The sequence below is a fragment of the Chamaea fasciata genome, unplaced genomic scaffold, assembly GCF_029207755.1.
Source record: "Chamaea fasciata isolate MVZ Bird 193981 ecotype frontalis unplaced genomic scaffold, bChaFas1.0.hap1 SCAF_9, whole genome shotgun sequence".
Taxonomy (NCBI): domain Eukaryota; kingdom Metazoa; phylum Chordata; class Aves; order Passeriformes; family Sylviidae; genus Chamaea; species Chamaea fasciata.
Window position 1 is genome coordinate 28,537,327 of NW_027094094.1, and position 263,645 is coordinate 28,800,971.

General features: G+C 42.0%; 3 protein-coding genes across 14 annotated transcripts; 1 reads left to right on the plus strand and 2 right to left on the minus strand.

Annotated features, from left to right (window-relative positions):
- The first annotated feature begins 47,433 nt into the window (after positions 1-47,433).
- On the plus strand, positions 47,434-102,733 carry PHYHIPL (phytanoyl-CoA 2-hydroxylase interacting protein like). Of its 4 annotated transcripts, none has more exons than XM_066191652.1 (5): positions 47,550-47,631; positions 91,709-91,905; positions 96,793-96,967; positions 97,898-98,015; positions 101,459-102,723. In XM_066191652.1, the coding sequence occupies exons 2-5, from the start codon at positions 91,741-91,743 to the stop codon at positions 101,991-101,993; spliced, it is 993 nt and encodes a 330-aa protein (XP_066047749.1). In that variant the 5' UTR covers positions 47,550-47,631; positions 91,709-91,740; the 3' UTR covers positions 101,994-102,723. The 4 variants fall into 4 exon arrangements, with proteins under 4 accessions (XP_066047751.1, XP_066047749.1, XP_066047748.1 ...); XM_066191651.1 differs by lacking the exon at positions 47,550-47,631 and adding an exon at positions 70,842-71,050 and having other exon boundaries at positions 101,459-102,732; XM_066191653.1 differs by lacking the exon at positions 47,550-47,631 and adding an exon at positions 83,786-83,858 and having other exon boundaries at positions 101,459-102,724.
- FAM13C (family with sequence similarity 13 member C) lies at positions 102,507-216,513 on the minus strand. Of its 8 annotated transcripts, none has more exons than XM_066191643.1 (20): positions 216,409-216,513; positions 215,998-216,207; positions 214,078-214,261; positions 208,957-209,092; positions 186,380-186,426; positions 150,254-150,292; positions 145,361-145,417; positions 143,513-143,711; positions 138,867-138,988; positions 131,181-131,244; positions 124,999-125,149; positions 124,557-124,622; positions 119,213-119,423; positions 118,125-118,263; positions 116,712-116,793; positions 114,696-114,907; positions 107,704-107,799; positions 106,257-106,453; positions 105,160-105,261; positions 102,507-104,427 (listed from the first exon to the last, which is right to left on the minus strand). In XM_066191643.1, the coding sequence occupies exons 1-20, from the start codon at positions 216,431-216,433 to the stop codon at positions 104,304-104,306; spliced, it is 2,463 nt and encodes an 820-aa protein (XP_066047740.1). In that variant the 5' UTR covers positions 216,434-216,513; the 3' UTR covers positions 102,507-104,303. The 8 variants fall into 8 exon arrangements, with proteins under 8 accessions (XP_066047740.1, XP_066047739.1, XP_066047745.1 ...); XM_066191642.1 differs by having other exon boundaries at positions 106,257-106,456; XM_066191648.1 differs by lacking the exon at positions 215,998-216,207 and having other exon boundaries at positions 106,257-106,456.
- An 11,891-nt stretch (positions 216,514-228,404) lies between these two features.
- Positions 228,405-246,775, minus strand: SLC16A9 (solute carrier family 16 member 9). 2 transcript variants are annotated; one of them, XM_066191655.1, is made up of 7 exons: positions 246,679-246,775; positions 242,588-242,643; positions 241,021-241,248; positions 233,077-233,220; positions 232,121-232,216; positions 229,642-230,550; positions 228,405-229,320 (listed from the first exon to the last, which is right to left on the minus strand). In XM_066191655.1, exons 3-7 carry the CDS (start codon positions 241,214-241,216, stop codon positions 229,142-229,144), a joined length of 1,524 nt encoding a protein of 507 aa, XP_066047752.1. In that variant the 5' UTR covers positions 241,217-241,248; positions 242,588-242,643; positions 246,679-246,775; the 3' UTR covers positions 228,405-229,141. The 2 variants fall into 2 exon arrangements, with proteins under 2 accessions (XP_066047752.1, XP_066047753.1); XM_066191656.1 differs by lacking the exon at positions 246,679-246,775 and adding an exon at positions 245,889-246,153.
- Positions 246,776-263,645: the final 16,870 nt, after the last annotated feature.

Here is a 263,645-nt window from a genome sequence, read left to right on the forward strand (position 1 = left end):
GGATTGTAAAATCACAAAATAAATAGCTGAAATGCAGTAGTGTGGTGCCTGTAACTATTTGAAACCTGAAAATTGATAGATCTGTAGTAAATAGAAATGTTCCTTCAAAGCCCAAATTATATTCAGTCTGAAAGTGTAAATTTCTTGTCTTCTTCCAGTTGTTTCGGCTAAAATTCCCAAGTCAGTTGGGAATGGTCCCCTGCTGCTTTGGAGACCACTCTAATTGCAAAAAATTAAATAAAGGGTAGATGTATCTCATTTGATTTCTGGAATCACTTACCAAATTCTCATCTTTGCTTTCAAATTTCTTCACATCAAGAGAGTTCGTGCAATTTACATATTCAATTAAAGATGATTTACTTCTTTGACCTTTGATACACAGTGTGAGTGTCATTTGGACACCCATTCTTTCATAGCCAATGTTATTAGCAAAAGGCTTTTAATTACTGGCCTATGGTTGAATTCCTGTGAGCTAACATTTACAAAGCTATGTACCAAATATTGTGTTGCTGCATAGGACCTTTCCTAAGAACTGCAGCTCTGCTGCTCTCAAACCCTTACTCTACACAATGTGCGTGTTCATCTCCCCAGCCTCTGCCTCATCAGGAAAAGCACCATTGGAAGGCCAGTTTTTAGGCTGTGGGAAATGCCTGAGGTGCATCACCACCTGGAATTATTGATCCTATTCCAAGCCATTCTACAGAGTGATTGTGTCCAGAAACAAGAGTGAGGTACCCAAGTGTAAACAGTGAGAGTATGCCATTTCATTGCTAATTTTGAATGCAGGACTTGTAACTTGTCCCTTCATAATGAAAAGGAAGAGAAAGGGATGCCTCACCTGAGATAGCCTTTCTATTCTCCCTCCTTGCCAGGGTGGCTACATTGGGTGGACAGAAACAACACTTCTTTCCCTTTTCCCACTAAGAGTGGAGCTGCTTGGACAGCTTTGTATTGTCAGAGGTAATACCTGCAGTCTCCTTCCAGCAGTAGGTAGTTAGAGGTCTTCTCATCCCTACTTTGGGGAAAATTACAGTTCAGCTCAAAGTTATGCACTTAATGGTACCCACTCTCTGACGAAGGAATCCTTTCTGCCCTCTCTCTCTAATTGAGTGGGCTGTCTGCATGGGAAGCTGGTACAGAAAAGGTCTAAGTGAAGATGTAGAAATCCCAAATGGGGGTTTATATAAGCCTTTTGCTTTTTCTAGGCCCAGAGCTTGGATAAATAATAAATGCATCTCAGATGATGTGTCTATGCAGACCAACCCCAGACAAATGCCCACTTGTTCTGATATAAAATGTCCCAAGTGTCGTAGGCCAAAACTAAAACGTGTTGTTTTCTTACTCTTGCTCTCTTTTTTCTTCTTTTTTTCATCTTCTTTCTGGCTTGGTTTTCAATTACATCAGTAATACACGCAGCTGCAGGCTGAACAGGGATGCTCTATAATCTGGCCAATACAACAATGATATTGCATGGCACAACTCAGAGGCAGTCAGATTTTCATGTCTCCCAAAATGTGCCACCTCCTCATGACTTTCCACCCGCCTAAGGACAAAGGATGTGGCTTGGTGCTCCTAGAAGAGAATGTGACATTCCTGTTTTGAATATTCCATAGGGACTTTATACTTACTTTCCTAGCTCATATGTTGGGCATCACAGTTAACCTAAATTCTTGCACATTAGCTACCAGTGGAATTTTGACAGATTTTCCTGTGATTTCTTTGCTTTTGTGACCAAAATATTTACCTTTTTTTACCTGGTTCCCCACGGCACACCCCAGGTTGAAGGGTGTCAATCTTGCACAGGCACCTAAGCATGCTGTGCTGCATCCTAACCCTGCTATTAAACTCAGAAATTTTCTTGGCAGTTCAGTGTAAGGTGGTGAGCAAACTGAGAACTTGTTCCACTTGATTCTTGCAGTGGGAATACAAAGCTTCAGTGGTTTCCTTGCACAGTGTGTTAATTATCTCTACCAAGGGTTTTGGCATCATAAAAGTATCTGCACTTCTCAATTAGTTTGTCTTGCATCATCTGGGTGACTACTGAGCTGTGCTTGGAAAGAGCTGAGGTTGCTCCAGGTGTGTGCTGGGATGGACCCAGCAATTCCCGGGCTGTGTACAGGTTTCCACAGTACTGCAGCCACTGCCTCTGTCTCCTGCAACCATGTTAGCCATGTGTGCAATATGCAGCCTTCAAGCCCATGAGCCCCTGGCAAAGGCTGAAAAGTCTAAGAGAAACAGGAGAAAATAGACAGTGAGTGCTCAGCTCAAAGCTGCAGGCAGGACAAAACTGCCTATCTAATTTTTTTTTTTTTTTTTTTTTTGATTGTGGTCCTTCCCCGGGCTCTCCTTAAAGCCCATTTTGTAAAACCAGCTGTAAATAGGCTTCATGATTTACTGCTCAGTTTGCTACAAAACTGCACAATTCATTAAAAGGATTGAGAGATAATGTCAAACTAAAAATGTAAACTAAAGAGCTTGAAGGGATGGTTAAATGTCAACACGTCATGGGAGCATTTAATAACCACAAAAGCCATTTATTCCACATATAAAATACAACATGAAGATAAATATTTTGCCTTGGCTTGCAAGAATTTGAGAGGTCTGAACCAGTGGCACTGATCTCTCAGGTTGACTCTCAACATGGGCAGAGGAACAGGGAGGGAGGCAGTAGCTGGGGAGGTGCAGGGAAGTGAGGAAAAAAAAGGCAGATCACTGTTAGCTGACTTGCTAAGGAAGCTGTGACACTCGGCACCCTGTCCTGTGTTTCCCTGGCTAATTAAGTACTGAGGGATGCACAGCAGCTAATAGTGATTTTTGGTTTAGATGTGTGTGCCCATGGTTTGAGGAACTGAGCCTTTAAACCAGCATTCGAGATTCTACTTGGCTTGAAAAAGTAAATGAGACAGCTATGGAAGGGAAGTGGGACTTCAGAGGGCTAGAAGTTTATGACAGTTTTGGTAATGTTTGTGCTCCCAAGCAGTTGGTCTCACAGGCCTTGACAAAAGCAGTGTCACCCAACAGGCCGTGTGGCTGTGCTGCCGGTGGGCTCTGCAGTGACACAGCCGGGCCTGTCACACAGGGAGGTGCAGAGCTGCACTCCTGGGCTGAAGGGCTGCTGCTCACCTGGGGGCTGGCTCTGTGTGACTCCCATCCAGTCCCTTGATGTGCTGCTTTAGGGAAGGAACTCCTGAAACGCTTTAGGGAATAACACATTCCCAGAGATGCAGGCTGTCACCCATTTGGTTTCGTAGTCTGCCGCTGCTTTTCTCCTGATCTTCCACTTTGTTTTCTTTCCTTCTGCCTTTGTTTTTTTTCCCTGCCCTGCTCTTGGGCAGGGAGCCTCTAGTCCCCTTCCACCTCATGTGCAGCCCCTGTTGCTGCTGCCAGGAAGGTGTGACCACTCTTTGTCAGCATGTAAGGCTTTTGCTGCTGCCACAAGTGTTGCAGTGAGTCTGCCCACATTTCAGTTACCGTTTCAATTGAAACCATTGCCTGGTGCCATAAAGAACTGTGTTAGATATGGATGCAGGTAGCATGGGAAAAGGAAGCTACACTGCATGCTTGCACCCCTTTGGAAATGGATACTGAGTCTGCCCTGCAGTCCTGCATGTGGCACTTCCATGATCAATACATGACAAATCCCAGTGCTGATGCATGAAATTGTATAAAAGGATTTTTCACCTTCCCACCTGTACCCTGATCTCCTTAGAAAGTGTCAGTGGGGTGAAGGAACTGAGTTGTTTTCTTATGGGGCAGGAAGGAGTTGGGTCTGAAAAACTGCCACCTCCCCATCCCCTGCTTCCCCCAGTCAGCAAAATGTCAAGGTACATTTCCTTTTGCAAGAGGACAGCACACCACAGGAACTTCCTCAGGAGAAAATTGTGTTGAGGGTGTGAAGTTTCATACTTTTTCTAACTGCCACTGACACTTTTCAACTGCAGCAGTTATGTTATTAACCTGGCCTTGGCTCCTCCAAGTAAAGGAATCTGCTTTAAAGCAGTCCCTGTCCTCAGGGTCTGAGGAAAATGGAGTCCCAGTCTGAAAGGGAAATACAAGCTCTTGGTTTGTGTTTCTCGTTGTAGTGGTTTGAAAGCAAAACCAGTGAAACACTCAAAGTCAGAAATACAATTTCATAGGAAGAGAAAAAAAACAAAACGAAGTAAAATAAAATAAATGCAATAATACAAAAGACCACTGACAGAGTCACAAATACAACCTGACACCCTGTTGGTCAGGGTGTTGGGAGCAGTCCAAAGTCAGCCCTCCTGGAGTGGCAGATGTGGTCCTGTTGGAAGCAGAGATGTGCTGTAGAGCCAAGGGTCCAGAGATGGATCCGGTCTTCCTTTGAGAGTCCCATGGGAAATGACTGGTGACACTTGTGGCTCTTTTTTATCTAGGTGGAAATAGTTTGGCTCCTCCTCCCTGTGTAGAGCATCTCACAATGGGGTGATAAAATGTGTCATGTCATTGGTGAGCTTTAATGGTCCATTAACAGAAGATATCCCCATGGAGGGAATGGGAGGGCGAGCAGAGCTAAACAATACCCCACCCGGTTTTAACAGCTGGCTTGTTATCAGAAAGGCAGCTGTCCCCTCCTTCCTGGAGTTACAACAGATAAAGAAAAAGCACCTCCCCAACCGGGTTTCAACAGATGGAATAGAATAAACATTTTTTGGTTACAAAACCCAAGACACTCATTTTTCCTGTGAACATCTGAACAACTGCACAGATGCAGAGCAGAAGTAAACTTGGATGACTCTGTACACAATGGTGGCAACAGTGGAGGGGGCACAAGGACAGCACTGGGCAGGGAATACAAACACTGCTTATGTATCCTTCTGGCTCCTTTATCTCACATATGGGAAAATGCAGCTCAGTCTGTGGGCTGAGGTAGACCAGGAATATGCTGAAACCTCAGTGCAGCTCCATAGAGGATGTTCAGGTTCAACCTGCCTGTGCTTTTGCCAGGCACTGATTCAAAACAGCTATTGAAATCCCTGCCAGTATCTGCTGGCAGCAGCTTTGGCAGAAGCACAAAAGAAGAAAAAGTCTTGCTATAAAAGCAGGTTTTCTGTCTTGCTGATTAGGGACAGCAGGTCCAGTTCCCCTTCACAGAGCTACGAGGTGCTCGATGTGTTGCTCTGCTGCTGCCAAGGAGCAGTTTGATAATTTCCTCCTGTCATGCTGAGTGAAAACCTCCCAGTTCCTCTACAGTGCAAAGCCATGAGCCCAAAGGGTCTCAGCAAATGGAGAATTTGGGCAATTCCTGAAAATTTCCCCATTGGGGAAAACAGTGTCTTGCCTGAGTGACGTGGTTATTCAATAATGGGTTGCATGACCACGTGCTGACATGTCCATGGTTATTTCTTTATTCTGTCATTAGCATTCAAGATATTTTAAAAACAAAAACCAAAGCCATTCAGGATAAAAAAGCCTTTGCTGCCCCATCAAGCAGTGTTCAATGGCTGGTTGCATTACCTGGAGGTTGGAAGTTGCTTGTGTCTCAGTCTGGGCTTTTCTGGCTGGATGGAAATAGATGAGAGGAGAGAGGAGAGAGCACTGGGAAGAGAAGAGATTGAATGGTTTGAGATGAAGATAGCACTCAGCACTGTAAGAACAAGCCCATCTTTGTTTTCTGTTAGGGAAGTGTGTTCAACTTCTCTCTCCATCCTGTCTCTTTCTTTCTGTAGTAACACTGGTATTTCTCTTATTTGGATTAGCCTGCAGGCAATACCAAAATGAAACTTTAGCCTTTCTTGGAAACTGTTCATTTAAAGAGGCTTATGCAGACATACTGGGATAAATAGGCACCCTCTGAACAGAACCCAAAGAGATGTAGATTTGAGATAAACCTGTGTGTGCTCTCGAGTAAATTATTCCAATTTTAGAGCAAATATAATTCTTAACAGAAATGATGCCTACTACTAGAAAGTGTAAATCATGCTCCATTTTAAAACAAACATCCCCCAGCAACAATATGGCTTGTCATCAACAGCCACACACTTGGAGAGTTAAACACTGTATCCCCTTCTGTGTTTCGCAGGACTTGACAAACTGTACACTGTGGCACATAGGCATAAATCAAGGCAAATCCCAGCTGAGGATGAACTAAACTCTTGGTGTTAGGGTTTGGGGTTTTTTTAATAAAAAAGAACCCCCCCAAAATCGTGATGATTTAGATGTGTTGCTGGCAGAGATATGCCAATATCCCTGGGCAATAGTGAATTTACTGGGCTAGCCATGGTCTGTGTGCTCTGTGTCCCCATCAGGCAAGGGAGCAGCTCCTGGGGCATCTCCACAGCCCATCAGTCCCATTCATGGGGTAGCTGTATTCAGTACACTCCATTCCCTGCCCCTGCCTCACTCTCAGGTCTGTGCTGGCCATACCATGGACAGGCTGTGCAATGGATTTGAAGGCAGTTTTTTGCTTGCTCTCATCTGGATAAACCCCATTTTTTGGGAGTTGGCTTTGGTATTTGTAAAGCTGCATCGATGGCAGAAATTGCACTTCCTGGGATAGTAGATAGCTAGAAGGAGAGTAAGGAGAAAGGTTGTTTGGGGTATGAGTGTGACGGTGTTGGAATAGCAAACTGCTGATTGTACCTCTCCCATCTATCTGAGAGGGTTTGTCATCAGAAACACAAATAAGAGCCTTTTCATGCAGAATTAATTTTGCTATTCACAGCCCAGTGGGTACATCTTTTTAATGGAGTCAGATGCACCTATACTCAGTGTGTTTACCTCTGTGTGTGTGTGTATATATATATATATATATTTTACACCAGTCTGCACTGAAATGATGTTAACCTCTGTAGGAAAGTTCTTAACTCTTCAGTAGAGTTAAACTATATTTAGAAACCATACAGGGGCTGCCATTAGGCTGTGGGTTGTCTTTGCTGCCAACACAGAGCTTAGGCAATCTGCTAAGGTGCAGCTAAGATTGTAAAGATGTCTTTAAAGGGGTATGGACTGAAGGTCTGGCATACCCAAAATATGCTACCAGAAATAACCTAGCCAGTCGAACAAGGATGAAATTTATGGAAATGAGAAATCTATAATTTTTAAAACCCAGATCTGAGTTACCTTCAACTCCAGGTTTTGCAAGCTTGTTCAACTTTGTTCACTTGATGTAGTTTTTATTGACCTGGTTATTTTTACTGTTTCCCACTAGCAGGTTTTTAGGTATTTCTATTGTCACTTGGTGTTATTGATATTTCAAATAATTTGGGTCACTCACAGCCTTTCCACAACCTGTGGGATACTCTACGCCCTTGCCTGCATCTTGGCATCTTCTTCACAAAACATCCCCAGGGATTAGAAATAATCCTTCTTAGGGCTGTAGATTACCAAAGTGATAAATTACTGGAATGATACACATCTGGGATAAACAACATGAGGTTTGCTTCCCCCAGATGGTCTGTGCTTCCTGACTAGGAAGTGTTTTGTTCCAGTCAGTGATAAAGTTTGGAGTAAGTTTTTCTCTGTGTGTGAGGTGCTTTCTGTTATGGGAAATTACCTGGTGTTGGAAATCCAGCCAAACGTAAGGACTCCGTGAAAAACTCTGAGCACCTGGCCATGGCAGAGGCTGCAGTGGGAGACTTTGGTGGCGTTACTAATTTCCAAAGGCACCAGCACTGAGCCTTGGGACCTCCAGTGCAAGGGTGATGTGTGAGGCAGCTGGAGAGCTGCCCTGGGAGCAGGGTGTGTCTCTGTTCCCCCAAAGCCCTTTCGTGGGGTGCTGTACTGAGTATGTGGGGGGATCCTCCATGGGCTGCAGGTGGGTCTCTGCTCCACCATGGACCTCACAGACTGTGGGGGCACGGCTGCCTCACCACAGCTGTACCTTGAGCTGCAGGGCAATCTGCTCTGGTGCCTGGAGCACCTCCTGCCCCTCCTCCTGCACTGACCTTGGTGTCTGCTGGGTTCTTTCTCTCACATATTCTTACTCCTCTCTCTGACTGAAATAGATGTTGTGCAGGATATTTTCTCATTCTTAAATCTGTTATCCCAGTGGTACTACCACCTTCGTGGATAGGCTCAGCCTTGACCCATGGCAGGTGTCTCTTGGAAACATGGGCTCTGTTGAGCAGAATATTGGGAAGCTTCTAGTAACTTCTCACTGAAGCCACCCTCGTAGTTCTCCCTGCTACTAAAACAAATAACTAATGTACATGGTGACAGTCATGCTGCCAGTAGAGAAAATTTTCACATCTTTATTTATGTATAAGAACATCAGTTCTAAATAAGCACATTGTATGCATGGAATCATCTGTTCCTATATAAACAGCTTTCATGTCAGCAGATTATAGGTACTTCAGTTTGTGTGAAAGTCACCGTGCTCAAACTGAAATCAGCTACATTTAGAAGCCTGTACAAGACAGAAATGAAGACTAAATGATGTATTTGAAAACCTAGGAGAAGTTCAATTTCCCAGAAATCTGTCCAGAACACTCTGTGTTACTATATCTGCCCCTCAGAAAGTACTGCAGGAGTCCTGTTGCTCAGGGTGCCAGCCCTACATGCAGCATTGTGGTGACTCGTGGGCTCTGACTCAGCACTGCAGTGATGTGATGAAGAGCCCCATCTCCACCCTGATGCAGTAGCCTGAGTGTTCCTGTGATGCACATCTGTTATTTGAAGAGCCATATTAGCAAATATTTTCTGAAAAAAATGTAGTGTCTTCCCCCACTTCCATCCTGCTTAGCTTCTTATCCCAGGTTGAAAAGACTAAATTACAACTGCCTTGTGCTCTAAATATTGTATCACTTATTTGTCACCTGTGATGGTCATCCCTTTCCTCAAGGAGTGGAAACACATTTGTGGGTTGGTCTTTGGGGGTTGGTTTGTTTGTTTGTTTTTTGTGGCAGCAAAGGTTTTGTGCCCAGAAAGGTGAAGACAAGGGTAGGGAGGAATGGCTGGATCTGAGGTGATTCTGGCTCTTTGGATACCCAGTGGCTGCTGCACGTCTGGCCAGGGACAGTGCTCACCACAGCCTGCATCCAGGAGTTTGTGTCAGTAAGGGGATGTTGCCATGTAAGAATTTCCTCTATTCAGTGCTCTCCCAGTAACTGAAAGCCCTATGGTATATCAGTGTCTTAGCCAAAGAGGTGCACTGCTCTTTTACCTGATTGTAGTTACAACACGCATATGAGCAGTGCATTTGTCTAAAGTGTGAGTTCCCAGCTCATCCCAACAGCCATAAGGCATTCCAGCACGGCTGGAAGAGCCTGGGCACAGCTCTGAGGGGGAGCATTAACCTGACCTGTGTGGTGTGGCTGCACTTCAGCCTTGTGAGGTGCAAGATGCAGAGTGTCAGGGAAAAAAAACAATAATCTCCAACTATGTGTCTTTGTAGAGTTGGGGTCAGGGAGCGTGTCCCCTGTGCCTGCCCTCTATTTTCACTAAAACACATGAATTTTAGAGTAGGTGATGACCTACAAAATGTGGGAAGTTTGCCTGCCACAGTTCCTGGGAGATTAGCAGAGGAGGCTGGATGTGGGCTGTGAAGGCATAGTGACTTTGTTTTTAAACTTGTTAGCCTTTTAGACTTCCAACCTTATTAAATCCACACACTACAACTCGGTGGCCTTTGAATGAATGGATTAATTCTGTGTTATTTTATCGCTTCTCTCCTGCAGCCTGCAGCTGTGCAGTCTAAAGTTATCTTGTTTTCTCATTTATAAGTGTTGTAAAGGAACCTCCCTGGAGATGATGCAGTGTGCTGAACACGAAAGCCTCCATTGAGTTTGATTGGTGTAAACAATCATCATAACAGTTCCTCAAAGCTGTAGCCAGGGTCACACTTCACGGGGGATGTATTAACCGTAGGGGTCCCCTTCTTACTGCTTCATCCAGGGATCTCTGTGAAACACCTAGAAAGGTGCAGAGCATCAAAGCAGCAGTATTGATTTATGAGACTCAGGCTCATTTTTGGTCTGAAATGACTGCATTGCACCTTCTGGCAACAGTGTCAAAGCAGCTGCAGGTCCAGAAAATTGTGTGAAGAACCGGAATTTGTGCTCTTCATTGCTTTTATAGAGAAAATGCTGGATGTTGGGTTCCTTGTAAACAGAAATCTCTCATGCTGAGCACAATATCTCAGGCCACTTCAGCTCACTGGGCACTACAAGGGTTGTGGTAAAGTGTAGTGTATTCTAACAAAAATTTCCTGTCTATTTTGACAAAGCATCTGGAAAGCCTCGGTGGCTTTCTTTTTTTCCTGCTGGATAATGAAACTTTGATTTGATATTCAAGTCAAGAGTTATTCAGACCAGTAGTTGATAATTCAGCATGTCCATGAAACATCCTTGACAGAAACAGAGGTTCTTCCGTGGAAGATGGGTATTGGGTACCGTTAAAGAGGGTGAAATTCACTTTGTGGTGTTGGCAGGATGTTAATCAGAGAGAAGCTGCCCTGAAGCCACTTTAGGACATCAGAAGCTGAGCAGTAAATGCAGCAGAATCAGTGGAGTCCTTTCCACCTGGTCACTGTGTACTGCATACTCTGACCTACCAAGATTCCAATTACATATTTTGCTTTATCCAGAAGTTTTATTTTAGTTCAAACCTCTCCTCTCCAGGGGCTGGGGAACTCCGGCTCACTCTCACCCAGCCATGTGGTCAGGAGTGGCCGTCCTCAGACTGCTAACAGTCTAAGTGACATTGCAGAGCAGATTGCCTTCTGCACTCTGCGGTCCCTGTACGTCGTCGGCGTCTGGGTTCAAAGCAAGAATCAGAGAAGGCTCTCAGGTGTCTTTATTCCCCAAAGGTGGTGCGAGAGAGAGACAGTGAATAGGGTCCCACACCTCCTTTTAAACTGGGTGATAACAGGGGGTAGGTACAGTTTTCCAACCAGTCAGGGACACAGTGGGGAGGGGGGAGTGAGGGACAAGAGGGCAAGGGAGGGGAAAACCTGGGGTAAAACCAAACAGCATTGGGGGGATAACAGGAACAAACCATGGGGAGAATCACTTTTCAACACTTATCAAAAACCCACCACCACACTCTGATAAATCTGGGATAGCAACTCTCCCACTCATCTTTTTCCTTCCTGTAGAATTTTAATATGAATGATTTCCTAGTTGGACATTTTAGACCTCTGTGCAAGCTCCCCTGTGAAATGAGCACTCTGCCCACAGCCTGGGAAGCAAGGCTGCCCACACAAGCAGAGGACTCAGTCCAGTTTGTTTAGAGGACACCGAAGGCAGGAGAAATCTCAGAGATCCAGAAAGCTTCTCTTGGCTCCTGGTCTAAGGGACCTTGGGGATGCATTATCTCCTCCCAGGAGGATCTCTGTGGACACACTACACAGTCACATGGGTGACTGCTCCCTGCAGTCTCAGTGCTGTGAGATTGGAACACTGCTGGGGTTGCCATGAGGGCAAGGATGAGCCACCTTTCCTGCAAACCTGCCCAGCCTCTCTCCCCTGCTGCCCAGCTGCTGGGCACACTGTATATTTGCTTAGGTTGGGTGCCTCATATTGCCTTGTAGGATTCATTCCTCTTCCCTATGGCTGATACCACTTTGCTCCTAAGACTAAACCTGTCAATCCTCTGGCCTCTTGACAGCTACAGGTCCTTCCTGAGCAGGAGGACCTGTATACAAGAAAGGCACCCTCACTCTTGCTTTCCAGGAGTAAACCGCAGCCTCAATCCAAATGTGCTGTAACATTGCTTAGACCACTCCCTCCCTCCCTCCCTCTTTTGGCAATGAATAAACTGCCAATCGAGATTATTTTATATTAACAAGCTTGAATAACTGCATCTTATGCTGCTTTGTTTGGGTTTGTTACCTGATAGGTAACAAACTGAATCCACACGTAGGTAAATGTGGAAAATAAATTACTCACCAGTGCTCATGGGCTGTAACTCCAGGTCTATCTGTGTGTGGGCTGGCATTGCCCTTTGACAGGGAGCTTGTTTATGAGGAGTTGGATGATAGATTTGCAGGACGGAATTAGATTCTGTGTCTCCTATACCTGTTAATTGAATCAGGCTGAGGTGCTTGCAGGGAGGGTGCATTTAGACAACATCAGGGCTTGGTTTTCATCTGTACAGCCCTGGCTGAAAACTGGAGCTGGGCCTGTGAAATCCCAAAGGCAAGAGATGAATCAGCTTTGTGCAGCCCTTGCAGCTGCTCCCATGTCAGTGTGTGTTCAGCAGAGGTGCTCGCAGCCTGGGCTCTGCTCAGCGCTGCAAAGGGTCAGGGCAGGGTGGGCTGGGGACAGTCACACTTCCCCCAGGACCCAGGAAAGCCACAGCAGATCCACTTCTGCAAGGTCACGTGCTCTGGGACACAGAGCTGTCAGACCCAGTTAGGGTTCTGCTGGCAGATTGGCTCTGGTATAGTGCATGAGCTCCTGCAGAAATCCTTCCCTGCCAGGGCAGAGGGAGCATCCATCTCTGCCAAAATTAGCCCAGAGAGAAGGGCCCTTAGTGCAGAACACCAGTGGGATGATCAAGTCCTTTGTTTTCAGGAAGGATATGGCTGTCATCTTATAATTAACTTCTGGAAAATGATCTGCATCATTAGATCGAGTTTGTAGTGAGGACACAGGAATTTTGATCTTAAACTTGAGTACATTTAAGCATGTGTGGGTAATTTATAAACAGTTTTTGAATACATATTTTTGTGAAAAGGCTTAATGCAGCAGTCATTAAAACCAAAATTAGGTTAATGCACAAAAATCTATTCGTGTAGCAATAGCTTTCTCCTTTTATTTTGGCATTTTTTCTTACCATTACTTTTGGTTTATTCTTAACCTGGAACACTAACCTTGATGCAAATAATGTTATATGGGACTTGGAGGGGACTGTCTGGAGAGTCTTCAGTACAACCTTAAGACAATCTACTTCACCTCTGAGAAGTATTTGTGTAACCTCTTCTTAAAACCTTACACAGATTCCCTTAACCATCAAAAAAGAAAATTGTGTGTCAGGCCCTGGACTGTATTTATTCCAACTGAAACCTTAGCAATGTTGAAGAAAAAGGAAAACCTGCCTTATTAATGCAGGCCATGAAATCTTCCTCCTGCTCATCAGCATTGCTTTCCAAACTTCAGTTCAAGATGATTCCTAATGCTTTTCTATGTACTGCTGCTTGACTAGTCATCACTGATGTGGTACTGCATATTTGATTTTGTCTTCCTTGGTGTAGGGATTTGCATGTGAGAAAACACTTTGAATCATATCAGACAGAGAAGATATATATCAGAAGCAAATATGGCTTTGAAAGTCAGTGTAGTTTCTAATGTGCAGTCAGTTACTCAGTGATATAGCTGCTCCAGTAGCAGCAGAGATTTCATTTCTGGTCAGTAGGTGCTGTGTGTTTTGTTTCTAACAAATACAAATAACTGCAGTAGGTTCATTTTCAGTGAGCCAGGAAGTGACTGTGACCTGTTGTTCCCAGTACACACCTGAAGGTGGATATATCCATATCCCAAACCATACCAAATTTTGTGCATTTATTGGTACAGCAATCTGGAGGTTTTTGGCATACAGGAAAAGCCCATGAGACAGGTTATAATCTGATTAGCAGTGTCTTCTAACTGGTTACAATTAGTCAAAGTAGTTCTTATTACTTGTTCTGACATCAGCTTCTATTAATACTAAAACATGAGCCCAATGATATGTTCAGCTTTGTGACACAAACCAGGGGAGAGAAATGGCAGTGAACGTGGAGTTTTAAATGTGGTTGAAAGATATTTCCAACACTTGAAGAAACTACACGAGATAGCTTCAGACTCGCTTGAATTTCTTGATATGTGATCTCCATGCATGGAGTTTTTGCTCTGTTTTTGGGTGTAAAAACACCTTGGTAATGTGCAGATGTGGGTGTTAACTTCAGCCTCAGGCAGCTGCAGTGATAGTAAATAGGAATAGGATGGACCACAATAATTTATCAACAGTCTTGTTTTCAGTCTGCTGTTGCAGGCTGAAGGACCCCTTTGTGCAGCAGCATAATAACCAGCGGGCAGATGACTTTGACTCTCTCGCTCTCAGGGGCACATGAATAAGACCTAATGAAAATAGCTGGGAGACAAGAGAGAGAGAGCTGCCTCCTGCTGCCGGCAAAGCCTGGCCTTTCTAGCACCCCACACATCTGTAACAGGCCACATCGACAGCACAGCACACAGAGCCAACAACTGTAAACAACGGTGCCGGAGCACAATGTGGGCTGTATGCATGTTTATTCCAGATAAATTAACACAGGCCTGTGCTTCGCCGCGGCAGAGAAAATAAAGTGATTCTTTGTCACTTTGCAACAGCCCGTTTTAAAAACAGCAGTTTTAACCAAGGATGCTTGGAAATTAGATAGTCGTGGTGATGAGAGGGTCTCCCACAGTTTTGTATTTCACTGTCATCCTTTATTCCTGGAAAGATGGTGGGTATTATGTGAAATGCAAAGGGCTGTAGACAGAAGTAGATCTAGTCAAAATTTTTGGTGATGGTGTCTTTATACCTTCTAATAGAAATGTTTAATACCCTGAAATATTTGCTTTTTTTGCTTAGAAAAGAGAAGGTCTTTTACCAATAGCTAAACCTGCATCCAATATTAAGACAAATAGACTGATGAAATCCCTCCCTAGCAAAATAAAATACCTTTAAAATGCTGTCTTCAGTTTCTTAGCTAAACTCCAGCTGAATACATCACAATCAAAGGAATATTTGCTTGATAGGTCTCACCAACCACTAGCATTAGTAGACACAAAACTTGCAGTACAAATCATAAAATGTAAGTGCAAAAATAGTTCAGTTTTACAAAATACAGTTGTGCTGGATGTGTGGTGAGATGATAGTCTATGCAAGAGTTATCCTGGAAAAATACACAGTGCATTCATCGCCCAGGTGCCTGAAAGAGGATGTGAAAGAGGTAATGATGGACATCTGGGGAGAATCATATGGGAGCAAACCAGAAGGGCTTAATTTGTTCAACTTGGAAAAGGCTAGAGGAGCTGTGATCACTTTAAATTAGATGAATCAGAGAAAGAAGGACCATGAAAAATTATTTTGGTTCAAATAAAAAACCATCATTATGAGAACTCAGCATAAGGTAGCCACAAATATAAAATGGAAATAAAATCACTATTTTTAGCCTTCACCAAAAAAAAAAAAAAAAAAAAAAAAAAAAAAAAAAAAAAAAAAGGATGGGCAAATAGGAAATTTTAAAGCGTTTATCAACTGGAACAAAGGGCATAGTGAGACAGAACGCAATAGCTGTCCTTTGTTAAGGAAAACGTTAGGCTTTTTTGTACTTTGAAAAAATACTAGATGCAGCAGTTCTTGAAAAACATCACAGTTGTTTGAGTAACATTCATGGCTTATTGAAGAACCTCTTGTGCTCAAGGGACCAATCTACTTAATGTGAATAGGTCTGCAAGAGCAGAGCCTTTGGTTATGTCACGGTTCGCAGTGAATAACAACCCTGCCACTCTTTGAAATACGTGGGAAAACTTCCACTGGCTGTACTTGCAGTGGCCCTCGGCTGGGAATGAGGCAACCGAGCATCCACCCCTGTCGGCTTCGCTCAGAGCCGGCAAACGTGGAAGGGCTGCGGCTGCTGTGGCAGAGCCCGGCGGACAAATCCATAGTAAACAATCTGTTCAGCTGTTTTTCTCCTGTCTATCGGGAATTACTTGTGATCAGATGGTTATAATGAATTAATCCAGCCTTCAGAATTCCTTCATAAATGCTGTATAGCAAAAACTTCCAAGTCTGAAGCATTTGCTTTGACTTTGTCTTGACATTCATCCCAAAGACTTGAGCCCCATCTCTCTTCCTTCTGGTTTAGGAAGAAGGGAGGACTGCAAGTGATGCTGCAAGTCACAGCCTAAATGCAAAAGAGACAAATGTTCCAAGCATCACTGTCCCCATTTCCAGGTTTTTGGGAGGGAGACTCCATATCAAATTGGACTAAGCATTGCCAGAGCCTCCATGTAAAGCCCGGTTGTGCAGTTTGAAAAGCAGTCGTAGTTAGGCTAAAATCAATGAAAATCCCAGCTACACAAGCAAGCATATGCTGTAGTTATCTTTTGATACTACTGTCGTTTATGCTGCTGTTAAAATTTGGGGTGGCTTTTAATTTAATTAAATTAATGAAAATTTAATTTAATGAAATTAATATGCATTACTGTTGCTTCTAGCAAACATTTCAAAATTGTGCTTAATTTATTTTAATTTTAGTATGATTTTATTATTCTTATGTTAAGGGGGATTTTGGGTTAAAGTACCTTTCTACAACAAAGGAAAAGAAAAAACTTTATCTTTCCATCTCCCAGTCATCTCCTAGAAATTAAATTAGTGTATTCTGAATAGACACTTTGGAAGTAAGTATTCAGAGCAAATTTGTCGAGTGATTATTTTTCAGGTGCCGGGGACCAAGATACTAATTACTTTTCTTGTGCTATCAAAGCTGTATCTGAAAATGGAGCAATGCGTTTTTAGGCAGGTTTTTCCCCACACCCCATCACTGAAGGAATATCCAGCATAACTTGTGAAAGATGATTAGCATGCAGGGAGTCACCTTTCCCTGTGCTAGCACAGTGCTCAGAACAATTAAGCACCTGAGCGCTGCTATAGCAGACATGAGTAGCAATGGTGTGATAAGTAGCCCATTAAAATGACAGTTGATGCCATAGGAACAATTTCCTTCTCATCTGTCACCAGTCGCTGCAGGAAATTCTTTGTAAAGACAGTTCCTCCGGAGATCTTGCCTAGATGCAAGGCCCAGAGAGCAGGTTTGGGCTGCATCGAGCATCTGGCAGCAGCACTGCTGTGCAGCCAGCCCTTGCAGCTGGCCAGGGCCACTGCGCCGCCCGTGAGTCGTTTTCTGTCTCAGGAGTCTCGGTGGCTCTTCTGAACGCGATCTTGGGTCAGCCTGCTCCTGCTGCAGCTTAGGTGTTTGCGTGTACATGACAAACACTGTTGGGAGTGGGAGAAAACGGTGTGTGATTTCCTGCCGGCCTCTGGGAACAGTCTGCTGACTCGTGATCTGTAAAAGCAGGAAAAAGCCGGGGATAGCTTGGTGTGGTTCACAACCACCACGCCTAGGCAGAGCTGGAGGTCTGTTTCTGTGCAGCTCTGCGCACCTCAGCGCCATCCCGGGCTGGGCACAGAGCCCCGGGGCCGCCCCGGCTCCCGCCGTGTGCCGAGCTCTCGGAGCTGCCGGGCTGCGGGCAGCGTCGGGAGCAGCCCCGAGGGGAGCAGCCCCGAGGGGAGCAGCCCCGAGGGGAGCAGCCCCGAGGGGAGCAGCCCCGAGGGGAGCAGCCCCGAGGGGAGCAGCCCCGAGGGGAGCGCCGCGCCCGCAGCGCTCCGCCGGCTGCACGGGACGCTGCTCCAGCCCAGCGGCTCCTTGTCGTGCCGGGGGCACGCTCCTAAAAGCCGGGCTGCTGAAAGGGTAACTGAAGCACAATATCCTGCTCATTTCCCTCTGCGAGCTGGGTGTCGTGCTCCTCACCAACCCAGTCAGGCTGGCGCAGGTAGGGACTGGAGTAGGAGCCATGGGGGGTGAGAGAGAGTCCCCCTGTCTGTGCATGGTCCTGGTGCAGTCTCCCCAAAGGTTCTGTGCGTTATGTTCCTGATTTGCATAAAACTCGGAGATCAGAGACAAGCTGTAAGGAGAGCCTGACTCTCCACAGTTGTTAGGATAGCTCTGGGAGGAAGTGGGAGACCTTGCTCCAGTAGCTGTTTGACATCCTAGCAGAATATCTTAACATGCCGGGTTTGGCAGGACACTGGCTGCAGCTGCCCCACGTGCTCTCTGCTGAATAATTGCCCAGTGCAATGGGGCAGCACCTGTACGCACACCAGCACACCAGACAATCCCAGACAACCCCACGCTCCTCAGCCAGTGCTTGGCAGGTGCAGGATACAGAGGCTGTGCAGTCTGGGAAGCCTCTGGATTGCAATTTATGTGCATAGATATATTTTAGTTCTGGGAACCGGTACTTATCTATTGATTACAGCTCACAAACACACGCTTTCTCAGCCATAATGAAACTATGAATACTTGCTCCTTGATTTAAACTTTGAAAAAAGCAATTGGCTCTGAAGCCTAAGCCTGTGTTTTGCAAAAATAAAGCACCTTTTCTGTCGGAGTTTTCAAAAGTTCTACTTGTTTATTTGCCCAGAGTTACACAACATTAACTTTTCTTTTTCCAAAAAGGAGGAGTAATTATGTGAACATCCAATGGAATTAGTTGATAGAAATATGTCTTGTGGCAATAAAGAAAAGCAAATAATGTCTTTCGTTGATGTAATGCATCTGTTAAGCAATAAATGTATCAGGCTTTAGATCTAAGAGGGCGCACTGGGAAAAATGAAGCTGTTAGAGTCACAGTTCTAGAATTGTTACATTTTTCCGAGATAGCAACAGAAGAAGAGAGAACTCAACTAAAAATAGAAGAAACAGTATATCAACGTTGCATGCCTGATAATTAAGAAATCAATAAGACTCAATGGTACGCCAAGCTCTGCTGCTTCTGACATTTCTAGGACCTGAGACTCCAAACTTCTCTGTAAACCTGGGGTTTTATTCATATCAGCATTATCGCTGTTGTCAGGGAGACAGTCGCTCATGTATCGTTGCCACACAGAGCATTTTAATCATCCCTTCTGCAGACAGAATTTCTGTGTTTAAAATAGCAGACAAGGGTTCCTTTTCTCACTTACTTTGCATCTAGATATTGCAGTTAGATAAAAGTCCTGTGTCAGATCATGTGCGAAGAAGGGAAAAGTCATTTCAGGAAGAAAAGAGGCACCTATTATTAGTGTTCCCAAGATGGACTGTTGTAAGACAAAAAAAATTTGATTTTATTCATTGCTAATGCATTCTGTGCCAATGCCCCTTATTTTTGTAGTTAGCTTTTCACATTTGCTTGACTATTTTGTATTACAGATATAAGCACCTATTACAAAAAAAAAAAAAAAAAAAAAAAAAAAAAAAAAAAAAAGATTTTTTTTTAAAAAAAGCAGACAGGTAGGAAGACTTTTGAGTCTCTCGTTGAATTAGATAGAAATTGCCAAAGACTAGAATGTCACAGAATTGTGGGAACCCTGACTGCTGCTCATGTGTTTTTAGTATTACTGAATAATTTATAATTTGAGGGAAAATGTGAAGTCTTTGTCACCTTTTATTTTCGTCTTCTCTATAAATTTAAATTCTTCAATGAGACAGTGTGGAACAGCCAGAAACATAATCGGGAATTGTACCATAATTTCAACCTCCACAATTTAAAATGCCTGTCAGTGCAGAATAATTGCTTCTCCAAACACTATCACAACTCACCTGCAGGTTGAGCCTTTCACAGCCCCGCCGCTGACTCCCTCAGGCATGCGGGCTGGGATGAGGCTTTGCATAATTCAGGGCTAAAATAAACACCCATAAATATTCCGAAGAGGATGGGTTCCCCCCTCGCTGTGCCCTGTGGCAGTGCTGAGGCACCACGGGGTACCTGGAGCTGCGCTGAGCCAGCAGGTGTCGTCTCACCTGGGGCTGTGTGCGGGTGACAGAGCCAGGCTGGCCAGGACAAGGGGTCCTGGGGACAGCTGTGCCACCAGAAAATGGGGGAGAGGTGGTCACTGAATATTGATTGCCACAGCTCAACTCCTGCTGAGCCCCAGCAGAGACGTGAATCCTTTTTGTAAGTTTAAATTACTAAATGATTGCGCTCCTGGTGAGTGGAGCTGGGAAACTCAGTTTGTGTTGGGTCCTGCAGCTCATTCTCCTAGCGGCCACTGGCAAGTCAGCCAGATCCTGGCCCCCACCTCTGTCTGGACAAACCATTTATTTCTTGTCTTGTGGGCACGTTAGAATGGTTGTTTAGCTAATACATATGAATCCAAAATATGTTGGACAAGAGTCTGTTTCTTTCTCAGCCCTGCTTTCTGAGGTGACTATAAGCAGACATTGGGAGTGTTTTTTCAGAACAAATAGCTTGTTTGTGTGCATTTACAGTTAGGGTTTTTTTGTTCCCTTTCTTGCCCCAAGTTATTTGAGTAAATTCTCCAGGAGGATGACAAAGAAGGGAGATTTGAGAGTCTCACAGGAAAAGCTTGCCCAAAACATTTAAGGAAACTGGGCTAAACCTCGGTATCAATGTCAATATTTCTTTTTAATGTTGTTCTAGAAAGAAGGAATTACAAGGATAAATTATTTTGTTTTCCTTTTAGGGGTTAATCTGTAAAAAAATTGTTTACTGCCCTAAAACTATAAATTTCATCGTCTTAAGCTCATATGCAATGTTGCTCTGTAGACCATCTCCAAGAGAGAGGCTTGGCTGGTGTATTAAACTGATCTTGAGGGCACAGTGGATCTTGTCCACCAAAATGTGCCATAGGTGCCAGTCCCACATAGAATAGAATAGAATCTTTTTTCCTTGTGCCCACTGTGTTTATCAGACTGTAAGATTTTTCTGATCTATGCTCCCTTTTTGCCCATTTGGGATTTAAGACTGTAATTCTACTGCCCACTAACCAGTGCTTATCTCTCCTTACCTACCTTCAATCTGACAAATTAGTGCCACAATTAATACCAGGGTCCCTGTCATAATTTGCACAAGTATATGATGGCATTCTTTGCAGATAAAACCCTTTTTCCCTAAACATAGACTTCCTTAATAACAAGGGTCAGAAAAAAAAACAAACAGTTGTGCATAAACAAAGCTGCTCCATGTTTAGTTTGGTTTTGATTCCTTGAGATAACACATATAAGGAGGGTTATGGGCTGAAACTATACAAATAAAACGAACTTTTGTCTTTCTTTTAGGAAAGTGCTCAAATGAAAGGCAAGGAAAGATCTGATAAGGAAAGAAAACTTAACATTCCATTTCAGGTGAAGCAAAACACTTCAGGCCAGGCAGGCATCAAAACCAAAAGAAAAATTTTCACGCTTCTCTGCTTCATATTTTTCTATTTTGCCTCCTTCTTAGAAGTAAAATTTTCATGCTGTAGCACTCTGGCATTACTTTTGCAGAGTATCCATTTTGATTATCACCTCTGGGCAGACTTGTGCCCAGGTTCCAGGAGTAATTTATTGTTGAAGCAACAAGAGAAACCCATACTGCCTACAAAATGCACAACTTTTTTTTATCCTAAGTGTAATTCATCTCATTGTACGGCAAAACTTTCATGATTCTGAAAGTAATAATATAGTCATCAAAATGTCTTCCAAAGTACATGAAGTGGCAAATGTTTCTGTAGATTTAATATAATATAAACTGAGATTACTTTCAATAAAAAGCCACCAGGATTTTCCAAGCCAGTGGGGACCCACATACTGTGTAAAAGTGTAAAATGTCAATAAAATGAACTTGGCAGCACCATTACTTTCCATTCTGGTATAAAACCTGTTTTTGCTGATTAAGGAGGTCAATGAGGAATTCAGAAGTCTCCAAACAGTTCTAATTTTTGTCTTGGCTGTTTGTCTGAGTTGGTAACACTGGCAGACTAGGAAAGGCTACTTGTACTTCATCATGTAACTATTCTAAACTGCAGCCTAAGCACTGAATTTCTCAGTCACGTTGTATCTTATCAGGCTAGATTCCTCCCCTAGTTACACCAGCATAAACAGTTGTAGCTTAATTGAATTTAGTTGAATTGAATAATTGCTGTGAGAAGAAAGGAGATCTCATCGAAGTCACAGTCAAAATTAATGTTTTAAAACCCAACCCAGTAGACTCAGAAGTTATGCAAAGTGCTGAATGTTGTGAGTTCCTGTAGAAATTCAAAAGACTTGCATTACATAGGTGACAAATCCTCATTTGGAGCACTTTAGTAACCTGCTAAGTCAACAGTGCGTTTTTATGTGATGTTCTATAAGAAATAGAGATGTATGAATCTGTTTATAAATCAGATTAATTTGTTCATACAGCAACCGAATCTAATCCCCTTAATTCTTCTGAGAAGCACATTGGACCATGCACTGCTGCAAGACATTTCAGGAGCATGTAAGGCATGAAGGGTGCAGCTGGGACCTGATCCTTTGGGGTAGCCAGCTCAGGATATGGACTTGTCCCCTGTTTTCAGAGAGAGTTCTTGGAATCAAACACATCTTGGTGAAGGCCAACACAGCATAGTGACAGACACACAGAAATGCTTTGTCAATCAAAAGGAAGAGGAGTAGCAAGCAAATCTGTAGGCTGCAGCTATAATCTTTCATGCAAAATGCTTTAAAAAACATTAGTTCAGACTCACAGCCTCCTTGAGGAGTGAGGAAATATAATCATGTCAGAGACAGTTGCTACTTGTTCAGGATCATACACTTAGTGGCAAAGTGGGGACAAGGAGTTGGAAACACCCCCTCACAAAATGCTTAAGGATATTCCTAGGAAAACAGCAGTAATCTCATTAAAAAAAAAAAAAAAAAAAAAAAAAAAAAAAAAAAAAAAAAAAAAAAAGGAAAAAAAATCAAGTATCATAGAGATATGTGAATGGCTTTTTAACATTCCCATGAGATGCCTCAAAGTGAATTTGAAAGATAAATATGGTACAAGCAAACTTTACCCTCAGTGGATGCATTGTTCACTCCCTCACAGGCTCACCCAAGGCACTGAGAAGAGCTGGCAGGTTGCTGAAGGTATCCTGAGGCTATCCCAGCACACATGCAGCTATGGATGCTCCCCTATAAAAGCCTATCAACAGGCACTGTGTTCCCTTCTCAGCCCTTCCAGCAGCAGCAGGAGCCAGGGCTGCTCTCACAGGGCTGCTGCAAACCCTTGCTGGGGCTATACATACTGTGCATGCAATCAGCTGCCAGTTAAGTTTGCTCATAGGACGTCCCCTGGGGCAATAAACAGATAAATTATTTACTGTGCAGGCAAGATGATACTGAATACCATGGCAGCTAAATATTGTAGTTGCACTAAGTTCCTGTGAATAGGACATAACTTATTCATAGTCAGAAAGTGCAAGAACTCTTTCACAAGCCAGATTTTTGTCAGTCATGATGATTTTCTATGTGTTCTGTACTATAGGAAGTCCTCTTTGAAAAAGGGACAGTAAATTATTTACTGTGCAGAGAGGATGATCCTAAATGGAACAGCAGAGAAACCATGTAGTTGCAGTGAATTCACATGAGCACGATGTGCAGTTCACAAACCATTTCTTTAGCCTGCCTTCCATGCCAAACAGGTGATCACCGACAGCCTATGAATGCTTTTCAGCTGGGAGACAGAGCTGCCTTCTGGAGAGCAGGCACTCATTAGCCCTTCTAAATCTGTAGCACTTTCGCATCTGCTCAAAAAGCAAGTTACTCTTGCCTGTGTAAATCCTCAGGAGGTATTTAAGTCATTAGGGTGTCTCTTGGTAGTGCTCTGCTCTTTAATTTGTTGTCATCTGGGGCCAGACCCTGCCCCTGGTGGCCAGAGATGACTTCACCTTTCTGCAAGGTGATGTATGTGCTGCTGGGTGCTGGCTGAAGGTGGTGTTTTGTGGTGCTCTTGGTGGTGTTTTGAGGTGGAATTGAACCCTGCAGCTCATGTTCAGCACATTGTGTACGTGGTATAGGCTGCCACAGACTTATAAGGTGACATACCGCTCACCAGAACCTCTGTTTAAAAGGGAAGTGAGAAGAGAAAAGTACCAGCAAAGACAGCAGATGGCACCTTGAATACTTAACTGGACTCAAGTGCTCGTCCACTATAATGGCAGAATATTCATTTCGAATGCCCAACTCTTAAGCTGCAAAGGCTTGTTGTCATCAAAACCGTTTTCCCTTTGTTTTATATAAGAGCATTTGGAAGTGTCTGTGAGGATTATTGTGGCTCCTGCACCACATTCCAGGGCACCTGGAGCCTGGCTCAAGGAGGGAGCTCTCCCTGCTGCAGGCCCTAAGCCTGTGCTTTTGTCCCTCAGTTTGGGAAGAATATGAAATGTCACTGGTCACTGTATTTTTAAGGAACGTAACGAGGGAAATTCACTTTCCACTTTCTCATGCCTGTCTTTATATTTCTTCAGATGCTTTCTCTGTTTTAAGGACTTCTGCATCTCCTACCTCTAATTTTTAGTGTGGCAGTACTAATTTACTTGGGAGGCTCAAGAGCTCCCCTCTCTCATGCACAGATGCAAGGGGTGGCACAGTGAGGCTGAGCAGCGCAGCTAGTGATTATCTCTGTGACTGGACAAACCACCTTTCCCTCTGCAGTGCTGCTGAGGAAAAGGACTTGCCATCCTCTTTATAATTTAATGTAGATAAAGGAGTGTGAGAGTCAGTGTAAATGCAAATGGGAGAGCATTTACCTGCAGAGAGTTAAAATCTGCTTGTCCCCTTCATTCATGTAATCCTACATATAAATGTGTTTGTTGAAGATAAATTAGCCATCATAGTTAATTTATTCTGCATGGTTCTTATTAGCTATGTTAATTCCCTTAACTCATCCCACCACATTTCTCCTCTTTGCATCAATTCTATTTTGTTTTTCTCAGCACTGGTTAGAATAGGTTTTACAACATGACTGCTGTGTCAAAATACTTTTCAGAAACAGCCCTGTGCTTACTCTTACCTGTGTATTTTTGCTGTCTTACAGCATGGAGGTTTTAAGGGGTTTTTTTTTTCACTTTGTGGACCCTCTTCAAAACATAGTGTTTTTTGGTTTTGCCTTTTAATTTCTGGAAGTACTTGTATTTGCTTGCTTGTCACCTACTTTTCTGCAATAAAAGCCTACACTGAGGCCCTGAGCCCAGTCTCGAGGGACTGTGCAGGCCTTTCTAGGATGTAGCAGGAAGACAGATGCCTTGCTGAATATTAGTAAGAAAAGGTGCCATTTCAAGTAGATTAAAAGAGTATGTAAACAACACTGGAGTCATTTAGTGAGTGCTAAGACAGCACCACACTCCATGCAGTGCACTTAGGGAGATAAGTACTTCTTATTTCTTGTGTTCTTCTCCCCCTTCGGAAGTTGTAAGGGGATTTTGCAAGTATGCTTGTTGTTCTGTTTTTGACTGAATGCCTTGTACAAGCAGATTCCCCCAGGAGATTTCTGAGGAGCTGTGTGCTGCTCACTCACCCTTGGGTGCTCCTGTGTGTCTGCTGTGGGATGCCCCCCCAGGCTGTGTCCATGTGTGGTTTACAGCATGACTCTGCACCTGAGAGCTCTGGCTACCTTCCCAGGGGACTGAAAACCATTTTGGAAATGAGGCTGCTTCACCTTTCTCAGGGAGCTCTCTACAGCCTTGCAGTATGGAGCTGTTGGCTAAGTGCTACACTGTCAAAATCTAATTGCTGTAACCAGTGAGAGCTAAACTGTGGCTCTCCCTGCAGATGACAAGGCTGCTGGCAAGGAGGTCACCCTGGCAACGCTACTAGTGGCTACCTGCTGAGGATGGCTGATGAGGCCTCTCCAGGGAGCTCCTGCACAGCAGCAATAGGTTTTGCTCACTCAGGCTATATCCAGCAGCTCAGGGAGAAACCCAGAGAGGCAAGGAAATCCTGCTTTTTTTAAGATTGTCAGACCCTCGAGGACTAGGAAAGGAGACCTAAGTGATAACCACTGCTTTTCCAAAGCATGTTGTTTCTGACCTGTCACTCCTTTGGTAAAAGCCGTGACACATTCAAAATGCCATGAAAAATATTTTAGTTCTTAGCTATTAAAAATTTTCTACAAATCTAGATGGAAACCAAAATCATCATCCCGTGGGAAGAGGACATTAAAGAATAGCAGAGGTCCAAGTCTGAGCTGGGTCACTGCTCTGTGGGGAGGCAGCAACCCAGCACCTCACAACAGTCTGGTGAGGGACCAAGGCTAAATGCTCAGCCAGTGCCACCCTAGCAGCAAGTGCAAACCTCCCTGCTGAATACCTGGACAGCCTGACTTTTACGAACTGTAGTTTAAGATTTTATCATTTTATTTCAGAGGCTTTGTTCTGCCTTTTTTTTTTTTTTCTTTTTTTTTCCACATAGGTGTTTATTTCACATTTTTGCAAGTAGGTTTCTGATGCACTTTCTGTGGGAAAAGAGGATTAGTCCATAGCTATGACCCATACAGCACACTGTTATCTATTCAGGTAAACATCCTTTTGGACGGTTTGAGCCTCTGTAGTGCAAATGTGTTAACCATGATCATTCCATGAAGGACACTAGACAGCCTTTCAGCACAGCAGAGATTTTCAGCTCTTTCTCTGGAAACAGTTAAACTAATGCAGACTCTCAGCATCTGAATGGGGCATCTGCATAGCTGCTATTTCAAAAGCTTCTTCAGCTTCACAGCAGAGATCCCAGATGGCCCAGTGAGACACTTCAAGGCAAATCCGCACTGTGGAGCAAAGCTCTGCTCCTCCTTCAGATCAGGAATCTGCCCCTCTTTCAAGTGTGTTCTTACAATAAGCTAGAAAAACCAGTTGGGGTGTCAATTCATATTTGCAAAATATTTCCATGAGAAGAAAAACAGCCCAGGAAAACAAGCAAAACCAACCAGCCCTGTGCCTGTCGGGTGCATGGGCTGCCTGAGTGAGCAGGTCAGGTGAGGAGAAGACAGGGCTGGAGGTAAATTTTCAAAGGTACAATGTCACCCACGCTTAGCTGGCAGATGCACGTGCACATCTCTTGCCACTTGCCTGTTCTGAACAAGGCCCTCTGAGGTCTAAAATCTCTTGCTGTGTTTAATTTACAAAACTCTCTGCTGATAGTATCTCCAAATGCTTCTAATGGAATTACTTAAGCTTCTGTTTCACAGGTTGTTATCTGTCTGTAGACATGCAGCTTGAGAGAGAATTTTCCAACACTTGAGGCAAAACCTACTGGCTTGAGTCTAACATGTATTTCTAAGCAAAGTGAGTTGTACTAACAGCTCTGGTCTATATAGTCCTTAATTTGAACACCCTCAAATATAACCTTTGACATAAATAAATATATTAACTTTGTTATAACTTTGTTATAAATGACAAGTGCCATCTTTTAATGAATTTACACGGTAGAACTAAAGACTGTGTGGTTAAACTGGAAGTTATTGCATTCATAAAAAGCGTGAACAGATGAGTGGATTTTTTTTTTTTAATGAGATCAAAACTGATATATACTAGAGGCTTTTGAACTTCACTGAGAAAATGCATTTTGATCCAGTAGTGACTTGCACATCCCTTCTTAAAAGGATAGGCTTTTACTCTAATTTTAATCGGACCTGCAGCAGTAAAATATTTTCCACATGGATGTTTAGAAAGTGGTATTCCAGTAGTTAAACACTATACAGGACATAGTATTGATGATACCCTTATAATTATTTCTCAGAAAGTTAACACTAGCATAGCTTTCAGCAGCTGAATATTTATCAAGACAGGGTTATTCACAGACACCAGTAGAATAACTCTCTTCTGTCATTATAAAAAAGAAAATAAATCTGTTGTGTGCTTTGATTCATGGGCAGAGTGGGAAAGTTTCAAAACAGGCACAAAGCATTACAAAAATTTAAATTGAGAGAATCACTTTGCAGGCTCCAGTTTTCACAAACAACACAATCCAGTGAGTTACAGCAATTAGGATTGAGGATGTCCTCATCTTTAATGAATCTCTGATAGCTGCTGCTTCTCCACAAGGCCTCATTAAAGCCTTGCAGGCTTAGAGCTAGGAGAGTTTGGCTTTTTGGGTTGGAGTCTTTGCGAATCCTTGCCAGATGACCGGCTGCTCACACCCCAGTAAAACAAACTGTCCTTCACAGGCAGAGCTGACAAAACAGAGCAGGGTTGTACCACCAACACACTGCACAGACCTGCCAAAAGGGAACATAAGAGGACAGAAGAGCAGTGATGTTTGGGGTCAAGGCATTTACCAGAAAATTGTCAAGAGAAGTGCAAAAAAAATGCTTTCTTTCCCTTGTGGGTGCAGAACAAATTTATTTGTGCTACTAACACAGCTTTTTTTTTTTTTTTTTTTTTTTTTTTTTTTTTTTTTTTTTTTTAACTCGAGTGTAACAAGAGGCTTTTTCAGAAATTCCTTTTCTGCTGTCTATCAGGAACTAGCCTGAGAGCAGGAGTTTGTTCCTATTCCTTGCAATCAGTGCTGACTTGTCGTGCCTGCAGCTTGTGAAAGGGAATCAGCCTTTTCTGGTCATGGTAATTCTTCAGACAGCATGAGGGCTGGAGGAGGTGGGGACTCAAGACATCCTGCCTAAAGTTTGTCACGTCAGCTGAAAGTGTCCGGTTCAATTTGAAAAGTCATAGCTGAAAAATTTCTGCAAACAGCCAAAAAAACCAACAGCCTTGAAAATCACCCATGTAGCTTGTTTTAGAGAGTGACTGTGGGCTGTAGAGAAAAGTGATATTTCCACTAATCACTGACTTCAAAAAGGAAATATGCTTCAAGTAGTGCCAATTACAGCACAGAAATTTCCTCCCAATTTTTGATCAGAACATATATTAAAAGAAAAAAACTAAACCCCACGTTTATTTCACCTCACATCTTCTCCCTGGCTAATACATAAACAAGCTTTGGGAAAGCTGGAGGGTTAAAAATTAGATCAGATATCTGTCTGCTCCAGTACATATTCTGTTGAACCCTGTTTCTTAGGACTTCCAATTTGTTACTTTGGCATGAGTGCTTCAACTTTTTATTGAATTGAATTGTGGTTTCCCAGCTGAAATGCAGACAGCACAGCAGGGTGAAAAACACACGAGAACCTCTTTGCTGTGGCTTTCTGTGGCATACATGAGCAGAAAACTTGATTTACTTGTCCAGGCATGCAGTCATTTGTCAATGTCCTTCCCTCAAGATTCCTGGTGCAGGCAAAGTGCTGATACAGTGACACAGGGTTTTCTGATCCAATGTCTAGGGTACTTCCTTTGTTATTCCCAGGGCCTCTTTATTTGCCAATGTACTTATGCTTACACATACTTTAAGTAGTGTCATTTTAGTTCTTGCTTCCTTTGGTAATTTTTGCTTTGAACCTTCTCCTGCAGGCAGCATTATTAATCTTGCATCAGGTGCTTATACTTTTCTTGTCACAGCTCTCAATGAGTTCAGCAAGTCTGCAGTCACAGTCACTGGGCTGGTGTTCCCTCATCGCTTCTTCTGCTTCAGTGCAGATGCTGGTTCCTGTTCACTGTTAGCCACAATAAAATCATCCGTCTCCTATAATGTTTTTATTATGGTGTTCAACTCTTTCTTTGCCTATTTGTTGCATTTTATGCTGTCAGTTCTACCTCTGACTTTAATCTCATGACACGGCTTGATGACATCTGTCCTTGTCTGAAGGCTTGGATTACATCAGGTGTTCTGAAATGCTTTCCTGGTTGATGCAGTCTCCAGAAAAACAAGCAGTGCACATCATGGTTTGTGTGCACCCTACTTACCTGTCTAATCTGAAGGGCAGGTAATTCTCAGTGCATATTTTTTGTGCTTAAACACTAAGCTGCTTTCAAACACAAATCACCCTCTGTGTTCCTCAGGGAGCACAGTCACAAAGCACACAATGATTTCTGCTCTCAAGGCTGAACATCCGCAGCTCTCTCAGCCTGTCTTCATAGGAGAGGTGCTCCAGCCCTCTGATCATCTTACTGGCCTCCTCTGGACCCACTCTAACAGGTCTACACCTTTCCTGTTCTGAGGATCCCAGAGCTGGATGCAGTGCTCCAGGGGTCTCACAAGGGCAAAGTTGAGGGATAAAATCCCCCCTCTCATCCTGCCGGTCCCTCTGCTGATGCAGCCCAGGACACAGTTGGCCTCCCTGTATTGTGAGTGCACACTGCTGTGTCTTGTATTCCCTTCTCTCTTCAGTGCATGTTTATCAGGTCTCTCCATACACTTAGGATCTCTCAGCACTGAGAATGAAAGAAGGCAATTACAGGCAAAAATTACATTCCTAATAGATCGTGTTGTGTCCCTGATCTTACCTTCACACACTGATCTGAGCCTCTTTCTCCTCTTCATGTTAGCTCTTCCCTGAGATCATTGTTTCCTTTGTTGAGCTTCCAGAATAACCTGCTTGAAAACTCAGCTCTCTTGTGTTGTACGCAAAGCTGTACCAACACATTTATATAATCTGTCAGCTAAAACAGGGAATAAAAATAGAAATAGTCACGCAATGTAGTAGTTATTCATAAAACAAACTGCACAGCTTTGCACCAAGGCATAGTAAAGAGAACTTCCCTGGCAGGTTCTGGCTTAGCAGTTTTTCCAGTTGCACTTCACTTGTGCAAAAAGCCCTGAGTACAGGTGGGGGGTATGGCTGCAGAAGCCCAGCAGGCTGCTGTGCTGCCAGGGAGGGATATGGCAGCTGCCCTCCCAGCTTTAACTTGTGCAGGGAATTTTGTCTTTACCCCAACTGCATAAATAACCAGAAGACCCAATTCTAGCTGCTACAACTGACACACATGTGGATTTCCTCCAGAAAAACAGTCAAATTCCACTGTAATCTAACATGACTTTCAGACTACCATAAGCAGCTTATCTTTTTCTTCTATGACAGTGTTTCTAAGTCACAAGGATTTTGCAGATAGGATTTTAAGCCATGTAGAATAGAGCTATCTGCACTGAGGTAGCTGCAACCATTTAATTTGCCAAGTTTGTCAAAGGACTTTGGTCTGCACAGAGTTCAGATAATATTTAGGGAAAATTAGGAACCTGGCAGGGGTTGAATCTGAATTGGTTTTCTGATGATGAATGTGTCTGTTAATTGGGTGTTACAGAGACCTTTGCCTGTATTAATTACATTGGTGAATGAGAACAGATTAGTTCTGATTCAAATGCATTACAGCTGCAAAGCCCATCAGAACATACTGGTGGAGAACCTTTTGTGGATCATAAATAAAATGAGAGAACATGATACGTAATTTCCAAAATTCTTCTTGCAAAATGTGGTGAAAAGATCAAGGTTTACAGGAGAAGGCCAGTTTGACCCTTCAGCTCATATGTCGTAGCTCTTAGGCACCTAAAGTGGAGCATTATTAAAGTTCCTAATTCTAAAGGCACTTTTCTATTTCAAAATTTCTTTCTCTTTAAACACAGTAGTTGCACTTGGAGTCTAATTTATAAGGAGTAAAAGGAGTTGCTTGGTGGGCCAGAAATCAGTGTTTACACAGAAGCTGATGATCATGTTCTGATTACATCAGTAGTGGATGTGATCCAGTGGACACAGAACCAGTCCCAAGTACAGTTGTCTGTGGTGACTGACCCCCAAAGTCTCCTTTATCAGGGCTGAAAAAAAATAATGACAACTATGACATGTGTGCACACAAAACCTCAAAGAAATCTCAAAGATCTCTAAGGGTTTCCAGACGGACAAAAAGCCGTATGCCTTGGCTATATGAAAATGTTGGGTTTAGGCCAAAAGCATAATTCTACTTTATGAGAAAACAAAATAAGGAATTAGAAGCATAGAAAATAAGAATTGGAGGAAAACCAAACTACATTCATGAAAAGTTTTGAAATGCAAAAGAGCAGCAGAAAAAATCACCATCATTCTGTAAGAGTAGGGAATTTCCTTAATGACATTTCCAAAAAATGGAGTTGTTCTCATTTTGTATAGAAAAGCAAGAAAAATATTAGGAAAAATATTTCTGACACAGAGAACTGGAGTCTAACAATGTAATTCTGTGGTCAGATGAAGCTGATTTCAACCTCTGGGTTAAGTTTACTATTTGACTGCAGCGTATATTTCAATCAGCATTGCAAAGTCAAGCCTGTAAAGCCCACCTCAGTGCACTGATTCAATAGAAAGGGCTGCTGTGTCTATTGCTGAATGTAACAGGCAACTGAGACAATACTCCATATGCAATTCCTAATATGTACTCAGCACTGGAAAAAAAAATCCCCAGATGGTTAAAGGAGACATAATAAATAGGAGAAAATGTATGATGCAGTTTTGTACATTCTTGGTAAATTAGTATTTGGGAAGATGGTCTGATCATGGTTTTAAAACAGGACAAATTTAAAAAAAAAGAAAAAAGACCCCAAAAACCAAGCAGTTAGGAGGAAACAGAGTGGGGCAAGAATTCCCAGACTCACTTGAGGGCTAGAGATAATGCCTTTCAGGGAGAGATTTTTAAGGTGCTCAATCTGCGCAGTACATCAGGAAGAGACTTGAGGGGCAACTTGATTATAGCATATAAATACTTTAATGGGTTCTAATGGGCTCTTGAATCTAGTGGAGAAAGGCATGAGGAAGATCATCAGCTGGAAGCTGCAGCCAGATGAGTGCAAATAGTAAGACAGGAATGTTTAACAGTAACAGTCACTCACAACTGGAAAAAGATATCCAAGAAAGTGATATATTCTGCTGAGGTACCCAGTTCCTTACTGGCTGCCTTTCAGCATAGCATGCATTAGTCTGGCAAAAAGTCACTGCGTTCAGTTCTGGAGCTTTTCATAATCAGGTCTGGCTATAATATCCGCTTTTTTCCCATCTGGCCCTTTGTTTATATCCTTCTGGTATAGATAGACTCATATTGAGTAAAGAACACTAGAAACATCACTGGCTATAATACTGAACTCCAACACATTCGTTATTGTATAAGATGTTGAACTGACTGAAACATGGGTTTATTTTTCTGTTACAAAAAAAAAGAAATTGTAAAATTAGAAAAACCTGAACCTTCCTTTAAATATGCTTCTGATAATTTTCTTTTCCCTCTCCTAAAAGCTGTGGTAAAAATAGGGTGCCCTGTGTACTGAGGGGGTTTTTAAAAGTATTTTCAGAGCAAAGATACCAAATAGGATCTTGAGTGATGCATTGGAGAATCTCAGATAGCTCATGATGCACCTGTGGCACATGGCAAAAGAAATTTACGGTGTATTGATTCTCACATTTCAATTTTGGGTCTTGTGCCTTTTGCAAAGCCCTGCATTTCCAACCCTACACCCAGGTCACCCGAGTCATGTGTGTGTTTGCAGAGCAGCTGCTCTGAGTTAGCAACACTGTAGGTTTTCCAGAGATTCTGTCCTGACCACAATAAACCATCCATTGCACTGCAGAAACTGCCAAGGCAGGCAATAATTCATGTTAATCATGATAAATTTCTGTGTCAATGTTTTAAATTAAGTGCTCTCAAGCAACGTGCTACATCTCCCATGAGCCACACATGGTGTGTGCAGATTGGGAGCTGCACCGTGCTGCAGGCTGGGGCTTGCTGGCCCTGCCCCTCCCGTGCCTTTGCTGATCTCTCACAAACATCACAGCACAGCAGCATGCAGCCTGTGCATCACACTGAATGCTCACTTTCGTTATGTACACTGTGAAAAGAGAGTGCCTGCCACTGTGAACACACTGAAAAAATTATTCAGCTGAACCAGCCAAGCTGCGTTAAAAGGCTCCGTCTTATTGTCCTGGGTTAGTTCACTACAGAATGCCAGAGCACACCTGGGAGTGTGGGCAGAGTCAGTCCACAGGCTGAAGTCCATCCAAAAATGGATTTTGTTTTTGTTAGAAAAAACTGAACTCCATTTTTATAAGCCAGACATTTATTAATTTACCAGCCATTCATCTCATCCAAATCTGCCTCCAGAAGTGAACAGGAAAACACTGTTCCTGGATAAATCAGTGTCAGATATTCATGTGCTTAAAGGCTGAAATAGATCTCTCCTGAACAGGCATGGAGTATGAGCCTCAAACCTGTAGGGGTTTCATTGCAGGGCTCTGGTGCTGGAGGTCAGCCTGTTTGCAAAGCACAGTACTAAATTTGCTAAGATCGATTGGGGTATTTAAATAAACACAAATGAGTGTAGAAATTTCTGGAGTTTGAATATTAGGCAGTCTTTCTGCTAATAAAATTAGCAGTGAATAGTTAGCTTGTGCAGGAAAATACATGTTAAAGCAATTACTGGACAGTAGAGTAAATGTCTACAGAGGTTGCTGGAAAAATCTGGCAGTGATGTCTTGCTCTGCAGAACAGACATTCATGGCAAAACTGTAGCAAAGTGATCTATTTAATCTGATTTATATGTACTTTTCTCCTTTAAAAAAAGGCAACCAAACTAGGAGTACGATTAGAATCAAAATAAATGCTAAAAGGGCAAATATTTATATGGGCTTCAAGTCAGAATTTTAGCTGTGATGAAGCCAAAATGAACACAGTCCAAGAGCCAGAAATTCTAATTGTATTCAGAACAATAGTTTTAAACAAAATAATCTGATCAATTTACTGTATAAAAGCCCCAGGGTCTATCAGTGCCAAAATTTTATGCTTGAAGAGACAGCATGTTTTCAAAGTACAAAATAATGGGGAGTTTTTCAAAAACATCCTCGTAGTGAAAATGAGGACACAGAGCTGTCCATTTGGAGGCAGAGGAAGGAACTCAGCAGTATTTATGAAGAATCAACCACAGCTGAACTCCAGAAGCCCAGAAGCTCTGACTGTGCCGTAGGTGCAGAAAATGGCTGCCTGGGTGCATTTGGCACTTCTCGCGCACAACCAAGACTTTAGATGAAAGGTTTTGAGGACAAGGTAGAATTCTGTCATTTTTCCCATGTAAAAAACTTTCTTTTTGTTGGAACACAGCCATGGAGGGAGATAGCCCACTATGTAGGAAAGGGACAGAGCTGCAGCTGAAGCACAAATACCCAAAACAAGAAAGCAAGAAAACCAATTTTGTCAGCAGGGCAGCTAAATGTTGCTTTGAACCCAGTTGAACGTATAAAGCTTTTTGTAGGAACAAACATCCCATAACCTGTGGTGACAGGTGATTCCTCTCCTTTTAATCTTCCATTGATTTTTATATGATGTCATTATTTTTATGTTATAATGAGGAAAAGACCTCTAGGTTGGGCTAAATTTTCAGGTTAGGCTTGTTAGGGGCTGTCAGTTTCAGGATTTCTCCCAGCACATAAGCCAAAGTTCCTGCCTTGGTGAGGGTGAAAAAGGAGATACTGGGCTCTTTCACCTTCAAATGCTGCCCAGACAGCCTTACTGCCATCCTCTGCCTCCCCAGCTGCAAAGCTGCAGCTCCAGCTGAGCTCCCGAAGCTTTAAACACATTTCTGATATGTGTTTGTTTAAGCTTCTCTTTAAACACTGCAGTGTTTCTTTCCTGGGTCATTTCTCAAGGACTTTAATATCCCTGCTGTTAGAAATATTTTTTTTTATTATTTGTAAAGTTGTGAAGAGAAAGGTTGAAAGTGAGTGAAGTGATAAAAGTAGCTTCTGACATAATTTTCTTCCTAATGTGTTTGCACCTTGATATAAGAACACAGAGTATCACTCCAGGATTTGAGGGTCATTCCTCAACAATCCCAAAAAAGTATGAAAGGCAGTTTTGGAGCAGAAATAAAACCTGTCCCAGGCTCAGGCTTCCTGTCCCGTGTCTGAATAATTACAAGCCAAAATTCACAAGTTCCTGATGCAGAGACACAAACCACAAATAACACCATTCAGGAGTTTTGTTACTGTCTGGGAAAAAATGTCACAATGCCCTCAGTGGTTCTGGGCTTTTTTCCTAATTCTGCTTCATGATAAAGGCCTTGTACATTAGAACTGACACAAACTCTGAGATGCCATTTGATTTGCAGTTTTATTCTTGTAGGCTATGGCAACATTTTCAGGCTGAGCAGTGATATCTTGCCAGAAAAGCAGCCAAAGTTAGGTTTAAGCTTTCATAGCCTGTCTGTTCCTATTTGCCACCAGTCGCTTGAAACTGAAACAAAAATACTGACCACCCAACTTGAGTATTTCTAGGACTGCTGTACCTTTAAAAAAATAATGCTAAGAGCACGCTATGTCAACCACAGTTTACTAACTGCTTTTATTTTTTTCAACCACATGTATAAAATATTTTAACCTCACAATATTCTCTTACCAGCATCTGGCTTTTTCATACTAATTACCTCCTATTATGTTGGGTGGGAGGGGAAGAGGTCAGAGACATTTTAAGCACAGGGCTGAAAAGGCTGGGAGTGCCTTACAGGTAACTTCAGCTCTAAATCATTTCTTTGGGTCTGCTCAAGCTCAGCAGGTAGTGCAGCTTCTTTGGTAGGTTATGCTTAGCATGGTGCACTGGGATGTACCATTCCACACAGTTCTTCCATAAGCCATGTCCAGAGAGCAGTGATTCAGAAAAGTCTTATAGCCAGCTGGGTTTTGGTGTGCCTTCGAATGGGCAGGAGTATATACAGCACCAAGGACATCATTGTCTGCCAGTCAGTGTGGATTTGGCCCTTCCCTTCCCTTCCCTTCCCTTCCCTTCCCTTCCCTTCCCTTCCCTTCCCTTCCCTTCCCTTCCCTTCCCTTCCCTTCCCTTCCCTTCCCTTCCCTTCCCTTCCCTTCCCTTCCCTTCCCTTCCCTTCCCTTCCCTTCCCTTCCCTTCCCTTCCCTTCCCTTCCCTTCCCTTCCCTTCCCTTCCCTTCCCTTCCCTTCCCTTCCCTTCCCTTCCCTTCCCTTCCCTTCCCTTCCCTTCCCTTCCCTTCCCTTCCCTTCCCTTCCCTTCCCCATTCTGAGTGCTACGAGGAGCTAGAAATCAGCAGGGCCAACATCTGCCACGCACACAATCTCCCCCAGCACTGAGGTGTGTGCGGGTGAAATCCCTGAGGGTTTCTGTGCAAAATTTCAGTTGGCGCTGCTGTTGCTGGGGTGCTCTCAGTGCAGCCAGGGTGAGCACTGGCTGCAGGGCGGGCAGAATGTGTGTGCCAGGAGGATGTGCTGTGTGCCTGGGCTCTCCTGCCCCACCACTGCAGAGCCTTACAGACAGAGGGTCAAATCTTGGGGTATAATCAAGAAGCTTCTATTCATTGGTAGCTGAATTGTCCTGTTAACGCTGCATGTTAAATAGCTTTAAAACCCTTTGTGGTAAGTCATGCTGTATAAATGGAGCAGATTGGTGCTTCCTGTATAGGTCTAATTCTTCTCCCTTAATGAGTTCTCTTACTCCAGCGAGAGCAGGACAGGACAGTACTTCTGAGGAATGTTTCTTTGTGATTCACAGTGCTTGTGGAATAACACTGCTTTGACCTGCCCTGTTTGTGAAAAAGGACAGTGTGTTTTACCCTTATTCATTTGCTCTGAAAATGTTTTTGCTTTACCTTAGCAATCCATAATTGAAATTTACCAAGAACTGATTCCTTTGTATTAATTGTTGCCCTGGATGTGGACTTGGACCTGGATGGTTCTCTTCCAAGTCACACACCGTGATTGTCCTTACACGGCACTTGGGATTCAGCTTTTCTTTCCCATTTCTTAGCTGTGTGTTTTGAATATCCTTTTGTCTCTGTCCTGTCTCAACACCACCAATGAGCTGAGGTCACATTTTACATCTGAATGCTTTCCTCAAACAACCGGGTCCTGTTTTCCTTCCTGATTCCACGAATTAGTAGAATGAACTTTATCAAGCACTATATATAAGGATTCCCTTTTAAAGAGAAAATGTTTTTTCTGGCACTTGTTTGTGTAACTCCTGGTGGCTGAAAGATCTGTAAAGTCCCTTCCTGCTGCAGGCTCGCTCTCAGTGGGATGCTTTAGCGGTTTGGATGCATGTGAACAGACATGCTGTTTTCCAAGGCAAGCACCCATTTGTTAGCGAGAGCTGCTCACTCTCCTCTCCACAGGAGCCCTTCCCCACTGACCTTTTGAACCACCAGAGCAAATCGAATTATGTAGCTCTACAAAATGGAAACCAGCATTTGGGCTGTGTGAGGGAAGTGTTCCAGCTTCAGCGCAGCTGCCCAGGGAAGCAAAGCCAAGAGAGCTCAACACATTGCCCTGGATGAGTAAAGAACAAGGGCCTGCTAAACAAGTTTTGTCTCTCAAGTTTGTATTTTATCTTCCTTGTGTCATCTCTTAGGCAAGACTACATAGGCAAGACGATAAATTTTTTGCAAGATTTTTCATGTTTGGCTGTGATTGATGTAATCCGTGCAGTACCTGCTAATAGGGTTTCCAGGACTGGTGAGATAGTGGGAACCAGAGCCAGAAATAACAGCTCTCAGTTCATAAAGCCCATATGTACTTTCAGTCTTGTGACAAAGGAATGTACCAGGTCTTGCAAATGGGACACCTCTACCCCTCCCTGCTTCCCAGGCTCCATACACACCACCATTTCCCAGGCAAGTGGTGTGCGCTGCCCTGTAGAGGAGCCAAGTAGCTCCTCTAAATGCATCAGGCAACGCATTGGGGCACAGCCAGCAGCCACAGAGAAAGGAAGGGGTCTTGGAGCAAAGGGCCTGGCGGGCAGAGCATCTGTGGGCTCCCAGGGTAGCTCCTCTGCTCCCCTGATCATCCAAGCAGCTGATATGGCTGAGCAGAGGAGGACAGGGGCAGGGGCTGGTACCCAGCCTATGACACCAATGGCGGTGGGGTTTCATACGAGCACACATTCGTCCTGACAGGTCAAGCTCAGTAAAAACTGGAGGCAGGGAAATAAAGTTTCCTTTAAAACTGCAAATAATAATTGAAGAAATTGATCAATCTGCTATTGTTAAAACAAATTCTTAAAAATATTGCCATGAAACCAACTTCCCTTTAGCGTGTGTTTCAGACCTACCACTTCCCTAAAATGGACTTAGAATGACCACACCTTTCCTCAGAAATGCTGCATGACTGGAGTTGCAGCTCAAAAAGATCCTGACCAGAGGCATTTCCAAGGCCAGGCTGAATTGTAAAATGAAGCAAGAAATACTTAGCTGATCTTTGGTGCATTTCTTTTCCAATAACACAGTAACTTAAATCTCGTTGCATTTCAAGTCTGAAATCTTCTTCAGAACGATGTCCTCAAGCTCGAGAGGACGGCACTGATTTCAGCGGGCTCATCTGAAATGCCTTCATCTTTCACGCAAAGATGCTTACAGGCTTACACAACAGCAGTGAGTCATTCACATCGGATCATGGCTTTATTCACACAGCAAAAGCAAAACTGCTATTCTCTATCCCCAGCTTCAGCTCTGCTGATATACAGGAGACATATGATAGATGTACATTATGTCCTGGAAAAAATGAATTATTAGTGGCTGATGATGCCTCCTTAGTGGACAATCATGCTGTCATTAGTAAGTATTAACTTATTGTCCATGTTCCTTCTCCCACTTTCCAAGGGGAAAGAAATAAGAATGATATTTCTGCACTTCAAGGAAAAGAGTAGGAAAGGCCAAAGGTGCTAAAAGCTGCTCTCATATGTTAGAGGCACTACAGCTGTCAGTTTGCTTTCTCCTTAATGCTGTGTTAATTTACCCAGTTAAGAATGGCATATAATTTATATAGAGTTTAACAAGTGAACATCAGTCTTTCTTTCAGACTGAGGACATGATTCAGCAAGTCCCTTTTGCATTTTCCTGTCAGTAAGAATGCACTAATCTCACGGAAGTAACCTGTAATGGGTCGCCGAAGGGAGGCACTGGGGCTGGGTCCAACCTGTGAAATTAAGCAGAGTTGATTTTAAGTAAAAGGAGCAGCTTTCACTGCAGCTGGGACACATATTTTTTGTGTTTGGCTTTATGAATTTCAGCTATGTAGCCAAGGCAGGAGAGCCCAGACGTGTAGGTGAAGCTGGTCTCTGGAGAGGATCCCCAGCTGAAGGTAGAGCAATGTGAGGTGCCTTTCCTGCTTCTCGGACTGTAGAGGGAGCCTAGGCAGTTGTCAGAGTAAATCTCTAACATGTGCATGCCTGTACCCGGCCAGTGAGGTGAATCCTACCTAATTCCTGACTCTGCTGATAAGCCCATGTCAGATGTATAATCACACCACATTGTTCAGGAAAAACAACAAGAAAAAGACATATTAAGCACAGGATATATGGCAGCACAGTATGCGGACTTTTACTTTGTTTAAAAAACCCAGCTCTTTGCTTGTTTTGACTAATAATCGACATCACAAGACAAATCAGCTTTTAATTTTAAATTATTTTAAAATATCTAGAAATAGGACATCATGTTTAAATCAAGCACGCAGCCATCCTATAAACCCCCACAGAGCAAGGCAGTTCAGATTGAATGCTTTTTCAGGGCTCTAACTTTGTGCTCAAGTAGTTATCTTTACATATTAAAAACTCGACACTATAAAAGAAATGTGTCCTATGCCAATATCATTGCCTAGTCATCTTCCTGATTTAACTCTGTTTTTGTACTGAATGACATTTGGATCTACAGATCTGCTGCATTGACTGTAGACAAAAGAGAAAACACGTGTGCTAAAATTTGATACACAAATCAATAAATCGTATGTCCCTTTAAATATAATGAAAGTAAAGGCTCACATTGATCTACATCAACTCTGATTAGAGTTGCGTGGTATTCTCTTTGGAAAAAAAAAAAAAGCAGAATAGCTGCTGCTGAGTGAATTGTAGGCATCAGATGTTACATAGCTGGCTCTCACTGCAGTCAGGCAGAGGAAGCAAAACAACCAGGGAGCCCCAGGACTTTACCAGCTTCCATAAAATGTCATCTGTTTAAGAGTGGGGTTCTGAAATGTATTTTTTACAGCCCAAGTGTTCCTTCAAATTTTCATCAGTAAGGAAAAGAATAAAATAAAACCTAGAAGAGAAAGCCATCTCTGAGCTGAAGAAACACTGGCATACATTGCCTATTGATTTAAGGTTTTGATTTTAGAGAGACTTGCCAAGTGCACAATATCATGCTGCCAGCACATTCAGAGCAGAAGTAAAACCCTTCCCAAGATGCATCTATCTTCACTTCCCTATGACACATGATTTTTTAAGATTAGGTATCTAAGTGCTTTGTACACTTCCATCCTCTAATTTGCTGCTGTTTCTGCCCATGGATGTTTCCTGTACCTGCCCTCTGTAGCCTTCCTTCAGCCCTCCCTGTGCTGCACAGTGCTGGTAGGTAAGGCAGCTTCTGCCAGCTCAAAAGCTTGTCAGCTGCCAAAATAGCAAGAAAGGCAGAAAGTCCAAAATCCTCTATGGCTTCATTCACAGCTTGTTAATTCATACTTCATTTTTATTTTCTGACTTTGGCTTGAGCAGGTTATGTATCCAGATTGTCTGAGTTGGGAACACCTTATCATCAAAACTCACTATTGACAGGGCGCTGCTTTGCCCTTGTTTGTAGGTTTGTTTGATTGTCATCCCACGTTTTGTACAATGTGTTTTCCAAAGGGATGTTGCCAAGAAGACTATGGGACAGAGAGGGGTCAGTTGTCAGCCTCGTGGGGAACACAACACACCCCCCTCTATGTGAGAAGGGTGTCTGGAGCTGGGGATGCAGGGCCAAGTGCCAGCCCTCTCTGTGGGCTCAGAGTGCCTGCTTACCTGGGGAACTCTCCAGCTTCTGTATCCCAAACAGTCTGCAAATGCCTACGTGCATGTCCGCCTCAACCTGGCTATCTTGTACTTCAGACGAGGATAGAGAACACTGTCAAAGAATAAACAAAAGCCTGGCGAGAAAAATAGGGAATGCAGTGGTTGAGCAGCATTATTGAAAACATTTGTAAGGATGGAAACATTCATTGGTATATTTTATTGGCTTATTTCGAGCTTGAAGTGGAGAAGCATGCAGAAAAGTAGGACACCAGTGGCTCATACTCCTGCCTGACATTGATACAGGAAAACACTTTGGGATTTACTTTAGGAATGGACTATGTGAGTTAGGTCTCTTCTCTGTCCGTGAGAGTACAGCTGAGGAATTCTGTACTCTTCATTCTCTGTATCTTCAGATTTTACTCATAATTCTCTAAAAAATGTGGGGAAATTGATTAATAAAATCTGCATTTTGGAAACAGTACATCTTCTCTTCCTTATTAGAGAGATTTCATTGTGCCATATGTAGAAAATCCATGCTTTTGTATTGTCGCTCAGTGTTTGTGTTTATTATTGAATTCTTTTTTACACTCATTAAGAAGTAGTCGCTGCCCACAAAAGATTAAGAATCCATGTAGATGGTTTGTCTAAGCTCAGATCTTGTATACAATTAAAATCCTTCTGCAATTTTATCAATGCTTTGAAATTCAAATGGTTAAGAGAAAAGCTCCTTAAGCAGATTGCAGCCAGTTAGATATTTTATTGTATATAAATTGTAAGTACATGCTTAGAGACAGATGTGCATAATGTGATAGTGTACTTTGCTTTAGCAGAGTCATGTGTGGATTGAGAAAATCTCCATTTCCAAACTAGCAGAACGTTGCACAGGACCTCTCCCTGTGCTGCAGATAAGACCTGTATTGTGGCCCTGTTCTTGAAAAGTCACAGATCCCCCATTTGTTTAAACTCAGTACAGAGGCTGTGTTTCATGGCTCATAACCTTCAGAGCAGCACACTGGAGTTAAGAGGTGGAATGCTACTGAAATTCAATAGGAACTGGGCATCTAGTTCCTTCAGACCCCTTGGAAAATCCCTGTCCAAAAGCGGAGGAATAAACAGCTGTAAAACAGATTATAACTTTACTTGGAACAACTTTTATGAACATTTGAATGTCAAGCGTTCTTAAGGCCCTTCCTGTCCCAACTCTCCCCTGTCATTCAGTGCTAAGCTCATCCTCAGCTTTGTGGAGCAAGATGCTGTGCTTTAAAAACCATTATGTTTTAATGTATAGAAAAGCTCTTTATTTTTGGCCCAGGATTGAAACTAACTTCTCTTGGGCTTTGAATCAGTTTTTGTTTTTAAAAAAATCTATATTTTAATGTAAACAGCAGGCTGGAAATGCCAGCTGTCTGAACCTGTTCAGCAGTATAAAACTTCAGAGTAAGTCCCAAGACAGAACGGTTACCGGCCAGAGAGTAGGACAGGTAATTAAATATATTTAATAGGTGCATTTAACAAATAGCTCTGTGCTTTATCACATAGCTCTATAGTTTATCACAGGAATATAACTTCCAGGCATTCCTGGCTGTATGTAAAATATTCATGCTAGCCCTGGCTTTTTTTTTTTTTTTTTTTTTTTTTTTTTTTTGTAATATAATGTTTCATGGGAACGGTAAAACCTGTACAAGTCAGAGACCAAAGCTGAATGTCATTTCCAAAATACCGATGATACACAGAATGCTGTCATGGAAACCTTCCTTACAGACCCTTAGCCAGATAATGGGCCATCATCCCACGCTGTGCCGTGGAACTATTCATCTGTCACCACGCCAGAAAATGTGGTCTGTAAACTGTAGTCACAATAAAAATACAGATAGCATCTCATGATGCTGTTTTTCATAGACAAATGGCAAAAGCCGCTTTTCATGCCTGGATAGCTGTGTGGACTTTGCAAAGATGTGGGATCAGATGGGCTTTGGTTCCTTAAGAAAAGTAGAATTTCCTCTTTCTTCTGAACCCCATGTTAATATTAAAGAAGATATGAAGTTTTCCAACCACATAACAAAAGGGATTATATTGTGCCAGACTCATTTCCAAGCCACATATCTCACAGAAAATCCAAATTCTTGAATGAGAGACAACAAAGCTCTGCAGATAGATAAGCTCTGAGAATGCAGGTATCAGCTTCCTCTGGGTTTGGGATATTTAGGTGAGGGAGACAATACATTCAGGCATGTCTCAGTATGGTTTTAGTTGCATCTTCAGGTTCCAGGTGAACTCAAAAGACTGAATCTGGAATTTATTCAGAATAAATTTGGAATTTATTATAGGGAGGAAAGAGATAAATCATTGATCTTTTCTTGGTTTGGATTTAGATTGTTCCCAGTAGCTGATTCCTACAATATATAAGTGAAATTCTTTCTTTCTTGCCTTTCAGTGCCTGTGGTTCTGTGCCTAAAGAGCATTGATGAATATTTAAACAGCTTGCACTAATTATTATGCATGTTAAACACAACCCTCAGACCCCTAAAAATTTGCATGATTGAAATACAGTCTTCATTATCAAACATGATCAAAGAAAAATAGAAATACATATGCTTCTCTATGCCCACATAGGTACGGGAATTGATCTCCGTCCTTTACAGGAACTGCATCTTCTCAAAGAGTCTCAGGCAATGCTACAAGTTATTGTAACCTAAAATTCTGTTAAGATCGGCCATGATTTTAAGTCTGCGTCAAAATAAACAGTGAAAAGAACGTCAAATATTGGCTTTCTCATGCAGCATGTTCACAATCAAGTGTTAGAAATTTAGTCCTATAAAATATTCACTTTGGTGTGGGACTTTCCTAGATCTCACTGCACAGTAAATAAGATTACAACAAAATAATGAGATGGGTTACACAAAAACAATGACCACACAAGATCCTAGCAGGGATAAAGAGCCGCCACAAATTAGTGTTCTGTGTGTTGGGCTCCAGGGAATAATGAGCTAAGAGTAGGAGATAATGGCCTAGGGAAATCTCATAGAAGTTAATGGTACTTCTAGCACTGTGGTATCAACTAAGCTCTGTGGCCTCTTATAGAAATTGTCACACAGGAGGGACAAGGAAGGAGGTGTCATCAGCATATTGTGGGCTAGTGGGGAGCACAACAAAACCTACTTTTCACTTTTTTTTTTTTTTTTTTTCTTTGCTTTAGTTTCTAACATTGCATTTGTGACTCTGCCTCTTCCCTTAACCAGTCTAACAGACCTGGTTTTCAGGTGAATGAATGCCACTAAGTTTTGTGCCAAAGCTGTGAGGGGCTAAGTTTCCCTTGTGTTTCTATACAAGTTGAACTGAGTGAGGAAAAGAAAACTCTTAATGTACTTTCAGGCTGAACAGACATAGCTGCTCTGTTCTTACTCCATGCTGTGGTATTACTCCTAAGCACAAACCAGTTTGATTACTCAGCTTGGAAGATCTCACTATACTGACTGACCACTGACCCAAATTCTCGGCTTCTGTTTCAGTTATGTTGCAATAATTGCTAGAAAATGATATTTTAAAAAAATTGGAGTAATTTGTATGAGTTTCCCCTGATTTTGGAGGCTTTCCTCATCGCATCAGAGAAAATACTTGTTCTACCTGACTTAAAAGTATACACGTGGTGTATTGGGAAAGAATGTCTCTTTCTCAGATCACAAACAAGAGTTTCTGACTTTCTAGCCAATATTTAAACTACTCAGAAGTTCCAGTAATTTTTGGAAGAGGTCTTCTGCCTTCTGCTTGCATTTCCTCCCTTTTTAATAGGAAACTGTTCCTGCATGAACAGTTGAAGTGAAGAAAAGCACACTTCATTAAGCCTGCAATTGTTTAGAGCGCAGAAGTGTAGATTGATTAGCAAATACTCTACAATGGCTCTTATAATGGAGAGGTTTAAATAAATGGTTTTAAACTATTCTTAGAGTTTCTAGTGCTTTTTATACAGTCCAAACATGCTGTGTACACTATTCTTTGACTCTGCTGTGTTCCTGGAGGGGAATGAATTAGAATATTCTGAATGCCTTATGTAATGTATTTAGAGAACTTTTTTGTTTGTATCTTTGTTTGAATTTCTTGGACGGAATTAATTAATGGCAAAGTATAAAGGCCAACTTTGAAATCCTAGCTGACTTATACACTAGAGCTCAATTTGTATTCTACATCAAGGAAATGTTTGGATTTGAAAGAAGGACACCATTATCAAAAAGATTTCTGTAGATGGCTCTGTTCATCAGAGCACCATCTCTTTGCCACAGAAGCAGTGTTTTAACGTTTGGGTAATTCAAAAGGAAATTAATTTTTTGATCAGGGTACATATTTAATTTCTCATTAAAAATTAAATGCAGAGCAGGAAACAGTAACTGAATTGGGATAGGAAAAAAATGATAAAGATTTCATTTGTTTAAAACAATATTAATTTCAGGTGAAAGGGAGAGAGAATAAAGTCTGTAGCCTGAAGAGTTTTATAGTCCTGTGGAAATCTGATGGGGTAACGGCTTCTAGGAAAGAGAAAGATTCTTTTTCTTTTCATATTCATATTTGCATTTGTAACTATATTTCTTTGTTCAGTAGTACATTACTGCAGTAATACATAAGGATTAGTTTCCTAGTGGGTATAAGTTTGTCTAGCTTCATTGAAGTCAGTGCAATAAAGATAATTTACATGCATTTTCAAAGAGTTTAATCAGCTGGTCTCTGCAGCATTAGGGGAATGAGCAGCAAAATCCTGCTTTTGTCTTTGTGGAAAAGGGGTTATTCATGAAATGCCATGTTGTGATTCAGACAAGTAAAGCAGCAGCTGAGAGTGTGTTACTGTGCGTGCCTCACCCCTCTGCCTGCTCCACTGTGGGACAGAAAAAGGGGAGCAGGTGGAGGTCCTGCTTGCACACCTACACTTTCCTGGATACCACGTGCTACAGACAGCCAAGGGCTTTCCTTGTGGGCAAAGCAGCTCCGACTGAGTGATGACAAAGTAATGGGGAAAACCCCACATAATCTGGGCTGTAAGATGTACACCAGCTTCTGTTAAAGCTGCTGGAATTTCCCCAGAGTTCCCTGTAGGAGCAACATGAGCTGCTGCTCTGTACATGGTGGGGCCCAGGGGGAGGTGTGCACCCCGTGTTTGTGACAGACTGGACAGTGTCTGTCCAGTTAGGGCTGTAGGAGGCAGAAAGGTCACCAAGGAAGGCAGGAGGGTTTCAAGTTCGTGCGTTAAATTCACAAAGCACGGTGGAATTTTTTTCCAGTCTAGAGATCTCCAAGCCTGGAGAGGACCAACCTTGCTGATTTTTTTCCGATCTATTTCTTGTGTTCTCGGGCCTGGAAATCTGTGTGGTCATGCAAAGTCAGCATAATGGTCCAGTAGCTCATATAAGTAGCTCATACATAGTGCCTAGCCAGTAGGGTACTAAGATTTCTAGGTAGATGAAAGATCCTGTCTTTATGTTTTCCAGGATTATTCTCTCTGTCAGAAATTTGACAGGAAGGAGTAGAGTATTGATAACATAATTTATGCTTTTAAATATTTATAGAGTAGGGAAAGGATTGGTTGAGATGGTATTTTCTGGTTTCAAAATAGTTTTTCTCCTCACACTAGTGACTCTCTTTTTTTTTTTCTTCTCAAACATTATATATTTTCTGCCTCATTTATTTATCTCTGTGGCACCTTGGCATGGTTTTGAGAAATGTTAAACACTGGCCAGTCTGAATGTTTAAAAATAGTGGAGCATTAAAGACAATTTTGTAGCATCAAGCTCAGAATGAGGATATTTATTACAGTAACATCACACTGTCCTATTTCCCTGACACCAGTGAATTTCCACATTCCTACAGGAGCCAGGGTATTAGGATAAGGACAGTAGCTGGTGTACAGAAAGCACAGCTTCTCTGGCCTATTTGACACTGGGCAATCATGGATTTCCTCCAGAGCTGTTGAGAGCACTGCGGACAAGCCTGTGTTTATGCTCCTGCAGTACAATGTGAGCAGTGGCACAGAAATGCTGCTGGGCTCCTGCCAAAGGGCCACACAAAGGCAGCCAGATCATCTCCCCGCAATGCAAATGGGATGACAGTGGCAGCAGGGGAAGCCTGGCTGTGCAGCCACCTCCTCCTCCCCCCTCAGCCTCCCCAGTTTTGGTACTGGGAGGTTACCAGGAGCTCTGGCTGCAGAGGGGTTTTGGTAGGCACAGTGCCTTCAGAACTCAGAGCTCACGCCCATCTGACTTTGGGATGGGAACAGAAATATCCCAGGACCCCTACTGACCCTTCCCTTCAGGTGTCTCTGGAGTCTGGCAAGCGGCCAGAGTGGGCAGGACCATTCCCTCACGAGGCCCCAACACAACTTCCAACAAAACCTCTCTTCTCTGTGTCCCAATGAGGGGCTGGCAAGAGCTGGGGGAGGAGCAGCAGCAGGGCACTGCGGAGCCCTCGGTGACGGGAAGGGCCCACAGAGGAGTTGCCATCTCCAGCGTGAGCAGCTCCCCGAGCCGGCATCCCAGACATCACCCTGGGCACGAGGTACAGCACTCCTGGGGCACAGGGACACTGCAAACAGGGAGGAGAGGGAGCTGGGAGAGGGATGAGAGAAGAGAGGAAAGGGCTAAAGAGAGCAGAGAAACTCAGATGGAGGGGCTTGGAAGAACCTGACCCACTGAATGGAAAAGATGATTCAATGGGATGCTCAGATATGTGGAAAGCAGGGAGTGGTGATCCTATGGAGAGCACAAGGAGAATTTACTGTACAGTTAATGGCTTGATGGGATCCTGGGTATGCAATGACTGCAGGAGTTGAGTGGGAATACCCATACTATGAGGACAGCTACGTGCATTTTTCTTAAATTCATGAACTTTGCCTATGTTTTTTGTCTGATTCCCACATATCTCCAGAATTTATCAACACACAATTGTATTTTCTACATTGCTGATCTTCTCCTAAGTTATGAAGTCAGAAAACTCTCTCAAACCAATTTTCAAAATCAGAAATATCCTTTTCTGAAATCAGCAAATAAGGGATTCACTGCATCCCAGACCATCAGGTTTCCCATCTGTTCAAAAGAATATGGCTGTTTCCAGGAAATGAATACTTTTCAAAATTTTTTTTGGACGAGGGGAGTACATGTTCTGTGATTGGGAAATAAGATGTGAGAGATGGTGCCCTCTTCTGAAGGGGTGGTTAGACCTGCTCTTTAGTACGAGTATTTGACAAAGCTCAAATATGGTTTATTTTCTTGGACTTGAATGTCTTTGGATCACAGATACTCGAGGATAAAGGTTTACTCGTTTGTTTGTTCCTTGTTTTCTGAGTGGAATTTTACATACCTATATGTGCAAAATGCTCTATTCTACAGGGTGGGATGTCAGACTATTAATTTTGGCTCCTATTTAACAAATAGGTGCTTTTACTCTGCAGCTGAAGTGGTTTTGCTTCAAGTTCCCTTAACATTCTGAACCCCACCAGTGGGTGACTATGAAAAAAATAGTACTCAGCTTAATAATTTTCATAGTTATAACCTTCCATTTTCATGTATCTCACATGGGTCAGCATGCTTGGATTTACTGAATTTTTTTCCTTCATTTTAATTCTTATTGGAAAGTTAGTCATGTAGGGTATTAAGTTCCAGCTCTCTTTATTTTGATACAAGATTATTTACTACTTGATTAAGAAGCTTTTCCAAAATGCCACTGTCTATGTCATGGCAGAGTAGTCTCTATGCAATATGCAGTTATACACTATTCCCCCTCTGATATTTCTCCCAAGACTTGTTTAATGTTCGGAAGGCAGGCTGAGGACAGCTGGCCAGCACAGCCGTGGCTGCAGCTTCATCTTGTTCTTATCAAACACACAAACCACGCAACAGCATCCACAGGACAGATCTCCACCCAGGGACTGGCTACAAGCCAGGCCTCACTCACCAGGTGGGATCTGCTGGAAAAGTGCAATCTGAGTGGAACAGCAGACATGGAGATGGATCTCAGCCCCTCTGAGCAATGTGTGAGTGCACACATTCCTGCTCTCCTGTGTCCTTGGGCCATGGGAACACCATGGGAGACAGCAAGTGGGAGATTCATCCCTCAATTTCACTGTCTCACCGGTCTAGCGATGGCAGCATGAGGCTGCTCTTCCACCTCTTTGGTAAATACAAATGAGGCAGCAACACAACACAGCCTTGCTCTTCAACTGGAAGAGAAGTGGTGACTTTGCAGAATGCTCAGGTTCCCCAGTCTTCTGTCCTTTTTGGGGAAGATCCAGCCCCATCCCCATAAGCTCTTCACTCCTCTGTGATAGGCTGACCCCATGCTGGCAGGAAAAACATTATACCCACCTCTGTCTTAGCCTTTCTTGGCCACCTGCTGCTAAAATCAGCCCGCTGGTATCTCACTTTCCGGAGCAACCTTTCAGTATCATCATTTACATTCAGAAGGTGCTATTTTATGCTTGAGTTTTGCTGTAAGGCAGTGTTGCTGTTTGATATTTCTCTACAGCTATAAATTTCAAGCTTTCAGGCTTGAGAGATAGGGTGGAGAAAGTATCTTCCCTTTTCGTGTGCTTATGCCAATAGCTGTGAATGTAAATAGCTGCATTAATGAGGCTTGTTGGAAGTGTTTTATTAGGAAATGTGAGTCATTAGCTTTTCAGTAAGAAAGTGTAAATGACCCTTCTTATATTTGCATGTTAAACTATAAAACTTAATTTCCTGTGCACACAAGAGCATTTTTGTCCATCATAGTACCCAAAGCGCTTAGTAAGGCACTTTGTCGTTTTAGTTTGAAATAGCAGTGTCATTTAATACTTTTTCCTACACCACCTTACATTCCCAAATTCTTTCATAAAAGACAGTCTGTGCTTATGTCAATGTAAAAATAAATACATGGGTGATATTCTGTGGGTAGACTCCTCATTTTGTTGGCTGGTTGGAGTGTGAATAGGCATCAATAAACTAAATGGAAAACTTTCTCTACCTGTGTGGCCAGTTGATTTTATAAGTTGTTTGGTTGGACAGTTTGTTACACAGTATATATTTTGAGTTTGCTTCAGTCCTGTTTGTTTTGCTTGCATCCATAAATGAGCCTTTTTGACAGAAATTCTTGAAAATGTCAGTGGGTTTGACTCTTCAGAATGATGATGTTTCAGTTGTGGATGTTATGATAAATTTTTATTATAGAGAACTTTCTTCTAAGGGAATGTGGCTGTGGGATTTAAACAGAATTAGTAGTTCTGTAGGGATGACACTCAGAAGAGTAGCAGTGGTGGATGAAGGCAGGGAAAGAAGGCTTTTAAAGAGGTGGAGAAAGGGTGGACACACTCCTCACAGAGAGGAATGTCATGGCAAAATGGAAACAGAACATAACTAGAGGACAGAACCCTAACACAAGATTTTTTTCCCTGTTTAAACAATGTAGTAGATTGTTGTGTAAGGGTTGTAGAACATCCACAGGAGGAAACCTCATGGCAAGAAATAGCTGTAGAAAAATACCCCAAAAATATCTAGTGCCATTTTTATCTACAGTATCATTTTTGCTGTTTAACTCCAATAGTTACAAATTCATGTGTAACAGAGACACACAATTTCTTCAGTCCTAAAATAATAATTTCAATGTCCTTCCTATTTCTAACAACAACAACAAAACGTTGGGAATAACTTAAGTGCTTTTGTGGATGCACAAATACATGATCCATAATACAGAATCCAAGTCACACAGTAACAAAAATTGTCACATGCACAGGACAACAGCAGGCCTGTGTATTTTTCCTTAAGGGTTGAATCAGCTGAGAAAAAGTGCCATGTTGAGCATTACACTGTTTTTTCCCTGGATAATTCAATGTGTGAATTATTTCATTATTATTTCACTGCTTCCCTGTGCGCTACATTTCTAGAAAGCAATTTTGTGTGTACAGTATTTAAGCACACATGAAGGCCTGCTGAGATTTGCTGGGATTACACTTAAAATTCTGTCACAGACACAGAGAATACTCAGCTTCTTCCTCCAAAAGGCTAGTCACATCTTCACATATGAGGAGATATTTATTGAGTGCAACGTTAACAGCTACCATATTGCTGTACTCCCACGTTGACATAAATGTTGGCAAAAGCTACTGTGCCAGCTGCCCACTTTACACACTCTATGGCACCTTTTCTCCTCCTCGAATCCATAAATTGCCATTATCATCCAATTAATGCTCAAACAGTGATATTTTTTTCTGCCTCACATATTTCTCAGAATATTAAAGAAGAAGGATTCACAGGAGTCTGTGAAACCAGAACGAACCCAGCAGCTAAGGCTTGTTTGATGCCAGAAAATACCCTGGAGTCCTCTGTGGGAATATTATTACAGAGAACCAAGGATTAGGGTAGAGATTGAGGAGATTGAAACCTTAATTAAAATGAGCACTTGTACACAGAACATACAGCAGGCAACTATTCTTTTAGTTGTAGTAGAGCAGGTCTTCCTGCAGCTGCCCGGGTCATACATCCCATCCTGCCCGAGGGGATGGGTTCCTGTGGTGGCTGCTGGAGGACACATTCTTTAGGTCACTACAGAGACACACAGCTACAGAAGGCTCCTCCAGGCATGGGGCTTCTTTGCAGCAAGATAAGGTGACTTCCAGAACCAGCATTTGTACCTACACTGTACACAAGGTTTTTGCCCTTCTGTTCCTGGACTGTGCTGCTCCAGCCCATGATTGTTCACTAACAAGACAAAACATGGGAGCTGCATTTCCCTCCTGAGTGCACGGAACTGGGGGTGATGATCATTTCTGATAAGTTTTCACATCAGGAGTATTCATTTAAGACAGTCTCTGCCTGCTTGCCTCCAAAATATGCTGCAAGGGTATATTCAAAACTTAAATTTGTGTCCCTTTTTACTTCTAAGGATGTTGACACAATATTCTAATGGAGTTATATTTCTCACATTTAAAAACTAAATAAATCAACCTAATTTGGTGCATATCATTTCTGTGACTGCATAATAATTTTTCCCTGTTCCTAAGGGATTTTACGTTTTTTTAGACTTATAATGACTAGGAAGCATGTAAAGATCATACTGTGGTTTACTAATCATCAAAATGCAAGGCAAAAAACTTCAGCTTTTTATGTACATCCTTTCAGAACTTAATAGTCATTTCAAATGTTTTCAAACAGAAACACAGAATAGAAAAATATATTTAAATCATGCACCAGCACCTTTCCAAAATGCCACCAGTACCATTCTTGTCTGGAGTTTGGGTGTAGAGTCCACTTCTAGAGTGTCACTCTTTGAATGCTTTCAGAACTCCTGATGTTGTAATCCACTGTTATCCAGTATTTTATTACTCTCAGTAGGACATTTACTGGAGAGATGAAACCTGAGTAGACCACAATTAATCCTTTCAGTAGTTCCGGTTGGGTACTCATGGCTGTGTGGAACTATATAATCTGAAGGGGAGCCCAGGAGGATCTCAGCGTTGTGGTAGTGTTTGCCAATATTTCCTTCTGACCTAATCTGTGTTTTGGTGTTATTTTAGGGACATATTTGTTAGCTTAGAAGCAAGTCTAGAAATAGACATCTACATGTACATCTCTTAAAGCAGAAGGGCTTCTGCTGCTCAGATTCTCTCATAACTTCATTCCTTGAATTTATTCTGTGTTTGCTGCACTAAAAGCATTCCTCCAGATAATTGCCAAATTATTTGTTTATAGTTTCAGGGCATATTATTTTTAATTACCTGAGATGGTGTCATAACAGATATAAAGGAGTAGCAGTAGTTGTTGTTGCTATTATCGTTTTTATTATCATTATTATACTGTTGAAATACAGTGCCATCAAATTCCAGATCTATTTTTAGAATGTTTTCCTGTGAAAATCCTTCTTTGCTTATCCACTGAGTGTATTTGAGCTGAATCTCTCTGTTTCATCTCCTGTGTTGGAGTCAGTGAACTTCCTTTGTGCTGTCACTCTGGGAAGAAAGAACGTAATCTCTGTTTTAGGTGACTTCATAAGAGATTCATCCTTACTGTTTTCCTTACCCTCTATTACTTGGAAAATATTTAGGTGTTATATATAAATAAAGAATAATTATATTGTGTATTAGGTGAATTAGGTTATTAGGTGAAGGAATTAAAAAGGCAACTTGGCAAAAGAGGATTGAGAGGAGTAAAACTATGACATCAGTGTAAAAGGAAAAGCAAAAACTTTGCAGAACCAGTGGAAAAAAAAATCTTCCTTCAGAATTCTAGTAAGCAGTATTAGTGACTTTTAAAATAACAGTTTATGCTGGGGTATGTACATAGGAGCACTATGAAAGCTCAGCTATCTGGTGACCACCAAATGACACTAGTGTGCAGGCACTGCCTCCAAAACAAACAGCTCAGGTCCATCTGAGGAGCCCTCCTGGAGGCAATCAATCACATACAGAACACGGCAGTTATAAATAAGGTCTGCAGCTCATATACATTCAGCAACTAAGCTGTATTTGTGTCCAAAAGAAATATTTGGATGACTGAATGTCTCCCTCCTAGGAGTGGAGAAAAAAAGAGTTCACATTGTCAGCACAGGTCAAGAAATAAGTGAAACTCAGAGTTGTGTGCCTGGATGCATTTCGTCTTCTGAATCAGAGCGTTGCCACCCTGCACAACCTTTGGAGAGACGTTGGCGCCTTAGGCTTAAGTACCTAATGTCACAATGAATGAAGAGAGCCAGACAGCCAACTTACTGCTTAGGATGGAAAAAAACATAGCAGCTGGAAGGAGGAGGAGCACTGGAAGAACATTATGAAAATCACAGAGATAATTTATCGAAAAACGTTAATAGATTTGACCAAAAATTAGCATCTTGAAATTCCTCTGGCTCTGTGTTTCCGTGTGATGAGAGCAAAATAGTTTAAAAACATTGGGGGGTTCGGTGTTGGTTTTGTTTTTGCTATCATTGTCTGCCTCACACAGAACACTTCTTTTAGAAATTCCAGTTAAGTACGTTACACTATAAGCTAGTTACCAGCTCTCCAGAAATATCTTGAGGACTCTCTCTAAACAATGATGAACTTGGATGCCAGTGTAGCACCTGTGAGAGACACGAACAGATTCGGTTGGGGGGCACAGCCCAGCAAAGCAGGCGACTTGCAGCACTGGTGCATGCAGCAACAGGGACAGAGCTCAGTGGGCTCATGCCATCAGCCACTGTGGTCACAGGGCTGCTCTCATTTACCGCTCTCATTCAGTCATAAACACAGGAAACTCTCATTTTCTTAGCTGACTGGCTCTAGAGATTATCAACTGGTCATTACTCCGTTTCCACCATGAAACAAGAACCTGCAATAGATTTTCCCCTAGTCTGGGTTTTTTTCCTACTTTCTCTATTTTTGGACATTCTCTCTACCAGACCCATTCTGCAGGGCATAAGAGAAGATGGCTGCATCTATGGTGTTTGGATTTGCTATGTCTGTGTTTAGTCATTGTAGAGCCAATGTTAGGAGCTTTAACAATTTTTTCCTTGAGTTTAGTCTTGATCTTACTGCCAAGGAAACATACATCAAGCAAGATCTTGCATTTTAAGGAAAAACACAAACAGGAAAGAAAAAAGAAAAGTTTTTGATAAAATATGCATGCTTAGGCTGTGTTTTCCACTTGAGAGGCTGATCAGGTCCAGCTGGAAAACCATTTTAATATTAAATAATTTCAGAATTACACCTTTTACAATAGGACAAAAACCTCTCTGGTTAAGGCCTTTTTTTTTTATACCTAGTGCATCAGCAGGGCAGAGGTGAAATTTCATTAGTTGCCTCTGTTTTTTAGAAATCCAGTCTTTACCAATGCATTATTCCAAACCCTTCACTGAATAATCTGCATAATGATTGCCCTGTCTATGAGTCTCATCACCAGAATATTTGTTCATTAGAACATTATGAAGGACAAACAGAGCTGAACTGAATTCATTAAAAAGTTTGAACAAATGCTGGTGGAGGGTTTTTCAGTATTTTCTCAGCTGTCTTAAAAACTGGTACAACTCTCATCTAAAAGCAGTAAAAAACTTCCATCTCTTACTGAGTTCTGTAAATGTGTGATCCCTCTACACCTCACGCTCAGAGTAAACACAGGGCAGGCCCTCTCCTGATGGTGACCTTTTTTCCATAGGCATGAAATTTCTCACATTACTGCAAACAGCCTCCACCCGTGAATATTGTTCATCTCTTTGGTATTTTCAGGTCTTGCATGTGTTGGCTCTTTGCCATTGTATCAGAACACAGTGTTCTCAAAGCTTGCAGTATGACACACAATAAAGCAAAGAAAGATAAAGAAAGGAACAGAGCAGACAGTAATCGATAGGAATGAAAAGGACAAAAGAGCCTCTCAACATTTTCCACCCACTCTGCTTTAACTTTTTTTCCATTCTCTTTATCTTGTTTTGGTTTTTTATATTCCTCACTCTCTGCCATCAAGATTTTAAATATTTTAAGTCAGTCCCTCTGTCTTTACTACAAGCATAAGTTATGAGGAATGAGCAAAAGGAGCTACAAGCAACACACAGCAGGAGCTGCTGATGCAGCGCATGAGGAGACCAAATGGAATATCACGGCTTAAAATCATAAATCAGCATGCAAAAAGTCTCAAAATGTGTGTTTCACCATGAGGTAGCTGGTTAGGAAGAGAAACATGGTTTTCTCCAACTTAAACTTATCCTAGGAACAACCCATTCACAGTCTCTAAGCTCCAATTTTTGAGCTCCAGTTCTTGAAACTTTTTTGTTAAGTTTTGTTTCATTTCTACTTAGATTAAAATTGACTTGCTTAGTTACCTCCCATATTATTCACTGAACATCTGATTAGCTAAGTACCATGTACTGGATTAGCACACAAGATTCTATGATGAGATGCAGCTATTATTTAAGTTTCTTGTATATTCAAGAGGAGGAATTTTATTTCAGTTGGCTTTTTATTAGCTTGAAATAGTCAGAAAAGATCTTCAAGATCTTGAGCTCCAGATCCGCTGCTGTTTTGGTGTTCAAATTCTACACTTCACATGTTTTCTTTCTCAGTCCTTACGTAAGAAGATTACACAAGAGAAGACTGTAATCTCCAAAATCATTTACCATATTAAACAGCAGCTACCACCAGTGGATCTTTATCAGCAGCCTGGAGCAGAAAGGAGACACGTGGCTGTACATATGGAAACTGGTCATTTACAGTACTCATCAATGTGTGCTGCCAGTCGTGGGCTGATGCCATCAACAGTCATTACGCAGCTCTGAAAATAGAACGAAACTTGACATGGACAGGTCTTCAAACAATTGATGAACTGCCTGTGAACAATGGAAATGTGTGAAGTCCATTCTCTCCACCTGCCTCTTGCTGCTCAGTGATCCTGCCGACCCAGTGCTGTGGCAGCGTGGGCAGGGGACACTTAGCTGGGATGTACATGGCAAGAAGATGTCTCCTGACTCCTCAGAGTTATAGTTTCTCTATGTGTCCCTGACCAGGGACAGGGCAGGAGCATCACTACCATGTCCTGGCTGGTGTCTGGAAATGGCAAGTTTTATTTGCCCATTGTGATTTTTCCCTTTTCTTTTTCTTTTCCCTGAGAACTACTGGTAAGCAAAGACAGTGAGTAGGAGAAAGTGCTTTGGGGAAGAAAAGGGCAAAGTGGTTTTAAAGAGTGGGATAGTCCTGTGCAGAGCCAGGAGTCAGATTTGATGATCCTTGTGGGTCCCTTCCAGTTCAGCATTTTATGTGACTCTGTGAGAGCACCTCTGTCCTGTGTTTACTTCTCTGTCTGTCCCAGGCACTGTGCTGTGCCCTAGGAAGGGAAGGACCAGCATCAGGATGCAGAGGGGTTCCTGTGCTTCCACCTTGCCTGCTTTCCCAGACTGTGTGAACTCTGCATGGAGAGCTGGTGCCCTGGCCCTGACAGCACTCCCTCAATTGCTGTGTTGTGTGGAGGGGGACAACCTGCCACGGTCTCACATTCACACGCTTTCCTAAGTCTGGCTTCCTCTGCTTAGCTCCCACGACAGGATAAAGAGCACAGGGGGGAGTTCCTTCCCCCTCCCCTCCCTGCCCTCACCCAAGGCTGGAGAGGAACACTGGCTTCTCATTTCCTTTGAGAAATGCTGGAGAGCACAGGCTGTTTCAGTGCGTGCACACAGTCCTTGGCATCAGAAGTGGTCAGCTGCTCCCCTGCTCCTGTTTGCTTGCTGGCATGTGGCAGAGGGCATGAGAGAGAGGAAAGCAGTGCTACACCTCTGAAATGAGCTATAGCAAGTGCTGTGTGCCTGCAGCTCCAGCCAGCCTGCCAGGGCTTGTCTGCTCGTTAGTTAGCAGGTAGAACATTACAAGTGACTTGCACTTAGTTGCTCCCCTGTGCCAGCCCCTCTGATCTCCAGCAGGCCTGGAAGACATGATTTAAGGCAGTAAGAAATGTGTTGCTTAGCCTTTGTGGAAGTGCACAGCCAGTGTTTGTGTGGTAATGTTATCTTTGAAACATAAGAGTGCTTTGTAAAAGCTACCAATACTGCTACATGTAATGACAAGAAAAAATAATTTTTAAGATGTCTCTGCCAGAATGATAATCTGAAGGTCAGAAATAGCCACCAATTAAGCGGGAGGAACATCTCTTTGCTTCTCCTTTACACTCTCTAGAAGGGTGTGTGCAGAGGGGCTTTTATGTTTGTCTATAATCCAAAATGAGGAGGACACAGCAATAATCTTCTGGTGACAGAAATTACTGAATCGAAGTTTGTTAGGAGCTACACAGCAGAACATGCTATGTGGTTTCTATGCAGGGAGTGATCTCTTTATTTAGCACAAGTTGCAGCAACAAATTTTTCTGACTCTGGGTTTTGTTTTTATGCTTTTCCAAGCGTTCTTCCTTTTGATTGTTCTTGAAGTTGTGACATGAGATCAGGAAAGCTTAAGAGCTTAAGTGACTTCTTAGAGTACCATCATTTCAAGATGAATAAGCATTCATGAAGACAGCCTGTGGGAAGTGAATTGATGTAGTATTTGAATGCCCTGACTTTATAATTCATACAAAACTCTCTCTGCAGGAGTGTACCCAGTGCTGAAAACTTTGCCTTAGGGTTCAGCTGGATCAAGCAGTAATAAGACTCCATCAGTAGTTGAGGCGGAGGAAGAGGGGAAAACAACTTTAAAGCAGTGAAAGAAGATACCCATGATCATTGTTGTAGCAAAGCTTCTGCTCCCACAGTCCGTGGAAGCACCACATAATAGGCTGGAGAACTGACCCTGCTGTCACTGCCTGCCTTGCAGCTGCATGTGGGATTGCAACCTCGGTTTGGGAACAGCTGGCTCAAGCAAAGGCAGCTGGCTGCTCTGCTCAGCTGGGTTTTGAGATGAGCTGTTTACTGTTGAGGTCAGTGGGAGTTTGACAGTATAGGGAGTTCAGACCACCATCCCCTGAGAGGATGAAGAAATCCAAAATGAGAAAATAGGGATAAGACTTACGTGTTCTCGTTATAGCTGGTTGCATGATCTATTTTAGTCTGGATATGTTTGTTGATAAAGTGTTTTTGCCAGAAACATAGAGGAAGGAGGTTTTACTCCAGGATGAATTCACTATTTGCATAATATTTCCATTTTGACAGTTCTGTTGGGCAGTTATTTTAATGAGTGTTCAAACCCCCAAAGTGACTGTAGTCTAACCCCACTGCTTGTTCCTGGTTTTTATTGACACTTCTGTTAACTCCTGGTATTTGCCTTCTGCAGCCAACCAGCCGCTCTTTGGGAATGAGCATCTCAGTCCAGACTGACTGTGAGTTCATAATGCTCACTGACAGCAACTGTTCCCAAAAGGGCTGCGTGGCACCATTTCAACTGCAGAAGCATTGCACCAAAACAGAACCAGGACGCAGAGAGCTTGGGTCTCCCCACCTTAGCCATCATAATCACTGCACATTTTTAAATCATTTTCTACATGTGTTAATTATAAAGCAAATTTTGAACTCTCTGGTGAGAGGAGGGGGTGTACCAACCTCTGTTTTGACAGCTGGGCTTCCCTTTTTGTCTTATTTGTCACTGAGCATCTCTCATGCCTCCTAAGCATGGGAGGAAGCCCTGAAGACATTGTGGAGTACTTTCCTGTCTGTTGTCTCTGAATTATTTGCTGCCACATTTTTGTCAGACATCACTGCTCCTGTACTAGGAGTGGGAAGGTTTGTTTGCAATTCAGGTAGAGGCCAGTCATGTGCATTTTCAGTGTTGTGATAGCTGTGTAATTAACTCCTGAGGGCATAAGACTTAGTGGTCAGTCCATAGATAGCCTATGGATCTGATAGCTGCTAATCTCATTAATCCTTGAACTTAGCTTGATTTATACCTCATTTGTTTCACCTAGTTTATAGTGATATATTACTCAACTTCAAGAAAGAACAATGAAAAAGTGGTAATGGAGCTTTTCTGCTCAGGCCTCAAGCTGTCTGCAGAGAATGGAGGATTTGGCACTCATTTCTATTGCACGATTAGACAAATGAAAATAGTCATTGGTTAGTGATAAAATATTTCCATTTTCAGTATCTCCTTAGGCTGGCTCTGTCATAACTTCCTTTCCTGAATAGCTTTGCTTGATAAATTTTATGAATGCAAAGACATATGTAGTAATAAAATTTCTAGAGATTTTAATATACGTGAATATTTGGCTCTCTTCCAAAAACACATACAGGCGTCAGTACTGCCTTAATACCGGGTCTAATTCATTCCTGGCAGGAGCAGTTTGGTGGTACACAGAAATTAAGGGGGAAGGTTATCCTTAATTTTTGTGAACTGCAGCTATATTGCTGTAAGGGTGTTTATAATTAAGCTGGTGGAACCTCTAAATTATTTTGATGGAGCTATGGCATTGAAATATGTTTAAAAACATAATGACTGTTTTAAAAATGTAAGAAATTAACTTGCAGTAGTCTAGCTATTGCCCACACAAAACACTAGGACTAATCTATATTGGTATTTAAAGTACAAAACTGTATAGCTCCACCTCATATCCTTGCTTCTCTTGCTGTGCTTGATATGGTATTGGAAAACTTTACTGTCACTTACGTGTACAAATTAATACATCCACAGCATGACAGGCAATATGCTATAAGATTGATAAAATCCACACAGACAACTTTCTTGTCAACTGGCAGCTACTGTAAGTAGCTTGCTGAAGACAAGAGACCAGAAGATTTATATGGTGGGTTTACCCAGGCTGGGTACCAGATGCCCACCAAAGCTGCTCTGTCACTGCCCTTCTCAGCTGGGTAAGGGAGAGAAAATGGAATGAAAGGCTTGTGGGTCAAAATCAGGGCAGGGAGAGATCACTTAGCAATTACTGTCATGGGCAAAATGCACTCAGTTAGAGGAAATTAACTTAATATATTACCAATCAAATCAGAGCAGGATAATGGGAAATAAAAACTAAATCTTAAAACACCTTCCCCCCACCTCTCCCTTCTTCCACATCTTCACTCCTGATTTTCCTCTATCTCCTCCCCAACCAGTGGCACAGGGGGATGGGGAATTTGGAATTTGGTCAGTTCCTCACACATTTTCTCTGCTGCCCCTTGCTTCTCAAGGGAGGGGTAACATCTCATCTTCCTCTCAAGGGAAGAGCTCATCACACTCTTCCCCTGCTTCAGCATGGGGTGCATCCCATGGGAGACAGCCGCCCTCCAACTTATCCAACGTGAGTCTTTCCCACAGGCTGCAGGGGAATCTCAGCTCCAGAGCTTGGAGCACCTCCTGCCCCTCCTCCTGCACTGACCTGGGTGTCTGCTGGGTTCTGTCACATATTCTTGCTCCTCTCTTCTGCTGGCTCTTGCACAGTGTCTTTTCCCTCTTCTTACATCTGTTATCCCAGAGGTGTTGCCACCACCTTGGATGAGGTTGGCCTTGGCCAGCAGTGGCTCCACCTTGGAGCTGGCTGGCATGGGCTCCACTGGACCTGGGGGAAACTTCAGCAGCTTCTCCCTGTAGCAACCCAAACTTTGCCATACAAACTAAGTAGAATTTAATTTCATTAATTATAATCAACTGCTTCAACACAGAAAGCAATTTTTTTCTACTTTCTACTTCATTTGCCCTCCTCACCCCAGAAATAACCAGGTGGATGTCATGTGATCAAACCCAAAAATGTACTGTCAATGGCTAAATTGAATTTATGTGGCGATACATTAATCAGAAGCTGGCTCTCAGACAGATGGGAGTAGATGAGGTTAGACTGAAAATAGATAAAATAAGAACAGAGAGAATCAAGAAGAAAAATAGTGGTATTAAAAAAATTAGATAAATAACCCTAGTAATTTTGGTTTTAAAAACTAATGTAAGATATCATTACAGTTAACATGGAAGAAATAGAGGAAATTAGAGAAAAAGAACTGACAAATGATGAACACTTGATGTGAGTTCAGCAGGTCTCAGATAAGCAGTGATCGGACAAGTCTGAACACAGACCCATGTTCCATCACAGAGGAGCCACTGTCCGACCCCTGTCATCAGGCAACAGCTGTGCCTGGATAAATGAACACTTGTTCTGCTTTGCAGGCAGCCCTGTCCCTATCAGCATGTGGAGATAAAGCCCCCTGAACCTTGGACAAGAAGCTGAGGAGCTCCTGTTAGCCCTAGAGAGAGTTTTGCCGAATTTGTTTGCTGTTCTCATTTCTCACTCCAGAATATAGTGCAGGTTATCAAAGATGGCTCTTGCAAACACACATAGGCACCATTTAGGGGGCATTCACAAAGACTAAATTTAGCCTCAGAAGGTTTTTCTTCCCCTGCTTCCTGTAGAATCAAGAGGAAGAATTTCCTCTGGAGCAGCTCTGAGCACTTACAAGAAACTCCCTTTGAGACACAGATGAGGATTTTTCTACTCTCCACTGGCTGCAGAAAGATCCTAAGGCAAATAAACTCCTTAGGCTAAAGATGGCCTTTGCAATTATCATCCCGTACAGCCTGGCGTAAGAAGCAGGAGCAGTGAATCAGTCACTAACAGATTTTGAGTCAGTTTTAGGATTTTCAAGGTTCACAGAATGCCACAACTCCTCCTCTGACTTTAAACACTCCAGGGCACTGCGTACGTACAGCAAGTGGAAATCTGCAAGGATTGCTACACTACCAATAAATAACACACTGCAGGGCCAACATATATTCAGAACACAAGTAACAGTGGTAGGACATAATTCAGAGGAGAACATGGTTTAATTAAAATGCTTTTGGATGTTGTGAAACAGTGCTACAGATAAATCCTCATTTTATTGTTTATTTCTTTACTCTCTTTATCAAATCTGCCCATATCTGGGTGCTAAGTGGACATGCATTCCTACCACAGAAAACCCATGGAAAACACAGCTCCTCATTGCTGTTTTTAATGTGAAATTGTTTCTTGTGAAATTTTATGACATTTAAATTGTGGATCACATATTGCATTGGGTCTGTGTGGCAAGGGAGGGGACAGGGATGGCTGAAGGGGTGGCTAAAGGGAGCAGCTGCTGAAGCCTCCCCCGTGTCCAACAGAGCCAAAGTCAGGCGACTCCAAGACAGACTCACCACTGGCCAAGGCCAAGCCATCAGAAATTGCAGTAATGCGTCTGTGATGACATAGTTAAGAAGGAAAAGAAAAAAGTTATTGTGCAGAAGCAATTGCAGCCAGGGAAGGGAGGATCGAGAGTATGTGAGAGAAACCAGGGTCAGTGCAGGATGAGGGGCAGGAGTTGCTCCAGGTGCCAGAGCAGATTGCCCTGCAGCCCATGGTGCAGACTATGGCAAGGCAGATTGTTGCCCAGCAGCCCACGAGAATCCACCTGCAGCCCATGAAGGAGACCCATGCCAGAGCAGTGGGGTGCCCTAAAGAATGCTGTGAACCTGTGGCAAGCCCACGCTGGAGCAGGTTCCTGGGAGGGACTTGCAGACCTGTGGAGAGAGGAGCCCAAGCTGGAGCAGTTTGTTGGCAGGGACTGTGACCCTCTGGGAGACCGTGCTGGAGCAGGCTGTTCCTGAGGGACTGCACCACGTGGGAAGGGACCCACTCTGGAGCAGTTCATAGAGAAATGGAGCCCATGGGAAGGACTCACACTGGAGAAGCCTGTGAAGGATGGTCTCCTGAGACAGGGACCCCATGATGGAGCAGGGGAAGGACTCTTCTTTCTGAGCAGCAGCAGAAACAATCTGTGATGAGCTGCCCAAAACCCCCATTTTGGATGACCCTGCACCACAGATTGGGGAGGAGCTACAGCCCAAACAGGAGGGTGGGGTGGGGTAAGATTTGTTTTACTTCTCATTATCCTACTCTGATTTTGGTTGATAGTAAATTCAATTAATTTCTCTAAGTCAATTCCCTTTTGCCCATGACAGTCACTGCTGAGTGATCTCTCCCTGCCCTTATATTGACTCACAAGCTTTTCTGTATATTTTCTCTCCCCTGTCCAGCTGAGGATGGCAGTGACAGAGCAGCTTTGGTGGCCACCTGGCATCCAGCCCGGGTCAACACAAAGCATGTATCTAAATAATCCTAGATCTGAAAAACAGTATAAGAGCTTGTAGTAAGTGAATGAGTCAAAGGAGAGAAACTTCAGATTAGTGTCACTACTCATCCAGTCTCTGAACTAAGGAGAGGGAATGTCTTGGTGCTCCTGCTCTCATTGATTTAACACAGTCTTCCTGGTGTTTCCTTAGCAGTTAATTGACTGTGTTCATGGTAGCAGTGCGGGAGGAGGCAATGGTATCTTTCCTGTGTTGCCACATCACCTCAGACACGGCAGATTGTGATGGTACAAAAGCAGTGACATCAACCTAGATCCCATCTTCTGTGCTTATGCAAAATGCTTCTGGCTCTAGAGTTATAAGAAAATGAGATCAGTAGATGACAGAGGAACTAATCACTTAGACTTTCTTCATTAACTTTATTAATGAGCTGTACATTCTTCTTGGCTATCTGGAGAGTTTTGGCTATCCAGTGAAAGGGTGTAGTATTATGAGGAAAATCTCATCCATAGGATCAGTTGAGAGAGTTTCAGAAAAGGCTTTGTGGAAAGAGGAAGGGCAGTAGGGGGAACGTGAGAGGATAGTGTAATGAAAAGCCAGCAGAAATGTGTCTTGTTCCAATGAAAATAGGAGACACTGAAGAGAGAATGGGTCACTGTGGGCTACTTAAACAAGTAAAACTGAATTATGAACCGCACTAGAAACAGAAAACTGGAGGGTCACCAAAACAGGGTTTTATATTCCATGTTTACTACACAGGAGAGAAACAGGGAGATGAGGATACACTGAAACAGCTGCCAAGAGGTTAAAAACAAAACAACAAAAAGACTGTGTTATAAGTCTTGAAGGCACAATAACATAAAATTACTTGACCAAGAAAATATTAATTGTAATTAATTTGTAATAAGGAGATAAATTTTGAGACCAGTTCTTATTCTTCCTAAGACTAATTGGAGTTTTGCCATGAAGTTTATTGGGAAGGAGATTAAACTTTAAATAATGGCTTGCTTAAGAAATCATTGATGTAATTATGAACTGCTGGGAAAAAGTAACTAAGAAATACATAATGAAATACCATCACTTGAACAAATGCATCTGAGGTGTCCCTTCAGATATTTAAAGAACTGATGGAACAGCTAGTTGCTAAAAAACCCCACAGAGAATTGAGGAAGTATCAGGAGACTAATAAAGTGTCAGCACGCCAGAAGTCTTTAAAAACTGAATTAAGAGTAACTATGGAAACTATTGTCTTATGGGCATGGCTCCAAATTGAAACAAATACTATAAATAGTGAAGCTGAAGGGGGAAATGTATTTATGTGGAGGTGAACAGTGTAAGGAGACCCTGATACAGCACAGGTGTACTGCAGTAAACCAAGTCAGGCCAATTAGAACCTTTATCCCTCCACATCTTTTATGATGAAGCCAGAAGATTAGCAGAGGACAGAATTGCATCAAGACTTTACAAAGGCATTTGAAGCTGTGCCACATAATATCTTAAAGAAATTACTGAAACAAGTCAGCTGGAGCTAAAATTCACTTAAAGGTATCAAAGCTGGCCACTGAACTGTAGACAGAAGTTAAATCTGAATTGCAATCATCATTGTCAAGGATAAGCAGACAGCTGTATTCCTTAAAGGTCAAGATACAGTCCAATATCTGGAGGATAAGGCTCTAATTAAATGTGAAAGTGGTTACAAAAGTTGGAAGACTAATAGCACAAAGGAGAGAGGTTCAGATTGTTCTCTGAGGTTACTCTGGATCTCATAAAGGGAGGCTAAACTTAAAATAAAATTAATACCTGGTAATACTAAGCATTAACAGTACTTTGTGCCCATTAGGGAACAAATAAATTTTATAAACTACAAATACTTTTTTTTTTTTTTGCATATGAAAGAATTTGTCTTTCTTAGATGCTTATTCAGACCGTATAAAGCTCAGCAGAAAACTGAAATTCAGAAAGGAGTACCATCAATAACATTATTAAAATGATAAATTGATTGATGTTTTTCTTGGTCTGAGAGGAATATTCCCTTTTTTATTGTTTTTGTTGAGATTTATTGATTAGGTTCAGATTTGCACACCCAACTGGTACCATCAGAGGGCTCCATACTCTGAAGTTTTCCTTATGAATGAGGATGGTGTGGCAGCGGTGGGTGGTCAGGAATGAAGGGTTGGATAGCAGGGCATTTCTGTGATTGCCCTGAGTCAGAGCAAGGACTTCCCCAGGATAGCACAGTCCCTTTAGCAGTGGTTGGAAATGGGCTTTTACAGAAGATGAAGGGCATGACAAGCACATAGAAGAGTCTTCAGTAACTCTTCCCTGGACTCTATTGGTTTTCTGCTTAGGGCTCAGTCACTCTCAGCTCAGTCATTTTTAGAAACTCTAAACGATTCCTTTTGTGTGAACTTCTCCAGCCTTCCCTTGAATGTACAAAATTTCTAGCACTGGCACTGTCCTGCAGCCTTACAACTGTAACATCCTTTGCAGGAATCATCATCTCCTTTTGTTTGCTCTGAAGCTGCTGCTATTAACTGCAACTGACACTCTCTAATTCCTGTATTGGGAGACTTGGCAGAGTCAGGCTCTGGCTACTCCATTTGTGCCTCTTGTGCTTTCGTGAATTCCTATTTTAAATACCCTTGGTTGTCTCTTTCACAGTCTGATTGTCTTGTTATCCGAGTTGTACACTGGTTTTGCCTACACTGAAGCCATTTTTCCAGATTCATGAGTAGGTTCCCTGGCACTAGAAGTCACAAGATTGTCTCAGAATTGTATCTTTGATGTTTTGAAGTATGCTTTATGGCCTTGCAAGAGAAGCCTGAATGCATAAGCTGAATGCAATTGCTGAAATGAAGCCCTCTGAACAGGGAAGGAGAGACATTGTGAGATGGATGAGGTACTGCATGCACCTCACTGGAGAAGTTGCGGGACTTCCCAGCATCTCAAAGAACACAGAAGCAGAAGACAGCAGGCAGAGGCATTTCCAGGAGAGCTGGAGCCTCACTGACTTGGTGTCAGGGTGCCTGGCCATGGGTGTCACCTTTGCAGAAGGAGGGAGAGAGACTCACTGTAGAGCCAAGGAGAAACACTTCTGCTCTGCCTCAGACTTTCCTAGAGTATAAAAGGAGGACCTCTGCCATCATCCTCGTTGTTTGAGCACTTGAGGAGGCTCTTGCTTTGTTATCTGAGAAAAAACAAAGAGGTTCCTGGTTAGATACTGTACCTAGTGCTCTAAATTGTCATACATCAAAGTCTGTCTTAGGTAGCAAAGGATGCAGTGTCACACTGCACATTAACTCTACGGAGTCATGGCTTTCACTTAGGGTCATAAGTTGTGGGGTAGGTTTTTGTCTTTCCTGTCACAAGTCTGTGGTTTTTACTTCAGTTCTATGGTACTTCAATAATATTTTGCACACAATATTTTTCAAACACGCTTGAAACAGTTGATGTGTCCATTAAAGACAGAGAATGATTGCAAAATTGCAAAGAATTTATTTCCATGAAACTTCAGGGATTAGTTGCTAAGTTTAGTCAGTGCACCTTTTAGGACTGACCCTCAATACTGATTTTCATCCTTCTTTTTATCTGTCCTGTAATATTTTGATTTTCTCCCCAAAAGTGACACATTAATAGGAGGAAAAAAAAATCCCAAAAGGCTGTCTTTAATTCCTCCCGGGTTTTTCTTTCCTGAAAACCATGTCTGTAGCCTTTGTGCCTTCTCCTTGCACAGTCCACTGAGCAATAACACAAGTCGTTTTTTATTCCCAAGTGGGAAGGCAGAGCTGGAACTCTGAGTCTTGCTGAGGTCTGAGAAAGGGGGTTTCTTTTATAACTTGCAGATAAAAACCTGCTACAATGAAATACAAAAGAGTTTTCAAATAGTGAGAATGTGTGTTCTGTGCTGTGCTCTGCAGCTAGTGCACAGCAGTTTCCCAAAACAGAGTGCAACATGGGGCTGAACTTGGTAATTGTGTGGAGGGGGTTGTTTGTGGGGAGGAAAGGAATACACAGGAATCCCTTTCCCCCTTGCTTTATGGCATGAATGAGGTTGTGCCTTTTAGGAAAGAAGCCACCCACCTCTCCAGCTGGCTGGCAGCCTCTCTGCCTTTCTGCTGTAGAGTGGCAGCCCTGCAGCAAGATCTTGCTGACCTACCTGAGGGACTGCGAATGCCAGGCTGAGGCAGGAGAGCTGAGATTGTTGAGCCTCGTCAGGCAAGAGCTGTGTGTCACAGCTCACATTTCCTGGGGCGTGCATTACGCTAGAAAATGCTGCTTCTCTCTCCTTGTGTGAGGTTACTGTAATAATAGCCACATTGTTGTTGAACTACAGAAGTTAGTAAGATTCTGTTTATCTAAATGTTGAAAGTCTGAGAGGTTGCTGTTGTGGTAAATTCTTTGCAAGCTTTTGCAGTTCTAAACACATGACCCTCTGCTGTCTCTAACGTTGTGCTGTCATTGGCAGACTTTCCATTACATAATGTTGACCCATATTTGTGATATGTGACATTTTTTGCTAAACACTGTCAGGGATAATCTGTCACAGAATAAACTTTCTGATTATATGCTGAGACTCTGTCATCCTTTAGCAGAAACATAACTTGTGCCTCAGACAATATTCCTTGTTAAGACAAGCAGAGTAGAGTTCTCTCAGGTGAGAAAAACGCCATGAGAGCATTGTGTGCTCAGAGTCTGAAATACCTGGGACTAAATTCATTGCCAAATGATTGCATGGAATCACATCTGGGAGTAATTTGAGCTTTAAAAAAATGTTGATCCCTTGCCCAGGTGATGGGAGTAGTGATAGGCTGAAGGAAGCACGCAGTCTGATGTGTGACTCTGCAAAATACTGTCTCAGGCAGGTCTAGCTTTAGAAAACTGGAACTATGGAAAAGGTTTCTCTGCTCTACACTTACACTGAAGTCTGCTGCTATTTGGAGAGTTAATCAGTCTTTTCTTAAAAAAAAATGTAATGGTGTGGGAAAAGAAATAGCTACAGCTCAGACAGGGGTTATTGCTACAAGGTAGTTGAGAAATGAGAGGCCTTTGAGGAGTGGGAACACCTCCCAAAGCTGTCCCTTTCAAAGAGCTATGCAAAATCCATCCATTCTTAAAAACTTGGTTTCAGTTCCGTAGAATAAGAAGTAGAGGGGAGAAAGATGTATAAAATAGAGGCAGAAAGAATAATTTGGGAATTCTCTCAGTATTCAAGAACAGAGTCCGTTTCAAATGGACTTTATATAATGTTATAGCAAAGCAGTAACAAGATTGTGTGAGCTGCTGAAGTGTCTGCCACGTTGTGGAAGGAAATGAATGTGGAACATAAGGTTGAGAGACTAAATACACCATCTTCGGAGAAAGAAATTTTCCAGCCTTACGTAGGAGATGCCTGTGTGCTAAGAACAGTTGCAATATCAAGGAGAAAGGTTTTGCTTCAGTGCAGGGAATTAATGCTTGTCAGAGACAAAATTAAAACCTGATGAATGCAGTCTCACCCACCTTAATTTCTTCCCTTTCTGATTCTGTATTTGTCCTCATTCTGTCTGTGTGTTCATTCATGTATTCCTCTCCCTTCCCACCTCCCCATTGACTCACACTCTCCCTTCCTGTTATTACTTCCTTTTCATTTTCTCTTCCTTTAGGTTCCCTTCCCACTCATTCCATTTCTCCTCTGCCTGACCCCTCTGCGTACATTTTCCATCATGATGAAAAATATCAGAGAAATAAAAAGCAGGAAAAAAGGAAAAAAAGATGAACAAGAAAGAGTGGGGGGGAGGGGGGGTTGCTTGTAAAGGGTACGCAGTCCCAGAAGAGCACTGAGCATTGCTCTTTCTCCCCACAACATACTACAGATTTTTGAAGGTGTCGGAGGAATCCAGGCTCCTAAAACCTATTCCTTGCTTCTAGGCTGCAGCACTTGGCAGTGGCTTCATGAAAGGCATCATCAGAGTTCATGTTCTGAGATTAGTGTCCCTGGAAACCATCATACAGAACAGAAGGATCCCAAAGTCCAGTGTTAGTGGAATGACAGATATCTAGCTGTGCATGGGACTTTCTACTGTGCCAGATCAGTGTGGATTGGGAGGACACTGGGTGGTCTTGGGACTGCAGAAAGAGAAATGGAAGCTTTAGGGACTCTCTGGACTTGCTGTCATGCAATGCTGACCAACAAACATCACAGCCTCAGTCTTGGTGGGAGCCTGCATGCAACAAACTGTTGTTTCTCAGGGGAACCAGTGTTGATGTCTCATGATCAGTGGCTAAATTTGGTTTGGTGAAACAACAAACCAGTGCCAGGAATGCTTGTTGTAACGTGTGGTAGGAAATGGGCTCAAACCACTGTGTCTGGAAATTGGTGATCCCACCCCAGCATGGTGAGCTTGATCCCAAAGTCAGTCTGTGACCTGGAGAAAGCAATGCACTCCTGCAGCCTCTGAGGCTGAAGCTGCTCCTTTGTCCAGCCTGCAGGCCTGTGGTGGGGACGGAGCTGGGCTGTCACACCTGACGATGGCACAGTGCTACACAAGTTTAATTTATTATCCTATGACTCCGTAAATTTTCTCCTTTTCTGGCCCCGTTCTTGTTCCTGAAGCTGTGAACCGATAAATAAGTTCTTTTCAAAAAAGCTTGGTAGGAATGGCACCACTACCATGTGGATTATTTCTCCATCCCACAAAAAGGGCAGGTGGGAAGTGTGCAGGGCAGATAGCCAGAAATGACTCATTCCCATGCCCTCTTGCAATCAATAACCTTCTGCCAGCTTTTCTTGGTTTATCAGTCTAAACCCGGCTAATATTTCTTTCTGCAAATTCCTGCGTAATCGAAGGATCAGAGTGGACAGCAGAGCCTTTTCAGCCGGGTGTGATTGCACACAGCGGCCACGGCGGGCTGTGCGCTCAGGGAAGGGGAAGTCACTGACGGTGGCTTGGCGGTGGCTTTGCCTCGGGTGACTCTGTCGGGTTATGGAGTAACCTCGAAACAAACCGCGCCGCGGCGGTGGGCAGCTGTGCTGGAGGCAGGCCGGCTGGAACCCGGACCGGCCGTTCGCAGGGCCTGTCCCGGAGGGGTTGGACTCTCCTGGAGCTTCCCGCGGAGGCGCGGCCGCCGTTACATAAGGAGCGGAGGGGGAAGGGACGGTTCCGAGGCGGCGGCCGCGGCCCCTTTAAACGCGGATCCCGGGGCGCGCCGGGCGCCCGCCTCGCTGCTGCCCCCTCCCCGGCTCGCTGCGGTGACAAATCCGCTCCTCGCCCGCCTCCTCCGCCGAGCGCTCGCAGCCGAGCCGGGCGGCGCCGGGAAGCGCTGCCGCGCGGCTCTGCACCGCAGCCGGCCAGCCCCAGCCCCAGCCCCAGCCCCCGGCCAAGCCACAGCAGGCAGCGGCGAGGGGCGCGATGGAGGCTCCGCGCCTGGCGCACACCATGAGCAGCCCCACGAGCCCCTGCGAGGAGGTGATCAAGAACCTCAGCCTGGAGGCGATTCAGCTCTGCGATAGGGACGGTAAGCCCGGGCTCGGCGCGGCTAATCCCTGCAGACGTAAGATGCTGCTGCCCTCATGGATGCTAATGCAAATTAATCCGCGCGTCGTGTGGCCCTTTGTTATCCCCCATGAATTTGTAGGTGCAAGTGTTCCCCACCCCTCCCGCCGCTGCCGCCACCCTCCTGCCATTGAGAACAAAAGAAGAAGAGAAGGTTGCACCTTGCTGGAGGGAAGGGAGGGAAAACCGCCGCTCCCTAAGCCGTGCCTAGCGTTGCGGTGCGATTACCCCGGGCGAGCCTGATGCACAACCCTGCCCCTGCCAGGAATGGACGCTGGGGCTTGTTCTGGGAGAGGCAGCAACGAGAGCCAGAGCCAGAGCTGCGGAGGGACCGGAGCTAGGCACGGGGTAGTGGCCCTGCTGGGGTTCTGTTGCCCGCGGTCTCCAAAGTCCTTTGTATTACAGGGCAATTCCTGTGCTTCAGATGGACGGGCGAATGTGCCGGCTGGCGCGGGCAAGCGGCCAGACTTGTTGCCGGTCCCTCGTGAGAGCCATGAGGCGGCGAGCGGACCGAGCCTGGGGCTCGCAATATGGGGCGCGGGTGGGAAGCCCGAGAGGGAGGCGGTTCAGCACCGCGGACAGCACCGCACCGACGGGCCCGGGCGCGCCGAGCCCGGAGCCGAGCCCTGCACAGGGCCCTGCACGGAGAGCCCTGCACAGAGAGCCCTGTACAGAGAGCTCTGCACAGAGCCCTGCACAGAGCCCTGCACGGAGAGCCCTGCACAGAGCCCCGCACAGAGCCCCGCACAGAGCCCTGCATAGAGCCCCGCACAGAGAGCCCTGCGCAGAGCCCTGCACAGAGCCCTGCACGGAGAGCCCTGCACAGAGAGCCCTGCACAGAGAGCCCTGCGCAGAGCCCTGCACAGAGAGCCCTGCACAGAGAGCCCTGCGCAGAGCCCTGCACAGAAAGCCCTGCACAGAGAGCCCTGCACAGAGAGCCCTGCACAGAGAGCCCTGCACAGAGAGCCCCGCACAGAGCCCTGCACAGAGCCCTGCACAGAGCCCCGCACAGAGCCGCGCTCCCTCCGAGCCGCGCTCCCGCCGCGCCGCGCCTGCCGCCCGCACCGCCGCGGGGACACCGCAGTGCCCTGGGGACAGCGGCTGACAGTCCGTCCGCCCGTCTGCTCCCCGGCAGGCAGCTGAAGTTTGGTTTCAGAGTAGCAGGGGCGGGCGTTAAAGGTTGTCTGTGTTGAAGCAAGCAGATAAATGTCAGGTGGTGACGAGGGACAGCCAAAACAAGTGTACGTGCTCAAAGCGACGCTGAAGGCTGACTAGGGGAGAAGAGAGACGTGTCGTTTGTACACAACTGTGACTGACTTAACTAAACAGGCTCACTGGCTGTCAAACAATGAACTAATATTTTTTTCCTAGAGTGGCATATAATTTGTTCTCCTACACCAGATAATTTCTAGCTTGTCATTTCACATTGAATTATTAAAAATAACCTCTCATTTTTGGATGCAAAACGTGCCTTGGGTATGGAATTTACGTTACCTAGTAGATGTACCAAGGAATGGGGATACTGTAGCAGTGATTGGTACAGATGAATTAATGAAACTATTTTCTTGCGGTGAGTGTATTTTTGGAGCATAACTGTTAAAACGGATGGCTATAGAAGGAGTCAGGACAGTTTTCTCTGTTATTTTTTACAAAATAGGATGAAATACTTCACTTTTTTTTACCTAGGGAGACTCTAACATTTAAAAAGCTGGATTTTTGTAAGCTCTTTATTTTTCTTATAATTTAAAAAAATGATAAGGCATTGAAAAGTCTCAGTTATTATTTTTATCAGTATCAGGTTTTTATTAGTATTATTTTTATAGCTGCATTCGAAATTCTTTGATTTTTTAATGTTGGAATTAAGATATATGCTCTTCCATCCATTCATGCCTTATTCACTGTCACAGAAAACTGAACTATGTTTGTAGTAGTGGAGATTACACTGGGTTTTTTGTTAAAACACTTTTTCACATATATTCCTTTTAATTAATAGTAGATACAATTAAAAGTAGATAAATTATGCAATCTTTCATTTCTGTGCACCCTAAGTAATTGTAGTGAAGTAGTCCATGCTAATCATGACAAACTCTATTTGGATCAACAGACAGTAGTGAAGGACTGCTTGATTCCTATGGATTAATGTCATACAGACAAGCAAATGGAAAATGTAGTATTTTTCATTTCAGTTCCTTTTTGGAGGCTTCACTGGAAAACAACAACTTTCCTGTAGCTGTGGCTTTACAAACTAACCTTCATCAACCAAGCTGGCATCACCCAGGGCCACTGCTTCCTCAATAGGTGGCTGAATTTCCAAAGGAGGTGCCTGTTTTGGGGATGGCAGAGACAACTCAGCGCCTCAGTTGGCACAGGGCTGCTCTTGAGCATACTCCGGTGTTTCCTACAGGTGGCACTTATGCATCAAAAAGCTTGTTTTGATGGAAACACAGACCAAGGAAGCAAAGGTTAAGGCATTCATCTTTGAGATAAGCATACAAATGTACACACCATACATTTAGATCCCTCAGTGTCTACATGGGTACATTTGTATTATAAATACTTGCCATTTATTTTAGGGTATGTTTGTTGAAAAAGGTGATGTTCTTAAGGTGATTGGCATCCGTGAGGTTCAACAAAGTCTTGTGATAAGTAGCAATGTATTACACACAGTAAATTATAAATCTGCTAGATTTTCATACGCTGAAAGTGTCCTTGGTCTTTAGGATGTGGTAAATGTAAAGAAAGCCAGTGAAATCATAACATTTTACATCCAACTATGACAAGTTCTGCAGCGTACTTAGTTAGAATTACAAGCATTGCTGCAGTAAAAACATAAGCACTAATGGAAAATTTATGTAGATAGCGAAATTTTTTTCGTGTTTCCTAAGATGAGAGGATTAATACTGAGATGTTTTGTATTCAGCAAACTGGGTTATACCTTCTGTGAAGGTATATGCAGGAGCCACAAATCTAGAAATTGGAGTAAGCAACTAATAATATCATGACAGCTCATCTATTCTTGGACTTTTTTTCTGGGTTTCTTTCAGTGTTGTTTTTGCAGGCATTGTCACCTCTCTTAATGAATCAAAGCAATTTAAAAACTTACAAATGTTAAATGAGAGATAATAAATGCATGCACTTTGAAAAAAATTTTTAGATAACTCCTGATAAGATTTGGCTCAAAGTGAATGCAACACTAGCCAGTTATGAGCTGTTATTTTCAAAGGCATTTTGCATTATTTGCTCTAATTCTTTTATGTGGGTCTGATAGCACAGCTCAGTCTGATGTGCAGTCTAAGGTGTAGTTCCTCAGAACTCTCTTGAACTCACTCTATGTACAGGAAAAATGTAGCATTTTTTATTTTTCTTTGCCATATTTGAACATTGTAGCCATACTTCTGTAAGATCAAGAATGATTATTTAATAAGTGCTTGAACATTCTGGTGACCTTTTTATAAAATTTATATTAGCCTTACCTGGGGTTTAAACCTTAAGAAGATGAAGGGATGTCTTTTGTGTCATGAGCGCATTGATATTATGGAAATATAGCTGATGTCAGAAAACCATGACTCTTGGAAAAAACCAAGCTTTTCACAGGCTTGGTAGAAGAATCTTGGATGTCAGCAGCTAAGTTTCCACAGCTCCTCTGTGGCTGTGCCATGCTCCCCCTACAGATGGTGGATGTGCCGTGGCTGTGGTCCCGCCAGGCCGAGGGTGATGACGCCGTCACCCACTCCCCCCGCCCTTCGCTGGTACAGACAGAAGGAAAGCAGAAGACACCTATCAAAACAACACCTGTCAAAATGCAGAAAGGACAAGAGCAGTGAAAAAAAAAATCAAAGAGGATGCTGGAATGAGGGAGTCAGACAGGAAAACTGGGCCTGGAGTGCTTACAGATTAGGGGCAGTGGCTGGTCAAGGGAGGAAGAACGGGAAAGACTTGCAAGTTAGGGATTAGGTTAAATGGGAATTGGACAAAATAACCCTGAATGAGAATAGAAAAAGAAGATAAAGGAGCAGGGAAGGAAGTCCAGGCAGCATGCCCAGGGAATTAAAGCCCAGGGTCGGGGAGGGCGGGGAGAGGTGGAAAGTGAAGCCATGTTCACCTAGACTAGATTAATTTGAAGAATGAGGAAGGACAAGAGGGAGATTACTGGTCAGATTGGACCACAGAACTCAGGAGTAAAGGAATGGAACTAGAACTTGCTGAGAGACTGGGACTGAAAGGACAGCCTTAGGAATGAAGAACAGGACTTTTGAAGTGTGACTGGGAAGAAGAAGGAAAGGGGACAGGAACATGTTCAAGGGGCAGGGCAGAAGAGGCTGTGCTCTGGTGTGACTGCCTGAGAAGGGTCAATATGTGTCAGTGCATGGCATCTTCCAAAGCCACACACAACCCCAGGATGACAAATTCTCTTTGTTTATTTGCCAGCAGAGAAGGGTACCATGGAGCATTCAGAGTGCTCCATCTTGGTGTCAAGAAACGTAGTCATCAGCTGCTGCTGACTTCTGTGAGAGTAGGACTTCAAAAAAAAAGTCTTTGAAGACAACATTGAGCACATTAAGTAACTTTTCTGTGCCTCAGTTTTCCATGTGTAAAATGGAAGCATATTGCTGCCTCCCTTCACAGCAATGTTTTCAAAATAAACTAATGAATGTTTGTTATTCAGACAGATGCTGTAGTAGCCTGGAAAACCCATGAGGTGCATGGAAAAACCCATGATGAAATTCCTAATTTTGTCTTCAGAGAAGAATATGAATAATGTGTAGCAAATAAGTCCTGGGACTACACGCTGAACAAAAGCAAATAGCTGTTACAAGAAAAATAGTTCATTATGTACGCACTATTCATTATGTGTGCTGAATGAATCAAAATTTATGTGGAAAAATTAGTACGCAATCATGCAGTTAAAGGCCATATCAGAATCTAAACAAAGCGTCCAATTTAAGGTTATCCAAGTATGCTTCATTCTGGTATTTTCTAACCGTTAATGGCTTGAACTATACAATCTCACTAACATGCTTTTAAACTTTTTTTTCTGCCTTCATATATTTGAAGATAGTATTTAGGCATCAGGATCAGAGCTGGAACTGGTGTCTTGGCCAGTTTCAATCAATTTCATCACCTTCCTAACACTTGGCACCATCACAGCTGTTTAGTCTACCAGGCTTGTATAAAAACATTACATCATATAAGCTAAGATGTCATTCCTGGTTTATGTAAACAGTTTGCATCTTTGGCTTTTCATGTTATTTGAGCATGTCTCATGTTTTCTAATTTATTGCAGGAGTTTATTATCATGCTGGTTTTATTGGAGGATTTGGAAATATTTTTCTGGAGTTCATTAACTGGCGTTTTCATTGCCATATTGTGTACACATTCACCTTTCAAGCAGAAGGGAAAAAGTGGCATCATCCAGTCTCTGGATGCAATCTTCAAATCTCCTTTTTGGCATTATGGAACTGTATTACTGCTCTTTCTGAAATGTCATCATGTTTGTCTGAAAGATGGGAAAAAGTCGAATAGTTAGGGAGACTCTCACATGAGGGACAACTGAGAGATCCAGATTTTCCAGTAATTCTTAGTGCTCTGAATCTTTGTTGTTGAATGGTTGTTTGGTTTTCTAAAAACACTATGACACTTCTGAGCACAGTTCATATTTTCTGTATCCAGCATAATAGAGTTCTTGTATTTGTGATATTTCGATAGGACACAAAATTCAGAGTTATGCTTGTTGTTGGTTTGTTCCTCTCCCCGGCTGCAAATTTGGATATATAATTCGCTCTCTTCAAAATACACACCGTATCACTTTTCTAGGGTTTGAGTGGTGGAATGGCCAACTAAGAAATATATTTCTTCCATAAAATTATGTCTAACCTGGCTGAACTTGAACATTGTGATTTTTTTACTTTGTGACATGATAACGCTGCTTCAGGTAGGAGTTAAAACCTAGTACATCACTTTAAAAGCTCTTTTGCTGCAAAGAAAAATACTAGTTACTGTTTTAGCTTTACATTCTCACCAGAGACTAAGATTTCACGTATTCCTCATTGTTAGAACAGAAAAATACTAAGTGGAGCTGAGCAACAAGTCTTCATGAATGATCTTTAGAGCTGTGGAAGAGAAGAAAACTCATGATTTGTCTATGTCTTCCACTTCAGCAAGTATTTCATCCTGTCTTGGTTTATATCATAAATAATGGTGTCACTAAGTAGCAAGGCTTTGCTGGAAACTGGGCATTCAACATGCTGGTGTCAAGAAATGTAGTCATCCAAATTCTTCCTTTATATTCATGAATTTTAAGGGTTATTTTCCTTCTTTCTTTCTTCTCATCTTCTTTTAGAGCTTTTTGATGCCCAAATCTGCATAATTGATTATTAGCTATTTTGTCTAGCAATGACCAAGTTGTTATATTATTAGCTATTTATATTTTGCCTGCCATTCTATTTCTGCCCCTTTTCATTCAATGATTTTTTACTGTAACTCTACGAAATCCTTTATAAAGCTACTGAAATGTTTGATGTGTAATTATGCTAGATTCACCTGCAGAATCACTGTTCTTTCCCAGTCTGGTCTTGCTGGGTTGAAATTCAAACATATAATATAGCTTTTGTAGTTAATTTCTAGTCAATTTTATACTTAAAGCATTTTAATCATCATTGTCTCCTGTGTATGTTCCTTCTTCTTTGTGTTTGTTTCAGATTAGAGTCCCCAGATGCATTCTTTTATTTATTCTGTAACAGAATTCTTTGTAGCATTTCCTGCCTATGCTTCTAAGCCATCTTGTGCTTGCAGCTCCTTCTGTTTACTGTTGTCTGCAACACAAAAGTGTGATCTCTCTTCAGATCATTCACAAAGACACAAAGCCTGGAACCAGCCACAGGCTCTATGGTAGCCCAGTGGACACGTGAGCTCCTTATTTGTTTTTCCATATGTCAGCCTCACCTCTGCCAGCCCTGGTTCAGATCAGTAGTTCTCAGTCAGTACAATGGCAGGAGGAGTCATTTAGGGCAGAGGAATTGTAACCCCTCCAGCATCTGAGAAGCAGTCCCCTAGAAGAAGCCAAGCCCACCCCTCACTAAAAATTTCATTTATCTTCTGCAAATCTCAAAGACTAAGCTGTTTTTATTGAAGAAGAGTTATGCCATTGCTGTCTAATTTGTCTCTTTCATCTTTCATCTTAAACTAGATTTTTCTATTTTACTAGCAATTTTCTTCTCAGCCTACTAATCTGGTGGCTCTACCATCTCTTGTAAGAAGTGTTCTGAGCTCACATTTCCAAATTCACACTCTACCCTGCCATTCTGCCCGTATGATGTAGGTCAGAGTAGACCCAGAAGGCCAATTCAGGCTTTCCAACAGCTTTCCAGTGAGGTTCCTGGTCCCAGAGCCAAAGCTTCTGGAACAGACAGAGTATCCCTTCTGTCATCTAAAGTGTGTTGAGGAGAGACTCTATCATATTCTTACTTAGATTTCTCTAGTATTTCATCATTGATTTTTGAATGGGTCAGGCATTGTTGTATTCAGTCGTCTCCAAAGCCTTGCTGAAGCCTGTATCCTGACCTTGGTTTTTCCTTCTGGGACTTCTCTGCCTCGTTAATTTTCCATTTTTTTCCCCTAGGAAAGATCTCCTCCTTAACCCATTCCTTGCAATTTCCTTCATCTTTTATTGTTCATGGCTTCTAAATGGCAGGTTTGAAGGCTCTGCCTTTTCTGAATAAGGCAGTTTTCAGTCCTCTTTGTGCTGCTGAAGTAGTGGTGGTATCTTCCACCCCGACTGAATCTTTAAATTCCTCCCAGTCTGAGTTTTTCTTAGGCCACTCAGGACAGGAGGTACATCTTCTGTTCTGCCAGCATGCATGGCCTTTCATGCTTTTTGTGACCTGAAGGCTATATTTAATTCTGGCCGAACACAGCCCACAGACTTCAACTATGTCTTCTGTTCACTTTTTAAATTTTAAGAACTTTTAAGCATTTTTCTTGCAGACCACTTTCTTAAAGGATTTGTAAACACATCTGGAGAAATAGTACTAACACTGCCAGTACAGGATATGTGTATAAAATATGTCTCTGCTCTAGAAAAGTATGAACAAAGACAGTGTTTAGGCAGTTGGAATTAAAGAAAACTCTGCTCCAGGATCACACTTGCTGTGATTTCCTCACTAGAGTTTGTTCCGCACTGGAGTATTCTTTATTTGACCTTGGAATTTTTCCTTCAGCACAGAATATTTGGTGAGAATTCATTGTAGCGTTCATAACTGAATCAGCTTTCACAGTGGTGTTTGTAGTTGAATCATTAGTCAGTTTTGTTTCATTGTTCTCAGAGTGTTCTTGTTTTATTTCTGCTTGAATGAACAAGGTGTTTTGCATGGATGTTTCCAAAAGCAATGATTAGCTGTACTGTTTTCATAACCTAACAAGTGTTTGTCTGAGTCTTGACAGGTGTAGCTGCTGCCAAGAATGGGAAGCCTTAAAACTAGTTTGGTGTTGTTCTTTCATTCCTGCAGAGTGACGGAAAGTGTTATCAGGGTTGCACTCTTAGTTCCAAGTGTGGAGTCTGAAGTTTATTTCTTTGATATTGGAGAAGGTCATTCTCAGCTGGCAGCTCTAGGAGAAGCACAGTTGACGGAATTGCCATATTAAGCTTTGTATATCCAAGCACTCTTGTTAGGAGAATTCCCCAGTTTGCAATGGTCAGAAGCATCCCATAAATTTTATTCCTGAGCTGTTCCATTGGCTTCAGTAAGACTTTGTGTAAAAACCAATTTGCATTCATAATGTGGCATGATTAAGATCTTACAAGTGCTGTATTTTCCTAGTCTTTGGTGTGTGTGTTCTATCTTATTTCATACAGATAGGCATCTCATTTGGAGTTTTTCTCTATACGTTGCAGTTTGTCTGGATTTAATCTATCTTTTTTATAAGATAGATTTATGTATATGTTTATATATTTAACCTGTATTTATAATCTGCATTTAACTTTTGGTTAGAAATAACATTTTTAAAAGATTATTCTGAGCATTTTTTTGCAGTTCTCTTCTATGTGTACTCATAGTTGAAAACATTTGGACTTCAAAATAAGCAGAATTAAAAGATGTTAAAAGGCTCTTTCAGTCTTGGCCATCTGTAAGTGCTAGTGTACAAGTATCTGTGGAGTGACTCATGCTGTGTTGTTCTTTTTAATGCAACTCATGTAAAGGGAAATTATATGTGAGTTTATATAAAGGAAGAGATAAAATTAAAAACAGAGCACGCAGCAGTTGTATTTTTTAATGCTACTAAGGTCCATCTTCCGTATGATGGCATGAGGTAAATACTATGCACTTACACATTCATGATGGACTTCATGCTGGTAACAATATAAATGTTGGGTAGTAAGCATGTGGCTTTCAGAGAACTAATGTTTCTGATGAACTTCGAGCTTTTACACTTCCAGTGTCATTTCAAGACATATCCCAAATCACAGAACTGAAAACCCCCTCAGGCTGCTCACTGATTCCAGTAGATCACATGGAAGTTCTGGCCCTCTTGCGTGGAACATACTGGAATTTTAGGCAGTGTTACCTGCACTCTGACGGCACAGCTGCCACCTTATTCTTCATGAAAGGACAGGTTTGGGCAGTAGGACTTCTCATGCCATTTATTGTGATTGTCTGACCTGTGCCCATGTGCAGAGGTTGCTTGCTTTCCCCCATAGATGGAGGCACCTGAAACTCTGGGTACCATTCTTTGTTTCCTCTGTCTGTGAACAGCTCTGTGCCATGCTTTGGGACCCTGACACAAAGAATATGTACTTCTGTATTTTGTCACTGTTTAGGTAGCTTGGAGTTCTTAAATCATACTTGATATCCAGGGATCTGAGTAGAGCAGCCTTTCTAGAGCATGAGAGTTTAATTTCTGGTTTTGTGACCCATCAGGTAGCCAGGTTGCCCAGCATGACTTGTGTGGTAGGAGCATGTCTCGTACTCTGCTTTCTCATAACTGGACAAGTGCAGGGAAGACAGAACCATGATCTCCATACACAGTGATGCTCCTTTTTCTGTTTTTGTATATTCTGTAATGCTCAGCTGGTTTCTGTGTTGTTTCCTTGAGCAGACCATCAGGGAGCCCCCTAGGCTGCCTGGTGGGGCTGTCAGCCCTAGTGCAAGCATGCAGTGCTGGAGATGGAAGCCAGAGAGGGAAATAAAATCCTTCAGTGTATCTCAGTATGCATATTAGATTAGCTCATATCATAGGGAGTGGGAACTGGAAAGCATTCCTTGAGATGCTTTTAAATGCTCAAAATCCAAAGGATGAAAAACTCATCTAAATATGAATTCTTTTTAAGCACCATACCCAAGGGGACTTGTTTGGCATTGTGAATTTGTAGAAGGTTGTGCCGCCATTCCTCTATAGCTAATCAATTTTTGTGTCGTCATGATCATGATTGGTGCCATTGTTGCAGTCCAATGGCTGTTGATAGCTTGCACAATAAGACTACAGAAAAATTTGTAATGGGAACGATTGTAAGTATCCAACTGAGCTGTGCTTTTTTTAAAAAGCAATTTGAGAATTATTGAGGATCATGGATTTGAATCTGATGTTTTTAGAATTGTTGTAGGTTTCTTTTAACTTAATTACATCAAAACTTCGCTTTGAGTTTTCTCCTCTTCGTTGGACAATTTTCATTAGATAACCTACAGGAGAGTTCTGTCACAAATGCCATCAGGATAGGAAGCTGATGAGCTACATCTGAGACTTTTAATAAATATGCATGGTCAGTATTCTATACCGTGTCTGAGTGAGGGGGAAATTCCGGTGTGGTGAAGACTCCCCTGAAAGATTTCTTTTGACTACAATATTCATGACTGTGTCATCTTTATATACCAGTACCAGTGAAAAGCTTTACCTCATTGTAGCCTTACTCTTGATAAGGAGTGTTTAGCAGGATCCTCTCATTTCTGCATGCTTGCCTGCCTTAAAGAAGCTGGCACCAACCTCGGTTATCTGTGAGCTCTCTGCTCTTGTCAGAGGTTCAAAAGTTAGGAACAGTCAACCAGTGGCAGACCTGCATCCAAAGTTTGGTTTCCCTAAGAAACCAGCTAAAAATGAAACAAAGCAGAACAACTCCTGCCAAAGAAAAAAGGGCTCTCGAAACCCCTATATCCTTTATTTGTCAGGGCCTGAGAGAAAGTCTGAAACAGGCATACAATTCTGAAACGTGCATGGAATTCAGATGTAAAATAAACCAGTACAAGTTACAAAGTAGAATTTCCTGAACTGTTGTGAATATGTAATTCATTTCAAGTCACACCTAAAAAGCACAAACTGGTGCAAACCAGAGCCAAATCCCGTTCCTTACAAGAGATGTGTGTGAAAAGCACACAGCAACTGCCAGTGCGCTGAAGTAAAGAAATGCTCATTCATGCTGCAGACTGCCAGGGTATCCAGAGAGTTACAAAAGCCCACTCATGCTGGGCACCCTACTTTCCCAAGGAAAATGCTTAGTAAAACTGTGTTCCCCAGCCTTGAGTTCTCACTGCTGCCCTTCAAGTGATGAGTTTTGCCTTTCTGTCTGGGCTTCCCTTTGTTGAAAGGAAATGGATTTTAAATGAAAAAATCCTTGTGTGATCAAGGCACTTGCAGTTTCTGGCAAGCTGGCAGGTCACATTAAAGCTCATGTGAATACAAGGCTGCCTCATTTTGCTAGATTTGAGCTCACATGACTTAACTTGAAGTAGAGAACACATTTTTGGTTTAGATGAAGACGCAGCTGCAATAAATGGCACAAGTTGTTGCCAGCCAAAGAATGAGGTAAACCGGTATAAATGAGGTTCATAGTAATAAACTAAAATGGAAGGATTTGTCTCTCTCCCTTGTTTAGTGACATGTGGAAGCACAAATCATGGAAGGCCACTCACTTCTCTAATACACAGTTAATATTAAAAGCAGTAGGAAACTAAGGGCAATGCTTTGCCTCAATTACACTGTGAGATGAAGAGCACTGGAGCAATTAGGCCAGTGACCCAGAGCAGCGTAACTTGGATCGGAATCTGGCCCCAAGCAACTTGTCTGGGGTCATACAGTCAGTGCCTTCATCTATGAGATCTGTTTTCCTTTGTTGTTAGTCCTGGAGACATAGGCAGTTCCACAGTCTCAGATGCAGCTGCACATTTTATTCACCAGAAGAGACAAACTTCATGCCATTAGAAGCTCTGTATCCCTTCCTGCTCCAAAATCTACCCCTTTAGGAATCAACAGGGTGGGAGTCTGCTGGAAAATTTTCTCCCAGTTTTCAGCAGAACAACACTGAGATAGCACCCTTACAAAAATACACCACAAAATGGGCCCGAGTGCAGCCTGAAATATGGTCAGAATTTCACACTGGATAGATAATAATAAAGGCCTGATAACACAGACTTCTGCTGAATGAATGAAGTGGATGTGGTAGGTTGGTCTGGGAGAGATTTTATAGTAGTTTCTGGCATACTTGCTTTCCAAGTCTGGAATTCTGTATAACTGAAGGGATGCATTATACTCAAATCCTAGTATATGTAAGGGCTGTAAAGTTCATTTTAATTTTTAAATGGCATTTAAATTAAGCAAGATGGTGGTTTAAAGCCTTTTACAAAGCCTTGTTCCTTCTTTCCCTTTCAGCAACTGAGAAATGCACATTTTAATTAAAATTTGTTTTTCAAATGTATCTTGTAGCCAACCCATGCTGAGAAGAGCCACTTACCACCCATGTACTGCAAGCTTGCTGTGCTGAACAAAATGGGAATGCTTAATTAGGAGTAAGTACTGTGGTGGCTTAGTGTTTGTGGCCTGCCATAATGTCCCTTTTGATTTCAAGAAGACAGAATTGCCCTTGCCTGGCTCTGATGGCAGAGCCACGAATACCAATGGTTGGCCAGTAGGCGCTGTAGTGCCGCTGGAGCTATTTTTGCCACACTGCAACTCTCATTTCACAGAATGCTGCAGAGAAGCTTGTTTAGCTTTACATGGCAAGGTACAGGAAAACATGAAGTGTTTAGTAAAAGCAGCGTGAGAATTTAGAGGGAACCGGCTATAAATTATTTTTGCCTACAGGAGTCACTCAGCGGTCAGGACGAGGAGCAAGAGGCTGATGGATGGTGGTGACATTTGCACTCAGTCTCAGCTTATCTGGCCAATTCAGTTTGTTTGGTTTTGGTATCCATGGGTCATAAAAGATGATCCCAGGGAATTGGTCAGTCCTTAGAGCATGGTGGGGTCAATGGATCTCAGTAGATCTCCATATCTTAGACACAGGGGAGAGAAGCCTGCATGGCAGTGTAATCTTCTAGCCTAAGTGGGTTTTCAGTCTTACAGATTTCCTGGTGCTTAGTGAAGAAAAAATGTATCTACATGATTATTTACAACCTTTCGGTTGCGTATTTTCATCTGAAAATAGAAGTCCTTTTTCATTTTTTCTCCATTTATTTTTAACACAGCAAAAACTAAATTTTGTGTGAAGCTGTGTGTGTTTAGCTTAGCATTTTTCTGTGCTAACACTCCTCAACTTACTTGTAAGAAAATTGCAAAAAGAAAAGAAGAAAAATTCAATAATAATGGCCCAACCTTGGGGGACACCAAGTACTTTATAAAGGCACAGAGACACCCAGTTTTCTTACAAATGTTCTTCAAAGGTATCTGTAAGGATTAAGGGGTGCTTTTAAAAAGGTAATTGTATCAACAGGGACTTGTATCTATTTCCATTTCAGTACTCAGTCTGGGGCTTTGGCTGCTATCGACATTGTGGAAATGTGGTTTAGTTTGGAATGAGTAAGGTATAAATATTAAATATTTCCAAGATGTCAGGATATCAAATAAGAAATAAGTCTTAGTGAAAGAATAAGGTCAGTCTTGCCAATTTAGCCATTGATCTGATTTGCAGTCGGGGTTTGTGTTGTGCTTTGGGTTTGTGAAATTTGTGTACATTGTTGCAATCATGTTTTCAGAGGTTCTTGAGTAACTCCGCTTAGATTCCATTGATTTCAATCAGACTTTTCCAAATCATTTATTTCTGGAGATGTTACTAATTGTTACTTAAATTTTTGTTTCAAGTGAGGATAAGTCAAAAGTCAAAGAAAGAATTGGTACTGATTTAGACCATTTGGCTGATAACAACAGTGATATATCTGAATTTTCTGTATGGTAGTAGCAAGAGAGGAAACAATTATTTTGAGGAATTAGTTTAATGATGCAATTAAATGCACTATAAATTTAAAATTAATTAAATTACAGTTATTAAATAATTTATCTATAATTGCAGTTAGCAAGTTATAAATCAATCCACATTCAAGCTTAAATGGTCCTGAGATATTTGATCCTATCAGTGCTTTCAGAAAAATATATTGTGGGGATAAGTGATGTATTTGACACAGAAATACAGAGTAATTATTCTTGAAAAGTTTATCCCTTTTAAAATATCAGTCCAAAGGATATTTGAGTCAGGGACATGTAGATTTCTTTGCTAAGGAGTTCACAAATTGTCTACGGTGTAAAACGTACTTTTTATCCCCTTGGTTTTTTATTTTTTCTCTGGCAGAAATCTTGCAAATTTCTGTTGCATCATGAGAATCAGTGGAATTGATCAATCTAATTTAAGAAGTAATCATAAAGGGTAACTTCAGCTAGCTCGTAGTTTCTGTGACCTCCCACTCTAGTCTCTGAAGAGAATTACATTCCTCCAGGGCAAAGTTAAATGTGAGAGCTACCTGTAGGTACTCAGGTTATCCCACCTAGGAAACTGCCTCTCTTCACTGGATGCAAAGTGAGCCTGAGGAGACTCACTGCCCGAGGGTGATGTTTTTTGTCAGTATTTTTGTCTTCCTTAGCGTAGTCAAAGTATTAGTGGTTTCCACAGTAGTCTGGAAAATTCATATATGTATATGTATATGTGTATGTGTATGTGTATGTATATGTATATGTATATGTATATGTATACACATATGTGTGTGTGTGTGTGTGTGTGGAAATTCATATATATATTTCATGTACATCATATGAAAATTATACCTAAACATCATTGCAAGTCATAGGCATAAAATCTTTTGGAGAGTAGCCTTTGCTTTTGGATTAGCAGATGCATATTTTGTATCAAAATTATTCCAGGTGTAATTCAAGATATCTATGGTCTTATCACAGGAGTGAATATTGTTGGTTCTTTTCCTGTTACTGTTTTTGCTGTCATATTTAAGAAATATTTGGGGTTTATTATTAACTTAGATGGAATGCATATGGCCCAACAAATCCACTGTTGAGAATCTAGTATCTTTGCCAAAATCTAAATTCCACAGAAATGTTATAATGTGACTATTTAATTTCTGCTTACTAATTATAGTAACCTTCTCTGAAAAGATGCACCTAATTTCCTATTGAGCATAATGTTGCATTCAGTGCCTGCTGAGAGAACGAGCTGTAAAGCAAAGCCCTTCAGTTCTGATAGCACAACCACGATCCAAAATCTACCAGGGTACCTCTGCGTGCTGCTGCTGGCTGTCGGGTTTGCCACACGTGCGTTGTGTAGTCCCACTGGTGGCACACCCACGTTTGAGGAAACGAAGCCCCTGAAATCCCATCTGCTTTTGTTCAAGGGCAAACGAGCCGTCTGGGCTGGCTCGGTGTCGGAGCTCGTGGTGCAGCCCCGGAGCCCCGGCTGGGGTGCTGCGCCTCCGCCCGGGGGAAACGGGAGAGCCTGCAGGGCGAGGCTTCGGGCCCCCGGGGACTGCGGGCACTGAGAAACCGGGCTTGGAGAGAGCAGGACCTGCTCCCTGGGAACTGGGAGCCTGCACATCTCTGGCTGGCAGTGGCAGGAGTGAGAGATTGGGCTGCTGCAGATCTCAATCACGGCACCACTTGTAGAGTACATTCATCCTCCGTGTGAGAAGGGGGAAGAATCAAATCCTTTGTAAGGGGCTGAGACAATTTTTTCAGCACAGAAAGCAGGCGATCCTGAGATTGCTCAGGGCTTTGTTTATGTGGGCACCCTTTGTGGGGCACTCTCAGCCGAAGAAGATGCCAGTACTGGAGGCACATTTGTACTCGCAGAGTCCAGTTGTGTTCTCTTTGGTTTGCGTGTGGAGTACTCCTGCTGAAGTCAATGTCCTAAATTAGCAGGAAACAGATAAGCTGTTAAAACCAAGTAATAAGAGAGTCTGAATGTACATGCACGTTTCAAAAACACTTAGGTATACATGTTATGGTTAAGTAATGTTTCATTTTTGAAACTTTTTCTAAAAAAAAAAAAATTGGTCACAGTGCATATTTCGTGCTAGAAAATGCACAACAGTAGCATCAGACAGTGGGGAGGAAATGAGGAGAAGGTTTAGAGGGGTTTATCCCTCTAACAGGATTTCTAGGGTCAGGCATTCTCTCTTTATCTAATTTAGGAATTAGTTTTACAAGGATACTTATTTAGAAAATATTCCTAAATATGCTTATATAAGTATAAAAAATCTCTGTTGGGAGGTGGTTTACTAGGATTCTGGGGGAGAGGAGAGGAGAGAGAGAGATACTTAAGAGTCTGAGACTCTTCACTCATATTTTTGAAAATAGGCACAAAGAGGCACATGAAAAGAGGCACAAACAAAACTTAAACGTTACCTCTGTGGTTATGGATAAAAAAACTGAGCTTTGAAATAGAATAGCTATCCTAGAGGAGGGCACTTCTAGCCTAACAAGTAGCAGCTTTGATTTAATAATTTTTTGAATGTTGTTGCATTTGTATTTGCTCTGTGTAATTTCACTGTCTCTCTTGAACAAGGTGTTGCCGTGAACACTGAAATGTTGGTATTCAGGTTAATTATTTTCTTGGTGGGGACATATTGTCCTGGGTCTGTAAAACAATTCTATATAGCCAACAGTTGAACAGGGAGCCGTTCATTCCAGAGCACAGGGGAAAAATATGAGACTGCATTTTTGCTTAGTTAAATTTAAAGTAGCAGTTAATATGTAATTTTCTGGCACTTCCCTGTCATTTTTGATGGTTATACAGAATGAAGTTTTCTTCCTTCTATTGGATTTTTTTGCAGAAATTAAATACCGTCTCAGTAAATTGGAGAATTCAAACTCAATTACAGCACTTAAATATTGTCAGTCTGCATCAGATTTCTGATATTACAACATTTTACATTTGTAGATCTGATATATAACCTATTAGCTGAATTATCAAGACAAGAAAAGGTAGAAACTTTTGTATTTCAGAAAGTGTAAAGGTTTCTCTGTTCTGGTTATGGGTGTTCCTGTTTGTAAATGAGTTTTTCTCAATTGTTAGCATCCATGTCTAATAAGAGGATTTCTTATGTCATGGTACCTGTGTGCTCTTAAGACATTGATCCCCTCTCATCAAACATTTCTACTTGAAAATACCACAGCTAATATCTCATTGTATTGAAAATGTTAACTTGAGAAAACCACATTCTGATTCTCCCAGTGCATGCATTTTAAAATCTGAATAAGGTGAGATTTAAAAAAAAAAAAAAAAAGTGATTTATATTATAAAATTCTGTTTGGCTTTTAGTGGGTTTATTACATGTGCTGTTGGTATTTATATATATATATATAAACCTGATCTTTCAGGGTCTCAGAAATTCCTTCTCATCCTCATCTACACATATTTTGATTTTCAGATATCTTCCCAGAATGTATTACGAATCTAGCATTACCTTTTAATTTTGTACTTTGTGAGTACAGTTCTCACCTTGCTTATTTCCGGCTCATGAACCTGAGTCACGTTTCCCTCATCACACTCCTAGCTTTTAACGGAGCTGGCACCTCACAGAAGTAACTGCAGGGGTTAATGTCTTGTGTGTATTCCCAGAGACCAGCACTCAGTGCACCCTCTTCTGCATGACTGCAGCCCCGATGAGTGGAATTACATCACTGTAGAGGGATGTTGTGGTGACACAGAAGTGGCCTCAGCACGGCTCCACTGACTTGCTTCCCAGTCACTGCCTGTGGGATATTCCCTGTTCATTCAGTGGCTTCTGGATGTCTCACCCACCATAAAAAAATTGTAGCAACCTAGGGGCGGCTTTGAGGTGCTTGAGTGCAGACAGACATGGTTTGGGTGAACAGAACAATCACTGCTGAATCTGGGCTTTCTTTTCTTGTAGCAAACTTTCAGTCCTGGGAAAAAGGCCAGTGTTAGAGGGGAAGGTTCTTCAGGAGCTTGGCATGTTAGGTGTGCTTAGTTTTCTTTGTGTCTTTACACTTCCCCTCAAATATGTGTGTTGTATCACCTAGTTTTCTATCTAACCACTACCCTACCCCTAACCGCAGCACCATGGCTTTCCAGATCACAAAGATGTAGGAGCAGCAATGTTGGGGCCCTGCCTGGATGGCCTTGGTGTGCCTTTTCCAGTCCCAGTTTTCCTGAAGCTGTAGGCTCTTTGACTCTTTTGACCCTAACCCCTACCCTAACCCTAAAAATTACCTGAACAGTTTCTGGTTGACATTTACTTAATGTAGCACTTCTGCTCTTTGCCATTGGTGTTCTGCAAAATGTTTCCTTCTCTCTGTTACTTTTTGTCGGTGGTCATTACCGCTTCGCACATGTCCTGAGGCCTAAACCACCTTGGCTGTTTGTATCACGGCTTGGGGGCCCTGGGTATGGAAATACAGAAGCGCATTTTTAGGCAAATAATTTGCACATTAAGATATTGTGGATTTATGGCTTGGATTTTCTGGCTGCATGTCTGTTCAGGATGTTCTAGAGTGTTCAGTGTGCTGGGGTCTCAGTCTGACCAGCTTTCCAGCCCTGAGAACCTCAGCAGCCACACTCCATCTTCTACTTAAACACAGAGCCTCGCTCTTGGAAGAGCCGATCATTGAAGCCTTTTCAGTGTACCTGGCAGAGCTTTCAGTCATCTCTCAAAGACAAATTGCTTGTAAAAGAAAGCAGTGCCATTTCCTCCCTGCTGGCTTTCTGAAATGTCATGTTGGGAAAAGCACTTACCACGTCTTTCATATGAAGAGAAAGCTTTCACTAATGACTGATATTTCAGAGTCTGTTGCAGCCAGTGCAGCTGTTGAAAATGTCATTGTGTATGGCACAAATAGGGGGGGCATTTTGGGCAAGACCGTGCACTAACTGATTTCAGTATTAGTTGAAAAAGAAAAAAAAAAAAAAAAAGCAATAGACTATTTGAGGAATAGACAACCTTTTGGACCTAAATGCATAAAATAAAACAAAAATAGAAAAAATAGTTTTATTAGTTCTTGAAGTCATCAGTAAAAATACATTATTCACAATACTAGCTGGAGATCTATGAATTTTGCAGATTCTGTGATTGAATTTCACATATCTATGAGCAGAATTTTGAACAATCAGACCAACACTAATATTCCTGCATTGAAGTGCTGGAATAATTCTTTGGCAGAGTATGTAGAGAGGCTGAAATGTTCCTAATGTTTTGCAAGTAAAAGTTTTACTTTTATTACTGCCCAAACACCTCTGAGTTTGTTTTTTTTATCATTTTTACCAGTTATGATAAAAGTATAAACACTATCTTTTTCTATATTGAGATGTGACCATGAATAATTCTGACCGTGCATTGCCTCACATCCCTGCATGAGTTTCCTATCTTCCTCATCTGGCCAGAATTTGGGAGCTTTCCTCTATTTCTCATAGAGACATTAGCTTTTTGTTTTCTCTTGGTTCTATCTGTCCTTATCTATGTTAAATTTTCATTTTTTTCTTTCTGTTTCTTTACTTCTTCTCTTACATCGTAAAGATTTTTTTTCCTTTTTTTACCCACTATTTTTTCTTTGCTTCCTGGGGGTTTTTTTTGGGTTTTTTTATTTGTTCACTTTTCACTTGAGTCTTATGTAAGTGAAAGAACACCTCAAATTTCTGAGTTCTAGTGTTCACAGTATGCTGAACTTTAAATTTGCCTTGGGAGCTAAGGGAAGACCTAAATTTAGAACCAGTGATTCTTTTTGGGGTCAGTGGTCATTTGTTCATCTCCCATATGTACTTAGAAAAGAACCTCCCAAGAAAAATGCAGAGTCTCAGCTGGGAAAATAGAAATAATAAAGAGCAGAAAATGAAGTTTGCTTGTGTGTCCCTTTTACTGTGGCTCATCAAAGTGTAAATTGTTTCATTTCAAAGGAGTTTCTGTTTTAAATATGTGTATACATATGTGCATACACATCCACCATCTCTAAACCTTGCAGAGATTGGCTGTGCATCGTGCTTGAACAATGGTTTAAGGATGAATATGATTTCTGCTTGTGTTTATGTTGCTGACAGATATGGATAGGGCCATTATTTTAACTGTGGGCATTGCTGGCTTCTTAACTGAACCTCGGAGCACTTGATAGCTTCGGATGCTTTGTCCTGTCAGCCTGCAAACACTCACAGCAGTGATGCCAGCCACTCTGTGCACCCTGCCACTCTGTGCACCGTATTATTAGTGCTTATTCACCTGAGGAATTTCATCCCTTTCCAATGCTTTCCATCACTGACATCCAGACTTGAGTAACTGTACCCCAATGGCTCCTGAGGGACCCCCTCTGAGCCTTTGTGAAAGGCTCTTCAGGGATGTGCTTGTACTGGAGCACACTAAACAGTGATCAAATGGGTCCTTCACTGAACGAATCGTGCTTATTTTCTGTGCAGGGAATAAATCACAAGATAGTGGGATTGCAGAGATGGAGGAGCTTCCAGTCCCACACAACATCAAAATAAGTAACATCACATGTGATTCCTTCAAGATTTCTTGGGACATGGATTCTAAATCCAAGGATCGCATTACTCATTACTTCATCGATCTCAACAAGAAAGAAAACAAGAATTCCAACAAATTCAAACACAAGGTAATTTTCATTTCAAAATCAAGGCACAAATACTTGATTTTAAACAGATGAATCTCTGTGTTTTATTAAATTTTCAAAGCCAGGTCATAGGAAACAGGAATTGGATATCCAGCAAAGGTGGGTTTTGATAAATCTGATGGAATTTTGGTTTACTCAAAGTACCTTCTCTCTCTCCAGCCTATGTGCATGTACACACAAATACATTTGTTCACATCACCTTTTCTGTTTCATTTGAAAGCATTTTTGGAACCTCTACAATGTAGTGCAAGACTGCCATTTTTATTCCTGACTAGTTCTTTATCATTATTTACAAAATGTGTGTATTCTCTGCCTGCCCTTGTTCAGTGACAGACTCCTGAGAGCAACACATACCATTTTACAGAAGAGCCAGAAATTCTAATGCACTTCAGGAAGGCTTCCAGCAATTTTAGTTTGCAGCACTCAGCACTGTGACCTGAATATTCATCTGGCCTCTTTCCTCGAGCCTCTGGTGCAGGAACATATTGAAGGCATTGCAGGATCTGTACTTACCAAATCCAGCAAATTCTGCTTTGACCTCAGAACAGCAGAAATACTGGGATGTCCAGAGAAACATGGAATGAGATAGAACATTCTCCAAGTTTAAAAATAATGTTGGCATTATCTGAAAGATAAGGTTTGCCAAGGCACAAATAACCATCCAAACAAATGTAAGGGCTGTAATTATCTCAGCACCTAAATAACTGTTGGTTTCTAAGCCAGTGGGATAAACAGAAAATATTCTCACCAATTTCTCTGAGGCTTTTTATTGTGAGAGTATTTTTCATGAGATTTCTGTTAATGGCAGGTGTATAATTTTCTTATTTTACCTTTTTTGTTGTTGTTGTTTTTTGGTTGGAAGTAACATATGCGTTACGAGTAACGAAAAAATCACTTATTTTGTGATTCACTGAAAATCACTATTGCTTGAAATTGAGAATTTTACATGTTTGGCCACGGTGTTGCAGTTGCTAGGAACAGTGTGTGAAGAAGCACTACCAAACCAAATGTTATAATAGGCATGTATTATACCCCATTTTTAATTGTAATAGCAAATACAGTAGGGTACTTCTGCTTTTTTCTTGCTCTTACTAATTTTGGATTGACAGCCTTTGAATCGAAATTCCCATTTTACACTGCAGGACTAAATATGCTCTCTAAAGTGGGATAGATTCTTTCTAATTTCATTTATTTTATTATTCTGCATGTTTTTTTCATGCATGTGCAAATTGATGTATACTTGGAACATTTATTTTTTGTGAAAAGGAGAGCCATCCTAATAGAACAAACACCACATACACTTCAGAATATTTATCACAGTGATGAGACTAGACTTAAAATGGAGAGGGGGAGAAGGATATTGGTAGTGTAATTAAGATAAGCTCTTAGATTTATTTTGTGTTTCTCAGCAATCCCCTAGCCTTTTACTGTGCAGTAGTGTTTAGTCAAAGGACAAAGGTAATTGGTTTTGTAAGAACGGGAGACTGAAATCTATCAATTAAAATGATGAGTAATTTGGATGTCTTGTTGGAATGAACTAAAAATTGTTTGCTACTAGTTTTGTTAGTGACTTGGTTAAAACTTTTTTGTGTGTGTGATTTTTTGAAGGTTTTATTCCCAAGCCTGCATGACAGAGATCCAGAGAGCAGAGAGGGTGGACAATAGTAAAGCACAGACTGAATACTCCAACTCTGTGCCAGAGCACTTGGGTGTTCACTTTCATGCATCTCTAGTACAAAGGAATTTTTAGCACACCTTCTAGAACGAACTTTGGTTGATAATTGAAGTGGTCAGATTCCAAATGTGTAACCCAGGTGTGGTTCAAGGCAAGCATCCTTCCTCCCTCTGAGGTCAGCGGTAGGAGTTCCCCAGCTGAAGCTCAGCAGCAGGCGCTGATAGCCCAGCAGCTGTAGCACTCGGGGCTGGGTCCTCACAGCAGGGAACTGACTTCCTAACAAAGCTTTTGCATAAAGGAGAAGGATAGCACTGCCCTTTCTCCTGGCAGAGCTGTTTAGTGAGAAGAGTGAGCCCTACTGCCTAGATAAGAAAAAGAGCTTTGGGGTTTACTCCTAGGAGTCATCCAGCACCCTGAGGATGCCTGTGAAAGGAGAATTCATCCTTACTTTGCTTACAGGTAGGGTAAAGCACTACAAGTGCCCCTCTCTCTCACAGGTGATAACGCAAAGGACCAGCTCATTTTCTAACTTGTACAGAGTTAACATTAAGTATCAGTTTGCTCAGATGGCTGTGGGTTACTTGGGATTTAGACTTAACCTGATAGATCCATGCTGTACGTCAGGGAAGGGAGCTGATTGTTTTCTTGTGTACCTGGGAGACCACCCGTGAATGATTCATCCTTCCAATACTCCTGTTGGTAAATACATATTCAGCATACTTAGGGTGTATAAAGTTTTATTTTTGACTATTGTCATCATTTCTGTGAAGGAGAAGGTTTGTATTGGTAGTGGTGTGCAAAGACTAGAATTGTAATAAGATTTTGTCTTCTTTTCAGTTCATTTTGCATACCTCCTCTCTTTTTTAGAATATTGAAATATGATTACTCCCATGTAATAAGAAAAATACTCAAATATTTATCAAAAATGGGACTAGAATCTGAGTGTGCTGATTTCCCACAATGTGTTCTATGAGATGACCTGGTGAAGGGAACAGTAACATGAAATGGGAGGAAGTTGAAGACTGAAAGCTGCCTCTTTTCCCAAAAAGTAGAGTGACTCATACACCTTGCTGCTTAGTTATTCAAAGCTTCCAGGCTGTTCTTAGAAATTATTGCCATCTAGGTACCTTTAGAGTTGTCTGGTGGGTGCTGGTAGTGGAGCAGCCATCTGCCACTCCAGAATCCTGGCTCTCCTTGAGCTGGCATAGTACCTGCTTTGCACTTCTTTGGTGGCTCTGCCAGGAATGAGAGCTGAGCAGAAGGGAGCTGAAGGGGAGAAGTGGAGAATCCCCAGAGGAAAATCAATGTGAACATTTGAACATTTCCTCTGTATTGTGGCCTCTAAAAAAAATATGGTGTTTGTTTAGAAAAAAAACAGCAGATTAGAGTTGTGAGAAGCATCACATCTGTCCCTCCTCTCCAGCTGTGCAAGACATAAACCCCTCTGTTTAATGTGGTGGTCTGCCCCCTTTATTTTTTTGTTTTTACCTTTTTTTTTTTTCTTTTTTTTTTCTTTTTTTTTTTTTTTTTTTTTTTTGTAGTCTCCCCCTTTTTTGCTATGGTTGAAAGAGGTTGCTGATGCACAGCTGGAAGGTAAAGCTTTGACACCTGAGGGCTACAAGGCTTTTAATGTTACATGAAGACCGACAAAATTATAAGGGAAGAAGAGTGGGGGTAAAGGCTCACTGGGGTGTGAGCACAGAGATCTGACCCAGGTAAAAGCTGTTCTTACAATAATCCAAGACGAGGTGACAAGAAGACCAATAATGTTAACTGTGGCACCTGCTGACTGCATTAGCAGCAGCAGACTCAGTCCACTGGGATGCATTTTGGGCTGGTAGCTTTAGATGTCATTTGGTTTTAATTTTTTTTCTTTTTAATTTTTGTGTATATATTATTAATTGTACCTTGCATGACTGTCTCCTTTTCAGATAAAGTTTTCATCCAACTGTTATTTGATTCAAATGAGAATTGGGAAAAGAGAAGTCATGACAACAAAATTTTACCCTAGGTTATCACTCAATTACATCAATTCTTGTAATATCCCAAGCTGCTAATGTTACAGTTTCTTAATACAAAAACTGAAGAAAACCTTTTATTGATAGGAAAACAAAAGGAGAAAAATCCTTTTCCATAATAAAAGACAAGGAAAAAAGTCCTTTGGATCTTCAGAAGATATCTCTCTTCTATTCCTTTTTTCCTTAAAGGACTGCTATGCTAGTATTTATAGAAAGATGATTGTAGACTAATATTTATAGGTGAAGTGCTAAGGATGTCATTTAAAGTGCCCACTTTTCACATGGCAGCCATCTTACTATTCTGTTACTACTGGTGAATATTCAACAACAAACATCTCTCATTCTATCACAGCTCCTCAGGTACACTGCAGAGAACCATTTACCTCCATTGTGAGTCCTTTCTCCCACAGTTCTAGCATAAACTGTCCTGTCCTTCAATTTTTTCTGTCCCTTGGTGGTCTGTACCAAAGTCTTTGGTGCTGTAGAAATCTAGTATTTTAACTACAACAAGCAGCTATTTTTCTTGGTTGCACATTGGGGCTACTATATACTGGAAGAGCAAATCAGAGGATCTGAAGGGGCAGCAGAGGGGAAAGCAAAAGGTTCAGGGATAGGCACAAGCTGTTTGGCTTCTTCTGGCCATTCCTGTACAGAAGGGTATTTTTGGAATAGGTGAACCAGCCATAGTTACTCTGCAATGTGTTTTATTTTCTCTGTTAAAATTTAGTTTGGAAGATAGCAGCAGCAGTGTAGCTGGACTGATTGACAGCAGGAGGAATTTTGTTTGATTATATTGGCTGAAAGAAACTGGTGAGAGGACAAGAAGCTCTTAAATTAAGATACCTTTGTTCTCAGTTTTGCATACAGAAGTGCAAATGGCCCTAGTCTGAATTATATATTTGGGCTATATGTAATGGTATTACTCTGCAGTCACTGGGAGCAAATAATTAATTCGTACATGCAAGTTATCCCCATGTCTCTTAGAACAAGCCTTACACCACTGTCCTCTGCCACTGCTCACTTTGCTGCACCAACAAACTGTGGGAAGTAACTCGAGTTTGCAGAGAAGAGCTAGGGGTTGGGGAGTACACGGCAAAGGCAGTGAAGGAAAGAGTGGCAGATTGGTTTGGTTTCACTGCTGACTTGTGTGTGGTTGTGTCCTTTTGTTCCTGCCAGGATGTACCCACCAAGCTGGTGGCCAAGGCTGTTCCTCTGCCCATGACGGTGCGTGGGCACTGGTTCCTGAGCCCCAGGACAGAGTACACGGTAGCAGTGCAGACGGCCTCCAAGCAGGTCGATGGCGATTACGTCGTCTCAGAGTGGAGTGAAATCATCGAGTTCTGCACCGCAGGTAACGCTGCTGAGGGAGCTTGTTCCACAGCCTGGAGTCAATTAATGCTGCCTCTGCTGCCAGACTGGGCTGGTCACCTGCCAGTGCTGACTGTGCTGGTAGTCTTCAAGAGTCACCCTTGGAAACTGGAATTTAAACTTTAGGCTTTGTGTGTGCCGAGATTTGGCAGGTTAAGCAGAGGCAGCTGGACCTCCCTTTGCTTGTGCAGTAGCTTAGCTGTCCCAAAGGGGCACCAGTGCTTCTCCCAGGCTAGGAAAGGGCCACCTGTGTGCCTGTCACTGGCTACCAGCACCTGTGGGGAAAAGGTAGAATGGCAGCTCCCTGACAGCTTAAGACATTCTGCTGCTCTGCCTTCTCTTCGTGCTGCAGAGTGTCAGCACCATCAACACCCCATTTCAACAGTCACTTTGGCCTGTCTTTGATTTATGAGGCTTCCTTCAGATGTTCATGACCTGCTGTCACTGTGCATGCCTGTGTGAAAGCTGAAGACTGAGGCACGCACAGTGTGAATCCCCATGTTGGCTGGGGAGCCTTTAAGCTGGGTCCTAAGCAAGCTGTGTTAGTTCCGTCATTAGTTGTTGGCTCACAGACACTTATATTGTAGCAAAGTTTGTCAACTGATAGGAGCCAGAGGGCAGTCCTGAGCTCCTCTGCAGTCCCAAACACAGGGAAACCGGCTCTAAAATAGGAAATGCTGAGGTGAAAGTTGCTCTAGGCTTGCAGAATCTTCATGAGGAAGGAGTGGGGAGAATCACAAATGCCCGCTCCTGCCATTTGATTTGCTTGTTGCCACTGTTGAAAACTGGGGCATGATGTGTTGTATATCACCAAGACTCTGTTCCCGGTGTTCAGTCTGCATGTGTCTGTGGCTTTTGGAGAGTGTTGTGGTTTTCTTGCCCACTGTACTAGCAGTTTGTCTTTCCTTTCCAGATTATTCAAAAGTTCACCTAACACAGCTATTGGAAAAAGCTGAAGTGATTGCAGGCCGTATGCTTAAACTGTCTGTTTTTTATCGGAATCAGCACAAAGAATACTTTGATTATATCAGGTAAGAAACTAAACATACACAGAGTCCTTTGGCAAATTAAAAGAGGAATGGAAATAAGTAAATAGAGACAGCTGTGCTAAAAGTAGAGCAGAATGTCTGTATGCTTTATAGCCCGTTCAGAGGAAGGCAAAGAATCAAATACAACTCGTTTCTTTCACCCTGCTTAACTCAGCACTTCCACTGCGCAATAAAAGTCTGTGTTTTGAAACAGAAACTGAGGTGCTCATAGGGCCTCCAGCTAGATTTAAGCATCTGTAATCATAATGGAGAGTTTAGTAGCCAAATATTTTCATTGTACTGAGAAATTAAGAGCAAGATGACTGAGAGTAGGAGTGTACAACAGTGTGCATAGGCATTTGCCTGCATGTAAGAGTTCCATCTCAAATATTTGCTCTCCACGTACAACCATCCCATTTCCATGCCCAAGTGCAGTTATACAGACTCCGCAATCAGAATGTTAATGTATAGACCATGTGGGGAGGGAAGAGGGCATGACGTTTAGACAAGGTTAAGACACCATGCTTCAGTTGGAATGAAAAACTAGGATGGCTGGAGGTAGGTTCCCTGTTCTATTGGAGACCCAGCGTGCTCTCCACACATGGTTGAAGTGTCAGTACAAGAGAAAAGCAGACTTTTTGATGGAAGGAGTCACAGCTCATGTGCTGAGTGAGCAGGAGCAGCCACACAGAGTAACCTTCTCCTGTTAGAAGAACACGGATGAGAGGTAAGCAGTGTGCTGAAAGGCTGCAGCACTGACTGTGCTTCTTTAATATTCACTGGGAGATGGGCCTCCCGGTGGGCCACATAATTTCAGTTTTATGTGTGTCACACTAGTACCTGCCTAGAATGGAAAGTTTTTAAAACAACTCAAGGCAATCCAGCTTCAAAGAACAGACTCCACCACACTTGGAAACATTCCCACTTTGTATCTGATGAGTATCTGATTCATTCCAAGAGTGTATTGAATATTGCAGAGCATGGGCTTGCTCTTCCCCATCTGTGTTTTGGAAGGATTGTTTTATTGCACACAGGGACAGAGCTGCAAAACTCAGAGGAGGTAGAGAATAAATTGCAGTTGTTGAGGCTCTTCGAGGCCCTCATAAACCACTGCTGCCATCCTGGGCTGCATACCACAGAAGGGAAATGCCTGTGCCCTTCTGATTCCCAGGTTGCTTTGTTTTCAGCTATGTAATCATAGTACATCTGCCTTTGTGTTCATTAGTATTGAAAATTGCCACTGGGGTGCATTTATAGCTGTGGGTTTGGCCTCGTTCTGCCAAATGTGTCTCTAATTAATTGCACTCTCTCTATTCCCGTTCTTCCTGTTAAGTTCCTTCTTGGTTAGACACCAATAGAGATGAGTTTGTTTTCCCTCTGTTAGTGAACTGGAGACAAGAAACTCTTTTGCAGCAGGAAGCTACAATGCCAGAACTGGCTGATGGTCACATCTTTTAGTCAGAAATAGACTAATACAGTACCAGGGCTAACCCTTCCCCAGTACACTTGTTTGTATGTTATGTTAAAAACCCTAACCATGTACTTCCTGTTAGGGGAAAATTGTCATTCCATGCCTGCCAATGGCCTCTGGTGTCATCACACAGCCTGGAAGAGCTCTGGTAGCATTGGCATACAGGTATCTGTTCCTGGTGCTAGAGCAGCAGCCCCCAAATGGAGGATTTGAGGTGGGAGCTCAGAGAGGCTGTTTGTGTCACTGCAGCTTACCTGGGCTGGGAGTACCACCAAGCAGCTCAGATCCCCCAAAAGGGCGACCTATAATTAGCCTAATTGGCCACTGGATGTCAGTATCTTGCCACAGAAATGGAACCTACTTCCTCAGAATGAAGCCTGACTTTTCAGGTTGAAGAGGATTCAGGTGGTTATTTAAGCTTTCAACCTTTTCTTTTTTCTTCTTCTTTTTCCCCTAGTAACCTCCTCAGTCGTAAAATACTAATTATACCCCCCCTCCAATCAATGTCCTATGAAATAGGGCTTGAGACAATAAGTAGGTAGTATTTGAATGGCTCAGAAAACTTCTGAAATTTATCTTAGACTGAAAATAAAGATGTGGTGCTGAGGAGATTACAAATAATGAAAAAATAATCACAGCTGGAGATATTTCTGAGTTGATTTAGAGCTGTTTTGTAATGTATGCAGAGTTTGTTTGCTTTGACTGCTACCTCCCACTTGAATCAAGTAAAACCTTCTCCCACACAGCACCATTTTACACGGACCTGTTGCAAGTTAAAAGCAGTGCAAGAACAGTCTTTCTTGACTAGTTTCCCATCTCCTAAAAGAAGGAAAGAAAAAAGAAAAAAAAAATAAAAGCAAAGCAAGAGGGGAATATAAGAATCATAAGAATCTCCAGCCCCACAGCTTCATGCATTTTTAGTCTGTCATGTCAGTGAGTATAAAGACATTGTTCTAAGGGTGCCTGGCAAATATGGTTTTGCAGGACTTACAAAAGGGGATGGTTCCCTTTCTGGTATCATGTGGTTGCAGGTGCAGACGGAGCCAAAGCTGCCACTGGGGCACTTCCAGAGCTGTGTGCAACACAAACACTGTGAAATGCCCTGCTAAACACAAACGCTCAGGTGCTAAGGAGGGTTAGATGGGATGTTTTGGAGTGTTCTCCTAAATTTAGCAGCCTAATGCCGCTGAGTGCAATTTAGGATTTGGGGTTTTAAAAATTCACATGTTCATTTTATATTTCTTTTCATTGGAATGAAATTAGGCTAAGTATTAAAAAAAAAAAAAAAAAAAAAAAGTCTTTTTTTTCCCCTTAGGACTAGTGACTGCAGAAGCTGGATACCAACCAAAGTGGAAACTAACCAAATTGCCTAATTCTCTATGCTCAGCTCTGCACTGATTGAAGTAGGCAGTAGACCAGTTAGACTTGAAATGATCATTTGGGGACAAAAAAATACTGGCAGACAGTACATTCTTTCCTATAACCTCTGAAAAGAAGCCTTCAGAAATAACTTTCACTGGCAGTTTTCTACATCAACTATATACTGCCTATGCTAAAAATACATATTAACAAACAGTGTATTCAGCATATGGAGACTGACTTGTGATACTCAACATGTGTTTATTGTTAGACATGTAGTGTAAGTCTGAACAAATTAGCTAATTAAAGATACTTGTGGTTTGGGGGCTTTTTTGTTTGTGCTTTTTTTGCCTGCATGTGATAGCCAGACAGCTGACAGAGAAGGCAGGCTCGAAAAGCAGATTTTCCCCTTGAGCAGGAATTATTCTAGCTCTTCCCAAGTCTGATGACATTTGATTTTCTTGGTCCTAAGACCATGACACTAACCCCAGCTTTCAGTTTAATGGTTTTCCTTTGTGTCCCTTCAGTCCTGTTTCCAAACAGCATGCTGTCCTAACTTTCCACTTTTCCTTTACCATGTGTTACAAAATAAACAATACCAGTCCTTCATTTGTAGAGAGCATCATGGGAATGCTATGCAGCCCTCTGTTAAGGATAACAGTGGCAGCCATGGCTCTCCGATCAGTGGGAAGCTGGAAGGCATCTTCTTTAGCTGCAACACCGAGTTTAACACAGGGAAGCCACCCCAAGATTCACCCTATGGAAGATACAGGTATGAGATTGCAGCTGAAAAACTCTTCAACCCCAATACTAACTTGTACTTTGGAGACTTCTACTGCATGTACACAGCCTACCACTACGTCATCCTCGTGATCGCCCCCGTGGGGTCACCAGGAGATGAGTTCTGTAAGCAGCGCCTTCCCCAGCTAAATATAAAAGATAACAAATTTCTGACCTGCGATGAAGAGGATGGGGTCATGGTTTACCATCACGCCCAGGATGTTATATTGGAAGTAATTTACACTGATCCTGTGGATCTCTCCCTTGGCACAGTTGCGGAAATTACTGGTCACCAACTAATGAGCTTGTCTACTGCAAATGCAAAGAAAGATCCCAGCTGCAAGACCTGCAATATCAGTGTTGGACGTTAAAACTTCCCTCAGTCCTTAGGAGCCTTCAAACCTCTGTTGCCCATTTCCATAGTCAGACAGTTCTGTCGGAAGCATGCACATGCCGCTGTCACCAAAAGCAACTTCCAGTCTTCGAAATCTCCAATAGCCTTCTTAGGATTTCTTCTCTCCCTCTTTCCCTCCTGTCCCCCTGATGCTTTAAATGATTAGAAGTCCTGGATTTCTTTCTGGCAACCATTTATACCTAGATGCTGCAAAAATTGTTTTCTGTTTCTTGCCAAACATAACAAAATCCTATATAAACTGCTTTAGCAAAATAAAAATAACGGCTTCTAAATGGTGTTTAAATATGCATTCATTTTAACTACTGAACAAGTACTGGGATAACTGAACAGCATGAAAGGTTGTAATTGCAGCATGATTTGAATTTCAGAGCCTAGAAATGTCAGCACTTCCAACGTGTTGTTTGACAGTGTTATTTATGTTATTTATATTAGCTAACTGAAAACAGAAACTGTGTCTCGACATAATAAATATAATAGAAAAATATTTTATTTGTACTGTTGTATAAAATATTATACAATCATATAGAATATATAGATTACATTTTAATATCAATTGTATACATGTCATTAAATCATTTTCCCTTATCAAAGATGTAGTTTGTAAACTTCAAATAGCTCTGTATCTGTTCCTGTTGCTCTAGATGACTTTAATTAAAACAGATTTATGAAGACCATTTCTGATTCATAAAAGTTAAGTTATAAATTATTAAATCAGTACACTGAAACAACAAACAGCTGCAAAATAAAAAATTCCTTTTTTAGTGTTCATATTTTTTCCTCCACAGTACTTGAAGGTGTGTACATCTCCCAAATCATGCCATTACATACTAAATACAAACATGGTTGGTACATAATAGGCTTTATAAAATCAAAATCTTCTTACCAAGATAGAAAACAGGTTGCTTATACTATGTGGTCAATACAAAATGACAGGTAAAGCAAAACACTAAACATGATTCAACTGGTTCCAGTCCCTTTTTTTTTTCTCTTTAAGTAATTCTTCCCTCCTTTCTGTCTGATCTAGGACTTTCCCAGAATCCCTGTTTTTCATTTCTAGTACAAAACCTGCTGATAATCCCTCTATTACTAGTCCACTTTTCACACCAATGGCCTATCGCTAACAGTGACAAATCTCCTTAATATTACAAAGCGTGGTGCTCTGAAAGTTAAGAAAGATGCGTAATTCCAATGGAAAAATAACTTTTTATGACCTTATTTTCAGTGAACAATAAGTCTAGCAGTCCTCATCAGATAACTGTGACACTCACTTATATACCATGTACTTTATCTATCCAAAATATCTTAGCATAATGCAGTAATCTAGTCCTGTTTTTATATATATATATGTGGCAATTTATAACACAAGAAGTACTTCAACATTTTACAAAGTGCATGCGTCTAAACGAGCTTTGGTAGTTAGAGAAGCGAATGTTATAGCGTCAGGCAAACCAAAGTGCAAAGGTTAATAGAGAAATCAAAATTAGCATGTAGTTGATCTATTTACTGACTTTTAAATTCTGTGAGCCAGGTCCTGTGAACTAGCGAAAAGGACAGCAGCCAGTACAATTGTTTCATGTGTTCTCGGCAACCTGTAGCTATTTCATTTTGCCAAGCATGGCAAATTCATTCCTATGACACCACTAGCTCCATTTGGCAGTCATGTTCTGGCCTTTTCTTGCACAAGCAGCATCATTGCTCTACTCCCAGCCCTGGCACTGCTTCTTCCTATGCACCTTTCTTTGAATGGCAACTCTGTCTTGACACCTAGAATATGTTCTGAGTTTTCCCTTCATTCACTTCAATTCATTTCTTTTAATCTAGTGAATCAGCACCTTAATAGCCAACGTTACTAATTACTTATAACACATGTTAATTCTGGAAGCAAACATGTGGCACATTAGCATGTACTAAGATGTACTAAAAACCTGCAGAACATTTCCTCACACTTTCAGAGCAGGTCGAACTGAGAATCTACATTACTTCAATGTCCTTTTAGTTTCTTAACATTCTCACAGTGCACTTCAAGGCTTTTTCAAAAGGAAAAATATATACTATAGTCCACTCACCCGTGCTTAATATTCTTGCATATTGCTGTCCTCTCTCATCACAGCTATTATAATAGGTAAAGTGCATCAAAAATCTCAGTGTGTCAAATAATTGTGCAGCAGACCAAGACCTGTAAAATTACTTTCTCTTTTTCATTACTTGTTTGTTTACTTGGATTATTTTTTTCCCTAGAGAACAATATCACAGCATTGTATTCACTTCAAATCGTTTTGGAAATATCATGCTTACTGATGAGAACCTCCAGGAGCCTGATTTTGGCTTTTGTGTGCTTGTATTCAGAGTATTCCTCAGCCATTGGCACCCGATCTTCTTTCTGAGGACTCCTAAGAAAAGCAAATAAAAGCACCATCACTTTTTATGAGTAAGAAGAGAAACAGTCTTAAAAATTAATTCTGCAACAACTGATGAGGATTGGGTGTTTTATTTTACTGATAGTAAATGACTAAAGATAATTTGACAACACCAAAAAGTTCTAATACAGAACTTAGAAATAATTTTTGACATACTGAATTTTCATATACCAGACAACTCTCTTGACAGCTGTGGAAGCATAATTACTTGGTTCTCAAATATGCAGAGAAGTCATATACACCATGGTTTTCAACAAAAAGGTGTTTGCTAAATGAAGAGGAGGAAAAACAGAGTGGAAAATGGCCAGTATTTAATTTGGGTTAAAAAAAAACAGTGGCTCTGGTTTTAAAGTCTGGCTGTTTAAAAATGGCCCAACTGCCAAGTCTATTCCCTACAGACTGACATCCTCACAAAGAGATTTTTAGCAGCCTCCCTTCAGCTCAGGGAATATCCTGTGCTGAGCTGGGATTTATACCCATTACAGGAGTGTCCTGGAAGATCCCCAAATCCTGGCTTTTCTCATGGATGACCACATTTTGAAGGAACTAAACAGAGAGACAGATGGACATCTCCAGAGACCAGACATTTCCAGGGTATTTTCCAGCCTTTAGGTGCAGCCCCTTTGGCCTGCCCACCCTCACAGAGACAAACAGCCCTGCCCAGCCCCCAGAGGGGACAAGGAGAGGGCTGAGCTGCAGAGTTACCTTCCTGTCTGTTTGTAGAACTGCTCCTCAAACTCTCGAAGAGCCTTGCGAAGTCTCTTCTTATCAGCTCTGGTTTCTCTGAGATGTTCGAGCAGAACAGGCCTGTGAAACAGAGACCAGAACATGAAACCCCCTTGTGCTTGAGAGGGTTGTAAAAAGCCCTGGATTTGGGTAGCAGAGAGCTCCTGCTCTGGGCCCTTGGCAGGCACTGACCAGAGGGCCCTGAGTCATCCCATCACACTCCATACAGGGTTGGACTCCTTCCCTTTTACTGGTAATGCAGCTAACAAAGGGAAGGCAGAGACTCTAGTCAACAGAGGAAAAGGGGCATCCAGGACTGGACTTTGCTACTGGCCTTAATTCCCTGTGGAATTAAAGGAGTAGAAAGGGCTCAATATCTCACAGGAGGAAATGCTGTAACTGAATTAAAGTCAACATCCAAGCCCTGCTCCTATTTGCAGCTTTTCCTAATCATTACTGTGATGCAGTGGAAATGCTAGTGGTACCCAGAAGCATCATTTGTGGAGGCCAGGTTTTAGCTAGTGTTCAGAGAATAAGGGTTTAAAGCAGAGAGATAATTCTGTTATGACATTTGCTCCTGGCAATTTTTTTTTTTTTTATAATGACAAAATGGACAGAAATATCTTCTCAGCATTTATGAGCAAACTATTGTACACATCATTAAGTTACAAGTTACATAGAAATCTAAGTAATTTTCATTTGATCTCTATAATGTTAGAGTCTAGCTAGCTTCATTTATGCATCTAAGACCTCCCAATCAAAACACAAAAGAAAGGTACAATCCCCAAGGTATCTGTCCCTGGAAGGCACAGTCTTCAACTAGTTACCTTTCTCTTCCTGGAGACAAAACCTGGCACAAAGTTGTTTGAATAAACAGCTCAAACCACCAGCATGCTGCCCAAACAATGAATCTCCTCTGCCTCCCCTCTCCCATAAGAAAGCACTGAATCACTCCTTTAGTATAGAATTTACCTATGCAACAGGTATTGCTCGTATCTCTCTTACAGGCTCACCTTTCACTTACAAAGTTTACAAGAAATGTTTTAAAACATTCGGGGGGAAAAAGGAGAACTTACATGGTTGCCTCATGTAAATTGGACATAGACAAGGCTGTTTGCCTGTAAGCTTTCTTTTCATCCAGAGGTGAAATATGTGCAGGCTCACTCTCCTCCTGTGAGTAACACAGGTGCTCTTCGACAGGGAAGCAAGACATTGGACCAGACGATAACTCATGGCTGCTTTGAGAATGGTCTTCATCTGAGTCTTCCTCCTCCTGCTTGGGAAATGCAAAGCGTTATCAAATTAATTGTTTAAATTACATTACTTACCGTAATAGGCTGACAACATAAAGAATTAGAATCTGACTTCCTGGATGTATTCATTGAAACAGATTACACAGATATTGAAAGGTTTACCAGGTCTACCTGAGGTTGTTCATGGAAGTGCTCCTGGGGTCACTGGGTTACTGTGCATTGCCTACCAGGAGTACAAAGGACAGAAGCTGGCCCTGCTCCCAGGTATCTCCAGCCAGTAATTTATTTCTGTCTGCCCAAAAGGCCTTCCACGTAGCAAAGATTTAACTAACATTCTGTATTTATGTAAGTAGTGCAGTCTAGCTGGAACTTGTACTCCTCTTATATACACATCTCCTGTGTGTATGTTATATCCAGATGTTTTGACTGTAAAAAGTGTTGGAGGAAGAGATTCCACAGTTTTATAGCTACTAGTGTGAACAACTAAAATAGATTGATATTGATGTCTTGCTGACATTCCTCCATCTTCAGAAAAACACTGAGCTATCGACACTAAGGTTAAAACACAAAAACTCCATAGGGCAAAGCTCCTAACAAGTAACACTTAGGGGGAACTTCAGTGAAATTTTTCAATGAAATGCCCATGTGTAAGTGTGCAAAGCTTTGTACTGTGATTTTTCAAAGAAATGTGAAGCTGCACTGTCATCTAAGAAGACAATGACAATTTTTTAATTGACCTAGCCCAAATTACTATTAGATTAGTATTTTTGATAGAGATGCTAATTAACTTCCAAGTAGCCAGATTCCACTGCCTTCGCTCACTATGAGAACAGTACTGTTGCATTGCACCAATATATTATTAAAGTACTAAAAATTGCATATATGTGCTACCTGATTGATGAAAGCATTGGTGAAAGATATAGAAGTTAGATATAGTGGCAGCAGAGGCCTTCATGGAAAGAGAGAAGTTTCCTTCTGTGTTGTAGATGTTTGCCATGATGGAAAACTAAAGCCAACCTTCAATGTCTTACCCAGCCCACTGAAGTTCTTTCCTCAGAAACTGCTGCTGTACATTGGAACCTCTGCCATGCACAGAAGTTGAATTTTACAGAGTATTTGCTCTATCTGAAGTATCAACACCCTGTATGAACCAATGAGCAGGTTTTTTGGATATCAGTAGTTCTATTGCTGCTAAATGGACATACAGGTACAAATCAAACATGGAATTTTGTAGGTTTCTTTGACAATGGATGAATTCTTTCCAACTTACAATTGTTGTGATCAAAGACGGAGCAGCCAGAAGTTTCTTGATAATTCTGTATCTGTCGTAAAGAGGTTTCATGAGACTCTTTTCTTGCTTAGTTACCTAAAGAAAAATCATAACAAAACACAGCCCTCAAAAATTAAAAAAATAAGAAGTAAATTTAAAAGATTCTCATTTTCTCCTGTAAAGCTGAGAAAGGTGTTAGAGGAGTATGAGCAGATGTGTATTTTGCTTCAATAGATATTCCATGGGAACTGTAATTCAATCGAGGCAATCTAAAAAGGAAAAGGAGAATACCCAGTATGATTTCCTCACTTTCTTGAGCCACACTGCCCCGGCAGAGGGTAAATTATTCTCTCTCTGAGGCTGCTGCTGGAGCAGTAGGAGTTCAGATGTGCTGTTGCTGTGCCTTGCATTGCTATCTCACCTCCTTAGCTGTGATGACAGCAGCAGGAATGCCACAGCCTGCCTGGGACAAGCCACTCATCAGCCCAGTGGGATGGAGAGCACCAAAAACATGGCTCTGCAGCCTGCACATGGAGCTGGCTGTGTGCAGGATTGCTGTGTGCTTTCCTCACCACAGCTGCCTTCCACAATGGAGAACCATCCACCCGTTCATTTACTTTGTTCTTGGGCTTTCATGAGCATTTGGAGCATTGATAAGAGAATATGATTTTAAATCAGGTGTTAAGTGCCTGATCCAGCCACAAATGTTCACAAATACAAAAATACACCTTAGGGAAACTAGCTGTGCACTCGATAGACTTACTGTATTAAGGAAAAAAAAAAAAAAAGGCAAATTCCACAAGGAAAAAAACCCCAAAACAGGACAAACCTCCCCCAGTCAACCAACCATAGCACACCACCACACCCTCACACCCCCAAAGTAACATTTTCCTCAGTGACAGAACATCCAAAGAGGGTCATTTGCTCCTAGCCCACCATCAGCCTCTGCTCATCAGCTCCCACACCTATGAGCACTCACTGGGTGCAATTCCACTGATTTTTGGCACTGCAGAGAGGCCCAGGTGCACCCGCTCAGGTGAGTGAACACATGGCGGGTCTGAAGAGACACAGACTGGCTGATGGCACAAACAATAGCCCAGAGCTGCTCAGAAAGACAAATGCCTGGTCGCCGGGAACAAGGGAACAGCAGACAAACACAGGCTGGTGGCAGTGCACACATCTGACTGGTGGAGCGCTTCGGGACCACTTCTAGAGCCACCCTTCACTGCGGAATGTCAGGGCTTGCCTATCCCAACCCGGCCACTTCGCTTCCCCAGGCAACATGTTCTATTTAACTACAACACAGAAGAGCTCCAGGCAATGCCAAACAAGGGAGAAGAGATGGTTTTTTGCTTTAAACCTGGTCAGTGGGCTCTCCGTTTGACCTTGTCAGGTAAGTCTGGGTAAAGATGGTGCTGAGCCATAGCAGACATCAGCAGGGCAAAGGGCAGCCCCAGCACATCCCACTGTGTTTCAAGGCTGCTGTTACAGAGCTGCTTCAGCCCTGAGAAGAAACAACCCCTCTGGGCCCTGTAATACAAAGGCACCCTGCTGTTCTCTTTCCTATCTCTGAATCAAGACTCTTTTACCCCTACATTGCACTAATAATTTCTTTCTTGTTTTCCTTCTTGAGAAATATAATTTCTTCATACCCTTCTTGCATACTAACTGCAGACCTCAGCTTTCATTCCAAGCCCAAAGAAAATGAACAAAAATGAGGTCAGAATCAGATCATAATTTTAACAGCTGGCATGTTTTTGGACAAACAGTGGTGCCAGTTCCCCTTTTCCTCTACCACAACAACTACTAGCCAGAAGCAGATATTCACAAGAATACAGACATTGATATAAAAAGGAATTCCTCAGCTGTGAAGACAAACTTTCAAATCATCATCCCACCAATTGTGACTTTTTTGTTTGCACCTGCATTCAGCAATGAAGTCCCTTAAATGGATTTTAAGTAGTAGTTTAAGTCCTGCTGTGTAGTAAAGGCAAACACATACAACAGGTCATGTAATTTTGTAGTTCATATCTCAGATGGTGCCCTATATAAAACCTTTCTCAGCTGATAAGCATTCTAATCATAGATGACAGCAGAGCCAAATCTGCTGTGAATATGTAATCTTCCAATTTAATCTTCAAATCTGGCATTTTCCAATCATGGAGAGATACAGAATCACTTCTTATTTTTCTTTAATTTCTAACATATAAACCAAATTCATCAGTATCAGGCAATAATATTTATACCTGAAAATTAGTTTGAAGTAAATAAAATTATGCTAATCGTGTAAAATTTATCTTAATATATTTAATAGACCAAAAATATTGGTGAGAGAAGTTAGATAATTTTTAATTTACCTATCTTCCCATGGCATACTTACTGGTTACCCATGAATATTCTCAAATTATAGTAGACATTTCTGAAGATTGATTTTTTCCAAAGCCATTTGCTTTTTTGTCATATCCTCTTTTAAAAAGTTATTTAGAAGATTGTCAGTCAGGATTTCATGACAAGGGTACAGGTACATATCTGTTTAATAATCTCTTTTTCCCAGATAAACATTAATAATGAATTCTATTTCTGTCTCCACTGAGGTCAATGGGGACTTGGCATTAACTTAGCAAGAAAAGAGTCCAAAATTACACCACATATATATTAAGTATGTTTAGCTGTAAAAAATGAGAACAACCACCATTCTAGACAAAATACTAAGAAAGCTGAAAAAATGCATAGAAGGCATTTCTCAACTTTTTAATTATTCATCAAGACAGAGAAATAGATCTGCCTTGGCTGGTAAGAGGTGTAGAACAGAAAGACTTAGCAATGCAAACCCAACCTGTTATGGTAAACAGCATATTTCTGTTCAAATATTGCAGTATGAATCACTGGTACCAAAAGAACGTTGACTTTTCAGTGTTGGTGAATAATCAGTGTTTGTACAGGTGGCTGCTGTGGGGAGCTCACAGTGTAAGAGGTATTTGTCTCCTCACTGTCCACAACAAGACCTGGTCCTGACAGTTGTGTGTTTTCACCTGGGCCAGAACACCAAGGGGCACAAAGGGAATGTCATTTCCCGCAGTCTCTGCCAGATCACAACAGAACTGCCTGAGTTAGGGCCAAGTGTTCAGAGGTGTGGGGGAGATGAAGTCATGTGAAGAGCCATGGAGTGGTGGCACACACACACAGGGTGCCTCTCTGCAGAAAGCTGATCACAAGAGGGCTTTTAGTGACAACGTGGAGAAATACTTTTACTAATTAGTGACACACTCTTCTAATATCAGAGCACCTCACTATTAACTTCAATAGGAGCAAAACCTTTTTTCTTTGATGCTCAAAAACAAAAAGAGCACAGAGCCATTAATCAGGACTGCTAATCACATTTTCCTAAAAGGTCTGCACGAGTTAATCACACTAAAATCATCTGTCATTCATGTAAAGAGATGAGCTGCTAACAGAATGCAGGAGTATTATAAATCAGCTAATTTGTTTATTTATCGCTAGTTCCACAATTAATACAAGGTTAATTCTTACAAAAGCTATTAAGCCTGGAGCAGCTGAGTGGTTAGGAAGAAATGGGGTGATCATTAATATTGATTTTACACAAGAGAAACGATCTCAAGAGGGCTTAGGATTCATGCCTATTTCATTAGCTCATTTTATTAGCAATCTCAAGACAGGTTGGTGTTCAGCTACGTTTGAAATAGCTGATGATTTCAAAATCAGAGGAGGCAGCTGGAGTCACAAACTACAGAATTGTCTGAGACATCTTAGGACTGGAGGCTACATATAGCAGCAGGAGATTCAATGCTAATTAAATAGAAACACTGCTTCATGGCCAAGGAGAATATGAACTGAAGTGGGTCAATGATGAGAAGACAGATACTTAAAGGGAACCAGTCTGAGAAAAGCCTTGGGCGCCAGGCTGCAAACATTCAAACAGAAGGCAAAACTTATTTGTGACATAAAAAGAAAGAAAAGAGGAACTTGACCTAAAGATAAGGTAATAGTTTGGTTTTCATTACTTGGAACAGAGGCACACAAAATGTTGTATACGGTTATCTTCCTTACTAGTCTGTTCTGTTCCCTGCATGCTGATGCCTTCAAGCTTGCTGTTGTTTTTCCAGACAGAAAATACAAACTCGGGGGACAGAAGGACAGACAGTGCAGTGAGGGCTGGGCCTGCCCAGACCCTGTCACAGGCAGCGCTTTGTTTCCACACAGGCACAGAGTCAGGTTCCCAGGGCCTTAGTCTGCCACTTGGGGATGTGCGGTGGCTCATCACAGAGCAGCATTTAACACGAAATTAGAAACTAAAAGTAAAAAGAGAGGCAACAAGTGACCTGACACCTTCCACAGAGCGGTGCCAGTTCTGCCAGTTGCCGTCAGGTCGGCTCTGGCCTTACCCTGCTGGGAAAGGCTGGTGAGGCAGAGCTGGGCACCACGGAGCTGCTGCTCCCCAGGGGTGAGGCAGCAGGCACTGCCCCAGCCACACAACACTCAGACTGGAGTCAAAGTTGGGAGTTGGGTCTTGGTTTGTTTTTTGGGGGGTTTGGTGCAGCTTCTCGAGTAATATTATTTAAAGTGTGTTTATTTGCCTTTTCTCTCTTGGACTCCTACATTCATGCTCTTAATCTTTATTTTTTCCCAAAGCCTTGTACCTAAACCCAAGGTGAGCCATTACATAAATTACCATCTCCCTGCACAAGGAGTTAGTGACACAATTACAGGTGGCCACCCCACTGAGCCATTCACAGGCCAACCCCAATTTTCCTTATTCTTCTCATTCAATAACTTTACTCACAGGCTTTTTTGCAGGAGGGTGTTTTGTTCTGGAAACCACATTCTGCTGTTTCCTATTCAAATCTTGTGGCCTGTGCTCTTTAGACATACTGGGATTTTACCCTTCACCTTCCTAAGGACACTCATGCTCTCATTTGTATTTCAGCAGGGCTTTAGAGGTCTTCCACAGGGAACTTCAGGGGAGAACTTGGCAGGCTTTCATGGAAACGCTATCTTTGGCCAAAATAACTAAATACCAAAAAAAGAGAGATTTAGCTGCTATGTAGTTTACTATTAATCTAGCTCAGATTCTAGTGCAGGATCTAAATGTGATATAGAAAACAAAATGTTGCACATAAAATATATCTACAGTAACACCAAAGTTGTTTGTAGCTGAAATGAAGCCTTTGATCTTTGCTGTTACCACAGACATCCTGGATTCATTTTGCATCATCAGTGCCACAAACCTCATTCTCCCCCAAAAGTCCAGGATGACTCATAATAAAAATCCAATCTTTTTTAACATTAAGCTTAGGGAGCTACTAAAATACATCATTTTGAAATAGATCAATTGGATTTCATCTTATTCCTGCTCAAGCCTCTGTTCCCCAGCAGTTTTGATAACTATTACCAACCATCTTTGCTAACATCTAGTTTTTAAAACACACGTTCTCTCTGCAAGAAAACAAAAAGAATAAGATTTTTTTTAAAAAAATGAAAATATTGGCATGTGCAAACATTTAATTTACATTACTTCCTCGTTTGTGAGAATATTTCAAGCCTGCACTGCCATTTCAAAAATTTAGAAGGTTCTCTTGAAAAATAAGGAGAAGTCCAAAAAAATTGAAAAACGAGTGGGACAGATACCCACACCCAACTTACTTTTATAAGGAAGGTATTTGGACTGGATTTCTTCACAGACATCTGTTTTGGTGTCATCTGTTCTCACTCCATTAATAAAAAAAATTAATGACTGAAAATATGATCCTAGTTTGCACTGTTAGGGTTTTAGAGCTATGTACAGAATAGCATGGTTTTGTTGCCTTTTTTAATTTCCTGGTTATGAAGCACTTTTTCGATTTCATTTTTCTTTATAAAAATGTAGCATATAAGAAGAAACAATTAAGAAATCAGCCATGTATGCAGTGCCCAAGATCTGAGAAGGATGGCATTGTTGTGCACAGTCCTGGTTTTTATATAGCAACTAGTTGTTTAAAAACCAAGAATAGAAACAAAACAAAAATTAAAAATTATCTCTGTTGGGTACTCTCTGCTACTGATACCCACTCAGAATAATTTCTTAGTTCTCGCATAATTTAGCATGCAGTTCTTGAACCTCTCACCCCTTCCCTATTTCCATCCACCAGCCAAAGTCAAAATGTTACTGTCAGCATTTAGATTTTAGGTACCTTTGAGGGCAGAATTTATTGTCTTGCTTGGCTGCAGTAGCATCAGGACAGCAATATCCTCTGACAGCAAAAACAGCCCACCAGAAAAGTGGGGGTTTGGGTGGTATGTATTGTTTCAGAGAACCCCTTCTTCTGCCAGGAACACGAAGGCACAGCAAAATTTCAATATATCTACTAATTTTAAAACAAACTGATTTTCCAGCCAAGCAGTCGTGTTCCATGGAATATTGCTCCTACATTCAGAAGAGTAATTGAAAGTGTGGAAGAGAAGAGGCAGGATCAGCACAAACAAGGTACAACCATCTCCCTACAAGGTCAGGAGAGCAAAGCTGTCTGGATGGTTGTGCTGTCCCTGTCACCTGTGACTCTGCAGAGGCTTCTGCATCCAGCATTTCTCAGCTGAGAGGGGATCTTTATCGTCAAAATACCTTCAGGAATGTTTTTAGTCACACAGGTTCTCAAGGTGCTTGTGCTGCCACCATCCTCATTACACCAGGATATGCAGTTCTGGGCACACAGCCTCAAGTCAGCAGTGCCTGGCAAACAGTTTCACATGTGCATCTCTGAGCAAAACACGCTAAGCACTGCTTGAAAAAGCCTTCTGCACCTCTGCACCTGAGCAATTCTTCTCAGAAGAGTCACTTCCAGAAACTGCCCTAGAGCTCCCACCTCGCTCGAGAGAAAATGCCCTGCAGTGGCAGCAGACAGAGGATGTGCACACCCTGGCACACCCTGAGCCAGCCACACACCAATATCTGCCTCAGCTGCGAGGGTTCTGAGGGAGCAGCCATGCTTCTTAAATACCTTAATAGTCTCAGGAAGGTTGAAGTGCTGTCTTTTCTCCTTGAGTCGTCTCAACACACTATCCATGGTTTCTTCCACTGAGGGAGCTGGTTCCAAGCTGGTGGCCTCCTGTGTGCCAGCCTCTTTAGAGGTCCCACTGCCTTCACTGTGCTCGTTTCTTTGGGGTGCTGTGGAGGTGCAGTTTTGCTCTTCTGACATTCTGAGTTTCAGCTCTGAAAGGCAAATTGCATGGCAAGTAAATAGATTGGAAGTATTTGCAAGGAAGTTTCCTCTGACACTACTAGGAAAAAAACAACCCAAAACTTTCCTACTTCTTGCATACAAATATTATCATACCACAGGCTCGTAGGAAAGTAATTTTGCTTCGCTTTAATGTGTAACATCTTTTGCTTCCTAGAGCAATTTAAACTGTGCCTCTCCCTTCCAGAGGCCACCCTGCCATGCCAGCCCTGCTGTTCTAGTGCTCCCTGCAAGGAGAAGCAGCCACTTTCTTAAATGACTTCCCTTGGCAGAAGAGCACCTGAGCACCCCAGCAGAAGACAGAAGCTTCCCAGTCAGCAGCCTGCCTGGATGTGATAAAGTATTAACTTGACACCAAGCCAAAGCCCCTGGAGCTCCAGGGACCTGCACAGAGCAAGAAGGAAATTAAATTAAAATCTGAATTAGCTCCCTTAAAACCAGATTTTGTTCCAAGCATACGCCTGTCTAGTGAAGGACCTTGGGCTAGGCAAGAGACTGATGTCTCCAGCTGTGTTAAATTTGTTGAAATCCATGCAGGAACAGTAACATAATTTTTTAGCTGTGACAGTGTGAGGATGTAGGCTAGCTTTGTGGGGAAAACCAGTTATTTGTAGTAAACCAATAGAGCTAGAAAGGATAGACAAGCCTTGGAAACTTGAAGAAGGATCTACAAGCATTTGAGTGTTTTCCATTTCAGTTGTACTTGGCATGTGAACCTCATGGATCTGGCTTCACTTAAAGGCAGTGCCATTTTTCAGGGTAATAAAAATCAAGGGTTGTGACAGGATTGAGGCATTTGGGGTGTGAAGGTGAGGCTGATCTATGAAACCTAGACCCTCTGGACAGGAGAAGCAATGATTGAGTCAGAGATAAAATTTTCAGAAGATAACCATGTAGACTGGCCATTTCTTCTCATTTGCCCTTCCTGGATTTGCAACACAGAATTCAAGGGGAAATAATAATGGTAATCATCATCATCATCATCACCATCTATTAATCATACAGAATAGTACTCCAGGGAGAACTTTCCAGAAGAAATTTCCTGAAAGATAAGTTTCTAATTCTTTATTTAACACAATCACATCCTCTATATCTACATTATTAACTACATCCAGAATAGAAATGAAAGATAATACTACCATTTATTTAGTAGTGAGAATCCATTTATAACAGGACAGAAAAAAAAAAAAAGGATTTAGTTAAATTATAAATAGCCTTCAAAAAAATCAATCAGTCTTGGCTACAGACTACCCAAGGGAAAGCATCGGATATACCCACAGACATTAATGGAGTGGTATTCAGACAGTCAAGGGCAAAACCTGACCCTCAAGGCCAAATTTATTATCAAGGAAAGATCTGTTTTTATGATCAAAAGAAATAAAATCCTTAGAGATGTGTATCCTCAGTCCTAAAGAAACATTTGCACCTACATTTGTGCTATTACAAGGAAACTTCTAGCTTCTGTGTTTTAGACACTCATAAAAGTGTTCAGAGCAGCATCTCCTTTTGCATGAATGTTTATAGTGATGAGGGAGAGATGATGGCTTTTTCCCTTTCCCCTTTCTAGCCTTGCTGTGAAGGTTGAACTGACACACTTTAATCCCCGATTTCAGGAACCAAGACAAGTCATATCACATAATATCTTTCTTGGGAGGCTTATTGTCATACACCGTGAAAAATAAGCAGAGCAGTGAGGTTAGAAAACTGACTTTAAAATGTTCCAGATACACTCCCCAAAGCTTCAGCAGCAAAGGGACACAACACATTATTATGTACCTTTGAGCTGCTTCCGACCTTTGGCCAGAGCATTCATCCACTTCAGAACTTCAGGGTTGGAAGTCTTGTCACCGTGCGAAGGCTGGACGCAAAGGAAAATGTAAAGAATGTAAAGAAAGAGAAGGAACTGACAGTTAAAGGATCAAACAGATAAAACCCTGCCCAGCCCCAGTGTGCTACAAAATGTCCTCAGTTCCCACTGCACTCTATCAGTGCCATGCAGAGCACCTGGCTTGATCATGGCATTAATTTGTCATGGCTTATCTCTCTCCATTGTGACACAGTGCCACAAGGATCTGAGTGTTATGTTTCTGATCCCCCAAAAAACACAGCAATGCACGTTTCAGTCTCTGCCTAATTGGATAAATAACCTCGGTGACTTCAAAAGGATTGATCAAATGCCTAATTTTAGTCAAGTTCCTAAGTGAGTTCCAGGATGGTAACTGAAGCTCTCTGTCCCTTGCAGGAATAAGCTTTTGCTTTAAGACAGGGATTCACTTGGGAAACAGCATTTTCAAAATTTCAACTGACCTGCTTAATTAATCAAATGAAAAATCCTGTGCAAGAGTGATTTCAAAAGAAACAAACAACTAAGACTTTTGATCAGGGGTTGTTTTACATTTAGAAATTGCCTGCAAATTAAAGTGAATTTACACTGACTCTTCAAAACTCAGATATTTTAAATTGCAGGATAGTTTCGCAAAACTAAGCTTCTGAAATAATTTCTTTTCTGGCCATAGTGTGAGGGTTGTTTAGGTAAGAAATTGTGCTCCTATGAGCATATGATGACCACAGAACCAGACAATGCACAAGTTTAATTTTTCGGCCATTCATGGGCTTAAAGGGTAATATATCATTTGCTTAATTTTAATATAGTCACATAGTTCCCTGTTTCATGTTGTACACCTCCTTAACATCAGGCATGTTTTGTTATTCTTATACTGTACAATTCCCAGCACAATGCTCACCACTGACCTCAAACAACCCCCACAAGTTTTATTTCTCTGATTTTTGCCATCAGCTTCTACTGAGCCCCAGGCTTTGGAGGTTTACAGGAGTCTGCCTGAATGAAGGAATCTGCACAGCAGAACAAGTTTCCAGGCAAATGATTCCTACAAAGCAAATAAGTAGCTTTCCTCCTTTTGCACCATTTTGTTTCACAAGCCTGTCAGCTGTGTTTCGCTGATTCACACTTCTCAAAGACGGATATTTTGCAACCAAGGTAATCCAAAGAAAATGGAGAGTCTCAGAACTACAGCATACACTGAAAGATGCCGAAAAGATGTTCATTGAAGTTTTTCCTATTTCATTTTAACATAAATACCCTATCTCACATCATTTTGAATAAATTTAGATACACTGGGATCCCTGCCTCCCTCTTGGAGTATTTACCCTTTTCAATTGTTATCTTACCAGGTATTTTTTTTCTTGCTCAAACTTTTCTTCATACTTCCTAATTTTTCTCTTGAGGCTCTGAAGATGCTTGGTAAGTTGTGTCACCGTCTGTGGTTCTTTGCAATCTTCACAGCTACACCTAGAAGAACTTCTTGGCCTGCAAGAGACAAAAGCAGAGTTGTGGGATCTAAGAGCTGGCTATAATGGACCATGCCTTGATTGCAGGCACACTTCAGAATTCAGGGCTATTCTATTCTTTCACTGGATAGAGAGAGCTTAGTTTTACAAAGTAAGCATAAAATAATTGCTTTTGCTTGAAGGTACCCCTAGGGGATTCTAATGAGTTCACCATCTGTCTTTCATTCTCTCTTTTTTTTTTTTAATTAATTGTGGGATTTTTTGAATATATTTCAAAAAATTAATCTAGTAGGCAAAAGCCTGATCCAGTATTTACATTTAACACCCACACCTTTATTCACAAATCTTCCAAGTGTAACAGGAGACTGTGGTGACATGATTTTTAAAAGTAAGCTCAGGGAGTTTTTCATTACTGGAAATAAAAATTATAATTTTGAAGACAATTTAGTTTCTGATCATTTACAATTGCAAATCAATAGAGCTCTTTATTATCCATATGCAGCTGAAGCTAAAGCTCTGTATATAAGCTTTTAAGAAACTGATTTCTCCCTGAAACTCACAGCTTGGTTTCTGGAAATCACAAACATGAACTGTTCATATGCTTTATGACACTGTCACCCCTCATCAGTGACTCACATATAGTCCGATTACAGCTGAATTTTTTACTATTGTACCTAGATAGCCCTCTCTATCTTGTGTTCACTCGTCGTTTTAATTACTAACATTTAAAACTCTCCTTGCTAGCTATAATTAAAGAAGATTTCAAAAAATATTGTACACTGGTATGACTGAGAAAACACTAGTTCCTATTTCTGGTGTTGCAAATTATCCATGTAAAAATATGCCACAATACAAAAAATTGCTTTACATGACATAGCAACAGCTGAAAAAATCCCATGAAGAGTCAAGGGTTGTGAATTGCAGAAAAAAGCTGAAAAATACATAAGAATTAAAATAGATTCTCTTACATCATGAAAGGTTGAGCACTTGGTGGAGAAGGGGCAGACTCTGTGTCTAGGTTAAATCTCTGGCTTTGGCTAAAGATAGAGCAGCGTGGTGACAAGAGAGGATTGTCTCCATCTGTGATGTGATACAGCAGTCGGCTGGTCCCTAGGGAGTGATGCTCCTGTGGGCTGCTCTCCATGTCATTCTGCCAGTCCCTGTGGGCTGGCACAGGCTCTAGAAGGAAAGTATAAAGCAGTGAGGACTGAGGGCCACTCACAGGGGTTGAGCTACCTAGTTCAATAGAAATTTCTCCTTACAGAAGTATTCCAAGCATAAGTATTCAAAGTGAACAGCAAACAGATCAGCAAAGTGTTGCATGCAGGGTGGACACAGCACTGAGGATGAGAAAATAGAAGTACTGTCACTGGCTTCACATAAATCCTTTTTGAGTTCCACAGGAGGAGGTGGATGGGTGTATTTATAAACTAAAGATGGGGAGTTTCCCAGAATAGAAGCATTACTTATATTTTCATAGATCTGTTTGCTTTTGAAAGCTACATTGCTGAAGAAGACGATGAGTGTCCACAATAAGTTTAATTTTGTGGTTTATCATTTACTCCCTTGGTGAAGGGAAAGGAAGGTCAAAAATATAATATGTCCTGGCGCTAAGAACCTCCAGGGCTGCTTGCAGCATCCTGCAGGATTTTGTTCAGTAACAGTAACATACCCTTGGCTCAAAGAACACAAGATATGAAATAACAACCAACACCAAGAACATTCAATTTATTTACTCAAGGTCATGGCCAGTGGCTGCTCCTTGGAGGAGTCATGCTTGTGGTACTGTGTTAACAATGTCTGGGGCTGTAAATGCAAACCTCAATTTGTTTTATAGTGGTGGTCAAGCTAGAACACGTAGGAATTGTTGAACCTCATCACACTGGTTCTGTTTACGGGTAGCATGAAAAATAATGGCACATTGCAGGGCCCACCTAAGGGAACATCAGAACACCAGGGGTTCATCTTCACTGTACCTGGGTACATTGAAGGGAATATTCATTGAATCTTCTTCCTCACCCTCAACAGTTGAAATGGATGAGGATGATCTAACCTAATCAATTTTTTGCTATCAGATGATTGGGATTTAATGCAGATCATACTTTCTGGGGAGGAACTCCACAGTCTCATAAAAGTTCTTGCCCAAAATTTTTCTCTCTTGCTTTGCTAAAGCAAAGTTTGTGCTCTGACTCAGGTTCCCCTACAGCAGTTTCCACAGTACATTTATTTTACACCAGATATATTATCTTCTTCTTTTTTTTCCTAAACCTATTCATATATACAGCTTTTCAATTCATATCTATTATTTTGCATTTCCAGGCAGCATGTGTGTCAATTCTAATCAGTATTATATTTACCATATGTCATGCATTCTAATACATTTCACAGAATCTTTTTACTCAATGGAAGTCTAAAGTTGCACGGAAAGACAACTGTACATGGGTTTACCCACAGAAGAACTGGCAGGTTTAGGTAAGTTCTTTTACCTTCATTTTTGATTTTCTGCTTTCCATATGGGACATCACATTCCCATGCTGAGTGAGTATTTTTTTCAGGATTTGACTGGAGTAACATTTGTGGTACATTTTATTATTTGGCATCTATCCCAACAAATACCAAAACTGCAAATCCCTATTGCTGCACTGTAACAGTGGTGAAAAACCAGCTCTGAATGGCACCCTTCAACCCCCCCCCCCATATTTCTCTAAAAAAAAGTAGTTGCAATGGCTTAAATATAATTTTATTGGGCACCAATCCAACTACTTGTGCTTTACAGACAACAAAAAAAAATCCTATTGTATATTGTATAATCACAGTTTAGTCTGGCAAGCAAAAGTTACACATGATTCTTGTATTTATAAGCTCATCTACTTTTACCAGCATCATCAATTATGTTAAACATTTTCACAATGACACAATGTAGTTGATTATTAATTCTAACCTTGCATCCTTGCATCCTAAGTACTTCATACTCTATAGGTCAAATTCAGCTCTCCAAGATACCAGAGCAACACCCAAATCCCCTAAACCTTGTATGAGACTCAAATCCTCCAACAAAGACCCCAGGAAAGCACCTGGGAGAAGCAGGGGTAGAGCACTGACCAGTCTTGGGAAACCATGGACACTGACATCAGGCAGTGACAATGGCTGGATTAACTCTGTTCTGAAAAAAAAAAAAAAAAAAAAAAAAAAAAAGAAGTGTTCTCTCTTTTTGGAAAGTACTCTTTCCTTACCCTGTAAGATTTTTAAAAACTAATGCCTTTAGTTGAGTTTTGATCTGTTGTTGTTGCTGGGTTGTTTTGTTTTTTTTTCTGAATGAGAAGAACCTGGCTTCCCTTGCTTTAATTTCACCATCTTTGAACTTCAAGAAACACATAATCACTGTGAAATAGGCTGACTATAAACAGTTGCACAGTTTTTCATGTTCTGCTGTTACAAGGAATAAATTCTCTTATGTTAAGTAGCAGTGCCCTTGATGTGAAAGGAAAAACGATGGGATAAGAAGATCAGCCAATCTGTGTTTGATAGGTGAAGGAAATGACTTTCCAGCATTTGAACTCTGATTTCCTGTGGACCTAAAAATGCCCTTCTTGCAGGAGATAGCCTGTACCACTGATAAACCATACGGCTGCAGACATTTGCTCCTCCTCACATCTACAAGCAGACAATTTTATAGACCCAGCCCAGTCTTGGAAATGGGAGAAATGCACACAGTCAAGACTAAGCACTCCTGGAAGATAAATGCAAAGGACAAGTAGTGGCTGGTGCAGCTCCAATGTAAAAACAAACACACAAAGTTCAAGGAAGTTCTTTTGTTCTGCTAGCAAACAAAAGGGAGACAATGTGCATGATTTCTAATTTGGGAGTATTTCCCAAAGGCCAGGGCACTTTCATTTCCTTGGCCTTCTGACAACAAGGTCTGCAAGGCTTGAACCTGGTACAGCTTTGCTGTGGCCCAAGGAAGGGTTTAGTTCCAACTCTACTAGAGGTGCATTAAATTACTACTCAATGGTCAGAAGTGGTCAGCAAATAATTCAGATTTATTCATTTCAGTGGCACAACTACTAAAATAGTGGGACATCTCAGGGTGATGACAAGCTCTAACCAACTCCATTTTTAGTTAACACTTAAGGCCATCATTCCAGTTCTGTGTAGATCCTAAACAGGACACTAAATATTATCCTAAGAGTGGCCCATGAGCTGACCAAACTTCTACCTGTCTTCATGTATCTTGTCTAATTTTAGCCTTTATTTTTGCCAAAACTGGGAATTAAAGACACCTCTACCCAAGCCAGTGAGTTGCCCCTTAGCACCTATTCCATCCCATCTACTCCATGCATGCACTCCATCCCATCTACTCACTGCCAAGAGAACACCACAGGAATTAAAGCCAAATTCTAGTGTCTGATAACGTGCAGCATGGTTCAGCAGGTGGGCTTCATATGACAAGTCCCATGGTACAAGCCTGCATTTATGCCTGTGATATTTTTCAAGTAAAACAATATCACACAGAAATCTCTTGTATAGAAAAAGTAATATTCAGATCTAGTGAGCTAAGACCTAAACAAATTACATCTGTGAATGCCTCCATCAGGATTTTTAATTTAACAGTCCTTTAGAACTTCCTATAGTTAGGTTCAGCTCCTCACTGCTGCAGGCACGTATTTGATGTAATCTCATATCCAAAAGTTACAGAAATGACACCCTACTTTTCTATAATTACCCCTTTAAAAAACTGTCTTAGGTACCCCTCACAATTCTTTAGATTCTCAATTTGGCCACTCTAATTCAGCTTTCACATAATCAAAAGTAAACTAGAAAATGCTGATTTTGCTCAGAGATAAGTTACTGTACATCCCTTTAAAAATTTACATCCTGGAGCAGCCTGTCATCTTACTAGACTGTTGTATCTTCATTCTCCATACATATGATGTACACTTTTCTAACATTTGTTGACTGGGATGTGAATGAAAGAAATGTGTTTATTTTTCCTGATCCACTGAAGGAAGGCTGATAACTAAAGATGGAACATATATGGCACATCCTCTAGTACAAATCCCTGGACTTCCAGCCAAGGTGGAGCTCAAGTAGCCAATAGTCCCATGTGACAGCTCAATGCATCAGAAGATTTCAGGAGTCATTTAAGAGACAGAATTAGGACCAGCTTTGTCTGTGCAAAATGGCAAGTTACTAAAAATGCCACAAACCACAAAGCAGATGTTAACAGAAATGAGGGCACATTAAAACCCATTAAATAGATAAGCTTTAACTAAGGCACGAGTTTGGACTGCTGGAGTGGCAGGGCATGCTCTGAAACTGTGAGAGAGAAATGCTACATCATGCAACATTTCCCCATGTGGCTGCAGAGGGGAAATGGGAGTGGAGAGAGGATTGGAAGCAGCGGTCACTACCAGCATGAATAAAAAGAAAATCTAATCAAAACAGCAAAAAATGATTAAGGGGAACAATTAGGAACCATCCTAAGAATGAACTATGAAACCACCAAAGCAAAATAATGCAGCAAACTACTGGGAAAGGAAGAAAACTCCACCCTGCCACAAAGGAAAGGAGTCAGTGCAGATTTTGGGTGAGCTGCAGAATGTGCAGCACACAAATGAGACCTGTCTCTGCTCCAGATCCCCGTCAAGGTTAGCCCCAGTCCAGGCTCCATAACCATATCCAAGAGCGATTAAGGTATTTGCCTGGCTGGACTAAAGCATCCTCTATTTTTTGAAATAAAACCCAGGACATCTAGCATTTTTAGATTTCTTCATCTTTATAATAATTTGATTTCTACACACATTGTTCCTTGATTTTTCCAATGCCAACCTCTAACTATGGAATTTTTGAAGTAGAACACTATAATTTATGATTTTTTTTTTGTGAATAACTCAATGCTATTTCTTGCTGAAAATGCTGAGCAAGCAGCTCTTAAAATAAGTTTTTCTAAACCCAGATTTTTTTCTGATATGAAACATCAATTGCAAAGGGATTACTGACCTACCTGCCTTAATTTGAACCATACATGGTGCACGAGTTAGGTATTTGTGTATTCATGTCACTTGTCTGTGAGATGTATTAGTCATACTGCCTTTGACCTATTTTTCATGAGCAGTGACTCCTCTTCTATTGAGCATCACGACTCTGCCAGCCCTGTGACTACAAGCCATGAATTGACGAAAATAGTGCTGAGCCTTAGGGCTATTTATTTCCCCACTGAGGGAAGAGGGAGAGACAACACACCACAGTTTGCCCAGCTGGGTAATAATACAAGATCATGAATGATTAAAATCCACATGCTGTAAAACTCACCTTCGCTATCTCTCTGCTGATGCATTAAATTAAAATCAATAATAGGAGAAATGAAGTGATATTTCTCTGACAAAAAGAATGACAAAAATAGAATTACATGATATGGCAGGTGATTTCACACAATACACACATAGGAAGTAAAGAGAGAAAATTTACTTGGGGAAGAACAACAGATTAAAACTAAAAATAAAAGAATTGGGATTCTTAAAACCTCTCTGAAAAGGAAAATTCCCTCTCAGAAAACCGGAGGGTTACAGCCGTTAATTTCCGTTCTTTTAACAGGTATCGCCCCTTTTTACGTTACACGGCGTTTGCAGGAGGAAATGGTGCTTTGCATTAGCTCTGCACTGTTTCCCAGAGGGTTGCAAGCCCGATTTAAAGTGCAAGTCACAAGGATCTTTTATAATTGCAAATGAGAACACATCATGGCACGCTCGCTTACCTCCGCAGCCGGCCCCATCAGCTTGCACGCTGCTTTGGGCTGGAGAAGGGGCTGTGTCCTTGGGTGCCGGCAGCTGGGGAGTTTCCTCCTGGGCTGGCAGAAACGCAGAGCACAGATCAGTTTCCAGGGCTTGCAGCTTCAACAAAGAATTCTGCAGACAAAAGCAGAACATTGGGCTGGGTAGAGAACAACAGGGATCAGCAATTGCTCTTCAACTCCCGGAGCCCATCGGCAGCGCCTGCAAAGGGGTGTTCCACTGCCAGCTCCGGGAGGATGGGGGAGAACAAACGCGCGCTATTCCACGAGTTTCCTGACTCCTGGGTGTCTGAGTCCCGATTTACATGGATTATTCACGGCACGTGGGAAAGATGACTTTGTCAGCCGAAGATGATTTATTCCAGGAAGACAAACTGAGATGGTGTCCCTCTTCTTGGGCTTGAAGCAATACATTAAGGAAGTATTTCATTCATTGGGCTGACATCACGATCTGATGACATTATGTCCCTCCCCATTTACCATTCATAAAAAATCAAATCTCCCTCGCCAGGCTGTGAGTGCGGTACACAGCAGTGAACAAAGAGTTACTGAGAACCGCTCACTCATGGGATTCTTGGAAGAGAGAGATTTTTTTAATTGGCTGTTTTAGAGAGACTTCATTATGTAGACATGGCTTTTATCCGGGCTGCTGCCGGGTCTACAGGGCAGCGGATCATTCGTGATCTGCTGCAAAAGTAAAATCAGCACATCATTGTCACTGGCTGCAGGCAAATCAATGACAGGGACAGCTACCTGCCACCTCACTCCCAGCCTCTGTGCCATGCGTGGTCCAGCTCCGATTTGAATTTTTAATGCTGCACGCAGTACTGAGCTGCACGATCTGACACAAGCATCTCGCTGTGATGGAAACGCTGTGAAAGCCCTAATCACCATCTGACTGGGCAAAATGAGTCACTCCCCACACATTCAGCTCCCCCATCTCGAGGGAAATACAGCTTACAACATGAAACACCACCACACAAGGCTGTCCTAATAACCACACAGCTGGCACACACAGAATATATGTATGACTTAATAACATTATGTCACTCAAGTGATACATATTTATGAAGGGCATTTTCTGAAGAAAATAATCGGAGTTGCAAAGAAAAAAAATTCTTCAAATTTATACCCTGAAAACTCTTTTCCCCACTCTGTCAAATACCTGAAACCAATTTATTGATTCATTTAATGAAAAATTAATTGATTTATTAGCCTGGTTTCCTTTGTGTGACAATACATCACCTATGTAAGGAGTAGTTTAATACATCGTTCCATTATTTTTGTTGTAAGGCACCCGTTTTGTAAACTCAAAGATAACTTAAAAGAAACTAGGTTGTCTGAGAAGAGCAGGGAAGACTTTCTTCCTTTATCCTTTCCTTGCTTTTATGGAATTCAGGAAAATTATGGAAACCTTCTCGCCCCTAGAAGTTTTCAATGTGTGGCAGTGCATTTCCTTGTCAAGGGAAGGGTGCTGACTTGCATCGTACATATGGCACTGTTTTGAAAAGTCCTCATTTCCCAGTGTCTCTCATCCCAACTAAATCCTAACGAAGTGGCTGTGGAATTATCAGACAGGCAGAATTTTACAGTCATTAATGTCATCTAGCGAAAGATGACCAAACCAGTTACAAACCAGTGAGGACTCTGATTCCAGCCTAGACCTTACCAGGAGAACAGCTGATGAAAATTAGGGAGAACACAGATGATAACCCGTAAGAATGTGCTAATAAGGAAAACATAAGTGAATGTCTGACAAAAGGACTTAACCTTCATGGCCTGTTACTTCAAACATTTGACAGAAAAATCCCATTTCAAGAAAATACATTCAGTTTGCATCATTATTCCTTATGACACATTATTATTTATGGCGAGTGCAGTGTAAAAGCATTCTCACAGACTACATTATTAAACATTGTACTTCGACAATGCTTATTCTGTAATTCACCAGCTGCTTTATATTCACTTGCTCTAAATGATATTTTTCACCCATCTGGGGAAGGTGGGTGGATGGCAGATTTCCAGCCACTTCCAAAACACCAAAAAAAAAAAAATAATAATAAAAAAAAATAATAATAGAAATACATTTTCATGAGTGTGCCCTTGACAGGGATTTGAGAAAAATGCTAAGTAGCTTGGATTGTCTTGATGTTACCAGGGAGATGATGAATCTGGAGTGTGCCATCAACCTCACCTTACTCCTAAACCACAGCAGGGTGTTATGGCACGGCCACACTGCACTATCCAGAAAGAGTCACCACAAATTTACAGGAAACGTGGCAGGAGACACAGTTTAGAGCACAGGCCAAGCACAAAGCCCAGCACATCTGCTCTAGGGGAGAACCAGCCTGGGCACATGCTGCTCACAGCTCTCCCATGGCCAGCCCTGTCCCTGGGGCCTGCCTGGACCACCTCTGCTCATGGCTGGTCAAAGGAAATGGCTAAACATGTTAGAAGCCAGTGCAACAGCTGAAACACACCCAGGAAAAAGTGAGGCCATGGCAGGCACCATCATCCATTTGAGACAGCCCCTACATGGAAATCCAGTATAAATGAAGTCATTTAAGCTGTGGCGTTCTATATCAGCTAAGATCTCAGTTCAAATACTTCAGATTTGGTGCTCACTCAAGCTCCACTCTGGTGCCTGATGAGTAATTGCGTGTTTCTGATGCAGTAATTCCCAATCCATGCTAATGCAAATTAAAGGACATACTAACGCAAATGAAAGGACATACTAATATCTGAAATGGATCCATAAATTGCCTTGGAAAAATAACCATATTGTTTTCTCTTAAGAGGAATATCCTGAAAGTCTGAAAAAGAAACAACGATGATTGTCTTGGGCAAAGGTTTCTTATCTCTTCTTACATCCTCTTAAAGCAACTGGGAATTCAAAGATCTTGAGCTAAGCCAATTCCACTAGAGAAAAAGCATTGTGCATTATTACAAATAATGGTAAATGAAGATATTTATAGAAAAGTGTAGAAAGGAAGAGAAACAGTGTGGTCCTTCTCACCCATGTGTTATTTTTGAAAATACTTTAGGAAAACACAGTCACTGAAGTGTCATAGCCTTGTCTGCTGGAGAAAGCACAGTGCAAAAGGACTGCCACTCCCAGAGGAAGCTCAGCCTGTAGTAGAGACACCTTCTCTACGACTAAGCCTGGACCCACTGACCATCCCTCCTTCCAACCAGGATTATTGAAATGAAGAGGGGAGGCCTTAGGGCAAGGAATTACTGAGATAACAGATAATCTCTTAGGTCTAGAGATGAATGCCACACACTGTTAAATCCCTGTGGAGAGTGGGACACTGAAAGATCAGATTCTCACGGTTCATCACCAAAATGCTGTGGCACTGAGAGGCAGCGCCCTGACATGGCATGGGGCCATGCCCAGCAGCATCAGTGCTGTGGGACATGTTGGTCACCGTGTCCAGGAGGCCACAGCCTGACAGAAGACAACGTGACAAATGAAACCCCCTGCCCTTAGAAAGAATTGCTTTCCCTGATAAAGCATCACCCTTTTCAGCATCCTCAGTTTCATTCTCATGGACATCCAAAGGTTTGATAAATTTAAGAACTGAGGGAAAGGGAAAGGACCCAGACGTGCCCCAGCCATGAGCTCTGCCCAGACTCAGTCAGGAGGCTACAGCAGGGATGAGGAGCAAAGCCCAGGCTCGATGCTTTCTGCATAAACTGATATCACCCTGACCCACACACGGTGTTCCTGAATGAAAAGGATGCCTGCACCCTGTGCCTCCCAGACAGGAAGGCAGCTATTCTATCCAGTTTACTGATGGATTTACTGGATTTATGAAATCAGCTGAGACAGAGAAGGAGAATAAGCCAAGTTTTCAGCATTTAATAGCCTTTGAAGTGATTCATATTGGGAAGAAACTGAGCAAATTTCAACCAGTTCAGTTTTTTCACTCTAAGGACTTTTATATGCCACACTGGAACAGCGTTTCAATCTGAGAATTCAGGTTAAAATAAGATAGGGACATTTTATAGGAACATAAATAAATCTCTGCAGTATCCGTTAAGGCAATATTTGTGCTTTGAGGCATATGACATTTTCAATTCAGAACTTCCTTTATGGGGAACAAACAAGCAACAATAAGATAGAACAAGATATGCCCTGGGTCTGCATAATGCCACGGGTGAGCAGTGAAGAGAGGCACCATTTTCTCTACTCCAGAAAGAGAATTTATTTTCTCATGGCACAGACCCATCTGGGTATGCAATAGACCTGAATTGTGCTGTGGGACATGTTGGTCCAAAAAAAAAATCTAAGATTTTGCAAAAGAAAGCACCAGGTTTTAACCCTTGCTCATTCCTCATTGGTTATTAACAATCTATTTTGATTTCTAATCTAATCATTGGTTTTAATATTTTTCACTGATTTATTTATTACGATACTGTTTTCTTAACCTTTAAGGAATCCTTTGCAAAGATTTTGAATAGAGGCTTTCAAGCAGAAGCTTCAGTGAATATTTGCACTGGGGCTTCTCAAAAGAAACAATAACTTCATGATTTCCCCCAGGGCCTGAGGTGGCTCGACAGAGGCTGAGTGCACTCCCTTGTATTGGTCACTGAATGTACCCTGCTTGTCAACATTGAGCTTTTCTACAGCGAGATGCACAACAGTGACACAAAATGCAAAGGAAATAATTCACTGAAGGAGGAGATTAGGTCTGAATCCCTTTAAAAGGACACATTGTGGTCTTCCCCTAATGAAAGTCAGGCATCTATTGATAGACACAGATGTTCTCTGGTTCATTATGGAAACAAAGCTTTCTTTTCCAATTTTTCAGGAATGGGCTTCCCTTCACCCAGCTCTCTTCTCCCACTGCTTCTGTTGTGTTGTCTTGGCCTGCACTAGGAAACCCAACTGCTCTCTGTGTTTTAAGTCCCATGCCCTGCACTCTCCCTGCAGTGTGAGCGGACTCTGTGCAGGGGTGCAGAGTCCCCAGGTATGAGGAGGTGCTTGATAGTGATGCTTTAAGTTTCAGCTTTCATGTTTTTCAGATTCTGTGCTGCCTAGGGCTGTATTCTGAGCCTCATATTAAGTGTCAGTCAGCTCTCTGCACAGAGCAGGGAGACAAACCAAATCCTTCTCCTGCTGAAGACCAAGGACAACTTTCAGGCCCCAAAGCACAAACAACGGTGGACTGAAGGGAGGAACAAGAAGGATGGGACCTCACAACCGGAAGCTGTAACTGGACAATTAAACCCCAATATGCAAATGGACCAAAACTTACAGAAGTGTGAGACCTCATGACCAGTGGTCCATTTTGTGACCATTTTCAGTCCACCTCGGGTGTATCCCTGGCCAGGCTCCTGTCCTGCCCAAGGTGTACCCTTAAAGGCCTTTCAGTAAATATCTCCTTTATTCTCTAGCTCTGTCCAGTCTCTGCTCCAGGTCAGCCTTCCCTAGGCATCAATGGGGTTTCCCCCTTTCTATAACTGCAAAGCTTGGCTTTACCCCTCTGCCCCTCCCAGGATATTGCTGACTGTGAGGACCTCGCCCAGGCTCATCCATTGTTCCACATGATCACACCAACAGCTTTTTTGTGCTTCACTCACACTGTGCTCCTGGCATAAGCCCTGTGAAAGCAGCTTGTTTCAAGTGTCACTGGTGTTATTTGGCTTTCCTTGCTTCCTCTCTTCAGCTCTCCCCTCCTTCCATCTTAAAACCGGAGCACCTTTTAGACTCCCTTGTACTGCTCATTGTTTATTTATGCAGGATGTAGCAACCTTGAGAACTCCTTGTTTTCAAACAAAACATCTTTAACAGATCAACCATTTTGAGCTGTAATAGGAGGAAAAAATCAAACGTTCTTGAAAGACGTCACTTCACTCAGTCAATATTGAGTGATTCTTTTCTGAGCATAAACAAAAATCAACCTAAAGTCGGCTTAAAGAAATTTTATAATCTCTTGCTTCTATCTTTTAAACTATTTTAGCGGATTCATATCACACTTTTAAGCTTTTGTCCAAAAACACGACTACAATGTTTCAATAAAAAGCTAACCTAGGATTATTAAACAATTACATTATTCCAACACCTTAAAATTAACAAAAAAAAACCCAAAACATCTATTAAAAATTTATAACATAACATTTCAACTTTTGGTTATGCTTACCTCATTTAAGTTGTTAAATTGATCAGTTGCTTCTTTTGGTGAAATGCTTGTGTTCTGATCTATTCTACAAAACAAAATTTTAAAAGTCATTCAATAGCTTGCCTATCTGTGCTACAAATATCTCAAGCCTTTCATCATGTGTGTATATAATTTATAAACTACAGAATAAGTTCGTTTTATTCAAAAAAAGTATTTCTATGAAAGTAACATCTCTACTTTTTAACCCATTCAAAATAACAGTGATTTTACTGGAATCCTAAATAATACATTTAAACTCTTAATGAAGGCCTGGAAACTATGACATTAATATCTGGGCTCACTCTGTACTGTCAAAAAGTTCTACAGATGTTATGATCTGTGTCCTGGTGAGCCAAGAAAAAGCTCAAACATAGCCTTAAATCTAAGCGCAATTTAAATGCTTTTAATCAGGAACAAGAATTTTCCCATGTAACAGTCATAAAGAAAAAAATCTTTCCATATTTAAATTTGATGGCATTTCAGGCTCCCAGTCTTCTGCTTTTGCAAATTTCAGAAGGGCCCCAGCTGCCTGGAAATCCTGTAAGAGAGACGTCCACATTTTCTAGTGAGTGGCACTTTCCTGCCATCAGAGATGTCACATCTTTGGTTTTCTCTCAGTGCATTGCTGCTTCTCCACGTGGGGAGAGGAAAGGAAGGCCCTGGACTAGTGAGGGGAAATCTCTTCCCCCTGAGTGTGGCCACAGGGGAGCTGTGCCCCATCCAGGCAGACGCGGCCCACACAGCTCCCAGCTGTGCTAGTTCACTACTCCAAGGAATGAAACTGAAGCCTGAAAACAGCTTCCCACAGACTGAGCGAGCAGCCCCAACAGCCTCCCACCAGCCCTCTGTCCATCCCCAAAACAAGCTGAGGCTTTACACACGTGATTTCAGAGCCTGACATGGGTGTACCACAAGCTGACTCTCAACTCAGGGAGAGCAAGAAAACTGCAGCTGTCTCAGAGAATGAGACCTGTCCGTGCTGAGAAGGTGGTGATGTCTGCTGGCCCCTGGAGACTCCCTCAGAGACATGATTGCACCCAATGCAAAACCCAAAATCCCCTGCACAAAATAAAATAATTTATATTTTTCTGGGCTCAGAGTCATCCCAGCAAAAAGAAATTGCTGTAAAAGCCTCTAGAGGCTTCAAAACAGGAACAGAGAGATGCGGAGGTGTTCGTTGTAGTTCTTCCTGGATTTGTGAGGCGTTTAAAGACAGAAATGATGGCTATGCTACTTCTCTCACCAAACCACACATTCAATAACTACACTAGGGTGAACAATCACTTGGCTCCAAACAGGATCCAAGATGTGCCATTCCCATAGGAACAGAAATGAGTCATGAGACCAGCAAAAGGACTAATTTAATAGGGAAGAGGAAAGAGTGAAAGATTTGTAGTTTGGTTTAATAACACGTAAGGAGGCAGCTGCAAGGCTACAAACAGCTGAAAAAGTAATTCACTAATGAAGAAAAAACATTTAGGGTGATTTATTGCATTGAACTAGAGCTAGACATGAAGAAAAGGATAAAAACAACACGTGCCAGATTTGTAAACTTCTGTATTCATTTGGATGACTCCTTTCAGGGTGCATAACAGAGCTTAAGGGAACTCTCCTTAATAAAATAAAAGCAAAACAAAACTTTTAAAGAAAGACAAAAGCAAAGAGTAAATGCCAGCAGCACTTTGTACAGGAACTGTACAAAGTTTTACATCATTCACAGCTGTATCACTCACGAGTCTTGCACTCTGGAGAGTAAAAGGTTTACAGCAGTACCATGAAGTACCACCTCCCTAGCAAGGCTTTCAGTATTTAAGTCTGCAAAGCAAGTGGTTGATGTTCTTGCCAGCTGTTTTAGGATGCCTTTAACCTTTCATTTTCCTGTTCCTTTTACACTAGAAATACTGGAGTAAGATGCTCTTCTTTATGCATTCTTTGGATTCTGGAGATACTGAAATCATTAAGGTGAGCAACCATTTTTGTGTGATGAGCATTTACGTTTTCAGTCTCATGTGCTGAGCTGATCTCAATCTACACTGAGAGTTTTGGGGTGTGCTTTTTCATTTTCACCAAGATTTATTGCTCTGCTAGGCAAAAGCAGGTTTTCTGATTGTCACCAGGCAACACAGGGCTTACAATTTAATAACTATGGTTTGGATCCTACTCTCATTATAAGTCAATCACAAAATATCCATTAACTTCAAAAGCAGCAGGAACAAGCCCTAATTTTCCATCTGTGCTGAGTACATTAAAATTATTTCAGGCCTTAGCAGAAATTTTGAATAACTGCAGGCACCCTTATTTTGTATAATTTACATCCTATAAAATAATGAAAATTAAATTTTCTCTGTGGCTACTACTCAAATATATGTCTCTCACCCTCCTTTATAGACTCTGGCTTTGGCAGAATTATCCTTTTCTCCGTGACAGAGATGGCAGAGATGCAATAAATAACATGAACATTTGAGGCTTGTGGATTAACAAAAAAAATCTAAATTCTAATTATCATAACAGAGCTCCTACCAGACTTCAAGGGGGACATAAATTTGCATGAGCGCTGGGCTGTTTAAAAAGCAGACCAGAACACGTGAATTTTTGAATTACGCACAACATCACTTTTAAACCTGCATAAAAATTCAAATAAAAACCCACATAATTTTAAAAGTTGGGGAAAATATTTGAAGATAACCTAAGCAAATCCCCACCGTATTTCCTCTCTGAAAGCCAGAAGGGAGCATTACATTTTGTGACTTGCAGTTCTCACTGCAGTCCAACCCTGATCACACAAACCCCATCCCCAAACTATTTATGTGTTTATACCTCACAATGTGTGCAGGGTCTTGGCATTGGTGATGCCAGGTAAGTCCTGCCCATCAAGCTCACAGTGTTCTTGGGATGAAACTCCTTTTCCAGAGTCACCTTCAGTCTATCCTGGCCCAATGCTCCTCCCCTGTGTCCAGTCCAGGAGCCAGTTCCACCCTTCCCACCGTGAGGGTGACCTGGAAGGTGAGCAGCTCATAGCTGGAAGTGTCAGTTCCCTGTCAGGGGTCTGATTCAGCCTGTCCAGAGTTACAGCAGATGAGTTCAAAGAAGGGCAGAACACACCACAGCACACCTCAGTACCCAGAAAACAGAAGGCTCCTTTCTGACACCTTCCCAAATGGCAAAAAAACGTTATCAAATCCACACAGGGCTGCAGGTGGATGCTTCAGTAGCACACCCATGACTCCTCAGAAAGCAATGCAGAACTGCAATAGGCTGTGGGGTGCACATAAAGTGCACACCTGCAACTGAGGAAAAACCCACCCTGAAGGACCCAAGGGCGCGCCCTGGGCAGTCCCTGAGCGCTGGAATAGGAAGTCAGAGAGAGGCAGAGTAGCAGTGCCTGTCTCGCTGGCCCCAGCCCTTCTGTAACCCAGCCAGCCCTTGTTATTCTCACTACGAGCAGCTCTTGTGCTCAGCAGGCACAGTCTTTACTGGGGCTGCAGCAAGAGCTGTTCTTATCTTCTTCCCCTATCCTCTCCCCACCCCTCTTTTACTTTTTTTTCTTTTATTGCATTGCCACCCAAAACCTTGCTCCAGAGACTTTTCCATGCCTTGGTACAAGAAGTATCACTGGAACCACGAGCACCGGTATTTTAATACCAACACCTCTGGAGAAACTGTTCTTAGCAACCAGTCAATCATTTCCTGGCTTTCCCCTGCTCACCTGGCTGCCTGTGCAGGTGAGGAAGTGCAGCCTCTCAGGCTCTGCCTCAGCCATGCGTGTCTGCACGGGGACATCAGCACCTCTGCAGCTTCCCTGCTGCCTCCCACTCATCTCTGAGCCGTAGCTGCTCAGCAGAAGGTGTGGAAACGGCAAGAGTTCTCACCTGTACTGCACTCTCAAAATATATTTGCTTTGCAAACTTAAATACTGAAAGCCTGGCTAGGGCTTGGCCGCCCCTCAGGGAAGCACAGAAACCTGGGGAGTCTCTGGCTGACTCCAAGACCCAGGGCAGCCCAGGGCCACCAGCATTTCCACTTCTGCAGAGCAATCAAACGTGTGACAGCAACTGCCACCCTACAGCCTCTGCCAAAAAGAGAGTTATAGAATTGCAGCCCTGGGAGCAGAGAATCCTGTTAAATGAAACCACTTCGTTCCCAATTTATGTGGGGAATGGTGAAGAGGGAGAACCTCCAAGGATGTTTCTTTGGCAGAAAACTTCACCCCAAACTGTAGTTCTGAATTCCACACTGACTTGACACACAGCCTTGGCTGAAGCATTGACCTGCCCACTGCCCGGGGGTGCTTTGTTTCAGCCTCCTCTCTCTGTAACGGGCATCTGAGGAAAGCACCAGGCTCTGCTCAGGTAACTGCACACAGCCTGCAGCCCACTCCACTTTTCCTGATTGCCTTTGTGAATGCAATTGGCAGGGGCAGCTGTTTGTAATCATGTGTATTGTTCCATACTGGCTTTTCTAGTATCTGTTAAAAAAAGGCAATTTCTTTACTTGTTCCCAGGACCTGCTTATCACTTTTATCTGCCTTCTATCAAGGTGCAGATTATATCGCACTCATATCCAAACCCAGCTACACACAATGACCAGAGCAGAACTCAGTGTAATCACAGTAGTGATCAGAAATTAGAATAGTATTGGAAATTCATGTTCTGGAAAAGAAGTCTAAAGGTTTCATTCCATGCAGATGATGTTCATCTACTAAACTGATGCTGATGTTCATAGATCACACATGATAAATGCCACTTGAGATTGAAATCCTTGCTTCACAGGACAGTTACAGCTTAGCCAAAAACAAGACACTATTCCCTTATTCTTCTGGCTGCAAACCTCTTTAAGTCTACTCTTCCACTTTCCTCAAATCCCACAAAACTTTTCCTTTATTGTTTCCATGGTCACTATAAAATGTAAGTAACCCCACAAAGAAACAATACACACTTCTAAGTCAAGATTCTGTGGACTGTTGCTCTTGCATTGTCTGGTTTGTTTTTCTCTGTCACACATCTGTTTATGAGCATCCCTTGTTAGGATATCCTAAACTTAGATTTTTCTGCTTAACAGGAACTGTACTGAAAAGTTTTTCATGTTTCAGCTGTCTTTAATCCATATTGAAACAAGTTAAAATGATCTCTTTTTTAGCTGCCTCACCAGAACAGATTTCTTAAAAACCTCTGTGGAGTTCAGAGGTATTTAGACCCTTAATCCCCAATGAGACTAATGGCAGAACTATAGCCCCCTTAATTATAGCTATAACTTAATTATAGCAGTAATTAAGTTAAAGCAGAAGTAACAACAGGATGCACTAGAAACAATCTACCTTCATCCTTCATTTGAGACAGAAATAAATCCTTCTTCTCCTGTCCTCCCCCTGCACATGTGATATACAGAGAGAGGGGTGTAGGGACACCCCTGCAGCAGTGTGTCCCTCCCCTCCCCTCTTTGTTTAAAGTTCCTTATTTGAGAGTAAAGTCACCTACTTTTTTTTGTAATGTAATCAAACTGAAACGTGGCCAGAACGGATATTTGATCACTGTGCTTTCACAGCACTTAGAATGATAAATCCAGGCACCATTACCTAATAGATTTAGACCTTGTGGGTAGCAGGCTTTCTAAGGAGCTACCATGGTGTTAAACAAGAATTAACAGCATAGTGAAAAATGGTTTAATACCAGGCAGACTAAAAAGGCCAAATTCTTGAAGTGGACAGGGGAACTTTGCTGTTGTAAGTATATATTATAAAGTTGGCTTTTTGCAAGACGTGTGCTATATGATTAATAACACTGTGGTAAGGATATAAATTTTTATTTCTGCTATTAGTAAAGAAAATCAGGCATAGTGGCAGTAGTTGATATAGTATGCTTAAACTGTGTGTTTGGTCGGGATAACATCCAGTGAACATGTAAAGAAGACCCTGCTATTGAGATACCAACTATCAGCATCCACCATCTGAAGAAAGTATGGACCAAGGCCCAAACTGGAGGTGATAATGAAGATACAGCCCAGAAACACACCTGTTCTAAAAAGGCAGACACAAGGAGGGACCATGCAAAACAGTTCCTGGAACATGGAAACTAGTTTAAGGAAAAATATGAATATTCAACAGATGATTCAATAGAAAGGGTATTTAAAGAAAGCCTCTGAAATAGCTGGTTGTGGACTTGGCTGAATGCCAAGTCACCCGGCCAGCCATACTTCCTTTTGCTTAATCTGTTTCCTAATTTTCTTATTTTTTTATTAAACCTATTTCTTAAAAATTATTAGGAAAGTGAAGTCCATTTTTCACAGCTGTGGTTGCTGTTTTGTTAATGCACACTCCGCTCTAGTTCTTATCTTTAAAGTCCGTGTGTCTTTCATCACGTTCCTTTCAAAATTACCCAGTTATTTTACTACCTACCCAAACACAAACATGCCACCAGCAGAGCCACTGGGTGGGTCTGACTGCCTGATACCACACTCAGTGAGCTCCTCTTTACAAGAAGTCCAAGGGAATTCTTGCCTTGCATAAGAATTCCAGAAAAAGAGAAGGCAGGCTTCCTAATTAGAAACACTTCCTGTGCTTCTAATGCGGTGTTTCAATTGCACTTACAAGCATTGGAGGGCAAAAGCACTTTATTGTCCAAGCTAATTAAATGCTCTTTCATTCTGCTAAACCTTCCTTTGAGAGCACAAATTAAGATCATTTACTATGTTGCCTCCTAAAAGCAGTGGAGAAGGCAACCAGTTAATGTCACATAAAGCACCAAAGTGCTGTTGGATGGCAGCTGCCACTGCCGTCCCACTCCTGACTGCAAACAAAGCCGGAGCCAGTGAGCTCTAGCTGTCAGCCAGCTGTGCCCTGAGCCACTGAGCATCCCTGAGACGGACTGCTGCTGCTGCAGACCCTCCAAAGGGAGCCAGAGACTGCCACAGAGCACCAAGGCTGTCATGCACATCAAGACCGAGCAGAGACCTGGCTCACTTGACAAAAACACTGCGCACAGAAAAGCAGAGCCAAACCAGCACCTGAACATGGGAAATTTGTAAAGCAGTGCCCCCAGATTTAGTAAGGACTAAATCTTATCCTTAGGACACCTTCACTGGTCACTTGGGTGACCTGAAACCCCATTTTTAGCCTTTTGCGTGGCCATGATGGACGAAAGTAGAAACTTTCCAATACTTACCCGAGCTGAGTTACCTCATCACCACCTGAGTTACCTGCCCTCAGGACTCAGTTAATGCCAGGCCTGAACAAACAGTGCCCTTCCAGCACCAGAACAAGCCCAGCTGACACAGCACCCAAAGTCTAAACTGCACATGAACGGATACCCTTGCTGTAATCAGGTGTGAAGGTTCCCACCCCCATGTCTCAGAGGATGCAGCTCTGAGAAGAAGAGGCAATTCAGCACTGGGGGAAAAGAAGAGAAGTATTTTTGAAACTTGGCAGAGAGGAACTGAAGTTTCTAAACTAAGGATGTTCTTTCTGCCTCAGATGTAAGGGGTTTAAAGAATGATGAAATTTGCATCTTATCTCTATCCCTTTTGCTTTCTCCAAACAGTCCTAGAGGTATAAATATAGAATCCACTGCCATCAAGAGCCAGGAGCCTCAATATTTTATGCAGAAGGCAGCAAATGAATTAGCCTTTCCTACAGTTAATCAGAAGTGAAGTGTGCTGTGTTATCCCAAGTGTTACCTTGGTTGGAATCTCACGACTGCTTCCTGGCATTTCAAAGCCACGTTCTGTGCATAGTTATTAGCTGAGGATCCAGCCTTCCCCTGCCACTCTGAAAGGCCTGGCAGTGCACACTCCAGCTCCTGCACAAAGAGAAAAAGAAAGAAAAGCTGAATGCGCCCTGTCAGTACCAATCCAATCCTAGCTAAATATTTTGCTTCAGGAAAAAAATGCTCCATGAGACCAGATGCTGGTCGAGGATCTTTGTTATTTTTTGGTATTACTCTGGAAACAACTGGAGAACACAGAAGATACGAGGTTCTAAACAAAGTAGTATGTAATTTCACTGGAAAACAGCTTCTGAAACCAAAGCAGACTGTAACTTTTATGTTTATTACTTAAATGACAGATGTCAGCTTCAGAGCTAAGAGGTTCTATACAAAGAATTAATTTGAAATTATTTACTCACACATTATTAAGATTTTATTACTTGGTCATCATCAAAAAAAAATCTGGCTGGCAAAGGCAAGCACAGTTCACCTAAATAAGATACGTAAATTTTAACCATTTTCCTCTTTCCCTTCCCTAGGATATGTGTAGCTTTATGAATAGAGTTTTACTCTGGGGGGAGGGAAAGGCAATGAGGGGGAAAAAAGTCACATCACTCAACCTGCTACACAGAAAATAAAAAAAGGCAATTTAGTCCAAAAAACTGAGTAAAACAACAGGAATGAGAAAAGTATCCATTGTACTCCAAGCTTTTGAAAACCAGTTGTAGGTCTGTGTAAAGATATGTTTGGCACATCTTAGTTCACTTACCAATGAAATGGGTTGTAATATTTCCTTTGCATTGCAAAGATCTTTGAAAATGTGATAATTAAAGTGGGACTTTTTTTCCTACCTCTTTATTAGCTTTTGTAATCCAATATTTTAGTCTGTTTAAAAAATTAAAATACAATGTGCTCTGCAAAACAACAGAGCTCCCTTCCCTGCTAAAGCAATGTACCTGAGTTTGCTGCAGTTTCAGAGCTTGGTTGGATGCATGAAAGTCAAAAGTTTGGATAGGACTGTTCAGATGGGAACTTGCAGGGCGGAGAGAGCATGGCAATTCCAGGTGCTCTCTGCTGGATGAAGGGGAAAGCTGAGGACAAAAGCACGTGTTGGCAATAAGCCCTTGCCTTCAGGCTGGATGTCTGGGGACTTGGGCAGCTTTGGGGTTTTTCCGTATTTTTTCTCCTCATTTGTGTCTTTGGTGCTGCTCATAAAATCATGTCGTTAGGGTGTTAACAAGTAACACCAGGGAAACACCCTTGTTGGAATCTGTTTCTAAAGAGCAGTGAAATTCTGATGTGTTACAGGCACCTACAGCAAAACCCCGTCTTCTACTGCATTTTTGTTTCCTTTTCACTAAAGAGAGTGACTTCTACAATGAAGTTGCATCATAATAAACATAAACAGAGTATACCCAGGAATTGAAGCAAAACTTGCAGACTGCCTGATGTGTTTATGCGTTTTTGCAGCTGATGTGTCAACATCAGCACTGGCTTTTTGATTACTGTGCACTTAAAATCACAATTTCGGTGTCAAATTATTGGAAGTTCTTTGACATCCAAGCATTTTGCACACTTCATTTATACTCAAAATACAAAACTTAACTCAGCAGTTTTCAGTATTCTCATCTCCAGGCACTGATTGCCAAGCCACCGTTTCATTTTTATGGCCATTTACCTTGATAATAAGACTTTAAAACTGAACTTTTACTGTCTCTGCCTCTTAGCTAGGAAATCTGGTGTCCTTTTGTAATTATGTCCCAGTATCAATAGGGAATTTGAGGACGACTCATTCAAGAATCCATACTCATGACTGTGCACCAAAGGTGTGTGACAGGAGAAAGGAATGGGCAAGGAAAGCAGACTTTCTATTTTCACCATCTGTTCTCACACTCACTCCCTCGAGTACGTTCTGGGCATATGCTTCCTCACCTTTGAAGTCAAATAAATCCTAATTAGTTTGATTTCCTATAGATGGGTGTTGCAGAATTGCTAAGGAAGCTCATGGAACTGTGGGAAAGATGAAACCAAATAGCTGGAGTACAGCACTGCAGTCACATTCCAGCAGCCTCCTCTCTTCCCATACTCTGTTTGGAAAGGTTACAGCTGCCTCCAGAGCCAGCTCCTGCCCCCAGGGAAATAACTGCAGGTAACATGCAAAGTACAGCTTTATTCTGGTGACATTTTGTCATCTGATAAGTGGTCAAGTGATGTCACCTGATGCTGCTCTTTTATTACACTTGGGTTTTTTAATCATCAGTGTAAATCTAATAACCTTTTCTTTGTGAAGACCAAAGGCACATGACCACAGGGCTACACTTATGCCAAAAATATCAGAGGCGCAGGAATCCCACTTCAGCCAAGAGCCTTGTGAAGCTCAAAATCCTCAAGCTGGCCATCTTTCCTCTGCTTGATCACAGCTGTCTGTTCCCTCTCCGTGACCTTTCTACAACAGATCCTCACAACTAGAAAGGCACACAAAAATGGTTCCCATCCAAACAGACTTTAATCCTTCCAACACACACAGCAAACTTATTCATCTTCCAATAGCCTCTTCTAATTTTCAAGGGACAATTCTCAGTAAAAGCAGCTCATGGGCTTAGAACGCATAAGAGTGAATAGCACACAGTTCCTTGGCTTATCAGAGCAACACCTTTAACAGAGATTCTGTCACTGCTCTGCTGTCACTCTTTCTGATGCCACAGAGAAGTCAGGCTGGGGAAGCAAGGAGGCTGCTGAAAAAGCACTCTGTCAATAATCTCAGCTAAACAAGGATGAACAGTTTAATGATGACGTGCAGTGCATCCCAGTTTTCTTTCATAGATGCATGTGCTGAGAAAGTGCTGTTTGTCAGCTGCCTGGGGATACATCATCTCTCCCATCCAGTGGCTTGGTGGCAAGGGGCTTCACCAAGGAATGTCCACGCACTTACAGAGTTTCATCACTTCTGTCTTTCCTAAGCCAAGCCCTTGAGTCATGTGAAAGTTATCTGCCTGGCACTGTTTTTCCTTCCAGAGGCTGCATGCTGAAGTCACACTGGTATTTTATGGCAGTCTAATTCTACACTCAAAAAGTTTCCCACGAAAGAATTTCACCATTTCCAGTTAACCCCTTGAGGCCATGTAAAATGCCACAGAGCAGCAAATCTGTGCTGTGTTGGCTTTTGTTGGGTGAGGGGCACAGGCAGGGCACACACAGGGCGCTCAGAAGCGGCTGAAAAAATCAACAGATGACCTATGAGACAGACCTTGCCCCATTTGCTGCTTCCTCATCATTCATCTTCCTGCTCTGCCTCCACTTGCTCTTCACAGAGCAAAATTCCCATCACTTTTTCTCTTCAGCTGATAAACATGCACACCTCATCTCTCTGCAGGTTAAATAATATTTCCCAGTAATGCAGTACAGTCACAAAAAAATAGCCCCAGTTATTGCTGTATTTCTGGATGAGCTCCAGAAGAACAGGCAGGAAGCTTTGGGCAAGAGATTGGCATTGATATTCCAAAAGAGACTGTGATAACACCATTTGCTTTTCATTTTCCTTCAGGGAATCAAAAGGACAGTTCTCTCTTAGAAGGTAAAACATTCTGTCTAAAATGATGAAATCCCATTCTAAACTTGCTCCAAAATAATTCCTAGTCTATCATAGGTTTGAAGCCCTTCAGAAAGGGCTCTGCAAATTTCTACCCACAAACAAGAAGGGAGGAGAGACAAAAAGCAGCCAAATACGTTTTACAGCAAAGAAGAGATGGAAATACACACATCTCTATTTGTGTATGCACAAATTTTATGTAAACACAGACATCTGTATGTGCAGATGTCAGGCCTTGTGCCTACTGCAGACCAACAAATCTACCAATATTAATATAAACTCTCTTGGATATGAGAATATTTCCAGCTGAGGGTTAAATCTGCACTAGAGCTCTACCCCTTACACCACACATACAACACGATTTGGGAAGCACCGGGGAAGAACAGAGGCATTTTCAGCAGCTGCTGAGAGGTGGAATTCTAGGGTCAACAGAGCAAATGTACCTCCAGATAGAGCAGCAGAAGCTTCCTCATTTCTAGTCTTTCTTAACACCTTTTAGAAAATTTACAGTTCTGCTCCCCCCAGCGCAGCCTAGAAAGATGGTGGGGGATAGCACTGCTACCAGTATGCTACTGCACTGGTATGGACTTACTGTTTAAATATGAGAAAAATGGAAATCAAGATGAAGGAAAACCATGAAATCTCTCTATTTGCAGCCAAAATGGCAGTGTCAGAGATCCTTTACCAAATAAACAAAACAGAAACTGTCTAATCTAGTGCTGTAGCTACCTAGTTTTTGCATTTGGCACAAGGAAACACAGGGAAATTAAGGAGAAATATTTGCACGCCTTCAGCTATGCTCTCCACTCACTCCTGAAAGCAGTTGCAGCACAACCCTCTCTGTAATTCCCTGGCTGAAAGAAACTGTAATTACAGGAGGGTTGCAGACTGCAGGTCCCTGGAAACCAGGGTAGATTATTGTGGAGTCTCAAATCACACCATGAATTACCAGGGAGTCCCTCTTCGCATTTCACAAGTTGCTCAGACATTGTGCCACAAGCCTACCCCTAGTAAGTTTAATTCTTTACCTGACTTTCCTCATGGCTTTTTCCATTTTCTAGCTTGGCAATGGGCTTAGGTTTCCTCAGCTTTAAGTTGCCCATTTCAGGCTTTAGAGCGCAGTCAATTACAACCTGCTGCTTGTGCTTCTGAGTGTCTTGCAAAGGCAGCTGCCTTTCCTCTAAGACAGCAGAGTTATCCGGGTAATTTTCTTTGTTATCATCGTCTCTGTAAGAAAATAAAATTGAAATGCATCAGGCAGGATTTCAGACACCTGTCAAAACATTATGAAGGAAGAAGAGCAACAAGATCTTAGCTATTTTATGGCATATTGCTCTTACTAAGTTTAGTGGTCTACACACAGTAGTGGATCTAACTACTGTTAGCATTATGACACACTCAGCTGTGGAGCTACTTAAATGTTAGCTTTAGAGGCACTCCGGGCTTCAGACCTACAGTTCACATTCCCCAAATAAAATCTGAAACCATCCTTTTCATGCAGAAGTCTTCCCCCACCCAGTGATTCAAAGTAAACTATAATCTCACAAAAATGTCATCACAGACAATAATTCCTCTCTACAACACACTTCCCTTCTGATGGTCTCTGGCTTCGAGGGCCACTGCACAAAGGGAAGGAGGAAGTCACTCAGAGTAAGGTCTGAACAGGCAGAGATGTATTCTCCTGTGTAAAAGCAGACCTCGTGGCTTGAACAGACACCTCACCTTGTTACTCATGGATGCTTAACCTGGGATCTGGGACAGTTTACAATCCCCACCCAGACTACAATGTGCAAGCTCTCTCCAAGGGGATGTTGCTTGTGTCCGCACACCCAGTCACTCCAGCCTTAGCCTGGTCTCCTGCCTCCCCTGGGAGCTTCTCCGTGGCACCACCGAGTTACCGCAATGCAGAAGGCGAGGCTGCCTGAGGAGCTGGCAGCGTGAGCTGGGCAGCATTGCTGCTCCAAAATCCCTGCCTCTAGCTTAGATTTCAGGTGGGATTTCAGATGTTAGCTTCAGCTGGCAGCATCCTGATGGTTGGCTGGGAGAGTACCTCTCTCCTGGTGTGAAACTTCCACAGCTGACGGAGTCGAGGGCTATTGAATTATATCTCCCTGAATTTTTTTTTTTTTTTCCAGAAAGCATAACTTGCTAGTTCAATGTTTTCTCCTAAGGATTTTGAGCTGCCAAACTCACTTTCCATCTGTGGCCCATCAGCATCCAGATGGATGCTTGCAGGGTGCCTATGGAGTTGAACACCATTGCTGCCCATGCCTTCTGCAAGTGTGCTCCAAGGCAGTTGTTATAGTTACAGCTTTATAGCCCTCGGGCACTCCAACAACGTACAGAAGTGTTGCTAATTTTAAGGTACCCTCTGATTTTAAAGTCTTCCTGAAAAGTTAAGTTGCATACCCTAGCAATGAATATGTACCAACATAGCCATGAGAGAGGCATTCCTCAAGAATACTTCAGTTAAATTACAGTTTGAAGGACTTTTTTTTTTCCCCAGACACATTCAGCAATGAGCATATCCTCACACAGTTGGAAAACTCTGCTTACTACTGCTTTGTACCAGCTGCTGTACAGTAAAATTCAGTGTATAAGCATCACGGCTGCATCTGAATGACAGGAGTATGATGTGAAGTTAAGAATACAGACCGTAATATATTTACTTATATAATAGCAATAGTAATTAATCTTCATATTCATCACACAAAAATACACAAAATAAGTACGTATTTCTCAGAAATACCAACAGCTTTTGCAGTTAATACCCCAGAAATTCTGCATTCCCTTGAGAATAAAGGTTTCTTTCTGATGGTTTAACAGAAGCTTCATTTGCTGCCAATGGATTTCAGACAAAGTTTACAGGAGAGTACCTGGGACTGGAACTGCCTGCTTGATCTTCATGCACAGAGTCTGAATACCCGTCACACCTTGAAAATGAATACAAGATAATTACTGATTTTCTGCCAGCTGCAGAAACTTGGCTTTTAATAACATTACAGTGCAGCTCAAACTATAAACACATTTCTTCTTCTCCTCACGCTTTAGTTAGGGTCATTTATTGCCATAGCTACTCCATGATAGTCCAAATCTCAGAGGAAGAAGAGAATTTGAGATGTTAAGTGTGCACAATTTGGTATATCATTTTCAGACAAATGGAAATAATTACAAGGAATTCAGATGTTACCATAAAAAACACAGGAAAATTACAATAATTTTTGTATTCTAATTGCTTATAGTATACTTCACATTAACCTCAAAAATAATTTGACACAACTCAGGATGTTTTTTCTCCCAAACTCACAAAAATATTAACTATGATAGAGCAGCCACCCTTTGTGAAGCAGGAAAAAGAATCCCCAATTAAATTAAGAAGTCAGAGTTAGTCTTAAAAAGTGAACTAGCACTATTTTTTAAGATACCTGAACAATCATAATCAATTACTTCCTTTAAGTTACAAACAGATGAAGCGTCCTAAAGCTGCCTAATCAAAAGAGAAGTCTGGATAAATAGCCCAAACCACAACCACTGAGAGCTGAACATGACACTGTGGCTGCCTGGCTGAACTTTGCAGGATGATTTAACCTGCAAAGCCCATGAGCAGTCATTCTTCAAATAAACATGCATCCATAAGCATGCACTCCTAAAAAAAGCAAACACCAAGCCTGGCATTGCTGGGGTAGTTGGGGTTCTCTCCTCACCCTCAGTTCATACTCACAGGGCACAGACACTAAGGAGGCCTGGATCTCTTGAAGTTTTCTGGCAGAGGAATCTCTTCATTATGGGGGAACCAGCCTGTACTTTTGCTGACTTGTTAAATTTTGAGAAGAACTGCCCCACTTAGAAGAGAGTACATTAAGTGACACATTCATGGCTCTGCATTGCAATTTGATGGCAAGGGCTTTAATATATTCCTCTTCCCCACCAGTCTTCTGCTGGTGTCTATATCAAAAGTCAGACTGCAGCAGAAAATATTTAAAGGGCCACTCAAGTGTTTACACTTCCTGAATACATCAGCTTATGCATGAAAGCATTTGCTGCTCACAACTGAAGCAGAGAACTACAGTGGCAGATCCCCCTGACCACACAATATTCCTGCAATGAGTGCAGCTTTCCCCACACAGCAAAGTGGGTTGATAGATGGAAGACAGGGCTTGATGTGCAAAATGGAAAAATTCACTGTAGAAATCTGGTTGCCCCTGGATTCCAGTCACACCTTCCCCTCTGGCCAAGACCTGACTGCCTCATGGGAAACAGCAAGGGGTGGACACAGGAAGCACTGGGCGTTTGAATGAGGAAGCCCAGTGGGAAAGGAACCAGGAACCTGGCTGCAGAGCTAGAAGGAATATTTTAGAGGGAGGAAACAACAGAAAGAAAATGCTTCGTGAGGAGACAGTGGCAAGGTCAGCACTGGATGGACAGAGCTCCCAGCACAGACACAGGAGAAGGTGCCACCCCAAGTGAGGCGCACACCGTGGGCCAAGCCACAGCCAGCAAAGTCCAGGGACCCCCTAAAGGGACAAATTCTCCCTCCTGGGTGTGCCTCAGAGAGAGGAGGTGGGAGGAAGCAGCTCTGCCACCAGTTTTGCTACCCCCTCCTCTCAGCAGTCACCTCACTTGGCAGCCTTCAATCCTGAAAGATCACTTTGGCAATGGAGAGCACTCTCTGGACGGACAATGGATGGCTGAGCACAGGTTCAGTGGCCAAGCCAAGTCCTGTCAAGGAGCACTCTTCTTAGCTGGGGGAGCCAAGCTGGCTGTAAGGAGGTGATCTCGAGAGGCAGAGGTCCTAACTCAGCATCCAGCAACTGACAGAAGTCATAAAACAAGACACAACTTATAAACAACAGAAGTGAGTGTGACAAAATGTATTTGAGTAACTGGATGGCAGTAGATAGGAAAGATAAGCAATAATGAGTCAGAGAATACAATGACCGAGACGAAATTTAAAAGATCCTGAGGAGGTTCAGAAGCAACACAGTCTAAAATTTCCAACAGAAATTTTTGTCTGTGCAAGAGTAAATAATGACCAGGAGACTGAGAGCTCGCTCATACAAGGCAGTGCTTGAGGCTAGAACCATAGCAGGACTTTCAAAAAGATGAATTTGTGATATAATGCAAATATCTATCATTAAAGCATGGAGTGCTCTTACCTTGATTTCTTAAAGGAATGTGTCTCCTGTGTTCACGCCACCTGGCTGCACATATCAAAACAAACATGCACACCCTCCTTTCCTCTCACCAGTAACTTGTAAACCTTGCTCTCTAGGTTTAGCAGTATTTAATAGGTAGAGTGATATCTGAGAGTTTGGCAAGTTTTTTTCGATATTTTGTGGGCGTGTAGGAGAGAGAATTCCCACCAACCAAAAAACTGCAGCAGCGTCTTCCTCACTCCAAAACCACCAGAGAATATGCCACAACAACTTCAGGTCAGAAATCTAAACAGGTTGAGGCTTACATTGGGTAGGAGCTGTCTTTTAACAAAACCAGTGATGTGAATCCTCTCCCTTCAGTGCCCAATCCAGCTACTGACTGAGGGATATCTCTTAAAAGTAAGTACATTATTGGTCTTATGGCATGGGCCAGAGTCAGGTCAGAGATGGGATCCCAGCCTGGATGGAGTGTTGCTCTGACTCTGGGTAGTACTGTCTCTGTGTTGCCTCCAGGGTCTCTGGGTTAATGGGACCAGCTTCTTTAACTTTCTTCCATTTTCACCTTCCCACAGGAGCCATTTCAGAACAGAGTGAAAGCTGCTCCCTTTTGCTGCCTTGACCTTTCAGATGCTCACGTGAACAGCTCCCAAACCAAGCTGCATGCATGGCTTGCCGGGAGCTTTGCACCCTCAGGCACTCATCTTGTCCAGAGAAATGTTCCTGAAAGTGCTGTACCACTGGCTTTATGTCACTCAGGAACCCCTGGCTTTGCCTTTGTCACAAATAAAGACAGAAAATCATAAATGAGGATGTCTTGATTTGCATGGCAGGCTCTTTCTTCTGCTAAATTAAAGTAAATCTATTTTCATTTGTTTTCAGAGATGGTCAACACAAACAGCAAGTGCTGAAAGCAGTAAGAATTGTGTGTCCTCAGCAGTTCTCAAAAGCAGGTGATGGGGGACAGCTCCGAACAAGACCTAAGGAAGGCAACTCTGGAAACCAAGTTTGTTCAATTGGACAATGCTGTTCGGATATCGTCGTTCACTAGCTGCTTTTCTAAAAACACTTTTCTATGCCTTTGTTTGGAAATAGAAGATTAAACATGAAATCCTACAAACAAGAACCAGCAGCAGCTGAAATGAGGGTGATCCAACGCCCTCTCATCTCCCCAAGGCACGGCTGCCACCACACTCCCAGCTTGGGTCTAACACAAAGCCCCACAGAGAAAAGCCATCACCTTCAGGTCCCAGAAACCTCAGGGGTGGGGCAGTGACTGCTCCAGAGGAATCTCTACAGGAAACAATGGATGTACTTAGGGACAGAGAAAAGGGAAGGAGTAAAAAAAAAAGAAAAATATATTATCTGTAATCTGGTTATTTTTTCTGTGAAGGGGGAGCAACCCATAATTTTACAGACCACAAATCATCACTTAACTAACAGGAACACAGGAAATTAAAGCAAACAATCATACAAGCAAACAAAAACCTCTCCATGATTTATAAGCTTCAGTTCAACCTTTCCATATCTGTCCCAGTCACACAAAAGGCGTGACTGAATTTAAATATTAAATAAAGCAAGGAATTATAAGCAAGTAAAGCAAAGCAATATAAGAGAGCAAAATTCTTCAGATCCCTTTGAAATATTACTTTTCCTGTAGAGGTTATGACAACACTTAGGGGTGGCTCAGATGATTACAACTTGGCCTGCTTTCAGTATGTCCCCTGTCCCCACAGCAAACAGTTCACTGTCCAGCTAGGGTGTTTTAGGTTATGAGCATTTTAGCAGTGTGAAACTCACCTAATAGACAAACAAATCCATACATCATTTTCCTCCTGAAAAACAGCTTGGTTCCTTTCTGCTGCAGAATCTTCCCCAAAAGGTTTTGAAACAATCAAAAGCATACAAAATAAAAATGCCCAGAACACCAGTACTGAAGTGGTTTAGACTAAAATAAGACTAAAATAAGACAAAGACGTTTCATTTGCAATAGTTCCTAGAGGGTTTGCTTTTCTAACTTTCTAATGTCCCCCCTGGTTCTGTTTTCTCTGTAAAACAGCAAGAAAAATCAACGTATACATCCTCAGGACTATGAAATATACAAAAGGCCATCTAAGGAGTTTATCAAAATGATAACAAAGAAATGACGTTTTTGGTACTTGCCCTATCTAAATAACATATAGGGATTTTTCAAAATATTTCCTAATGATTATTTTTTTTCCTAACGATGCTTGTGGTAAGTACAGACTATGTGCCCTTAGAAAAGACACATGCTTGTGTTTGACAGGATCATCAGCACCAGAAATGAGCAGTATTTTGGCAGGAGGTTTATCCGACACTGAAAATCATGCACTTAAACATGTGCATGTGCACCCAGCATATATTCTCCCCCAAAAAAGGTATTTCACTGCAAAATAGTCACAGAGCATTTAAAGGCAGCTCCTTTATGCAATCCTTCCCATACAGTCAATAATATATTTAGATCACAGAAAACTCAAACAAAATATATGACAAATAGCTTGGGACTCCTCACATACCACTCACAATTATTCTGTATGCTAACTAAACTCATCATTCTTGTTTAAAAATAAGGACATCTTTAAAGTGTTCACTTACTCTGCTAAAGCTGTCGTGTTGAAGGACTTATCCTGAATGCTGAAACAGAAACAAGACAACATCAGATAAATCAGCAAGGCAGGCAGGCTCCCTGTATCCTCCTCAATTGTAGGCACACATGCACAAACATGGCATTGCGAGGCACGTCTCTGTGTGCTCACTCTGCATGCACGGCTCTACCTTGGGCTGCTCTGCACATGCTCATAATCCAGAAACCACAGGGATCAGTCCTACAACACTCACAGAGCCCAGCCAGCAGCGCCCAGCATCCAGGCAGGGGTGCAGGTAGACTGTGATCATCATCTTTTCTAGTTGTAACAGTGTTGTTAACAAAGGCTTAGGTTTACAAACAAATCTGGCGTTCTGTCCTTTAAATGTTTGCTCTCTGTAATTGACTCATCAAATGCAGGGGGGTTTTTTACAGATAGGGTTGCCCAGCTAAGCTGTCTGGAGATTTTCTTGTTCAGTGGTCTCTTACATGCTCAGCTCACAGCCAAACCCCAAAAGATTTTTTGAAAAAAAAAATCTGGCAGAATGGACAGTTCAGGTAGGAAGAGGTTATTAAGCTAACAGCAAGCAGTAGATGAAACAATTCCTGGGAAAGGAATAGGCTGCTGTGCTCCTGCAACAAAATGTTTCTGACCTGATGTAATGTGTTCAGCAGGGTCAGCTCAGGATATTGCAAACTGCCGGGTTTGAGGCAGCAGTGGAATTCCCCCTCCAACAACACCCCTCAAATCCAGAGAATACACTCTTGGATCATCCAGAAATCTTACAGCAACAAAGAAAAAGAAAAATAACAACCCGACAAATAAACAATCTCACTGTTACGTAGCAGAGACGGGAATTTTTGTTGTTGCTGTTGTTTGGGCTGTGGGAGAGAAAGCAACGCAGACAACGCCTTGCGAGCACTCCTGTTTGTGACAAAGGCATCTCTGAGACGCCAGCATCAAGCCGAGCAGGGATAAAGAGAGGCGCCTCCTCCTCCTCCTCCTCCCCGCAGCAGCAGCTTGTGCCTCTCCGTGGTGTTGACACACATTTCCCAGGCAGCAGTGGCAGCCAAGAATCACAGCCCTGACAATGGCTTTTCTTCACCAGCGGCGCTGACAGCGCAGAGCACCTTCCCCTCGTCCCAGCCTCCCCACCTCTCACACACACTGCCTGCTCGGCTCTTTCTTGTATTTGTACATATTTATCAGTGTGGAGAATGGCATGAATTGCCTGGGGACCAGAATATCACAGCCAGCCTGCAGGGACCTCTGCCCTTCATTTGTGAGAGAGAGATGAACAGAAAAGCTTAATTTAATGGTTAGTAATTAAATCCTACCTTGAAATTGAAATTTCAAATTTTTTCTCCTCCTGTTTCCATTTCTATTGCTCTGGACATACAAATATAAAATTTTTTGCTGCTATTCTATTTGCAGGACAGAAACTGAACAAAGGTACTCTTCTAGATGTTGTGGGGAATAAAAGCTTAGTTTACATGCTCAATAGGTAGAGTGTCATCAAAAATAAGTGATATTATTTTTAAGGGATTTATTCCAGAACACTTAAGTGAATTCTTGACTCTTGACTCTTGATTTTGAATGGTTAGGCTGGCTTCACAGCTAGCACTTCAAGTGTATAATGGAGGAATCACTAAATTCTATCACAAATTTACACTGATAAGCATCACAGCCTGGTTGGAGTAGAATTTAAAGGACTCGGTACCTACACACACCCCACAAGAACGGGAGCTCTTACAAACATGACTTCTCCCTTTGTGGGTGCACAAGTCAAGGTCTAATTCTCTGCAAATTCATTCCCAGTACACACACACTGCTGGGCTTTGATGTTATCACTGGGAAGACAACCTGACTGAAGATCAGTTTGTAAGACAGGGATGCTTTGGACTGAGGCCAAGTTTAGGCATCATCAATTTTCTGTGGTTTGTCTGGGCTTTGGTGCTGAACAGAGATTGCTAAATCTCCTTCAGGGAAGCACTTTACATTGCAGCTCGCTCACAAACTTCCACTAGTTTTAAAGCCAGCACTTGATCAGTGTAAATGGAGAGTCTCTACCCATAAGGTTGTGAAAGCATTCAAGAAAATGAAATTTCATGTAAAACAGGCAGAGTAATAACAAATGCACATAGGTAAAGGCCAGCCAGACTCAGGAACCTGTTTCAGAGCAATGCCCCAGTCAGATAAACAGAGCCACCCCGCTCCTGGAGAACACAAGAGGGGAATTACAATAGACTCACAATAACTTTTCTTCTTTTACCAAATGGAAGTAATTTGTCTTTAGGGACAAACACTCGTTTCAACAGCGATGTTGGCTTGGGCCCTGTTGGCTGACCCCAGTTCCTACCCATCCATGTGCTGGGGGTGAGACCAGAGCAGGCAAGGAGCCTCTGGCCTCACAAGGGAGAGCCAAAGGTGCTTGAACCTGCATCTCTGCCTCCTTCTAAGCCCCAGGCAGGGAGAAAACCTGAAACTGCTGTTACCTCCTTATTTTCAATAACGACAGGCAAGGCAATTAGAGCTGTAATGCTATAAAACATCACTCTTAACACTGAAATTCCCAGTGCCAGATATATTTCACCACCACATTCAGATGACATGCCAGCCTCTCATTGTCCTGAAGTCTCAATGAAAATAAAGCTACACCTATGTGTGAAGTAAACTTTGAACTTCCCCACTGAAGAATGGATAAACTTTCAAGGATTTTTTATTTTGAATTCATCAAAATACTTATTTCTGAAATCCGGAAAATAAAGGCTTTTAAATCAGTTTTTCCTTATTTCTTCCAAACACTTTCAGTGATTCATATTTTTGCAAATCCTATGTCTAGGAAAAGACACTTTCTCTGCAGAAAAGCTTCCCACTTTATACCCAGTTTTGTTCTTACCCTTTTTTGCCAAGTGTTGATCTAGCCAACATAAACATTGCATGACAGCCCTTAGCTGACAACAAAAACGTCAGAGAACCCCAAAGAAAACATCTACATACATTTTGGAGATACCAAGATTCAGAAATATGTTGCTGTTCACTTCTAGAAGTTTGACTAATAGAATTGCCTATTTATGGCTGACAAAGAGATTGCCATAGAAATTCCATTCTTTATTTGGTTTGTTTCATCAGGAGGATTGCTGCTAGCTCAGGAAGTAGAATGAAACAGGAATCACAGCATCCAGCTTGATTTTGCACAGAACAGAGACGTATTCAAAATAAATCATGTGTTCATAAGCTCAGAACAGCATTTAGCTGGCAGTGAGTGCCTTACAAAGGCAGTGTAAGTCTGCAAAAGGAGAGAGGTAGTGAGACAAAAGTGGGCAGAAATAGTTCTGGCTTCAGCAGAGCAGGAGAGTACAACAATCAAAATGTCATAAAAAAAGGAGGAGGAACAGCGCAGCTCTCCAAGCTGCAGTTGTCTGAAATGTCACACACCCTCCACGCCCACATCCCTGCAGGCTTTGTGCATCTTTGGGTTCACCTGCAGAACAGGACCTTTGCCTCAATTTCCCGAATTTGCTCATCTCACTAAATGACTGCTTTCTTTCAAGGGTGTCTCTGACTCAGACAAATGATGAGGCCTTTCAACCCTAACTACAGAATAACAAAGAATTTGTACTGGGAAATGAACTGTATTTTAAAAGAGAAATCACACTTTTACAAAGAACACTAAACTCTCTAAGGTTCTGGGAAAGTTAGTATTTTGCATGTAATATCTACTCCCTAGTGAATAACTCGGTGCAAGCCTATAGGGTGTGATTAGCATTTATTGCCAGACTATTTTCTTTATTATTATTTGTTATCCCACAGAGTCCAAAGTGCCTGTGCTGGAATTGCTGCATCAAAGGCAATAACATTTTGCAGTGCAGCCAGGATGTACAAGGGAGCTGCTCTGGGCACTGCGGAGGGACACGAGAGGCACAGTGTGACAACACACTGCAGGATGAGGAGCCCAGCGCAACGCCCTCCAGCTCGGGGAAGAAGTTACTCATGTTCCACTACCCAAATAAAGGGAAACTTGGAATGATCTCCCCACTACTGTCTCTCTGGATGAAGTCAAGTCAGCCCTGCCAGACCTGGCTGAGCTGAGAGACTCATAAAAATATTGAGTAAATTTGTTTTTCTTGGAGCATGTGTGTTCTTGCCAAGAAACAATACCCTGAAGTGCTCCAGCCTTCCTTCATTTCCCTCTCAAGCTGTACCAATAAGGAGGTGCACTGAGTCCCACCTGTTTGCATTTGCTGCCACGAACAGAACACATTCAGCTCACTGCTCTGAGGAGCAGATTAAATAGGCTTCCTTGGCAGGTCACACTGCTGCTTCTGAGGCCACACTTCTGACTTTTCTTTAGGCTGTAAAGCAGTAACTCATTTCTGACTTTAGCAAGTCTGTTGTCTGCCCACACACAGGATTTTCTTGAGGGGTGAGGGAAGGAATCATTCTGCAGCAAAATGTTAGCACTGTGGATCGCTCCAGTGCCCTGCCCTTTCCTCAAAAGTGGTCCTGCAGGATACTTTTGCTATTTTCCAGTCTGGGAGGTATAAACCAAGGAGCTGCCATGTGAGAGAAGAGTCACATGCACTCTCTTGTAGGGATAAATACTGAGTGCTACACACTGCAGCTCAAAATACTCATGTGTTCACCGACTTGCTTTCCTGATGAGCAGCCTGCCTTTTTATGGGCAACATTCTCCAAGACATCAGCAAACATCTCAGGAGAAATTAAACTAAAATACAGCAATTACATGTAGGAGCCGGTTGGTGAGCACTCAATGCAGCTTCTACATCTTTGATTTTCTCTGTGACCTAATTAGGACATCATCTGAAAGGGGGGAACCTGGGGGAAGCAGCACTCAGTTGATCTTGCTGTGCGTCTCAAAATGAACTGACAGGCCCGTGCAGGAAGAGACTCCAGCTGAGCGTAGGTGCAGACACAGCTGTCGTAATCCAGGCCAGGGAAATTCCATAAGGTGCCTTTCTTTCGGGTTGGGTAAAACTTTGTGCACCTGCACAGACCTTCGGGGTGTGAATATGTATATTTTCTGAAGAGATTTCAGTGTGCAATCAAACTGCATGAAATTCCTGGCTCGAGTCTTTTAAGCAGTAGTCCATGAATCCCATACACACTCCCACAGTACATCCAGGTTTGCACTGATGGGGGGCACATCCACCCTGTAGCTCAAAAGGCACAGATCCCTGCTCTTTTAAAGGGAAAAAAAATACCATGGAACTACACAATTTTGTGCAGACTGTGGATCACTGCAGTCCCATAACTTGGTTATGTTTCTGCAGCCCAGGTGCACACACCTGAGCAAGCACCAGCGGTGGCAGTGGGAGAGCTGCCACCAGCACAGGGAATTGCTGGGGCAGGGAGCCCACACCAAACTCTGCTGCAAGGCTACCCCGCTCCAGGTGCCCTGCTCAAACAGCATCAGCTGATTTCATACAGGCCTGTGGTCTGAGGAAGAGTGCTAAGCTGGAAATACAGAACCGTGCCTCTAATTTTGTTATTAAAGAACAAGTTGTTTCATGAAGACCCATCAGCTCTGCTGAAAATCTCCACCGAGATGCCCAAGAGTCATTATGCAGCACTCACAGGGCTGCATGATGAGCCCAGCTGTACCAGCCTCAGGGGTGTTACTGACTGAGCTACTAGTCAGCTGCTGTGATCTTCTGCGGATAATTTACTACTGTCACTGATGACAAAATTATTCCCAGCAGGTTTACACCGAAGTCAGGCTACACTCAACACAGCACTAATTCTTAAGCGGTTTTTCCTCTCAGTATTTCAAGATGAGGAAAAACACACACATATCTTTAATTTTTATGTTTATGTTAATTCTAAACATCTATTCACAGAATCATACGCCTGAAAGGCTTCAGTATTTGTCTTTTTTTCACATCTCTCTTTAGTATTGCACTCACCTATGAGGAACTTTGCAGATCTTGCTCCATGTAACTCTCCTCCATGTAACTAGCAGACCAGTTCTGATGAAAGCAGTACCTTTCATCACCAGTAGCTTTATCTTCCCAGGAGCAGAGAAGCCAGAATGATGTAAAACAAGATCAATACCAATCTAGAAGCCATGTATCAAAACCAACCTAAAGCAATTGCTGTCTAGTTTCAGAGCTTATTCTCAGTGACATACAGAGACACTTCTTTAATTATCGTTGTTAAAGAGTTCCATTATCAGCAATTATGTGTTTTCAGAGGACACTTGGCCTTCCCTCCAAGCATCACTGTGCACCACCTGACACTCCCTGATTAGTCCTACTGATATCTGAGGGAGAGGTAACATTAAAAACAGATTTGCCACGAACCCTCTCTAGCCCCTTTCTAGTTTACAAAACCTGTGATTAGGTATTTCTACCCTCTGACCAGCAGCAGAAAACACCCGCAGGCTGCTCTCAGAGGGCTGGGCAGCTGTACCAGGGGCAAGCTTTGCTGATTACACCACCCAAGGATGTTGCCCACAGTATCTACAGCCCAGTAGGACTGATCCCTGTGGCCACATGTCCCTGGATTTTAGGTATCGAAGACAGACTCTCCAAGCCCCTGACTATTTTCTTTCCCAAGAGCTTACTTCCTATTTTCTATTTTTGTTGCACTGCAGGAAAATCTGATACAGACAGGTTATGAACTATTACTGTATAAACTAACCCAGGACATGAAATTTAAAACTACACAATTATATTATGATTATGCCACTTAACAACCACTTTATGCATTTAGATCACATTCAGAGAACTCCGAATAATCACTACTTCTTGTGTAACACCAGGAATGCTGACTGAAGTTCAGAGAGAGAATAACGATGAATGCAGTTACAAAAGTGTAACCTGTAATTTGAGTCTCCTGTGTCATCATAAATAACCAGAACTACTTTTCTTTTGGAAACAAAAGGGAATTCAGACAGTAACACAGGTATGCTTAACAGTGGATTTAGGTTTACTCTGCATTTCTCTGAACACTTGAAATGCCTGAAAACCTAAAGATGATATTCCTTCCTAAGCCAAAACCAGGGAAAAGCAAGGAGTCTCCATTTGCACACATCAGGTACAACTGTACAAGACACAGGACCCCACAGAGAGCTTTTTAACCCCATTGACTGTAGTCAGTATCTATACATATGAATCTTGTTACTCTTTTGCCAAGTGCTTATTAATTTCAGGGGCTAGTATGGTCAGAGAAGAAGCTGATGCCATTGAGTCAAAATCAATGTAATGTGTTTATTGATATGCTCTTTTCTGAACTTGCTACATGCATCAATAAATTTAAACTCATGACATCTCCAACTTCTCACAGACCCTTCTGGAGCCCATTCTCAGCCATGGAAAAAATCCTACAAAGAACTGCATTTAGTCAACTTGTTCCTGGCTGTCAATTCAGACATAATATTTCTTCCCAGCCATCTAAATCTCATAGAAAGGAAAAGCTGTCCACATGTCAGAAAAGAAAATAATGTGGTGGACAAAAGAAAGAAAACTCACGTTGGGGAATTTAATAGGAAGGCACAAAAAAAATCCAGAATAAATCCAGCAAATATAAGCAAACAGTCCCAATGTAAAACACAGTTATGATGGGCAGCAGAGGGAGGTCTTCTGGGCATTAACTCATCCATTTCTGTGGCAGTTTATAAAGCTCCAGTTGCTCATTCTCACTTCTGCCATGAAAAGTGCATGGTAACCAATCCTACATTTTCTTCCCCAAGTTGTTTTCTCAATTACTATGCACTAAGTGTGTAGTCAGTGACATTTTAAACCCACCGATTCAGGCCATTAACTTTTCTAATATCATGATCCATTGACGTGAGAAACATCTCATCAGTTATACCATATTCCCCTGCACCTGTATTTCACCAAAGTGCTGTGAATGAGCCACCAAATATCCGCAGCCACAGTCAGTGGTCAATTCCTGCTCAGGTTCCACTTGCTGTTCTAATTTCTTCTGCTAGCAAGTAGTCCACCTCTGTTTGGATTCTGTTTCTATCCAGGCTCATGATCTGTGCTGGTGTCCTACCATGCACTATTCTAATTTACCAGGACAATCCACAGATCCTTGGCACTGACACAAGTTTGTTCTTCCCATGTCTGAGAATATTTTTAGCTTCCATTACATTTCGGGTTGCTTTGGTTTTGTTGGATTTGGTTTGGGCTTTTTTTTTTTTTTCCCCAATTAGCAAAGTTTGGGGTTTTTTTATATTGAGGGAAAGACAGAGGAAACTGTATTTCACCCTAATGTACGTTCTCAGTACTTTGTGTCTTGCAACAGAACTGGTCACAACACTCTACAGAGACTGCTAAATCCTGTTACATAATATTCAACTTTGTGGCATAAAAACCCTACAGAAAATAGAAGAGAATGGCACATGTTAAAAAGCATAAATGTCTTATACACATTTTCAAGTATATTTTCTCATTACTTAGAAGGATTATTTTCTGTATAGTGGTACTTCAGGGAGAGACAAAGCTGTGGCAGTCACTGGAACAAGGACCTAATTTCTTTACAAAGTCAAGGAATTATCCACATAACCACACACCATCTGTGCTCTTGCCTTTTTATTCTCCTGCTGCACTGCCTCCTGCCTAATGTGTGTGTGTTTATCTTGTGGGCTGGCTTGGCTGCCTGGCTCAGGAGTGTCCTGAGGTAGCACCGAGCCCAAGCCTGTGCACAGACGTGTCCCCGTGCCAGGGCCACCAGGACATCTCCTTTCCTTAGGGAACGGAGTCTCCTGCCCCAGATACCAGGACCTGAGTCCTGACACAGCCAGGCCACAGGTGATTTACCATCCATGGCACCACAGAAATGTTCTAACAACAGCCAGTATCTTCATGGGGACAAGTTTAGCAGTTGTTTCCAACTCCTACAAGGAGGTCGCCTTCCAAAGACCAGGACAAACCTCCCTGAACAAGACGTTGGAGAAGACCTCTCCTCTCCTCCTGGCCCAGAGCATCTCACAGGGGTCTCCACAATCAGCTCCCTAAAGTGCTATAGCACAGAGGGCAGCACTCAGCCCCTCAGTTGTGCATTCTCTATTCTCCTTTTCAGTACGTTCTGTGTTGGAATATGTTCTCATCCCGTGTTTGCAACAGCTTTTAAGGTTCAAAAATAGTCTGAAAGCAGTAGTTTTCTCTGGGAAGACCTTGTGCAACTTTTCAACAGCTGCTGACACTGAACAAAGGACATCTTTCACATAAATTTAATCCCAGTGCAAACTGTTTGTGAATTGGATATTTCCTGTATGGATCTGCTGAAAGGGAGCAAAACCACGTGGGAAAGAAATTTATGCAGAAAGCAGATTTATCACTTTTCTATCTATTGCAAAAGATAAGTGTAAATTACTTCTCCCTTTTAAAGCATTTAAATCCTTTATTGTAAAGCACATCAAGTGTTCTTAATGACACGATCACATTTTCTGTCTCAAATTGTGAGTCCCCTGACCCTTCGATAAACTAGAGAAAATTGGTTTTGGTTTCACACTACTCAGAGAGTTGTAAATATAAGAAAGATATTTTTATTCTCATTTAAATAATATTTTCCATCTAGCAGTTCTGCAGCATCAATCAGAAAGATATCAATCACAAAAAAAAGTTCTATTTCTAGGTAAGCTATCCATTTTTAGAGAGAATTAGAGTCTTTACAAAAATTCTCAGAAGCAGAGCCATTGAAAACCAGTAACTAATCCTGTAAAACCTGACTGTAATACATATAAATATTTTTCAGATTACAAGGAAAGGACATCTTGCCTTTATATTAACAAAAATGCTGACAGTACTTACTAAAAAAAAAAAAGTAATGAATACTGTAGTCTAAATGTAGGCATGTTCAGGAATATTCAGAGCTACAGCATCTTTCCTCTCTTTGCTGAAGCTTAAAGAACTACAGCCTACACTTTCTAACCCAAATCCAGGCTCTCAAACCCACATTTAAGCACCTACACAGTTTCAGACTAATTTTAGGTAGCCACCAGGCTGAAAACCCTTGGCCAATACATACACTGCTAATTCGGTGTCTGGGATGATGGTTGTAAAGGCTCTGGGATTATGCCTAACACTACAGCTGTGTTGATGCATGCTCACCACAAATATAGAAAAAAAAAATCCTCCAACACACCCAAACTCAGCTCCAACACTTATTAAGGCACCAACCCAGTTACCATCTCAGGGCATATTTGTTCTTCTCTCCCACCCCCTCGTTTTTCTGTTCCTCACAGATCTTCTCTGCTCTGATTAACTACCCCAGAGTTCCTGTCTCAGGCCCTGTGGGTGCACAAAAGGTAATGCCAACCAGGATAACTCCCAGTATTTCCTACTAACCCCACAGAAGTGGTGCCAACCGCCGGTTGGTAGGGAGGGCTCTTGCACTCTTTTCTCTCCCCTCAACACAACAGTTGGCAGATTTCCCATCACTTGTATCTTGCTGCCAGCCCCTCGAGTGTTTTGAGAGAATGGGCCAAAAAACGACTTTATGAACTGCCCAATGCATAAAAGTGTTCAGGCAGAGCAGGGAAAAGCCATTCTCCAAAGCAATACAGTTCTCACCACAGCATTACTCATAGCTGCGTGGAGAAACAGGAAAACCAGATAATCTATAGCCACCAAAAAGTAAGCGTGACTCAGTTGGAGTGACTCACGGTTCTGACTAACCTGTTCAACAGCTCTTTTGAAAAAGAACCACTTTTGAAATAATTTCTGTGTGCTCTTCCTCAATTGCCTTGCATTGCACAGTTTTAAAGTGATTGCCAAAGCACAATCACAGCGCAGATCTAAGCAAACCATGACGATACATAAATGTATCTTAAAGCTTTAAATAAAACATGTAGTAAATAAGTGTCAGGCAGATGCATTTGTCTAGAACCTAGCAGGTTATTTCTTAGTCAAACACGAGGCAAATCCAGCTGAATGCCAGGCTGGGAGGATGCAGGGGTGAGTCACGCTGCTGTGAGTGCCTGCACCCGGCCTGCAGGTGCACTACACTCATCGCTCTATCACAGCCCTGTTTGGTGCAGTGACTCTCCAGCAGAATAAAAAAGTAGCTGAGTCCTCTCCCAGGAGCAAACGTAGCTGGGGTGAGGAGCAGCAATGCTTTTAAGAAGAACTTGAGGGACAGTCACCTCCCGGCACAAAGCAGTTTGCATTTGTAAATCAACAGGGATATTGTAACAGAGATGGAAGTTTAGAGTCCATTCATTATTAGCCCACTCTTCAACAGAGAGTAAATATTCCTCCTTATACATCATTAAAATGAATCCACACTATTAAAAATGTTCATAAAAGCATAACTACTCTTTGTATCTGTAATGCACAGTAGACAAATTAATTTATTAATAGCCCATTCTTATAAATAGTCATATGTCAAACAGCAAATGGGCAGGAGAAAAGTAACCAAATGAAACCCATTCTCCAAGTGCATCATCAAAGACAGGGGTTTTCTAACTTCACCAGTTACCACAAAGTGTCCCGTCAGCCTCTGCAGCCAACGAGGCTCATATTCACTGAAAGGACCCAGAACTAACTGGGAAGGCTGAAGAGGCATACAGAAATTTCCCTTTATATAGTGCTGTAACTCATCTGCTATTCTACTCTATCTCTTGGTGAGTCTGTAGAGGTACCACATTTCAAAATTGCATTTAACATCTAAAACTACACATGCAATAAATCATCCATGTAACATTCCTCAAGAGTCACTAAGCAGCTTTATCTGACATCGCCACTAATGGAAAAGAGGATTCATGGGCTTTGCTATTATTTATTACCCTTCCCTTGACTATGGAAAATCCAGTTGTTTTCCCCAGTTTGTTGCTGAATGCCTTGACCCAAATCCCTACTTACAGCCTTAGGTAACAACAACAACAACAAAAGTCTTGTCATTTCAAGGGTTAGGCAGAAACCAAGGAGAGATTAAATTTAATCCATACTGAGTACAATTTGATTGATTCATGGAATGATTGACAAGTGCCCAGGACTACTCAAGCGAATCTTTCTGCTGTCTGGAAAAAAGAGTTTCCACGTCATTTTTTCCAGAAAATGTTTACTTATGTGTGCTGATGAACTCCTGATTTTCTGCTGTCCTCAGCATCCTCACTCCCTTACTTGTGTAGTGCATACTTTTAAACAGATCTGGAACTGTTCCACACTCAAAAGTGCGATGAAGTGATTACAACTAATACAGCAGTCGTAATAAATCATTTAATCCACCTTTAGGTGTTTCATCTGATGCATCAAAGCTGAAGAGCCCCCGTACATAACAAATACACCAATGCACAGATATTTAAGATTTCACCAAATACCTTTTGGTTCACAGCAAAATAACACTATGAAGCATTTCCCCCAGTTTATTTTTAAGAGGTGGTCATTTAATTTCCTTGGAAAAATTACACTATGCAAGAACTGTGTTATGCAACCCTGCATTCATTAATATTTCATTTGTTGGCAGAAGCCAGCTCCAATTTTCAAAATCCATTATGGATGTAGGGAATGATGCCCATGAAAGAGTGAGTCACTAGACTGCTGCCACTTGAAATAAGTAATCATCAACATTTTTCATAATATCCTCTGATCTGTGCAAAAAATAACTTTCCACTTAAATAGGAAAAGTTTGACAAAACTGGATGCACATTTTCAGATACAATCTCAAAAATAGTGACCTTTTCTGATATTCTTTAAAAGCAGTCTTAACAAAGTGAAATATTTATTATCAGTAGCAATCTGTTTTCACAGCAACACAAAGTGCACAAGCAGAGTAACACCAGGACATTCTCCTTCCCATAGCAGTGAAATTACACACAGAACGTTATGTACCAATATCCAAAAGAATTAGTACGAATTTCAGAGAGATAATAAGGAATTCCTGAAGACCTCAGCCAGCTGCCCAGACAGGCTTTTATTTACCTGGCTGCGTGGCAACAGCTGCAAAACCTGCAGAGGAAAAGTCCCAGCAGCTACCCTTGCTCAGTTCTTGATCTCTGTCCTACAGAGAGTTACACAGGGGTTCACCACCAGCAGTGCAGCTCAAAAAGCACAGTACTGAGATGTGAACAGAATATCCAGCCACACTGGGCCTCAGGCCTCATCCAGGCACCTCCCTGGAAAGCTGCTGAGTCCTTCATGTGTTGGATGGGGAACTCCTCCCCATGGAGCTGCCAGGAGATGCAGAGCTGATTTAACCTTCTGCAACAGAAAGCTCTGCTGGGCTGTACAGACACCTTGCATTTGCCTTGCTATCTCCTACACTGTCCTGGTATTTTCTTTACCCATCTCATCTCCCACTTGCAAAGGAACTGGTCTCCTCAGGCTCTCAGGAGGACAAATCTTAGAAGTTGTTACTTAAGGAGTCTCCTCTGCAATTAAAGATTTTAAGCAAATACCCTCAAAACTTCTCATTTATAAGCAGACAGCCTCATTCTTCCATAAGTCAAAAGGAGGTGGGCAGGATGTCTGCTTCCAACGTGGGACCATTGCCACAATTTGAAAATATCATTGTAGCATTGCTGCAGACAGCACAATCCATTTCTTGGTACAGAACAGCCATCTACACCACGAAACGCCCTAGGAATCTGAAGAATCACATCATTCCCATAAGTCAAGCCATCATCCAGACGTCTGTGTTTCTATATAAGGTTCCACAGTGTGCAGCTTTCAAAACATAATTTTTGCTACCGCTTAGGTCAACAAGACCTCAGAGTTCACCCAGTTGTAAGATTAAAAACAACCACACAACTATGAGTATCTGAAAACTTGTCATTAATCTACTAAAATATCCATGTAAATCCGTTTCAGATACCCGCACCTACACAATAAAGTGCCTTCCCTCTTTTACTCCCACAAACATAAATTAAAAATACATCAGCACTATTTGAATTCAACTTCATATGGAGCTACTTTGAGCTGTTTCTAGCATGACTTTGCTAAATCCCTAGACATTGAATATGAGCTTGAATATTCTTTCCCGATTGCTATTCAAAATAAGATCAAAACCAGAAAGGACTGGAGTCATAAACGAAGGGGTGAAAAAAGTGGCGTTGCTTCCTTAAAAATCAGTCTGAGGAAACTGAAGGGGACAAAAGAGAGGTGACTGCCTGGCAGGGATGTGCTGATGCTCTCTGGTTTACTGACACCAAGTCAGTCACCTGCTGAAGCCCCCCTTGTCCCACACACCGTGCATGCTAACAAGTCTTTTGACCTGTAGAATCAGAGCCAGGCTAAGGACAAGATACAAAAAGGAGAAACAGCACTGCTCTTACATCTGAAAAAATAACTGAAAGTTAATGAATTGTTGAGTGTGAGCAGAAGTTGAACCCATTAAAATATCACAAAGAGCACAAGTACCTCAGGTCATGGTTGTCAAGAAGGCTGACAAAACCTGAATTGGTCAAGTGGGATATGAGGAGGCACTGAAAGAAAACAGAGGAGAGGGGAATCAGTCTGGTGTTGGACTTGAAAAAGAGAAGATAGAAGTGAAAAGATTGATTCTTGATAAGTTTCCCATAAGCACAGAATGGATGAATTATGATAACAGAAATATTAGATTAGAATAAAAAGTACTGATAAGAGGCAAGGTAATTTATCTTTCCACCATTTATAGAGACACAGAAATCCTTTTTTTTTTTTCTCCAAAACCTGTAATGAAGTCCTGCAAACCAAACCATTTAGATAAGACATCTAGTGAGTGTCCCATTCTTACTGTGCAGTGTAAAGACACTGCTATGCTTGACTTCTTTCCCAGCTGTATCTGAAAAGAGCCTGTCAGATCTCTGAAAATTTGCAAACCTAATTATTCCAAGGCAGAGGTTTGGGCTGCTAAATACGTTTGATTTGTTTTACGTTCCATTCAAAAAAAAATCAGGAATGTTACACCATCTTTTTCATTGAATTGTTGCTCAAGCACAAAACAGCCATCTGGAAATTCCAGCTATGGAGCCAAGCCCAGGGACTGCTCTTTAACCTCGGCACCCCAGTGAGTGAGGACTCAAAGCCCAGGAAATAGATATACAGACAGCAACATATGCAAACTGGAAAACACAGTCTGCCTTTCTCCTTTGTTTGTGTATTCATCAAACTGCATTTCTGTATCTGCAAATGATCAGTTGGTTGTATAACTATGAATGCTATTCTTATATGCATCAAACCATGATAAAACTAATGCCAATTGTATGGAAAACTGACTTTTTTTGTGTGCACCTGTTTTGATCTTCTGGTAGTTTGCTAGTACTCTAGGGTAGAGAATATTCTATGGAGTGCAGTTTATAACAACCTCTGCAAGTTTGAAACAACCAGAAATAGTTACAACACTGACTAATAAAAATTCAGATTAAAATTAGAATTATCATAAAACTAAAAAAACTTTTTTTGTACCCATTTTCCTTTCTGGATGTGATCAAAACCAGTTTGACTTCAAAAAAGAATAATTTATTAACAGAACTGTATGAAGACATTTTCATGTGCAACTAACTCAACTGGGTATAAGATGTATGCTGTGGTTTACATCAGCCACAGAGAGATTTTCATTTGATTTCATTCTCTCCTGTTTCCAACTCTAATTTGCAGATGTTGTAGGCTTTCAGATTAAAACAGAAGCAAAAATTCTGGCATGTTCAATGTTTGGAAAAAAATCATATCTGCAAAGATAAGAGGCTAAATAGACAGGACAGATGGGCATATGAAACCAGGGGACTGAAATAAATTATGCCTTGAATGTTACCTGCTTAAGAGAAAACCTTGCATGGGTTTCTAGAGCTAAACCAAAACCACACTTGTCAGAACTCCATCACTTAGTCATCAGTGACAAACTGATGAAAAAAGAAGTGAAAAGTACCAACACAGTACCTATTTTTATCCAAAATAAAACCTTTCCATTTACAGACTTTTTTAAAGAGAAAAAATACAAAATAGTCCATGCAGGGATTTACAAGGAAAAAGTAAGAAAAGAGATGCTTACCCTCTACCTCTCTTTTCAGCCCCTCAACATCCTACCATTCCCATAATTCATGCACAAATTATACCAGGAACCACAGTTGGATCTCTCTGTCCTGGGGTGTGACTATGAGCTTCAGCTCTTCAGTTCCAAAGAGTTTGCCCCAAACTCAGGTCTCCCGAGATCTACTCACTCCTGACCTCTCCTGTTAAACTGCTCCAGCTGGTACGATAATTCAACACGAGAGAGAGTTAGGTCTCTGGATGCATCTCTTGGTTTAGTGACACACAGTTGCCCTCATGAATCCCATTCTCTAAACCTGAACACTACAGAAATACTTCTTAAAAAGGAAAATTACCCGGGAAGTTAGGGACTCATCTTTTCACCAAACGCAATCTGCATAGAGCTGCACTTTTCAGTCAGTCTCTCATTCTTTTTGCGAGGCACAGTCAAGCTCAAAGACACACGTTGCTGAACAGAAACACAGTCAAGTCCTCTTCTGGCTGGAGACAACCTAGAACTGAAAGAGATCTTCAGGAGCTCTGGTGCTGGTCCTGCTTTCTAAAGGCATCCTGACATGTAAAGGTGTTCAATTAATGTGTCCTTCACTCACAGGGGGGAAAGTCACGCCCTGAGCTCCTGTCCTAGTTGTACCACACCACTGAAACAAGTAGACACTCTTCTGGAGGATGAGGCAAAAGTGTGCCAACCTTTTTCCACAGCAACTTTGTCAGACAAAATGAAAAGCCCAGTGCCATTCAACAGAGAGAGCACAAAGCAGCCAATGCCCCTCATCAGCAGCTTATTAAACAGATATTTATACAGTGTTTTGTACAGAAATCCTAGATTAAAGTTTCATTTGAGTGAGGTTCTTTATTTAGAGCAGTAACATAGAAAGCCCAGGTTACCAGTGGAATTGTATTGCTTCTAGTCAGTTCATTGCATAGGCTGACAAGAAGTCACAAAAATAGCTGTGAATATAGATGTCTCCAGTTTTTCTAATATTCACCATTAAAAGCATCAAAAATTTAAAACCAGCACCAGAACTCAGTGGCACTAAGTTTAATATTCTGACTGCTTGCAATACGTTTCAGAACCAACATCATTTTACAGGCAATTTTTACAGTATGCATTAGAATTCTAGTGGAACTCAGCAGCATTGAATAATACATTGAATAATACAGAATTAATACATAAAGATGCTTTAAGGTCAAATCCAGCATACATCAAAGAGTAGAAAGGCCATCAAGTGAGAACCAGCTCAGGATGGAAGTTTAGTTTTGACTGACATAAGTCAGAAGTGTTGGTGAACGGTTTATTCCCAGGGAGTAAAACAAATGAGATGTTCTTCCTATCTGGTGTACCATATGCATTTTCACCCAATATTTCACATGAGATGGATGAATCACAGGTGTCTTGATCTTCCCTCATGGAAAACCTTGACTCATCTTCCCAGCCTCTACCAATAACCTTAGCATAATGCTCTTATAAGCAATAAGCACTAAGGAGCACAAAACTGACCAACTTATTAACAGATATAAATATTTTCAAGTTCATATTTGTTTAAAATAATGAAGCCAGAAGCAGCATGACCTGAAAACACTCCAAGTGACAGCAAGCTGTGCCCAGCGCAACTGCAAGCGGGCTGTGGCAGGGCAGCAGATGCTGCTCAGGCCCCAAGCTGTGCAGCTCTGTGCATTAAGAGCTGCATCCCGCATGCAATGTGTGCATGCACATCTCACAGAACCAGAGCAGGGCTGCTGCCGGGCCCCTGGGCTCCAGCATGCCCAGCGTACTCCAGGCTGCCAGGTGCTGCAATGCAGACTTGTTCTGCCTGTCTAGATGTTCTGTGGGAAATTGATCTGGCTTATTTATGACCACTACACTGTCAGAGCATCAGGAGCTGCTTTCTCAAGTCCTAGCGATGGGCTCCATTAATTTTATTGAAACACAAATTTCACATTAGAGTTTTGAGCTGTCATTTTGACAAAGACACTAATTCTCAGACAGAAAATTTTCATCAAGCACACATTATTTCCTGCTAGGATACTCTATATATTTTCTACTTCAAATTACAGAGAGACTCTATACATGCCAATGATAGATTATGTCCTGTAATACCTTTATGTACAGCATGCAGTCCCAGAGACCCTAAATTATTCATCATGATGTGCTTCAGAAGCAGAATTTGTTCGTATCTTTTAGGTAGTTGGAAGCACAGTAGCTCTATTTAACCCATTCCACACACTAGCAGAGCTCATTTGGTTAATACTAAGCAAAAGAAATAAGTCTTTTCTTTTGGCCCTCACATTCACATTTTAAATTAATCTAGGAGGTCCAAATCATCCTATTTTACTTTCAGTTCAAGCCTTAAAAATAAGGACATCACAAAAGCTAAGGAACCATGACATGACAAAAGGCAATGTGTAGCTGAAGATCAAAGGGAGAGAGAGAGAAATTAGCTAAGTGCTGGAGTGAATCTTTCAGGGATGTTGCTCACTCTCCATCCCCAGTGGGGAGGTCAGGTTAGACAAATGCCTGTAAGGAATGGTTTAAGTGGAGTTCACCTTTCCTTCAGGCAGAATTATGGATTAGATGGCCTCCTGAGGCTTCCTTCAGATCAGTGAGGGATCAGTTTACAAAAACAGCAGCATTAATCACTGACTTTGCAGCAGCCTCCCTGGCCCTTCTATCTCTCAGGATGGTGCTCAGGAACTGCAGCTTCTATAGCAACACCACAGAGCTGCTTCACCTCCTTCTGTGGGGCAAAGCACTGGCAATCAGTAACACTTCTGAGACCTGCTAGAACTTGGACATCTTCCTCTTGAGCTGCCTGTGTCTCACTGGGTAAGACAAAGTGTTCTAAAGCATTCCAAGCAACAGGCTTTCCAGTTGGCTGGCAAAACCTTTATACCGCATCTGGTGAGAAGGAAAAAGCAATGTACTTTCAGGGTTCAAAAAGTTGTGAGTTTGAGAGCTGCTTGAAGGGAATGAGGACTAAGGGAAGGCCTCCTGCACCTGCAGGTTCCTGGCACTGCCCCAAGACCATCTGTGCAAAAACCCGTGGCAAGGAGGGATTTATATATTCAATGTATTAAATCTGGGTTTTTTCTGATCTCTTCTGCTTTGGGGCACTTAACACTTCTTCTCAAAATCCTGTCACCATACAAACTAAAATAATGCTTTCTATTTTAAAGTTGCCTGAGTAGAAGCTTAAGGATGGTAATAGCTCCCTGAAAGGCAGGCATTCATTTTTATCACCTCCTCACTGCCCGGTATGTCCAGGTCAGAAACAGATTTTCAATTTCCCCTTTGGCACCCGCAGCAGACCTGTTAGAGGGGGACACAGTCCTGTGCAAGCAAAAAATCCAGAGACACAGGCAGTGTCTTTGTGGAGCAGGCAGACAGAAATTGATAGCTAAATCCTTCTGCACTTTGGGGGAAAATGGGAAAGTTTTAAAGTACTTTCTTATCCTGAAACTATTCATTTAATTATACCTAAAATATGGTTTGAAATGTAATAGGCAAACCACAGGAGAAAGCATTTCCAGAGTTATTTTGTTCTTTTACCATACACCTCAAATAAACGACAGCTGATATAACAGAAAAATACCCTGACATATCTGGAGAGGTAAACAGGGAGCAATTCAGACAGAACAAGACTGTTCTTGTATTTTGTTCTTTTGGCTTTCAAGCGAGCACTTGCCTGAAACAATATGAACTGTCAGAACAGAGTAGCAGCATGCACTTCCTTTGTGTTAGGAGAGTCTCATTCCTGTTTGTAAGAGCTGATTAGCCCCAGATGTTGGGGGAAGAAGACAACAGCACATCCTGCACCAAGGGAAGTCCTGCCATACTTCAGAGTGAGCAGCAGAGGTCAAAGCAGCAGCTGCTTTGTCAAACCCACAGATGCAAAATGCATTGTGCAATTTATGTCTCATTAATATGAGCATTAGAAAGGTTTTATTACTTTGCACATTTTCAAAACTTATGTCCATTGATTCCCAAGAATTTCAAAACTTCATAAAAGCTTTTCTTTGAAAAAAAAAATAGGGGTTTTTTTGGCATAGATTTGGTTGCAAAATCTGTGACCAGTATCATATCTGGACAACCACTATTACCATAAATGCAATAAAAGGCAAAAATTGACTAGGAGCAATTTTTTTCAACATTACTTAAGATACCACTCATCTGAAGAAATATATAAAAAGCAGAATATGCACTTTTGAAAAGGAACATAGGTGACATTCTAACGGAGAGTAATATAAAGCAATTCTTTCAATAGCATGAAATAAAATACCTAAAAGCATAAGGCCAAATATAAACAGAGTGCAAGTTCCTAAGACTGCAAGAAAATGACCAAAATTATTTCACTATTCTGGAAATTCATCACAGTATCTCTGGTACTTGATTTTAAAAAATTCCCTTTTATATTCTTTTAGTTATGTGTACAGACACGTACAGAGACACAGTTACGTTACTTATAGGTATTCTCCCTGCCTTTTGAGGGAGAGAATGTTCTGATTTTTAACTCCACTGATCAAGCAGAACTTCAGATTTCTATTCCGCTTACTTATTATCTAATTTTTCATTAAAGGTTTCCATGATCAGCAGTGGGACCTGTGCTACATCACCAAAGCTGGAATAAAATGTATTTCTCATTGAGTTTTGTGTCACTGGAGCGTATAAGAGAATTCAGGATAGGAAATTATTCAGGTGATGAGTATGATGAGTACCTTCAGGATCAAAGAGTTTCACAGCAGATGATACAAAATTTAGTAGCTCAGAAGTGAGCTTAATTTTCAAATCAGTTGATCTCCCTTTAAGATTTTGGAATCTAAATGCCTCTATATGTAACAGTTTACAGTAGTAAACACTTGGACTCGATGACCTTTAAAGGTCTTTTCCAACCTAAACTGTTCTACGAGTGCATGAAGCTACCTCACAAGAGACATTACACTCTCAACAAAAAGGAATTATTTTAATAGACTTCATGCACACCAAATAGAAGATCCCAAGAGATCACTAACGCCTTTTTTGTACTTCAGAGCTTGAAAAGCTCTTCAGGCACAAGGCAATAACTTTCTATCCAACTGTATTTGATAACATTTAGGAAAACAATCGTGCTGCTGATCAGTGGAGATGAATCCTGTGGAGGAATCGTGAGGTCACCTCTGTGGCACATCAATATTCATGATGAGTGGCAAAATAATCTCAGATTTTCTAAACAATAGGGACACATACCAAGGACATCCTGTTGTCATCTCACTCAGATGTTAGGGTTTATGCCAAACTTTATAACAAAGCAAAATAATGCAACTTCTGGAGTATCTCGGTTGTCTAAATCTACAGCGGAATTATACAGATATTTATTTTGCACATTTCCAAGTGTTACCACAACGTCTCCCCTTAAAAACAGACAAAGAAAACCATCTGAACTGCAGCAATCCTGTCTTTAATGGTTTGTTGTTGGAGGGTTTTTTTCCTGTTCTCATAGTTTTAAAAAAAAATAAGTATTGACATCTTGAGACCTTTGCAGTTGTCCTGGAGTCATTCATCTCTGGCTGACCTAATAAAATCAGGCTTTACTTATATTTCACTGATACCCTGTGATAGCCTTGCCTGCACCCCTCAGCTTGTTAGTTATTATATTTGTACCAGAGAACATGAAATATGACACTAGAAATAAATCACATTCTTTTGCGAAGAAGAAAAACCACTGCTGTATTTAAAATGTGGAACACTTTAAATTGTCTCATTCTCTATTAGCGGTACCATGAAGAAAGTAACTTTTTTGTCCTTTCAGTGGAAGCCAGGATGGTGACTGTCATACAACTACAGCCTCGCCACTTCTACCGTGAGACAAAACAATAACCACCCTTTAGGACAACTCCCTCTGCCAAGCAAAATGAACCTTGCTAAATTATTTGAGAAATTTCTTCTCCCGTGCAGTTTCTAAATACTGACATTTTCTAAATTTGACCTTTACATATTCACATTCTGGCCCTTAGTCGATTTCATTTCTGTGTAAATACAGGAGTGCAAGTGTACGCACAAAACGTTTACAGTAACTAGCAAAGCATTTGTTGCTCCCAGTTTGTTTTTCATGCGTTCTTGGTGCAAAAGTACCACTTTCAAATACAATTCCTACAGATGTTGTGCCCTTCTGTTTCCAGGGAGAAGACTCTCCCATGCCATCACCACCACTCTTGATTTTTCCATTAGTCTCTTGCACAGGCTGCTGTCTCTATGTGTGAAATGCACCTGGTAAGACAGTGAAGCGTTCAGGAATCAATAGAAAAGGAGTAAAAAAATGACAAAAGAAACTATCCCAATGTGAATTATTTGTTGTTCAGTTCCATCACTTGCGTTTCTCAGTAAAAAGCACACACCTTGATGGTGTTTTAGTTTCACCAAAACTAGAAATCATGCATTGTTTGAGGACAAGCCAGGACCACATGTGTACAGGTATACATTTATCCTTATACTTACTATAGATCAACTGCAGGGTTTATTCATCCCAAATATAAAAGAAACAATTTATAGATTGTTCATATTACAGCTCATGAATTATGATTCAGCCAACTTATATCCACCTCATCTCAAGAAAGAATGATATTTACAGTGAAGTTAGAAGATAAAAAAAACCCCACTACTAACCCAAGGTAATACTGAAAAATGGGTCAAGGAAATGAGAAAATAAGAGAGTTCTTACGTCAGGAAACCGTAATTCAATTTGCCTCACGTTCAAAACAAGAAAAGAATCAAAGATGAGCAACCACTCAGAAAAAGTAACGTACAGATAAAATACACGTATGTGTAACAGATTGTTTTGGCAGTTCTAGCTTTGACAGAATTCAAGTCTGTAAGTTTTGGTGGTTTCATTTATCTATTTTGCTTGCAGTTTTTAATTTGTTTTAGCTTAATTCTAAAGTATTAATCTGCTTCTTACATCCTACATGCTATACTGAAATATACTACAATATTTCGATACATTTTGTTTTTTGCTTTTTGAAGAGTGTACGTAGTTACCTTCTCAGCCTTGGCCTTTTTAGAGAATCTTTGTAGTTACTGACATATTTAATATTATTGAAAAAAAATCTTTGTATGGCAATGTTGAACCCAGTAATCTTTAGAGGTAATCTTCCCACAATTTTTTCTTTTTATTTCTGAGGACTATCTCATTAAAAGTACCCCAACAAATGTATCTGTAGCACCTCAACCCTTCAGCAAAGCAGCCCACAACAAACCATGGGTTTATGGATCCCTCTATGCAGGCTCATCTGAAGGTGCTGACACCCTCTGTGGCTTCAGCCTCCTGTTTTCTATTTATTTACTTTCAGGCTGGGATATCTTTTTTATATCTTATCTTGGACAATTCATAATTAATTTAGCCTTAATTTAGCCTGCCTCTTATATTTCCTTTTGAAGTAAGATAGAAATACAATAATTGATAGCACGTACTAAATATTCCTTGAAATTGTATTGGCAGGAAGTCAGAGAATAATGCGCATGGGTAAATGATTGCCACTCACCAGCCTGGCACAGTGAGGGGCACTTATTTTCTAAGTGTGTGGCCTGATGACACTGAGATGATTCTCATTAATTCAGTGACTTTGGGCTCCTTTTGTTTTCAAGTGTGATTTAACAGCCTCCAACTGACAGACACCTATATCAGACATTCCTGCCCCGCTGTGTTATTACATGTCTGTTTTTCAAATGAGAACATGTTTTATTGCCTTGGTTTTAGATGCCAATTTAGAAACTTCCAGAAGGTTGTGAACTCCTTGAGCTTGGAACAGTACGGAAAGAGTCTTTGCTAGGGAGCAACCATGCCATGGAAAGATTTTTTTAGCTCTTAAGAAAACCAGACAAAATATTGCCTCAATCTGGATAGGAAGTTGCCTAAAAATAGGCGTATCAGAGATCTTTCCCTCTGTCCAGTCTGTTTCTCATATGAGTGACCATCTCCCAGAAGAAACACTCACCAAACGGAGCTCAGACTCTGAGAAGCAGGAAATATAACCCCTCAAAACTTAAAATTGAGCCAGGAGAGACTGGTGCCAATAAAATAAACAACATATAAGTAATTAGCTTTCTCAAAAACCAAGTGTTCTTAAGTGTTGTCAGAGTGCTGCTTTCAAATTTAACATGAGAACTGTGAAGCAGAGAAAGTTATGTTAGTGGTACATGTTTGAGTTTTCACTCAATTAATATGAAAATATTTGTAGATTAACATAAGAAGTCAATATTTACTCAAAAAAACCCAAAACATAACGGTTTATAATAGTGCCATTTCCAAGTATTCCTAGCATACCTCTCCTGGAAACTCGCAACCATATCTGCTGTGATCACTGCTGCAACTCTAACACAGTAGATAGATAAAGTTAATTTTAAACTGCTTAACCACAGGCACTTCTTGCTTTGCTGTAGTCAGGCTGGAGCTCAGCCTGGGGTCTTTTTTTTAGTGTTTAATCAGCTCCTAACTTGACTTTTATAATTTATGTGGGTCTCTATAGCTGCACTAGTCCTAAACTGCCCGTTTTTCCTTACATTTCACAGCAGTTACCAGACTGCAGTAGACAAGTAGACACATAGAACAGAAACATTTAGAACAAAAATCTCCTGTAAATCAAGTCATGGACACATCTATAAATATATAATAAGAAAAATGCCTTGATGCTTTCAAGGTGTATTTTAAAATGAAGCTTGTTTTGTCATCAATCTGAGTAAACTCGTTGGAAAAAGACTGAAATGGACAGACGAATCAAATTCAGAGAGGGAGAATGGAGTGTTAAGAAGGTCATATTTCCTTGGGGGCCACTTCATAATATTTTCATTAACCTGCCTCACGCCTTTCAGCTCCACTGAAGGGAGACTAAACAAGTCCATCACGTACTAAATTGCAGGACAAGGGTACCTCCTCCCATCCTGGAGCCTGTGTGCTTAGAGAACCCATGGGTTTGATGCACCTCTGCCTCCTGAAACCCTTCCTTGACCTCATCTCAGCCCTGGCAGGAGCAAGGTGTAAACTTAGCCCTCACCTGTCAGCCCAAAAATATCTACCAGGATCACTGCAAAACCTCCCTGTGTTTTCCCTGGAGCTCTGTGACACCTGAGGCTGTGTGCTTTGGGTGGATATTATCCAGGAGCCCACCCACTGTGTTCCTGCACCATCTGCTTTCCCAGCAGAGCCATATTACACTTTTACAAGCCTGGTAAAATCTTCTGTGGCCTTTCTAGATGCTCAGATGTGACCAGACTGAGGGCTTAAAATATTCTCGAATAACATTGCAGCAGATTTTCCTATTTACCATTTTAATTATGTACAGCTTCTTTAAAATTTTTTTACCACCTGTCAGGGCAGTCCTTGCTCATCTGAACAAACCCTTTAAGATGAAAGCCACAAGAAAAACTAGAAACCATGATGCAGACCATTCCCACGGGATGCTATGGACAATGAAGGGATACAGCTGTTCAAACAGCTGAGAAAAAAATTATTAAGCACTTTTTATACAAAATTTTAATTTTGAAAAAAAGTAGTAAACTTTCTGCATCAAAGAATTAAGAAGAAATATAATAGACAAAACTCAAAACTTGACTGGGGGAGAGAAAGGCAATCTGGCTACAGCTCTGAAAACCTCTGACACTTCTCCTCAGGACAAGTGGTGAAGGAGTCATTGATTTTATTTTTTAAGGGAGGAGCATTTAAAAAAGCAATATTTTGGCACATTGAAGATTTTACTGGAAAGATTTATCCATGAGAAAACATCTGCAGCACACAGTTCTAATTAGATTCTCTGTGACTGAATTACATTTTTAACCTTCAAATGGTAAGCGATGAAAGCTGACAATTATAAGGGCTTAACTAAAACTTATTTTCAGATTTTATTCTCCAAAGAAAGAATATATATTCATAAGCCAGCAAAAATAAACCTATGGTCTGAATTTCAGTGAGGATGCTGTCTTTCCTGTGGCCATTTTAGTATAGTCTCTAGAACAACCAAGTCAGAAGCGTAATTAGCAAACCGTTCAGAACTTTTTCTGCAGACACCTTGGGTTTTTCCAAGGTGAATCTGAACCCCAACAAGATTGCAATCGGGTATTTTCTGCTTCATAGAACTGCCAAGATAAAAAATGCAAATGCATTTGTTCATTTGTGCTCACAAAGGAATTAATTATCCACTTATCAGTCTTCTCAGAGTTAAAAATATTTCTCAAAATCATCAAACAAGTTATATATCACAATTGATTTTAAACATCTTAGCAGTGTGATTGGATGTTTGCTTGCATTCAGTGAAATCGCTGTCTTTTCCTTTTAATATTTAAAGTCTCCCACTTTCAGGCTACCAGATTTAGTGCTTTGCAGAGAAAGAGTCAAAAGAAGTAGAAATTATAGAATAGAAAATAGAAATCACAAATAACACCCTTTTTTTGCCATCCAACAGAGTCATCAGAGGTGACATGCAAAGTTAGCCAATGTGAAGTAGCTCAGCATGAATTTTCCAATAACTCAGGAATGTGCTATTTGTCTGGAAAACTACCGGACTTCAAATCTAGGAAGAAAGATGTCCCTGCTGACATATCCATTTCAACATATTACAACAAAACCAAAACAGAAATTCAGAAAGTTCACTTTTACGGCAGTTATAGTGCGAAGAAGTAGCAGAGTGAAGTTTTGGGTTGGTTTGGGGTTTTTTTAGGAAGTTATTCCCTATTAACCCCTTATATAGGAAATGGAAAGTAAATAATCATTAGTTTTGAGAGATACTCTTATTTCACTATATTGCCATTTTACTTGGAAGAAAAACATATGCAATGCATATGAAGCAAAAATGCCAAAGCTTTGGGAAGCCCTGAATGAAAACGCAACATCCTTTGGGAAATGTGGTAAATGAGTGTCCGTGCTTCACACAGAAATCAAGAGAATATCAGGGGAAATAACAATAACCTTAAGTACCTAATTGCAGCTGGACCAAGATACATCAGCCACCCTTCACACACAAAGCAGTCTGAGCCAGGTGTGACAAATGAATGCCTTGATGTTCCCCCTGCCCTGGCCATAAGGTCAGAGCCCCTTGCAAATCCGGGGCCCTGAATGCACCATGCACACACCCAGAGCCTTCATCAGCCACCGCTGCGCCGCCAGAGATCTGTCTGTCCTGCCCATGAGTTTGCACTCCACATTTCCTTCCTCAGGGGCAACACGGCTCAAGGAAAGACCACTGAGCACTAACGTTTTCAGAATCCAACCAGTGCACAGAATTGCCCTTCTAAACCAAATCCAGACCTTCTTCCTGCTGCCAGCAAACTGGAAAGGATAATTTAGTGTATACTTGCAGACCGCTAGAGGTTTATGCTGGTGTGGCTTTACATGACGTGAGCTCCAATTGGAGTGGCACGGGAAGGACTCAGATGTTGGATGGTATGTACGGGCACAGTTTCTCATTAATTTATTGTACTGGCCATAGATGAGTTTCACAGTTGTTTCTCAGATTTATAGACTACTTACAATGCAAAACACATTTAACTATAAATATTAAAACACTTAAAATATTCCATGCACAAGTCAAATTGAAAGAAAGAATTCCTTCTTCACCAGGAATCTGGGCTTTTACTAATGCTTTCCCTTATTCCATCCAGACATAAGCCTATGGCATGTGAGGAGAAGTTATTGAGACATTAACTTAGTAACAAAAACCTCTGAGCCCGCTCTGCAGAATAAAAACTTTGCCTTCAAAGCAGCTGAGTAGTAAAAGCAAAATATTGCCCTGTTGATTAGAAAGTGCCTCCACAGCATTCCCCACTGGTTATACCAGAAGAGTTTAGACTTCATCCTTTTAATTACCCCCAGAAACATTTTATCGCAAATGTCCAGTACTGCAATACAGTGAAAAGCAGTGCCAAATGTTAGTTTTGTAAGCTACCAAAATTATTTCATTACTTCATAAAGATCCAAAAACTTAACTGCATTACTTCATTGAAGTTAACCATAACTGAATCTTCAGATCACAAGAAAGCCAAAGCAAAACAGACAGCATTTCAGATCAATATGCTGGGGATTCAGGGAAGTTGAAATATTAGAACGAATGATTAATTATTTAATAAAATATAAAGCAAAATGAGAGGCTTTGTATATTTGTACAGCACTATATTGCTAGTGCTGTAAAAGTGCCTTCAGTTCTAGGTTCAGAGCATTTCATGAAACTTGGTAAATAATTTATTGGCCTAATTATCCTCTCTTCAGCAATCTGAGAGAAATAACAGAAACACCTTTCTGGCCATGTTCATCCTCTCTGGAAATGTTTTAAGATTTGTTGCAATAAATAACTGGCATTCTCATCCTCCTGTGCGGGAGGTTTTTGTGCCATTACTCTCAATTACTAAATTACTCCAAAAGAATTAAATGAAATTAAACAGTTAGATGGCTTGTGTTATCAAAGAAATCATCAAGGAGGGTTAGGGAATTTCTTTCCCATCCCACTGAATTTCTATTCTCAGTAATAAAGCAAGATCTGATCCAGAGTTACATCACAGACCAGCAGTCATAGAAAATAACATTAACACTGTTTTCATGATGATTCATATCTCTAATTTTCAAATTCTCTTGACAGTCCTTCTGTGCCACAAACAGCATTGATGTCACACTAGAAAAAAACCACAGACCTTAAGTGCCATTTTTGAGAAAGGAGTTTGTAAAATTCATTATCTGTTATTTCCCAGGCCAGGCCATTTTAAAAGATGTATCTGCAGGAGAGCAACAAAGTCAGCGGACAACACAGCTCTTCGATATCGCTCAGAATAACAAATCACACAAAGAGCGAAATAAAGGCTTGTTTGACCATAAAAACAAAACCTAAAATATTCCATATTGACAGCTGTCGTTTTAGGAAAAAAAATCTTTGCATACCATCTTTCCCAAGCAGTCTGAGTCATGAAAAACACAAAATGTTAAAGTTAGGGTAGAAAGCTGAAATGAATTCAAGTAGTTGAAGAGTTTTGCTCTCTAACTTGGTTTCAGTAGCAAATAAAATCAGCTTTGAGACGCTTTCTTTCATCCCCTCCCTGTGTGAAGAACAATTTGCTCATTAACTCCCTCTGAAGCTGAGGAGCAGCTCCAAAAGCAGAGCCCAGTGCTCGGCTGCATTCCCGCAGCTGCTTGTGCTGGAATAACGCGGTGCCATTAACATCAGAATGACCCCGTTCCCTGCAGCCAAGGGCTGCTCCACACGCAGCCTAGAGGAACAGCACATGCAGAAAGAGATGGCTATTTATATATTTTGCATCTGCTTTAATTACACTATCAGTACAGCACACAACAGCAACACGCTTTATTAAGCGCTGACGAATTTTATGGTAATTGAAAAGCCCAATTAGCAAATCTCACACCACGGGCAGATTTTGTTTGATTCAGCAACAGTAAAAGAAAGAAAAATTTAAAAGAAAAAAAAAAAGGCTCAAAGGTATTTGAAATTCCACAGGAATTCAAGTCTGTAATTTAAAGTACATTTAACAGATTTGAAATCTATTCCCCGCAACAAGGGCTCTGACTTGGGAACGTGCTTCTTAAACCCATTCTCTGGAATTTTTCCCCTCATTGACATAACTGGCTTCTCTGGAGGAGAATTTTATCCCGCAGGAACCATCAAGAGCTAAGAGAAAATGCAACTTTATCTCAGCAAGTTGAATGCCATCAGAAAATATTTCTGAATAGAAATACGATCAGCAGCTACACTTGGCAAAAGTAGCACTCAAATGAGAGTTACCCATTAACTCCAGTTAGGAAAACCCCTTGGGTTTATACTGATGGCACACGATGTTTAAAATTCCACAAAAAGTTCACAGGGAGTGTTGAGCTGGTCTTGAAACCACGACAACAAGGTGCCAGAGCAGCAGAGCAATGAGGAGCCTCCAGGAACAGAGTACTGGAAATCCTTATTTTATTGACAATTAATTGTTCAAATAGATTCAAGCCAAAACTCTAAGAGAGTGTAATGTTAAATAATAACTTCATGGTAGTGGATAGGATGAAAATAGGATCTCAAGTTGACCTAGACAATTATAAAGCTCAAAATTACACTCCTAGGGAAATTTGTGTATGTAAGAGATAGGATAATGAACTGGACCCAGACCACCACACACACATTGTGAATTTTGTTATATAAGTGTGAGTGAAAATCAGCCATTTCTGTATCATTCTTTGTTACTTCTCTGTATAAATGGCTGTGCTTGCATCCTGAAATGAGTGATGCCTGGCGCACCCCATTCTGCAGGTTGACAATAAAACCAAATATCTCAGCTCAGAGTGTTGACTGGTTCTCGCACACTGAGTGAAAGAACCCTGCTTGAGGGGCAGCCACAGCACACAATGCTTCCCTGTGGTGCTTCATACACCTTTCACCCCTGAGGTATCTACTGCCCAAGGTGATTCTACTCAGTTCCCAGTCAAGATATGTCTCCAGCAGGAGCAGAGATGCAGCCTGTTATTCCAGAGAGGTTTAGGTGCACAGCTCTGCCAGCAATGAAACCTTCCTCTTCAATAGGACAGACAGACTCTAACTAAGAAGTAATGCAAGCCCAACCTCAACCTTTGGAGGAATTATGAATTTTCTAGCTCAAAATAGTCCCTGGTGTTAACAGGACTGCCTTCACTTTTTACATAGACTACTCAAAGCTCTTAAGTTACAAAAATTCTATTTTCATAAGAAATCAATAGGAAAACAGTTTCTGTAATTCTCTTCAGCTCCTGCCACACAGCTGATACAACCCATGATCCTCAAAGCAGTTTCAGCTCTCAGGGATATATATTAGTGCCTGCCTCGTTCAATTTACCACAGCACTGTTCTGCTGAGATACAGACACCTGCTTTACAGCTGTGAGGGAAACAAACTGCTTGACAGCAACTAAGGTAAAGCTTTGCTTTGGCATAAAGTCTGGAAAACTGCTATTTCCTCTGTCTGTCATGCTCTCTGAAGAAAGGGTGAGACGTTAGCAAATTTTAATGACTGCTGTTAAGGAGAAATGAGGGATTTTCAGAGAATTATACTTGCAGAATAAAATCTGGTAACCTAAACTTCTGCGGAGTTTTACTCTCAAAGTCTCAAAACTGGAAAAGAATCCACTAACCTGCAATGTACAGTGATTGCCAGCAACACTTTCCAAGGATTTTGCACATGTCACTTGTTACTGGATTTAATTTTACTAGACTGGATGAAAACTATTTTCTTTTGTTTGGAAAATACTCAAAAGTTCTTTCCTTTCTTATTTAATTTTTTTCCTAATTTCTATCCTTTCTAACAGTGAAAGTCTGAAATGAAAGCTTGACCTTTGGCTCAATGCCTGCTTAGAAAGTGTAGTTCCATGATTTCTGCCTGCACCCCCGTTGAAACCACTTGAAAAATTCCCTGTAGCATCCCCTATGTCAGGATCCAGCAGAGCTGAGCTGGCTCGGGACAGTGGATCACGTTCCCCATAATCATTCATCCGTCAGAGAAGGTGGGACTGTGTCTGCTTGGCCTGGATCTATCTAACCCTCCACGCCCACAGGCAGTACCCAAAATGACTGCACTTTCTTTCTCTTGGCCAGCCTGACTGCATAAACAGAAAGAAATCCTGTTACAAACATTACTGTGGGAAGAACAAAACCACCACACAACAAAAACAAACAAACAAAGCCCCAAAACTTCAAAAGGTCGATGTAAGCAGTGGAATAGCAGTAACAGTGATGTAAACAGGTCATTCTGAACAGATGTGGGGGAGTCAACACCACGGTATCACTCCACATCACACATCACTCTGCAGTAAGGCTGTGCAGGCACACCGTGGGGAACATTAAACTGATATTATTAACAATAAGCTGATATAGTCAAGCTAGAGCAAAATAATATAGAAGCATTGCCCTTTAACCAGGTTTACTTGGGTTAAATTTATATCAAGCAGCAAAAAAATGCCTCTTAAAACCAAAGGAAAGAGAGTTTCACGTAGAATTTTGCATCACTTCAGCTAACACCAAGGTAATCCCATGTACACGAGTGTGCATGTGGACAAACACACAAGACAGTGAATTCCTCTAACATTTTCACCTAGAAAATGTTAAAGGTGGTTTTGGGAGAATAATGCAAACCAAGAGCTTTTACTGATTAATAAGTCTTCATCATTGACTTCATTACCAAGAAAATCTGAAAACCAGATTTTTAATTTCTTACATTTTGTATGCAAGAAGACCAGAAAAAAAAAAAAAAAGCAAAACCGAAATAAAACAAACAGGCAAAACCCTAAAAGTAGTCCCATTGTTCTGCAAGAGGCAAGACTATCTCAAGCTTACTGTGTAATCACAGATTTCCAAACCTCGGTCAATCTTCTTAATTCAAAGACAAAAAAAAAAGAAAAAAAGAAAAAAACCAGCAGTTTAAAATATAAAGTGTGAACAGACAAAATATCACATCAGAGGAAAAAATATCATGAAAATCTTTATCACACACTTGCCATTGCTTGTTATTTTTGCCATCTTTGGTCTTCACTAGAAATTGCCATTGCCTCTGCATATTTTATTGAAAGAGTATCTGGTAAGCAAAGGGGGGAAGAGAAGCCTCAGTCTTGTTATCCCTTCCTTCAAAATACACTTCATCCATTTCAGGCTTGTCTTGGTGGACCTGCTAGTTTGTTAATCCCTCGTTCTGGCAAAACATCCTCGGAAGATGTGACAAGGCACATCAGCATTGTATCTCCAATATTTTGTACTCTAAGGGCTCCAGTTACTCTGCACATCTCTTTCCAAAAGGCAACATGATTATTCTGGCATTGGAATAGGCAGGACAAAAGACCAGTTTCCCATAACAACAACAGTGCTAATTGTGCCTGCTCGATTCAGCAGAATTTAGCAGCGTGCACAGCCAGCCTGGTGACACTGCCCTGCTTACACTGACACCGGCTGTATCTCCAGATACCCTCAAATTTAGCCAGCAGAGCAGGTAAATCTCATTAGATTTAATAATTAGCTTTAACATTGAAACAGTAACAGAAACCAAAGCCCAGCAGGATGGATCTGCCTTGACTGTTTTTGGGTTTTTTCCAAAAGAAAAATATCCTGCAGCATTTCGAGATTCCTGTATATGCTAATAATCTGTCCCTCAAGACACACTTTTATTTACCCTTAATAACCAACTTAATATCAGGATTAAAACTGCCTGCCAAGCACACTGTAGACATCTATCAAAAACATTTTGACAGGGTTCTCGTGGCATCATACTGCTTTACTTTACAGGGTGTAACAGTAAATGAAAGACAACTCTTGGTACACAAAATTGAAGTCCCAGAAGTCTGTAACTTGCTCACCTACAGTGAGTTGTCCTCACTTTTCCGCGATAAAAGGAATTTGATAAATGTTAAATTACCGGAACAAGTTTCAGTTCAGTAATTTAAGAACACAAGAAACTGAAAAAGGGAAGCATCATCCTGTTTTCTCTGATGCTGCTTGTGTTATAAAAGGAGCAGCACAAGGGCATTCCAAACAATAAAGAACATATTCCATGTCAGGGACGTGGAAGAAAGTGTGTGGTAACTAGCCTTGCTCTCAGTTCAGAACTAGCCATCACTCTGGGAAAGCTACAGTAGACTTCCTGTCCTTTCCCAATTGTGTACTCTTGAGAACATCATTCTTTACTAAAGCATTCACTGAGAAACTGGGCAGCAATTCCTCGTGCTTAGACTCCAAGGAAAAGGCGATTTGACAGCAACCAAGTACCAACATTTTGGTTCAGAATCAGGAGGCTTCACAATACTCCCAGCAGGCTTCTTGACTGCAATGCTTACTCTCACCCCAGCAGGCCGAGGCTACAGCTCTCTGTCCTACATACTTATTTCATGGGGTTTGGTCTGTGTGCAGTACACATCTTTTGGGGAGCAGACTGTTGCATCTAAAAGCTGTTTTCAGAAGAGACCTTGGCGCTGGATGATCTTTGCAGACCAACAGTAGAGCTCCATGTAAATAATGCCCCTGCTTGCTGGAGGTCAGCTCACTTCATTCAAGTGCTCCAGTCCACTCTCAGACAAGACATTACCTCAAATTAAACGGCCAAGTGATTCGTTCATCCTGTTTAGCTAGGAACAAATTACTGTGCATTTTCACTTCAACACAGTGACAGTAACAGACAGTTGGGGGCTGCAGCTTTAGTGACAGGCCTGAGGGCTTGCAGAGTGAATATTTGCCAACAGCATGTACTTCGTTTTCTTGAAATGAATACAAACAAGTGAGGAAATTCACATTGGCAATGAGCCCACTTGACAATACTTCTTAAACAAATAATAAAGCATTGTTTTCAAGAGTGGCATAATCAAGTGAAGCTTCTGGAAAAAAAAAAAAAAAGCCTTTTGCTGACCTTCACCAGACCTTGGTTGCAGGAGAATGCACAGCCAGGAACATAAAGTTCTCTGAGAAATGTGAATCTAGGTGTCTCAAGGATACAGAACTTAGGGTTCTGCAGAAATTTCAGTTAGGGAGACAAAATCACAGCACAAGAATTTTCCAAAAGTATTTGAGCATTAAACATTTTTTTAATTCAAAATGTACAGCACAAACACAAGACAGAAACACAAGACACACTGTATCCAAAGGAATTTGACCTTAAATCCCTGAGAAGAGTGCCCTAGCTCCAGGGGAGTTCAAGCTGAACAGTCAGAGCCTCCCTGATGATACACTCCAGCTTTTATAAAATGCATTTACACACACTTTTTTTCATTTTTATCTCTCCTCTCATTGCAGCTACTGAAATTCAGTTGTTTTATAACCCAGATGGACATCCAAACCATTACTTACCAACAGCGTGACAGGAAAAACTTAAATTCAGTGTGACCAGAAGAAAGCAATTGCCAGTTGTTTGACTCTGATCAAAAATGACGAAATAAAACACGCAGGATTTCTGTCTCAGACCCAGCAATGACTGAGGAGCATGTACAGGCCCCCCACCAGACCTAAGCAATCACTGTGGTTTAGAAGAAGCCCCCTCACAGAACAGATGATTGTTTCAACAGGACTTGGCAATTTCTATAGTGACAGAGGCTTGACATTGGGAGGTACTGGCTGCTGGCAAATGGAAGCAATGTTTTTTAAAAGATCTTTTAAAATCTTCTCCCTTGACTTTTGACTTCCAAATGATGTGTTACACTCCCTCACTGCTCTGCTAGTATTTGATTAGCTTTTGGGAAATGCCAGCTTGTTTCTGCTTCAATGGTTTTGTCTAAAACTTTGAATTATCTTTCCTAGGTCTCACAAAAAGCTATTTCCTACCTAATGTGGTTTATTAATCTGCTGCATTACTGGCAAAGCAAACAGAATATTAAGTGGGATACTTCAGCAGCATCTGTTAGTACAAAATATCTGGGAAATACTTGAAATTGCTCTGAACCACAATTTTTTTTTTCTCAGCTGTTTTACTGGAGTATTCAAAAAACTTGATCTCTGAAAAAAACCTCACAATATCTTAAAGACTGGAATGTGTACCACGATTTTCCAATGCCTTGACTATTATCTTAGTCCATATATTTTTACTCCAAAATGCAAATGGGGTGGAAGACATTACCATGGTTCTAAGTTTTATGGCTAAAATATTTCTTTAAGAAATTTTTTTGCTAATCTATGTCCCTATGGTCAGACAAGTCTGCTGGAGAACTTATGCAAGGAAATCTAGTCTTGGGGCATAACATAATGCTGTTTGCTTAGAGAAATGCCAGTCTCAGAAAAGCCAAGTCTTTCTGACAAACACAGCAAAGGATTTCAGTTACTGGTGTATTTACTGATTGTATCTCTGCCAACTGGTGCAACTCCACACCAGCGCAAATTCATGAAACGCTTCCTGACACCATGCAGTTCCTCCTGGCCACTCAAGTCACACCAACACAGGAACCATGATTATACAGATTTATGAGCAAAATAAAATATTAGAAGAATAGTGAGAGAAAAAAAAAACCACTCTGCACAAACAATCCACCCAGGTATCAACAATACATTTTTTGGGGGAATCAACTGGTGACAGTGGCCTGCATCTACCTGTGTACAGCTGATACATATCAGCATTAAGACTTGCAGAAGTTTCAGTCTTTAGGTTGTTCCTCCAGCAAATCTCCAACAAACCAACTGTAACTACATTACAGTAGTATAGCATACAAATTTCTCATGAGATATCAAAAGTTTCCATGAAGCAGTTAAAAGGTGCTTTCATCCTACCTTAGCAATATCAGTCTGTCCCCTCCTGCATCTTCTGTGTTGCTTGCCTGTGTAGAGAGGAGAAACAGAATGTAAGAGGCTGGATTCCAATTCCAGACCAGTTTGGGCACTGCTCACTTGTGCTTTCTTAGCTATTTTTGGGAGGATAAGCAGCACTCCTGGCTCTTTTAAGCATTTGCAATGTTCTTATAGTCAAGACCTCAGCCCTGGTGAAGGAGCAGGACATGTTAACTGAATCCTCATAGAAAACGTACTAGAGGTAATTCAGAAATCGAAGGTCATCCCCAAAGTTCTGATGTCGCCCTGGGTCACAGGTCACTGCAAAAGGACAAATGGTCTTACAGGATCAAAGGGGACTGCAAGGTCAGAATGGGCTCAAAATGTTCCTGAAGGGTCAGAGGTCATCCAGAGCTCAAAGGTCACTCATGTGGTCCAAGATAACAGAAAAGGTCAAGCAGTCACTTACAGGCATCCAAAAGGCCAGAGGTTGTCAAAAATGTCACACATTGCACGTATTAAATTCCCTCCTGCTCAGGGTACCCACAATTTTACACAATATAAGAGCTGTGATAACCCTGCAATTGGTAAATATTATGGCAAATGGAAGATACAAATATAAAATAGCAAGAGCTCATAGTTGAATACAGGAGACATCTATAAGACCCACCAAAGTAGCCAAGTGGGAAGGATTTTTAAAACCTCTCCCCAAACCAACTGGAGGTTTTGTCATTTAAGATTAAGCTACATTTTTCCCTTTGAAGGACCTCAGTGGTGCTATTTTAAACTTTAGAGATAATAGAGCTTTGAATCAGATCTTGTGTTATCTGGACCCCAGACAGTTAACCACATAAAATGGAAACTGGAAAATCTCTTCTAGTTTTGATACCCTTTTCACTTTTTATCCTTTTGTTCTTTGTGATTTTTTCCTGCCTCTACTAGAAAAATAGAAAATCCACCAGGTTATAGTATAGACACAAAAGCATTACTGCAATTACATCTGTCACACAGTTACGACGTAGCAGTGAAAAAGCCTCACCCTACCAGAGCTGCCCAGGAGGAACTTGTCATGCACAAAAAGTGAACAAGTAACCTTAGAATAATTATCATGGAAATGCAGAACCTCTGGTTTAGTCCCGAGTCAGGGAAACACGCATGTGCTTAATTCCAAGAGCTTCAGTACACTAAGCAGGCTGGCAAGCACTGAACTGCCTTGTTAAATAAAGCAAAACCCAAATCTTACACGCACACAAAGCACTTAGTGCCTGCCAAGAGGAATTTCATGCACAGTGCTGAACTGCAGAATTTCCGTTCACTTACAAGTCTAATGCTAATTATGCTCAGTTGAAAGGGAAGATAATGAGCTCAAGAGCTCTCAGATCAATGGGTTGGCACGTGAGAATGCCCACCTGGAACCCCAAGTCTCTTCATTTTCTTTCCTTCCTCTCCTGCCCTAATACATGCACATAAATCCAAGTTTCACTTTAAATTTCCTGACTGCAAGTGAGAGACTGCAATTTTTTAATCCTGTTACCCAAAAAGTAATCCTTCTCACTTTCCAGCATCACAGTGTGCTGGATTTACCAGCCAATACAACTGTCAGAGCACTGCAGACACTCTAGAGCAAGCAAAACTCCTCCTCAGGAGTTCCTGAGGGCTCTTCTATCTTGGGTTATTCTAAAATCATAAACTCAGGAAGGTCCGCTGCAAACTCCAGTGAGTGAGTGCATTTCATCCCACCCCATCCAGCTGCTTTATTTTATTCTGGACTTGCTCCTACATTTTGTTAAACATCTGGGGATTTATCCTAGGCCTCCCCTTTCCCATGCAGTGGCTGCAGTTCCTCTAGGTTAAAGAGCCAGCATTATTTTTGTTCAAATTGCCCCCAGAAAGGTCAGCTTTTAATTACTTCATGTTCTTCACTGGAACCTTTTCGACAAGAGGCACTAAAAGTGTTTTCCTCCTGAACTTTGCAATACTAACAAAGAAAACAAACTCCCTGTGGAAGTGGCACAGCTATGAACACACAGCACACACAGAGTCATTGCTTCTGTCATTGCACCCTAAACACGCATCACTGGTTTTTAATCTCACACGGATTTCTGCGTAAGAACTGAGATCTCTCCGGGGATCTTTGCAGTTAGTTAGTGTAAGAAATTGCTGTAATTAACAACTCACAATTTAAAAATACATCCCTTGCAGCCAAGGAATCTGGAGCCACGGAAAAGAACACATCTGCAAAATAAATATTTTGTATCTAATAAAGACACAAAAATACAGTGAGGTTTTTTTTTTCCTTTCCATTTTAAAGTTGGGCTTCAGGTCTAATTTTTTTTACTTCTTTCACTAATGGTTAATCCACTGCAGAATGGTTCACAAAGCTGTTGCATATTATATTTAACAAAACTGCTCATTGAATGGAAGGTAAAATGCACCGAAGAAATACCATTTGTTTGACAGTACTGTTCTAAGTGAAAAACTGCAACGCAAAAAGGTTATTTCAATCAGCACAGTTCATTGAGGGCACTTTTTTTACAGCATCTACTTATACAAAAACATCCTCTTCAGTGGTAAGAGTATTTAAATCATCCTCTTCAGTGGTAAGAGTATTTAAAGATAAGCTAGTACTTTTCAAAAATGCACACTCTTATAACCTGAAATTTTCCCCATGGTGTCTTGGACACAACACCTTAAGTTCGTTCTGCTAAACTTTGCTATGGCAAATATTTTTCTGGCTTTCTGTTAAAAGAAAATAATTATAAAAGCACTGTTGGGAGAGAAGATATAACACCAAGTCTCAAAGAAAGGCTGCACACGTTTCTGAATATAGGATCTCAAAATTCATAGCAAAATGAACCACTGTGAGCCCACCCATGTGATAATTTATTAAAACATAACTTTTGAGAGATCATGTGCTACAGGCAGAAAACAATGGGCTTCTTACAGGCATCATAAGGTCACCATAGGACATAGGTACACCAAATCTGAGTCAATATCTACATTTCTTTTTCAGCTACTCTGTAGCTATCTTGGCACTTCCTAGAACCAGGAGCTGGACTTCGCATTTCAGAGAGGAACAGAGCTCAACAACATATGTATTGATTCTATTAATGCATCTTCTCTGAGTACGTTACATACAAGAATCCCTAAAAACTTCAGTTTCACTTTTTTAATTGAGATTATATTGCAGTACCCAGTAACACTGTTACAGATTTAGCTTTATTATGCACTTTGAAAGCTATTATTATGTTTGATAGTCATTTAATAATCTGAGGTCATATAACATCAAGAAGGTACTAAATAATTTTACAATGGTAATAAATATCTTGCTGGTGAAGCAGCAAGAAGTTTTTGAGCTGGTTTGTCTTAGTATGAAAGAAAGTGAGGTATATCTTACAAACATAACCTATACTTTTACTACTCAACTGAAATATTTTATCTCCATGTTAAACAGGATGAAAAATTAGTGTGCCAGTTGTTGTTGAGCCCTCACCTTCCAAACAGAACCTAGAAGATTTGGAGCAGAAATATCCATGATTTTACCCTTAAGAAATATATTTAATGTTGAAAAACATAGCTTTAGCAAAGAAAAACCCTGTGCTAGAAACAGGTAAGTACAAACATATCTTGAAATGGAAGATACTTAAGTATTCACTATGACAAGTAGTCAAGTCTTTAATCTCAAAATTTATTCTTTCATACAGAATATTAAAAATTCGTAGAGGCAGAAACATTAGGTTTTGGCTGGGCCTTCTCTCTCCTTCTATGGCCAGAACATATTAGTCCAGAACAGACCAGAAATTACCAGCAGCCTGAGGTTACTTCAGTTGACAAAAATTTAAAGACATATTGTTCTTTTTAATTTTGTGGACAGTTTGTAAAAACTCCCATATGCCTAAATGTTTAAACGTTTATTCTTCTAAAAGAAACAGTTACTTTTACCTTGAAAAACTTAATTCAGAGAGGTAATAAAAACCAGGCAATCACTCACGGTGTTATCAATTCTTGTAACTGATACGATGGTGATCTCAGCATTTCTCTACACTGAGCTGGGTAATGCAAACTAAACTCCTAAAAAAGGCTGTCCAATTACCCTGATTAAGTGTGTCTATAGTAATTTTTCAATTTTTTACTCATTCTGTTTGCAGCATCTTAAAACCTCAGTTTGGATATGTTACCTTACTGCTCTGGTTCCTCTCTCCCTGCCGCAGCTCAGACCTGCCACACGGAGCCCTGCAATGCCACTTCGCTCTGGGGCTCAGAGAGCATCTTCACAGGGTTTGCTTTCCCAATAAGGTAAATTCATTGTATCATCCCAGCACCTCTTCACAGACTTCTAATGAGCAGCTTTCAATGTCTACTGCACAACAGCTTGAAAACAAAACCTGTGCAGGGTGGAAGCGCTTGTCCTGTCCACTTACTGTTCCAGCCAGCCTCAAAGTCAGCTTTCCATCTCACTCAAATTGCAGCTGACACTTGGCCTCAGAGCACACAATTGCTTTGGCACCTCCCTGCCAGACAGACAAACATTTCGAAGAGGCGGGAGTTCTAACCCTCCGCTTTCAGTCAGTCTCTTTCCAAAAGTTCTTCCTAGTGTCTCACCTAGAAGCTTCAGAACTGATTTGGCTTATTGTGCTCATTAACAGTGACTTTTTTGGGGGCAGAAAGAGGATGCATTTCTCTGCTGGTGTGGGGTTTGTGAGCCAGAAATAATGGACAACTGCAACAGTGGAAAGAGATGGTTTTGTTTAGAACACCGTAAGCTAAAGCCTAATTTGGGAAGCCTGTAGCTAAATGAAACATTATCCCCATTAGCAATAATTTAATGCAGCCTGGTTTGGGAAAGAGATATAGAAATGTTTTGGAAACAAATTTCATTGCTTAAAAATAAAAAAACCACCAAACACCAAAACATACATGCCAAGTGTTTGGGCATGGACACATCATACAGAAGAAAGTCTGGACTGGGGATATGTTCCGATCCCATGGATTTTTCAAGGTATTGCAGTCTGTCAACTTCTCTACCTTTTGAAAAACTCTTAAATCACTTCTGGAAAAAAAAAAAAAAAACAACCTGGAGAAAATCCTCTCTGCTGTCCCTCATAATCTGTCATTAATTACCAAAAGGCTGTGGGAGCCTGACATTGCTCTTACATCTGCATGCCCACCTATTTCCTTACATTATTTCCAAGGCTCCCGGGGAGTTCAGGCAGGATGGCAGCTGCTGTGAGTGCAGCGCCAGAGCAGCAGCTGGCAGAGTGAGGTGTGGCAGCAGACTGACCCCAACAGGGATACCAATCCTGCCCAGCACACCTGGGGGTAGAAAACTGCAGGAAAAAGGGAGCATGGCTAAGGCCAGCTCCCAGGAAACTTGTAAATTCAAATTTTGCTGTTAATCTTGTAACTTCTTCACGCAGCAATAAGGACTGAGAGGGGCTATTTCTTTTCCTGCAAAAAGAAAAGGCTACAGCGTTCTGCAGAACCCCTCCCGGAAAACCAAGCCGTTGTTGAGCAGACAAGATGCAATCACAGCTATTTGTAACTAGGTAAGTTAAATAACAGAGAGGGCCGAAGAGAGTCAGTCCCAAATGGTGGCACGTAGGGAAAACCATTCTGCTACATTAAAGATGTGCTTTTAATTAACTTCTCTCTGAATGATTATAATTAAAGATTTTACCACAGGTCTTCTCAGCATAATTATCTTCTATTTCCTTGCACAGTGCACTTTCCCAGGAAATGGGAATCGAGATTATTTCTTAATTTAAATACTTCCTCAATTATTTTAAAAGTTACTGCTTTTTAATTGTTTTATAATTGTGATTTCTCTTTGTGCTTTTTGGGTCCATCTCTGTTTCTTACAGGCTCTTGCAGGACCTCAGAAATATCTGTCATGTGGTCAGGTGCAACTGTGAGCAGTTAACAAATTATGGGTTGCATTTTATTTTGTTAGGATCCAGAAAAACAAATTCTTAAAGAGAGTTATAAACTTACTTTCGGAGTGGGGAATAAACGGCTCATTTTTCTCACTGGTGCTGAACATACGGTACGAAATTTTTCCAGTTTTGTTCCGCAGATTGGTGTCTCCTTTAGTGTTGCTTTTGTACGCAGGTCTCAGCAAATGGCCTTGTCGCACATCAGCTCTGGCCATGTGCACTGAATTCAAAAGATTGAGCAGCTACCCTGATAAATCTGAAGACTAATTGTGCAGATCAGTGCATTCAGTAGTGATTGCTTGGTTTCCTACTAATATTTCTGCTGATAATATGAAGACATACTGGGAACTGGCAATTGGAAAGCAGGCTCCTGCTTTCTCTGCACCGCACAGATACACTGGGTCACATTTTCCCCATAGGTCTGAGATTCCCACTGCACTGTGCTATTAAAACTGAAAGACAGAGGTGGCTGAAGACAGGATTTCGCCAAGGAAGAGGAGAATAATGCACAAAGAAGAAGGATTTAAGGCAGAGCCCCACCCTCTCTTCTATCAGCTCCTGCCAGCTCTGCAGCAGCTTTTAGCATGCAAGATTTCGTTCTGAAATTCCTCTTGGCTGTATCTTCCAGCCCAGGGAAAACAAACAGCAATAACCCAGGAAAACAGGATCATTCATCTTTTCCTTGTCCTTATCTCTGATGATGTTATCTTTATACTGAAATATTATCCAGCCAGAGGCAGCCTTTGGAAACCAAAGACACCTTTGAAGCTGCATCCCTTGAGACAAAGAACCGGCATCAAATGGCATTTGTGCTGGTTCCAGCTTTAGAGGCAGTCTCTGGTGCTGATAGCACATTCACAGAGCTGTCAGTGTTCAGCCCAGCTGAGAAATCATTGGCAAAGAGAGTTCCCCACATTCCTGCACCTGTGTGCACCAGGGAAGTACCAGACAGACAGACAGGTGAGGCTGTGGGCTCACCTGCACAAGACACAGCATTGCAGATACTGACCTTCCAGGCACAAGTTTGAATTTAACATTTAAATTCAATGTACGTGTTAAAAAAAATTTAAAAAAAGGCATTTAGAAGTTATGACTTTGTAAATCTAATGCCAGCTAATGCTTCTATTATACTCTCCATCACGCCCCAAAAAGGCATTTTATCAAAGACCATCTACATCAATTCAGCCACATCTGTAGTTATTGTAATAAAATGCTGATAGTAACCGATGCTAGTAATCCAATTATTGCTAAGTAAGTCACCATATGCCTTTCAGTTTTGTCTTTCTATGTTAGAGAAAACAACAGACAAAGGACTGAGGGAAAAAAAACTATTTCCATCCTGTCAGTACTTCGAAGTAAATAAAGAAAAGAGAATTTTCCTTAAATCTCCATTTGGGACTCCAATTCCTCTTTTCTTTCATTAGAACCCTTCCTCAAAATTGAGTATCTGGCTGTAACTAGATGAAAATTCACCTTCTTTTGAAATAAACTTTGGAATTTCTGTCTATGATCTTTCAAAAAGGGCAGAAAAATTCTGTTTATTTAGACTCCTGTTCAGAATAAGATCTTGTTACTGTTGGCTCTTACCAAGAAAACCTTGAACCTCAGCAGCTTTTGCCAAGAAACACTGAGATTCTTCCTTGTAGAGTAATTCCCAAGCTTTTGTCTGTCTTGTTCCCACAGTGCTTCCTTAGCTGCAGAACTGAATAAAATTGGTTCTGTTTATGTACGAACAAATATTAATAGACCTCATGCATGTTTCCACTGCATGCCATGCAAGGACACGCAAAATTACCCACTTAGTTAACTCATAGGTGAAACCTTCTGCTAAGTGGCCACTGGGGTGAGCAGGGTTAAAACAGGAGACAGAATTTTCACTGGGGATTGATTCTGAAGGCAGAAATGAGAAGCAGAGAGAGATAAATTGCACTGAAGGTAAGTAGTAGGTCTAGATCTCAAGAGTTTTAAATGTTTAGCCCTACAGAGCCTACATTCTACCCAGTGTCACCTCCCATCTTGCTCAGGATGTGCTAGAAGAAATGTGTATTTAGTGCAGTAAATAAAACAAAAAATAAAGTGATACAAACTCAAGAGAACTGCTGAACAAGCCTATCCCTACCTGTGCATCCCCTTCCCAGTGCTTCTCCTTGTTCCAGTGGGAATATTTGCCTGAGATATGTCTGTATGACCCTCTTAGGCAGCACCCCTGCTTAGTCAAAACTCAAATTTCACTCCACCCTTTCTTATACTGAAGGACAAGGTTAGGAGATAAACCCAAAGTAACAAGTCAGCGACCAGGCTTCATCTTTCCACTGTCCACTCAGCAGCCTGGCTCAGATCTGTGTCCCTGACTTCTGCCAGTCCCTTGCATTGCTCCCTTTCCCTGCTCCCATAAACAGCCAGGCTTCCAACACAAACATCCCGGAGCAGCGTCACGTCTCGGCTGAGGAAGAGGAGCACAGAGACTGTGAGGAAGCAGCATCTCTGCTCTTTGCTCACCTGTGGGTAACATACAAGGGCCAGTTGTCGATATGTGGCTGCCCGCGGCCAGCGTGTTATTAGCACCATGAGGGTGTATCGAGATCTGAGGGTCACCAGCAGCCTCCCAAAAATGGCTCAAGAGAAATTAGCCTGACAGCATGAAGTGTTTTGAAAAAGCAAAAGGGTTTTAATTACAGCAGAAATAACAAGCTGCACAAAACAAAAGAAAGCCATGCACAGTTGCAGGGAGGCCCCTGCTAAGACACCTCAAAAAATGTCCTGAGAATCTCGGTGCTCTCTCAAGTATTCAATGATCTAGGAGGGGTTTTTGGCGTGCTGCCCAATAGAAAATAGCTATTTCTTGAGGAACAGTAAAAAGATTCAACAGGTGCTGCTGTCCTGGCACTCGGCTAATTATGGTAAGAAGAGCATAGAAGTTTCTGGTTCGTCTTCCTCATAAGTTCAGGGGTGAAGCTTACACTCTTTCCTAATATGGAAGCACCTCTTCAAGTGTAGATGTGCACTGCAACAAGTTGCATGCCAGTTTTCTCCCACAGGATGAGGAAGGGAAGGAAGGATGAGCAACAGGTACCTGAATACAAGTGCTTGGCAAGGCAGGAAACGCAAAGTACAAGTGCTCCTCTGCAACAAAGCACTGCGATCCCTAATAACCAGAACTACACGAGCTCATGTGGCCCCAGAGGTACTCTGAACATCCAACCACCTGTACCCCAAAGATTCCATGTGCCTACAGAAAAGCCTAGCAACCAGGCATCAACTGTGGGAACATCCTAAAATTCATATAAACTGCAGAAATCAGAAGAAATTATGGCTTATGTGAAAAAGCCTTCACAATACTCTCCACAGTGGAGCAAAATAAAGCTGCTACTGGCACAGCTCAGACTTCTAATGAGTCTTTTCTCTCTTTTGGGATTGCTGGGAGCTGCATATAATTGGTGTCAAGACTTCCCCATGCTCACACATTGGGCTATCCCACTGATGGGCAAGGTCTTTGTTCTGAATGCCTGCACAGACAGTGTAAGAAATGCTTTCTGCAAAGAAAGTGCTGTCACTGCCGGGAAAGAGTTCACAGAGACAGACAACCTGGAGAAATGGCAGCTCTTTGGCTTCTTCTTCTCTTTGGCTGCAAGAATGACAAGAAGTCAACAAGCAATACGTATTTTATATTCAAATCCAAATGAATCCCATCCCAGAGCAAGTGTTTTTCAAATGTTTGAGGAAGATCTCCAGCACGCACAGATTTTGGGAATATATGTTGGCATTCTGTAGGGCAATCGAGGAAATGCAACTTGAGCAGAGCTGGCAGAGAAACACAGCACTCTTCAACATGCGAGCTCAGAGGCAATAAAAAGGAAAGCTGAGATGGGTTGGAAGAGATTTAAGTTCTGAGACAGAATGTGTACTGTGTTGTGGCAAGAAGTGTAAAGTAGGTAGATAATGAAAAAAGGAATCTGGGGGAAAAAACAAAGAGAATGCCAGGGGAAAGTGCTGGAAATCCGTCTTCACTCTTTCAGATCAATCCTGACAATATTGTCATAATTTCATTATTCCCCAATTCCTCTTTCTGGTTGAAAAAGCTAAAACTAGCACACAAATTCAGAGAAATATTGATAGTAGGGCTGAGGCCAGACAAGGTACCTTACTTACTTGACCTAATTACAAAGATTCTTAAAAGGGACCACCAATACATAATAAAAGAAAAGCAGCACATATAGAAAATTACAAAAAGAGTAAACAGCGTGAACCACATGAAAAACATAAGCAAAGGGGTCAGATTTTAAAGGATATTTGAAATATTTAAAAGCTACAACGGATATATTTGGGCTGTCTTCAGAAGGTCAGTGTCTAAAAGCATAATCGACATGCATGAAGTGACATGTTGGTGAAATCCTCCCCTTGCCCTGTTTCTCAGCATCACTGCCTTCGTTCTTTCACCAGTTGGGGGGTGTTTTCTATTGATGATAAAAGCTCATCTCTGAGCCTGCATTAATACAAGTACAGAAATATTAATACAAGTACGGAAAGAGGAACAGTGCACAGGTGTGTCTGTCCTATTCCCCATCTCTTACCCACACAAGAAAAGCAGAGCTGAGGCAGAGGGCTTAACAGAGGGATACATTTTCTCTCCGCTTTTTGCACAAGGCAAGAACAGTGGGGAATTGCTTTCTTAGTTATGAAGTTCTGGACTTAAATCCTATGAGCACAGAGTCATATTAGCCACTGGTTCCATGAGTTCACCCTCACTGAAAGCAGAATGACATCTATAAAACGCTGTATTTGCACTGACAACATCATTGTGCTGAGAGCCAACTGGGAAACCAAATCTGAGATTTTTTTCTGCTAGTTGAATGAGACACATTATCAGCCCCGTTTTGATAAGAAATTTCATCAAGGACATAATAAATAATTCCCAGAAAAGCCTTATCAAACCTTGCCTACAGCCACTACTCTTCTCCTACTTTAATGAATTTATATTCCCCACCTAAAAACAGGCCTGGCTGAACAACTGCCTTTGACCCACACTGGTCAAGCAAAAAATCATGTGGTAAACGAGCATTGAGTCAGCAAAAGCTTAGCAGAGCTACTGAGACAGCAGGTATGCACTTCAATGCTGCCTGCAGAGGTGTAGGAGAAGACTCAGAAAAAAGTCAGCAGAGATAAGGTAGTTCAGGAATAATTGGACTTCTCCAAGGGGAAAAAAAAAAAAACCAAGTCCTTAAAACTAATGACTCTTGCAGCTATTTTGATGGCATCAAAGACTTGAAAATATCAAATATAGTGGCAGCTGAGAGAATCCATGCCTGTGGTATCACTACATGCTACAGAACAATTTAACCAGCTGCTGAAGGAAAACTTGAGAAGAGATACGGAAACATAGTATTAAAAAATGCATACATCATACTGAACCATTAATTCAACTCATTCCGCAACGCGCCTGTGTCTGCCAATGCTGCAGTTAATAGAGAGCACATGAAACTCAGAATGCAATTAAGTCTTGGGAGAAGCACAGTTGGAGGCTGTGGCAGTTTCTATGGCAACCTGAAAAGCTCAAGACTAGTAACAGGAGATTAACTTTAAAGGCAAGATAAGTACATAAATATAGCTCTCGTTTACCATTTTCTCTGCTTCCAAATGGGCCATGTATTTTCAATTTAAGCAATACAGAAATGCAGTCAGATGTCCTACTTGCTATTAACTAGGGCAAATAATAGCCTTTAAAAACACCCTATAAAAATTCTGACAATTTCAGAATCAGGGAGTCATCTAAACTTCACTAATTAATTCAATCAAAATGGAAAGCACTGGGCATGAATGCTTCCAGGAGATTAGAACGAGGCTTCAGGATAGAGAACATGACAGCCGTAATAAGAGTTTGCTGATGTCAACACACTGTACGCTTATGAACAAATCCTCTTGACATGTTTTTCTGGATTACGCCTCAGATCAGGTTTTAAGTCTCCAAAAGAGAGAGGGCAACATTAAGGAAAAAAATTTTAAGCACTACAGACCTCTTTTCTTTCCTTCTTTCTTTTAAAATATTCTCTTCAGCAAGAAAGAATATATCAAAGAAACTTCATCCACTATTTTTCCTGGCACTTTGGAGCTTTTATTCAAAGGTTCAGCTGAGACTGCAGTCACCTTTTAAACTCCTGGCCACCTTGCTTGCAAATAATAGAAAAAATGTGCTTCAAAGTGAGGCCACATCCCTAGTGCAGTCAGTTGTTCTGAACTGGTTTTACTTCATCATTTAAGAACAACTGGTACATGCATGACACATTGAGGAACATGTGTGTATCCAATGTGAGGAGAACACTACCAGAAGAATTGGAAGCAGTTACATTAGCTAAATTACCAGTTTAATTAACAGCCACATCAGCAAAACAGCCAGTCCAACGTGATTTAACCCTCTCCTGAGTACACAGATCTCACACTGGCACCTCCGCACAGTTTCTGTTAAGCATCAGATTCCTGAAAGAAAAATAAAACCACCCCTCCTACACTGGTATTTGGTGAATTAACCCAATGCATCAGTAATTCACAGGAATTACTGTGGAATAACACAAGTCCTTTGGGCTGACCTGACCATGCCTTCAAACGCTCATGCAGTTCTACTTGCACGGTGAGCATTTTTAGTTAGAATTTGTTGACTTGTTGTCTATTTGAGGAAAGAATTGAGACACACTGTGAAAATGTCAAAAAGTCACCGCTATGTAATTCAAACACGCATTCCACTTCACTGAAGAAACTCCAACCTGCCCATGACAATATCTAAGCACCACCTAGAGTAGTGAGATTGGCATAGCAATATCAGAGGCTGGACTCCAATCTTTTCCAAACTTAATTATTCAGAACCTGTCCTCTGCTTGTGCTGTGGTGGGAGTCTCCCTGTTGGATGTGCAGAGCAGAAGAAAACAGTCACCTGTTATTTTTTGTCAAGAAAAAGCTTCAGGGTAACCTAATTTTGGCCATCCAGTACCTGAAGGGAGCCCACGAAAGACATGAAGGAAAACTTTTTACACGAGCATGTAGTGATAGGACAGAAGGGGGAATGGCTTCAAGTTGAAAGAGGACAGGTTTCCATTCATAGGGGAAGAAAAACCAAAACAAAAACCACATTTTGTAGCAAGATCTACAGAACCAGCCTGAGATGTGTTGAAGTAGGGAAGAAATTTTGCCATCCCTCTTTACAAGGAGCAATATGCATCACCTCCATCAGTAGGAAACCTAATCTGGAGATAGGTGACTTCTCTGTGCTTCAGTACTATTTTAGACCAAGATGTTCATGAAGTGTGAAGTGAGTTGGAGTAGTGAAAATTTCCTCCCATTGGTTTTAATTTAACAAGGAACAGGAAATAAAAATCTCTCTAAATAAAAATAGGGTATGTCCCCAATGCCAAGTATTTGTTCTACTTCATCACATCAGTGTTTTCAAGGAGGTATATAATACCCTGACTTGCAAGAAAAAGGATTTGTAGAGGAGGCAAAAGGGAATAAGGAAAAGAAAATACCTAAAGACCTTGTTTCCAGAATTAATATTTTGTTCAGAGTAGAAAATACAACAGGGTGAGACAAGGACAGCACTCTTCACTTCTTCATTGAAGTGTAGATTTTTGTCAAAGAATTAATTTTTCCTTCTGTTTTCCATTGCTTTCCATTTTTTTTTCCCTTTCAACTAATTGAAAATCCACAACTGAAGAGTACGCAGGGACAGCAGCAACCCTTCAACTCTGAAGTTCATTTTGACTAAAAAAAAGAAATCGAAAGCTATACAAAAATTTCAAAGAAGGGAAGATTACATACTGTAGAATCCATTAAGTGGGAAGAAGTTGAAGAGATCCATCATTCCCCTCAGTATTCCTAGGAGCTGACCTGTCCTGTAATTGAAGTTACCATATCTCACTTTGAAGAGTTTCTTTGCTCTTTCTGGAGTGGCTGTGGCAGCTCCTCAGGAGAGACATTTTAATAAGAATATAAAAAGTGCTGCCCTCCTTTGCTCCGCATAAAGGCCTTTTTATTTTTTTTCTTTGATTTTTGCTCAATATGAACTTCTTTATTTTAAAGAAATAAAGGAGGTTTCACTGGAGGAAAACATAAGAATAACTTTGAAATATGTGTCTCAGCTAAAAGTTCTCAGCAAAGGGTTTAAAAATAGAAATAGGAGCAAAGCTTTGCAAAGTTCTTTGTGTGGGGAGTTTGGTTGGTGGTTTTGTTGGGATTTTGGTTGGTTGATTGGTTTGGGTTTCTTTCTAAATCATGGTTTAGCAGATCTCTAAACACACTCCTCAGAAACAGCATGTAGATCTAACATCTGTGAATTTTAAGCATACAAATGAATTCATTTCCTCCCTGTGTTGCTATAATGAAGCAAACTGACTTCATGAAGAATGACAATTACACAGATCTGGATTTGCTGTAGACATGGGGGAAAAAGAGACTTTATAAGGAATGACATTTTCATGGCTGTGACTTTAGATCTCGTCTACTTTTGGTCTCTCTGGTCAGACAGTGCAAGGACTGTTACCATGTGAATACAGGGAATAAGAAACACTGGGGAAGAAGTCAACAGTGTTTGCTGCTGCTAATATTTAACTCATGCTCCCGACAGACCCAGAAAGAAATTTTGGTAAAATACACAACTTACTGAGGAGAGAAAGGCTCAACTCACTGGTTATCTAGAATACAGCAGTTTGCAGGTCTCTAAATAGCAGTTTTCACAAGTTCTTCAGGCTTCTAACATAAACCATGCTTGGTGGTTGCAAAGGTTAATTAAACAGATACAGCTCTTTACCATTCTGCAGCCCATTTAATACTGATTTTAAACACACATTATTTTTGTCTTCTCCCACCCTCCATCCCAACCAGCACTTTGGTTAAACTTGGAAGGCATCATGGAATATAAATGATCAGCAAAATAGCCAGGAATTAGACTAAACATTAACAACATCAAAGCAAGAGTTGGAAGAAAAGAAAAGCAGCAGATCAGATATTTAACCAAGGAAATATTTTGTTCATCCATCATTCCTTGCAATTAAGTGGTAGATTGCTTCCTATGCTTTCCTAGAGAAAATATGAAAAAGACAAACATATTTTTATAGCTACTGTATGGTTTTGAGTTACAGCATACTCCCTGAATCCAAATCCAGCTCACTCTCTATTATTGCTGCCTGGTCCTCTTGCATTAACCAAGGAAAATGTTATGAAGGTCAAAGCTATCCATGGAATTCCCAGAGAGCCTGGAAATGAAATTAGAAATCGGGGAACAGAACAATACCAAAAGAGTAAAAAGTTTTAAATCACAATTTCTTCACTTGATCTCCACTTCAGCTCTATGAAAATATTAAAGATATTGTATAAATCACTAATAGACCAAAATGTTTCTTTTTGGTTTTTTTTTCTTTTTTTCCTTAAAGTATTTTTTTCCCTTCAATGCAGTCCCATTTATCTTAGGGTCTTTGGTGAAGGGTAAAAGAACACGCAAAAATCCCAAAGCTACAGATCTAAGGGTTTGTGATCCTAAGATCTTCTGTCCTCCTCTACTTGTGCAACTTTCCCACTGCCCAGCCTGCAGGGTTTGCACAGGGATCAGCCTTCCCCTGACCCAGCAGCCAGCCCCTCTCCTGCCTGTGCCAGGCAGAGCTCCCAGCACTGCCCGTCTTGGCAAACCTCAGCCTCTTTCGGCTCCCCCATGGGCAGGAAAGAGCAGAGGTCAGATTTAAGCTGCAGAAGATCTGGTTTCCTGCTCTGCCCAGCTTGGGTAGTAAGAACTACCCGAAAGCTGAGCTCCCGTGGCTGCTCTCACACGCAGCCAGAGACACCAGCAGCTCCCAGGCAAAGTTCCAGTAGCACATCAGAGGCAACAGTAGATCAAACCAGCAGCCCCTCAAGTATTTCCTTGTCCCAGCAGCTTCCAGAAAAACTCCGTTCTGGGCAGCATTCTTTGCAAAACCATCTCCAGGCACAGCTGACTACCCCAGCACTTGGCAGAACAGCCTAAGGCCCACACTAGGATTCCTTCACCAGCCAGAATCCTTGTGAGCACATCTGCAGTCCCCTGGGAATAGGGCAACATCTAATTAAAGCAGATGGTCAGTGAAAATTCAAAGGTCAGGATTAAAGTTGTTGGCAGGACCTCAGCTTCAGGCATCCATCTGAATTACCAGCCATAGAAGCCAAGCCATGCATGCAAAGCCAACTGCAGTAATATTTCCTTAAATTAAAAATGGCCTTGGAATGCTTTTTTCACTTATTCCTCCCCAGTTTCTCTCCATAATTTTTTTAAAGAAGATGAATCAGTAAATCAAAACAACTTGGACATAACTTTTCTAGCCACAGGCCCCAGGGAACAGGTGTAGCACACAACTTCGCCATACATTTCCTTTTGTTTCTCATATTTTTTGGCTCAATTGCACTTGCATTTTTACTACAGGCATATTTCATTCCTTTCCTTCTCATAACAGAATAAAAAGGTGCCCAGCATTTGATAGCTCTGGAAGCTATCTAGCAAAAATGCTGACTCATGAACACGCATTTCCATTTTCACTTGAAGCAAATAAATTAAACGCTGCAGACTCCACTCCACAGGGAGAAAACCAAATAAACTGGGTGAAAGGGAAGCTGCTTTAGGTTCTAACATGCTAATGTCCTTTCAAGATTCAGCCGAGCCTTTCTGCATGCAAGGCGATAAGTGCCAGCCCTATTCTTCTCTCAACTGGTGGTGTTTAAGTGCTTAAGGATGTTTTCGTACCTGCCAGAGTAGGCGAAATAAACTAATTAAAAAGGAACAAAGCAGTCTAGGAACAGTCGGGTGTGGGAGAAGCAGCGTGAGAGGAAACTGCATTCAGAATACGCCTATTAAATTCACTGTTACACAGCGCTGTAACTAACTACGGTTAAATGATCGACTGGATTTTCTTATTTTCCTTTTTTCTCTTTTTTTTTTTTTTTGACAGTGAATATTTTTTCAGATTTTTTATTTTACTCTACATTTCTTGCCCGTTTTTCTGAAAACATTTCTCACTTCCTACCCTAACTTTGCATGAAATGAAAAGGCACTAAGAGTTTAAAATAATGTTTTTCTTCTCCCGTACTGTTACAGCCAAAGATAAGTCAAAACGCTGAAATATTTGATGCTTATATATCATGAGCCTTTCAGTACGAATACACTTTTTTCCCCAAGGGCTTATTTTCCTATCAAAGATCTCACTTCTGAATTTTTTGGGGGGTGAAATCTTTAACATAAGCAAACAAATCAAATTGCCCGTGTTCACCAAAGAAAAGTCACACAAGTGGCAAGAGATTTAATTGTCAGTCCTGCTCAGGTAAGGAAGGTGACACAAGCATAAAATGAAAAAGGCTTGCATTTCATAATGGTTTGGAGGTGAATTCATACCCTTCCTTCATGCCTCTCTGATATCAATTAATTATCTGAGGAAGGAACAGGCTGATGCTCCGATACCCTACAAAAATAGAAATGTAATATCTAATTTTAAGATAGGTTCTCAGAACGTATTAAAGGGTTGTGTTCAAAGGAAAGAACAGCTCTGGAGTGAGAGAGAACAATGCTGACACCACGTGGAAGAAAATGCTGCTGGCTCCTTCCTCTACTGCTGACTTGAGATGCCTGAAAATCTTAAGAGTTGGGTCAGGTGTTGTGGGAAATGTTTGTAACATCAGAGGAAGGCCACGTAGACCCTCTGAAGGCAGAGATCTATGTTATTCTAGCAGGTACACCAGCAGATTAATTATAATCCTCTTCCTTACAGTGTAGCTGATGTTTGTGAGCAAAGTAACTGGCTGCTGCTGCCGTGAGCACATCAGGTATTGCTACCCTTCACAAACTGCAGATAAACATCCTTAACCTGTAATCTATACAGGTTCTGTAAGTCTGACTGTTGTGGGAGCTTTTGATGGGCTCCATTCTCGGCCAAACTGGAAATGGGCACTCCCAGAATAAGTAACAAAGGTGAGACTCCACTGTGTTGCTTTCTGTGCCCATGCTGCCTTCAAAACCATTTTCCGAGCCACAAAAGGCCTGTACAGTTGCCGGTTTAGAAAGACCTTCCCTTCCCATGCACTTCAAATCCTTATGGAACAACAGCAGTGTCAGCAGCTCGTGGCACTGCCCAAGCTCTGCTCTTGTGCCACTGACTGCAGTAAAGCCTCAGCATTTATTTCAGCTCGAGCAGCTCCCCTCCTCTGTGCAACAGCTTCTTGTTACAGTAAAGCACAGCCAGCAGTGTCCTCATTTGTCAGACACTGCACACCTTCTCTTGCCAAGGTTCTCCCCTGGTGCAGCCTTACCCAGACCAAAAAAGAAAGAAACACCCAAAACATGCTTCTATGTACTGGGGAGGGGAAAAAGAGAAAAGCAGACACAGCAGTGCAGCCCACCTGGGGGCCTGAAGTGTGGCCAGCAGCGTCCCAGAGGAGTTGTCCAGCAAGTCAAGAGACACTCCCAGCAATGCTGGAGCAAACATTAAATCAGTGACATTTCCTCCACACCCTGCAGTTCCCTGCAAAGGGAGAGCAGGCACACTCGTCCTTTCCAAGTTACAGATCTCCAGTACAAAGGCCAGGCTGCTGCAGATCACAGGCACAGCACAAAAAAGCTCTATTCCTCCCACCCACAGGCAGCAGGGCTCTGGCACTGAGCACCTAGAAGGTGTAATGAGTACTCCAGCCACATCCATTTGAGCTCTTTCGAGTCAAACTTCCCCAGCCTACAGCAGTTTGCATCAAATCCTTATGCCTAGGGTCAGTAACATTCTGCTTGCTTGTCCAGAAGAGAAGAAATACATCTTTACAATTTATTGGCCACAATGTTTGTGGGGCTATAGGGCCTGCCTACTTTGACCTCCATGTATGGCATTTTTCATCCAGTCTACTGGTTTGGCCAGTACTCAAATAGAAAATTAAAATGTAATGTTTAATGAGCCTCTATTTTAGCAAATTTACAAAGATTAGGGAAAAGAGTTTTTCTGTGGAATGAGAAATAATATTAAGAAGTCTTTTCTACAAGGTAACAGCAATCCCTGCAGATACGATCAGAAATCTCCTGGTAGTTGCAGGGTTTGTTTAGTTCACACCTAAAACCAACTAAAACACATCATTTATTAAAGAAAAAACTTAAACGGAAGAAAGTAACCAACACTTCCACCACTTTAAATTTAGGGAAAATTGTTAAGAACAAAAATAGGAAATGGAACTGTGTTCCCCTATCCAAGAAAAGCTATTTTGACAAGACAATTTAGTCTAACCTGGAAACTTCAGATAATGAGAGAATGTCTGGTTGGTTGGTTGTTCATTTGTTCTGAAAGGTTTCAGCTAGTTCAACAAGAATTGTCATGGGACTAGCAAAGTAAAACATAGTTAAATTATTGCTGTCCTCCACATTGAGGATATTCCATTTGAGAGACCACAATTCTATTTTATGACAACTTCACATGCGAGTGAGGCATCACATTTTTTGCACAGAACAGAGTAAATGCTGAAACATCCGTTTCCCCTTTGAGGAAAGCTAAACCCACAAGATTAACAAAACTCTCCAGGCCACAAAAGCCTTCCCAACAAAGCCTTAATTCAAGCAGATAAAGTATCCATGAAATATTTAGTTGCACTCCTCTGACCAGCTCCAAACCACACACTACAGTTTCAGAATTTCATTCTGAGTTGTCTGTGGTCAAACTGCAGGTCCAGGATGCTGTCCAGCTCCACTTCCCCATCGCCCTGGATCTCCTCATAAAAGGATTCTAAGATTGCAGAGACCAGCCTTGCTGATATATAGTGAAGTTTGCATAAAAGGACAAAGCAAGAGAAGAGAACAAGGAATGAGGCTCCTTTCCTCAGGGTGTAGGCATTTCTCCTAACCACACTTTAATGGACAGACAAGCAGTGGCTTGTAGGCACCCATAAAATCATGCTCCTACTTGTTTGCAAGACAAAGGTAGTGTGCATAAATCAGGAAGGGTTTATCTATGACTTCTGTACAAAGAGGAGATACAGAAACACATTATTGGACTAGATGAAAAAAAAAAGTCCATATTCAACTTTTATCTGGAATGTAAGGTTCAGAAATGACAAATTGCTATTAGCAAGGTTTGGTTCATAATTAAATTACACTATAGAAGTTAAGATAATCTTGCACACCTCCAACACACCTATTGATATTCCTTGGGTTAAACACAGTTATCTAGAGAGGCCTCAGGTCAAAACAAACACCACGATGCCTAACCTCTTTTAAAAGAATTATTTAATCCAAACATGAAAATCAGTTTAGTACTAGTGCAGCTTTTTGGGCTAGGACAAAAGAGCATAGGACAGCTTTAAATGCTAATGAATGCTCAGGTGCAGTGGAGTGGAGGGAGAATAAAATCAAAATTCAAATAAAATGCATGAAAAAAAAACCCCACACAGAGATAAAACCCCAGCCTGGCAGGATTTTGCAGCATTCTGACTCTTTTAAGGGGGGAAAAAATATATGTACAACCCATAGAAAAAAAGTTCCTGTAAAATACTTCTTGGCTGGGATATTACTTTAAACCACTATCTTTATATATAATTGGTGGCTGTGAATAGTCTACTGTCCAGCCCAGGGTAATAGTCCTGATCTACCAAAAACTTGCAAATTCGTCTCTCAGTCTGAATCAGCCTGCACACACAGCATAAGTGGAATGGCTCTTGGCACTTTGAGACACTCAAAACTCTGCTCAGAACAATCATTCTATCCATTTCAGCCCACAAACAACACAACTGAAGGTTAAGTCTTGTCAGCTGTATGGCAGGCCTGCCAGATTGGCATGGCTTTAGTTTGACAGAGCTCTGGTTAGCTTAAAATGTTGATGAGGAAGAAAAAAAAAAAAAAAAAAAAAAAGAAGACAACCCAACAACAAAACCAGAGGAATTAAGTAGTCCAAATGCAAGTATCTGTGTAAAAGCCAATGAAAACAAGTTTCATTTCCAGGACGCAACAAGGAATCTGAGCCAGGTTTGCCATTTCACTTTTTGCTTGTTTTACGGGAAGAAAAACATGGACTTTTAATATGTTTAGTTTGTAAACCTAACTTTGATGTTTCTAGTTTAGTGGACCTTGAGCAATTGTTATATTATGAAAGATGAAGGGTACCTATCCAATGTGCTGGGTTTCCTGCCAAAAATTACAAAAACAAGATCAGCCACAGAATACTGAATTCCCTTCTCACCCACAGATGGGATTTCTTTCCTAAGCTTACCTCAGAGCAGGAGAGTGCCCCATGGCTGTGCCTTGTCTGAGGTTTCAATAAAGAACTTGAAAGGAGCTTTTCAGCAGAATTCTTTCCCACATCACCACAATTCCAGACAGACACTGACATTTTACAGAATTGCAGGGAGTGAAGCTGGTTCTAAAACAAAAGCACTGCAAGCGAAAGCCGGGCTGCCTGGCTTCTCTAACCCTTTTCCAATTCCTTTCAGCTGCTGATGCTTCCTCTAGCTTTGCAAACAGAAGAAGATGTCTTGGGACAACTAATATTTTATGTTTTCATTTGAGTACTGGTTTCAGAAACTCCCAGTGGTGGTAGTGACATGGGACTTCTTCTGAGAGAAAGGGGAGCTGGGAGCACGGGCTCCAACACTGTTTTAATGTGAAACAATCCTAGTGTTACATTTGGGGCCATGTCTTCTGGCATCGAAGCAATATTTTAGAAACATCCTTTTATCAGTATAGTCTGTTTTTTATGCCTGCATCTGTACAGGTTTTCTTTTCATAGAAAACTTCCAAGGAGCATTACAGTCCCAATACTCCCTTTGGGATATGTAATATGTTCTAAATACTGAATTTGACTTTCTAATAGAAGTCTGCTAGTTTTCCTTAAAAGGGATACTTGGAGAAAGAAGCCAGAAAATTAAGGAGTCATAAACAAAAATATCATCATTCATATGCAGTGCTAATCTTTTCCACTTGACCTGGCACACTGCTGCAGCCTCACTGTGAGCCACAAGGATCACAAAACTGCACTGTGCAGTATTAAACTGCAGGGTTTGCTACAACATTTGCTTCATGTCTTTTTCCAAAAATCAATTTCAAGTCAAGCAGCAACGATACACCACATCACCAAATGAAAACAACATTTATATTGACCCTCTCACTAAACCAGGATTTGTCTATCATGTTTCTTCCACCACGAGGTTTTCAACAAAGAGGAAAAAAAAGGAATCAAAGTACTAACAAGGTTTCAGAAAAGAAAATGCCCACGGAGAGGCTGAAACATACACAGTGAGTTCTAAAAAGGAAGAGAGGGGTTTCAAACCTTCTGATTTCACTTTCCTGCATCATCAATGTTCAGACAAGCACACACATAAAACAAAAAGTGTTTCACTGGAGAAAAAATTCAGTGGCTTTGATCTAAATATATATTGGCACTAATATATTTAAAGTGGAACAGCTTGGGATTTTCTTCTGGACCTTTTGCTTTTGCACTTGCATTTTTTTTTTCCAAATTAGAATTTTAACACTTCATGTTTCCTCTGCAGCTTAGGCATATCACCAACATTTACATTGCTGGCTACAAGCTACAGTCATGAAATTACACTATGTATAAGCAAACGCATTTCCAGTTCTGGGTTTCAACCTCATGAAGCACTTTTGATTTCTTGCTGTAACTTTCTTACCTGAAGGCCATCTGCTTGTCTCTGTGAGAAACAAGGGTTTGGGTCAACAAAAAGCATCTCCTGGTGTTGAAGCAAATACAGCAGGAGGCCATTGTAAAGCCTTTGTTCTTCACAAGCCAAGGGACTGACAGGAATCCTAAAGGACGAGGAGATGCATTAATCTTTGGAGCTCTCAGATCAGGGCCTGATCATGAGGGACACAGGGAGCCCTCCCAGTACCCAAGGTGACTCAGCAGAGCAGCAATTGCTGGGACAGTGACCACCAGAGCTTGGTGGGTTCACACCACCAGCACCTTCACAGTGACAGAGCCCCAGCCTTGCTGCAGTGGTTCACAACACAGCGAACCTTTGTGGCAGCACAGCAAAGCCCTTAGCACCTGACAGCACCTTCAGACATGAAGGATGAATAACAATAAATGATGATAATAATCCAATAAAGGATGAAAAAGACAGGCGAAAAAAAGCACCCTATCAATCTGCCACTGCTCACTGGCATTGGGATGGAAAGAGTGGTTTTGTTCTACCTGCATTTATGAAGGTGAACTTCGATCACTAGAATGTGTTATTACCAGAACTGCCTGGAAAAAAAACCACGGGTAACAAACTGCTTCAGTGTATTAATTTATAAATCCACAGACATCAGATATATCAGAAAGTGGAAATTACAGATGTTCCCATTAACCATGCTGAGCTTGGGGGTTTTTTTCTTTCTTGCTTGCTCTCCCCAAATTTTGGGGGTATTTTTATGAATAACAGTTTAATTTCTACTATCCCTGTCAGAACAATTTAATTAAAACGATTCTTTATATAGGATTCTAATCTCAACCCCTGAAGGACCTGTGTATTCCCTCCTGCCAACTGTTTGGAAGCTTGGAGAACATTTACATAAATGCTGTGCCCTTAATGGAGCTCCTGCAGCCATGCTGCACCAACTCAGTTATACCCAGCACAATATTAATATTTAAACAAGAAACTCACAAACTCTGGAGACTAATGTGGAGCATGAATACACCAGTCTTCTGTTTGCCAAATGAGTGCATTCATTATTCATTTGCAATTTTAAAGTACAAATATACACATTGGGCCCAGTCCAATTGCTTTCATTCATGCTCTTTTGTAAACTTACTGTTGTTTCTGTAAGAGCTCGAGTTTGGGCTCCTTTTGAAAGTAGAAGGTTTAAACAGTTATAGCCAGGTACAACATAGTGAGATTTAGAAGATGAACCACTGTGTCACCAGTTTCTTCTTTAGGATTAGTTGACATTTCTCCTTCTTGGATTCCCATTTTTCTTGGGACAGACTCAGTTTCTCCACAATAAATAAGGCTGCCTGTAAAACCTCGTAGACTGAGCAATAACCTTTGCTGCATACTACAATCCTTAGGGATTATTCATTGCTTACCCAAACATCAACACCCTCAGCTCACAGGCCAGACAAGCAGTATTTTTAGGCCTTTGTCTTCTTCAGCTTCTTTCTTTAGCTTAAACATCTGCTCCTGAATCCAGCTCTACCAGCTGTTAACTCCTTGGCAGCAGGAGCACTGCACAAGCTATTCAGGAAGATAAATGGCTCTCAGACCACTCATTGAGTTCTCCTTTCCCTTATTAGCAGCCTGTGTTTGGGTGCCCAGTTCTCATTTCATCCTAAAACACATCTAAACTATAGACTGGGATGAGACAGCTGACTCCGAATATCAATGTCTCATCAGCAGATATTCATGGGTGGCAACAGGTGTGCTTTCCAAATATAGAGAATACACTTTTAGTTTTCTCTTCAGCCACCTTCCACAATGACTTCCAATTAATGTTGTGAAATAAACACTTCCTGCCTCTTCAGATACTTCTGCCGCTACCAGAAACTGCATTATTGGGGTGACAGTAAAGGGTAACCAGGTTCCCACACTGCTAAATCCAGCAGAGCTACTGAGGTGTATTCTGTACTTCCCTAATCAGTTGTAGTGCAAATCACAGGAGAACACTCACTACAAGCAAAAAACAAATAAAATTTGACCAGCAGGAATTAGCTACTGGTTTTCTTGAGTGAGTCTGAAACTTTCAAAGTTGCTTTGCCACAAAGCACAGGCTAAAAAGTCCACACAAGTCCCTTGCCTTGGCTTTGTCCAGGAGATCTGCCAAGGCTCCCTGCCGCCACAGGCTTGCTGCAAATTTACAGAAACGATGAGTCAAAGTGAGTAGAAGCAAACAGCTGGCTGGCTGGCACCCTTGTGCACTCACGCAAGAATTGCTTGCTGAGACCAGAACTAAAAATCTCTTTACCAAGGTGAAGCATAACAAAGTATCCACAGAAATGTAAGTAACACCGGTCAAATCTCTGATAAAAGTGTAGCAACACATTCTCCCAGGCATTTACAGATACTAACAGGACAAAACCCGGAGTTTTCCATTATCCTCTAACTAGACTTTCAATATCATTCCTTTGCTAAGCCTTATAATTTTTGTGTTACAATAATCATAGCTACAAATCACAAAGTACGTGCAGTTTAGGGTTATGATGTATGTAGTTTTATATTCTACTTTTGTGTTCCCAAGGCTCATGAGGGTTCCACGCTCTAACTACTGAATATTCCTACTCAGTCACTTCAGTGAAACTATAAGCATGACAGGTCTCCATAAATAAAAGTACCAAAAGATTGAGATAGGTGATAATCATAGACAGAATTTACACTTGAATAAAAATAGGTAAGAAATTCAAAGTAAAAAGGCTCATAAACAACTTTGTTTAGGTGCTTAATGTCAAAGAAGGAAGAATTAATTTCACAAAAATGCAGATTGCCGGAATACACAAAGAACAGTTTTAACACCTGCAATGAATTTACGATGTAGAGCTGCCATTACCTCCAGGAGGTTAATTCCAGGAATTGCATGGAGCACACATTTCTGCAGATTAGGTCTAGAAGTGGTTGTTTTCCATACCTTCACATTTACACTGAACAACTATAGCAAGTACTACCCAACATGTCTCAATTTCCTACACTCTGGCTGCCAAATGTTTCTTCATGTGCCAGATAATTGCACTAATCCTTGCTCTGAAAGGCATAAAGGATTTTTACGACTTTTTCCCCCTGTGTCAGCAGATATGATTTACCACAGCTGACTACCTTGAATTTTACTGCTGTATTGGACAATACCAATGATTTATCCTGAATCATTGAAGGCCTCAGGTCACTCAGCAGGAAGTGGTATAGAGCAATCTCACTGACAGTGCCAGTTGCAAAGCTCTCCTCTCCGCCCAACTACCAAAAAGATGATTTTTTTATAACCTTAGGAGGTAACTCAACAAGCACAGCACCAGTTAAAATGTTTTACCAAAAAAAAAAAAGCTGAGCTCCAGATTTACTGGGTCATCTCCCAGTGCTGGTGAGATCAGAATGACTATAAAAAGATGAAGATAACATTTATAGGGCAGACACATTTCTATTTATGGTAGCTGTTGTCTTGGCAGGTCACTGGCAGGGAAACCCTCTGCTGATGGCTTTCAAGGCTTCTCAGAGAGGTCATTGCCACAAGTGCTCAGTTTAGCACTGAATGTACTTTAAAACCAGGCAAAGGCACATGTTCAGAAGTGGCTGGGCCATGACCCAGAAGAGTGGGACATTTAAAAACTGAAGCAGTTCATCAATCAATAAGGGAGAACACTGGATTCCTATGTGCACGTACAGGGATCAGCGGGCACACATTGGGATAATTTGGGAATGGAGATAAAGGAACAAAATCTTCTTGCATGTGTGTGCGTGTACAGAAGCCCCAGGGGAGAGCAAATGTCACCTGATGGCAGAAGAGTGACAGTCAGTGAAGTGCTTTTTAGGTAATGTGGGGGCCAAGGGACAGATTCTCGGTGAAGGCCTTTTAGCATCAGCCAATGCTTATAAGTATCACCACACAACTAATCCAAACACTGATAAATAAACCTCATCTGTCTCCACTCATTTACTAACTTTAGTATTCAGATATTAAGGATCTTGGGGTCTGGTTACAAAACTGCTTTGGTGCATTGCTGACTATCCTCCACAGTGAGGTTTTTTCCCCAGAGGACAGAGTGGCATAGCTCCAACCACACCACGTCTTGTTAGATGAAACATTCATTTCCCTTGCTGTGCTTTTGTTAAAGATATAAAATTGTATCACATCCAAAAGTCAAATTCTGGTAGACCTGGTAATAAACCCACAGAGCAGGAAAACAGAGACCACACAAAGAGACCTATGAAACCGCAGCAAGGTTCCCCAAAACAAAGCCTGTCATTGATGCTGAGTACCAATTTTGTTGAATATATACTTTTTAAATGAACTTGGCTTGCCATAAAAACAAAAACCCACCCAACTGAATAACAAAGCTTTAAGAAGATATTAACTTCTAATATATATATTTTGTAAAGTGTCATTGACTCATGGTTCATATTAAGCTGACATGGCTGTGATCCATTAAAACAAAGATTTACGAGTTGTAACAGGTATAAATATTTTAACATCCTCTAGTGTCAACAATGAAAGGGAAAATCCTCCGTTATCTGATCACACTAGGCTGTTCCTTCTTAGCGCCTTGACTTGCATGTTGTCCCACCCCCTGTTTTTAGTTTCCAGTGTTGTGCCCACTCACTATCACCCCAAAAGTGCCTTCTCTAGCTCCAGCCAAGCACTCACTGCTGGCAAACTCAGCTGGCCCTGCTTGGATGTCAACTTGAATTTCAGTGGCAAAAGCAGAATGAGTTGCTTCTCTTTCTTGATAATAGGGATTCATTTCTCTGGTATCAAATGCTGTTACAAGGTCAAAGTGAGCGTGAGCTTTTCAGAATCCAATCCAACAACTAACACAGCCAGCACTTATCTTGGCTAACAAAAGAGAAGTAGTTTTCATTAAACAGCTCTAGCCCTCATGTCTCTTCATAAGGTTTCTTACTTGAGGCTTGCCCTGTCCAGTCAACGCCCAACAGAATGAAAGTGTTCAGCCAGCTCAGAACCTGTCACATCTGCCTATAATATACCATATAAACACTGAACTTACAAAATGCTCCACTGACTATTGGGCACAGAGTTATGACAGAAAGCCTCCCTGTGAGGTGTGATCTTACTGTGCTGTTAGAGGCAGCTGAATAGAGAGGACTCACTTGAACAGAGCAGGTCCAAACACGATGGCCAGGTTTTCCAGAGTCATGAAATTCACAGCACTGTAGGTGGCTACCTTTGACAGGAAAGCACACAGGAACTGAAGAAGGTTTTGATGGGCTTCGGGCAGGCAGCTGAGCATCTGTCTCAGGTTCTCTATGCATTCTGTTGTGTTGAGTTTGTGCTCTAGGGAAAAAAATAAAAACAAAAAAAAAAAAAAAAAACACCACCAAACTTACAACAGATATTCCTCATATCATCATACCAACACCATTTCATCATAGACATTAGATATTAGAAAGAAGGAAGATTTTGAAATGTACTAGAACAAAGTGAAGAATAAATAAGACCCAAATGAGGATTTTGTACACTAAATTTTGACATACTTTTTTGCTTATGAATATTTAAGAATCGTGGATTTTCCAGATATTGAGTTTTGCACTCACTGTTTCTGATGTTTTTACCTCTTATAGCAGAATCAGCCAGCACTTGCTGCTTTCCTAATGAAATTGCAGGCAGAAGTCATGTACCTGAATCCTCAAAGCTGCCTTGAAAGATGGTACAAGCTTATCAGCCTTGACTCTCCCAAGAGATTTTATACATGCTGTATGATTCTCATTAAGAGGAATGAGAAATTGTACCCTTTCAGCCCCACATCATCTTCATTTCCTGACTAATTGGTAGCTCTCAGACTCAAAACATCTTTGCTCTATAAATATGCAACTGCAGTTACACAAGAGATGCTTAAAATTCTAAATTGGGGATACTTAACATTTTCTTGGCTCCCATTCTTCAAAGGAGGGTAACAAGGCAGAAAATGGGTTCACAAACAACTCCATTTGATCAGCAGTTCCATATCAGTAGGATAAAGTCTCCTGGTTACTAGAACTGAGACGACAGTACTTCTCAATAATTGGCAGCTGATGCTCAAATTTGCCATAGATCACCAGGACACATCTGTGTAGCTCTGACATTGTTTATAAGCAAATCATGCCCTTGAGGGTAATTTTAGCCCTAAAAAACACATACCCTGCAGGCCAAGGCCCATGGTGCTCAACTGATTAATGAGAGAAATGGAAAAGGGGACGGAGAGGAAAAAATAATTTAAAAAGATAACAGCGAGACTGTTCAGGGTAGATAAAAACAAGGCGCTTGCAGAAGCCCGTAAGTCTTTCTGCACAGACTTCCACAGTTCATGTACTTCGTTTCTCTTTCTTTGTAAACTCCTACATGGGCACTTCGAACAAAAGCAGTGAAGTAACCTACAAAACCCCTTTATTTGTGTGCAAACACCTGAATTAGCTGCCAGTCAAAATCACAGAGCTCAGCCACTACAGGCATGAATGCGGAACCAGGCAGTGGACTGCTGGGGTGCTCATCTTGGCTTGGCATGCTGCTCCACACACTGCTGCCCAAGAAGATTTTTTAGAGGACTGGTAAAATAAATGCTAACTAAAAATACAGTTCTAAATAAGAACAGTGATGTGCAGAAAAACCTCCTTTACCAGGGAAGGTTAAATTTTAAAAAAGAGGCTTCAGCTTGGAAAAGAGAGAAGCGAGGCAGTGGCTATATAAAGGCACAAGCAGCATTATGGTGGTGATTACATTAAAACTAAAAATATTATCTCAGTAACTAGTACAGTATACAATTTAAAAAAGAAACCTTGCAGAAGAGGAGCTTTCTCAAAGAAGACAGGATTGGATTGCAGGATTCATTGCCACAGGAAGGAAGGGAATCCAAAAGACTTAATGAATTTTAAAAATACTGTAGACAAGTTCATAGATGCATGGTCCCTCCAAAGCAATTAAACATCAGTCTCAGGTTAAGAAAACACAAAACTTTGTTTATAGAAGGTGCCATGAACACATTATCTGTCACTGTCAGAGAAAAGACAGAAGCTTGGAAGGTGCCCGTTCTGTACCTTGGAAAGTTTTTAGCAAGCCAGAACAAATATTGTCTGGAAAAACAGCCACTGGTAGTTCTTTTAGAAAGAGCTTCAGGAGACTGGCCACAGAATCAACATCTCCATCACTAATAAGGTCTACTTTTTCCCCTCGATTGTATTTCTGCCTCAGTTCCTTGACTTTATTTGCTGAGCCACCAATTCGAAATATACCGACACGCTCCAGACCTGTGTAAGAAACACAGAGCAGTAAGCAGTGGTTGCCTTTCCACAGCTTTGTGATGAGTACTGTAGTTCAAAAAGCAAGAGCACCTTTAAGAAAGCACAATAATTGTAGGTAAGGATTTTTCAGCATTTACAGCTGGAAAAGTACAACTTGAACAAAGAATATCAGTTTCCAGAAGCCAAGCGGGAAAAATAAGAACTTACCAAATACCTCCAGGTACTCCACCATCTGTGTCACAAGAGAGGGAACCCCACATTGCTTCGCATCCTGGACAAGGGTTTCCAGAGGAACACCAAACGTGCTTCTTTCTCTGCTGAACTGCAGGTCTGGTGAAACTTTATTTGTTGTGTGCCTAACTTGCACAGAAGAGAATGATTTCTAGGGAATAAAAACAGGCAAGTGAAAAACAGTGACTGGCTTTTATTATTTTAACCTCCGAAGATCTACAGCTTCTGTAAAATTGTCTCCTTTCTAGTGTCTCAGTAGAGATTTTATTTCTACTGTATATTCTTAAAATACTAATATTCTTCTGTAGAGCTGAGACAAGACCTGTGATGGGGTAAACCCCAGTAAAGTCCCCTCACCGCTGCAGTCAGGGAAAATGGGGCCTTGTGTTCAGGCAGATGTGCTGTTCAGGGCAGAGAGGGGTCACTACTCCACAAAAGAGCCCCCAAAGTCAGGAAAAAGCTGACCCTGTGCTGGTGCACAGCCTTCCCATTCCACAAAATTTGTGAATTTCTACCTAATTCCTGAGAGTAAAAATTGCAAGATTCACAAAGGAACCAGAAGTGGAATTTAAGCGGCAGCCACGGCACAAGCCTCGAAAGGGGCTCCTTTCTGCCCACCCACTTATTCCAAATTTCTTAGCCCCAACAACTGATGCAAAAGCGTTAGAAATCACAAACAGCTTGCACTTTTCATCCTGTCTGGTGAAGGAAGCTGCTTTTTCATCCTACCAGAGCGTGGGTTGGGATGTCTGTGGGCTCTGCTGGGGGGTGCCTGTCCCTAAGGGGCTCTGTGAGGACAGGTGGGCACAGCCAGCTCTGCAGCCCCTCAGGGCTGCCTGGGGGGGCTGAGAGGTTTTAATATATATATATATATATATATATATATATATATATATATATATATATACACATGCTTAGATACATTTAAAATATGTGTGTATTAAATACATTTTTAAGAATAATATCCCCTCTGGAATATTTAAGAGAAGGGGAAATTCTGCCTGGCACTCCAAAAGGAATCCTGGCTGCTCTGCCCTCTTTCCCACCTCCCCTAAGCCCCTTGCTTGCCTCATAGGCAGGAGCCATTGCCCATTGCAGTAATTGCTGCGTTTTGTCCTCATCTTCCTATCAGGCAATGAGAGGAGAAGCCCAAATCAGGAATACCTGGATTTCCCATTTCCACACTAGGATTATTTAAACGGTATCTGAAGGGGGATTTTATATATATATATATATATATATATTTTTTTTTTTTTTTTTTGGTAGCATTATCTCAACATACTGTGAAACCAGCTTCTTCTTAAATGTTTTTATTACTATGTTTTCAGAAGGAAAAGGGAAAGATTTTCCTATGGGTTTGAAGCTGAACTGCTGTAGTGAAGCTGTTTTTCACACGCGCCTGCAGCAAAGCCTTGAGCTGGAGCTCCAGGCCAGCCCTGCTGCCATGGCAAAAGCACACACAGCACTCAAAACACCCCAGCCCATTTTGTTCTTTCAGTACATAGCAAAGTTTAGACTATGATGTTAGTGTTACAGCATGAATAGTTATCTAAAAAGAACAAATATCAGCATGTACCAAACATATTTTACAGCATTTTTATATATAAGCTGTGAGGTGTTACAAAAAGCCTCTAAAATATCTGTACATCGTTACCCTAAACCCCTCCCTTTTCCCTTTTCAGATGCAGCAGACTTCTCAGAAGGGAGGAAGGGTGTGAGAGAGGACCGAAGAAGCCAGATTGGAGTTCACTCACGCAAATGGAGAGGGAGGCGCCTGCTCCCATGTTAGGCTGCAGCAGAGTGCCAGGATTTCAGCTGAGCTGCCCGTGAGACACCATCACCTCTCTTCCCCTCCACAAAGCCGTGCAGCGTGGCCAAAGCTAACAGCAGCCATTGGGCTGGTCCTCTGCAATTAACTTATCATAGTATAATTGCTAGGCATCATCTCTAACCAGCGGTTTCCCTCCAGAGTTGGCGGAAGGTAGAAATTAACTCCTAGTAAATGTGGATTCCTTGCAGCCAGCACTTCCCTCTGGAGGCTCCTTGCACAAGCTGAGGGCTGTGTTACTACCAGGAGATGTTTCCATGGCACCTACCACACACAGTGGCACAGCTTCCCAAGCCACGCTGACCCTGGGCCTGATATTTGCTCTTGAGTCAGTTTTTGCACTGCAGGTTTGCAGATTTTCCTACTGCCTGCTGTCCCTCCTACCTACTACAGCAGCTACGAAAACACTCCGAGGTGGCCCTCTGTGTACACATTATAGTTACTTGCTTATATAACACATGCAGAACCATTTTGGCCAACACATAGGCAAGGACCAAACCAGTTTTTAAACCATGAAGATGCAATTAAGCCCAACACCATTTGAAATAGTTTCAGATATAAAATCTGTCTTGAGAATTAAGTCAGAAAGAAATAATGTTACTGTGAAATCTAATTGGGGGAGGTTTTTAACACAAAGTTAGTAGGTACACATGAAACAAAAGCAAAACAGAGAAGGCAAAAAAACCCCTGGATGTGCCGAGCTTAACCCCATTGGTGGAGCACCAGAAAAGCAGGAGTTACTCCAAAACCGCACTAGTGCAGCTCACATAGTAGAGATGGTTCTCTCTTCCTTGGTAGAAGGAGTAACAGATGAAAACTAGTGCAGAATTTTAGCCCCCTTACCTCTCCACAGATCCCACAATGAGGTCCAAATAGTGCTGTGGTTTAGGGCTTTCTTCCTCTACCGACAGAGCTGGCCCCGAGAAAAACTGCATCCTCCTCCCCACTCCACAGACTCAGTCTGGCCCGTCTCTGCAGACAAGCCCCACCTACGCCCACCACCGCAGCTGCGGCCATTCAGCCTGTTAAAAGTGCTGTGCCCATCACCGCAGCTGTGCCCGTTCAGCCTGGCCTCACCACGGCAGACAAGCTCCACCTGTGCCCACCGTGGCTGCTCAGCCTGTTCAGGCTGCTGGGCCCTCGGGAGGTCCTGGGGCTCATGGTGCTGCACCCCCAACACTGAATGTGACTGCGAAAAGAGAGAGGGAAGTGTGCTGGCCCTCCCACAGCAGCGGTGTGAGTGCCCTCTCACAGCAGCTCGTGGCTGAGAGGGAGCAGGGCATTTTGGTGTGACATCCCTCCTTGCTGCATTCAAATCCCCAGCCCTCCAGCCAGCGAGAGCAGTGCTTCCCCACCCTCCTGCCCTCACACCCTTTATCGCTGTGTTTGCAAGGCAGCTGGGACACGAAGAGCTCCCCCACCTTTGTCGGGTCCCTTTGGGACAGACGAACGCAGGGCGCGCTCAGAGTCACCTTAGCTAACCATGCCCCGAGCCTGCAGCAACCTGCACTCTGCAGAGAAACACAACGCAAAAAGGCCTGTGCAAAAACAACAGAATTAAAACAAGGAGTTTTCAACTCCCTTTGCTCCCTGCCCGACAGCACGTTCTCATTTTCCATCTCACTAGAGGCTGCAGGAGTCATCCTGCAGTCACGTCACTCCCCCCCGCTTCAGCTGAACCTGTGAACTGTAGGCAGATACCTTCCAAAGCAACAAATTCTCCACCTGAGCACCAAACACAAATTTTATCTGTTGACTCACGACGGGGCAGAGGAGGCAGCAGTCACTGCAATCAACCTCTTGTCTCGACTGCTCCTCTGACTTCAATTACTGCAGACTCCGGCGAGGCCCCGGGAGGATGCAGACAGCCCGTTCCCCGGGAGCCCGCAGCAGCTAGAGGGCACACCAGGCTTGCCGGAGAGGTGGTCCTGCAAACCCCACTGCGGGCGCGGCAAGCCCTGGGCAGGGTTTTCCTTTCGCACCAAGCAGCACGGGCCGGGGGGAAGATTTCTGCTCGCATCGCTGTTGTACAAAGAGCAGGAGGCTGCGCGCAGCACAAATTCAACGTATAACTGCTCATACAGTGTAGCTGCAATTCAAACCCTTCCTTCAAAACCTCTGGATCAAAGTCATCCCCTGCAGGACTTCAGATGCATGAAGAGGATGTGTGGTGCTTTGAGAAGCTATCCTGACTTCAAGGGCCACGTCTAAATTAAAAGCAAAGCTCTTGGTCTCCCAGCACCCTGCTGCCCAGGGGAAGGCTTGTGAGGAAAGGCAGTGCCCCTGCCTGGGTGTGAGAGGGGCTGGACGAGCACCAGGGGCTGCCTTTGTGCTCTCTCCACTGGGGCCGCGGCCTCCAGCTGCTGAATGGGCTACTTGTGAGGGCTGCTGATGTTTCAGAAAGATAGAGAAAGGATAAACACTGAAGGAAAATAGAAAAGTTTAGTTTTACTCCTTAGAAAACCAGGTTTTTACAGCAGCATTAGGAACAGCAGGATCCACGAGAGAGGGCAGAGGTAAATCCACCGTCAGCAGCAGTAAAAAACAATAGCAGCAAGAAAAATAACGATCTGAGGCTTCAAGGTTCACTGAAGTTTTCCTTCAAAGCTGCAAGCAGCCTGCTCTGCTAACTTGGTGATCTGTGTTTCAGCTCAAGGGGTTTCCAAGCATCCAGCCAAGGAGGAGAGGCCCTTGCCGGTGGGCAAGAGCCGGGCAGGGAGTGCATGCCCCGCAGGGAGGCCGCAGTGGGCTGTGATGTGGGCAGTCCTGCCCTGGCCCACATCCAGCTGGAGAGGCCCGGGATCAGAGGCAAACACTGCAGCAAGCAGCTCTGCTGATGCCAGCTGCAGGCTTTGAGAAGGCACTGTCATACGATGATACATCAGTTGCACCACCTCGGCCTTGAGAACCCTTGGGAGCTAAGCCCATAAAAGCATCCCTGAATTATCACGAGAAACAGTCAGGGCTGATACACACAGCTGAGATTCCGTCAGACAAACCTGTATGACTGGCTTTCAAAGCAGGTTTACGTCTCACACACAGCGTTTCTGTATTTCATCCCAATTCATCATGAGTCGCTCTAAACAGTAAATTTAGTAAATTCTGCAAAAATGCACATTTTATAGTGCATGGACCTGACAGATAAACTATAGGGCTTCTCAGGCAAAAGGAAAAAATGGAAATAAGAGCTACAACCAAGACAGAAGTAGACACGGAAAAATGCATCTCATATTAGGTAATCATTGGCAAGAAATGAGGCGTTTCTCTCTCTCGATTACTACAGTATCAATGTAAGTTTTCCTACGTTTTAGCTGGTAAAAGTCATAGCACAGACAAAGACACTGGTTGCCACATATCCTTCATCACAACAATCTGATTGCCAACCATGCCTACTCGCCAAGTTAAATTATCAGCCAGGAAGAGTTGCTGTCCTGACAAGAAAGCAGCTCTCCCCTGCTGCTACTTGCACTGCTTTTCGCTGTGCCTATGGGAAGAGCCCACAGGCCACAACACCTCCTGCCAGGCAAGCCCTTGGCAGCACGGCAGCATCCCCTCTAACTTGATTTCTGCTCTCAGCTGCTCAGGTGGTCTTCTCTGGAAGCAGATGCCTGAGGACAGAGATGGGTTTGTGTGCAGAGCCAGTGCCAGACAGGCTCACGGGAGCTGCCCCTTCTGCAGCAGCACACGAGCCCAGAGCTGTGCCTGAGCAGATATCCCCTGAGTCACGGCAGGGCTCCTTCCTACTGTACACACAGCACCTGGCAGGCTTGGGGCTGCTCCTCTCTATCTGAGCCCATCTCTGGCAAGGGATGTGTTGGTGTCCTGAGGTGGCTCAGCCCAGCCTGTTTCCAGGCAGCTGAGTTACAGGCGTGTGGAGAACTGCCCAATGAAACAGTGGGAGGAAAACACTCAAACTGCTTGCTGGCCTTTTTTTTTTTTTTTTTGGTCTCCCCAGCCCATTAAACCTTCTAGCATCATCTTTCTTTTAAAGGCTTTTGAAAAGCCTGCAGAAAGCTGCACAACTCCTTGGCAGTTTTGTGGAACTGAAAGTGACTGGCAGGCGACAGATCAATAACTGTCAATATTCCTCTCTGGGAGTGAAATGTCATGAAGGTTGTTTTGGAGCCTGCCTCTCTCTGCTTCCTGTTTTGACTTTCATTTTCTTCCTCTAATCTCCACCTGGAACTTACATCTCTTCATTTTCTTGGTGCTGTTCCAGGGAAAACAAGTCAGCATTCAAAATGCAGCATTGCTTCATTATCTAAAGGCGCTATCGTGCTGCTGTTGCTAAAGAGCAGAACATCAGCAAAAACAGCCACAAGCTGAAAACTATTGTAACGAAGCAAGTAGAGCTCTTTTTCAGGCCCTAAAAATTATAGAAAATCTGTATTTCTATTATATTTCAGTCTATATCATGAAATTGATTGATTCCAAGTTTATTTCTCCAAGAAACAGAAAGATGAAAAGAAAAAGACAAAGGAACACAAAATTTTTGCAGTCATGGTTTGCTCCCTGTCTGCTCATTTTCAAAGGGAATTTGAAATGCTGAATTATTTTCAGCAAAAGTTGCAAGTACCAGGTCAGTTTCTGCATCCCAAATCATCCTCCCAGGAAGACAGACCTCCCATGAGGCTCCATCCACAAACTGCTGCTGGTTTCTGACAGCTTCCCACAGCTGAAGGGAAACTCAGCTTCCAGCTTCAGCTCCAGACAGCTCGTGGTGTATTAATCTCTTGCTGAAGCAATTATCAGTGGCACCATATGCCACCATTTTTCATAAATAATACAGTTTCAACACAAAATTGCCTCTTTGAGGAGCTGTAAAGAAGTAGGGCAGGATTAGTCCTTGCCTCCTCTCTGCCTCTAGCTTGCACAGCACCTGAGGTGGGAAATAAAAAAAAAAAAAAGAAAAAGGAGGACTACACTAAGTAGAGGCTTCAGCATCCTCTTGCACCATGGACACTGCCCCAGCCCATGTAAAAGCCAGGCAGAGACAGTTTTTCATTTGTATTCTTCCAGAGGCATAGAACTGCTCCTTACTGGTTCAAGAGTTGCTTCTATTATGTTCAATAAGCTCTGCTTTATGCAGGCTTGTGATACCATTTCTTGAACAAAATTAGAGAAAACTTTAAAAAAGACCCTCAAAATGCAGACCTTCCCCCCAGAGGAACTGAGATGGCAGCAGCATCTCCATCAAGCTTCGCAGTTTCAGATATGATGAAACCCTATTTGGAGTTATTCAGTCTGTCATATGAAAATTCAAGTCTCCTGTTTCTAAAGCAACAAGGTAATGGTCTGCTCAGTGGGAATTTCTTCTTCCCATCTCTCTGGCTTTTTGGTAGCTAAAATTCATACACACCCAGAAGAGTGACTTCTTAATTGTTTCATACCATGGATACACCAGGGAGGCACCAGATTGTCAAACCTATTCTCACAAATATATTTTTTGTTCCCTACTCCTTCACAGCACCTCCACATGACTCTGTTTAACTTGAAGCAAATGTTATTTAATTAAGCATTTTTCTGATCTCTTGCACAATCTTATACAAAGAATTCATTGTAATTCACAGAATCTGAGAAAGACATGCCAGATGATTTCAGTTATGCTAATTTGGGTGGATGGTCCCCTAAGTAATGCAAAGCAGGGACACAGCGACTCCAGCCCAGGGACATTTTAATTAAAAAGCAAAGTAACTTGATTCCATTGGAAGACAGCGTGACCTAATCCAACCTGATATGCATGTCATATATCAAAATTTAAAGTTATGACCACAAAACCCCCCACAATTTAGATACAATCTGTAAATATAGAGCTGGTTAGAGCACTGGCCATTTACAAAACGGGGGGTGTAGGTATTCATCTTGTTACTCAGCTGCATCTAGTCTTTGCTGTTAATCACTGAAAACATGTTTACTTTTCAGCACGGGCTGTGTGTGACAAAGGAAAAGAGGGAAGAGGTTAGGCAGATAATTCTGCAGCCTGCAATGAGAGAAACAAGAGAGGAAAAGACATGAATAAAGTGAAATTGAGTTTGCAAGTTTTAACTGTGACCAGGTAAGAATAAGGTTGGAGCCAAAGGACGGGAGGAGCATTTGCTGCAGTCACAGTGCACAGGACCACGACTGCAAAGGCAGTCCACACTGCTCCTTCCCAGCCATGGAGCACACTACAGCACGGTGTGCCAGCAGTTACACCTGAGCCCACACCACAGAAACACCCAGCTGATCCTGGGTAAAATAAAGGAAAAAAGCATTTTCAGAGGTTCTGTGAGTGCATTTACAGCAGTACACCCACAACGATGCAGTTGGATGCCTTAAGCAAGCACTTTGATTGGCAAAAAACACAAATCTGTGGCCTGGAAAACCACTACACCTAATCTCTGTACAGCAGCACAGGGGACTCAGTCAGGAATAGGCACAGGGCTGCCCCTCGAAGCCTCCTGAGGCACAGGGTAAATCCTGAGCATTCCATGATGCTCCTTGCTGCACACTAAGCGAACAGAGTGGAGGGGGCTGTGTGTTCAGCCTCACACTCCAGCCATGTGCTCTCCTCCCCCTCACAAATCTGCAGCAAACACAGCACAACACCTGCACCTGACACAGGAGACCCAAAGAGAAGGAAGCACAGCAGGGACACCCCAGAGCTGCAGGATCTGTCCTGTCTCAGCCCTTCCTTAGCACACATGCACAAAACTCCCTTTCCTCAGTAGACGAAGCCTTGAGCATCTGTAGGCAGAGTAGAGAAATCTGCATACATACCAGTCATGTTTTATTCTCTTTATATAGCTCTGGCCAAGAATTTCAGCAAGTTGTGCATTTCAGAGATCTGGGCCTCTGGTTTCTGAAAACATGAAATGACACTAGGGCTAATAAAGTCTGCTTGGACTGATGTGATTATTTCATATTAATGAAAAAAGCCCAAGCAAGAAAGTACTCCACACAATGAACACAGGTGGTTAAAGCTGACCAATGGAGTTGTTGTAAGAAGCTCTGGACACACTAAAGGAAACTAATATAGGATGCTACCACAGAGAATGTGAAGACATACCAAATGAGGACATAAAAGAAAGGAGTCAAGGCTTCCCCACAGAGCCATGAAAGTGACAACAAACCAGGAACAGCAGCTACTCTGAGAAACTTGAAATCACAGTCTTGGCAGAGAGTTTAAATTAGAGGAACTTTAAAGGTCCCTTTCAACTCACATCATTCTATGATTTAGCTCCTGCAACAAATTCATTACATGATACAGTACAGTTCAAGTCGAGCATGTGTGTATCACCTCTGAACTGTTTTGGTTGTTTAAAAGCCAGCATTTAAAAGAACAAATACCTTTGTCAAAAAAAAAAAAATCTAAATGGATTTTGGTAATCAGAGAGCATATTGATACATCTCTAAAGACTGTTTATTGTATGAAGGCTGACAAGTCTTTAACTTGGCTCCAAGTTAATTGAGTTTACAGCAAAATATCACTGAAATGAGTCCTCTGAGTTTAAGAAATTCTGTTTCACAGGAAATCAACTTTTTCTGCTTTCTCTGTCCTGTTCTACTGGATTTCTGTATAATTTCTAATTTGGCCATTTTTAATCTGGCTGGTATCATGCTCAGCCCAACACATTCACCATACATATATGTGAAAGGTCCTCCTGAATGACCTGAAGTGAAATATCTCTCCAATAAAAAAATACCTTCATGTCAGTTAAATGCTATGCAAACATCTCCATCAATTTTTCTAGCCCTTACTCAACACATTTTTCAATGTCAGTGCTAGATGCAGGAATCCAGGATCAGCATGATGTAGACAAATTAACAGCTACCAAAGGAATGTCATCTCTTTCTGAAGCTAATGATAAAGCCCATCAATTCAGCAAGGCACGCTTTCCATCTAATAATATTTCACAGTTTCATTTCTCTTGTGTTTCGGCAACTAGGATAAACTTTAATAAGATCTGCAAATAAGAAGATAAATGTTCTACTCATGACTGACTCCACAGTAACTGAATAATTTATGCAATAAACAACAACTTTTTCTTGTACCATAAAGAGTAATTACTTAAGCATCTCATTCCATCTGTTCCAAATCTCTTTGTCAGGGACTATAAAACACAAGACAATCCAGAATTCTACGTGGCAGAGATGTTCGCCTATCTCTACCAACTCTTCTTACCCCTACCACGCTGTCAATGCTGAGGACCTACTTTTCAAGCAAGTAAAGCACAGATTATCACATTGTACCTGTCCTACCACCTTCTAAAAAACATTTGAACCTATGGGCTCATGATTTGAACAAAGCGTGAAGACAGAAGGAAAGGCTCTCAGATAAAATCTAAGTTGCAACAACTCTGGAAATATCTTCCTGGAAAGGAACCCTTGCAAAACTAGAAAAGTAAATTTCAAAACGTTAAAATCTTGGGTCTTGTTTACTAATTAAAGACGAGATTAATAAAATCACAGTGCTCAGCTGGCTGGGGCAAGGAGTCCTAGCACACATTGCTTGCAGTGGCAAATAAAATTCTTCAACAGTCAGGGCTCTTTCCTCACTGCTGGGTAGGGTTACATCAGGAAACTGTTACAGATCACTAGTCACATTTCCACACATATCAGGCTGCCTAATAATAGACTCCATTTCCATTGCAAAAGTGTGCTACATACCACCAAATCATTTGCATTAATTCCAGCTGTGTTTTTTCAGACCGACCACTAATTTAACATCAGTTTCATATTTAAAGAACTCAGAATGTATTGTTGGCAGGAAGTGAGCTTTTAAAAGATGAATCTGAAGGCATCCATGCCCTGATCATACCCAGGATATCTCCGCAGTTTCTTTAAGATGTGTCAAACATGGTATTACTTTTATATACACATGGTGAAATATGACTACAGCTGCCCTAAGAGCACATAAAATGGGTGCAAATCCATATCAGACACCCAGAACTCTAATTTAGGACTGGAGTTACATTTACGACTATCCAGAATACTCAATATTCTTTCCATGTGCACTGGATAAGCAATCCAGGAAGAAAACCCACACAGTAGTTACACTCAGCTGATAAATGGAAGGGAAAGAAAAAAATATAAAGAGACAAACTAACTGCATCTCTGTCATGTTTTAATACAAACATAAGTGAATCCCAGAAAGTCAGCAAAAACTGTTTGAAGCCAAGCTGGATTTTCCTGCCTTGGACCAGATGAGGGAACATTACTCGCACGTAGGTCTGCCCCATTTAGCTCTTGAGTCCCTCTTGCTCAATGAGGTGTGCAAACACAGTAACCCTGTGCACAGCACTTCCACAGCACAGCTTGCTTGTTACATGCCTGGTGTTTATCCAGAGAATTGTTAATGAGCCAGAATCATATGAGACACTTGAAGCCCGTAACAGTGCTGAGAACTACTCGGGCTTTTGCAGGATGTAACTGGGGATTCAGAACTTCCACCTCACCCAAGCCTTGCAACACATCTCCACTGAATGTCAAACCTACAGCAAGAAGCCAAAGCGCACAGGACGTGCCGCCCATGGATAGATTTCTGTCACTGCTGTGCACGAGCAACCAGACACAGCCTTGGCATGAGAGCAGCTCTATGAGCAAAAACCACTGCACAGGGCACTCAGGGCAGTGCAGAGCCAGCCGAGTCACCCTGCCTGGCTCAGGAAAGGCTCCATCATCACACAGTGTTCCCCCAGCCATGCCAGCAGAACCCAACAGGCACACAGGGGTAGCCTGAAGCTAGAGAGGCAAGAGCTTTCAAGGGCTCTCTCTTCACTGACTTGTTAGGTGCTCAAGTGCTGCCAGTCTTTCCTCATCACCTCTCTCTGAACCTCAGCTGCTAACCCTCCTCCATGCTTTTTCTTGCTCTGTGTCACTGACTTTTCTCCTTGCAATATCCACTCCAAAGAAGGACAGCAGAGATGACATTGCTGTCACAATATCCCCTTTTTAATCAGGTCTACCTTGTTAAAAGCCCTACTATTAAGCATTCTGCAGCAGCTCCAATCTACTTAACTGTGGTTGTGTAACAAGAGAGACCCCCAGGACCACAAGGCTGCGGGTGCCTTGCTTAGAAACACTCACCTGTGGGCAGGCTTCAGCGAGCATCTCTTCAACCTCGATATAAAGATGATTATGAACTTGAATAACCAAGTCAGCATTTCCTTTCACGGTTTCAACAATCACATTTATTCCTTGGTTTAAAAGGTTTTGGTTCAACAGTTTTATAAACAGGCTTCACAAAATGTGCAATATTTATAAACATGGTTCTTAGTCGCAGTGGTAATAAGAATCTTTACTTTCATCATAATGTTCACTTCAGTTATGCAACAACACAAGGTTGATTTTGTTTCCCCTCTTTTCCCCCCCACAATTGGCACTTAATCGTAAATTGGAGAAACTTTAAAAAGACAAAAAAGTTAATCTAAGCACGATGTTAAAAGCACCTTGCCAGAGTATTACATTTTAATAAGGCAAATTCTTGTTTTGTAAAGCCTAATTGTGCAACTTGGAGACCTACAGAAGGTGGCAGAAATGCCAGCCCTCTCCTATAAAGAACAGGCCTTCATTTTTGCTTCAAAGTGTTCACCCCTCCATACCAACCCCCCCTTAAAAAAAAGTACAGCTGATAATACAGCAGAACATCTCCTTTACAGGGTGAAAGGAAATTACAGTAGACAAAGGCTGAAAACACGGGGCATACAAAATAAGACTGTTTTTAAAAATAACATTAAAAAAAAAAAAAAGAAATAAAAGAAGAAAAAGGAACTGAACAACAAGCAACAATGGAATTTTTCTAGTGGAAAGAGGATTTGTGGGCTTCATAAATAAGTGGAATATTACTAAAATACTTCGCTATGTAATATAAAAAGGTGTAAAGTGTTTTCCAGTTGTCACCTAAGCGTTAGATGCAACTTTGTAGGAGTAAGTATTTGGAGGCAGCTTGGAGCTCTGATTGGTGCAGGCATTCCAGCAGGGCAGCGCTGCCAACAGCAGGAGAAATCCACCCAGCAGGACACAAAAGCCACTGAAGTAGAAAGCAGTGTCGTACTCCTGCGTCCAGTCGTAAAACCAGCCTGAGGGTGGGCATAAGGGAGAAGTGCATCAGTGAAATGTAACACAGCATCGACAGCGTAGAGGAGCAACACAGAAATTAAAAAAACCCAAACAACAAAATAAAATTAAATTAGATAGGCCAAACCTAAAACACTGTTTGACCTCTTAGACACGAAATGTCTTTTTCCTCAAAGCCAAATTACAAACACAATCAGCCAAACAGATTTTTTTTTTTGTTGCAGATTTTGATTTCATCATTCTGTTATTACTGGACATGCAAGAGCATTCTGTCTGGTTGTGACAAGCTCATGTCCAGTTTATACTGTCCACCTTGCCCTTACCTACAATCGGTGGTCCGAGGCTATTCCCAAGTCCAGCGAAGAACATCAATATCCCATAGGCATGAGTCAGTTTCTCAATCCCCACAGTCTTTGTTGTTACATACGGAAAAATTGACCAGTTCCCAGTCAGAAAACCCAAAATTCCAGAAAGCATCGCTAATGTAAGGTAACTTTTGGCAAATGGAATTGCAAACAAGGCCACTCCTGTCATTAATAAGGTAGTCACATAGAGATATAAAGTGTTAACCCACTTAAAATCTGCCAGTATTCCTAAAATAAGTTTGCCAACAGTCGTCATAATGCCAATAATGGAAATAAGGGGCATATAATAGTCATCTTCACTAATGTTTGCACTTCTTGCTACATCTTCCATGAGCAGAGAAGGAGGAAATCCACCAATATCAAAGAGCAAGATGGCAACAAAGAGAGCTGAAAATACTTTGTTCTTGAAAAGAACCATGGTCTCCTTCCAGTAGGTCAAATAGAGCTGCCACTTCCTTTTGGCAAGTTGCTTGCAGAAGTTTGTCTGTTCTACAACTTTCTTTTTGTAAGTGTCTTTCTCATTTATGCTTATTGAGCTCAATACATTCTTATTCAAAATGCTATCCTGTTTGCAATCGGGCACACTGTTCACGCATTTTTCATCAATGTAGCCCTTTTCAAGGATGCTAATGTTTTCTTCAACGGTCTTTTCCTTTTCGTGGTAAACAAAATATTGATCTGGGACTTTGTCTACACACGTTTTCTCTGGTGGAGGAGAACTGGATGATTCCAAAGGTCTCATTAGGCTGCCACATGCTAATATATTCAGAGACAGGGCACCAACTATTAGCAGACACCCATCCAGTCCATACAGCTCAATTAGCTCTCTTTGCAGTGCTGCATATATAAAGAGTCCAACACTTGAGCCTATGAAAGAAAAATAAGTTTGGTTTAAACTGGAGAACCAAGACCATTCTTCAACTCTAACAAAATTCCACAAAGCAGCTATGAATACACTGCCAGAGGAATGGTAATTCATTTGTAATTCTCCTCTCCCAGGTTTAAGGAACTGGTAAGTCACCATCCCTCCTGAAGTTACAGTTTCTTTACTGAGTAGCCACAAAATAAAAAAAAAATCTCCCAAAATATCTGAACAATCTGTGACCAATGACACTAGCAGACACTCTATAAACAAGTAGGATCAATACTAGACCTGATTAAAAACATCACAGAACTGTTAAGCCACCCTTCTGCCCTGCACTCCTATACATGTATATCTTCAGGTACCGTTTTGAGTTAGCAGTTAGAATTTCCCACTCCAACGTTTTGCCCTTTCTTCTCTTTGCTGCCACCTTCCTACTCCCAGGCAGAAACAGACCAGGAATTCACCAAGACCCTCCTAGAAGCCGGCCTTGACTGCCTGGGGTTTAAGGAGCAGGGTTTGCCTGGTGGGAGTTTACTCCAAAGGCACTTCTGAAGCTCTACAGGACTAAACGTGCATTTGAGGAATTTGGCCATTCAGAAGAAAACACTGAAGAGTGAGGAATTACTAGGAGCACAGGCATTTAATGCAATCCCACTAATTTAAAGAAAAGGCTCTCGGTTGCAGTGAGCATATTTCTGTTTTAACTAGTGGATGTCTTCTCACAAACCTCACAAGCACAGAACATTGGTTTTCAAGTCAATTTAATGACAGACTTTAAAATTATTTGCTGAAGACCAGGTTATATTCAAGCCATTTGTGTACTTTGGTGCTAAACATAGGAAAAATCAATTACAAAATCCATGCTTGTTTTGCCTTCCAGGTACTAAAATTAACCAGGGCACAATAAGATCAGGCTTTAAGGCAACCTACCTGAAATCCAAAACAAAGCCATGGAAAATGATCCCAGGAAACATTTCTGCAGAAGCTCCTCTCAGCTAGCGTGGATGTGGTATTAGCATCTTACAACACTGACTACACTGATGCTGTGTCTCCTCGCTGACAGCTACTCGGGAAAAGAGCTCAGAGCAGACACTCCATGGCACACAGACAGCAAGGCATGAGACAACAGCCATCTGTAACTGTTCCTACTCAGGCCATTAAAAATGAAAAGGTACAGCTAAGGTAGTGGGGATGCAGCATTTATATCGTGCATCTCCAAACTCTTTCTCACCTCTGGTCCTGGGTAAGAACAAAAAGAATAAAGAGGAGTCTGTGGAATATTTCTCCTCATTATCCATGGCACACAGCCCAAGGTACATGAGTCTGCTTTCACTTCAGTGAATATCCCATCCTCATCTATATTGATGACCCATAGCATAAACCTGCAAGTGTAGTTACTATTATATCTGAAACCTGAGTTTTAATCTTCACTGCTACTGATATTTTGATTTAAGAAAGTAGTAACTTTCTTAAGTTACTGAGAAAAGCATAACCTTCTGCTTTTTATTGCCAGGGTAACAGTGGCTGCATCAGTGTTGAAAAGCTGGAGAGAATGACAATTAAACGTCCTACCTGTTGAAATCAGACCAAGTGCAAGGCCTCTGTGTTTGTCAAAATACTGGCACGTGATGGTAACTGTTGCAGTATACAAAAGGCCACATCCAAGACCTGGATAAAAAAAAGAGGAAGATATAAAACATGCCACATCCTCTAGGAAACGTGTGTCCCTTTGTTATCCCCCAGGTGATGCCATTGTGCCCCTGGGTACTGAGGTACCTTTAACTCTGGCTCAGCACAGGGCCATCAGACTGCCCGCACCCTCCCTGGCTGCTGAGCCTGGGTGGAGCAGGCTGGCTTTGAGGAGCTCCCCAGCCGAGCTCTGTGCTCTGTGGAAGGGCTGCAGGGCTCTGAGCCCGGGGCTGGCCCCAGAGCTGGGCAGAGCTGCCTCCCCGTGGCACCGTGCCCGGCCAGCACGACGCCGGGGCTCCGCTGGCCAGCCAGTGCCCCCATGCCTGACACAGTTAATTTGATAAGCCACAGCAGCACAGAGGGGCAGGCCACCACCTGCCAGGAGAACAGCACTCTCATGCCTCTAGCACAGCATTCTTTTTGTGCAATCCACTTACGTGGAGAACAACATCGCTCCCTAATGATCTCTAATTTATCAAATTAGAATGAGTACGTGATGAAATTCCAGAAGAGGTATTATTCCTTTAAGATTGGCATTTCATGCCAGCAGAAGACCTGCTCAGTTCCAGGCCTTAGGGAAAACCTAAGCTTCTCCATCTCTAACAATTGTGTCAACAGAAGACAAACTGTTTTCAAACCCTCAAGAATATTTACATTGTTTTTTCCTTTTACTATGTGGTAACAGCCTGTCTGTGCAACATCCCTCCCTGCCCAAAAGTAAAATATTCCTTGATAAATCAAGTCCCAGACTAGCACTCCCTCTGTGAAACGGTTTCCCACTTCATATTCATAAACTAAGACTCAAAATAGTCTCAAAATGAAGGGAAGGTGTTTCTTACCAACAACTATCCCATACGAAACATAGAGGAAGTATATGTTAGGTGCAAAACTGCTCATCATGAGGCCCCCAGCCACCATAAAGCCACTGAAGATAGCTACTGGTCTTGCTCCAAAAGATGATACACATATACTGCAGACAGGACCTAGAGGGGAAAAACAGGAAAAACATTCCTAGTAAACAGCAGCACCAGGAAGAACTTCTAAAAAAATATCAATCTGTGAAAATGTTTCTTATGATAACTATTTAAATGTATAGTTGAATTAGACAACAGTCCGAAGTACTCATTTTCACAGCGTTCTGTAAAGCAATCTACTATAAAAATATTCAAGGTCAGGCTTGCAAAATTTTCCTCAAGGAGAAACCGAACATCAAAGCCATGAAAGGGTCCTGGGGCTGGGAGGGAAAGAGAGAATGAAACATTCCTTACACATAGGAAGATACAAAACATACAGCAACACTGTCACCACACAACTAAGGCGCACAAAGGTTCTGAAAAGAATTTTTATCTTGAGACACAAAACCAAGGTAGACCATCAGCCAGGCCTTAAGCAAGCAGGTATTTTTTGACAGAGCACAAAAACTGTGTTTCAGAAATGCAGTATCTGTATTCATCCCGATGTATGGTTTATAAAACTGAAATGGAAAATCAGTAACTTGGGATCATAGTCACGGTAAGAATGCCACCTGGTGCTTACACAGAGGGAATATCAGCTGGTGTGCCAGACAAGGACAAACACCACTCTTCCCTGATTTTTGAGGGAATTAAATACTGACTAGGCGTCCTACCAAAGAACCCTTTAGTACCCATCTCTGCTTCTCTGTAAAACTAGAGAAAAAAAGAAGTCACTTACTGGGAGAAGCCAGACCAACATTCAAGTTCAGGAGGGGTTACTCTCCAATATTTCTTGGTTCTTAGTTCTCTTAGTTCTTCAAAACAAGAACAAGGTGAGGCAGAATTCATACCCTGCCTCTACTCAGCCAGTTCTCACAGAAATTGCAGAACAAGCACTTATTTTCAGTTGTGTGACCTGGAATACACCTTTTAGTCTTTTAGTAGCGTGCAAGTTTGGTGCCCTGCATAAATAACCAACCAGCAAGGGACTAGGCTTGCAAAGACAACTTATCTGAAACTCTGCAGTTCCAAACCTTCATACACAAACCGAGATATTAGCCCCATTTCTAAACTCAGCAACTCTGAGATCAGAAGTTAGATACACTGATGAATGCCAGTATTTAATACAAACAAACAAAACCACCTCGCAGCATTTGCATCTCATTTGAAGTGATACACACACACGCCATGGTCGATTCAATCGGGAAAAGCAGTAATTTTTTGGAGGCTGCCATTTGTCAAGGTTAGTGCTCCCTGACTCACGTAACAGATTCCCAGCAGATGGGAAGTGAGCCCAGAAAGGTGATCCAAGGTAAACAGTTGGAGCCCGGGGATGGTGCTTGCCTAGGTCTGTAGACAGGAGCGAGCAGCTGGGAATGCAGGCAAGGTTTTCCTGTGGTTGCCAGCCATGGGACAAGCAGTTCTGGCAGGCAGGAGCAGAGACTCATCAGCAGGTGAAATGATCCTCAAAGACAAGGCAGGCCAGAACTTTTGCCCTACATTAGACCTATCTGCCCAGGGAACATAAAGGGGGGTGAGTCTGAGCTGGGGCTTATCCAGGCAAAGAGTCAGAGTTACAGAGGAATCAAGAGAATATTCCAGGAAAGGAAGGTTTAATTGGATTTTGGAAGCAATGAAAAAAGAAGATCTAAGCACATGCTGCTTCTCAGGAGTCAGCACGCTGTGGGAAGGAAAGCTGGCCAGCATAACCTGGGCAGAGTAACATGCTGAGAACAAAAGCTGAGAGCATTACATTGTTGCTGATTCTTAGAATTAATTACGAGAACTGGCAAATTAAGATTGGTATGTTTCCTAAAACCACGGGACTCAAAAATGAACAAAGGATTGACTTTGTTTTATATAAAGAATTCCTCTACACTAAAAGAACAGAAAGTAGTCTTAACATAATTCAATTAAGCAGAGGAATTTGTACTCTTTCTACTCTTTATTTCTGACCTTCTACCTTGCTAAAACAAACAGCATTTCCCTTCCACTTGCTCTCTATATTTTGATACAGCTACTTTCAGAAGGTTTCTGTCCCGTCTGGGGTAGTGGTGCTGGTACAGACATCACTGATCCCTACCACAGCCTCTGAGGTGAAACTGGACCCTCTGACCCCAAGCCAGAACAAGAGAGACCCAGAGCTGAAAGACGTGGCTTCATAACCAGAGAAGGACATCTCCACTGGAACACGGTCAAAAGCATCCCTGACAAGCCCCAAGGAGATGCTCTTCCAGCTTCTCCTCCTTACAGAACCTAATTCCAAAGGAGAACAAAGAGTACAAAGAGATCTTTTCGCTCTAACTTGGAAAACAACCTGCACAAAACTGAAGAACCTGCTCCAGTAAGCTCAGTATTAATCTGCCATCTCACACAGCAAGACATCTGGCAACTCAGCAACAGCCCTGTTTATAAGAAGGAGAGCCAGGGTAAGCATTAAAATAGTTATTGTAGGTCTCTGAGTAGAGCAGAAAAACTGCTCCATCTTCCCCCTCACACTAGGCACGACTTTCACACTCATCACACTGCTAGAAAATGAGTCACTGAAGAAAGTCACCCCGACAGCCAGCATCTTTGTCCTTTCCTGCCTCCCTGCACTGCATCCCTTTCTCTGTTTCCCATAGCACTGGCATTTTTTTTCCACCAGGCACAGCACAGTCAATTATTACCATGCTACTTGTACAGGAGTTGACTGCACACAAACTCGTTATCCTCTATGAATATTTGAAGCACAATAGGTTCAAGGCAGTAAATTCCAGTAAAAATCCAACTTTCACAGAGTGGGACTGAGACTTGCCCCGTGGATTTTGCTGAAAGTGGGCATTCTGAAGAATGCAGGAGTCTGCATACAGCCACATAGGAAACAGATCTACAGGCAGCATAAGGGTTTTCATTAGCTGACTCTCACCATTATATGAACAACATAAAAAAAATCTCAGTGGCAATCCTCAATTGTAAGCATGAAAAATAACTTTTAAGCCAGCATTTTGTTCAGTTTGCCAGCAGCTCCAGGGGTTAGCACTGGAACTAGTACAATATCTGATGACACTGATAAATATTTACCTCTTTTACAAATAAAATTCCTAAGGCTTTTTCCTTTTCAAATGATGTATCTTAAAACTAGACCAAACTCAATCAAAAAAAGACAGCAGCACAGATTATTGGAATGACAGCTAACTCTAGGAAGAAAGACTCAGCACAGGAACAGACACTGCTCTTCTGCACACGACCTGTCACGACTTGCAGTCAGCAACACGATTATCAGGGGAGCAGTCAACAAGATGCCCAGACAAAATGGGAAGCAGCAGCAGAAAGAAGATTGGCTTTCACAGTAGATCTCCATACAGAGAGACCAAAGAGGAAGAACACCTAGGAGGGATCATTTGTACACCGGTATTTTTATTAAGATTACTTTGAATTAAATACTTTACCCTTAGTGAGACCTGGATGTGTCAGTGAGTCCTTCCTGAGACATGAAAACAAGCCACCTGCTGCACTCAGGAACTTAAACCTATAGAAATGTGCTGACCTGCCGACAAGTACGAAGTTGTTTTGTTCTACGGACATCAAGAACTAGAACTTTCTTCCTCAAAATTTTCACATGAAGTGAAAAAAACCTGTAAAACAACACTCCCTTCCTCCACTCACTAATCTCAAGGGTACTCCCTCCTCCACCTCATACACAAAACCTTTTGCTAAACAAACTATATTGGACAACCGAGTTCTTTTTCTTATCACCTGCATTAATCTGACCCACCCTACCTGGGCATCTGTCCGAGCCTGTTGGAACTGTTGAGTAGAAAAAAATGGTCACGGACTCCATGTAAAATCCACTGGACAGAATACAAGAACATTTCTTCCATATTGAGCGCATTTCTAAAACCTGGTTATAATAAATATAATGTCCTCCAAATGCCTGTACTTTGGATATGAATATAGATGAGAAAAAAAAGCTTTTCACACTGGGCAGCAGCCCACTCCCAACTGATTGGACAGTTCCCTTCTAAAAAAAGTTGTTATATGAACTGGGCTTATTTTCAGAGGAATCTTGGGGACACCCTCTCCCCTACGCAGAAGCTATTTACAGCTTCCATACTTTACAGTGGGGGCTATATCTGAGTGAGGCTTTTGTCCAAAAATACGTTGATGCTGCAAAGGCAGCAATAGAGTAGTAAAATTGTTGCTTGAAAACACAAAATTTAGCTTTTTAAACATTTAGCAGTGAATGGCTCCGATCAGCAGAAACATCCCATCAGATTATCAAGGCGTCTCTTTCCAGAGAGAATCTTCCCTTTGTTCTCTCTCCATTAATGAAGGGAAGTAGGAATGGAGACATTGCTGGTGCCTCCTCCTATGCCAAGGACTGTGAAGTCAACCCTTACGATAAACAGCTGTGGTGCCAATTACAGGCGCCAAGGCCTTTGTTTTGCTTTTAACAAGTGTAACATGGATCAAATTTAATTTCAGGCTCCAAATGGATGCAAAATTAAGAACACTTGGTGCAGAAGAAACACATGATGTTCAAGAATATGTATAAATATCCTCCTCTGGCCTGTTTTAGTAAGGGAAACCTACTAAGCTCTTTCAATTTCTTCCTGCCGAACAAGCCCTGGAGCCATGTGCCACATCTGCCGCAGCCTGACCAACGTTGTAACACCTCATTCTGCAGAGGAGCTCTCACCTCTGCCTTCTGCAGTAACACTGGGGCTTGTCTTCTACTGTTCTAGGCACATTTCTTCCACTGCTCTGGAAGGTTTCATCCCAGAATGTCATAACCCAAGCCATGCAGTGAGAAAGAGGTCAACGTGATCCCTTTCCAGCTGACGAGGTGAACAGTGCAGCTCAGGCTGGACACTGCCTTAGCAACACCGTCTGTGCCCCGAGCAAAAGGACAGAAACCCAACACCAGGTGCCCAGGAAATGAATCCAAATAAACAAGGTGCCTTACTGGGTTTCTATGTCTCCAGTCTAAGTTTAGCTCTCACATAAGTCAGAAGTAAACATTTTAGAAAGGATACTGATGCAGCAAACATGAAAGTGCTCACCAGCATCAGCGGCTTAAAAAAAATGTTTCAGACTACACGAACAGAGGGAAGGGGAGAAGACAGAGAACCTTTTTCTGTGCCAGATGCCACACTTCTTCTTGGGTTTGGTGAAATTACAGTACTAATACAGCAGTCACCAGCCCTAACTTTCTCTGTTAAAGAAGCTGGTGAATGTGATTGCCAGTGCTATCAATGAGAAAAGTCTTCCTAAGAAAATGGACACTGATTTATTTCCTGTCTGTGGCTGCTAGTCTGTCATACGGTCATTCCTTTTCCAGTCTGCCATCTATAGGTTCAGAAAGGTGATGTTAAGTTGAAGAAAACTCACAGAAGAGTCTTAATGGCTCTCCAATAGAGCCTTAATTAAAAGTGTGGGAGTCTTGGCAAAAAGACTGCATCAAGCTACAGGCTTTAAAGAACATTTTGAAGTAATTTGATTACATTCTCTAGACATCCATCACACTAATCAAGGGTCACTTCAAAATATACTACTTAAAGATAACGTTATTCGTCAGCTGGAAACTAAAACTAAACAGCTTGTATCATAAGATTGCATACTTTTAAGGAGGAAATTTAGTAGATTTATGATTAGGGTCAGATTCCAGCTTGACAAACAGCAGGATCTTTCATTCCAGATAAATTTCAGTCAATTTTAATAACATCAATGTAATTAAAAGACGCTCCCTGTACTTTCTTTTGAAAGCATAAAAGGTAGGAATGGTTATTAAGCTTCTGAGTGCCAAACTGAAAGAATGAAATCACAGGGACAGACAGCATTCCTCCTAACTTGTCAAACCTTCATTTAATCATTCCACGCTAAAATCAGTCACAAGAGCACCTTTGATTTGTGTTATTCATCACAGGACTTTCCCTTTGCTGCTGTCATGGTTTAACCCCAGCCACAACCAAGCCCAAGCAGCCACTGTCTCACTGCCCCACCAGCAGGAACAGGGGGACTCAGAAGGGAAAAAGCTGGAAGTCTTGGATTGACGTAAAGGCAGTTTAATTGGGAAAGCAAAGCACACTTTGGAAACCAAGGATTTCATTCATTCACTGCTTCCCATGGCAGGGCAGGTGCTCAGCCATCCCCAGGAGAGCAGGGCCCCATCACGCCTGATTGTGACTCAGGAGGACAAATGCCATCTCTCAGAAGACCCCCCTTCCTCCTTCTCCCCCAGTTTATACACTGAGCAAGATGTCACACGGCACGGAACATCCCTTTGCTCAGCTGGGGTCACCTGTCCTGTCTGTGTCTCCTCTTGATTTCCTATGCGGCCCCAGTCCCCTCCCCAGCCTGGCAGCAGGAGCAGCGGGAAAGACCTCGGCTCTGTTAGCCCTGCTCACCAATAAGAGAAACACCTCTACTTTATCAACCCTGTATTCAGCACATGTCCAAAACGTTGCCACTGAGAAGAAAATGAACTCTACCCCAGCCAAAACCAGCACAGCTCAAAGCACACTGCTGAGAATTGCTCACAGTAGCAAGACAGAGGGCACTAAAATCTGGAAACTAGCATGGTGTTGACATAAGGGAAAAGGGACTCAGGCTCTTAATAGAGCCAGAGACTTCTGGACTCCTACAAGAGGGGGCTTGCTTGAAATTTCCTTCTGCATAGTTTTTCCTTCAGTAATCACCTTGTTTATCCTTATTTTCATCCCACTTCACTCTTTCACTCAAGTCTATTTAGGTCTTGATGAACTAATAGTAGGAGTTAATACCCATAACACAGAAAAATTTAATAAAGCTTGATGGAAGGGCAATCTACAGTCCTTTACCCACTGACACCCTGAGACTGAATATAGTCTTCCTGTGATTAGTGACCCACCTGCCTTTGCCCATTTCTCTTCTGCCTGGTGGTAAAAACCCTAACACCGGTGTGGCACTGGTATTCAATCAGTTCCAGGGCCATACAAAGCAGTGTTCTTTATTCAGGCCTTTATTGCTATTGGAACATCAAACTTCTTTCGAGAAGAGTTTCCTCAGGATCCTGAGCTGCATTTTGTCCATTAAACCACATTATTGCTTTTGCCTGTAGCAGCTGCCCTGCTGACAAGCAATTTTTTCCAGATCCAGCAAGTAGATAATAGTTCCCATGGTGAATCTTTGAAAAACAAGTTAGTGATATGACCCAGTAAATACCCGTGCCTGATATTAAAACAACAATAACCTAGAAAATTGCAAGGTGAGTTTTTATTTCCCTAAAACTCTGCTGTTGCTCTCCAAGTGACAATGTCTTACTAAAGAAAAGCTTCCAGTAAAGTTGATTTATTTAATGCTATTGTTAGCCACAATTTTCCAGTCTTCAAAGGGAGTTTTTTCTCAAATAGAAAATGCAAAGGAGCTCCCAACTACCCTCACTGGCAGGTTTACTGCTAGAACTGAAAAGTTAGCAACTGGTTTGCTGAATTTTTTTCCATAAAGCACTTGAGCCATGTCAGACCAACAGTTTGCCCTGATTTTAAGAAAATAATGTAAATGTTAGTCTTAAAGTCTCGTTAAAAAAAAAAAAAGCAACATAATTACTGTTCAGCTTGCTAGAGTATGGCTTTTCTAGTTTATTCAAAAGCAATAATTTTGAATTTTCTAACAGGAATATTTTTATTGCTCTTTTATCATTACATTGCTCCGGGTCATGCATAGTAAAACTATAAATGTAATCTCCTTACCCATCTTGACCTGAAACAAAAATGCAGCACCCTCACTTCCAGCACTTTTTGATACAATTCCAAGAGCACACACAGACGAAATGTTTCAATTTAAGACAGATACTGCTTCTGCACTTACTGGCAAGCAATCCGATTCCATTTGCCAGCGATCCAACCCAGGCAGTCTTGCCTTTCCCTTCTCCAAAAGCATCCAGCCACTCCAGGTACAGGACTCCCACCGCCAGCGGTGATCCGTAACACAGGAACTGGGTGAAGAAGGAAACTGCAACAATCACCCAGCCCCAGCCACCATCTGGGGGCTTCCGAAATACCATCCTGGCGGCTGGGTGCAGGGACGGGGCAGCACCTGTGCAAACAAAACCCAAAGAGAACAGAACAGAGCGTTAGAAACGTGACTGACCACGGGAGCTGTGCGGAGAAGTGCACGTTCAGGCAGAGGCTGGGTTCAGCCATCCTTCATGAGCAGCACAGCACACAGGCAATGGAAACTGGGGCTGCCATGCCCGCACCTCTGCTCTCTAACAGAAAGACAGCACCCAAAGCACACTAAATCATACATACACCAGCACTGTGGGACAGAAAAGCAGTTAATTTGCTTTGTGAAAACTTCAGGCAATAATATCTGCCACAGTTCAACAAGAGAGCCCCAGGGTCACCTGCTGTTAACACCATGAATATCAGAACAGGAGCAAAAAAAATCTCTACTCAGTTCCCATCTCAGCACAGTATCTTGCCATTTATTAAGGTGTTTGCCACTCTGGGAGGGGCAGGCCAAGAGGAAGACTGACATTTTGGCAGTAGTAACAGCTAAGTACTCTGCTCCGTCAACAAAACGATGTGTAGAGAGCTGCATCCAAAAGTCATTTCAAATATATTTGTGAAGTGAGCTCTAAGACTGTGTACAGGTGTGGCTTATATGCCAAGACATGACAGCAGCAAACACGCACACAAAAATCTGCTATAACCTGCTAGAGTGTCTTCCCTCTGCGCAGTTGGCACACATCAGCCTTCCCCAGATTGGCAATCACTTCCTGGACTCCAGAGATACCACCCTTCTCCTTTGCATGGCACAATCCATCACCATTCTAAAATCTAGCAAATTTAGAGGTTTTCCAGGCTACACTGCTTAGGAGTCTCCCTGTGCACACAACCAGCCCGCCCTCCCACTCTACAGGGAGCAATCTGCCCAGGTGATGATCACAAAACACATGCTCTGCCCCTGCCTCTGCCACTAACCAGATATATGATTCTCAACAGTTTTATTTCCTTCACCCTGGAAGATAGAAAGAGATAAGGTCTTACCCTGTTCTCTTTATGAAATATTCTCAAGGACCATCTCCACACTGCAGCTTCAGCATTAAGACTGCTGCAGTAACAGCTCTGCTCTGGGAGGCTCCCAAGAGGCAAAGCAGAAAAATAAATGCATTGCACTGCCTTTTTGACTTAGGAACCCAGCGGAAATGGAAAAAAAATTAGTGCTGTATAAAAGCAATGGGGAAAACAAGCAGACAATAACAGAATTCCCATCTGAGTTCCTCACACCCTTTTCTTGGGCAATTTTTAAGAATTTGCATGGAAAACCTAACAAAAACACTGCAGTATAAAATTTTGAGGAATTGTACATGAAAAAGGGCAGTTCTAGCTTACAGATACACTTAGATGTTCCTTTGAGGGTAGATACTCACAGATGATGACAAAAATCCGTCAGCTTCCTACAAATGCACCTTCATGTGACAACTACCTGCAGAAAAAGAACAAAGCAAGTTTTCAGCCAACGTATCACTGCGACAGCAAACACGACTCTGGAAAAACAGTGGCTTCACACGAAATTTCTTCTTTTTAAAATCTCCTCGGAAGAACTTCAGAAGCAAACAAGTTATCTCCGTGGAGAAGTACTGATTCCCCTGCAATTAATTAACATCTGACAGCAGCCTTGAGCCCTCAAATAACAAAAACATCGCCTACTAACGCAAAATACGTTTTGACATCCTGGGTCCTTTGGGAGTGATTTACAATTTTAATATACTGAGTGTCCTTGAAGATACAACATTCCCAGTTACAAAGGTTACAAAGTTACTTGTTTCAGCTTATAAATGTAAGCTCTGACTCTCTCCAATGCCTGGTGAGTGTCCCTTGATCCTGTGAGATGCAAGGGGGGCAGCTGGGATAGACAGAAGTCATGGGCACTTTCCTGTAACAATAGTCTTCACACAAAAAGGGATTCCCGTATTTCTACATGAAATATTTGAGTTATTTGAATGCAGTCCCCAAGAGCTGACCTATGCATCTCTCCATGAATCAAGTAATTATCACTTGGCTTGTTTCCCCCCTGCCTAGAGGAAAAAATAGTGGAAATAAGTAACCGCTCTAAAAGCAGACAATGAGACAAAGCAAGGAAGTCTTCAGAAGAACTCTACAATAATGGAGGTAGACAGTGAATAGCCCCAACTCATATTTGTTTAAAAATAAACTTTAGAAAACAAACACATTTTAGCTGTTATATTGATTTCCATTATATTGATGCCCTAAAACTTGGCACAAAGACAACTCTTGAGTTCAGTTCTGCTATTCTAAACATTTGATGGGAAGGAAGCAACGTCTGGGCAGGAGAGGAAAGAAGTTTTCGTAGTCTCAGGTCACGTAGTCTCTTCTAATAGAAAGACTAAAAACCTCTGGATTAGTTTGTCACCTGTTGCAATGCTGCACAGTACAACTGAATTTACCAACTGCACCCAATTTACAGCAGTAGAAGTGCTGACCTTCTACATCCTGACAACTCCTATTTTTCATCACAGATCTCTTTTGCATCTTTTAGCTAAATAACAACACTTTAGGCATCAAAACCATCTCTATTCTCTGAATGTTCCAAGCCATTTACAGACCACAACTGGCAAGCAAAAAGTAAAACACACCATCATTTCCCCCTCAGAAATCATCCTCAGAGGAGTAACAGATCTGTAAAATCCCAGGGTCTGTTTTTAATGACCTGACTTTCCCTTCCCTTCTCCTCCCTTTCGTTCCCTTCCTGTTTTTGCGGGTTATTCCTTCACCTCACACTGCTGTGTGCCTGACACCTAAACTGAGGTATGTTCTAACTCCCCTGAAGGCTCAAGGCCACAGAGAGCAGGGAGCTGCCAGACCTGCACGAGGAGCCTGTTCCCCAGAGCCCTCTGCTGTGACAGTTAAAGATGTCCTGGACAACCAAGCCACTGCTGGGACCACGGATATCAGTCCTCTTCCTATTGGCACATTAGTTAATGCTTCTGTGAAAGTGGCAAGTTGTACTGTAATAGCTGGGTAGCGGGAAAAGAACTGACAGGAGAATTAAACCTTCCCTTGCACGGACATCAAATCTATGCATCGACCTGGGAGGGATCCAAAGTGCCTTTTCCTATTTTCTGTCTGTGTAGAAGGAGGACACAAATTGTCAAGATAAATGTGGACACCAAAAATGAAGAAGCAGAAGCCTGCAGAGAAGGGAGTGAGGGGAGTCAATAGTTTGGGGATTATTTTTTTTTTTTTTCTCAGAACCAACTGGGAAGACTTGTGTGATCCTGGTAATACATAAACAACCATTTAGGATTCAGGATTCAGGTGGGAACAGTTTCACAAACCTTTCTGTTCACTAAGCCTAGGGATATTGTTTCAGACTCCAGGAAACCAAATTAAATTAAAAATACTGAAAAAGAGACATGAAGCATAAAAAATTGAACAATAACTTGAAATTTGGTGAGAAAAAGCTTTTCAGTGAGTTGTACTCACTGCGAATAAGAATCAGAGGAAGAGAGCTGCTTGATGAAAGCCTTTACCAACCACAACAAAAAGAAACCCTAGAGAACAAACTGAACAACAGTTTCAATGGGGAAAGAGAGAAGTGTCTGGCAGCAATGATTTGCTTTGCTCTGAGCACTATTATCACAATACTGAACTCCCTTCCTATAAATCTTAGAATTTGGCTTAAAGATGACAAAGAGCACAAAAAAAAAGAACATTAGTACCACTGAAACATTAGCCCTCAGAGCAGCAACTTGTATTAATCTGTGGCAAAGGGAATCTTGAGAAAGACAGTAGCAATGTAATTGTTTCCAGCTTGTTCTTTGTGCAGCAGGAGCCCGGGTAAGTGTGCTGCTTTCTGCAAGCAGCACATGGCTGCAAAGAAAGCTGATGTCAGCAGAAACTGCATGATTAACACTGGGCTAGTCAAGTTTTGCAAGGCACTGCTACAAATCAAGACGGTACCAGCCAGAAAAGTAACATCCCTCATTTTAAGCTGAATCAGATTTCTCGTAAATTTCTGTTTATTTTTCAGGCAAGCTCTTGCAATTATCGTCTGAAATTGTTGCTACCCTTGGCTTGCAAGTAACACCTAGAGCATGAAACTGGTGCATTATAGTTACTTTTAACATGCTCATCATATCCAAACACCTGCACATGTACTGATGCAACAGCATAAGCATTGTATTAAATTCACGGAAAGATGCATTTGTACTTCTGTGACATCAGACTTTATCTGATCTTCTAGCTACAGTAGCTTCCTGTGTGACCCTGAAATATATGTATTTCCCTTCTAGTTCCCAATATTCAGGTCTGCCTACTTCTCACATTTCTCTACTTGCCCTTCTGTCAGTTAAGCAAGAGAGTTGTCAATAGCACTGTTTCCTTCTGTTTCTGATGGATGATAGAAGTGTGAAATTGAAAACAAAACAAAGCACCAGAACAAAACTTACCAACAACGTAATGTTTTTCTATTGTGCAAAATTAGTTTACGTTAAGAAGCATCAGTGGGGCAGCACACAAACCAGTCAGCTTTGCACAAATCTGTCAGCTCAGCAGAACCTGTCCTACCTGTTTCCAGAGCCTCACTGCCCCAGAACGGATGGAAAACCCCCCGAAAGTACAACTATAGTGCCTGTCGGACACTAGCAAGCATCCATGCAGGCAGATGTGAGCCGGCGCTGCCAGAAACCACCAGCCAAGACGATTTACCAGAGATGTCCTCTGCAAAACGAGAGCACGACGTGCGCCGCCTTAGGCATCACAACCTGCGAGGCTTCCCTTCGGCATCTGCTCCCTCGGTCCGTCCGTGCCCCTTGGCCAGGGTCTCCGTGGGCATGGATGGATGGATGGCTTCTTATAACCCCCGGCTCGCCTCGCCTCTCCCCACGCCCTCGGGGGCCAGCCCACAGCCCCGCGTTACACATTGACGCCTTCCAGCTCCAGGCCGGTTTCGACGGGAAGCGCTCATCCGCGCAGTGACGCGCACCAGGAGGTGACTGAAGGTCGCCCTCGCCGTCCCGATGCCACCACGCACGGTCCAGCCGCGGTGCCCCGCCCCGGGGCGCCCGCAATGGGCACACACCGAGGCTGGCGGGCTCCCGCGGAGGGCACGCACCGATGGCGATGGGCGCCCGCTGCCATGTGCCCGTGTGCTGATGTCGCACGCCTCCCAGTGCCCGCCGGATGCCAACAGGGCACACCGGGAGCCACCACAGCCAGCGCTGAGGGGTGGTCGGCGACGGGCACCGCAAGGGATGCGCTCGCCCCGGGTCGGCGGCACGATCCGCTCCAGCTCCTTTTCCCGAAGCCTCTCCCCGGAGACCGCGCGGAGCCCCCCGCACCCCCGGCCCGGCCCTGCCGCCCTAGCCCCCGGGGCAGCTCCCGCCGCAGAGCGGGGCCGGGCCGGGCCGGGCCGAACCGGGGGACAGCGGCCCCGGCGGGGGCTCCGTCCGGCCGCCCCCCGCCCCCGCAGCGCGGCTCCCCCCGAGGGCCCCGTTACCTGCGGGCGGGCGGCCCGTGGGGCGGGCGGCCCGTGGGGCGGGGGCCCGGAGCCGCCCCCGGGGAGCCGGGGCAGCCCCGCATCGCGGCGCGGCGGGCGGGCCGCGGCCGGCACGAACCGGTTGTAACTCGGGCGGGGGAGGAGCTGCCGGGGGCCGCCACCGCCGCCGCCTCCGCCCGCAGCCCCGGCGCGGGGGGGGCCGCCCCGACCCCCGCCCCTCCGGGCGGGCGGGGCGGCCGCTCGGTTCGCACTCACCTCCGCCGCCCTGCCCCGCTCCTGCTCCTGCTCCTGCCCCGCGGGCAGACCCCCACCCGCCGCCTCCCCCTGCCCGGCTCTCGCCGGGGACAGGCGGACACGCGTCCCTGGCCGAGGGTCGTCCCCAGCCGGGGGCCGGGCGGGAGCCGCCCCCGTGCCCCGGGCAGCGCCGCTCACCGCCGTGTCCCGCCGGCCGTCCCTGCCCGTCCCCAGCGCAGCCCCGCCGCTCTCAGCCTGGCCCGGGCCCGAGGCACGGTGACCCCCTGCCGCCATCCCCCGCCCCGTACACCCGCGCCGGGGCAGCGCAGGGCCGCGCTCCCCCGGGCACACCGGAACCCGCGCGGGTCCCCAGGGCAGCGGAACGGCCGCAAGACGGGAACGGGCGCTGGCTCCCGCCACCAGCGATGCCAAAAGGCCGCCAACTTGCGCTGCAGACAGCGATGCAAGCAGCGCACATGCAGCACTGCAACCCCAGCCTGCCAGCTCGGGGGAGAGACAACTCACTCGTCTATCGGCGCACCCACTGCCTTTAGAGGCCGTCTCATCACAGGTGTGGCCCGGATCCGTGTGCATGGCACGTCCAGCGCTGTCAGACATACGGCAAGGTAGTTGTCAAGTCGCACAAGTTCAGCCACCGGCAATATTCACCCTCCAGACTGCAAAGGCTGCTGCAGCAGCTGACCGAACGCACAGCAGGCATCAGCCCCTGCCCCGGGTGTGTTCAGCGTGACAGCTCTGCTGCTACCTCTACCCAATTAGAGCTCATGTAACCACACACTGCAGGTGGAAATACAAACATGCCCAGAGTTGAGTGAAATTCTGGGAGCTGAAATATTCCTAGACCTGACATTCCGAAGCAACCTCAGATGTTCACAGCCTCTGCAGCTCCTATAGGTATGGCATCACTCCCCTGTTCAGACCTGCAGTCCAGACTTACTCCTTCACGCAATATTAACAGAGGTTTGTGAACTTCAAATGTCTTTGAAAGTGTCTTGATCCACAACTTCACAGTGTTCAGGTAAATATCGAAATTGATACTTGCTACTGGAAGGACTGACAGAAGACAGGACTGACATAAACTCAAGCCTCACTTCTAAGACATGTCAGCTGGCATAGAGTTGTGTTGTGTATCTCGTGTCGAAAAGGGCAGCCAACTGAAGGGGGCGGGGAGAAAGGAGAACAGGAACTCCGAGAGCTCTAGAAAACTGTTCCAGGGAGGAGAACTGAAATAAACGGCATTTAACCTAGAGAGAAGGCAGAGGGGAAACATAATAGCATACTTCAAGAACTGTAAGGGGTTACTGTGAAGCAAAAGGAAGGAACTGTTCTGCATATGCATTAGACAAGTAAAAGAGGTGAGTAGGCTTAAATTCCATCCCCAGGTAACTGCTATAGGAAAAGCTAGGCTCGCTGGCTGCTTGCAGAGATCTCTTTGGGAAGCACAGCATTTTGGGAACACGTGCACTGGGGTTGCTGAAACGAATGATTGAAGACAGCTGCCCAGACAGTAAACAGCCACTGTTTACTTTGATTGCTTCTTGGCCTTCAGGACACAGCCTGAAATCGAAAGGGTAACCGAAATCTTTCCATAGCCACACAAGAGATGGCTGGGAAATAACAATTCTGAATTAACAGGCCAAGATGTGCTGTTTCCTACGCTTCAATACAAAATGTTTTGCAAACAAGTGCATATAAAGCTCCAGTCTCCATTACAGTGCTTGGTACAGTAGCTTAAAAAAACAATCTTGTGGGCTAAAATGAAATACTTCACTCTAGCAAAATCAGTGTATTCACAAGTTCACAACGGTTTAGCTGTACAGGAATGTCCAGAAGAGTTAAGGCAAATCAGTGACACACACTGGATCCTTATGCAGAGGAAGCAAGCCCAGTCAGATGTAAACCAAACCAAGTTCAGATCACAGGCAGCTTTGGACCTGAACAAGAAATTCTCCCTGCTTGAGAATAAACATGCACTTGAAATGAATACATATTGACCCTAATTGCTTTACTCTAACTTCTCTGGATGTCCTCCTGATGACAAGTCTCCCGTTTTAATTAAACCTGTTCTTAATAAGAACATGCCAGTCAAGTACATACCATAATTCTCAGAGACCAACCTTGCTGGCAAGAAACAGAATGGGAAAACAAGCAACAGAAAAACAAGGTTAGAGGAAACAGTCCCCTCCATGTCTCCTTTGTCCCTGGTTTCATAACAAGCAATGCAGCTCCGTTCAACTCCAGGTTTCTGCTCACTCGGCCTACAGTATTTTGGCAACTGCCGTTTGGCTGAGATTTCAGATCACTGGTTAATCTTCTCATTTCTTCCCTTCAGAAACCCTTCCTACGTGGCCTTCCAAGGCCTGGTGAATTGTAACAGTGCCACAGCTGCGCTGTTCATAATTACACTTTCATCCCACACATCACCAGAATTCCTAAATCCTCACTTTAAAATAGAAAATGAAGTAAAACACTGAATAATTCCTGTAAGCCACTTCTTCCTTCAGCCTATGGGGTCTAAGAATCCAAAGGATAAAGGTACTTGTAAAGCATGACCAGGGATGAGTGCAGCACCTAGTTAAAAATTCACCTGATTTTTGGTACACCATGGTTGCAGGATGTGCTGTTCGGGGTCACTCACAGCTGTACCAGTGAACAGATGATCGAGGAATGTTCTCTACTTCACAGAGAGTGCACCAGCAGCAGCTCCTGAAGGTGCAGAGAGGAAAATCAGAGGGTATTCAAACAGCCACCTTGGAAGGGGTCCTTCCCAGCAAGGAATGTAGCTGGTGCTGAACACCCTAAATCTGATCAAAAGGATTATCACCCTGGGTAAAGAGGCAGCACATTTGGGGGGTTTGGTTGGGGTTTTTTTTATCTGTTTCTTTGATTTTAAAGAAGGTCCAGATTCTGCAGCAGAGGAAAATCTCAAAACATAACCGAATTCTAAATATTTGATCAACTACTGTCCTTTAAACTGTGGTCCAGGCTGGGGAGCATCCTTTTGTATTTTTGCAGTCCTTACACAACCAGCGTAGGAGAAGAGAATCTGGAATGAAAGGGTGAGGCTGATATGTGCAAAGTCCACCTTAGGTGTTTGGTTAACTTGCTTGTGGAAAGTGTCCATTAATGATTGAAGGGGGAACAAGGTGAGGAGAACAATCAGTAGTTTTACTGGAGTTTAATTTAAGCAGACATATTAAATATTGATGCACTCACAGAGTCTAAAGGACACTCATTTGTCTTCAGCAGACACAGAAGACAACGCTTCCGAAGTTATAAATTAAACCTTCGTGTGAGAGGTGAGAGCCATGAGACTTGCCAACTGCTATTTGACCACATTAAGCAGGGTCACTACACCTTCTCTCAGATTTGTGTCAAAGGGAACAAGACTGTTTCAGCTGTAAAGAACACAGGTTTCCTAGGAGATGCCAATAAAGCTCCCTGGTGCCATCACAGTTTTGCTGACAGGGAATATTGCCTACTTTGTCTGGGAAGATGAAGATACAGTGGCAGAATTGTCCCTCCCACAGTCTGGCTGTCACTGATAACATTAAATCCAAGTTTTCCACACCACCATCTTCTGCAGAGGTCCCATAACATGGGCAAAGGCCTGAAGTCTGTGTTCAGATGAACTGTGTCCCCAAGGCTAACCATGTCCGACAAACTGCTCAGCTGCACACAAGAGAGAGATAGAGAGGAACTTTGTACAGGAGCATGTGGTGATAAGACAAGGGGGAATGACTTCAAACTGAAAGAGCGGAGATGTATAATAGATACTAGGAAAAAAGTCTTTAGTGCCAGGGTGGTGAGGCCCTGGCACAGGTTGCCCTGGGAAGTTGTGGATGCCTCATCCCTGGAAGTGTTCAAGGCCAGTCTGGATGGAACCCTGAGCAACCCTGGTGTAGTGGAAGGTGTCCTGCCCATAGCAGGGGAGCTGGAACTAAATGAGCTTCAAGGTCTCCTCCAATTCAAACCATTCTACAATTCAAATGCGGCTTTGTAAATCAGTTTTCCATGTTAGTCTTCAAGGCTACATATGTGCAAAATAAACATCACTTGCAAACCTTCTGCAAAGCTTGTAACAAAAGAAAAGCTGAAGTCGTCTAGCTTTAAAAAACTGTAGTTCTATATTTTCTTCTTCTTCGTACCTTTACTTTCGCATGACTGAATGGGTGAAGGGTTTTTTAGGTTCTTACACTCCCCGTGTAGGTAATGAGGACATCACCTGTATGTCCCCATGAAGGTATTACCAAATGAGGGAAAAGCTATCTATTCAAATTTTAACTTATCATTTCAGTGCTTTTGCTACGCAACACAACCAACCAATGCAGCTGCAAGGAGTGTATTTTGAAGGTGTCTGAGGTGGTTTCTTGGTAAAAGTTCATTGTAACAAACTAAGGAACTGTGACAATTTTTATGTAACAATCTTCTGAATCTGCTGCATATATTTGCATTCCCTAAACTGATAAAGGAACTATTTGGGTTTGGCAAATAATGAAGTTTTTCGTATTTTGAACATTAAGGAAAATCGCATTACTTTGAGGCTATTTTAGAAATCACTTACACTTCAACTAAAATACAAAAGTGCGCCATGTAATGACAAGAAAGTGCTGACAGCACGAATCACATCTGCTAAGAGTGGAAAATGGAAATAAAATTAGCCCTGTATCTCTAAGCAAAGGGATTTATCAGTTCTATTTTCCTTCAGGAAATATCTAGCAGTATATTTTTATTATGGCATAGGTCCCTCATGACCTTCAGGTTTGCCATAAATTCACGAAGATCCATGCCAGTACAAACCACAAATGCTATTTTTACTGAGATACAAATTTTCTGTTGTGCAACCCTAACTTCCCTTTCCTGATCCTGTTACATGACCCTCACAGTAAAGCTAATTCCCATTTAAGACAGTGCATTGTCATACTGGGACAGCTCAAGAAAGCATTCACTCTTTTAGGAAAGAGATTCCATCTTCTCTAGAGATCAGAAGATTCCTTACAGAGAAAGGCAAGAGTCAGAGCTGTCTCATATAGCAGCAGATCTTGTATATATGAGTATGGATGGTTACATTAGAGAACCAGATGACAGCAAAAATACCAGCATATTAAAGAAATCACAATGCATAAATAAATCACTTTTCCAGAAAATAACTCAGTGACTTATCTTTTGCCTGTCACACTCTTTCCTGAGCTATTGTATTTAGGGCAATAAAGTGCTTGTTTAACTAGAGGTAGGCAGACTGGTTTATGCCATCTCTGCTTTTTTGTTCTTAATCCGGAATATCAGATCTCTTTTCTGAGTTCTATTTTGTATTAGTTTCATGTTTTAATGGGCTAGAATAACCTTTATGGAAGAATATCAAAAATGGTTAAACATATTTTCACTTTCAGCAGTGGATGTACAGAAGAGAACTGGATTCTAAGTACTGCTGAAAAGCACTGTGATCAGGAAGAAGGCAAATCCCAGAATGTCCCAAACTCCAGTAAAGGCTGCAGTAATCAGAGCTGTGGCAGAGGGCATGGTGAGGGGGCTGAAAGGCATTAAAGAACATCCTGTAAGAAAATAACGACTCATTTGTTTTACACAGAATTATCTCCAGCTTCTCCCTGTTGAGCACGTAACAAGGACCATTCACTGCTGTGACAGTCAGATGCTCCAGAAATCCTCAGTTCTCCCCCCATGGGCAGCTTTTAGTCGTTGTAAAGACTATACAAAACAGACTTTGACATCTTTTTACTCTGGAGCCGAAGTCATCTGTTTGGCTCACGTTTGCAATCTCAGCAAAGGAAAGGCAAGTATTTCTGCCGAGGTGGTCACCAGCTAGAGCGGCAGTCCTGGAGAGGCCTCCTCAGAAGCAGTGCTTGCTTATTCCCTGCAGAAAATTCATCTGTTTCTTGCCAACAGAGGGTACTGAAGTTTAATGGCACACATTTACCAGGGCAGGAAGCAGCACAATGCATTCCTATGAGACTGCAGAGTACAGACATGCTCTTTTCATCTTGCTTGAGTACTAGGTTCATTGAATAGACCTGAGTTAGCTTTTCCCTCTTAGTTAACCATATTAAAGTAACAAGGAAGGCATTTATTTTCTGTCAATTAAATGGAGAGTATAATAGTAGCAGCATGAAACAGCCAGAAACCTAAACTCATCTCATTGCTATCTCCTTTCAATGCAAATGCTGGCAGTTTTTTCCGTATAATGCAGTCCTGCCACTTCAGATGCAGCATTATTTCTAATGCTGCCCTTAAGCCTAATGTTGGGTCCTCACAGGCTGAGACCACGATCCCAAATCAAACTCCATTTTTCTGGTCACTCTCATGCATTGATCTGTTGGTAATAGAGCGCATGCTAAAACAGTTCACAATTAATCACTCCAAATGTCTGTAAAGAACTCCAAAAAACACACATCCTTTAATTTTGACTGCCAAAACAAACTTGGTGAGTGGAGAGACAAAAGGGAAAGCAAGATTCCACAACAGGAGAAGGTTATTTTAAGCTTATGTCAAGCTGACACCAGGGCTTGTCTAAATATAGATTTGTCCACTGTAAACACCCTTAGTCTGCATTTAGTGCAGACACATGCAGAGTTACTCAGCAATGACAGACAAGCTTTGCATCCACACCCAGATGCACAATAGCGCCCAATCATAACCAATTCCTGAAAAATTAGTTTGCAAGTAGGTTTCTGCATCCAAAGCGAAGAATTAACCAAGAAAAGCTTATCTCCTGCTGTTGGCATCACACTTTTGCCATCTAAGCTCGCAAGATGAGAAGCAAGCTCACCAAGGGGCTGCAGCTTTCAGGCTCAGCTCATTTACTTATCACGGTTTGCAAAGAACAGGCAAGGAGGGGCAGTGCAGACACGTTCCTTGAGCCTCTGAAGTGGCTCACATGTGATAATGCAGGAAACAGCCTGTGCTGGGCAGGTGTGGGGCATTGTTCTGCCACTCTCAAATCCTGGCTTTCATACCGTGCTTTCCTGCTTATTCCTGTCCTCCCTTTGTTAATGCTTGCTCTGCCTCTGAGTTGTCAATAATTTTATTCTGCAGAATAAACGTTGTGCTGTGCTGGACCCTCTGTCTCAAGGTCTGGGAAACTCACTGCATTAGCAAAGAGCTTGGACAACTTACCATCAATAAATTAGCTGAAAACCTGCGTGCTCTGACAACTACAATGTAAACACATCCAGTGTGTCCTGCCACTGCAATGTGATACTCTCTCCAAGTTCATGTGAATCATCTCCCCAGTGACTGTGAAGAGAACTGGAAACCATTGTCTGTTTACTGATTATTGGAGCTTCCTTACCAAAAAAGTACAAACACAAAAAACTGTGTCTTCACTGAAACAACTTGGGAACTCCTCTGTAACTTTACTGTAAACTAGACATTAATGTTGAATTGTACCTATGTTAAATTTCCTTTGGATTTTGGGCTCTGATACCTAAAGAGATCACCGCAAAGATTGCCAGAAGAAAGGCTTGGAATGCCGTATTACAGTAGGTTTGCAGCCCAAGTGTCAATGCTGTGCTCCTGTGCTGATTCAGAGGCAGTTGTGCAGGGTCAGCATTTGGGATGATTCAGGGTAATAGCTGAACCTAGAGGAGCTTTCAACTCTGACATAGAGCCTCCATTAACTGCCTTATGCAACAAGATCTATCTTCGAAACCCTTGCAATCTACTTCAAAGTGAAGTATTCCAGCTTGTCCAATAATCATTACAGCAGGTAATGGAACAACTAGAAAAATCAGAAAACCAAATGTTTAGTAGGTACATGTGTATTACATCCATGACCTGAAACCAGGACAAGGAAGGTTCCTTATTCTCACATGACACTTTTAATACCACATAGCTACACAGCGGGTCATGTACAAGGCCCTACAGAACTCCTCTACCCTCTTGTGTGCATCAGGATTTGCTTTTGATTGCCATGGTCTGTGGCTTTTTCCCTATTTGAGGAAGACTCCAGAAACTTGTCACAAATAACACTCCTTGCACAAAACAGCCACAGCATTTTAAGAGTTTTACAGAGCATCTGCTGCTGAGCACAAGTCAGCTTTACTTTTAGGTAGTGGAAAGTCCTGCAAAAGAGGCATAGGACCTGCAAGGATATTAAATGATTTGGGAGTGTTTGAGGCAAAGAAAACAGTGGTCATTTGACAAAAACAAACAAACAAACAAAACCCCCAAAACAAAACAAACAAAACCCCCCAAAACAACAAAACAAAAACAAAAACAACAACAACAAAAGCACCTTCCTTACTTCATTATACTTATCTGTGCATTTCAGAAACATTGAAACACTGGAGAAAGTTTGTTTTCAATATCTCTACGAGGGCTTGCAATTTATTTTTAACACACAAAGCATTCCTATACAGTCAATACTTGGGCAAACTAACACTTGAATTTCCTCTTCCATTTTCTTATTGCTGTTTTCTCCTCTCCCACCTCTCCATATGGCCATTAAAGGAAGTCACTGTAATTTGACCAAGAACCCCATTGGCACAGACTTCATTTGCAATAAGATGGCATCTTAAACACCAGGTTAAGGTTTTCATAGGAAACGCCATTGCTTCAAGTTGCAGAAAGGTTTTTTCTTCAATAATATTTTATAAATCCACTACTAAGGAGAATAATCTTGGAAGAGATGTACCCTAGTTAACAGAGTTGAAGTAAAACACTTTTAAAAGATGAACTGCAAATTTGAAAATGTCAACAGTGAATTAAAGCTGCATTTGCAGAAGATAATTATTTTCCTCCTAGTGAAGTATTCTTATTTAGGGTAGGCTGACGAACCACCTTAAGCTTCTACAGTCCAGAGATGGAAAACATCCTTAATGGCTTCCGCTAACCTATCTTTGAAGTTGTGCAGTAATTATGCAACTGCTCTGGAAACAGGAGAGAAGCAGCCAGGAACCCTGCCTCTGAGCAGAGCACTTGGGAGGGGAAAAACAAACAAAAAAAGTCCTTGCTGAATCCTTGCTCTTTGTTGAGACTTCCCCCACCTCAGCCTTAGGCCAACTTGGATTGGAAAGCTGTAGCAAGTGTCAGGCTTTCAGTGTCTGTTCTATTTTTGGGGATTTGTTGTGGAAGAAGAAAGTGCAGCCTGAGCACCATGTGAGGGACTTTAACATGAGGGCATAACTGCCAGGAAAATAGTTCCCTGGCTCCTTCTGCCTCGTGGGAATGAGGTTGCTGTGCCTTTCATTGAACTCTGAGATCTGAGGCTTGGAGGAAGCATTCACTTTAGAAAATACTGTGACCTTTTCAAAAAGGTGTAGATGTCATAGCTAATTTCACAGCCCACCCATCCATTTGGAATTTGCAAACAAACTCAGTCCTCATGTCTGCCTTTCTAAGTCCAAAACAACTTCATTCTAGATATTTCATCTGTGGGAACAACAGCTGACCCACAATGTCTAGGTAAGTGCCAATTTCAGCCCTCAACAAATCCAAGTGTTTTGGAAAACTTACCAAAGGTTGACTGATGTTTGCTGAATCACATCATACAGATTCCTCGCAACAATAAATTTTAAGTAAAATCAGGTGACAATTCATAAATGCAAGTTTTTGTTAAAAAGGTTGCTGTTAAAAAGGCAGTGTTGTTAAAAAATAGAAACAATACAAGCTCTTTTTGTATCATTTTTTTCAGAGCAGGTTTTACACCAGGAATTTGGAAGAAAGGAAATAGCTTAAAAGCATGTGTGAGTATGGAAGTTGCACTGCCAGCAGCAGAGAACAGTAGAACCTTCTCAAGTTCATTATCATCTCTAAATTACAGGATATTTGTACCATTAAAGTTAAAACTTTAAAATGTAGCTCTGCACTGGTTAAGAAAAGATTTTATAACATTGCTAAAATGGAGTATGGACCAAAGAACAAGATCTGTAGGAGAAGCAAGCAGTAAGAAAATAAAACAGGCAGCACATTAAAAAAAAAAAACCCAAACAACCAAAACCCACCAAAAAAACCTTCAACCACCCCAATGAAACACCCAAATTAAATAATGAAGGCAAGAGAATTAAATATATTTTCATGCCAGTATAAACTGTTCAAGATGTGAATTTTGTAGCCTGAAAGACTATCACAACCAGTTCTAACAGTGCAGTTTATTCAACATTTAACAGCTTGACCTTGTAAATCTTTATCAAATTGTGAGCCAACTTTTTTCCTATCATGAGGCATCCTGACTCTAATCAATTAAACATTAGTACTTTGAGGGGGAAAAAAACCTGGATTCCTTTAAAGTTGTCTTCCAAGAAGTAACCTGGGAAAACAGAAACCTTTCTATGATTAACAGAAACATGAAACTGAGAAATAGTTTCAGAATCAGGGTGAGAGTTCTGTAATGACTGAGTAAAGTGAAAGTATTTGGAAAACCCAAGCTCTTTAACTGTAGCACAAGTACTGCAATCTGGCTGCTTTTCTGTTGGAAAACAAGCTGAAATTCCCCCTCACTTTAGGCCATGCAAAGACAAGTATCCTGCTCACTTCGTGTTCTCTTCACCCTTGTTATCCCTCTGGTGCACCCAAACTGTCTTCATGTATTGCCATAATGATTCACTGCGTTATTCGAAACAACTGTAAGGACATTAATAGCGTTTCTAACTCCATTTGCACATGTGTGGAGATTTCCCTAGGGAGAGAAAAACAAAACAAAACAAACCTCTAGAAAAAAAATAAGATTATGCTCCAGACAAGCTTAGCAAGGTTATTGCAGTCAAGAGACTATGTGTTCCCAAGAATGTAGGCAAGATTTGAGCTGGAATCATAATTAACAAATGTTAATGCAAAGAGCCACCATTTCAGTTAGGTGGATTCCTAAAATACACCATAAAAGAGAAGCCAAAGCTTTATTGTGCAATCTTGATTCACACAAATTGTTTTTGAAAAAAATTGTCCCTTAAATTAGGGATGCTGCTAAAACAAGGGCACAGCATTCCTGGGAGCATCTCTGGGAAGTTCTTGGAATGTTTAATCTAAAGAGATAGGTTCCCCTTTTAATTAAAAAATAATTTCAGTTGCATGGTATCAATATATGTATGTAATAGTATGGCATGCTTTAGTCCAGACAAAAATTTTTAAAAGAAACTGAATGTTTTTTCAAAATATGAAAGAGTTAACTTGAAACCCCTCAATTACCTTCAGAAACTCACAGCATAAAAAATGTATTTCATTAATACTCAAGACACCAGCCAGGCTAATCCTAGAGTTCCTTAATAGTGTGAAGAATGCAGTAATTTTCAACAGGTTTAACTCATTGGTATGTTGTCACAGCTAACACTTGTTTTGGACAGAAAGCCCAAGAAGATAATTTAAATAAAACTTATGACACTGGTTTCTAAGTCTGCTGTATAAAAATCTGTGTGCAGGAGAAGTGACAAAACAATAAAAAAATTATACAGAACTATGTCCTGATGACCAAAAGCAACACAAAGTACATTAAGTTTAAAAGCCTTAATCACTTCAATCATTCATCCACAGAAACTCATTTCTAGCTACAGTTTCTATGGAAATATAGATTTTGCAATTATATACCACTGCAGCTGGGGATTTCATCATACTTGGGAACTTTCTCTACTGCCAAGTCTGCCCCATTTTCCACCTCATCCCTACCCAGCTCCAAGGGTGGGTGGAGGAAGGCCCCATTGCACTGCTCCCCCCACAGATCCCAGAGCTTTGGATCCAGCCCGAGGGCCCAGGAGGCCCTGGGGGTACCTGGGGGAGCTGAGCACGGTGCCACCACCCCAGGGCAGGCAGGTACCCTGAAAGGGGAAGAACACCCAGAGGGCAGTTATTAAAAAAATTTTTTTAAAAAATCACAGGGTTTTCTGAGTTGGAAGGGACCCAAAAGGATCACCAAGTCCAATTCCTGACCCTGCACAGGACAACCCAGAAATCACACTGTATGTCCAAGAGTGTTGTCCAAATGTTCCTTGAGCTCCGTCAGGCTCGGGGCTGTGAGCACTGCCCTGGGGAGCCTGTTCCAGTGCCCAGACACCCTCCGGGGGAAGAACCTTTTCCTGATATCCAACCTCAACCTCCCCTGGCACCACTTGAGGCCATTCCCTCGGCTCCTGTCACTGTCAGCACAGAGCAGAGATCAGTGCCTGCCCCTCCTCTTCCCCTCACCAGGGAGTCGTGACTGCACTGAGGTCTCCCCTCAGTCTCCTCCTGTCCAGGCTGAACACACCAAGCAAATTGAGCCCTGCTCCTGGCATGGCTTCCCCTCTAGGATCCTCACCACCTTCACATCCCTCCCTCTGACACTTCCAACAGCTTTGTATCTTTCGAAAAACCATCCAATGTTTTTCGTATCAAAACAACTGCAAAAATTCACACACATGTGATCCAAACCAATTTGCTTAATCTGATGATGCAGATGAGCAATCTGCATATTCCAAAGACAGTCGGGTACCAATCACAGCTGCACGGCAAAACTGCTTCATGTTATTAGCCTTCATTCTTTCCCCTGCTAGAAAATAAGCAGAAGTAGGTAGCAGTGTTGAAGAGGTACAGAAAAATCAGGTTGATTTTTAGGAAGTATGGAAAAAAAAGGCACAGCAGATCTAAAATTCCCATCTCAAGGCAGAAAGATAGAAGCATTTATTTTTGACATCTACATTTAATATTTGCTGTTGACGGCCAAGATGGTGTTAAAATTCACTACAAAAGTCCACCCTGCTTCATTCAGCACTGTCAAAAAGCACTCAGATACAGAATGGCAAGAGCCCAGCTCACAACACTGCTTTTTCACACTTCATTGAGACTGAGGGGGCCTACAGTGACAGGAGGGAAGCCACTGTGACTACAGGGACTGAGGGAGAAAGGAGGCAGCAGCATATACTTCTTAAATTCAGCCCCCAAAATGCCAGATGGTCACACCACAGATACTTGAGCCTCCCACAGATCACTGTTCTGGTTTCATTAAATTTTCACGTGCCAGGCTATGTTCAAGGCTTAAGAGAAAAAAAAGTACAGGACATACTGTAGAACATTTTCACTGATATACAGAATTTGGAACACAGATGACTCTCATCAACAGCCCTGAGAATTGAAAGCCTCAAGGTTCCCATCTCAGACCTTCTAATTGTATTTACTGTTTTCTGCATGCAAGTGAAGTAATGGTCTTTATACATACCTTCAGTCTCCATCTGGGAAATGCAGGACTGACCTCAACCTCTTCTTGCTTCCGTAGGATGGCTGTGCTGTGCACTTTGAAAGGTAGGGAATAGTCTCAGAAGCATGTGAGACAGACTGATATCCAAGCCAGCACCTTTACATTCAGAAGGGATTAGGCTTATTAAAATTGCTTGCTGTGCAATGCATCATTCTTTCTCTCACTCTCAGCAGTTTACCAGGATTTCTAAGTTAACCCCTTTATATGCTTTCCTTTATAAAAGGGTACAAGCACTGGAAGAAATAAAAAAGAACCATCTAAAGGGGTGATCACCTGGATGAGGCAACCTGAACTTAAACCAGCAACATGCAGCATCTTTCCCTTTTTTTCTGCTATTCTGAAAGTGCTCAAGTGGCTCATTTCTGTTCAGACAAACTTCAGAAAACAAAGGACATGCACAAAGAGAGCATCAGCTCATTCCCCCAGTCCACAGACCCACCAGCTGTGGCAGTCAGGGACAGGCAGAACTGCTTGCTCAGCATTTGCAGCAGGGGTGTGAGGAGAATAAAGGCCTTTTAAGAAAAACTGCCTGTGTTCCAAGAACAGAGTAATACGGATCAGCTAGGTTACCATTTGCTGACACACACCCATGGCCTGGCACCCAGGAATCTGCAGCCATGAGAACACAAGGCTTTTACTGGACTGAATGGAAGAGCAGCTTCCCTTTGCAGGCAGAAGCCTGTGCTGACCTGAGCAGAGCAGCAGTCACAGAGAGGCCAGAGCAGCAGCTGAACAAGACAGACACAAGTGGATTCAACCAACAGGTTTAGCAACACTCAAGACGTAAGTGCAAGTTTAAGTACCTGTGAGACTTTCAGATCTAAACCCGAAATCTTGGGAAAACAGCCAGACACAGCAAGTAATACTTAGACAAGCTACTGAGTATGCCACAGGTGACCTCTGTGCTGACAAATGAATGCACACAATAAAAAAGTGGCAAAATCAGAAACGTCAAAAGGGATGGCACAACAAAGTACTCACAGAATTTACAGAAATACATACAAAAATTTACAACTGGTTCATGCTCAAAAATCATTAAGTATAATAACTGATTAAGGTTTTGGTAAGAAAATACGTCAAAACAGCAAAAACTATGGTGGATTCTTAAGACAGGTCTCCTTTAGAAAATAACTGAATCCATCAATCACAGAACAACTTATTTGAACAGTCAGGTGTGATTACAGGACAATCAAGAAAAGCTGGAAGAGAACAGCTGTTACCATGACTTCTACTACTACAGAAGAATAGCAAAAGCACTCTTTTCTGAGCTACAGAATATACAGCACACCCCTTAGGTGTGGCAAGGAAACATTTTTTTGCCTTCTCTCCTTCTCACAGTTGATATCAGATTAAAGAAAAAGCTGTCCTGCCGTGTACAGCTTCTGACTCAGAACACGTAGGACGTTCTTCTGTAACTTTGCACAAATACACATCTCTGTTCCTATGAACTGGGAAAAAATGGCAAAAAATTAAACTCTATTATTTTCCTATTCCACTCCACCCTTCCAAGGAAAAGAACCCTCAAGGTAAGGAGGTCAACTAAGACCAAAAATACTGCAGCATTTGCTGTGGCAAAAAAAAAAAAAAAAAAAAAAAAAAAGAAAAAAAAAAAAAAAAAAAGAAAAAAAGAAAAAAAAGCCTGAGCTCCCACGGAAGGCAGCTGTGAGAAGTTAAACAGACATGTTTAATCCAGAAAGGTACTCTGGAATTTCCCCGCAATAACAACTCAAGAAACAATAGCTACATTCTTCCAAGACAGAAGCAAAACTGATGGAGTCAAGCATGCATTGTACTTTGAATATCCACCTAATGCAAAGTGAGGAGCACCTCCTATGCAAACTTTATTATGTGAACAGGTTATTCCCCAGGTTACACACTCAGACATTTAACAAGGAATGGACCAACTAGAATCAAAGACAGCAAAAACAAAGACAAACATGTATCTTTCTCTGACCCCTAGTTCTCATTTTTCTTCCTCTTTTTTTCCCAGTGATGACAGGCTGACAGAGAAGGAAATATACATCCACCCAGTAGTCTTCCATACAAGTAAATACAAAAAAAAAAAAAAAAAATCAAGTGTTTATTGGAAGTCTGCATGAAGGCACAGATGAGCTTGATTACAGACACATCGTAACAATTACAAGTATATGTAAACACCTTGAGATATACAAAAAAGCAGTAATACAGCTAGTACAGGAATAAATTGAAACCTGCTAAAAAAACCAAACTTCTTTATATCTGAGGTTCTTACAAGAAGCTCTGATCCACCCCACCACAGTGTAATGTTCTTAAAGTCACCACTTGGATTCATGCTCAACAAATCTGCGCTTTGGCCATCATTTGATCCAAATTCCAACAGGTTTTTCTTCACTGGGATCAGAAAAACATAGGAACAACCAGCTAGACACCCAACCAATCTATAGTGAGGCTTCATTGATTCTCTAAATATACAAGAGCAATCACCAAGGTACTGAAATTAAATATAAGCTTCAGAAAAGCTCAAGGAAGCTTTTTCACCTTGCATTTGAGGAAATTGCTGTATTTCTGCAGGAAAGGAACAGTCTACAGCTGTCAGGTGATTTTTTTTCTTCCTCCACAGGAGGCTTAGATTTCATCTGAAACACCTGCCAAAACAAAAGTCAGCAATCACAAACTAAAGTGCCTCGGACAGCTTAGGTTTTACCACTAGAATAAAACATCTCTGTTTATAGATACAGCATTAAGTTTTATCATGAGAAAACCCACCTTTGCACATAGAAGACTACTTCCAATATTTCTGTGGAAAGGGGAATTGCTTTTTGTGACTGATTTGTTGTTGTTGTTGTTGTTTTTCAATTAGATACCAATGACATAAACTTAAAGAACTGCAACACAGCATTTTTTTTTCAAAGGAAATCACAAAAAAAGCCCCCTCAAAATAGTTTTAATACATGCAATCCCCACGCCTAGACAAAGAGCACTCTGAGCAGCAACTTACTACAGGGACACAAACTCAACCCTCAACCACCTGTCCTAACTCTTCACTCCTCCTCTACAAAAGCTTTATAACCTCTGGAGCCCCATTCCAGTGAGGAGAGACTCCCGTCCAGGTAATGCATGCAGAACCAAACCTAACACAGCTATGACATTTCTGCTGACCCTGCGGCCACATCATCCCAACTGAAAGATGAGGTAGTACTTTTCTTTGGAGCCCAACTAGTGGAACAGGCACAAGCACTCTTCTTCCTAAAGTAGCAGCAGCTGTCTGTAATGCAGCACCAAACTCCACAGTTTATCTCTTCTTCAGAACACACCTAAAATCCAAAACCAGCTGCTTAGAAAAATAAATCATTATATGAGCACGCACTCCCACTTTAACTGCATTGTAAAGGCCACGGTCTGGCATATTCAGTGACTTCCTCCTGTCTACACAGTAGCATTGACTCAAACTCTGCTTGGACTGGGACCAATGGTTGCTACCCAAAATTAACATGAAGGTATCCTGAGTACTTACTATAGTGAGACGTGGAATTTAAAATAATTTAAAATTTTAAGA

Coding starts and splice junctions, on each gene's coding strand:
- PHYHIPL (XM_066191651.1), top strand. CDS start 70,945: ATGGAGGCTCCGCGCCTGGCGCACACCATGAGCAGCCCCACGAGCCCC. Junction 96,968..97,897: donor CATCGAGTTCTGCACCGCAG/GTAACGCTGCTG, acceptor TTTCCTTTCCAG/ATTATTCAAAAGTTCACCTA. Junction 98,016..101,458: donor GAATACTTTGATTATATCAG/GTAAGAAACTAA, acceptor CTTCATTTGTAG/AGAGCATCATGGGAATGCTA.
- FAM13C (XM_066191642.1), bottom strand. CDS start 216,433: ATGGTGGAGTACCTGGAGGTATTTG. Junction 125,150..131,180: donor AATTTAACAACTTAAATGAG/GTAAGCATAACC, acceptor TTTTGTCTGCAG/AATTCTTTGTTGAAGCTGCA. Junction 124,623..124,998: donor TGATGGGGCCGGCTGCGGAG/GTAAGCGAGCGT, acceptor TCTTTTTGTCAG/AGAAATATCACTTCATTTCT.
- SLC16A9 (XM_066191655.1), bottom strand. CDS start 241,216: ATGGTATTTCGGAAGCCCCCAGATGGTGGCTGGGGCTGGGTGATTGTT. Junction 232,217..233,076: donor TTCGTATGGGATAGTTGTTG/GTAAGAAACACC, acceptor TTTTTTATCCAG/GTCTTGGATGTGGCCTTTTG. Junction 229,321..229,641: donor CCTCGGACCACCGATTGTAG/GTAAGGGCAAGG, acceptor GCCCACCCTCAG/GCTGGTTTTACGACTGGACG.